Genomic DNA, 282,909 nt, shown 5'->3' with positions numbered 1-282,909 from the left:
CTTATACAGGGTGAAATCTGCTGTGACTCTATGGCAAATTTAGCATGAAATTCATGTAGATTTTGCTGCAGAATCACTGCAAATTTGCAGCATGATCCGTGGCAGAAAAATTTAGTAGGTGTCAACAGAATGTAAATATTTTTTTTTTTTTTTTAATTCACAGAAATTCAGCAAAACGTTTAATGCAGATGCATCTTCCCTTAGATCAGTTTCACGTGCAGCATATTAATCTGTTTTAGGTACTGTTTTTCACAGAATTTTGACTTGTGGCATTTTTATCCAAATACAGCATCTTCTTGGCATGGCACTTTTATAGCATTCTCTAGTATTTAAAAAAAAACAAAAAAAATACAAACAAACACAGGAAAAACAAACACAAATTGTCACAAAACTAAAAGTGCCATTGAAAACGCATGTTTTTTCAATGTGTTAGAATTGTGTGTGAGGGAGTCCATATTTAAAGCATTCCCACATATTCAGATGACTGCCATGTGTGTACATGAGGAATAACACTATTTCTGACCATTATGACAGCTAGTTTCTCACTTTACATTCTTCAGCTCTAATTTTCAGTCTTCACTGAGCTGGTGGGTGAAGATTGCTGCTATGATATGTCAGTACACAGAACATAAGGAAAACTGCAGATTGTTTCTTAACTCTGTAGCACGTGCAGAGAAATGCAGTACTGACCAGTCAGTGTAGATGTGATTTCCGTATCTGTAAGACAACAAAATCATTCACTATTAGCACTAATGTATCAGAGTCTTTATAGTATTGTAGCGGGTAGCATGAGACAATATACCACCTAACACCCCTTGGGATCTCTGTTACTAGAGACAGACTTTACTTAGCAACAGGCAGTAAACAGCAAATTAGAAGGAAGGAAGGTCCTTGGTGCCCTGTATTTTAGATGTTTTTTTCCAGCACTAAAACATTTTACATAAAGTGTACTGCACTTCTGCTAATTTCACATGTGCCATCATTTAAGCACAAGTTGTTTGAGAAAATGTGTGACTATGGTATTTAAGGTTAGAGTCACATATTGCCTTTACTTTGTAGCAGCAAACCGGCAGTGCATCTTTAAACTGCTTTAACACAGCTTGTTATCAGTGGAGTGCAGCATACATCATATTCTACGTTTTTGTGGCTTTTCCTTGATTGCACCAATATGTGATTCAGAAAGTCCTGTTGGGCTCCTTTTAATAGCATAATAGATTCAAAAGGCAGCTAAAAGATAAATTGAAATTTTTATAATTTTTCAATAATTTTGTCATGAATTTAGAATATAGCATTCCCTGCGTCACACTATTGGTTGGACTGGTGAGGCTTCAGTTAAAAAAAACCTGAAGTCCTGCACTAATGTATGGCCAGCTGTATACAGGTACCCTATAACAAGAGTCAATTCTGCCTTCCAGCTCAAGCTATGTTGGTGTCTACTCAATGTGAAAGATGACATTCAATGTCTCCAGGTAGTAAGCAGATTGTTTTGGCAAAGAATGAACAATAACATTAATTTTAAATTACAAGAATGCTCTCAAGTTGGGAAATTGTGCTTGTCTTCTGGACTGAAAATGAAAGAATATCTTAACGGACACGTCTTGGACTGCATAACAATGCTTGTCCCTACATTTGGGGTTATTTCCCACAGACATTTTAATAAGTTGACTACATTGTAAAGAAACACGTAAATGAGGTGGTGTAAGAACTTGTTTGTTAGGCATTTGGGTGGTAGAAAAAAAAGCGTAACAGTCAACAGAGTTGTAGACATTAATTCATATGAGAGTGTCTAGAGACGGCCTCAACTTTCAACTGCTCTGTCTGGGAAAAAAAAAGTTTGTTGTCACAAATGTCTGCAACCATTCAAAAGCTGGGAACCGTCCAATGGTTGGAAAATTCTGTAAGCATCAGTCTATCTCGAGGCTCATTTAATGTGTCCCAGAGAACTTGTACAGAAATATGAAGCCAAGTGGAATCTGGCCGCTGGAAACTCCATTCGAATTGTGTCCACTTTATTGCTCTCTAACCACTGTGTAACTGTCTGAGTGCAGTGCCTGAAAAGCAGAAGGGTTATTAAGTGACCCGTGTCTCTTCAAATTTGCTTTGGAGCCAAAATTAGCTTAAGTGGGCTTTTTGGTTAAAATATAATGTGTAATCTTTATTGCCGCAGTTCAGAAAAGAATGTTGAAGGGTTTATTTCTGAAAAAAGAAGAAAAGATTAATAGGATCGAGATCTGCTTATGTATGGTAAAAAGTAGCCGTCAGATCACGCTGGAGTTTCAGATTAAATACAAGGAGAAATGTTAGCTTTATCTTTTTCCACTGTAAATCATAAAGAGGTTTAGTGCCGTTATTAGTCTTCCTGTAACCATTGTATATAATGCTTTAAATTGTGATGGCGTTACAGATCTGTAGAATTTGCTCAAATGATTACATGGATGCATCATCGTCTGTGCGAATAGTAGTTTTATTTTTAGTTTAACTTTCAAAGGGAATTTTCCACCAACCAAATTAATCGCCTATCCACAAGATAGATGATGATACTTTTTTTTTTTAATTATTGGTTTATTTAATTTTATCGCTGGGGGCAATACTCCAGGGACGCTCATGATCACTAGAACAGGGTTCCCAAGTGTCCTATTTCTAGTCAACTGCAGGACCATAGTGAGGAATCTGTATGAGTTAATGGTTGGGCATGTGCACTGCCACTTCATACAAGCTTAATTAGAGGTGTGGACAGTGCAGAGCACATATGCATATGGTGGAATCACAGGGTTAATGATGTCACAGGAGTGGCAGTGTCATATAATGTGTACGGTCGGTGCCTGATGTGTCCCTTCTAAGGCCCTAGAATTCATTGTGATGAAACAGGTGTGGTGTGCCGGTACATCACAAGTGCTGCGAGCCCTATGCATTGAACTCTGGTATTTGCAGCTGCTGCGATTCCATAGTGTGTAATGACAGCGCAGGGACGATACTGTATCATGGGGGTCAATATTCCTGTCTTGAATATGTCACTGCTTATGACACAATCAGGGGGTTGGGAGACATAGGCTAGTGGTTCATGTGTATGGCAGCAGGGTGCGTGATGGCATGGGTAGTAACTCAGGGTTTATTAAGTCCTAAAGGGCACTGTCGGTGACTTTCCTGATGTGTCCCTATTACAGGCCAATAATGGGTGATAATGTTAAAAAGCAGTTCGGATGGGCAGTCATGTCACAAGGAGTCCTGTTCTGGCTCTACCAATTAAGAACTGGAACCAGCATTTGCTAAACAGCTACAGGATCGATCCACATCTAGAAGCATGTGTGGCCCCTGCTGGAGATGTGATGTACGATCTTTAAAGAGTTTTTTTGGGCACAAATGAAAATGCTGAAATCTGGAAAATACAGCGAGGTAGAGGCAAATTTTATCTTTTATCTACCGCTTTGGAACCTCTTCTTTGTCTCATGGAGTCACCGATCTGCTGTGTTTATATGAATCACTTAGTATACTTCAGCAGACTGTTTTATGCAACTCCTAGCTTGTACAGAGCTCCACCCCCAGCTCACAGGTCCTACAACTTACTATCACCAACCTCCCTCTCACTGAGTACCAAAGAAAACCTGCTGAAGCCGACTGACGGGAGCTTCCGACACTCTGAACTTCACATGAGCAATACAGCGCAGTGCTTCCACTCTTGTCCACCCATCATGCACTGCTCACAGGAAGTTGGAGGCTATGGACCAGGGAGGAAGTAGCAAATGCAGACAAGATCTCAGAGGAAGTAGAGATATTTTACATGTGGAGGGTCACGAGAAAATGAAGCAAGTAGCTATAGACCAGGTACAGTGATCCTATTACAAAATAAAATATGATGTACATTAGATTTTAAAATGTTAGTTTGTGCCCAGAATACCCCTTTAAGGCTTAGTGCTTAACTGCAGACATGATGGTAATAGGGCTAATATCATTGGCTTGGATAGTTGTATATCAGTAATCTATAAGTAGGCTTTTCACGGGGCTCCAAAAAGAACTGCTCCATTCTATGGGCACTAAATATGACCCTGCCACTGTGCAGGCCCTTTAAGAATAGTTGCTAGTTCTGATATTTCTGTGCATCTACAACTATCTCATCGCACTGAACCTAGACATTTTTCGGTCTGGAGTACACAAAAGATAATCCTGTTTTTGATTAGATAATAACCAACCATATTAAAAACGGTACCATTTGTCTAAGTGATCTAAGTGAAGATGGATGGGCTCCACCTACATAGTCTATATGCAAGCATTCCAAGTATGAATTTAAATGCTGAAACTATAAATAAGTTCTCGCTGAAGGTTGTTAGTAGCCATTCCAACTGGGATATAGCAAGCACTGTTTGCAGAATACACTTCTGTTCTATGTTCTTGCTTCTATATTCAAAAGGAAGATTACAAGTCTGGATTTCCACATCCTAGTTTTGTTTCACAAGACCTCTGCAGGGGTTAAATCACACTGATCATGGAATAATCTATTTCACTTCTACATGACTCTCTCACTGATAGAACAATCACATAAACCTGCACAGTGTATACTTTTATTGAAAAATGGCCGTCTCCATGTAACCTCTCTGTATCCCCCGGACTATGTGGGCTTTCATCCAACTCTTCAATATGTAGCCTCTGAGGCTCTGTTTTCTTTGCATATAAGCATGCTGCCTTGAGCTGTGTCCGTGCCAAATGTATCAGACAATGAGTTGTGATCAAAAGAAATATTACAGCAACTAGTTTTATTAAAGCTGCTAAAATGTTGCTGTCAAACTCCGATGAAAACATATATCAACAATGTCTTTTCTTAGAGTACCTGCACTTTCCCCTTCGGAGCGCTCCTGCTCTGTCAGCTGTTTTCAGCTCATTCCGGCAGCTGAAGATGGCCCCATATAGCGCTAAGCTAAGCACTATATGGGGCCTCCTTCATCTGCTGGAAGGAGTCGAAAACAGCCGATGGAGCAGGAGCGCTCCGAAGGGGAAAGTGCAGGTACTCTAAACATTTTATGGCCTTATGGCTGTGACAATAGGCATTATGAAATGTATACTCGTTATGCAGTTATAAAAGCATAGTATTTCAGGACTTTAATAAAGGAAATCAAATGGCAGAAAATGACCTCTTGTTCAATCTCTTATTTAATTATCATATACATGTGTATTATGAGTAGAGTCCTTTTCCGTCAACCCAATGTATATGATGGCTATCTCACAGGTGACTTTATGTTTGTGTGTAAAGCGCCTACTGACAGCGCTACCAGTGGTCGCCATTCTGCACCCATAGGTGGGGTCCCTGTTAATTAGTGGAGCCACAGGCATGGTCCCATACAGGGACTTAACTATAGGGAATGCGGTTGCGCCCAGGCCCAGGAGCCTTAAGGGGCCCATAAGGCCACTTTTCTTCATATAGGAAGCACAGTACTACTAATAAAGCATTATATTTGCGGGCCCTCTTACAGATTTTGCATGGGGGTACAGAAGCTTCAAGTTACGCCTCTGATCCCATATTACTCAATGGGACCACAGGGGGGGCACTATTACTATAGGGGAGCACTAAGAAGTTCATTAGATGTTGCAGTAGCAGGATGGTGAAAGTGTGCAGAAGCAAGTCATGGCTGAAAGAAATCTCAGTGGCGATTTGGAGTTATCCTTATTTGGTTTTCTCCTCTCTGGGTCCAAACAGAGGACATCACCTGTGATCACTGGAGGTAAATGCACTACCTATCACTATGTAGAACTGGTAGAACATATTACATGTATACTAAAGGTGAATCAGTGTCTAAGGCCACTCTCACACGTGTTTAGAAAAGGCAGCTCAAAATCACAGCATTTTTGCTGCGCTTTTGATCGCGGTTGACAATGCTTTTTAATCACCCTATCCTTGTGATGGGTGATGAGGTGTGTTAAAAAGCACTAAAATGTGTGAAAATAAAACAGACTGCTTGAGAATGTTTCAGGGTGTTTCAAGTGCAGATCTGAGAAGCCCAATTAAAATCAATGAGAGTTGTACTGTGGTTAGTGCGGTACTCAGGGCGCTGTGCTAATCGCGGGAAAAAGCAGTGTGTGAGTGGCCTAAGCCTGCTGTGTTATAAAGCTTGTTTAATTATAAATATTTTTTAGGAGAGAGGGGCAAATTATGAGTTATACTATGAGGTCTCATGAGTTTTTTGAATGCCGCGGCTTCTAGTCTCACCTACTCACTTCATAGATCCCTATTATGGTCAGCAGATCCATGGTTAGGCTGGAACACTAATCTATAAAAAGTGTCCTTAATACTGTACACTTCTCTGAAACTGGCCATACAGAGAAGTACAGTTCCTTGTTTTGGTGCTGTATTTATGTACTGAACTTCATAGGCTTATGTATTTATACACTGAGCTTGATCCCGAATTTATGTTGTCAGCTTTGTTCTAGTGCTGTATTTATGTAATGAGCTTGGCTCTGTTGCTGTATTTATGTTATGAGCTTGGTTCTGGTACGGCATTTACACAAAAGTAGAAAAACATTATTAAAAAGAAACAAGAAAAAACTTTTCATGCAGGTCGGTAACATTTGCGATGATACCAAAATTTATTATTTAGTCTGCATACTGAAAGCAGTAAAGGGAACCTCAAAAAGTAATGACAGAATTGCTTTTGTTTTTTCATTCTTTTCCTATGAAAATATTTACAATTATACATTGTATATACGACAAAATGGTATCAATAAAAACAGCAGCTCACCCCACAACAAACAAACAGCTGTCAACAAAAATAATAAAGTTAGGGCTTTTGAAAAGTGCAGGTGAAAAAATCATTGCAGTGTTAAGTAACAAACTAGGCCACATCCTCAAGGGGTTAATCACTTAATACACAATCATGTACAGTTACATCATCAGTGAATGTATTTTAGTACACCGCAGCACCTAATTGGATGCCTGTCAGCGGACCTTCAGCTGACGGCACACTGAGGTAAGTGGACCTGTATTATAAATAGTTGATTATTATCTATGGTCTATATGATTGAAAGCAGAATTTCTTCTTGATCCTCACAGGACACCTAGGAAAGTCAATAAGTATGCTGCTTATGGTTTTTTTTTTTTGGTTTTTTTTTACACCAGCATATGCGTATTTCAGGCCGTGAATCTGTAGACTGAAATACACTGATTCCCTACATGTTACTGCCTATCGTACATACAATATCCCATTGATTTTATGTGTAAATACGCAGTGAATATGCAGGCTTCCTCTGCGTATTCACATACACCCATTAATTTCAATAGGCTATTTTAGTACGGAATACGCAGCAAGATAGGACTTATGGTCACACGGATTTCATGCAGCTTTGAATCAACCCATATAAATCAATGGGCACTATGTATTACGCGCTTACAAAATACACTTGCCCCGCTTACACAGTCTGATTGCCATTTCCCTGTAGCAGTGTGTGTAGTACATAGTATAGGGTCAATCATCCTGTGCAGATGGGGTAATCGTTTCACTGTCTTTCCTAGGAGTCCTGGCAGGATTTGCTGTATTTCTTTTTTACTTTAAAATCCTGGCCCAAATCGCGTAAAGCTATATATCACAGAGCTCAGCTCATATCCATCCCTCTATCATATCCTTCTGTCAGATAAGACTGCATAAATCATCTGAGAGGTTTACTCTAAGCGCTACTCTCTCAACCTTGTACCAACAGAATTCCCCTTTAATCAATGTGTCAGTGTTTTCCTTCCCCAAAACAAGTTTTCCTGTTTTCATCCATTTACAATACATTATCCTCTGTTCCCCCACACCACACCACCAGTATAGCCCCCTCACATCCTAGAGCCTTTCCACTACTTATTTCCCTTAACTAGAGATGAGCGAACGTACTCGTCCGAGCTTGATACTCGTTCGAGTATTAGCGTGTTCGAGATGCTCGTTACTCGTAACGAGTACCACGCGATGTTCGAGTTACTTTCACTTTCATCTCTGAGACGTTAGCGCGCTTTTCTGGCCAATTGAAAGACAGGGAAGGCATTACAACTTCCCCCTGCGACGTTCAAGCCCTATACTACCCCCCTGCAGTGAGTGGCTGGGGAGATCAGGTGTCACCCGAGTATAAAAATCGGCCCCTCCCGCGGCTCGCCTCAGATGCGTTGTGAGATAGCTGAGGGACAGTGGTATCGTGTTGGAGCTGCTGTAGGGAGAGTGTTAGGAGTTAGTGTAGGCTTCAAGAACCCCAACGGTCCTTCTTAGGGCCACATCTAACCGTGTGCAGTAGTGTGGAGGCTGCTTTTAGCAGTGTTGCACTTTTTTTTTTTTTTGGTATATCGGCCATGCAGAGCATTGCGCCCTGCAGTAATAGTCCAGGGACAGAAGTGTGGAGGCAGGGAGAGCGTTAGGAGTTATTGTAGGCTTCAAGAACCCCAACGGTCCTTCTTAGGGCCACATCTAACCGTGTGCAGTAGTGTGGAGGCTGCTTTTAGCAGTGTTGCACTTTTTTTTTTTTTTGGTATATATCGGCCGTGCAGAGCATTGCGCCCTGCAGTAATACTCCAGGGATAGAATTGTGTAGGCAGGGCCAGAAGACATATATTATAGATTGAATATACGCAGTGGTCCTTTAGAAAAAAATATTTGAAAAAAAATTTATTTGGCCTACCTGTCACTGTGCTTAGTGTTCTGGGTCCGTGTCTGCTGGGGGTAGTAGTTCTCCAAATAAATACGCAGCCAGCTAAGTGTTACAGCAGGCTTGCGCCAAATTATTTCCTGGCTCTGAAATCACCGCTCTGTTGCAGTTAATAACAGTGCAACACTGCAGTTCCGTGACACACACAGGGACAGAATTGTGTAGGCAGGGCCAGAAGACATATTATAGATTGAATATACGCAGTGGTCCTTTAGAAAAAAATATTTGAAAAAAATCTATTTGGCCTGCCTGTCACTCTGCTCAGTGTTCTGGGTCTGTGTCTGCTGGGGGTAGTAGTTCTCCAAATAAATACACAGCCAGCTAAGTGTTACAGCAGGCTTGCGCCAAATTATTTCCTGGCGTTCCGTAAGTGAACTAAGCCTCCAACCACAGGCCAATAAGCGGCACATTTAATTACAGTGTTGTGTTTCTGCATTCCTGGTAATACAGCATGCTGAGGGGTAGGGGTAGGCCTAGAGGACGTGGGCGCGGCCGAGGACGCGGAGGCCCTAGTCCGGGTGTGGGCACAGACCGAGCTCCTGATCCAGGTGTATCGCAGCCGACTGCTGCGGGATTAGGAGAGAGGCACGTTTCTGGTGTCCCCACATTCATAGCACATTTAATGGGTCCACGCGGTAGACCTTTATTAGAAAATTAGCAGTGTGAGCAGGTCCTGTCGTGGATGGCAGAAAGTGCTTCCAGCAACCTATCGTCCACCCAGAGTTCTGCGCCGTCCACTGCTGCAACTCAGAATCCTCTGGCTGCTGCTCCTCCTTCCTCCCTGCCTCCTCACTCCATGAAAATGAGACATTCTGAGGAGCGGGCAGACACCCAGGAACTGTTCTCGGGCCCCTGTTCAGATTGGGCAGCAGTGGTTCCTCTCCCACCAGAGGAGTTTATCGTGACTGATGCCCAACCATTGGAAAGTTCCCGGGGTCCGGGGGATGAGGCTGGGGACTTCCGGCAACTGTCTCAAGACCTTCCAGTGGGTGAGGAGGCCGATGACGATGAGACACAGTTGTCTATCAGTGAGGTAGTAGTAAGGGCATTAAGTCCGAGGGAGGAGCGCACCGAGGATTCTGAGGAAGAGCAGCAGGACAATGAGGTGACTGACCCCACCTGGTTTGCTACGCCTACTGGGGATAGGTCTTCAGAGGGGGAGGCAAGGGCAGCAGCAGGGCAGGTTGCAAGAGGCAGTGCGGTGTCCAGGGGTAGAGGCAGGGCCAGACCGAATAATCCACCAACTGTTTCCCAAAGCGCCCCCTCGCGCCATGCCACCCTGCAGAGGCCGAGGTGCTCAAAGGTCTGGCAGTTTTTCACTGAGAGTGCAGACGACCGACGAACAGTGGTGTGCAACCTTTGTCGCGCCAAGATCAGCCGGGGAGCCACCACCAGCAGCCTCACCACCACCAGCATGCGCAGACATATGATGGCCAAGCATCCCACAAGGTGGGACGAAGGCCGTTCACCGCCTCCGGTTTGCCCCTGTGCCCTAACCTGCCACTGAGATCCAACCCCCCTCTGAGGACACAGGCACTACCGTCTCCTGGCCTGCACCCACACCCTCACCTCCGCTGTCCTCGGCCCCATCCAGCAATGTCTGTCAGCGCAGCGTCCAGCCGTCGCTAGCGCAAGTGTTTGAGCGCAAGCGCAAGTACGCCGCCACGCACCCGCACGCTCAAGCGTTAAACGTGCACGTAGCCAAATTTATCAGCCTGGAGATGCTGCCGTATAGGGTTGTGGAAACGGAGTCCTTCAAAAGTAGGATGGCGGCGGCGGCCCCGCGCTACTCAGTTCCCAGTCGCCACTACTTTTCCCGATGTGCCGTCCCAGCCCTGCACGACCACGTCTCCCGCAACATTGTACGCGCCCTCACCAACGCGGTTACTGCCAAGGTCCACTTAACAACGGACACGTGGACAAGCACAGGCGGGCAGGGCCACTATATCTCCCTGATGGCACATTGGGTAAATTTAGTGGAGGCTGGGACAGAGTCAGAGCCTGGGACCGCTCACGTCCTACCCACCCCCAGAATTGCGGGCCCCAGCTCGGTGGTGGTATCTGCGGCGGTGTATGCTTCCTCCACTAAACCACCCTCCTCCTCCTCCTCCAACGCAACCTCTGTCTCGCAATCAAGATGTGTCAGCAGCAGCAGCACGTCGGCAGCAGTCGGTGTCGCGCGTCGTGGCAGCACAGCGGTGGGCAAGCGTCAGCAGGCCGTGCTGAAACTACTCAGCTTAGGAGATAGGAGGCACACGGCCCACGAACTGCTGCAGGGTCTGACAGAGCAGACCGACCGCTGGCTTGCGCCGCTGAGCCTCCAACCGGGCATGGTCCTGTGTGACAACGGCCGTAACCTGGTGGCGGCTCTGCAGCTCGGCAGCCTCACGCACGTGCCATGCCTGGCCCACGTCTTTAATTTGGTGGTTCAGCGCTTTCTGAAAAGCTACCCACGCTTGTCAGACCTGCTCGGAAAGGTGGCCCGGCTCTGCGCACATTTCCGCAAGTCCCACACGGACGCTGCCACCCTGCGCACCCTGCAACATCGGTTTAATCTGCCAGTGCACCGACCGCTGTGCGACGTGCCCACACGGTGGAACTCTACGCTCCACATGTTGGCCAGGCTCTATGAGCAGCGTAGAGCTATAGTGGAATACCAACTCCAACATGGGCGGCGCAGTGGGAGTCAGCCTCCTCAATTATTTTCAGAAGAGTGGGCCTGGTTGGCAGACATCTGCCAGGTCCTTCGAAACTTTGAGGAGTCTACCCAGGTGGTGAGCGGCGATGCTGCAATCATTAGCGTCACCATTCCTCTTTTATGCCTCTTGAGAAGTTCCCTGCAAAGCATAAAGGCAGACGCTTTGCACTCGGAAACAGAGCCGGGGGAAGACAGTATGTCGCTGGATAGTCAGAGCACCCTCCTGTCTATATCTCAGCGCGGTGAGGAGGAGGAGGAGGAAGATGAGGAGGAGGGGGAAGACACAGCTTGGCCCACTGGTGAGGGTACACATGCTGCTGGCCTGTCATCCTTTCAGCGTGTATGGCCTGAGGAGGAGGAGGAGGAGGAGGATCCTGAAAGTGATCTTCCTAGTGAGGACAGCCATGTGTTGCGTACAGGTACCCTGGCACACATGGCTGACTTCATGTTAGGATGCCTTTCTCGTGACCCTCGCGTTACACGCATTCTGGCCACTACGGATTACTGGGTGTACACACTGCTCGACCCACGGTATAAGGATAACCTTTCCACTCTCATACCCGAAGAGGAAAGGGGTTTGAGAGTGTTGCTATACCACAGGACCCTGGCGGACAAACTGATGGTAAAATTCCCATACGACAGCGCTAGTGGCCGAAGGCGCAGTTCCGAGGGCCAGGTAGCAGGGGAGGCGCGGAGATCAGGCAGCATGTACAGCACAGGCAGGCCAACACTCTTTAAGGCCCTTGACAGCTTTATGGCTCCCCAGCAAGACTGTGTCACCGCTCCCCAGTCACGGCTGAGTCGGCGGGAGCACTGTAAAAGGATGGTGAGGGAGTACATAGCCGATCGCACGACCGTCCTCCGTGACGCCTCTGCCCCCTACAACTACTGGGTGTCGAAGCTGGACACGTGGCCTGAACTCGTGCTGTATGCCCTGGAGGTGCTTGCTTGTCCTGCGGCTAGCGTCTTGTCAGAGAGGGTGTTTAGTGCGGCTGGGGGAATCATCACAGATAAGCGTACCCGCCTGTCAACCGACAGTGCCGACAGGCTAACACTCATCAAGATGAACAAAGCCTGGATTTCCCCAGACTTCTCTTCTTCACCAGCGGACAGCAGCGATACCTAAGCAATAGGTAGGCTGCACCCGCGGATGGAAGCATCGTTCTGTATCCCCATCAAAAACGGGGACCTTTTCGCTTCATCAATCTGTGTATAATATTCCTCCTCCTCCTGCTCCTCCTCCTGAAACCTCACATAATCACGCCGAACGGGCAATTTTTCTTAGGCCCACAAGGCTCAGTCATATAATTTTTCTAAACAATTTTTATACGTTTCAATGCTCATTAAAGCGTTGAAACTTTCACCTCCACCAATTTTTTATTTTAACTGGGCTGCCTCCTGGCCTAGTTACCAATTAAGCCACATTAACCAAAGCGATTAATGGGTTTCACCTGCCCTCTTGGTTGGCCATGGCCAATTTTTCTGATGTACATTAGTACTGTTGATACAGCAATTTTTGTGGGCCCTCGCCTACAGTGTAATCAAATGAATTTTTAGCCCACCTGCATTACAGCTGACGTTACATCCGCTGTGTTGGGCAATGCAATGGGATATTTTTATGTACCGCCGGTGGGTTCCAGGGAGCCACCCATGCTGTGGGTCCACAGGGAGTTGTAAATGCATCTGTTTCCACTTCTAAAGAACCCCAGTCTGACTGGGGCATGCAGTGTGGGCCGAAGCCCACCTGCATTAAACATGACATTACTACCTCAGCTGTGTTGGGCAATGCAATGGGATATATTTATGTACCGCCGGTGGCTTCCTGGCACCCACCCATGCTGTGGGTCCACAGGGAGTTGTAAATGCATCTGTTTCCACTTCTAAAGAACCCCAGTCTGACTGGGGCATGCAGTGTGGGCCGAAGCCCACCTGCATTAAACATGACATTACTACCTCAGCTGTGATGGGCACTGCAATGGGATATTTTTATGTACCGCCGGTGGGTTCCAGGGAGCCACCCATGCTGTGGGTGCACACGGAATTCCCATTGCGGAGTTGTACCTGCCTGTGACTATTTATAAAAAACCGCGGTCTGACTGGGGCGTGCAGACACCTTGACAGAATGAATAGTATGTGGCACATAGGTTCCCCATTGCTATGCCCACGTGTGCAGCTCCAGATGGAGGTGGCACAGGATTGGATTTCTCATTGCTTCTGTACAGCATTGTGGGCTATCGCCCCGCCCCTTTTAAAGAGGGTCGCTGCCTAGCCGTGCCAACCGTCTGCAGTGTGTGCCTGCTTTTCCTGTGGCAGACGAACTTATAAATAGACATGAGGGTGGCGTGGCATGAGGGCAGCTGAAGGCTGGGCAGGGACAGTTTTGTGTGCGCTGTGGACACTGGGTCGTGGGGGGGGGGAATTGGCAGCATGTAACCCAGGAGAAGTGGCAGCGGAGTGTCATGCAGGCAGTGATTGTGCTTTGTTGGAGGTAGTGTGGTGCTTAGCTAAGGTATGCCTTGCTAATGAGGGTTTTTCAGAAGTAAAAATTGTTGGGAGGGGGGAGGGCCCACTCTTGTCGCTATTGTGGCTTAATAGTGGGACCTGGGAACTTGAGATGCAGCCCAACATGTAGCCCCTCGCCTGCCCTATCCGTTTTTGTGTCGTTCCCATCACTTTCTTGAATTGCCCCGATTTTCACAAATGAAAACCTTAGCGAACATCGGCGATATACAAAAATGCTCGAGTCGCCCATTGACTTCAATGGGGTTCGTTACTCGAAACAAACCCTCGAGCATCGCGAAAAATTCGTCTCGAGTAACGAGCACCCGAGCATTTTGGTGCTCGCTCATCTCTACCCTTAACCCTTCATCAGGAATTGCAGCTTCATACCGCACAGTGACAAAGTGAATCATATTGAAGTTTATTTAGAATCACTGCTAGTCTCACCGTTAATTAAATGACCGATACTAGCATAATAGGCAGTGATTTAATTATTGCCTTTGTCAGTTGTAATTATGTTACTAATGGGGTTTAGTTATTAAAGGGTTTGTCCGGTACCTTTTGGGATTTTAGGATAGGTCATCCATAGATGATCGGCAGGGGTCTGCTGCTCGGGATCCCTGTCAATCAGCGGATTCCCAACACCTCTGTCAGTATGTACAGCACAGGGAGCTAATAGCACTGTCCATATTGCCGGGGCCCAGTTTGGTAGTGCAGACACAGCTCCCATTGAATTCAATGAGAGCTGCGCTTTTACTAAATCCGGCTGCTTCAATAAGGACAGTGCTGTCTGATTCCTGAATTGCCTATACTGGCAACGGTGCCAGGGAGCAGCAGACCCCCTGTCAATCATCTGTTGGTGATCTATCCTCAAGATAGGTCATCAATAGCAAAAATTTCTTAAGTCCCACACAACCTTTTTAAGGTCGATACCAATAAGAATGGGTGCTGTAGAATATCGCTGTCTTATAACAGACCTAGCTAGTCTGAGAGAATGAAAAGCCTAGCAGACCATCTACGCTACCGGCCAGTATAATCTAAAACATAATTAACACAAACATATGATGCAGTTATATGCCATCTGAAGAATACATTAGCCCGTACATATGTTGAAAAATCATATGTATGCCAACACCTCAAACCTATTGCTGTATTGATTTTTACAGCCAAGATATATGATATTAGAAGACGGTAGTTTAATGAGATGTGGAATGAGAAAACCTGCTCCGAATCCCACTATGAAAGACCTATCAAAAATTGAGATTTTAAGTGTTGATATGAAGACTTGGGATTTCTTCCAGATTACATGCCATTGCTTGTAGTAAATGCAGTAGACTGCTTGCCAATGCTTCAAAGCGAGGAAATGTACATCTCGAAGAGACAGTAAGTAAATCACTTTGTTTCATGATGTCTATATTGAGCTTTCTATGCACTGAATTTAGTGTTTCCACCTTGCTTTATTTCATGCACATCATAGATCAACATCATATTCTGCAGCCATTTTTCAGCCCGGATGGCAGTCATTTTCCCATAAGCAGATAATTCAGTTATCTTCACGACGGGCCGGACAGCTTTTGTTTTCAGAGAGAAAAGAACAAATGTTTTAAATGTGGAATGAATTTCCTAACCGTGGAAAAACATGAATGAGCAAAATATTGACATTTTTCTACATAGTGACATTTTATACTCTTAAGGCCGGCCGCACACGACCGGATTTCAATTGCGGAATCCGCGATCGTCACCAGTGTGGACGATCCACTGTATTCTGCACCTATTGACAGAATGGAACATTCACATGTCCGCTCAGATGAGTGGATAGCGATGGTGATTTCCGGCAGCGGATTTAAAATCATTTTCTGTGTTTATGCGGAAGCCGTCCAACCCACAGCCCATCCGCAATCGACATTGATGATAGGCCGCAGGTACCTGGCAACTGTCCCTACGTCACCCCTCCCCATGTCAGGGGAGAGAAGGATATACTGAATTCTTAGTCCCAGCAGGACGTAAGCCAATGTGAGAGGTATCTGGAAACTAATACCGATATAGTATAAAGTTACACATAAATGGCTAAAGATGTACCAAATGTATTATATAGCATTAGCCACTATCATACATTTAACACTATTAGATTGCCTGGTCTAGGTTTACACTGCCCATTATGTTACGGTCACATAAGCATGATATACATTGGAAAAGTCTGACGTGTTTTGCAGTCAAATTAGGGTCTGAGCCTTGGATTTTTGCTTTGAAATTGCAGTTTGCACTCAATGGGACTAAGGGTGCATTCAGACGACCGTATATCGGCTGGGTTTTCACGCCCAGCCAATATACGGCGTCCCTCTGAGCAGGGGGAGGAAGCTGGAAGAGCCGGGAGCAGTGCACTAAGCTCCCGACTCCTCTCCACCCCCGTCCCGCCTCCCATTGCAAATAGTGGCAGGGGTTGGAGAGGAGGCGGGAGCTCAGTCCACTGCTCCCAGCTCTTCCAGCTTCTTCCCCCTGCAGAGAGGGATGCCGTATATCGGCTGGGCGTGAAAACCCAGCCGATATACGGTCGTCTGAATGCACCCTAAGTCATGTGCAGCTAACCGGCATGGATTGTGCATCAATAAGGAACATCTCACGTTACTTATCATGTTTTTTTCCACAACGCAGATTTCAAATGTGTGCAGAAATATTAGTATGTTCTGTAATTTCCATCGATAACAATGGGAAGTGGAATATATGCGAATTTCAGCGAGGAATACATGTCCGAATCTTCATGAAAAAAAGTCCATGTGGCCATACCTTAGACAGGATTAGTAAATCTGTGGCATTTGTTTTTCTAATCTGTTTTTATTTCCTGATTGGACACTATTTTCTGTACATGATTAGGGGGGAAGCAAATTTTGTCAAACACCATATGTGCGCTTAAATTTGCAAGTTTTCATCCATTTCAATACTTTCTAAAAGTGGGGAGGGGGCATAGTCAGAAATGTCTGACAAATATATACATTTTGAAGACAGAAGTGCAAATTTAAGCACAAATTTACATCTGCTCATAGACATAGATTTCATTTATAGTCCTTAGGACAGCTCAAAGATGAACCAAATTTATTAAGAAGTGTGTGCCTCTTAATAACTTTAAAGTACTTTTGTTTAAGCATGTGTGCCTCATTGAGATTTTTGGTAGAGCTTTGGCTGCATGCGCTGTGACCTGTGCAGAGGTAATTGTACAGGGAGGAGAGGAGGTGAGCTCTGCTCATTACCAATTGTCATTGGTGGATCCTATGTTATCTGCCACCAGCTTTATGCTAGAAATGTTAGTTATCATTGTAATCATGCCTGTGATGATAATGAGCTAATTCTAGAAAAGTGATCTTCAGAGAACAGGAAGTCTCAATCTCTTTTGAACCTCTGGGGTCAGAGTGAAAACTGCAGGATTTCAAGATTATTTTTACTATAGATGGGTACATGGAAAATTAGAAAAAAAACACAATGCTTTAATAGAAGTTTAACAGAACATATTATTTAAATAGTTTTTATCTTTTGACAATACATTACCTTATACACCCTCAGCCAAGCTGAGCATGCATGCTTATGGTGAAATCAGTAGAAATACCTCTGTTGATAGCTTTAACTTTTTTTTGTTGCTTATTTTTATTCTTTTGCATTTGTTTGGGTGTTCTGTGTACAAAAATGCTACTAGATGTTTGCTATGAGTACATGTGAAAATATTAATTCCTGTTAACACCGTGCTTTCGACTTTTTAGTTTTTGACCTGGTGTTAGGATTTGCAAATCACATAATCCTCTAGAGGTGTAGTGTTTTCTTATTGGATGTTTTTCTTCCATAGCTATCGGGGACCCAGTGGTCACAATTGTGCCAGGGCCCCTCTACCACAGAGCCCTACAGGACCCCCTCACCAGTCACCACACTATACAGCTGTATCGATAGGTCACAAAGACCCTGTCATTATAGGTGCACTGTGGCCCAGACATAAAGGAGATTGTGTGTGGTTGAACAGGAATCGCGTGGAGCTGTTGTGTACCGAAAATGTACATCTTAATACGTTCTGCGGCAGCCTGGAACGCATGCAGAATTCCCATTCTGGGTTGTGAATCAGCTCAGTGGAGTGCTCTTCAGGACGAAGCCCTGCCTTTAGGGTACTGGAGGCAGTGGCACATGGGGGAATGAAACTTGATGTTCTCAGAGCTGGTGATAATGCAGTCATGGCCGGAGTTATGCTTAATCCCTGCCCCTACATAGTGTCAACAGTTTTGCATGATGAAAACTGCTAATAGACTCCTTTTAAGCTTAGCTTTCTTCAACATTTATAGAAGTACTGTTACCTTTACATTCTGCAGGTCCCAAATCACTCTGTACACCAATATATTGTAATTGACTCGAACAGAGGTGCTTAGGACATGGATATTGATATGGATGGTGCCTTTGATTCTGCTGTTGACAATACTAAGGAACGGAATAAGAACGTAATAAGGTAGAACAACTGTCATAAGGAGCCTAGTTCACTTACATGCGGTTACTCTACAGCCTGCAACTTTATTTCGTCTAGAGTGCTGAAATATTACATGCTTTTCACATTATATAAAATCCACTTAATAGTGTTTAAATAAGGTATTTGCAATTTTATACAATATTTATAACCTCATAAGTGAAGTAGAGATGAGTCTTTTGAAAGAAATGAAATTCCTTATTTGCCCAGAACAAGTCTTTTAATCAGTTGCTGGATGCTGCGCATTGTTTCCTAATTGATATCTGCAGCATATACACATACAAGCTTTGCAGATGCACTTTTATGCTTTGCCCTATTATATAAATTGTTGGTATTTCCAGAGGTTAAGTGGCTACAGACTCATGTTTAAAGTACAGTAATCCCAAAGCTCCTCTGTGATACTTTAGCTTGATCTTGCAAGATTATTTGTAGTATATATTGCCTCACAAGAGTATGGGTCTAGAATGACAGTCTGCTTGGATAGAATCCAGGATCTAAAATAATAGGATTAGGAAATGACATATAGTTGTTTTAACTTACTACAGCATGAAACGCGCACATGGCTTCAGAACATGCTAACTTCAATGTTAGGAAGAAGGCACTACTATTCCTGTCTAATCTCACATATTTTAATGGGAAATGTACAATGACTTATTTAAAAAGTATCTGATACTGTTTGGTCATTTTTTTGAGAGACCTGTGTGAAGAAATTAACATCCTACATGGTGCATATTTTTAGTAGGTCAATTTTACTAATTATGAATGTTTATGTAGAGTTTGACTTTAAATAAATGGTTCAATTGTGCAGAAAAAGATGATTTCCATAACAGCTGCTCTGTAAGATAGATCCAATATGTGTAAAAGAACAGTGCAACTTTTCAGAAACTATGTATATCATCAGTTAGATTGAGTGATTTCCTATGGAGTTTCTGCTTCATTGACAGAAGTTATTAACAGCACAAGAAATCTGAATTTCTTAAAGCTGTAACATATTCCAATGGATCTCTGAAATGTCACTCCCCCCCCCTAAATAAATGCCCCCACCCCCTTGTTGCCACATTATTACAAATGCTACCCTTTATTGCCATGTAATTAATAATGCCCTCCTTGTTGCCCTGTCATAAAAAATTATGCTCTTCGTTACACCTGTCAGTAGTAATGATCCCCCTTATTGCTCCATCGTTAAAGTGCTCCGCCTTATTGCCCCCATCAGTAATAACTATCCCCCTTGTTGCCCCTGTCAGTAATAATGCTGCCGCTTGTTGTTCTCATCAGCAACAGTGCTCCCCCGTTCCCTGTTATGCTGTATAATTTAAAAAATAAAAAGCAACAAAAAACATATACTGGCCTCCTTTGCTATCTAAGCTGCTCCACTCAGGCGGTCCTTCCTGACTTCCCAGGTTGATTTAGATACAACGAGAATCGCTGAAAATTCGCTCAAAAGAATCTTTTGAGTGATTCTCGTTCTGTGTAAATGCACTGACATTGTGCAGCTTGCTAGAACTGAGTGATCAGCTGTTATCAGCAAAGCTGGCTGTTATCAGCGGGCTGCGCTGATAAGGTTTTCTGTGCCTGTGTCCTGCTGTGAATTCACAGCGGGGCACAGGCTGTTACAGAGAACAGGCACAGAGAACACTAAAGCTGTTTGCTCATGCAGAACAGTTGTAGTGTTCATGGAGAGATAGCGGCATAGCTGTATAGTAGCTAATTAGCTACTATAAAGTATGCAAAGATGATCGCTCAAAACTGTCAATCAAGCTGTTGTTTGAGCGACTTTTGAGCGATCATCTATCAGTGTAAATGGGTGATTGCACAGTCACACATGACCACTGTGTCCTATTGGCATATCTGCATATCATGAATGCATTGCACTTCTGGCTGGCTGACCCAAAGTACTGCACATTAACACATAAGTTATACCACTGTAATTAGTATATATGCAACTACTTTATGCAGCTTTCAGGCAGAGGAACATAACAGAGCTGAAAGGTTCCCTTTGAGGTAGCCATAGATATAACTTACTCCCCTGAATCAGAAGTAAAATACTGAAATATATTCACTATCGGAATCCTTATATGATAACGACAGATATTCAATGCATGATGAGTTACCTACACTATCTATTAGATAATTCTATAGCAGTTTCCTTATGCTCCCCATGCCATTATTATAGGATATCATTCATTAATAGTATCTGCTACAAGTAGTCCAAGAACTGCACAGTCAAAAGGCTTGCTCCGACTTCTCATTGGCAGCAATATACAAAGTGAAATAAAATGTGACCATTATAGATTTGAATCCCAACTGCCAGCTCTGTAAAAACATATAGTACCACATATGCTCGATTATGTCCAGCCAGAAGACATAAGCGACAAAGGTGTATATATTTTGTACGGTTCCATTTTCATTCTCCTAATTCCTTTATTTCAGCTTCTTTAAAGGGGTCATCCAGTTGTAAACTAGTGATGGCCTATCTTCAGGACATCCCATTAAGGGTGACTACCCACTCCAGTTTTTTTTTCACTGTGAAATTCGCAGCGTTTTTTTTCTGCAGAGGTCTATGGGACCTGTAATGTTAAAATCGCGATCGCAATTTATCGCAAAATTGCGATTTTAACATTACAAGTCCCATAGACCCCTGAAGAAAAAACACTGCGAATTTCACCGTGAAAAAAAACTGTAGTGGGTAGTCACTCTAATAGTGAAGGTCTGTTGCTTGGGACCCCTGCTGACCAGTTTTCTCTGGGCCTTTGTGCTCGTGCACTGATCTGATTTGTGCAGGAAGCGGGCAGCCCCGTTCCCATTGCAATGCCTAGACTTTATTTTGCAGGCCAAGATCCCATTGTAATGAATGGGAACTTGGCCTGCAATACCAAACCTAGCCACTGCAATAGGAACAGAGCTCTTCTTCTTGCACATATCAGTTCAGTGCATGAGTGCTCCAGCCCAGCAAAAGGCTGATTGGTGGGGGTTCCTGATCACAGACCCTTGCCGATCTACTATTGATGACCTTTCCTGAGGATAGGCCATCAGTATTTCACAACTGGACAACCTATTTAATATGTGTATATCAGTAATGAATTAGGAAAATAAAAGTTTGTTTCTAATTAAAAGATACATCCCAAACAGACAAGAAATAATCAGTCCCTGCTGACAGAAAAGTAAAGTGAAATTGTTTTCATATGCAGATTGCGATTGTTGGTAAATATCTATTTAAGTTCTTATCTGCATTGATTTAATTTAACAGCTGAGCAGGGATGTTACAGGGTCTTCGCCATAACGCTCTCTAGCCGGTGTATGCCAGATTCCTGCCCATCTGAATTCAATAAGTCACTGCCGTAGTGTAATGCTTTGGACTGACAACTGATAACATCCATGTTTGAAGTTTCTACATGGAATAAATAGTTGAAGAATTTCTTTTCATACTCAAGAGACATCTGTAAATATTTTAAGATATTAGGAAAGATTGTTTTATTTTTCCCATACGTTACAGCATTATCTATTATAGACACTCTCATCAAAGCCCAAACTCTCACTTCCATCATCACATTTTGTGTCCAAGGAAATCTGATTTGAGACTTGTGAGTTAAATGAGAGCATATCCCTTTATTATACACAGAAAGTTCTTGTAAAGCAATTTCTGGCAGTGAAATCAGTTGTAGTTGAACTATTGTGTGTGTAGCTCATATGATGTGGCCTTTGGTACCTTTAAACTAATCCATGTGTAGTTGACTATACTGTCGCTAAAATGGTTTCAGATTTAGGCATGGTTACTGATTTGTTTAATAATCGTACATTTTAAGATAACTACCTTGTGTGTTAAATATTGGTATGGGTGTAAGACTGTGTGCAAATATGTGTACCTCCTCCTGACCATACCGGCCTGTACAATAACCGTATGTAACCATTTTGTGTACCTATCTCTAGAAATCAAATATAAATGTGTTTTCTTTTGTGGAAGGGGAGGGCACAATTAAGCCTTTCCACTCCAATTTTGGATTCAAGGTTTCCTAAAAGGCTTTCTCTTTTTGCTGTTCTACAGCGGTGCCATCTGCTGGCTAAAGCCGGTGTGTGCGTTACTGAGGCTCCGACAGCGGGAGTGGATGGCAATAGACAGTAAGAATACCCTGTCGGACGTCTTCTGACATTGGAGCTGTAGAAGCTTCAATCAGAATGTAGGAAGATGACTGACAGTGGATTGGAAAGGGTTAAAGCTTTATTTGTTAGATCATGGGAGCCTTGCCTTAAAGGGGTTATCCAGTTGTCAACTATTGATGACCTATCCTCAGGATAGTATAACCTAACACAGTGGTTCTCAACCTTTTTCAGCCCAGTGCCCCCTTTAGGTAATGAGATGGTGGCCAGCGCCCTCCAAGCCTGACTAGTTTAAACCCAGTCAAAGTTTACCTTGTTTACTAAGTTAAAAGTACAAATTAAAAATACTGAATACTTTTTTTTGGAAAGTTTGATAGTGTTTGACGGATTAGCATTAATTGTGAAAACATGTCTCTAAAAATCACCAAAGAAGTATTTGTCTTTATTTATATTTATTTCAGGCATGGAGCTGATTTATTCTAGAAGCAGACAGCTACTTTCTCACTGTAGTGATGTAACTTTGTATTGCAGGCAGACTTCCCATTGAAATGAATGCAGATTTACCCTGCAGTACCAAGGCAAGCCATTGCAGTGGGAACAGAGCTGTCTGCTTCTTGCAGAAATCAGCTCACTTCACAGGGCCAGAGAAGAGCTGATTGGTGGGGGTCCCTGGCGACAGATCACTGCTGATCTACTATTGATGACTTATCCTGAGGATAGATGAGCAATAGTTTACAACTGAACAACTCCTTTAAAGGTAATAAACTTAATAAACTTTTTAACTTGAAGCGACCGTCTCCCATGCTTGCCAATCGCATCCATGGTGGGCATGTCCTTGATGTTCAAATCAGACAGCATTTTCTTATTGAGCAAGGCTCCTTGCCGTTAGAGCGAAAAAACATCATAACAACAATGCACATTCATAGACATCTGTCTTAAATCCAAGAACATCATAATCCTCAAAAGGATAAGATTATAGATGAGCGAGTCTACTCGGTAAGGCAGTCACTCTAGGGAGCATTGCTCTTCTCGAGTAACTGCTTAGTGATCCCAGCAGTCTCGGGTGCGCTGCAGGGGGAGCAGAGTGGAGCAGGAGGAAGAGAGAGAGATTTCTCTCTCTCTCTTCCCCCCCCCCCCCCCCCGCTCCGCTTCCCCCTCACCCCCCCCCCCCCCCCACAGCCCACCCGAGCCTGCTTGGATCACTAAGCAGTTACTCGAGAAGAGCGATGCTCCCTAGAGTAACTGCCTTACCGAGTAGGCTCGCTTATCTTTAGATAAGATATTATTAGGGAGCGGATGGCAGATTGCAGCAGAACTAACTGCTGAGTGGGAGGGCGGGAGTCGAACAGCCTTAGATTTACTTCTACCCTCCCCTTCTAGCCCCGAGGACCAATAAGGAGCTCCCAAAAGCCTGAGAAGGAAGGCTATTACACACCCCTCTACTCTGCACTTAACCCTTTGCACACAGTAAATGAGCACCTACATTAATCATTGTGTTTCCATAAGTATCAGGCTTGCAGGAATAACAGCTGCTGTGGGGACCAGTAGGCCCAAATCCTTTGATAAAATGAGCCATAAAGCAAAGGGGTGATGTAGGGATAAAAACAGTATGTACAGAGGAACATGGAAAGAGCACTGAAAGGAGTAGGGGGTAAGGTACAAGAGGCAGTTAATGTCATAAAAAACCCTTTACATGACCCAAACTACTAGTGCAGGTTGATAACTGAATGAGGCCCCATGTGGTCCCCAATGGTTAATTGTAATGCATCTGTATAGTGGAAATCTTACTTTGGTCCTTATGTAGATGGTTATAAGTCTTTAATACTTTTAATACCAAAAGAGAAGGAGCTTGTTTGGCAGCGGCCACATGAGACTATATTTTTTATAGGCGACGTATAGTTTTATGAATTTCAGAATGGCTTTTGCAACACTTCTGTGGGATAGCTGAGTTAACCTTCGACCCCGACTATGTGTGGCACTTTTGTTCTATATAATTAGCACACTGCCCTTCTACAAACTATACTTAACTGAAAAAAATTCAGGTACAGACTCGAAATGTATTATGTATACCCACATAAAGACCTTTAACTCTTTGCGATCCATGCTTGGGTTGGTTGAGTATATGGCCATAGTTGGTGTATGCAAGATGCTCTTGCAGCATTTATATCCCTGGGAAATAAATGGTCACCTACACTGGATGTTGTTCTTTTACTCAACAATCGGGCAAGCCAGCATATGTTAAAGGGGTTGTCCCGAGGCAGCAAGTGGGTCTGTACACTTCTGCATGGCCATAATAATGCACTTTGTAATGTACATTGTGCATTAATTATGAGCCATGCAGAAGTTATAAAAAGTTTTATACTTACCTGCTCCGTTGCTGGCGTCCTCGTCTCCATGGTGCCGACTAATTTTCGCCCTCCGATGGCCAAATTAGCCGCGCTTGCGCAGTCCGGGTCTTCTGCAGTCTTCTATGGGGCTCCGTGTAGCTCCGTGTAGCTCCGCCCCGTCACGTGCCGATTCCAGCCAATCAGGAGGCTGGAATCGGCAGTGGACCGCACAGAAGAGCTGCGGTCCACGGAGGAAGAGGCCATCTTCAGCGGTGAGTAGAGAAGTCACCGGAGCGCGGGGATTCAGGTAAGCGCTCCGGTGAGCTTTCTTTACCTCCCTGCATCGGGGTTGTCTCGCGCCGAACGGGGGGGGGGGTTGAAAAAAAAAAAAACCCGTTTCGGCGCGGGACAACCCCTTTAAGCTATATGAAGATCATAATGTCGCATTGCAAGATCAGATCTATTGATTGTCAATGTAGTCACATTGTGACCTAACATGACCATGACCGTTGCAAACCAGTTGGATTTTTGGCCGCAGATTACAAGTTGCGCATAACTTTGCCATCATAGGCTAGAATGCAAGTTGAGGGCAGCTGCAACTTGCCAGTGATTTGGCTGTTATATAACAACGAAATTGCAACTCTAGAACAGTCATATAACAGCAAGTCACAGAAAATCACAGTTTTTTGGGTTGTATGACCTGTCTGAGACTTGATGTTGTGATCCACTAATATTTATCTAATGTCTCTGTCTAGCTGAACTTTCTATTAAAGCTTCTATTATTCAATCCTTAAAAGCTGATCTCTGAAACTGTGACTTCCAGGAAGGGCTTGTGTGTATATGTTAGTGTTGTCTCATTGTGAGGAGTCGCTCATTCTTGTTTTATGCAGAAGAAAAAGCATACTTTTTCAATCAATGACCAAACCATGCATTTACAATTATCAAACATGCCACACATCAGTATAGGCCCCTGAGATCTTGGGGCCTCATGCAGGACATCTGATGGGGAGCCTGCAGGGTCATGGGGACCATCAGAGTAAGCCCTTAGGGTCAGCGGGTACTGGTTCCAATCAGTCCTATTACTAGGGTGCAACATCTTACCCACGTAAGGCCCACATTGGGCAGAATCATAGATGGACCATACTCTTTCCATGCTCAGAATCTACCTTTATTGGCAACCCATTCGAACTATAGTGTATGCAAAGGAGAAGGAAGCAGAATGCGTACAGACCTGGCTGGAGCAGGTACCACTGGATCTCCACTTCAAAGACCGTGGACTCGATAGTGTTTTCAGAGGTACTAGTGAGAACTACTGAGGCATCACTGCCAGGAATAGGGCGATGATGTTAACCTTTGTGGAGGAGCCTGTTACCATCCTTCCTCCCACGCGCAGACAACTCCGGACTCTCCTTTCTGGCGTGAACTCAAGCTCTTTATTCATCACTCCCAGTCTCCACTTCCTGCCCTGTGACTGCCTTAAACCAATTAAACACAAAAAAGTGCAACAAAGCAGAGTAAGTGCAGTTTCATTATATGGTCACTGATGACCAGGCATATTCTTCTAATATAATAGACTATTAAGTTGTCTTTAACCACTACTGCAGCTCTATTTAGGGGTGCTGCCAGGGTACCCTGCTACATGGTACTACCATTGCATAATAGAATTGCATAATAAGGCACATATTGTAGTCAATGGTTGGCCAAGCCATGCCAAACATGCTATTAGAGTTTTTTTTAATGTTTCTAGCTAATACTTTGTTTAAATTGTGAAAGTTTCATATTTATACAGTGAAATATCTCCAAAAGACCACCTCTTTCAAACAACCAGCCCCTTATTCAGACGAGATTTCTTGTGACAGATTTTCAGTTTTGCTATATATCATGCATAATCATTATCTCTGGGAAGACCACCCTCCTACAAGACCACTTTAAAATAGAATTTCCCCCAGTCGTCTCCACGACAGCACCAATTGAGATCGCCTCCTCCTGGTAGGACAGGAACATACTGAGAGGTTAAAAGCTCCCCCCCTTCCCCACTTTCCTCAGTGTCTTCCTGTCCTGCCAGGAGGCAGGATCGCTGAGAGGAGCTGGTGGAGAAGCCAGCAAAATTCTACATACAGGCGGATCGGAAGGCAGTGGCTCACCCTGTCCTCCCTTCTCAGCCAGACGACTCCCGGGATGCCCCATGGGGTGGTAACCCCCGGGCCAGGTTCCTCCCACGGCGGCCCATGGGGGGTACAAAGCGGGAGCCTCAGTCCCCCTCGTCCTCCAGCAGAAATTACAGCGCGGCGCTCCAGGAAGCCCTTTGACGGCAGGGGGCGGGGCGCCGCGTCAGGGGTTCAGCGCGATGACGTCATCGCATCTGCATCAGGAGCGGAGGGGGCGGGGCTTAGCGCAGGAGCGCGAAAATTCAAAAGAAATAGGAACCTGAGAGAAGCCAGAACACCAGCACTACAGGTCGCAGGGTGTCTGCAGCACCGGTATAGAAATGAGTGCTCCAGCCCCAGAGACAGCTGAAACCTCAGCCTCAGCGGCCGTAAGTAGCCAGTGCGGCAAAAAATACAATGCAAATATCCAGTATGTTGTATATGGAAAAATTGCATGTTTACCCACAAAAATGCTTTGTTTGTCAGGGGGATAAAAAAGACATCCCCCCCAGAACAAAACTGCGAAAATGCGTGGAATGCGGGACGAGACTGCCAGCCACGTACCAGAGGCCTCTATGCAAGGCATGCGTGGCTAGGCTAGTCAGAGAGGAATCGGGGGGATTCCTGGATGACGTTAGGAAGCTGGTGAAGGAGGAGGTTCGATCAGCTCTAACGTCACAGCTGGCACCGCCAGCAAAACGTCAGAAAAAGGCGTATGTTCCCGAGGAGCCTTCTGATTCCGAGAATTCCATCGGATCAGAGCAAGAGGAACAGGCGGCCGAGGAGTCCTCAGAGGAGGAGGACTACAGGAAATATTTATTCCATCAAGACGATTTGACGGAATTAATTAAATCAGTCAGGGCTACACTAAAAAATGGAACAGCCCAGAGAGCCACGGACTCTACAGGACGAAATATTCGGTGGACTTGGGGAGAGGCGTAAACATACCTTCCCTGTCCACAAAAATATCACTAAAATAATTCAGAAAGAGTGGAGTAAACCAGACGCAGGTTCCTTCTCCGCTCGAGGCGTAAAAAGGAGATACCCCTTTGAAGAGGAAGTTTGCGCAAGCTGGGATGAAATACCTAAAGTAGACGTCCCGGTGGCCAAGGTAGCCAAGAGGACGACTCTTCCCTTTGAGGACGCCGCACAGCTAAAAGACCCCATGGATCGCAAGGCAGAGGGACTCCTAAAGAAATCATGGGAGGCAGCGGCAAACATCCTTAGGCCAGGGATCGCAGCCACTTGCGTGGCGCGGACCCTGGGGGTATGGTTAGAGCAGCTAGAACTACACCTGACCAACAAAACACCGAGGGATCAGATCCTTAACTCCCTTCCCATCTTGCGCATGGCAACTAACTTCCTAGCGGACGCCGCGGCCGAGACCGTCAAACTTTCAGCAAAGGCCACAGCCCGCTCTAACTCAGCCAGAAGGGTGTTATGGCTGAAATCATGGTCAGGCGACCTGGCCTCAAAAAATAAATTATGTGCCCTTCCATTCTACGGCCAATTTCTGTTCGGACCGGATCTAGACAAAATTCTAGAAAAAGCGGCCGACAGAAAAAAAGGGTTCCCTGAAGAAAAGCCACAGAGAGGGAAGACCTTTTCCCGGGCTCCAATGCAGCAACCCGAGGCCTACCGAGGCAAGGGCAAGACAGGCCGCTGGAGTTACCCCAAGGGAGGCAGAGGAAGGAATATCCTCTTCAACCCCCACCAGGGGGAGCCGAAGCAGAGACCCTGACGCCATCCCCGTAGGGGCAAGGCTGGGGAGCTTTGTGGATCAATGGGCCGCAATCTGCGGGGGCCCATGGATCCCAAAGATCCTACAGTACGGATACCAGATAGAGCTAGTGTCCGTCCCCAGAAGGAAATTTATTACCACGGAAGCCTCAAAAAACAGTTACATCTACTAAGGCAAAGCGTGCGCGACTTGCAACTATTAAACGCAATATCTCCCGTACCGCGAAACGAGGAAACCCAGGGCTATTATTCCAGGCTCTTTCTAGTAAAAAAAACCCGGCGGGAAACACCGGACGATAATAAATCTGAAAGACCTGAACACCTGCGTCCGATACAGGAGATTCAAAATGGAAACCATCTCCTCGACGATAAAGTTGATCCCCAGAGGAGCCTACATGGCGTCCATCGACCTAAAGGACGCTTATTTTCACATTCCGATCCACAAAGAGTCTCAGAAATACCTGCGGTTCGCAGTGGACATGGGCAGAAGAATAGAGCACCACCAATTCAGATGCCTGCCCTTCGGGATATCCTCAGCCCCCAGAATCTTTACCAAGATTATGGCGGAGGTAGCCGCCCACCTGAGAGAAAAATCGATCCTAGTAGTACCCTACCTGGACGATGTTCTATTAATAGCAGAGTCCAAAAAACTCCTAACAAAACACCTGGAGACAGTGCTAGAACTTCTCCAATCGTTAGGATGGATCATAAACTGGGAAAAATCCAGCCTAGATCCCGACAAGCAGAAGACGTTTCTGGGAATAACTCTCGACTCAGAATCGCAATGCTCCTACCTACCCGAGGGGAGAATACAAAAAATCCGCAGAATAGTCAAAACTTTCCTACGAAGACGATTCTGCACAATTCGGGAGGCAATGTCTCTCCTGGGGAGCTTGACATCATGCATTCCAGGAGTAGCATGGGCCCAGGCCCACACCAGAGCCCTGCAGGCCGTAGTCCTATCCTCGTGGGACAAAAGGCAGTCCTCGTTAGGAGCAAGGATGTACATCCCAAACAGGGCGAAAACATCCCTGCGTTGGTGGACATCCCCAGAGAACCTGCGGAGAGGGGTTCACTGGCTACAAAACCCAGCCACCCACATCACAACAGACGCAAGCGCCTGGGGATGGGGAGCGCATGTGGGGAACCAGTTCCTTCAGGGTCCCTGGCCTCAGAGGATAAAAGAACAGTCCTCAAATTACAGAGAACTACAGGCAGTTTGGCAGGTTCTACAGCAGTTGGGCAACTCGCTACAGAACCAACACATAAAGATACTGTCAGACAATATCACCGCGGTCGCCCATATACGACACCAAGGGGGCACAAGATCTCCCGCACTGCAAAGCATCACACAGAAAATCTTTCACTGGGCGGAGGGCCGGATCCTCTCGATCACGGCAACCCACTTGAAGGGGACACTAAACGGAAAAGCAGACTTCCTCAGCAGGAAGCAAATAGACCCAGGAGAGTGGTCCCTCTCCCCAGAGGCATTCAGAATCCTAACCAACCGGTGGGGGACCCCACAGTTGGACCTCTTCGCAACCAGGGAGAACACAAAAGTAGGCAACTTTTTCTCCCTCCGACAGCAGTAGACGCCCTAGGCCAGGACTGGGGACAAGGGCTGGCTTACGCCTTTCCTCCCATACCACTAATCCCCAGGGTCTTACAGCACTTCAGAACCCAGGGATGCACGCTAATCCTGGTGACCCCCTTCTGGCCGAAAAGAAGCTGGTTCGGTCTTCTGGCAACACTGAGCATCCAGGACCCAGTCACCTTCCCTACCTGGACAGACCTTCTATCGCAGGGGCCACTGAACCACCCCGGCCTAGACAAGCTCCATTTAACGGCATGGCTCTTGAGGAATCCTCACTAAGAAAGAAAGGATTCTCAGAGAAAGTAGTAGAAACCCTAATGTCCAGTAGGAAAAAGACGACCCACCTGATCTACCAGAAGGTCTGGAGAAGGTTTTCCTCATGGAGACAGGGAAGGGATCACGGGGATTCTATCCGCGACACTCCGCTAATCTTAGAATTCCTGTAGGAGGGCTTAGAGATGGGCCTCTCCCCGAGCACCCTAAAGGTCCAAGTTTCAGCCCTTAGCGCCATTTGCGACACAAAATTCGCAGACGACAGATGGGTCCACAGGTTCCTAACAGCGGCAGCTAGACTACGCCCTAGGCCCATAAACCTGTTTCCAGACTGGAACCTTAATTGGGTTCTAGGGGCCATGACAGCGGTACCATTCGAACCGATCGAGGCGCTACCTATAAGAATGCTTACAATCAAGACCATCTTCTTAGTAGCCATCACCTCCGCAAGACGGGTTAGCGAACTACAGGCCTTGTCCATCCGCCACCCGTTCATGAAAATCGCAGACACCAAACTAATATTTAAAACAGACCCGGCCTTTATGCCAAAAGTAGTGTCAGATTTTCATAGGTCCCAGGATATAATAATCCCCTCATTTTTCAGTAACCCAAAAAACGAGGAGGAAAGAACCCTAAGCTGTCTGGACGTTAGGAGAGCAGTCCTAGCCTACATAGATACAACGAGCCACTGGAGACGGGACGACAACTTGTTCGTCCAGTTCAGTGGCCCAAATAAGGGTAACAAAGCAGCAAAAAGGTCCATAGCCAGGTGGATCCGCCTGGCCATCATAGAATCCTATAAGGCCCTCGGGAAGGAGATCCCGTTAGCTCTTAAAGCCCATTCCACAAGGGCAGTAGCGTCCTCATGGGCCGAACACAGCTCAGCCTCGGTCGAGCAAATTTGCAAGGCCGCAGTCTGGAAAAAACCCCACACGTTCACTAAACACTATAGGGTAAAAGTGCAGCAGGACGAGGACATGGCCTTCGGCCGCAAAGTCCTCTCGGCAGCAATCCCACCCTAATAAACTTTAGTTGGTACGTCTCAATTGGTGCTGTCGTGGAGACGACTGGGGGAAAAAATGGATTATACCTACCTGATAATCAGGTTTCCAGTAGTCTCCACGACAGCACCCGTACCTTCCCCCCCCCCCCTAAGAAAGTAATATAATATATAAATTCAAAAATAAAAAAACCCCGGTTAGGGGAAGAAATTTAAGTTTAGCTCCTGCCCCGGCAATTCGTTAGAATCCACTGAGGAAAGTGGGGAAGGGGGGGAGCTTTTAACCTCTCAGTATGTTCCTGTCCTACCAGGAGGAGGCGATCTCAATTGGTGCTGTCGTGGAGACTACTGGAAACCTGATTATCAGGTAGGTATAATCCATTTTTTTGAATGCTCATTTTAAAAGGGTTCCACTGTATTAAATTTATGGACACATAAAGAAAACCCTACTCAAAGTAACAGTGTTTAGTACATTTCAGATCTCATATCTAAGCTTTGCTCACTGACTATATCCTGGGTAAGATCGTGGGAAAATGTCCAATGTAGCCATGGGCCCCCATTCACTTGATGAAGGCCAAAAGAGTGCCCTTTAGGCCTTTATCAAGAGTGGTATGCATTAGCATATATAAATATATATTTACTGTATAAGTGCCTCAGACAGCCCTTTCCTATACAATGGGCCACTACAAAAACATACCATGTGGCATACCTTTTTTTTAAATTATTCATGCCAGTGTCATGCCAATTAATTCCAATTTATCCTTCAGTTACTTGAAGACCGAAGTGTCAGATGTTACTGTGCCTACATGTTAGCTGTGAGGAAAGGGGTTCTGTATTGATGATGTTCCTGAGTTCATTTCTTCAGTAAGTTTTTAGTGAGAATTCCGAACCTTTTATATTCTTTATTACAGCTTTAAATTACAGCATATAATTTATCAGTGGAGGGTTGGACCATTAGACAACTGTATTTAAATAGACATTAGGATCAATCAATGGCTATAAGAATAGCTCTACAATCACTACATAGTGAATCGCTGCTGCATTATACAGAATAGAAAAAGGATGAAGTTAACAGAGAAGATGAAAAAAAGTACAATAGGTTCAGAGAATCCTATAAATATATATCAACATTTGGAGTTACGTAAAGCATTGCTGCACTTTCAGATGACTTTTCAGAATAAGCTGCCATGTACCAATATATGACTCGCATCCCTCATTTTTAATAGTTTTCCTCTCTGACGTCTGTATGGTATATCTATTTCATCTCCAGCAGCATCTGCCCGGCAGCTCATCCCAGTGATGTACACTCCTGTACTGTTAGACAGGAGCGAGTATCGTTGGCATCGCTCACAGCACTGCCGGTATGGTGCAGGCCAGGGAGCCGCCATTCATGGTAAGCAGACAGTCGTTCAAAAGTGAACAACTTCTGTTTATGCTGAATGGTACATTGTTCAGTTTTCTGCATGCAGAAATTGAACAACTGGACAATGCTCGTTTAGTTGTTCAGTTGCTGCATGCATTTACACGGGACGATTACTGTTTAAATTCCCAAGGGAGTATGATAATCATCCCGTCTAAAAGGGCCATTAGTCTCTCTTTTCTTCTTCTCCTCAATCCTCCATAGACTTCTGTAGGCAGCATGAGTCATCAGTCAATTTATCTCACCGCTCAACACAGGATCAGAAGAAATAGCGGGTTCAGAAAACTTTTCCCTTTTAGGAACCAGAAGAAAAGCGTCTCAGAAAGACTCTTTCGGTGGTCTACAAGCCTCAAACACCTCTACTTACTGCCCTTTCTCACCTCCAATCTTCTCCTGGCTCCTGCAGTCAACCAGGTCACCTCACCTCCACGAAGCGTCCACTAGCTGTAGTCTTCTTCCTGCATGTCAATGTACACTACGTCACTAGTGACGTAGAGTTAACTGCCTAGCAGGAAGCGCCAGATGCTATGTCGGGCTAATGCCGAGACTGCGCATGCACGCATTTTCGTAGCGAGAGTTCCTATACTGATGCCATGAGACAGCATGCATTCACAGTCTCGGCAATAGCCCGTCATAGCACGTGGTGCTTCCTGCTATACATTGACCTGCCGGGAGAAGAAAGGCGCAGCATAACAGAAGAGGAGGATCCGGCTGGCTGGAGGTGACGTGAACCGGGAACTGCAGGAGTCCAGAGAAGATCGATGAGTAGAAGATGCGGTAAGTAGGCTGCCTGGAAGGAATAGGTAAGTATTGATTTTATTTTATTTTTTTTTTATGACAAAACCCCTTTAAGCAATGACATAAATTGACTTTGTTTTAGAAAAACCTAACTTTTCAGTCACCTGCTGCCTGGGATCATGTGTACACATTTATATTGTTCTATATTTGCATGAGTCATCATTCTACTTCCTGTGTTCCTCTTATCTCTGTTACTAGAGACAGATTTCACATGACAACAGGCAGTGGGCAACAAATTAAAAGGAAGGGGAACCAATAGTGGCCAGCACTTTAGAGGGATTTTTCAGTCCAAAAATGTAATTTTAGATAAATTAAGTGTATTGCACTTTTGCTAGTTTGGCTATCATATTAACGCAAGTTGTCTCAAAGTACAGTCACTATTTTAAGTGATGCTCCAAGTTCCCCTTACTATACCCCCTCAGTATGTGTGTGGTAATTACCAGCTAATGTTTTTCTCACTGGTGGTTTAGTACTTTTCTATATCTGTACTTTATAATCATAAAGAAGAAAATCAAGACCTATAATATACTGCCGACACTCTTTCTCTTGTATATCATGGATTGGAATTAGCTAAACAAGAGTATCTTGACACCGTGGGCCAGAACTTTGTGGTGAAGGAGGAGTAATCAAAGGATCATTTGGTTTTGTACATACAAGACAAGCCACAGTATGTGTTTATACATAGGCCCCGCTATGACTAGGTGAAAAAGGCAAGCAAACAATACTAAGAATAGTACGACTTCATTTATACCAGCTGAAAAGACTCTCGGGAAAAAATAATGTAGCGACAGCTTTTCAAAATTTGGTGACGTCTCACAAATTTGGATATAAATGCCTTGTCAGTTAAAGTATCAAGTTTCACAATTCCCCATGGATTACATCTGTGCAATTCTATAATATATTAAGGAATCAAAGCCGCTTATACAGTACAAACAGAGGATTTAGCTTGGATAAACAGAAGAGAACTCAATGTCTTTTATGTCTATGTCTGCGAAAGGCAAAAACGAAATGACCATAAATCATGCTAGTAAAACAACATGGTGTAAAATGCTGTGTGTTTATATAATACTTTATCCAGCCATTTGTCTGGAGTATATAATTCAGCCTGAATGTGCTACACAGGGACGAAGTTTGGATAAGTTGTCGTAATCAAAGACAAAAAATGTATCTCACTGTTTTATGACTGCAAGCTCACGTAACTGAGGCTATTTGGACATTTGTGCCCTGAACACATTGTGGTTGTTTAAAGTGAAATTAAATAAGAGCAGATTAATGGTGTATGCATTGTTTCACCACAAAGAGCCTCGCTGGAATACTATGTCTCCCTAAAAAACCACCATGGGAAGATATGCAAATATGTGTCCTACCCAAGAAAAATTTACTATAGTGTTATTGAGCATCCATGTCTCACTCCAAAAGGCGTCAAATGACATTATTCAGGTTATAGAAAATAACCCATCTGTGAACAGACCTGCTTTACTTTGTTGGTGTTCCTCAGTCCCAAAACAGGGTTTTGGTTATATACTTACTAGAGATGAGCGAGCACCAAAATGCTCGGGTGCTCAATACTCGGGACGAAATTTTCGCGATGCTCGAGGGTTCGTTTCGAGTAACGAACCCCATTGAAGTCAATGGGCGACTCGAGCATTTTTGTATATCGCCGATGCTCGCTAAGGTTTCCATTTGTGAAAATCTGGGCAATTCAAGAAAGTGATGGGAACGACACAGCAACGGATAGGGCAGGCGAGGGGCTACATGTTGGGCTGCATCTCAAGTTCCCAGGTCCCACTATTAAGCCACAATAGCGGCAAGAGTGGGCCCCCCCCCCCAACAACTTTTACTTCTAAAAAGCCCTTATTAGCATGGCATACCTTAGCTAAGCACCACACTACCTCCAACAAAGCACAATCACTGCCTGCATGACACTCCGCTGCCACTTCTCCTGGGTTACATGCTGCCCAACCCCCCCCCCCCCCCCGCGCGCACGACCCTGTGTCCACAGCGCACACCAAAGTGTCCCTGCGCAGCCTTCAGCTGCACTCATGCCACACCACCCTCATGTCTATTTATAAGTGCATCTGCCATGAGGAGGAACCGCAGGCACACACTGCAGAGGGTTGGCACGGCTAGGCAGCGACCCTCTTTAAAAGGGGCGGGGCGATAGCCCACAATGCTGTACAGAAGCAATGAGAAATATAATCCTGTGCCACCGCCATCAGGAGCTGCACACGTGGGCATAGCAATGGGGAACCTATGTGCCACACACTATTCATTCTGTCAAGGTGTCTGCATGCCCCAGTCAGACCGCGGTTTTTTATAAATAGTCACAGGTAGGTACAACTCCGCAATGGGAATTCCGTGTGCACCCACAGCATGGGTGGCTCCCTGGAACCCACCGGCTGTACATAAATGTATCCCATTGCAGTGCCCATCACAGCTGAGGTAACGTCCGATTAAATGCAGGTGGGCTTCGGCCCACACTGCATGCCCAGTCAGACTGGGGTTCTTTAGAAGTGGACACATGCAGTTACAACTCCGTGTGGACCGACAGCATAGGTGGGTGCCAGGAAGCCACCGGCGGTATATAAATATATCCCATTGCATTGCCCATCACAGCTGAGGTAATGTCATGTTTAATGCAGGTGGGCTTCGGCCCACACTGCATGCCCCAGTCAGACTGGGGTTCTTTAGAAGTAGACACATGCAGTTACAACTCCCTGTGGACCCACAGCATGGGTGGCTCCCTGGAACCCACCAGCGGTATATAAATATATCCCATTGCAGTGCCCAGCACAGCTGATGTAACGTCAGCTTTAATGCAGGTGGGCAAAAAATTAATTGGATTACACTGTAGGCGAGGGCCCCAAAAAATTGGTGTACCAACAGTACTAATGTACGTCAGAAAAATTGCCCATACCCAACCAAGAGGGCAGGTGAAACCCATTAATCGCCTTGGTTAATGTGGCTTAATTTGTAACTAGGCCTGGAGGCAGCCCAGTTAAAATAAAAATTGGTTCAGGTGCACGTTTCAACGCTTTAATGAGCATTGAAACGTATAAAAATTGTTTACAAAAATTATATGACTGAGCCTTGTGGGCCTAAGAAAAATTGCCCGTTCGGCGTGATTACGTCAGGTTTCAGGAGGAGGAGCAGGAGGAGGAGGATGAATATTATACACAGATTGATGAAGCTAAAAGGTCCACGTTTTTGATGGTGATAGAGAACAATCCTTCCATCCGCGGGTGCAGCCTACGTATTGTTTGCGCTAGCGACGGCTGGACGGTGCGCTGAGAGGCATTGGTGGATGGGGCCGAGCACAGCGGAGGTGAGGGTGTGGGTGCAGGCCAGGAGACGGTAGTGCCTGTGTCCTGAGAGGGGGGTTGGATCTCAGTGGCAGGTTGGGGCACAGGGGGAGAGGCAGCGGTGCAAACCGGAGGTGGTGAACGGCCTTCGTCCCACCTTGTGGGGTGCTTGGCCATCATATGTCTGCGCATGCTGGTGGTGGTGAGGCTGGTGGTGGTGGCTCCCTGGCTGATCTTGGCGCGACAAAGGTTGCACACCACTGTTCGTCGGTCGTCTGCACTCTCAGTGAAAAACTGCCAGACCTTTGAGGACCTCGGCCTCTGCAGGGTGGCATGGCGCGAGGGGGCGCTTTGGGAAACAGTTGGTGGATTATTTGGTCTGGCCCTGCCTCTACCCCTGGCCACCGCACTGCCTCTTCCAACCTGCCCTGCTGCTGCACTTGCCTCCCCCTCTGAAGACCTGTCCTCAGTAGGCGTAGCAAACCAGGTGGGGTCAGTCACCTCATCGTCCTGCTGCTCTTCCTCCGAATCCTCTGTGCGCTCCTCCCTCGGACTTAGTCCAATTACTACTACCTGAGTGATAGACAACTGTGTCTCATCGTCATCGTCCTCCTCACCCACTGAAAGCTCTTGAGACAGTTGCCGGAAGTCCCCAGCCTCATCCCCCGGACCCCGGGAACTTTCCAAAGGTTGGGCATCGGTCACGACAAACTCCTCCAGTGGGAGAGGATTCGGAACCATTGCTGCCCATTCTGGGCAGGGGCCCGAGAACAGTTCCTGGGAGTCTGCCTGCTCCTCAGAATGTGTCATTGTAATGGAGTGAGGAGGCTGGGAGGAAGGAGGAGTAGCAGCCAGAGGATACAGAGTTGCAGCAGTGGACGGCGTAGAATTCTGGGTGTTCGATAGATTGCTGGATGCACTTTCTGCCATCCACGACAGGACCTGCTCACACTGCTCATTTTCTAATAAAGGTCTACCGCGTGGACCCATTATTTGTGAGATGAATGTGGGGACGCCAGAAACGTGCCTCTCTCCTAATCCCGCAGCAGTCGGCTGCGATACACCTGGATTAGGAGCTCGGCCTGTGCCCACACCCTGACTTGGGCCTCCGCGTCCTCGCCCGCGTCCACGTCCTCTAGGCCTACCCCTACCCCTCAGCATGCTGTATTACCAGTAGTGCAGAAACAGAACTGTAATTAAATGTGCCGCTTATTGGCCTGTGGTTGGAGGCTGACTTCCCTTACGGAACGCACAGCAGAGCCAGGAAACAATTTTGCGCACGCCTGTAGTGAGACATAGGTGCGTATGACTGAGCTAGTGGAATTCACAGCGCAGAAGCAGTCAAGTGGCCAAAGGCCAGTAGTAGGCCTTAACTATTTTGCTTCTATTTTTTAAAAATGCTGAGCTGATACAGCAGGCAGATACTGTAGGCAGCGTATAATATTATGTATACTCTTTCCCTCTGGCGGGATGACGGCGATCATGTAACAGACAGCAGATCCAGGAAACAATTTTGCGCAAGCCTGCTGTAACGCTTAGCTGCGTATTAATTAGGACTACTACCCCCAGCAGACACGCAGTAAACTGAAGACGGTCACAGGCAGCCCAAATATAGTATTTTTCCCCAATTTTTTGGAAAAAGCCCACTGCCTATATAGCCTGAATATCTCTTTCCCTGCCTCACCAGTACTGGCCCTATACTCTGTACAATGACTGCAGACTGCGGACGCAATGCTCTGCACGCCCGATATACAAAAAAAAAAATTGTGCAACACTGCTAAAAGCAGCCTCAACAGTACTGCACACGGTCAGATGTGGCCCTAAGAAGGACCGTTGGGGTTCTTGAAGCCTAAAATACTCCTAACGCTCTCCCTATAGCGGCTCCGGCACCAGCAGCACTTTCCCTGATCTCTGTCAGAATGCATCTGTGGCGAGCCACGGGAGGGGCCGATTTATATACTCGGGTGACACCTGATCTCGTCAGCCACTCACTGCAGGGGGGTGGTATAGGGCTTGAACGTCGCAGGGGGAAGTTGTAATGCCTTCCCTGTCTTACTATTGGCCAGAAAAGCGCGCTAACGTCTCAGAGAGGAAACTGAAAGTAACTCGAACATCGCGTGGTACTCGTCACGAGTAACGAGCATCTCGAACACGCTAATACTCGAACGAGTATCAAGCTCGGACAAGTACGTTCGCTCATCTCTAATAATTACCTTACTGGAATACCCCTTTTACTTAAAGAGTAACCAACAAGAAATCATGCCTGTAAAATATGTTACTAGCAGAATTAGTGGTTTTGCACGGGTCTATTTCATGTAACTATATCAACCAGCAAAACACAAGTAATAAATTGATTAAAAAAACAAAATATTTTTTAAATCAATATCAAGTACAAAATCATATACCACCATTACACATAAAACATCACAGGAGGACGCAAAGACAGAGAGGAGCAAAACTTGCAATACCAGACCCGATTATGTGTCAGATTAAGCACGACCCATGTTGTTCATGGTCAATTAGTATAAGTGGTCACGGGCGGAATAAAATATCGCGAGTGATATTCCGCCACGGGGGAGCACTAATGTCACCATGATTTTCCGTGATGAACCTATCTTAACTATAGGTTCATCGTGGCATGCCGTGATTTTCTGTTCATGTACATTGGAAAACGTGTCATGCGTGCTCCACATGCAATTAATCGCCATGACAAATCACCCGTGGACACTCGGCCTTACTCTATATTGGATTTTATGATGGTCCTTTGTTTCTAGACTTGTCTATGATTATAGGTCTATATGTTTATTATTAACTCTGGACATTGTCAGTATATGTATTATTATTTAGTATTGTGATTGCCCAATTTATTTATTATTCAATAAATATGGCTATTTAACTGGAGTTTCTGGGTCTGTTATTGACAGTTTTGCACCTCCCTGTCTTTGTGCCCTCTTGTAACGTTTTTATGTGTAATGGTGGGATACAATTTTGTAATTGATATTAATTAACAAAATTAGTGTTTTTAATTTTTTTTTTTTTTGCCATTTGTTTTTTGTGCTTTGTTGGCTGATATCGTGTTAGTAGGTTTGTGGCCTTATTACATATCTGTGAGGTTCTTGTAGGAGAATATACTATTTTGTGTAACTGTTTATGTATGTGGTTAAAAACCGCTTTTGATACTGATATGAAGCCAACCTCTTTATAGCACCATGCATTAGCCACATGAATAAATCAGGTACTTCGGGAGGTTTCAGACTGGATTTCAGCTCATATGTGCTTTTGTATTCCAATTTTTTGTGAATATGTCACAAATGGTAGGTTGTGGAGAGCTGAAACACGATCTAAAACCTTCCAAATCGCCTGTTTTACTTATGTGGCAAATTGGTGCAGATTGGTCCAGTTGTTTGGCCATGTATAAAGAACAGACAACAGAAATTCATTGTGTGTGTGTGTGTTAGCTTTCCTTTTCACATACTGCAGCACTTTCTATGGATGACTTATCTAATACTTAATAATATGGGCATTGACTAACCAGAGACACTTACCTGCGAACACATCAGTTTTGATCTTTTTGACCTCAACTGTGGGAGGAGGTTTCTAGTTAGCTCCATGAGAGGCCATTAAATAATTTCACTGGGATAATGCTTCTCCCTAAAGGGGACCGATAGCAAATGTGACATTAGGGTTTTAGTCACTATTTACAATCGCCATTTTCTTCAGTCAAGATGTTTGGCCCCACTCTCATGAACATACTTTTACACCCGGACTACTTTAAAGTCTAACACCTGACAGCTTTATTAATTTCAGCAGTGGTTCACAGTATTAAACACTGTACATTAGCTAGTACACAAAATAAACCCTGACCATCTGGTCACTCACTATACATCAAATTTGGCCCTCTCTATTCGGCCTAATGCCATAACTCATCACATTATAAACACAGTCCATTTATCCACATTTCGGCACCAGTACATAGACTAGTTTCACGCGGCCAAGCATGGCATAAGGCCGTGAGACTCAGCCTGATATTGCGCTCGTGTACGTGCGATGTCCCTGTGGATGTAAGGCGTTTTTGTATCAAAAACGCTTCCCATCACTTCTGGGAAGTTGTTTTCAATGGGAAACCTTGCATTGCACTCAGATGCATATCGCACGCTGTGCGATGTGTTTTCCGGCCCCTTTGAAAACAGCGGGCGAGGTGTTTTGAGGGAATGCCCAAAGATAGGACGTGCCATGATTTTTTCCCACACTGCGATGAAAAAATCACTCATGTATATCACCCCATTGAAAAATAATGGGGTTCATACTCATGTGACATTTCCTCTGTAAAAGTGACCATAGGCTGCTTTTTCTTTCTCAGATGGGGTGGAAGAACCCGCAGGAGCGCCCCGCTCCAGTTACGGCTTCCCCTCAGTCTTGACTCATGCACAGAAGTGCACATGTGAGTGGCACACCCACTTCCTTTACAGAAGTCTGTCAGATGCCTTCTGTTTGCTGCAGCCTTTCCGTCCCGAAGCATCATTAAAGAGCCTTCTAATTGCCACATCTGTTACTGTTTTACCACACAAAGAAATTTCTGCAGCCTCAATTTTGTATCTGTTTAAATAATCTCATCTCTCTTGACGGTAATTGGGCCAATATTGTGTTTGCACATTTTAACCTTGTGTTCTGTAGAATGCATATGATGGTACTATATAAATTAATATTACTAATAATTTTAATAAGCTTTTCCTAGAGCAGGGCTATGCCACATGCATCCCTGAAATGTCGTCTGTACGGAACTCAACAATCTGGTCAGACTCACAGACAATTTGTCTCTATCTGATGGCTACTCACATATACAGCATGTTCTATGTCAGAAGGAAGAGAAGTCATGCAGAGAGGAATGTATAAATAGTAATTGTACTCTCTATATATTGGCTGAATGGGGGTCTTCTTACCCCTGTGTGTCACTCTAAATTAGAGCACATGAGGTGGTCATGCATGTACTATCTTTAGCATAGTTTATGCAAATAGTGAAATACTCTGCTGTTTGAGAAACCCATCTAAACTACAATACAGATCGCCATATGCATGCATGGTCTCTTCTCATCTAGAGTGCAAACCGGGAAGAAAGAGACCTCCATTCTTCCAACTGTTGCCAGTTCCACTTCCAAAACTCCCACCTATCAGACATTAATGTCATATACTTTCAATATACCATAAGTGTCTCAGTTGGATAATACACTTTAAGTTTTATTGCGACCCTTCAAAGTGGTTCAATATGACAATGTGGCCCTTTGACCAGAAAAGGTTGTACATCCCTTGCCAGAGAGTATAAGTTTCTAAAACACTTATAGAATACCTTATACTATAAAGTGCATAGTAGAGTCTTGTTTTTTCAGGAATGTAATTCCACAAAACAAATTATACAAACGTAGGGAGAGAAATGGTGGTTCATTTTTCAGATGTCATTAAAGGGAATCTGTCAGCTACTTTGATCCCTATAAGGTAAGCTCATGGGGTCAAAGTAGCTGACCTGCTGAGTCTTGGGATGTAAATGTTAAACTCACGCTACCCGCCATTACCCTGCTGTCAGTGCTCAAACCGGTCACTGCAATGCATCAAGCAGTGTGGTAAGTAGTCTTCCTATTCTAACTTCAGAAGTGGAGGACTACTTAGTGCACCACTAATGCATTCAGCAGCGGCTTTCAGCAGTGACACAGAGGGAACGGCAGGGAGTGAGAGTATAAAACTTACAACCCCAAACTCTGCAAGTCAGCTACTTTGATTCCATAAGTCTAGCTAATAAGACTCAAAGTAGCGGACAGTCTCTTTTAAGTTTCCCTTTTATAAGACAGAAGTTCTTTCTAAATAATGGGTTAAACTATTGGGTGCTGTGGGCTCTTATACAACTTCCTGAGCCAGGGTTTGGGGAACTTTACAAGGATACTGTACCTGGTACCCAGATAAGGAGATTTAGATGAGCATTCCTCATGTGAACTCCCTCTAATGTCCACATTAATGTAGTCTCTTTTTGATGTCTTCAGTTTAAAGTGCTTCTTTATGATAAGACATACATTTAGAAGACTTATCACAAGGCATTTGTGAATGGTGAAGAACATTTTAAATTCCCTTGCACTTACCATTTCAATTCTGCTTACTGCATACTCCTATATGTTCTAATAAAGTTACAGGCACAAAGCCTAAGGCTGCAATACCTTTAGGTTCTTATGTCCCCTACTGATTACTACAAGTCCACAGTGAACATAGTGATCTGAATCTTCACAAGTTTTTTATGTGCTTTAGACACAGTTCACACTGGCATCAAGGCTTCATTTTTACAAACTCCATGACACAAATGATTGATCAGTTATGATGTATCTTAGTCAGTTATGATCCGTTTCATAGAACATTCATGATCAGCTATGATGAGCTAGGATCTGCTTCTTTTTATCCTCATTGACCTATACTGGTTTTGTCAGGTTTTTTATTTTGACAAGATAGAATAGCGCACAATGCTATCGTATTCTGTTCTTCAAAAAGTAACAAAATCATGGCGCAATAGAAGTAGCAGAGGTATGACCAGAGCCTGAATAAAACTGGCAATGGCAAGTTTTTGTGTTTATGAGAACATGCAGTATAGGGTGATTAAAACCCACCTAGATTATAAATACATGTACTGTATTTTGGTAGTGAACATTCTTGCTGCTTTCCAGAATTCATACATATACTACAACTCTATTACCTGCAATGCAAGTCTTCTACCTGCTCATATTCATATTTTTGATTTGATTTAATAGTTTCGCCATTTGTGCTGTTGTACTCAATGTTTAATTACTTCTTGATAATGATTTGGCTTGAAAACTGGCTACCATGGGGAATTTGTTTAGAGAAGTTGGCACTTGCTTTACTGTACTCGGCTTGGGAGGTCATAAAGTGATTTAGTCAGTATGTAATATATAATAATAGTGATCTTTATTTGTATAGCACCAACTTGCTCTGCAGTGCTTTCAAGCATGGGATAAATGCAAACAATACAACAATTACAATGTGAGGTACAATCAGTTTGAAACAGATGGCATGGAGGTGGTACAGGAGGTACAAGGGGGGAGCAAGGCATGGGGAACACAGACAGTAGAGGATTTCAAGTGGAAATCAGTTATTACAAAGCAAACGGGGCAGGGCGGTAAGGAGATGGGGGGGTAGAGGTCGTATGTGATAGGCAGGGTGGAAGTTGTGGGGAGCCATAGGGAGGGGCGGGGGACTAGGTCAGGGGATTTGGTATGCTTCCCTGAAGAGGTGTGTTTTTAAGGCGCGTCTGAATTTTCATGCATCGGGAATTGTCTGGATGCCTTGGGGTGTAGAGCGTTCCAGAGGATAGGTGCTGCTCTGGTGAAGTCCTGTAGGCGAGCATGTGAGGTTCATATTAGAGGGGTGTTTAGTCTGAGTGTGTTAGCGGATCAGAGTGAGCGGGCTGGGTGGTGTATGAATAGGAGGGAGGCGATGTATGGTGGCGCGGCACCATGCAGAGCTTTGTGAGTGAGGTTGAGGAGTTTAAGTTTAGTTCTTCAGTGGATGGGCAGCCAATGCAGCGGCTGGCGTAGTGCAAAGACATTTGAGTAACGGCTGGATAGAAAAATGGGCCTAGCTACCGCATTGTGAAGGTAGACAATAAAATTGAAAAAACCTTCTAGAATAAAAAGAGTGAAACATATACAAATATAAACATAGCCTTGGTATTCTTACGACTGTTGAATCACAGTTGTTGCAACTTGTGAGCCACATTCACTTACATTAATGTAATGCTGGTGGCTGTGACATTACAATCTGTCCCAGTTAGAGATGAGCGAACATACTCGGTAAAGCACTACTCGTCCGAGTAATGTGCTTTATCCGAGTACCTCCCCGCTCGTCCTGAAAGATTCGGGGAGCGCCGCTGCTGACAGGTGAGTTGCGGCGGGGAGCAGGGGAGAGCGGGCGGGAGAGAAGGAGAGAGAGATCTCCCCTCCGTTCCTTCCCGCTCTCCCCTGCAGCTCCCCACTCCGCGGCGCTCCCCGAATCTTTCAGGACGAGCCGGGAGGTACTCGGATAAAGCACATTACTCGGACGAGTAGTGCTTTACCGAGTACGTTCGCTCATCTCTAGTCCCAGTGTCATGTTCTGTAGCCAAAGTCATTGTGTAGCCTTAATTTAAATCAGATCTTCCACTTGCTGCCTGAAGATAATTTAGATAAAGGGTTCCACAGCAGCACCTGATTTCAGGCAGGGTATGCCAATATTGGCAAATCGTGTGCAGGTTCAAAAAACGGGGTTGGATCCAGTCTCCCAAACAACAGTCCAAGCAAGAAGAAGTATGAACAGCACAATTAGGTGCAATAATAAAAGTTTACATCCACATGGATGTCACTATTTTTCATTGGCATAAAAAACAGGCGACGTTACGACTGCACAGCCGAGCTTGACAAAGACTGCGGCTGTGCAGTCGAAACTTCGCCTGTTTTTTATGCCAATGAAAAATAAAGTGACATCCATGTGGATGTAAACTTTTATTATTGCACCTAAGTGTGCTGTTCATACTTCTTTTTGTTTGGACTGCTGCCTGAAGATAGAGGTACCTTCTCAACAGGTTTTTGTTATGTTGCATTTGTGCCTTTTTTGCTGTTATTTTCTTGTTGCTGACCATAAACTCACTACTTGCTTTCCACTTGAATAATCCCTTGGACTCTTACTTCGTATTTGTAGTTCTCTCTGTTAACCTTCGCTTGCTCTAGGAGCTCTTTACATTCCATTCTTCTACTGACTATCTTGCTGACTTTTTGCTTGCTTCTGACTACGGTTCTGATACTGCTATGCTACCAACACCAATCTGATACTACTCTGGATCTTGTGATCTGGCGATTCCCTGCGGCTAAGACCAGATCCTTGTGAAAGGATTAAATGGTGAAACCCCCTTAAACTACACATGCCATTTAATCAGCTCAAATCAGATTGTGGCTTAGAGAGTCCACTGCTATTTTTTGCATAATGGTCACAACATATACTCTTGTGTACACGTTATGGGATCATAATTATGAACGTTGTAGTTATAATATGGATTTTCTGCATGTTTACGCTTGTCAGTACTTTTATATAGCTAGAAACATTAAAGATTGATGGCAGAAAATAAACATGGCCCATTTAATTACTACCCTAACATTATTTCTTTTTTTTTCTTTTTCTCTTAGGATAGATCTGTGCTTGGATTCATTTATTGTTGATTTTGCAGCTATGTCTGCCGGAGGTTTGTTCCACACATCTTCTACTCTTTCAGTACAAAAAAAATATTTCCTGACATTGCTTCTGATTTTTCTCCCAACTAATCTCAGATTGTGCCCCCTTGTTCTATTGTTTAGCTTCCTAATAAAAACACTTCCCTTCTAAACCTTATTTATACCTTTAACATATATAAAGGTTTCGATCATGTCATCCCCCCCCCCTCCCTTCTTTCCCCTTAGGCTATATAAATTAAGTTCTTTAAGTCTTTCCTGATAAGTTTTGTTCTTGAGAGCTTCCACCATTTTTGTAGCCAGTCTTTAGACTTGTTCTGTTTTATTAGTGTCTTTCTGTAGATGAGGTCTTCAGAACTAAACACAGTAATCCAGATGTGGTCTCACCAGAGCTCTATACAGCGGGATCACAATCTGCCTCTTTCTACTGGTTATACCTCTAGCTATGCAGCTGAGCATCCTACTTGCTTTGTCAGCTGCCTGACTGCACTGTGGACTCATTTTGAAGTTAAACCAAAATATAAAAGCAGACTACACAAAGAGCATGGAGCACACGCAAATAACAAAAAGAACAAGGTTTTATTGTGTGTGTGTGTGTGTGTGTGTGTGTGTGTGTGTGTGTGTGTGTGTATGTGTATATGTATATATATATATATATATATATTATGCATGAAGACACAAAGCATGAAGGCTGAAAATGTTAAAGTAATTTAAAACCTGTAGGAAATAAAATGCTTAAGCCCCTACAATAGCAGGGTATAGGAAAGCAGCAATACCAAAGGTAAATGATTTATTTCAAATGGTGCTTATAAATTAAATTAAAGTGAACTTGCCAAAGATCTCACAATGCAAGCATAAGGAGTATGTTGTCAAATAGACAGATTTGAAAAAGCAATGTGACATTTTAAGCAATATGAGGAGAAATTAACAAAAGGAAAAATGCCAGAGAGGATGCCTGTAATGTCAAAACATACCCATTGTGCCCGGATGATACGCAACACGTATTGCTACACCATAGATAGCTTTGTCAGGAGAATTCATCTTGAAGCTGTCAGAAAAAGGAACCCCTGGCCCTAAATCCTTCCCTTCTGAAGTCCTGGATAACAGAGAACAGCCAATATGATACTCAGTCCAAGGATTTTTTCTCCCCAAGTGCATTATTTTACATTTGGAAACCCTGGACTGCAGTTTCCACTGCTTTGACTATTTATCCAGTAAGTTAATTAGCATCGTACATTTTCCCAAATACAGAAAAGATTATAGTTGAAAGACTATAACATCTGTCAGAAATATAAATATACTGAATATAACAACCTTTAAAATTCTAAATTAAATTTAGTTTAGTATCTATGAGAGTAAAAGTCAATTACAATACAACATCTAATAAATCAGCCATATTGATACTGGGATGGGCTAAAGCGTTAATGAGCCATAAGTCCAATAGAAATATTTTACTCGTTTTCAATAAGTATATTAACACATAATTATCATGTGGCTAATCTTGGAGATACATCAGGCTCAGCAATATATGGAAGATACATCAGAAATAACAATAATCAATGTCGGTAAATGGACACCAAATCATCCTGGTGCAGATTGCAAATAAATTATCAATGATTTTTAGATGAAAATAATTGCACAATATCTTATAAATATAAACGTGTCCAGTCATTTAATTGCTTTCAAAATATTTAAAGTATTAAACTCATTATGGAGAATCTCTGATATTTTGTATTGTAATGAAAAATACAAGATACATTACAATAGCTAAAGTCAGCTAAACTGGATTTCCAAAATGGTGATGTCATAAGGGTGTAAATAACTGTGACTTTATGAATATAATGTATAATTAATTTTATTTAAAAAAATTTTCACCCCCCCCAAAAAAAAATTAATATTCATAGCGCTTGATCCATTCAGCAGTGCACTGTGAATATTTGCCATGCTGTGGTTTCCTAGCTGTTTTGCTACTCCCCAGAGGTGTAAATTCTGGGCCCCATTGCAAAATCTGTAACACAGCCCCAAACTATAATACTTCATTCATAGTAGTGGGCTCTCTATATAGAGATGTGAGGCCTTATGGGCCCCCTAAGTCTCCTGGGCCGGGTGCAATCATATCCTCTGCATCCCCTATAGTTACGCCCCTGCTGCTCCCCATCGCTAACGTTCTAGAAGAGATCACCTTATTAGTGTGTACAGATGCATGTTTTGGGCTTGTCACTTGCCGATTCCCTTCTCCCATATGCTGTGCAGGAGAACAGAGCTCCAGTATGGGTCTTCCAGAAGAAATCCATCAACCTATCATAGTCCAAAATTTCATAACTATGATGGAGTTGTAGGAGTAAATGTGGTTACTAATGGAGACCATTAGAAGCAGAGAGCACAGAGCTTACTTATCCTGCCCGCCCTTCCTTTCTTCCCACCCTTGTTCATTGCTATATTTTTAGATACTGATTTCAGGATTTGGCCAGCATATGGAATAGCTTAACTATATTCTTTAGCAATAGTGTAGAATTCAGGTATGTTCACATAGGATTCCATGTATATGATGGAAAATATAAAGCCAACAGTTACCCAATGGGTTCTCGCATACCATTTTTTATACTGTACAGGAAAGTGCACTCGCCACAAATAAAAGTATAGAAAGTGGTATACTTTTTTTTTACATGACTGATACAACAGTTGCATCAGGATAGGCCATCAATATCTGATCGGTTGGGGTCCACCACTTTGTATCCCCATAGATCAGCTGATTAAAGGGGCCAGGGCACTCATACAAGTATTGCCATCTCTTCCATGTTTGTATTTAAGCATGAACCTGTTCATACTTAGAACGCAGTATTATTTATAGCAGCCGTTCTGAGTTCTACTGGATTGTCCATTTAAGTGAATGGGATAAGCCTGTAGTACTAAGAACATTCGCTATAAATGTTGTTTCGTGTATGAACAGGTGAAGATTGAAGAGGCTTCAGCACTGATCGGCATGGTTCCTGAGCGGTGGACCCTCCTTGATCAGATATTGATGGCCTATCCTGAGGATAGACCATCAATTTTTAAAGGAAGAATAACTACTTTACATTGTGCACCGTAATTACACTTGGCCATTATTTCTATTCAAAATGCAAAATATTAAGAAGATTACAAGTCTCTGTGTCTGTGGCTAACTTTATGTAGACACTTCCAAGTTATGGTCTGACTATCCTGTTGGATATAGTTATTAAAATATTGCTACAATGTGTACTGAACACGTTTTATGGGTCTATGAGTTCATTGATATATTATAAAGCCATTTGTGCTGTGGGAACCTTCTACAGTTGTAAAAGTGAAACAATACAAACAGGAATCATTTCAGGCAAACAAGATGCACTTGGCCAAAGAAGGACAATCACCAGAAAAAGCTGGCGGGTTTAGTTCTGAAATGTTCCTAAATCTCAATGTGTGGCCGTTCAGCACATACATCCACAGGGGATAGATTATCAACATTGCTTGGATCCTTACCAAGGCGATCTGTTTTCTGAGCTCTATGGTTTAATGGATTACAGATTTCTTTGCACTAATTATTTAGGTGCAGCTTATTCTTGTATTTGTGAGCACTTTCTAAGGTATGATATTGCTGTCCATTGCTATGTGGCAGCAGATAAAGTTACACTGTTTTGAGCTTCATTGAGATTTGGTATTTTGCGTGCTGCTTTTATGGTTTGTTTATTTTGGAGCATTCTGTTTTTCTATTGCTGGAAAATTCTATTCAACAAGACAATAGTGTTTGGAGATCTCACCGAGAGCTGCCTCATCTGAAAGCTTTCCAGTAAGCAATAAAAAGGCTCGTCAGAGCAGTTATTCTTCCATCCATCTGTCATAAGCTAATGTTTTCTTGTGAAAAAGACCTTTTTTATGAATTTGCTTTACGTTGTTAACTAGAGCCTTATTATATTTATACTAACTTTCCTTAATATTGGGCATAGTCCAATCAGAAAACTTATGACTAAGAAATCCTCCTCTTACAGGCTGTCTTGATCAGGACCATCTCTAGGACTCACAAGTAGTGCCACTGCTCAGGTTGCCAGGCTGGAGGAGTAGCCGTGCCAGAGCAGTGGGCTTCCTTTGAGATCAGGCAGAGAGCTCATGCATGACATGCTGACAAAATATCAGAATTTGTAGCTAAATGTCCAACTGACAAAGGAAATGGTAACCCCCAGATGTTAATTTATTCATACAGTTCCAAGTGATATAACAGAGGAAGAGACAGTGATGGATTGAGTAGACCACAGACCTGAGCTGTTCCCCAAACTTCGGCCTTTGCATTCTCATTGTTGTACTGCCAAGCCGTGTCTCTAGTGACAACTGGGTGTAGACTTTCCTCTTCTCAAAGGGCTCGCTCACAGTGTCAGACTGTGGGAAACTATCTTCTTGACAAGGGTAACTACCAATTGTCAATTAGGCTTGGGCTATATAGACGTTTTGTGAAATGCAAGTACTGTACTTACTAAAATCAACTCTATAAATCTAGTAAATCACAGGTAAAATCTTTTCTGATTTAGATTACTTCTTTTTCTTCTCCTTCTGGTCCAGATCATCATAACGACTTCTCTTGATGACTGCAAAGTTTGTTTCCAAGACATCTTTAGCATTTCATTTCTGTAGCCCTAGAATAAATACACATCCATGAAAAACTACAGACCTCAGTTCAAACCCCTCAATAGATATTTTCAGAAATCCAGCCACTGGGAAATATTAGCGGGAAGACTTTGTACAATATGGTATATTTAAATTTGCATTGATGTTTTTTTCCCCTTACATTTTGCACATGTGTAGTATAGTTAAAATACAATCTAATTTTATAATATACAGTACATTATGCATATGCAAATAATGTGTAACATTTAAGATTTGTTTCTGTAGTAAAATTCCTTAAAGTTTACCTACACCTTCAGTTTAATTCTTCAGAATATGCTGTCATGTGTGTACATGATGTTCAACACTATTTCTGACTATGATATGGCTTGTTTTCTACATTCCTTACCAGTTTTCCCCTCTGTGGGCTCTATTTCTAAATCTCAGTTCTCTCTAAGTTGGTGGGTGGAGACTACCTGCTATGTTTTCTCCCATACATAGTACACACAAAGAAGAGAAGATTTCTGCTCTCTTATCTCTGTCTCTCATATGCAGAGAAGGAGCAGCAGCATGGAGGACATTATACAGCAGTACTGGACAGTGTAGATGTGATAGTAGTCAAGTAGTTGTGAGATAGTAAAATGTATTAGCTGCAGCATCTTTTGTCTCTGCTTCTCTCTGATTTAGCTCCTCATCCTTCCTTCCCTCTCTCTCCATAGATTTCTATGGGCAGCATTTAATCTGATATGTCAGTGACCTGTTAGTTTGCCTTGTCTACCAAGAGGAATTTTACCAGTTTTTAAGAGTAAGTGAACAACTTGGATGATGAGAAAAGGAGAAAGAAGCATTTTGTCTCTGTTAACCCCTTAGTGACCAAGCCTGTTTGCGCCTTAATGACCAGGCCAAATTTTGCAAATCTGACACGTGTCACTTTAGCATGGAAAAACACCAGAAAGGTTTTGCATATCCAAGCGATTCTGACATTGTTTTTTCACCACATGTTGTACTTCATTTAGGTGGAAAAAAAAGACCGATAGAATTTGTGTTTATTTATTAAAAGCGCCAAAATTGGGAAAATTTTAAAAAAATCATCATTTTTTCACATTTCCAACTGCAATATCTCAAATATGTGCAAACATAATATAGAAATTTTTGCTAAGATTTATATTTCCATCCGTTTACTTTATTTTGGGCGCCCATTGGAAAAACTTTCGTTTTTTTTTTTAACCATTTAGGAGACGTACAAATGTAACATTACTTTTCAGCCTTTTGAGGAACACTTTGTTTTCCTACACCAATCCAAGATTGGAAAGGCTCATAGGAGTCAAAATGATAGATACCCCCACAAGTGACCCCATTTTAAAAACTACACCCTTTAACGTATTCACTGAGGGGTGTCATGAGTATTTTAACCCCACAGTTTTTTTTCAGGAGTCAATGCAATTTATAAGAGAAAAACTAAAATTTCATATTTTTGCAAATATGTAATTTTAAAGACAGAACTTTTTTCTATAGTACACATGAAAATTAGGATTTGCACCCCAGAATGGATACCCCTGTTTGTCCCGTGCTCAGAAACATACCCATTGTGGCCCTAATCTTACGTCTGGATGCACAATGGGGCCCAAAATGAAAGGAGCAACGGGTGGCTTTCGGAACAGAAATTTTGCTTGAAGGAGATTTAGGCCCTATTGCACACTTGTAGAGCCATTGAGTGACTAAAACGATGGAGAACGCCCACAAGTGACCCCATTTTGAAAAGTAGACCCCTTAACGAATTTATCTAGGGCTACGATGACTTTTTTGACTTCACAGTTTTTGAATGAATCTAAGCCAAGCCGAAGGAAAAAAATTACGATTTTCATTTTTTTGGTAATTCTGTCATTTTAAAAGCAGTTATTTTGTACAGCACATATATGAATGAAGACTTGCACCCCAAAATGGATACCCCTGTTTTCACATGCTCAGAAACATACCAATTGTGGCCCTAATCGTATGTCTGGATGCACAATGGGGCCCAAAATGAAAGGAGCAACCGGTGGCTTTCGGAACAGAAATTTTGCTTGAAGGAGATTTAGTCCCCATTGCACACTTGTAGAGCCCTTGAGTGATCAAAACGATGGAGAACGCCCACAAGTGACCCCATTTTGAAAAGTAGACCCCTAACGAATTTATCTAGGGGTACAATTACTTTTTTGACTTCACAATTTTTGAATGAATCTAAGCCAAGCTGAAGGAAAAAAAATACAATTTTCATTTTTTTGGTAATTCTGTCATTTCAAAGGCAGTTTTTTTTGTACCGCACATATATGAATGAAGACTTGCACCCCAAAATGGATACCCCTGTTTGTCCTGTGCTCAGAAACATACCCATTGTGGCCCTAGTATTAAGTCTATATGCACAATGGGGCCCAAAATGAAAGGAGCAACCGGAGGCTTTCAGAACAGAAATTTTGCTTGATGGAGATTTAGTCCCCATTGCCCACTTGTAGAGCCATTGAGTGACCAAAACGATGGAGAACCCCCACAAGTGACCCCAATTTGAAAAGTAGACCCCCTAACGAATTTATCTAGGGGTATGATGACTTTTTTGACTTCACAGTTTTTGAATGAATCTAAGCCAAGCAGAAGGAAAAAATTATGATTTTCATTTTTTTGTCAATTGTGTCAATTTAAAAACTGTTTTTTTTGGACAATGTACATAGGAATGAAGACGTTCACCCCAAAATGGATACCCCCATTTGTCCCGTGTTCAGTAACATACCTATTGTGGCCCTAATCTACTTACACGACACATGGCTAGGCCCATAATGGAGGGAATGCCCGCTGGATTTCAGGGCAGAACTGAATAAATTCCAGGCCCCATTGCCCACTTATACAGAAAAAAAATTGACTTCCTAAAAATAATCTCTCCCCCGCCATCCCCATTTTTTTGGCATTCCCTGAATATTAGATAAAGGTAATAATATAAACTGCGTTTTATGTCCGAAGACAGGGGTAATTATGAAGGCTGCTTGGGATGGGCACATGGGGCAAGAAAACCGGGTATCTCCCCCCTCCTCTCATGTATTTTGGGGGGTATTTCGTAACCTCAGCGGCTGGTATGGGATGTAAAAAGTGGCGCTCTGTGAGGCTTTGTAATTTTGCTGCAGTGCGGCGGTCCCACAGAGAAGGCGCTCAACAAGCTGCTCCTGGAACTGCAGGAAGGCGAACGTTCCCGGGGCTTCTTGTAAATTACGTATTACAGGTAGCGGTCTGAATAACGCCGGGCTCACATAGCCATAGGCGGAATCTGCTTGCGGAGGCCCGCAGCGGATCCCAGCTGTGAGCCTGGCTGTGACCCTGCGTACGGCCGCGTAATGTACTGCGCATAACTGCCTACTCACACAGGCGGTTTTTTGTTTATATTTCCCGTGCCGTCGCTTAGAGATGACCCGGGTACCCGCAGCCCGTACACAATGTGTTTGCATATGGGCTGCGGGTATATCCGCGGTCATAGAGCACAATGGGCTCTAGGTCGCGGATATCCGCGGTAAAATATAGCATGCCGTGTTCTGTTTCTGCGAGTGGATTACGTAATTCCGACCCGCTAATTGGGGGGAATTGTGTAATCCAATGCATGCGATTGATCCGTGGATTACCGCTGATCAAGCGCATGCAGAACCCGTAATTCCTCTCCGGTCATGTGTGACCGGCCTAATGTTAGTTCGCTACTTTATCACGTGACCGGGGACCGCTCAGCGAGGTCACCGGTCACTGCTCCAAGCACTCAGCAACCGTTGGTCGCTGGGAGCAAGGAGGTTTAAAATTTCCTGGGCTCCCCGGCTCCTGCGAATGTGTCCGGCATTTTGCCGGCGGGCGCATGCGCAGCAGCCGGAAGGGTCCATGGAGGATAATCGCATCTGGATTCAAATGCGGAAGCCTCCGAGAAGATGTTTCATCTCCTCTCACCGATCGCATCGGTGAGGGGAGATGAAACTGCCACTTTTTAAAGAACTTTTACGTGATCGCCATTATGCATTGGATAACGGCGATCACGTGACCAGTAACCGCATACCGCGGCTCCCCGTGACATCTCCAGGCTCCTGGCTACCTTTGGTAGCCAGGAGCAGGGAGATTTTAAATTTCTTGGGCAATCTTTCACTTTTGCGCATGCGTCCGCCATCATGCTGACGGGCGCATGCACCGAAGCTGGGGTAAGGTCCACAGATCAACATCCCACCAGGGAGCAAATCCGGGACCTTGGGTACGTAATTTCATCCCCCCTTACTGATACGATCCGTAAGGGGAGATGAAACTTTAACTTTTTAAACTTTTTTTAACTTTTAACTTTTTTTTCCCCTCGTCATCCTGACAGCATACACATGGAGGATGTCCACTGGACCCCTGTTGGGACAGGAAGCGGAAAAACATACAAAAGGCACCTCCCGCCACCAGCTCACCAGTGTCTTCCTGTCCCTACAGGACAGTCCAAGCGGAAGCCTCCAGGGGTATGCTGGAGGCAAGAAGAAAGAAGAAAATTCCTATGCAGCCTGTCCGCCCGTGGGGGGACGACTCTCTGGTCGGGCTGGCAGAGCTTGCGCGGGTGAGACCCTACGTGGGGACCCTCACCCGCAGGATCCAAAACCAGCACCACGTTCCCTGCGGGGAACCCTTCCCTAGCGCGCTGCCCAGTGGGGTTGTCGCACTGGGAAGATACAGCCCGTACCTGCAGGGCTTGGAAGCCTCCTCCGGATCAGGCACCCGCTCTGGACGTCGGCCCGGGACCCTGGCTTCCAGCGATCCTCTGTCGGCGTGAGCAGGTATGCCAGCGAGGGGGGGGGGGGGGGTCGAGCGCGCGGCGCGGGCCGGCGGTTGCGCTCGATCCGACGTCCCCGGCCATCTATGCGCCCTCCTCAGAGCCGACGCAGAGTGTATCCCCCGGGTCCGGCGCGGCGGCATGACGTCAGCACGGCCGCGTCACGGGGGGGCGGGGCCTCAGTGAAAAAAGGCGCCAAATTTGAAAATCAAAAAAAAAAAAAAAAAAAAAAAAAGAAGAAAAGGAGAAAGCAGGATTCCCCACATGTCTTCGGTCTGCACCTAAGTAAAGATGTCGGCCAGAGAGGACACGGAGAGCAACCCGCTGGTGAGTAAACCTCCGGGGGCTCACACCAGGGGTAACGAAGGGTCAGGTGCTGGAAAACCCCCCCTTTTTTCTGCTGTCTCCATCTCTTAGGACAGAGAAGCACAAAAGAGCAGAGAGGCCAAGAAGCGCGTGCGCAAGTGCCCAGTCTGCCTGCGGCGACTGGACGAGGGACACACCAAACCCTTATGCGCAGCCTGCACAGAGAAGGTGGTCCGGGAGGAAGGCCCCTCGGGCATATCAGACATCCGAGCTATGATCCGCGAGGAGATCGAGGCCTCTCTCTCGTCTCTTTCCGTTCCGCCCCCCACGAAAAGGGTAAGGCGGTCACGGATAGAAGAATCAGACTCGGAGGAAGGGTTCTTAGAGGATTCCCCCTCAGAATCCATACCGCCCATGGAAGAAACGAGGAAGTACTTCTTCGCATCGGCGGATCTGGGGCAGCTACTAACAGCGGTCCGTCACACCATGCAGGTGGAGGAACAGGCACCACAGCAGCCATCCCTCCAGGATACCCTGTTCCGGGGACTCATACCTCAGCCCAAACCATCATTCCCGGTCAACGATATCCTAAAACAGCTCATCTTGACCGAGTGGAAACAGGCAGAACGCAAGTTTTTCCTGTCTAAGGAGTTTAGAGAGCGTATGGTCTTCACCCCGGAAGACATTGAATTCTTGGACACCGTCCCGAAGGTGGATTTGGCGGTCGCCAGGGTCTCGAAGAAGGCTGCCCTCCCTTTTGAGGACATCTCCCAGTTGCGGGACCCACTGGATTCACGAGTGGATGCGGCAATGAAGAAGGCCTGGGAGTCGGCGGCCCTCACCATGAAGACCAACATTACGGCCACGTCGGTAGCGAGATCCATGACGGTCTGGCTAGACCAACTCCAGGCCCTGGTCTCGCAAAGGGGTTCGAGGGAAGATATCGCCAACTGCCTTCCCCTCCTCCAACAGGCCACCGGCTTCCTGGCGGACGCCTCGATGGAGTCAGTAAGGTTCGGGGCCCGGTCGGCGGCACTTTCGAACACAGCCAGGAGGGCCGTCTGGGTAAAAGCCTGGACAGGGGACAATGCCTCCAAGAACAGGCTTTGCTCTTTGCCCTTCCAGGGACATCGCATCTTCGGACCTTCCCTGGATACACTCCTGGAGAAGGCCTCAGACAAAAGTCAGGGGCTACCAGCAGACAGACCCGTCAAGCGGCCTTCCTCCTCCTACCCTCCTCCCTTTGTCCCCCCGAGAACATACAGGGGGAAGGGGAAAACCGGACGCTGGTCTTACCCCAAAGGCGGAAAGGGTGAGAATCCGCCCATCGGGATCCGGCAGGTGGGGGGCAGACTTAGGGGGTTCGCCAATAGATGGAGCGAAATAACCTCCAATCCCTGGGCCCTTCGCCTGGTCTCAGAGGGCTACACAATTGAGCTTTCCGCCCCCCCTCCCCGGAGGTTCGTGGTTACCCCCTGCCAGTCACCCGCGTCGGCCCGGGCCCTCCAGTCGGGGGTACGGGACCTGCTATCCCTGGGGGCCATTATCCCAGTTCCCGTAGAGGAACGGTTCAAAGGCTGCTACTCCCCCTTGTTTCTTATTAAGAAGCCTAACGGGGCCTACAGAGTTATAATCAACCTGAAATACCTGAATAAATCTATAACATACCGAAGATTTAAAATGGAATCAGTAAGATCAGCGATCCCCCTCATCACACCAGATAGCGTCATGGCCACGGTGGACTTAAAAGACGCCTATTATCATATTCCTATACACTCAGACTCCCAACAGCTTCTTCGATTCGCCCTGATGATGGAAGGGTCAGTCTCACATTACCAATTCGCATGCCTGCCGTTCGGGATTTCCTCCGCACCTCGGGTATTCTCCAAGCTAGTATTGGAGATGGTAGCAGCACTAAGGACGGACAAAGTACTAATTGTCCCATACCTCGACGATTTCCTGCTTATAGCAGGATCACCCTCGGAACTCCAGCACCGGGTCAACCTCACCCTCCGCCTGTTCGAGTCGCTAGGTTGGATCATTAACTTCGACAAATCCAATCTTCAGCCCGAACAAAGCAAAAAGTTCCTAGGGGTTATCCTGGACTCACACCACCAGTGCTCCTCCCTCCCGCTAGAAAAGCAAAAAATGATCCAAGACGAAAGCCGGACACTTTCGTTAGCCTCCCAGATTTCTCTTAGGAGAGGCATGAGGGTCCTCGGTCTCATGACAGCCTGTATTGGAGTAGTCCCGTGGGCCCAGTTACATGGTAGAACTCTCCAGGACTTTATCCTGAGCAACTGGGACAAATCTCCAGCTTCCCTGGATCAGGAAGTCACCCTCACTCACAAAGTAAGGTCCTCCTTGGGGTGGTGGACGTCTATCTCCAACCTCGCCAGGTCCACAAGTTGGGACCCGGCATCCCCAGTATCCATCTTCACTGACGCGAGTGCAACTGGCTGGGGGGCCCACTTAGGCTGTCGCTATGTCCAGGGGGTCTGGAACCAGAAAGAGGCCACTCAATCCTCCAATTACAAGGAGCTTTGCGCGGTCTGGAGGGCCATCCGTGACCTCGAGACAGAGATCGGGGGTAGACCCATTAAAATATTCTCGGATAACATAACAACTGTGTCCCTCATTCGCCACCAGGGATCCACGCGGAACCCCCGACTACAAGACCTGGCGGCGAAAGTGCTCGGGTGGATAGAGCAGCGGATGCCTTCCGTTTCAGCGTTCCACGTAAGGGGCCCAGAGAACACCATGGCAGACTACCTCAGCCGCAGGAGAATAGACCCTGGGGAGTGGGCACTACATCCAGAGGCATTCCAACTGATTACAGAAAGATGGGGGACTCCAAAGGTGGATTTGTTTGCCTCTCGGGAGAACAACAAGTGTCCCCGGTTCTTTTCCAGGGGGGCAGACGGGGGCTCCCTGGGAATAGACGCACTATCCCAAGCATGGGAATGGGACCTGACATACGCCTTCCCACCTATTCCCCTGATCCCTCGGGTTCTAAAGAAGATCCAGGGGTCCCCGGGCTCCGTTATCCTGGTAGCCCCATTCTGGCCCAAGAGACCTTGGTTCCCGCTCCTGGCCGCTCTATCAACACAGGAGCCCCTACATCTGCCGTGGAGAGACGACCTCCTACAACAGGGTCCCCTGATTTGCCCAAAAACCCGACAGTTCAGACTAGCGGCCTGGAAGCTGTGCGGGTAAAATATCTGAACCAGGGCCTATCAGGGAGGGTGACCACCACCTTATGTGAGAGTCTCAAAGAGTCCACCAGGAACATATACACCAGGGTGTGGGACACCTTCTCTAAGTGGTTGGGGCACAGTATTCACGACCTCCAACAACCAGACATTAATAAGATTCTAGAGTTCCTTCAGGATGGACTGGACATGGGCCTAAAACCTGGTACCCTTAAGGTCCAGGTGGCCGCCCTAGGAGCCTTCTTTGACTTCCCGTTAGCCGACCATAGGCTAGTCAAAAAATACCTTAAAGGAGCAGTTAGACTTCACCCCTTTATAAGAAGAACCATGCCCCCATGGGACCTGAATCTTGTTTTACAGGCCCTTTGCGCACATCCCTTCGAGCCCCTGGAAGAACTCTCAGTTAAGACCCTCTCATATAAGGTTGCCTTCCTAGTGGCCATTACATCCGCCAGGCGGATCGGGGAAATCCAAGCTCTCTCTATAAAAACCCCATATATGACCATCTTCCCGGACAAGATAGAGTTTAGACCCGACCCCTTCTTTCAACCGAAAGTCCTTACGGACTTTCACAGAGAGCAAAAAATAGTACTTCCCTCCTTCTGCCAGGAACCCCGGAACACTACGGAACAGAGGTTCCATAACCTAGACGTGAGCAGTTCTGAAGTACTTAGAGGTCTCACATACCTTTAGGAAATCTAATAACCTCTTCATTCAATTTCAGGGTCCACGCAGAGGAGGGGCCGCTACTAAGGACTCCCTAGCGCGGTGGGTCAGGAGGGCCGTAGAAGAGGCATACAGATCCCAAGGGATCCCACTCCCGGGCGAAGTTAGAGCCCATTCTACTAGGGCGGTCGCCTGTTCCTGGGCGGAGAGAGCCCAGGCGACAACCGACCAGATTTGCAGAGCCGCCACATGGTCAAGCACCCATACGTTTGTAAAACACTACCGTCTGGACGTGGGGGCCAGCCGGGACACTGCCTTTGGGCGGAAAGTTCTGCAAGCAGTGGTCCCTCCCTAAAGCCCGTGATTGTTGGTATTCCTCCATGTGTATGCTGTCAGGATGACGAGGGGAAGACAGGAATTAGGTTTACCTGTTAATTCCTTTTCTGGAGTCATCCTGACAGCATAGGGGCTTTTCCCTCCCCTTCAGTTATCCTTCTCTACGTGAAGTAACGTATTGTACTATAAGTTTCGTTATTAAAAATGAGTGATTAAGCAAAGCCGGGTCACTGTAGTTATTTGGTACACACTGGTGAGCTGGTGGCGGGAGGTGCCTTTTGTATGTTTTTCCGCTTCCTGTCCCAACAGGGGTCCAGTGGACATCCTCCATGTGTATGCTGTCAGGATGACTCCAGAAAAGGAATTAACAGGTAAACCTAATTCCTGTCTTTTTTTTTTTTTTACTTTTTAACTTTATATGATCACCGTTATCTCATGGATAACAATGATCATATGACTGGAAACCGCATACAGCGGTCCCCAGTTATATCTCCCTGCACTCGGCTATCTGTGACAGCCGGATGCAGGGAGATTTTGAATTTGCCGGGCTCGCCGGCTTCTGCGCATGCGCGCCACATCGGCACATCGCAGAAGCCAGCGGGGGGTCCCGACACCGGCCGGAGGACATCGGCGGACCTGAGGTGAGTATTTTCACTTCCCCTCATGGATCCGATCCATGAGGGGAGGTGAAACTTTTCTTTTTTTACACTTTTTTTCACTTTTCCGCGATCGCCGTTATCCATTGGATAACGATGATCGCGGTACCGGGGACCACTCATCGCGGTCCCCGCTGACATCTCCTGCCTCCCGGCTACCTACAGGAGCCGGGAGCCAGGAGATTTTAAATTTCCCACGCCGCCGGGCCTTCTGCGCATGCGGCTGACGTAATGCCGCCTGGCACGCATGCGCAGAAGGACGGCTACAGGGCCCGAAGCATCGGGACAGCGGGGAGCCGTGCCGCGGACCTCGGTGAGTAATTTTAGCTGCTCTGATGGATCCGATCCATCAGAGCAGCTGAATCTTTAACTTTTATTGCACTTTTATTTACTTTTTTGCGATCGGCGCTATCGATTGGATAGCGCCGATCGCAATGCCGGGGGGGGGGTGTCCGTACAGCCCGGGATGACAGCTCCATGCTGTCGGCCACCTGCGGACACCGACAGCATGGAGCTGTCACGTCCAGAGCCCGAGGGGCTTTATTCTCTGCAGGACACATGTTTTTACGTCCTCAGAGAATAAAGCCCACTTGGGCAGGACGTAAAAACACTATGGGCTGGTCGTTAAGGGGATAAACTACATTAGAAAGTTTTTTTATAGTGGCCTGTAGTGTTGATTTATGCAAACTTTTTTTGAAAGTACATAAACTATTCAAGGGCTTTTGATAGTACCTAGTATTGTAACATATTTTACTCGCCAATGTTATTGCGTCTGTCGAGTATGGTAGAAGTAGAATGGACGGATCCTGTGTGCCAGATATTTTACAAGCTGTACAGAACGCTCATTTATACTACAGAGGGCCATGCTGGCTTTAAAAATAAGACTGAGCTAGAACATCCTGCCCTGAAATTTCTTCTTACCAGTTTATTGTATTATTCCCATAATGTAATAAATGATGATTGATGTCTTGAGATTTAACAGTATTTTTCTTGCAGATAACTCTTATTCCCGTTAGATTCATTCTCTGATATCATACATTCTTTATTTTACATGCTGCCAGTTTCTTGAAGATAAACAAAAAATAATGTTACTTTGCTTCCAAAAAACCATGAGCAATAACTGTATGTGTGGCTTGGTCCATTGTGAAGAGAGACATGCAGATGTGGCCAGCCTAAAAACTGTGTGTCCTTATCGGTACAAGTAATTAAAGATCGATCTCACTTGTAAGACATGCTCATGAGAAAACATACTCTCATGCTATTTATATTACACAATGCGTATAAAATGTTAGGCTTTTTTCGTTTGGCCAGTCTGACTTGAGCGCATTGTCCTCGCACGTGATGGCAATTGCCTATTCACACCTGCTTTTCTTTCGCACAAGCATTATTATCACAGCATGTTCTATTTTGGTGCATATTATGCATGCATACACGCCAAGATAGTCCATGGAAATAAAAGACGTTTTGTGACAGGCGCTGCGACTCTTCGATGACACCATTGCACATAATATAATCAGCGCTATATTTTAATGTAAACTGGGTCTAGTGAAACACATTATGCGTTCCAAAACACATAGGACACGCTGACGAAACCGGCACCTGAAAATTGACTTCAAAAGAGCACAGCAGCTCACAAATAGACAAGCGCCCTTACTCAGCGGCTACGTCATTACGCATGAATCTGATGCAGCTTACGCCCCACTCACACTCGCATACCAAATAGATAATCTAATGAAACGCATTATGCGTTCCATGCTACACACAACGTGCTGATGATCCGACCATCTGACATTGCCGGCGGAGGGTGACGTCACCTCAGCAATCTGGCATCGTGATACATGTGAGTTTCTTTATATAAACGTATGTTCAATAAACTTGTTTTTAAGCTTGAGAAAGGCGCCAGTAAGCGCTGAAACGCGTTGATAATTGGGGTCTGAATTTTATGGAATAAATATACATTTGCTATTTAGCACTTTGGTGTTCTTCCCCTCCCTTACCAAACGAGCGTGGATCATCTGTTTATTTTTACTTGGGAAGATAGCGCATGGGGATTGGCAGCATGCAGCAGGTATGCATGTCATTGCGTACTTACTGCGTGATCCCACACGTGGCACACTGGCACACATGCTTCTGTGAGCCCCGCCTTATTTTGATATGCATTCTGGTGCAAAGTAATAGAAACATAATAAGTTTGGGTATACGTGAGTGCACCTACCATATGTGCAACCTGTGCAGCTGCGCGTGGGCCCTGTAGGTAAGGGATATATTGTCTCCTTAACACCACAACACTTTCAAGGGATAACTGTAATGATGCAAATGTTGACAATAACTAGTGTAAAACAGTCATGAGTGTCCGTTGCAGAGCAGAGTGCATACACTGTTTCTGCATGGGGGGTCTCTGCTGTCCGTGTTCACATTATTGGTATATAATATATATTGTTTGCATTGCTATCTTCTATATATTTGTCTATGTTTGTTGGAGCATCACACACAACTGTACCACCGATTGACATCACATTTTGCATGTAGTATAATCTCCACCCGGAGAAGGTTATAGGCTAAAAATAAATCTGAAGTATTGTTGTGTCGGCAACCTTATTTGAATATTTTTGCCTTTCCTTGAATTTTAATGCAGCAACCCCCAAATTTGCTTTCACCAATGGATCCTACGGACTCGATTTAGTATTCCTGGTTATTTGCAGCAAGTAATTCCCACTAGAAGAGTCAGACTGAGCGCTGACAATGATATGTCCCAGACAGGAATACATAGAGCAATGGAGGATTGAACACTGTTGCCCATAGCAACCAATCACAGCGCAGCTTTTATTTTACCTCAGCAGTATAATATAACAACAAATCATAGCGCAGCTTTTATTTTACCTCAGCAGTATAATATATAGCAACCAATCACAGCACAGCTTTTATGTTACCTCAGCAGAATAACAAATGAAAGCTAAGCTATGACTGGTTGCTATTGGCAACAAAAAATGCACAATTTTACTCAAATCGGACCAGAACTGGGAATTTGTATGCAACACAAACAAACAGATTTTGTGTTTTAGATATAAGTAGCTTTCATTTTATCTCGGCACTGAGGATTAAAAGCTGTCACCTACAGTAACCAATTACAGCACAGCTTTTATTTTACCTCAGCAGTATAATATATAGCAACCAATCACAGCTCAACTTTTATTTTACCTCCGCAGTATAATATATAGCAACCAATCACAGAGCAGCTTTTATGTTGCCTCAGCAGTATAATATATAGCAGCCAATCACAGCGCTGCTTTTATTTTACCTCAGCAGTTTAATATATAACAACCAATCACAGCACAGCTTTTATTTTACCTCAGCAGTATAATATATAGCAACTAGAGATAAGCGAACCTACTCAGCCACGCCCCTTTTTCGCCCGAGCGCCGCGATTTTCGAGTACTTCTGTAGCAGCAGGGAGTGGGGGGGAGAGGGAGAGAGAGAGGGCTCCCCCCCTGTTCCCCGCTGCTACCCCCCCCCCCGCTCCGCCACGCCTTCCCCCGCCCCCCGGCGCCCCCCGAATCTTATCACCCGAGTAAGGAAGTACTCGAAAATCCCGGTGCTCGATCGAGTAATTACTCGAAACGAGTATATTCGCTCATCTCTAATAGCAACCAATCACAGCACAGCTTTTATTTTACCTCGGCAGTATAATATATGGCTAATACAGTCACATCGCATTAATCAGCACCGGTGCTTGCACATATTTATGCGTACGTTCTGATATCCTCTTTTCTTACATAAAATGTCCCGTTTTGTATTGCCCGCTTTCTGTATTCTGTCTGCGTTCCCTTACCTGTACAGGAATACTAGTGACAGAGATTACCTAACAGGTTGTACGTAGAGATGAGCGAGCGTACTCGGAAAAGCACTACTCGCTCGAGTAATTTGCTTTATCCGAGTATCGCTGTGCTCGTCCCTGAAGATTCGGGTGCCGCTGCGGCTGACAAGTGAGTCGCAGCGGGGAGCAAGGGAGAGCGGGCAGGAGAGAGGGAGAGAAAGATCTCCCCTCCGTTCCTCCCCGCTCTCCCCTGCAGCTCCCCGCTCCGTGCCGGCACCCGAATCTTCAGGGACGAGCACAGTGATACTCGGATAAAGCAAATTACTCGAGCGAGTAGTGCTTTTCCGAGTAGGCTCGCTCATCCCTAGTTGTACGGTATTTTCTCCATTGTGATTAACCCCAGGTAGTATCGTAGAGCTATATTTGTACAATCTCTATCTGTAGATTGTACAAAGCATTCAATGTATTATGTCAGTGAAAATCAAAGACATTGTAATGCCCAGTCATCAGATAATCAGTGCATGTTTATGGGCACCTTTTATAATATGATGCAATGTAAAAGCCATCATTCATTTTTCTTCTGTAGCAGTAGCAGAATTAAGCAATTGCGTCGGAACATTGGAAGGGAGGAGACAGACAGGAGGAGGACGATTCACATAGCTCTACAAGATGCTGCCACTTGAAGGAAGAAGATCATCTAGCCAGGTGGACCTAAGATGGGAAGTTGCAACTAGCCTACTTAGACATGATGTCCCCTCTACAAGCTGGTGACTGGCACCCTGCATGTGTTGCAAGTAGCTTAGACTGGCCATGATGATAAGGATGAGAAGATAGAGATGTCATTGAGCAATGTTCTCCAACCTGTGGCTTTCCAACTACCAAACCCAATATGTCTACAGGATGTCCAGGCATGAAGGGAGTTGTAGACATACTATAGACAACAGCTGGAGAGCCATAGGTTGGCATATAGCAACATTAAATCCCAATGTCCTGCCACATGCCATCTATGCTAGAGTGATCCAGATAGTGACATGAAGATGAAATCACAGCACCAGATTCAGGAATAGCATGGTCATTCGGTGGTTTGCATTGTTGTCTAGCATCACTGGGTTCCTGGGTCAAGTCTGATCAAGGACAATTTGGTGTTTCAATGTTCTCCCCAATGTTTGCATAGCATTCTTTGGTTTCCTCCAACACTCCAAAACATGATGATAATATACCCAACTTTCTATGAAATTGACCTTAGTGTGTGCGTCTTTGTGCGTATGTTTGAGACAAATTAGATTGTGAGCCCTGTGGTAGGCAGGGATTTAAATGGTGACAATTTCTGTGTAGTGCTGCAGAATATGTTGGTCAGGAAGGGTATCGTTTCTCCTTAAGGAGTGCACCTAGAAGGTGTGTGAGGAAACTTGTAAGGCCATCCATGTTCCACTGGGAAAACTGCATATGGTTACTCTGGCTTGGCTTTCAAGTCCCAGTCACTTTTATAAGGCTTCCTTAAAAAGTCTGACATTGACTTGCAGGAATGCTGCCTTCCAATAGGTGGTGCTGCAGAGGTATTGTTTCATTTTGCCATTTGTATATTTCCTAGAGGAACATGGATAGCCTTAGAAGTCTCCTCACACACCTTCTAGGTGCTCTCCTTAAGGAGAAACAATACCCTTTCTGGCCCTTGTCTATAGGCCTGTCACTAGCAAGTCAGAATCTCACAGCATACTGATGAAGAGCAAAAACCACAAAACAGCTCTGTGTATGGTTATTCTGGCTTGGCTTTCAATTCCCAGTCATTGTTATAAGGCTTATCTGAAAAGGCTGGCATTGACTTGCAGGAATGCTGCCTTCCAGTAGGTGGTGCTGCAGAGGTATTGTTTCATTTTGCCATTTGTATATTTCCTAGAGGAACATGGATGGCCTTATAAGTCTCCTCACACACCTTCTAGGTGCTCTCCTTAAGGAGAAACAATACTCTTCCTGACCCATGTCTATAGGCCTGTCACTAGCAAGTCAGAATCTCACAGCATACTGATGAAGAGCAAAAACCACAAAACAGCTCTGTGTATGGTTATTCTGGCTTGGCCTTCAATTCCCAGTCATTGTTATAACGCTTATCTGAAAAGGCTGGCATTGACTTGCAGGAATGCTGCCTTCCAATAGGTGGTGCTGCAGAGGTATTGTTCCATCCTCTCATTTACAGAATATGTTAGCGCTATATAAGCAATGGGAAAAAATATAGCCTACTCTGATTAAATAGGTCCAATGCATTCGGAAAGTTTTTTATTTTTTTTTCACTGCATTCTCTGAGCAGTATAAATAATATATTAAAGTAACCCTAGCACTGTAATTTTTTATCAACAGAGCTGTGTAAGGGTTTTTATTTTGCGGGATGAGTTGTACTTTTTATTAGTACCATTTATTGATCTGTGCAGAATTTTGATCACTTTCTATTCCATTTTTTTGCATGGTGAGGCAAGCTAAATTAGCTATTATTGCCATGTTAAAATTTTTTTTTCAGTGCTGTGCACCCTGCAGATTAACCTCTTCCCGCTCCAGGACGTACATTTATGTCCTTCCGCGTCGGAGTATGTACGAAGAGAGAACCTCTCTTTATACGGCACAGCCTCTCTTTATACAGCGCGGGCGTCAGCTGTTTATTACAGCTGACACCTGCAGGCAATAACTGCAGTCGTACAGCATTACGTCATACTGCAGGAGCGATCAAAGCATCGCTAGTTGTGATTCCCCAGGGGGACTTAAAAAAATAAATAAATGGAAAAATAAGATCAATAAAGTTTTATTAATTGTAAAAAAAAAGGAATAAAAGTTTAAATCACCCTCCTTTTGCCATATCTATAATAAAAAAAATCTAAATCATAAAAATACATATTTAGAATCGCCGTGTCCATAAAAGTCAGATCTATCAAAGTAGCGCATTAACCCCACACGTTTACTGCAGTCCGAAAAAAAAAAACAAAGAACTCCAGAAATGCACTTTTTCTGTCACTCTGTCTTCCAGAAAAAATGCAATAAAAAGCGTTCAAAAAGTCTTATGTATTCCGAATTGGTACTAACGTAAACTACAGGACATCCCACAAAAAAGGAGCCCTTGCTCAAGTACGTTGACGGAAAAATGAAAAAAGTTATTGCACACAGAAGATGCAGCAGAAAATAATATTAAAAAATTATATGTCTTAGAAAAAAATACAAGTACTACAGCAATAAAAAAAACTATACAAGTTTGGTATCGTAGTAATCGTCCTGACCCATAAATTAAAGTTATCATGTAATTTTTGTTGTGGTTTGTGTGCCGTAGAAACAAAGCGCACTGAAAGATGGTGGAATGTTGTTTTTTCTTTTCATTTTACTCCACTTAGAATTTTGTAAAAGTTTTTCAGTACATTATATGGTACTTTACATAGCATCATCTATATATATAAAATTGAATGTATGCGTGTGTGTCTGTCTGTCTGTGTGTGTGTTTGTCCTTTATGCGCTACTACACCATTCATCCGATCGCCATGAAACTTTGGGCAGTTGTTGAGTACACTCCTGGGAAGATTATAGGCATAGTACAACTATCCTATGATAAATGGCGCGCGTGCGAGCGTCGTCGACAGTTGCGCCCCCCACGTAGATCGTTTGATTTCCATCACTGCCACTAATTCTCTCACTTTCCGGTGTCATAGAAACATGAAATTTGGCACGAGCATTGATTATGTCATAAATAGGAAAAGTTAATGGGTCCCAACTCGATTATTCAATTCTATGCGCAAAAGAATTAGCGTCCAAATTTTACGTACGGAATCTAATTCTCTCACTTCCTGATATATATAAATGAATGTATGTCTGTCTGTCTGTCCTTTATGCATTACTACACCATTCATCCGATCACCATGAGACTTTGGGAAGTTGTTGAGTACACTCCTGGGAAGATTACTGGCATAGTACAACTATCCTACGATAGGTGGCGCGCGAGCGAGCATCGTCGACAGTTATGCCCCCCAGACAAAGATCGTTTGATTTCCATCTCAAGCACGAAAGCAAAAGGCATTACGAGCAACGGGATGAGTGCTCAACCAGAAAATGATGCATCCGCCGAACGTTTCGCAAGACAATTGCTGGATATTGAGAATGCTGAGGTAACATGAAAGCTGCGCTGTGATTGGTTGCTATTTCTTATACTGCTGAGGTAAAATGAATGCTGTGCTGTGATTGGTTGCTATTTCTTATACTGCTGAGGTAAAATGAAAGCTGTGCTGTGATTGGTTGCTATTTCTTATACTGCGGAGGTAAAATGAATGCTGTGCTGTGATTGGTTGCTATTTCTTATACTGCTGAGGTAACATGAAAGCTGTGCTGTGATTGGTGGCTACTTCTTATACTACTGAGGTTGCATGAAAGCTGTGCTGCGATTCGTTGTTATATATTATACCACTGAGGTAACATGAAAGCTGCGCTGTAATTGGTTGCTATATATAATACCGCAGAGGTAACATGAAAGCTGCGCTGTGATTGGTTGCTATTTTTTATATTGCTGAGGCAGAATAAAAGTTGCGCTGTGATTGGTTGTTATTTCTCTTACTGCTGAGGTAACATGAAAGCTGCGCTGTGATTGGTTGTTATTTCTCTTACTGCTGAGGTAACATGAAAGCTGCGCTGTGATTGGTTGTTATTTCTCTTACTGCTGAGGTAACATGAAAGCTGCGCTGTGATTGGTTGTTATATTTTATACTGCTAAGGTAACATGAAAGCTGCGCTGTGATTGGTTGTTATATATTATACCACTGAGGTAACATGAAAGCTGCGCTGTGATTGGTTGTTATCTAGATATATAAAAACGAATGAATGTATGTCTGTCTGTCTTCGCAGCAACACGCGACGGGTAAGCTAGTTGAAAAATAAAACTCGTTCCACAAAGCACAAGCTCTCATGCAGCGACATTGATGAATAAATAAAGGAGTTATGATTTTTTAAAAGGGGGGAGTAAAAAACGAAAAGGGGGGGGAAAGGGGCCGCATCATTAAGTGGTAAAATAATGTACTAACTTCCTTCTCTGGGTCATTACGAACGCAGGGATACCACATGTGTAATGTTGTTTTTAATTTTTTACAAAATAAAGAGAGAAAGGTGGTTTGGCGTTTTTATTGTTTTTTTTAATTTTTTAACTTTTTTATTTTTGTCCCTTTAGGGGACTTCCACAGAGACCCATCAGGACCCCCTGATCACATTGCGGGGGTCTGATGGTGACAGCCCTTTACATGCTGCGGTCGCATAGATCAGGGCATGTAAAGGGGTTAAACAGCAGAGATCTGAGGTTTTCTCCATTCTGTGCTGTAAGAGCTTAGTGCCTGGCTATCCTCTGACAGCCGAGCACCAGCTTTCCCTGCCACGGAGACCATCGGCCGACTTCTGACAAGCCGATGGTCTCCATGGCAACCTGTAAACAAAGCAGTGCAGGAATTTAAAAAAAGAAGCGGGAAGTTGTCGGCAGATCGGTTATATCTTCGTGCTTTTTTTAAAAGTCTTGCACTGTGCTGTGTGGGTCTGTGCAGGCAGAGCACACTGCCACAGCTTATGGCATTGTGCTCTACAGGTCCCAAGGTGAAACATAGCCTGGAAATCTTCCGGGCTATATCACTATGGGCAGTGGAGCTCGTCCCGGAAAATTTCCGGTGGTGCCACTGAAGGGGTTAATCCTTAATGGTCAGAAGACTAATTAAAATTCAAGAACAATGAAATTTGACTAATAATAATAATAATGTTTGCACAATCAATCTGTGTCATTAATGGCTGCCTTGGGCCTGATGAGCGGATGCCAATTTTGCGATATCTGGTTCTGTCTTTGTCAACCTCAGTCTCAAATTGCCCCTTTCACATATCTGAAGTTTGTTTCTCGCTTATGTCAGAAGCTTCTGAACCATGCTGAAGCCCCTCTGCACTAAGTACGTAAAAGGGAAATGCTAACACGAGCAGCTTAACTTTCTGCCACATGATAGGATTTATTCACTTTCACCCAAAAACATTCATAGCCACATTGTTGGAAAAGTGCTTCGGCTTGGCTATCGTATTTCAAGTCGATCAACGTTTTTGTAATCTGGGATGAAATTCTCCTGCATCTGCTGAAAATGGATTGAGTACCCACGTTGGTATTTCAAGGCTACATAGATAATGAAACCTAGCTTGCCTTCTTTGGCTTGTTTGAGGTGTGAGCAAAAAACGTCTACGTCTGCATCTTGAAGTTTGAAGACTCAGAAACTGACAGAGCTCGTTTTGACTTAGGTTATTGGTATGAAGGTCCAGTTTGGCAATGAAGGAAGAGTTTATCTTTAGCCTTAATTAAAGTCATTTTGTCTCCTTGTAGCTTTGTGTTGACCTTGCTGAGTTTGTCAAATAGGTCTGCGAGATAGGCAACATCAAGACGTTGTAGTTTGATTGCATCACAAAGGCTTGGGTCAATCGGCCGAAGAAACTCGACTACTGTGTCAAAAAGTAGAAGCATTGTAAGCACTTTCCTCTTGACAGCCACCTCACTTTGATGTGTAGGAGTAGACGTTTGAATTCTTTGTCATGGTCTTGACAGAGCTTGTGGAAGAGACTTTCATTTAAAGAGTGTGCTTTTATCTTGTTAACAACATTAATTACATAGCGCAGACAATCATGCAATCTCTTACATTAATGTTTAGCAACAAGGTGCTGCCGATGGATCACACAGTGGACTGCCATTATGCCAGGTATAGCAGATTTTAAATGGGATATAAATCCGTGATATCTACCAATCATGGATGCAGGTCTGTCAGTTGCACAAGCAAGTACATTTGTTTAAGGGATGTTTTTTTTCTTGGGATATTCTTCTACTCATTTGTATATAGAGGAGCCTCTCGTGTCGGTGGTTAAATTTCTGGTAAACAACAGTTCCTCCACTACCTTTACATTCCGATTAATGAAACAAACATTAGCTAACAGCAATGCTTCATTGTCTGTAACCATTGACTCGTCAATTTGCATTACAAATTCTGTGTTCTTTAACACTTTCAAAAGCGTTTCTTCCACATCAGCAGCCACCTTGTCAATTCTTCTTGAAACGGTGTCATTACTCAAAGAAATCAATTTCACCATGGCACACGCGTTAGGCCACAGCATAGTATTGACAATCTCTTTAACTGTGGATAACACAAGTGTTTCCCCAATAGTATGTGATTTACCCCATTGCGCTATTAATAAAGAGACTTTATAGGAAGCAAAGAGGCCTTTGTCAGCTTTGAGAGCAGATTTTCCAAATAGCTTGCCTGCAGTGCTGCGGTTCTCAAACTTTGACTTAAAACCTTGGAAAAATTAAATAGGCTTACCCACTTTGTCTGAATGCTTTTTTGCAAGGTTATCACTCAGTCTCGAAGGCTTCATTGCTTCATTCAAAAATGCCTTTTCACAAACAAGGCACGAGGGAAGCTGTCCGTTTAGAGGAGAAGGGATGAATCCGCATTTTTATAAAGTATGCTTCAAGAATGCACTGCTTATGTCGCTCTATCATATAATGATATGACTCTTATAACTCCATGACTCCGCTACAGATCAATCACCTTGGATAACCTAAAGAACAACCTATCCCGCTGTATTCCGTAATGCCGCTGATTAGCTGGAATTGGCTTTCAACGGTGTGGGTCTCTGGGAGTTGGAGTTTATATCAGTGTTCTAAAAAGACACTTGGCGTTCACTAAGACTACAACTCCAGAGACTCACACAAATGAAAGTTTGAAGTGGTTCCAGCCAATCAGCGGCATTATGGAATACAGTGGGTTAGGTTGTGCTGTAGATTATCCAGTGTTATGAAGTGTGATTGATCTGTAGCAGAGTCATGGAGTTATGAAAGTTATACGTTATATGATAGAGGCGTATAGTCTGCACACAACTCCTATTACATGTGGAAATAATTGCCTCGGTTTTCGTCAGTTTCGGATTTCACCAATTGTTTTTGAACAGATTATCGCCAAAAATCGAGGTATCATTACAAATTTTTAGAAAAATGTAGTTACTAGATGAAAAAAAATCAAAAAAGCAAACACAGAACGCCCCCCTACTGCCCCCTTTACGTTCCAACACCCCCCTGCCACCCCTTTTCATTCCACCCCCTCTTGAGAAGTAAAAACACCCCCCATGGGGCAATAATGCCCACATTGGGAACCACTGGTCTAGACAACACAGGAGTGGCTTAAGGACAACTCTGTGAATGTTCTTGGGTGGCCCAGCCAGAGCCCTAACTTGAACCTAATCAAATATCCACAGACAGCCCCATCCAAACTTACAGAGCTCAAGAGGATCTGCAAAGAAGAATGGCAGAGAATCCCCAAATCCAGGTATGCAAACCTTGTGGCATCATACCCAAGAAGACTGGAGGCTATAATCATTGCCAAAAATGCTTCAACTGCATACAAAGTACAGGGTGTGAATACTCTTGTCAATGCAAAATGTTGATTTTTCATTTTTTTTAATTTACAAAGATTTCTAACATTCTGTTTTTACTTTGTCGTTATGGTGTACTGAGTGCAGAATGACAAGGAAAGGCATTTAATTTTTTAAAAATTTTTACAAGTACATAACGTAACAAAATGCAAAAAAGTGAAAGAATCTGAAGACTTTTTGTATGCATTGTATCACGATTGTATGTTCTATTAGGGTGGCTACCCACTACAGTCTTTTTTCACTGCGAAATTCGCAGCGTTTTTTTTTCTGCAGGGGTCTATGGGACTTGTAATGTTAAAATCACAATTTACCGCGAAATCGTGATTTTAACTTTACAAGTCCCATAGACCCTTGCAGAAAAGAAAACGCTGCGAATTTCGCAGTGAAAAAAAACTGTAGTGAGTAGTCACCCTAATCCAGTCTTGAAAAAGAATTTCAGAATATGTTAAAAATAAAATGTCTTTAAATAGATGCACATTATATTAAATGCATATATTCTGTAGTTCCACCAAGAATTGTATGAACAAGTAAGTCAAAGGTGCTGACCACTGATTCTTTTTGGTATGCATCCTTTAAATAGTATGGTCCTAAGTAAACATATAATAAGGAATTTGGTGTCTCTGGTCAATGTTTCAGATCACTTGCCATGTCATGGTTTACATCATGTAACCCATTCGATAACTTAACAAGCCTTTTCATAACTACTTTGAACACTTATCATATATTTTATTTAGTACGGATTACACATCTCTACTTGTTTGTCTTATCTGTTGCATTTTTTTTCTTTATGCCCATCTCCAGACTCTAAGAGTCCTTTTAGAAGAACCAATTCATTTGAATGAACGAGTGACTTCACCTCTAGCTCATTTGCTCTCGTGCAGCCTGTTTGGACAGGCAGATACATTGTTGGCTTGTTCAAACAAGAATCATTCAGATTTACTGTATAAGTGATTGAGAGGGACAGAATGAGTGCTGTATAAACTGAACAATAAGTGAATGAACCAATTATGATTTTTATGTTAGCATAAAATGAATGACAAACGAAAAGTGAACTTTATCGTTTGATCGTTGGTTTGGGTGTAGACCAAACAATTATTGTTTACATTCGCTAAAAGCACCTTAAATCTTTCACAATTAGCTTTTACCTTTACCTATTTTTGTGTGAGGGATGATCAGTTCCACCATCCGACTGATTTAAGGGGGATGTCTCGCATTTCATTTTGGTTCAATGAATTAGATTTAAAGAGGTTATTTAGGCTTCATAAAAATGTTAGTCTTATATGCAAATTGCATCATTTATATAAAAATAGGTTCATACTCACTTTATAATCCCCTTCTACTCCAGTGCTGCCTTTCCACTGTCCCCAGTCACCTGCTGCCCTCTGTGTATATTAGCTAGAGCTGTGACATTTCATGCCAATCATTGGCTGTAGTCATTAATTGGCTGCAGTGTTCACATTCCCTCGTACAGAGACTAACAAGGAATTGTAGACTGGTGGAGGATGAAAAGGTGAATAGGAGAGTTTTATTCCACTAAATAATACTTTTTGCAGGTCAAAGTACAGTCTTCCAAGAGCAGCCAAATTGGAAACACCCTGCAACATTGCAACACTAACCCTCACACCCTCCGCTATTTATTATAAAGGGCTCATTCACACCAGCATATATACGCACTTATTTACGCACGCTTTTTTTGCATGTGGAATTCCCATGAATTGAGCCTATTGATTTCAATGGGTTCATTCATATTTGCTTATATTCATGGCATAGTTGTGTCACGTAAAAACAATCGCACCATGTCCTATCATTGTGCATATTTACATGCTGAAATACTCGATTAAGTATTTGGAGTGCATAAATACGTTGTGCAAAAATGCACACAGTTGTGTATATATATGTGGCGTTTTGGCACAATGTATTTACACAACCGAAACCCGCAATACACCCATGTGAATGCATCGTCAGTATTTTAAATAACTTATCAGAGGAGCTGTAGGCAAATGCCTGTATTGTCTTTATGTAGACAATTCAGGAAGTGGGGTTAAATGGTTGTGACCAGAGGTTTCTCCACTTCTGGCTAGCAGTAGATAGCCGACCCCCAGCGCCGGACAGCTGTGCCTGGCCAAACCTGAACTGTCGTAAAACATTATGCAGGTTTAAAGCCTATTCGTGGCTTCCATCAATAAGTATATTGGTGGTCATTAAGTGGCTATTTAACATGAGCATTTTCAGAGACTACCATTCACAATCTGCTTTGTTGGGGCTCACTCCCACGAGCATAATTTCACCGTGTATTACACGATGAATGGAGTTGATGAAAGTACATTGATTTTCACTGATCCTTTCACATTAATGTATATACATTGCGTGTAATACATGTGTGGAAAAGAACACAGCATGCTCTATTTCACCGGGAAATACGAGCATACAGCCCGATTGTTCTCTATGGGTTGCGTATTCAACGCTGTACATACATAATACATCGAATGGGTGATGATACATACGCTGCTATGATGCAGAGCGGAGAACTAAAAAATAAATAAAAAACAAGTCACATTGCGCATAACACTGTGCGAGAATGAGCCCTTATTGGGACATGCTGTAAAGGTGAAATCTACAGCATAACCTATCTGTAGGGGACTTTGTAGGGAAATCTTGTGGGTTTCACTTTGTGAATGGAGATGTCTAGTGGAATTTGTTCACCACATCTACAACATCTGAACATCACCTTAGACATGTTTCCAACTAATTGTCTTATAACCAAAGCCTAGTTTACTTTTGTGTACACATTTTAAGAGGGTCTATTCTGTCTTTGTACATAATATACAATACTAAATAAAACATGTATTTCATATCTATGCAGACAGAGTAATACACAGCTCGTCAGGATCAAACTTTTTGAAATATACAGCCCACAATCTCCTTTGTGTGCAATTTCCCAGGGACCTATTGTAGTTCTTTGAAGTAGGATGGTATGTTTATAAAACTGATGACTGAAAAAGATACATTGTGAAAGGTTATGTTTGTTGATCAATAAATCACGATTGCTATTGATGACCCGCTGATTCTTACTAACATGAAGTTGTGAAATGCTTTTTTACTCTTAACAGCAGTTGTGTTATTACACGGTGAAGGCTACATCAAATAGCAAAAAGCTCTAAGATGAAAGTAGGTATTTAATAAGGTCCTTCTAATGGTTGTTTTAAGCTGTTTATATTGGAATGCTTCGAATCTCAAATGGTTTAAACAACTCAAATCTTTGAAAATAGTAAAGCATGGTAAACAGAATAAATCTTGTATTGTGGCTTGTTGTTCTGTCAGTCACTGTTGACTTGCTGGAATAAATCTGTATAAAACCAGGTATCTGTATTGAATTAAGTTCACTTTAGTTCTTTAAATATTTTTGGGTTTTATATCCTAGCAAGGAATGTTTGAAATTACCATTTTTTCCTTTTGCATGTAAAATGATTGACTGACTTGGAATGAACTTATCTATCTATCTATCTCATATCTATCTATCTATCTATCTCATATCTATCTATCTATCTCATATCTATCTATCTCAAATAAATTATAAGGAGGCGCCTTGATGCTTTTTACTATATCATGTTATATCATCTTAACATGAAGAGAAAACAGAATAGAGTGTTTAACTCACCTGGTGTCTAGCGAGAATACCTTGCAAAAGGTATCTCGCTGACACCACAATCCAAGTCCACTTGTAAAGCAGTCTTTAATCCATCCACCCTCCATCGGAGAGCAGCCGGACAATCCAGATAAGCTGCACCGGGTAACCGGGGCTTAATTCAGGCAAACCACAGGAAAGAAAAAACGGCTGTCGGCGCTCCTATCAGACTCTGATCCAGGATAATAAATTCCTTTTTTATTGGAAACACATACAAGGATCTTCGAGCAACGCGTTTCAGTAGATACAACTACCTTTCTCAAGCTCTTCCTTTTTTATTGGAAACACATACAAGGATCTTCGAGCAATGCGTTTCAGTAGATACAACTACCTTTCTCAAGCTCTCGAGCTTGAGAAAGGTAGTTGTATCTACTGAAACGCGTTGCTCGAAGATCCTTGTATGTGTTTCCAATAAAAAAGGAATTTATTATCCTGGATCTCTATCTATCTATCTATCTATCTATCTATCTATCTATCTATCTATCTATCTATCTATCTCATATCTATCTATCTATCTCATATCTATCTATCTCATATCTATCTATCTATCTATCTATCTCATATCTATCTATCTATCTCATATCTATCTATCTATCTCATATCTATCTATCTATCTATCTCATATCTATCTATCTATCTCATATCTATCTATCTATCTATCTCATATCTATCTATCTATCTCATATCTATCTATCTCATATCTATCTATCTATCTCATATCTATCTCATATCTATCTATCCATCTATCTCATATCTATCTATTGATCTATCTATCTCATATCTATCTATTGATCTATCTATCTCATATCTATCAGCCATCTATCTCATATCTATCTATCTATCTATCTATCTATCTATCTATCTATCTATCTATCTATCTCATAACTATCTATCTCATATCTATCTATCCATCTATCTATCTATCTATCCGTAAAAATTTGCCAGTTTGTTTCCAGAATACAAAACTAGCAAAGGAGAGCAGGATAATTAATTTTTAAAAAACTCAGTCAAAACTCAATCACAATTAGCTCCTCTACCTCTTTCTTCCAGTGTCCACAATCTCTGTCGCTCTCCGCTTGCCAGATGTGGCAGACACTACATTCCCTAAAACCCAGGGATCTCGTCTCTGGCAACAAAGTGTGCATGCACGCACCCAGCTTGCTTCTTAAAGAGCCAGAAGGCACACCCAGCTTTTTCATCATTGGGAAATCTGGACAGGCTTCTGTCTATTTAAAAAGCCACTCCAGCAAAAACACATTTTTCCATGCCTGCCCCCTTCCCCCCACATTTGATTGTCACTCATACTCTGGAGGTCTCCTCTGTGTATTGTAGTCACTTCCATGAAGTGCAGCCTCCTGTTCGATGCTTATCAGTCACCATCTTGAGGCTGAGATTTTGTACTTTCAATCAATGCCATGATACATCAGCACATAGCTGAGGCTATACCATTTTTTTGACTGCTGGGGGAGTAGTTTATTTATTATTACCTTCTATATTCACCTAAATAAGCTACAGACTATAAGTATTCAGTCAGGAGGATTATATGTGATATCCTCTATTATAACTGTGTGACAGGAGCTATGTGATAATCAGTAACTGTGACAGGAGTGTCTGTCTACCCCTTTAGGCAGTTTATGTGGTAGGTTCATGTATACGCATCACATATGCTGAGAATTCGACTAAAAAATGAGCATGTAACCGCAAGTAAATCTGAGCTGATCAGAACTGAGATCACATGATGAGACGTTGGGTGGTAGACCGAGCTGTCGTTGCATCTCTGCCAGGCCAGAGGAAAAGCAGTTTGGTGTGACATCAAGAGTGTGAGCACAGTTTTCTGAGATGCCCTACTCCCTGTCTTAGGAGGGTGCTGCCCCTACAACATCTGCCTCTTCTCCCTTCCCTTGTGAGCTGCTATGATAACTATCCCTGCCTGTCCATGTTGGGTCAAGCACTTCCTCTTTTTTTAGCTCCTCTTCTTCATTGTCCCTATATTCCTGAGTGGATTTTACGTCACATGGTAACTGGCATCTCCATTTCCACATTTTCCCTGAGTACACATTGCATGTGGAAGACTGGCCACGCATACTGACCTACCCTCATCTCTCTCTTTGGAGTAAAAAATGGTTGGACATTGGTGCATTCAATGTCTTGGTCTTCTCCCTCTGGTTGTTTGGACTGCCCAGTTGACATCCATGACACTGAATGAGAAAACAGCTCTTTAGATTGATCCACAACTTTGAACAATGTCTGAGGCCGCTGACACACACTATGTGAATTTGCTGTTTCCGTGTTTGGGATTCTATTTGATTTATATTCATGGAAAACCAACGACAACTAACTGTGCTGCTTGTATCTTTGTGAACTGTTCCTGTTTTGTGCAGTGTAATTTAATTCTCCTCATCGTGGTTTTTTGCTAGCCTGCAAATAATTTATAGCTGCTGAACTCGCAACTTTAAACATTTCTGAGGTCACAAACTGAGAACTGCAATATTCTCCATTCCAAAGCATAGTTTCTGTCTGCTTTGCTGCTATATATGGTGACCTCAGCAGAAATATACACCCTGCAAAATATCCCAATGTACAGACCAAGTTTTGTATAGGCATATAAACACAATGCAGCCTCTTTCTCTGGCCCCTCCAATACAACCCTGTTTAACATTTCTACTAGTATGCAAGCTTTCATGCCAGACACAATATATCCTCTACAGAATATCTTTTCCTAAAAACTGACCATGTTTTATATAGGCATATAAACATGATGCAGCTTCGCTCATATGCAAAATGGCTGCTGGTTATACTGTGTCTATGTTATACAGTGATACCTTGGGTTACGAGTGCCTCAGCTTACAAGCTTTTTGACTTAAGAGCAGGCTCTCTCCCAAATTTTTGCTTTGATTTAAGAGCAAAAACTTGAGTTAAGAGCCTTGCTCTCAATTGGGCCACTGCTGCTGCTGGTGGCCCAATTGAAAGCAATGGCCTGCCGGCAACCCCTGCAGTGATTTTCGGGGAAGAGCTTTAAATATAAGCCCTTCCCTGAAAATTATCCCTAGCTGTAGTAAAAAATATATACTCACCTGTCCGTCGCTGCCACTTGTCCTCCCTGCATTTTTAATCCCCGCCTGCTGAAAAGCTTCATAGCAGTGCAGGGAGAACAAGCGGCAGCTATATGCACCTGAGCCCCGGAAGACAGGTGAGTATATATTTTTTGACTACAGCTAGGGATGATTTTCAGGGAAGGGCTTTTATTTAAAGACCATCCCTGAAAATCACTGCGGGTGTGACAGCGTCCTATTGCTTTGAATGGGGCAAAGCCATCCCCATTGAAATCAGTGGGAGAGCTTCGCGATCCAGAACGGATTAATGGCTTTTCCATTCATTTCAAAAGCAAAAACTGATTTGACTTACAAGTGTTTTGGGTTAAGAGCTCCGTCACGGAATGAATTAAACTCTTAACCCAAGGTACCACTGTATAAGGCTAGGTCATGTGATGCAGGTGTCCAATGAAACTACTGCCCAAATGCAATATGGAGGACACATCTGGTTACACCCTGTCTGCTGATTGGCTGCACTCTGACCTATGTAGGAGGCATTTTAAAAAATTAAATTTTTCCCACAATTTTTGCCAAAAATCCGTTTGGACTTGCCTGATTCAATTTGGTGAGCAATAGTAGTAGCTAGGACCAAGCGATAATAATTTAAAGTAACACTAAATGTTGTACAACATAATAATCCAACATGCTGTGTAAACAAGAGAAATGCAAATGAAAATGCACTCTCTGATGTTAGGCTGTATATCAACCCCCAGGAGTAATGTAAATGTTTCAACCACATCACAGCTGGAAAACATAAAACACCCTTTGCTGGACCTTTGTTCATTTTTCTGAGCAGTTTTTAGCATTTTGGATTATATACAAACACAGTATATCAGTATCCCTTTCTGGATATTTTCAGCAATTGGACATCTTGTATACTCCTTAAAAGGGTTGTCTAGTTTAGAAATCTAATTTTCAAATACCCTATTAACAAATTCTAAGGTAATTCTTCATTTGTACAGCACCCTGCAATCAATAGCTTATTAAAATTATTAATAATTATAAGTAGCACAGTGTCCCTAATTCAGGACCTTCATCTGTTAGCTAGAATAGAGAATGACTACATTGAGTTTCATCTGCTTTTTCATTGCAGCCCTTTGATTTAACTCATATAATGCATTTCTCCTGTGATGGTGCTGGAGGACAATTTAGTACCTGCTATCAGGTTATTTGCAAATTTACAGTTGATTTCTGGATTTCTAAGCAGCAGGACAACCCGTGATCAATTTATCAAGGTACCCTTCTAACCAAAAGAGGATGCTTAAAGTGATGAACCCCCTCCAAGTCAAGCAAGGTATAGAAAGATATTTATGTATGGCCTGCTTTACAGATGTTACCCAGTTGTAAACTATTGATAACCTATTCTCAGGATAGGCCATCAATAGTAGATTGGCACAGGTCTGGCACTTGGCAATCAGCTGTTTGCTAGGCTGATGCACTTGTGCACTGAGCTGCTTTCTGCAGGAAGCAGGCAGCTCCATTTCTACTGTAATGGCCCAGTTTGGTATTAGAGACAAGGTTCTAACTGAAGAAAATGAGAACTTTGGCTGTAGTACCAAGCCATGCCACTGCAGTGGGAATGGAGCTTACAGCACCCTGCAGAAGTCAGCTCAATATACAAGCGCATTGCCTGTTGAACAGCTGATCAACAGGGGTCTCTGGCAGTGGACCCCCACCGATCTACTATGGCTTATAATGAGGATGGGCCAGGCAGTATATGTGCTTATTTTGTCACTCGTTTTAAGGGGCAGTCAAGCAATGTTAAAGGGGTGTTTCCATTTCAGCTTTTCATAGCCGAGACGGCAAACCTATGCTATTATTACTGGCTATCCAGCTGGAGCCTACCGAAAGAGTCAAGCACTTCAGCTGAGCACTGTACCCGAGGCTCTCATTGAAGTAAATAGGAGCTATGAAAACAGCGTAATGATAAAAATAAGCATGCAAATAAGCCAGCAATGACCACGACAGGTGGTCGGAATAGAGTGCCGGGTTTTCCCATCTCAGCCATAAAAAGCCGATATGAGAACACCTCTTTAATGACATATGTGAGAGGCCACTTCAGTTAGGGTATGGTAACTGGAACCCCTAACTGTATTGTCAACAAAGACCATCCCAATACTTTTCTAAACATCTCAACTATGATCATATAAGATTAGAATAATTTTCTTTATGTTGAAACAGACCTCAATATATGGGAAAGAATATGTTAAAGCAAAGTGATCCTATGCTCATATAATAGGAAACTGCAGGATGAGTAATACCCAAATAAACCTTTAGCAACCAAACTGACCCAAGCTTTACTTTCAATAGAGCATTTGGTTACTATGAAGCAGTTAACGGCACTGGGTCAATTCCTTTTGATAAAGCCCCAGCTATGGTAGAAACCCCATTAACAGAAACGTAATGATAGAAAGCAGCACAATATATCTTCGTCATCAGTCAATAAACCGCATCATATTAGTGTTGTCATCCAATGTTATTATTATTACCTCTGCGAAGCGAAAAGGTTATTTATTTAATTAGACTTAATTGAAAAAATGTAAAAGTTTCTGTTGAAGGCAACTCTGACAATTGGTTTTATCTGTTAAATACTTCTTTTTCCAAAAATATCGTCAAAAATGTGAGAAATCGTCCTGAGACAAAAGCTTACCCTAGTCCTCAAACATGACTAACACAGCACTCAACATCTGCCTCCATCTATTATCAAGCATACTATGTCAGTAGTTATTGATTATGTAATGCATTCACATTTCATTTACCCATAAGTATTGTGTTTGAGCAATAAAATACAGTACAAATCCATTTGCAAAAAAATATGCAATCAGACATAATGGTATTTTTATAGGTAAACTCATTGCAGTACATCTCAGTTCTGTTGTACCATGAGATATAAAATTATTTTATTTGTAATAACTACATTAGACTTTTGGCAAATTATTCCGCTTTACAATGAATGAATGTTCAATGTAAACATCTATCAATATTGTAATGCAGTTTTGAACAAGGTTAAGGATAGGATGAGTTTAATCAATGTGAATTATTTTTTTTACTGCCATAACTAAAAATAGTTGAATATTTCATGTCTATGAAATTAAAGTAAAATACAAATCTGATATATTCACATCTCAATGCCACATAAACAACACAAATACAATAATACACTACGATCGGAATGTTAGAAATATAAAAAGTGATTGAATGCCTAATATAATCATAGAGGAAAATATTTATTTTTTTTACATTTGAAGTGGTAAAGAACAATTTTAGGCCTCATAAATCAGTTAAAACACTTTATTGGATTCTATGGAAGTGTATTGTGCATGCCTTGTGCTATGATGTTTTGCTTTATATACAAGGCGTTTTACGGAATAAGGCAGGTGAAATGTCTGTAAACAGTGTAAATATACAGAGTATGTTGTAGTCTTTTATATGGCTGATTTAAAGGGATACTGTACTTGTATAACACCATAGACAGAAATTGGGATGAGTATATTGGGGTGGGGGAGTAGTACAGATGCAAAAGTGCATATCCTAAGGTTACCTTTACATGGGATGACTGCCAGGCACATAGGCATCTGACAGCTGTTTCATAGACTACCGCCCAACTATCACTCCTGTGCTTTACACAGGACTGATAGTCGTTCTGTGAACAGTAAACAGGCAGTCATTCAACGTTGAACAACTGCCTCTTTACATGGCCCGACAGTTGCTTTGTTTTTAGTTCTGCTAAAAACCAAGTGAGTCTGACAAGTGCCCTTTCAGCAGCTGCATGTATACGGCATAATTATCACCCAAATTTGCTCTTTCCAGTGATAATTTGGCCAATAGTTGCCCAGTGTAAAGTTACCTTGAGTGTTTTAACAGTGAAGTTCTCTCTTTTGTTCATAGTTGTCTGTTATACAACATCCATATCTGCAGGGGCGCAGCTATAGTGAGTATAGAGAGTGAAGTTGCACCAGGGCCTATGAGCCTCAGGGATCTTTTAAAGTCTCTCTTCCCTATATGAGTAAACCAGTACTATAAATTAAGCAATTTAGTTGGAGAGCTTTGTCACAGTTTTTGTATTAAGACCCAACAGTTTTAAGTTACACTTCAGCATATACAGTATGTATACATTTGGGCAAGAAAAATGAAAAAAGCACATGCAGAATATGAGGAATTGGGCTAAGCAGCAGCACATGTGAAAAGGACTTGGGTATGCTAATAGATTACAGACTGAACATGAGTCAACAGTGTGATGCAGCAGCAAAAATGGCAAATGCAATTCTGGGATGTATTAAGAGAAGCATGGAGTCTAGATCGTGTTAGGTAATTATCCCCCTCTACTCTTCCTTAGTCAGACCTCATCTGGAATACTGTGTCCAGTTCTGGGCAAACCAATTTAAAAAAGACATTGACAAACTGGAGCAAGTTCAGAGAAGAGTTACCAGGAAGATGAGCGGTCTGCAAATCATGTCCTATGAGGAACGGTTAAAGGATCTGGAAATGTTTAACTTGCAAAAAAGAAGGTTGAGAGGAGATTTAATGGCGGTCTACAAATATCTGAAGGGCTGTCACAGTGCAGAGGGATCAGCCCTATTCTCATTTGCACAAGGAAAGACTAAAAGCAATGGGATGAAACTGAACGGGAGGAGACACAGATTAGATATAAGAAAAAACTTTCTGACGGTGTGGGTGATCAATGAGTGGAACAGGTTTCCATGGAAGGTGGTGAGTTCTCCTTCAATGGAAGTGTTCAAACAAAGACTGGACAAATATCTGTCTGGGATGACTTAGTGAATCCTGCACTGAGCAGGGGGTTGGACCCGATGACCCTGGAGGTCCCTTCCAACTCTGCAATTCTATGATATACTGTGTATTCTGTAACATCACTTCCTCACCACTAGTCTTCTTCCAAGATGACACAAACAGTTCATGCTTTCCATTACTTGTATATAATTCAGGTATAGTGATCTATGTAGAGTGACGAAAGCTGTATTGGGTGCTTGCTAAAAAGTTGCACCCACCCCCAAGAGCTTGTGCGTCAATACGAAATGTTGGACATCATGGTCATCTATTAATAACAGAGAAAATTTAGTCAAAAAAATAATAGCAAACACTGTATTCTTGTAACAAAAATTAAAGCTGAATTTTCTCCCACCAATCCACTTCTAGCAGAAAAAACGAAGCCAAACTGGCTTTTCAAGCAGGACAATAAGGTATCTGCCTAGTTGTTTTTTTTTTCAGCCTTGTCAGAATATGTTCCAGATGTTGTTCTCATTAAATGGTTTAAATGGCGCAGGGGCTTCTGTGTTGATCCCTGCCTGTGCTGACAGCGGAAACTAAGTGATTGCTGAAGCCAATCAGAGGCCACAGCATCACCACCCATTCTCATGGCATCAGTACTCACACCCTGGGCGCCATGATGCTTGGAGTTCGGAACCATAACACTGTGGCCTCTGGTTGACTGCATCGGTTACCATTGACTGGGATCACTGTGGGGATCTCTGTACCGTTTACCGGGGGAAGAAGAGAAGTGAGTATTGTTTTTTTTTTCGTTATTTTAGTGCATGGCAGCTGTTTAATTTTTTTTTTTTGGACATTCGTTTAATTAAAGGCTTTGGTCAATCTAATTTTTTTTCTTTGTTTGTTTTTGGGATGGTTTAGTTCCTTTTTTTGTTTTCAAAAACAGTGCCCCTCTTTAAAATCTGGTTCTGTATAATTGCTCAAGCCCAATCACACGTGCTTTACAGCTATATGTGGGCTTGAAGTTTTTAATAGTAGGAGAGGAGGTAGTGTTATATCTTGTATTTACTAACTTTGAGAATTTTCAGTGCCGATAGCTTTTCAGTGGATCATGCTCTATTAAATATGTCTGTTTATTTCTGAAGAACAATTGTTCTTTTTTACTGCCTACCATTGTTGTTGTCCTGTGTCTTTTGTGATAAGTTTTTTAATGTAATTAATCTAGATATAAATAACTTGCAGCATCATTAATAATATCATGCAAGCAACTACAAAGCTAAAAGCCATTAGTGACATGACACTACTTGAACAACTTTCAAGAAGGAAAACACATTCCTAGTGCTTGGAATAATAATAATCTGTAGACAGTTTGTAAAAAATGTTAGTGGTCCCCTATTTTAAATAAATATGCATCTTAGCCTGCCGTGGTGCGGCTTGTTATCAGAACATCTGTCTTCATGTGTATTATGTACCACTACACGCTGTGCCTCACACTCATCATCACCATAGCATCAACAGGGTGGGCTTGGGAAAGGTACCCCGACACCACACTCTCATGAAAGCTATCTAAAAGAAGATCTGTCTTTGTTGCCCACAGCAACCAATCACAGCGCAGCTTTCATCTCTGATACTGCTGAGGTAAGATGCAAGCTGTGCTGTCATTGGGTGCTATGGGCAACCAAGTTGTTTTTTTTTACACAGCTTTCCTAAGTGTGTGGTGCTGGCTACTTTTCCATGGCCATCCTATACAGCAAACTTCTTGCCTCACATCATCTACATCCACAACCCTTCACAGATATAGATTAAAATATAATGACATTTATTGAAAATTTCTAAAATTGTGGGCTCACATATAACACTTATAGACAATACGTAAAAAGGACAGGTAACATATAAGCAAAGAATAGGCCCTTATGGATATATGTAAGACAACGTATCTCTCGGATAGATTTTTAGAGATAGCTGCCGCTCATACAAATGAGAGAGGATAGAACTCCAGAAGGTAAAAGAGCGATATCCACGTCTAAGGATTATTTGTACTTAGATGTTGATATGGTACAGGAATTGGTGCCTGTACTAGGGCACAGTATTCTTATGTGTACTCTTTTTGCTAGAACACTATTTAATAACTTCCCATTGGTAGCACAGTTATTGTGTATACAGGTGCTAAACACATGGGCTCATTGTGTGTCAGTGATGCTGACCAGAACGTTTCGGAAAGCTCGCTCGACGCGTTTCCCTACCCATGTAGGGGGCAGTTTCTCAGGAGCGCGGGTAATTATTGCCCGAAAAGTACGTAAAGACAATAGAGCAACAGGATTAGATGTGGCCTCTTTTTGTAGCAGCTTTTTATCAATATCACCTCGTCTTGTATTTGTCCGTAGGACCTCAATCCCCTGAAATTTAAGATCTTTTAGTCCGCTCTGATGGAAATCTCGGAAATGATCCGCTAGTGGGGTTGACTCTCCCCGTCGGATATTGCCAACGTGCCCCAGGATACGACGCCGGAACTCCTGTGTAGTCTTTCCGACGTAGTTCCTGGGGCACGGGCAAGAGGCCATGTACACCACATTGCGAGTACGACAACTGATAAACCCGCGATTGGAGTATATCTTGGGCGCCATCTGCTACACGGAAGTGCTATCTGAGGCATTCAAATACTGGCACATACCATCTTATATGCCAGATGGGATGAATGACCCTCTCCCTCTCTGAATATTCAAATAGAGAGCCCGATAGCGGTACCAACACAGATACCGCACGGGAAGTGACAAGCAAGAAGAGGTGACTATCGAACAGGTGGCATCACCTTAGCAGTATCAAACTGCAGCAGGACTATGTCCTGACACACTAATCCTGTTGCTCTATTGTCTTTACGTACTTTTCGGGCAATAATTACCCGCGCTCCTGAGGAACTGCCCCCTACATGGGTAGGGAAACGCGTCGAGCGAGCTTTCCGAAACGTTCTGGTCAGCATCACTGACACACAATGAGCCCATGTGTTTAGCACCTGTATACACAATAACTGTGCTACCAATGGGAAGTTATTAAATAAAGTGTTCTAGCAACAAGAGTACACATAAGAATATTGTGCCCTAGTACAGGTACCAATTCCTGTACCATATCAACATCTAAGTGCAAATAATCCTTAGACGTGGATATCACTCTTTCACCTTCTGGAGTTCTATCCTCTCTCATTTGTATGAGCGGCAGCTATCTCTAAAAATCTATCCGAGAGATACGTTGTCTTACATATATCCATAAGGGCCTATTCTTTGCTTATATGTTACCTGTCCTTTTTACGTATTGTCTATAAGTGTTATATGTGAGCCCACAATTTTAGAAATTTTCAATAAATGTCATTATATTTTAATCTATATCTGTGAAGGGTTTCAGTTAAATTTATATAGATCTCTATACCACTGTGATTTGGTTTCATCTACATCCACACAAGCGGCGTGCAGCTTCCTCTCTCAACCACACAAGCCTACGTCATAAAATGTGCACTTCTTGATCAGTCATCTGCTGACGTTCCACAAAGATGTTTTCATGGAGTGACAAAATGTCGATTTAGTCGATTTATGTATATTGGAGATTTTTTGCTATCTGCCTGATTCTGCCATCTCTACTTATTTAGAAAGCATACTGTGTGCCTCAACTAGTGGCCCAACATTGTTTTGTTGGCTTCCCATCCTAACCTGCTTTTTCTGACTTTGATTACTCTTCACACTTGTCATTCCTATGTTGCCTACTGAACGCTTAATCCCCATTCATCTTATTTTCAATGCTGAACTGTTGCATGTGAGGTTTTATTTTATACAGATAACACACTACTACAGGTACATGACATGCCGCTCTATTGTCTCTTTATTGTGTCTAACTGGTAGATTACTTACGTGTTGTTTTTAATGTTTGTGATAAGTTTAACAGAATGCTCTATAAAATTTACTTAAAGGGGTTGTACCATGATCGACTTTTATCACCTGCATTGAGGAATCTCTTGAGTAGAGCAATCACAGAGCATGCATGTTGCCATTCCATTCATTTCAATGGGACTGCCAGAGATAGCCAAGTACAAGCGCTTGACTATCTCCGTCAGTCCCAGAGAGCTGAATAGATCAATAGTATACAAGCTTAGCCTCCGCTTTATTCAAGTTCCCCCTTGTTGCACGGGTTGCAATGAGAAGAAACGATGACATGGGACTCATGTTCTTGGAATCAGTGGGAGTTCCACTGTTTATATCCCCACAATCAGCCTTTTATTACCTATCCTTTGGCAGCATGCATGTTTTGGATCCTGCTTTTCTGCCCCTGTTCTCCAATGCCTCAGGTGATGCATAACAGAAGGCTGGAGAAGAAGAGTCAGGATTCTTTTGCTGCCACACTCAACACTTTGTCAGGCAACAGACCATTAAAGAACTTCTTCCTCCCTCCAATATCTTCCAAATCTGCAACTAGGACTGGGATCCAGTTCCCATATTTGTGTTCTTGGCAGCATGGACTGAAAGTGCTTGTAGGGGCAGGTATAAATTTTTACTAGGGGAACTCCACAGCTCCTTTGTGAACCCACATTGATCCTGCTTTATTAAAGGGGCAAGAGTGACAAAATCATTTATGTACAATATAATAATCTTATTACTATAAATGTTAGGGAGAGTGGAAGAACAACACAAGGGAATTCTTTGAGAAAAGGTTGAGAAAATATAAGGAAGAATAACTACCATTGGTCAGTACTGTGAAAGCGTGCTGGACAGAAGTGTCTAGATTAGCCATAGAAAAAAGGATGACCCCTGGGAGCTGAGTATGGAGACTTAAAGATGCCCTTGCAACCCTAGCAAACCATGGGAAGGCTAGGCTGGGGAGGTTTGGAAGCAGGAATATTCTGCTACCCATTGTAAGTAGTCAATGTTAAATTACATTCTAAGGGGAGAGGCACACTGGATCCTTGCCCAAGCTGAAGAAACTCCTTTCTGCAGCTCTGCCGAACCAGGACTGTACTGGCAGCCAGTGTTGGTATAGCCTCAACCAGAGCTGTAATTAGGAGGTGCTTTATCCTATGTGCCAATAGTCTAGCTTTGCATTGGCAATTTCTCTGCAGAGTTGCTGCAAGATTGTTTCTGTGCAGCTAAATAGAGAACATTCTTCACCAAGGTTCTTTTACAAGGACAGTTAAATTGCTCACAACTAGGGCTAACCAACAATATAGCAGGTCGATTGGCACTAGTTTAGGGTACTTGCATTTGTATCTTTCAATGGTCCAGAGTTTTTTCCCTAAATACAGTTATTCGTACGATAATTCCCCACCCATACAGTTTCCATTACAAGTAAGCGGCAGATGTCTGTTTACATGAGAGCGATCTGCTGCTGACAAACAATGATTTTTATGTCATCGCTAAATATATCAATGCAAATTTGTGAATTATTCATTGTTCAGTCACACAGAGTCAGTGTATCTAAAGTTCTGCATAGACTACTACAGCATCTTTATAAGCAACTAACATCAGGTACACTGTAGATATCTAACACAAAGTAGTAATCATGGGAACAATGAATTTTGTATGCTTCTTGTTGTAGACAAGTTGTAGATGAAAAAAGTCTTCATGGTGGTCTGGACCTGGATGGAGTAGAAAATAGAAAGTGAAGAACTATTGGAGAAGATGCCACCTGTGATGACTGGATTTAACTGAACTATATTCACTTCTCACTGTGTAAAACTGATATCTGACAGGCATTTTGTGACTACTTTATTTACCCTGAAACATCATAAAGCAGAGGTCCCCAACTCCAGTCCTCAGGGACCACCAACAGGTCATGTTTTCAGGATATCCTATAGTAAGAAAACCTGTGGCAATGTCTGAGGCACCGACAACAATTACATCACCTGTGCAATACTGAGGAGATCCTGAAAACATGACCTGTTGCCGGTCCGTGAGGACTGGAGTTGGGGAACACTGCCATAAAGCAAATGAGAAACCCTAGTGTTGAACTGCATTCTTGTTGTATGCCAATCATTTCACCAAGGAGATAAAAGTTTGATTGGTGCTGGTCTCAGCACTGAGACCCCCATTGATCCTGAGAATGTGGGTCCTGTGTCTTGCTCTCCTCCTCACTGCAGGTTCATTGCACCCTCTGCAGTGAGGAGATAATTGAATGAAGTGCAGTTGCACATATGCAGTGACGCTGCATTCATAAATGTTTGTACTCTACTATTTCAGTTAGACCCATTGAAATGAATGTGGAAACTGCTGCTCCATTTAATCTCCAGTCATTGTGGGTGGGTGCAGCAACCCACAGTGATGAGAAGAAGAGGACATGGGACCCCTGTTCTTGAGATTGGTTGGGGTTTCAATGGTCAGACCCCCACTGATCAGGCTTTTATTACTTGTCCTATAAATAGATGTAAATCAATCTTGGTACAACCCCTTTAAACAGTATGTGAACAGAGCCCTATATATCCAATATTAACTGTTAATTATGGTTGCATTCTACACATATTCGCATGCTTGTTTTTTGGCACTTACATTTTGTATTGGCCATTAGTAAGTAATAAATAAGTACAGCAAAAAAATGTGAATGCAAGTTTAGGCTAAAAGTAGAAAAAATAATTGCTTATCAACTTATTAATGAGTAGAAGTAAAGTAAAAGATGTCAAAACTGCCAGAATTAGTGCAGATGGATAGCTTGACATTTCAGTGTTTGTCAATTATTTGCTCCAAAATGCCAAACCCTACAGAGAAGATCACAATGTATTCAATGCCTCTAGCCAAAACCTACTTCTGTGACCTTGTAAGTTTTTAAATTATACACAGGCCAACCTAGAACACCTAACATTGATTCCTTTCTATATTTTGTTGATATAATACTCTAAGAGTATATTCTATGCCCGTACAGCGTCACATAGTACATGTAATATATATACAGTATATAGTCTAAAATATATTATACAGTATATAGTATTACTATACAGTAGATAATACTGTATATGATGAAATTTAGTCTGTCGATTGAGTAAATAACATAATTAACGCAATTATATGTTGAGCATGCTGATGGAAACAAACACTTAAGGGTGCTTTCATACGTGGTAGAAAATGCAGCCACAGACAACTCTGCACCTTGTGAACATTTACAAAGATCTTCAACAGAATGCATAACGGGCAGTTCTGGCAGTTTGGTGAAGCATGATGGGATAATGCCTTATCATTTAATGGCTGAATTACACGCAACGATTATCGCTCAAAATTCGTTCAAACGATGGCTTTTGAGTGATAATCATGCAGTGTAAATGCTCCCAGAGAAAAAGACCCTTGAAAATAGTGTGCTGTGCTGTCAACTTGCTTGGTCCAGAGATGTGTATACCTGGCAATTTTAAATATGTCTAAATAAAGGAAGATTATATATTTTATTCTGCAAGCAAGCGTGGATGACACTTTTTCCTGCATGGAATTCTCTGCTGTAAATGCTCCCATCATTTTCTTTTCTGCCGAAAGATGGATTTCATGTAAGCATAAAATCCATCGTTTGTGATAGCAGGGACCACATGCTGATGTCTCCATAACATTGTTTTTTACTGTAATCCTATGGCAGAACAAAGGAGATGTATGCAGATAACAGACCACCTGCTGTTATCTGCATACAGCAAAGAGAGGCTCATTTACATGCAAATTAAGCTAATAAGCTACTAATGGGCATTAGTGCCCATTAGTAGCTTATGCAAAATGATTGCTCCAACTGTCAATCAAACTATCTTTTGAACGAATTTTGAGTGATCATCTTTGTGTGCAAATGGGGCTTAAATTCCTGTTTTATTACTATGAGGTCGGTACAAGTAAGTGCATTGTGTTTGGTTAATGATTTTCTAGGACAGTAATGGCTCTAACATGTAGGCAGGCTGCATTCTCCAGCCCTTCTGCATGTAAAGAACTTCTTGCCTGCAATAATTGGAAGCAATTGAATGTTTTGCAACAACTAGGAAAGGTACATGTACAATACTGTTGTGCTTTCGGAAATGAGTTGCCCTATAGTCACATATGATATTTTCTTATAATGCAGACAAACACTCAAATAGTTCACAGCTGATTAGAAAAGTCTTTAAACCTCTCAAGTAATATATAGCAAATGTGTACACAGATCATCTCATTCTTTGTATATATGTGGCAACTTTTTAATTGCATTTTTAAAGGGCTATTCTGGGCATTTAACCCCTTGCAGTATTGATGACCTGTTTTCAGGATAGGTCATCAATAGTTGAGAAGCAGGAGTCCACAGCTAAGGACCAACGGTGATCTCAGCCCTTGCACTCACTGCTGAGGGCCAGATGTTGACAGCTCCATCCACATTGGAGTTGGAGCCAGAAGTGCAATAGAAGGAATAGCTTTCATTGATTTCAATGTGAACAAAGCCTTCTATTCCACTTCCTACCCCAATGTGATTGTCCAGTCCCGCTGCAATGAGTATGAGGACTGATCACAGCAGATCCTGAGAAATAGATTCAATACTGCAAGGAGATATATGCCTGGAATACCCCTTTAAATTACTTGTGTACATACAATTTTGCTCTATAATACCAAGAACTCCACTAATATCACATAATGTTTTACACTTACAAGCAAAGCTTTTTGATATAGTGAACCCGTTTTAAATGGGGTTCTCATAGTTTGTGAGCCTCCTCTAAAACCCAAAACATGGAGCTGCTAAGTAAAAAGCAGACCTGACCTATGTATTACATGATGAGCCATTAATCTATATGGCTAACATGTGATGCTACACTTTCCCTGTAGGGGTAGCCGCAGTCACTGCTATCAGCTGATCACCGAGGTGACTGTTATTAGAAAATGGATTGCTTTCATGAGACAACCCCTTTTTACTTTAATCATAGTAACCCATTTAAACTGAAATTTTAAGAATAGCCACATAGAGTATCTATACATATATATTTTATTTGGAATATTGCAACGTTTATTCCCCCAACTATCCCACTTATCATAAACAATGTCTATGAAATCTTTAACATGAAAAGTGCACAAAGTATGATTTCTAAGTAGACTCATTAGATGGCAGATGAGTGAAATGTCCTCTTTGGTCAGTAATCCGTTCCAAATGTCTCAAATAAGACTCCCATCACAATGTCCCATCATAATGGTTGGACAAATACTTTAAATCATCAATATCATCTCTTTACCAGGAGAGAAAAGAAATACAAAGGAACTTTCTTCCGGTTTTCGAAATTCCATTGTCTCTATATATCCTTGCCAACCCAACTCTTACTTATTGTCCTGGCCTCTCTCTTTCGAGGAATGGTGTCATGCTACAAAAAGGTGCTTTTCCAAACATGTCCGTGTGCATTCATAGACAGGGATGTGGGCATTGACAGATGAACTTGACTTTTGCTTTGGTATTAAATAACATTTTTCTTTACAAAATGCATTTAGAAATAAAGCTATATATCGATGGTGGGACTGAAAAGGTTAAGTCCCTGTGTCCTTTGAAATATAATTCACCCCCACTCATAAATAAATAATGTCTTTCTTGGTCTCTCTTCCATGCCAAGATCAATATCTCTCAACATCTTACTTATTTTATTACTGCTTTTGGTTTTCTCGGCCTGATTGAAAGTTGTTCGGAGGAAATCTTTGGTTTTGCTTAAGTGTCCGTGACATTTAATCATGAGTTTCCTTGCAGTTTAATTCCAACCAGTCAATCAGTTAATCCACTTCAATTGATTCTGTGCTCTCTGTTATCGGCTTGCACTCATTGGGCATCCTCTGATGTCGACTCAGCTGTGTGGCTTGTGTGAAGCTCCTCTCGCATCTCTCGCACCTAGTGGAGGCAAACATAGACATTAAGACCATAGATACTTTGCTGTTGGTGTCAGAAGTTTTCTCAGTGTACTTAATAGGAACAGACACTCAAAAGTGGCCTCTGGTTTCATCATCCAAAAAGGTTTAATTGGTGGCTACTAGCAGTGCCTTAGTGACTATAATAGGGCATGGTCTGTCTGATTCAGATCACAGAAATCTGTCAATAGGATGGGGGTAGGTGATTTCTCTAGAGAGGCCTGTCTTGTTCCTCCACTGATCACTGTCACATCAAATAGATAAAGAACAAAAAGAGATTTTTAGGAGAGAGCCATCAAAGTAGCATCTTGTATGTGGTTTTCTGATCTGCAACCTCTGAAAGAAATTAATGACAAATAGAATTTCACTTCCTGCAAATATAAAATCTGGAATTCAATATTTTGGATTCCTATGATCCTGGAAGTAACACAGGAAATATAGTATGATGCATCCATAAGGCTCAGAGACGTATTATTTAGGTGGTTAAGATATGATTATTTTTATATGAAAGAAATGTATATTTTATATCAACTGCCACAAAAAGTTGTTTTAAACTTTAACTGCTATTAAATGTCTTATTCGTTCATTTGACTTAGCCAAGAATGTTCTAATTTTTCACGATAGAGCCATTGGATATGAATGAATCACTCACTAAAATTCTTCTATCTTCGTTTGCCAGTCAAGTGCATGAGGGAAAGTAACCCTTTAACTACCGATCATTTTTCAGGTTTTTGTTTTTTTTCATCCCTGGGTTCCAAGATCTTTCACTTTTTTTATTTTTCTGTTAATGTAGCCATATGAGGCTTGTTTTCTGCAGGATAAGTTGTCATTTTTAATTGTACGATTTAATATACCATATACTGTATGGGAATACTTAAGATTTTTTACATGAGGTGAAATGGAACATAATGCACTATTTTTCTAAGGGTTTTGCTTTTGCAGTGTTCACTGTGCGGTAAAAATGACATGTAAACTCCATTCTATTAATCAGTACCATTGTGACACTATGTTTTTGAGGTTTTTTTGAAATGTTGTACTACTAAAATAATTAAAATGCCCATTTATTAAAAATAAAAATGATTTTTTGTCATATTCAGAGCCCCATAAGTTCTTTATTTTTCTGTTGAGACCTCATTTTTGCAAGGCGAGCTGTAGTTATTATTGCTACCATTTTTGGCTTTTTGATCACTTTTCATTCAGTTTTTAATGGGAGACGGGGTGAGCATAAAGACGCAATCCTGATATGTTTTTTTTTTTTTACAGCGCTCACCATGTGAGATTTCTACATAGTACATACAATGTGTATAGATATATGTGTGTGTATGTATACATATACAGTATATGGTAGTATTATACAGCACATAATACCATATATAATGAAATTTAGTCTGTGGATTGGGCAAACAATAATATGTTGAACATATTGAAGAAAGCAAATACTAAGGCCAGGCTCACACGGGCTGACCAGATTCCGACTGTCAGCCCGGTGGGCGACCCTGTGGTTTCTGTATTGCGGATTACGGAGGCGGCTGTGCAGTCCAGTTTGTTTTTTTTAAATCAATATTTGTATTTCCTGTGCTGTCGCTTAGAAATGACGCAGGTAACCGCGGCCCAAATACAATGTTAATTGTGTATGGGCTGTGGGTCAGACAGCCTCTGTGGACTTTAATGGTGGCAGTCTGCGTGGATTCCTTAGCTTGTGCAATATGCATTTCGTATCCACGAATGTGAGCGAAAAAGCGATTTTACATGCCGAGGTTTTGCCGCTGATCCTCTACGTGGATTCCAAAATTGGAATCTGCCTGTGTGAGCCCGGCCTAAGGCTGGATTCACACGAGCTTAAGCGTTCTTATGAAAGCAGCATTGCATAATTATGCGTGCACTTGCACTGTCCTTTTTGCGAGCTTAAGTCATACACAGTTGCGCATGCAAAAAAATCGCACCAATGCTCCCATTCATTGAAATGGGCAATTAGCACAATTCGTTCAGTATGTGCTTTTTCCCTGAGCAAATATGCAGGACAATAGATCATACTGCGTATTTCTATGCGTGCACAAAATACACTTATGTGAACAAACCAATTGAGTTCTCTTCACTGTGTATTGCACACACAAATCTTTGCCCTTAAGGGTGCTTTCATACATGGCTGAAAATGCAGCCACAGACCAATCTGCACCTTGTCAACATTTACAGAGATTCTGCAGACAGGGAAGGGTTAACTACAGGCAAGCTGCTGGAAGGGGATAAAGATGATGTTTGTCTCTAATAAGACGTATTGCAGAGTTTCCTAAATGCACTACTCATTTGTAAAAAAATATATATATAATGATAGGTAAGCTTTAAGGCAGTTTTGCACCAGTGTATTATGGGTATATTTATGCACCCATTATACAGATGAGTGTCCAGGCCTGACCGTGAGTCTACTGACCCCAAATCAGAGCATCACAGATTCCCACATGTTATGCATAAATGCACCTATAATACACTTGTGTGAAACTGCCCTAATGGAGTGGAACCTTATAGATGATTCTTTATATATATATCCGTGTTATATGTAGGCATTAATAATGGTCATCAGTAACTACATTGTGTTTGGCATGGGGTATCAAACAACAAATAAGGTGTATACTTCATACTTTTGGGACAGGAATGGATGGATGAAAACACAATATAGTATGAAAATGTGCAGTTTGATGAAATATGAAGTTCTTGACTTATATTTATGTCTAAATAGTATTATGAAAAGGAATATCCGAAATGAAAGAAATGTTACTTTACATTTTATTTTCGTTTTATTAAAACATGATACTTTTTCTTTTTTCCATAGAATGTATACCCGGCAGTATTTTGGCAATTCTGGCAGTTTGGTGAAGTATGATGGGTTCTTGCCTTATCATTTAAGATCCTGTTTTATTACTATTAGGTAAGTACAAATAAGTGCATTGTGTTGGTGGGTTGACTGTATGATTTTCTAGAATAGTAATGGCTATAATATGTAGGCAGCCTGCATTATCCAGCACTTGTGGGTGTAAAGAACATCTTGCCTACAGGAATTGGAAGCAAGTGAATGTTATGCGACAGCTAGGAAAGGTACATGTACAATACTACTATGATTTCAGAAATGGGTTGCACCATAGTCACATTTTTGGTCCCCTATCAGAATTTATGCTTGCATTTGTTTTATCACTTCTACAATATATTATGCATCTTTTACATTTCCATATACCCAGTGCTGCCATGTACATTATATACATGGCAGTGCAGAGAGCCTTCCCTAGACCCAGGGCTGCCATGGCAAACATCTGCATGCTGATGGTGAGCTAGAAGAGACACGTCTCCACCCCTCCAGCCGACAACTTGCATGCCTCGGTCAGGGCTGACTGCAGCTGTAAGCCACCAAAGAAAAGTTCTTGTGGCGGATACATTAAAATAGAGTGCTTTTTATTGAAATAATGCGTTTCAAGGCTAAGAAGCCCCTTTATAAGTTATGCTGGAGAACAGACTAGGTACATATGCTACAGATAAGTTAAGGAATATTGTATGTAACCAATAAATAAATACATGAATGTAACAAAAAATACATAGACACAATCAAAACTTATAGGACTAGGGAAATAATTCATAATACTGTACAAGCAGAAATGATACACAATGTACAACAGCTATATATATGGAAAACAATAAACATAATTAGGACAGAGTTGAAGGTATATTACAAATTATATTGCAGGTTCATTTAATCTGAATAAATATAATTTACAACAGTAGATATGCAGCAGTTAATATGTAATCACAGCAATCAACTAAAACAAGGTGTGAGCCATGTTTCATGATATAATTCATACAATGGATATAATTCATGTAATAGATATAGTATGAAATACGTAAACTGAACTCAACAATCTCTGCGAATATCGCTGCTAGTTTTCCTTATGATTTTTCGTCCTCTTCCCTTTTCTTACTTATTTTAGTTTATGTACCCAGTCCGTTATCCAGCATAACTGATGAAGAGGCTTCTTCTCCTTGAAATGTGTTTTATTGCTGGCATTCTTTGAATAACACTCCCTCTATTTTACTGCATCCGCTACAATAACTTTTCTTTTGGAGTTTGCGTTGTGACCAGGCTTTTATCCAGTAGTCAATAAATGTTATTTTATTCAGAAATTTTTTTAAACTTATTTTTGTATCTATTTTTTTGCATCTGTGTTCCCCATGACACGATATAAGACCTCTGGGGGTCATTCACATTGTCTTTTTTTTTTATTTGACTCTTTCCCCCTGTAGCTGGAGCATCCATAGGAGCCCCAGTTACAGGTAAAAACATCATCTTGTAGTGACAATAGTCACTAACAGCTGGTCTGGGCCTGCTAAGACCGTGTACGTCTGCTGTGGCAGGGGGCACACGGCGCTCAACTGATTGCTGGGTCAAATAGTGGAAGTAACACTTCCACGTTCTCTCCTCACTACATAGCGGTCTTGCAGCGCTATGTAGCCTGTAAAGGAAGAGGCAGAAGCAGTTAAAAACTACTTCCTTCTCCGGGTCCTCGGTTGTGACTGTTACAGAGCAGGAGCATTAATCCTGCTCCATATTTTCACTATTGATCCAAGATTAAAGCCCAGAACCAAGTGAGGTAAATTTACTGTTCTTGGTTCTTAAGGGGTTAAAAATTAAATTTCTGCAAGGAAACATTGCTTTAGACTTTTTGAATGTATGAAAAAGTTAGAAGAAACTTTCTATTCTTCATTTAGTTAAAAACTTGGTCAGTTCTTTACAAGAAATACGTTGTTCCCAAGAAACATAATCACATAGTGTGCGAAGAATGAAGAAGGCTAATGCTTACAGGTCAGTACAACCCGGCCCATACATGTCAGTGACAGTACATTGGCAGAACAACTGCTGTTTATAGGATTAGATTACTGCGATTTGTAAAGTATATTGGAGTTAAGCTCATTTTTTCTTAACCTTAGATAAAATAAGGTTGAAACGTATTAACAGATGATATCCAGTTACAAACTCAAAAGTCCCTCAGTTTTCTCTTTAGTTCAAAAGTTTTGCTTTAGTAGGTCTGACGCTCATTGGCACCAGAGGCAGAGCTTTTACTAGCTATACAAAACTCATTATGTATCATCAGTGTAAAAACAGGAATTAGTAAAATGAATGATCATTGAGGTATGAGGTGCGTCCTGCCTCACTAATGTAAACGTTTCTAGTGAATTAACAGCCCAGTGTTGTTTAAGCCCACACAGTATCTGTGACTTCCCTGCGTGACGGATCCATTTAAAATCTGTTCACTTTCATCAGTTTGTCTATGTCTGCAATCTCACACTAAATATATGGTACTTGAAATGCATGAGAACATTCCTTTAGACTGGCAATATATCCACCCGAGCTGCTGAAGCAGTTAAGCATATCCTTATAAATAAGTTGTATTTCCTTGATTGTCTTTCTGGGAATATTCTTAGCAGCCTGTTCTACTGTTAAAAAACTGCACTGTGATCTTGACAAATGTAAAATGTCAGCTTTAATGTATCAGACCTATCAGCTCAATGAAAATAACTCAGAAGTATTGATTGTCTAATGATTTTTGGTGTATTCATTAATGTCTATGGGCAGATGATCCTCTCCGAGCTCCCGGAGTGCTGATGACACATTAGTGTATTGCTGATTGTTTATTAGAAAACTGATTAGTTAGTGGATTGGTGTGCCAAAATATACTACCTTTTACTGCATGACAAACTTGGAACAGAGGCATTTACTACTTCCCAAGTACTTAAAGACTATTTTACAGGCATTACCTTCCCTTAAAGGTGGTGTATGCGATTAGAGAAAAAGGGTCTGCTCCCCATAAAACAGCATGATTGGCTATGGGCAGTATTGCAGTTCTGCCCCATTTATATGTACTAAAGATTGAAATTGAAAGTTGTGCTTGTATGGGCAACAGGGACAGTCCTACTGCTGACAGACTTGATAAATGAGGCCCAATATGTCTATCTGATCTATCTCATAGCACATACCAAAACTATCTATGTTACTGTACAGACTATTAGGAGGGCTTTATGAGGGCCCTTTTATACAGAATGATATTGTTCAAATTATCGCCAGATCATGTAAATCTAAACGATATCTGCCAGCGAATGAATAATTAATTTGCTTATCATTTGTCATTCAGATTAGGCAGGCATAAATATCAAGTGATGATCGGTCTGTGTAAAGAGGCAGCCGCTCTTCTATAAATGACTGCCTGTTTACTGTGAATGGAGGCGGGTGGCCAGAAGCGATCCGCAGCCCGCTCTGCCTCCATTCACTGAGCAATTATTGCTGCTGTGTGGAAGCACAAGACGATAATCAGCCTGATGACTGTTGGACACATAAGCATCCTACAATCATAAAAGGACCTAAAGAAATGTCTGCTAAATTCTGACTTTCCTGTTCCAGGCCATGACTCCTAGTCAACTACCAAATTCAAATGACTCCTAGTTTGGGTGGAGCCTGAACATGATTCAGAGTTCCACTGCTTCTATGTGTATTTGATTGAGCGTCGGACATTTCTCATCATTTGTAGCTTCTGGTCCCCAGTTTTATATTGTTAACAGGAATGCACCATTAATAATATTGGTGTCCTCCTATGTGACAGAAGGGCCTATGGACTCACTTAGTCACCAAGGCAAGGATGCGACTTCTAGCTGTGCAGTCCTTATAGGTCTGGCATTGTCTCTCACTTTTATGACCATGTTGTCCAGAGTTGTAATACAGCGCCCATAGCCTGCTATGCATCCCTACTGTAAGTTCATACTATAACTTCATATCTTTCGCAGACTAATATGGAATTTGTAAGAAAAAAAACATGATGTGTTTGGTTGCATGGTGCAGTGCTTCTATGGGAGAATACAGAAGAGACTTCTTGTGCTGTCATATAAAGATTAAAGACCATCAGTCATTCAGTCATACCAGGTTAGTAAAAATCAAGCTTAATGAAGCACTTCAGCTATTTTTTCCTTATATACTACAGTATATGCTATTATTAAAGTGGGAGTTTACTGCTGAGGATCCCCACAATCATCTGATCTTCCAGCCTACTGTCACTGCAGCAGACATCTGTGGTCAGAGCCAGACGTATAATAAAAGGCAGGGAGTGAATTATTGCTCTCAATGATTTCAATGAGAGTGACACTTTCCATTATATTTTTGGCTCTGACCACAGAGGAGGACATCCGACCCGCTGCAGTGTCAGCGAGTTGGAGGATCTGCTGATTGGAGGGGATCCCATCGGACTCCCGCTGATTGACTACTGATGACTTATCAAGATCTTCACCCAGAAAACCCCTTTAAAGAATAATGTAGCACCATTTCAACCATACAGGGAGATTGACATAGGGAAGAATCTCTGGACTGGTGGTCGGACTGGGATCACATGACAAGCTGCCCATAAAGAAAGGGTTCAAAATGTATGGATGTAACTGAGCTAGGAAGTAAGAATATTACACTACTGTAGGATTGCTGTAGAGTTAGTAGTTCTTTAAATTGGTCATAGACAGCTCGATTTTTTTAAACCCAATACATTGAAAAGGGAGAAATCAAGACTATGCTGCTTAGGTGGCTCTGCAAAAGTAATGGATATCCTGGTGATGGCCACTAGTCCCATTGGATCTGCAATTCTACAGGCATGTTTACAAATTATTTCAATACTTGACTTATAAGAAAATAATAATTTGGGGTCAACAAGCAATAAATATACATTTTTGCTTACACATGTTTTTATTTTGATGCAATCACAGTTGTTCTTCAGTCATATATTATTAATGCTTATTTTACACTATCCCCCCAGCCCCACCATAAAAAAAAGAAGAAATAAAGGCGTCAACAGGGAAACAGATACTTAAGGCCTTAGCATTAAAATAAATCTATTTTCCGTTTTGACCTCAGAACCTCTTCAATTAATTACCAAAATCTATTTACACAGCAGTCAGGGGAAATCAATTATATATCTGACAGGATTTCAGCATCTCTTTTTCCATTTCTTCAAACAGCAAACCCCCTAATGGGGACTATTTATCACAGCCCACAACCTGCAAATACAGGGAGAAGAAACCGTAAAATACAGCAACTCTGTTGCATCTTTATCTTATACTTGGAGATCTGGAAACGCCTGTCACGTTCCTCCTGCCTGTGGATTTTTAAAAAAATGCTTTCTGCAGAATTTCCTCCAGGGATTGTTCGAAAGTATCAATTCTAATACTCATGACAATCGTATAATGGGACAGATTTATCCCTTGGCTAATACCAACATCAGTGGATTAGTCTTTAGATCCACATGATGGTGCTCAATAATAATTGCCTAGGTTAGGTAAATGAATAATATTGCATAAAGGATATGTTTACTCATCTATATGCAGGGTTTTTTTTTGCAATATATTGCAATCAAAAATTCACTATCCTGCCTTTCAAGTAAAACCAATGACAGGAAATGAGGTTACATTTGTCCATATCATCAACTGGACCAGTTGATAACAGTCAAAACCAGGGTCATTCTCCCAATTTCCTTTTCCTACTTATTCAAATCTTATATCTCCAGGATCCAAGTTCACAAAAATGTTAAAGACGCCTATAAGAAAAAATTTGAAAACAGTTTTTAATACAAGGTGATTCAAAAGTCAGGCCACCCAGAATATCTTCTGAACGAAAAGAGAAACAAGTAGGGACATTTGTATTTAGATGGGTGAAGGAAAACTCTTTGACACTATGGTATTGCCTGTCAAACATCTTGGTGGCAGCCATCTAGGATTCAATCCAAGAAATGTTAATGGAAGGGGGTCATGATATGCATGATGTAAGAGTAGAATTTCATTAGAAATTGCTAGGTGAAGTCATTTTTTCAATACGTACAAGCATTTTCGAGTTATGAATGTCATGTTGAGTATTAATAAAGTTGTTATGTTGAATTTTGTGATATGGAAAACAGTCATCATATGTTTTGTAGATACCGGAAGATGCCATTAACAATCCAAGATAGCATTCACATCATCCTGTTGGTCGGTAATAGAAGTTAACATGCCAAGGTTATCAATCAAGAACATCCAGGAAGATAGCCAGTGAGTGCACGAACTGTCAGGAAACTGATACACAAGTTCATAGAAATCAGTAGTGTCCATGACAAACTGCTCGTTTGTATGGGTGCCAATTGTGTGTTTGACAATCCTTTCGACAATTGGTGGACTCACACCATGATCCAGTGCTAGTCTCCTGGTACTTTTCTGTGGACCCTTTGTGAAAACAGTTAGCACAGCTGTTGACACTTGAGGATTGGAAACACTGCTCAGGTGATTAGTTCTCACTTTGTCCTGGACACTACCAGTTTCCATAAACGTCTGAATACTTCCATTACAATATTGCATGTGACGGAACAGATTATCAGAATCTAGTAGTAAAGCCTCAGGCTTAGGTTTTATAACTTCAGTCATCATATTTCAGTGTTGCTGAAGTCAGATATTAAAAATTATTTTCACATTGGGTGTACCCTTCTAATTTTTTGGATCATTTATTTTTAAGAGTTTGCAAATTTTGATTACTAGCTACTTACTTAAATGGTTTTTCCCCTGTGTGTGTCCGAATGTGGTTGTTTAATGTGGTTGCTCCGGCAAAGGCCCTGCCACAATAGCCACACTTAAAGGGTCGGTCGCTTGAGTGGGTGACAACATGGTTCCTTAATTCTGATGGCTGAGAGAAGGACTGGGAACAATGTCCACACTGGTAAGGCCTAAATGAAATAAAATTAAAAAAATCAGATTTCTCTAAGTGAAGCCAGAATATGAGAATGTCAATGTAATTTAAGGATATAAAACACAATTTACAATCTCTATTCATTTTAGTTACTGTATATGATCGTGTCACTCTATAGCATTGTCTCTAACCTCTTATACCAAATAATTAAAGGTGCTACTAACCATACAATGCACTTCGAGTAAAAAGAAAATATAAAAAGATGCATATATGTGAAATGTGAGAGTCCCCTTTTGAAATAATAATAAAACAATTTATGTTTTTCAAGAAACTAATGGAGTAACATAGATGATAAGGTTGCAAAAGTACACATGTTTATTGTGTTCACCCACTAACTTTCAGAGTTAATTCAGAAGAAGGCAAAACAACCCTTAAGATATAGCTACCAATTGCCCCATATTAAAAGAAAACAATCCTTCCTGACTCCAAATATGGCAATCAAAGTAAATGTCTGAATCAATTTCTCATCTCCAATAATCGGTGGCCTTGTGACTGTTCCTTGATATCAGATGTTGGTACAGATAAGGATCGTTGGAAGTTGGACTTCACCTGTTGATCCATTGATTCTCGGGATATAAGCCACTTACAGAGGTGTCTGACAGAGGCATTCCACCATCTACATGCATTCAGCGCACATGCGAATTCAGCCAAACCAAAGTTTATCTTGACTATGATAACTTTCTGTGATAAAGTTATCTTATGTTAAGCCATTGAAAAACTATCATCTTATCTTAATGCAGCAAAACCCATTAAAAAGCAATTGAAAGAGCACATAAATTGTGGCACAGAAAGTTACCTTAATACATTGAGTCAAATTAAACTGTACTACCTCTGTATGTGTATGGGCATATCCATCGAAATTTGGCTTACAGCTATCTTAGGTTGCGTTCTCAAAAGCACTTGAATTGTGACCGTAGTTTGTTTCCAACTCTACTATGGGAGCAGGAAAACATAATCCCTGATTGAATAAATCTACAGCACGGAACAAACCCATACACATACAGATGTAGTAAAGTTTAATTTTACTCTTAACGTGTTAAGGTAACTTTGTGTGCCATGATTTATTTGCTCTCTCAATTGCTTTTTAATGGGTTTTGCTGCATTAAGATAAGATAATAGTTTTTCAATGGCTCAACATAAGATAACTTCATTGCAGAAAGTTATCATAGTCAAGTTAAACTTTGGTACATCTGTACACCCTTGTAGAAGGTGGAAAGCCTCTCTGACACCTCTGTCAGTGGCTTATATCACGAGAATCAATGGATCAACAGGTGAAATCCAACTTCCAACAATCCTTATCTATCCCAACATCTGATATCGAGGAACAGTCGCAAGGCCACCGAATATTATTGGAGATGGGAAATTGATTACAATGAGGATTCCATCATACCCATTGCAATTTTCCAAGATGAAATGACGTGGTTCACTGCTGTATTTCGTCTACACCTGAGGGTCTGAGAAAAGCAACCTGTGCAAATCTGAACATAGTCCAAGTTATATGGCTACCCTTGCTGTAAGGAACCCCTTCTATCATGACGCTGAAGTAATAACTGTAAGTGTAACATAATTGGCAGTTTTTCAGTCACATAATTTGGTTAAAAAAGTGTAAATTCAAAAAACCTGCAAATCACCAGATGAACTAAATATTGCTCAGGCTAGAAAGAAAGCACAGTGAACTCATACTATTTATGTGCTAACAATCAATTTTAGGAAATCAAGGTGCTATTAATATTTATGCCCTTTACTTATATAGTTTATGGCGACTTAAGATAGAGCAATCTGGCTACAAATAAAATTATCCAATGGTTTTGTTCCACAACCCATTCCTCACTTACTTTATTAACGAGCTAAAATATATTGTTCTCAAGAGACGTGTAAATATACGTTTTCTTTCTCAGACTGGATTGTCCTCAGAAGCCATTTTATTATCAAATTGAACAGAGAGAGCAGGTCAATGAAGAACAAGGCTTGATAATATATTGCATACATTTGGCACCTCCATCTAATCATCCACAAAAATTAAAAAAAAATGGAATATATAATATAGGAATTACTTTATTTTATCTGGGATGAAGTTTTGTGTCAATAGATTTGATTTCATAGTCCGCAATACAAACGAGTATCCTGACCCAAACTCAGAGCATCATAGATTTGTATGATGCTCTGAATTTTGGTTAGGAGACACACAGTCGGGTCAGGACAACTGTCCATATTGTAGATTCATAAATGTGTTTTCAATGCACTCTTGTGAAGCTGGCCTAAATGTTACTTGATCTCCTTTGCTTTGTACCTGATAACACTGATACATGCTCCAGCACTGGATCTACAGTACCTCTTACCTCATGTCAGATTGCTGCAGCAACCACTGTGACAATATGACAACAGTAGGAAACCATTATTCCAATTTCACACAAGTGCATCTAGTTTAGTACTCTGCATCCATATTTGCAAGCTAAAAACCAGCAGCGGGTCTAAAACACGGAAGAACGGCAGAGTTTTTAATTATATTTTTTCTCTTTGAAAATTACATTCTTGGTTTTGGCTTACTGATGCAAAATACTAACCAAGACTGGTTTTAGATGAGCATATAAAAACAACCAAACAATCACTGAAAACCGCCATATACTTTCTGACTCAGGAGGGCAAACGTGTGCACCACCTCAGCATGCACGTGGCAAACTGACAAATGAGGGAGCCAGTTCCACCTGTGGAGGACACCAATGAGACAGCCACTCACACAACCTCCTAATATAGAGGGGGGTGTATACTCCCACACAGAGTAGATACTAAGTGCCAGACCATTCTGATATATGGCAGTTTGCTACCTGCATGTTGAGGTGGTGCACAAGTTTGCCCTCCTGAGTCAGTAAGTATATGGCCATTTTCAGTGATTGCATGTCCCTAATATAGATCCATATTACGGACGTGTTTCAAAAGACATTAAATCCTTATGACATCAAATTTTCATCCATATTTACCTATGTATTTTATATTGGGCAAATGCATATCAGTAATACAAATACAGAGGCAAATACGCAGAAAATAGATCATGCTGCGTTTTCAAAGAACGCCTGTAAATAATACGGCCTTGTGATTAACCCCTCAACATGGACCTAATACAGAGCAAAAATACGTTTGTCTGAAAGAGGCTAAACATATAGCTCTGTGAAAGTGGCCTGATATTTAAAAATTGTTTTACCTGAGGTTTGGGATCTAATTTCATGCAAAAATCTTGACATTATGGAAAAACGGCAAAACAAATAAAATCTCAAGTGCTTTTAGTACCTAAATTAGAATTTTATGTTGTTTTTGGATATAAGATTTTATGAAATTAATATGACACCTATTTTTAATAACTATTGCAAAAATCATTATAATAGTATCCCAATATAACTGTGATATTGCCAGTAACTAATATTGTATGTATAGGACATTGTGTAAATCGCACTTGTTTTGAATCTGGAAACACGAAACCTACATCGTTGATGACGCTTTATATATTTTCAGTGTCACCAAGAAATTAAGTTTCCGAATAGTATTCTAAAAGTTTACAAGATTTAAATAATGGCTAAATAATGTGTCTCCGTGCTTTACCCTTTTAGCTATTTATTTGATAGCCATTTTGTTTTATTAACTTAGCAGTTAAAATAAGTAAGTGCTCTGTACTCTTTCCTTTTATTTAATTACACGATGTTGAGTTTCCCTGGGGCTTTTGGAAACTCAGACTATTTCTGATGATTGGGTCACCTGGCTGATTAAAACTCTTTTGCTAATGGCCAAAACTGAGTCATTTCTGATTTAAGAGTCGGTAATGTGTATCTTCTGGTCTTAAAACTATTAAGGTAATGTTCTCATTTTAATAAATAGAACATGTTGCTAATATTGAGCAGATTCCCGACTTATGGCCCCTGTTAATAAAGGCATTTAGGTGCCCACAATGGAAAATAACTTAGCTACACACAGAGATAAAGAGGTGGTGCTGGCAACCACTCAAGGGTTTGGCTCCAAGAATGAACTTTCCATCTGGATATACTAAGGTGTTTACTACAATGTTTCTACTAAAACCGTTTTCTTCTGCTCAGCATAAACTATTTCATTTTGTACATTATTCTAAAGTAATGTGTCATTTGAAATCACACATAGGAGTGGAACTATAGAGGGTTCAGAGATTGCAATGCGTCTGTGGGAAGGAGCCTGAATAGCCCAGGGTTTTCACTGCCATCCAAGATGGCACCAGTAGTATACATGCCATGTGATAGTTTGGGGGCCCTATTACAGATTTTGTATTGGGACCCAGAAGCCTCAAATTATATTTCTTTATACACAACCCATACCCTATGGAATTACAAAGAATATATAGGGAAGTGCAGAAATAAGAATTCGCTGGTCCAATCTTGGCTTTCCAATAGTTTCTTTCAGCCTTGCAGACATTACAGTAGTAACATTCAGAAGTCAATACACAAAATATAGGTCTGCAGGTTATAGCAAAAAAGCGTCTGCTGTAAATAGCAATTTTTTAATGGAATGCAACTGATTTTAAACTCTTCCAACCCATCTCACTTTTTGCTTCCATTTTTACATTCCTGCCTCACAAGAGCCATAGTCTTTTTTTTATCGTCAGCATAGTTGTATAAGAGTTTATTTTAAAGATGGGTTGTATTTTTAAAGGCACTATTTATCGTATCACATAATATATTATAAAACTATTATGAGTTGGCATTAAAAAAATACAATTCCCTATTGTTTTTTGGAATTCATTTTTACAAAGTTCGTGGGGAGGTAAAATTGACATGTTAGCTTTATTCTGTGGATGAATGCAATCATGGTGATACTACACTTATATATATTTTCTTAAGTTTTGCTCCCAATTGGGGAGATGGGAGAAAGACATCATTTTTACCTCTCTAAAAATGTATTTCTCTGTGGCAAGCAGTGTCAGGGATGTCTGGAAGCCAATGATCTCCCATACTATATGTTTGAAGTAATATGTTACGTTAAGGAATATTGTCAGCCAACTTATGCTTTAACCAGTTCATATAATGGGACTTTCCAACATCTACCAGTAATATTTAAGAAGATGTCTCATGATATTTCATAAAAACTCTGTAGATTTATATTGCAACATCAAATATATAGCCACTGCTACAATGTAATAATACTATATTACTAACAAATGAATCCAATTAGCAAAGTGGTAATGTGAGCATGCACTAAAAGAACGGAAGGGTTGACACAGTATTGAATATACAAGGAATGCCTTTTTGCTCAATTTGTTTTATACTTTACTATCTAATGTATCTCACCTTCTATTACACAGGTCCTGTAGATACTTTTCAAAGGTAACCAAGCGTATAATAAGAGGCATTATAAATGCATGTTTGACCTTGCCAACAACTATGAACACAGATTTAATCATTTCAAGCATACAGCCATCTCATTAGATACTTTCCTATGCAAAGCTTTAGATTTACTTCCATACCAATGCTTCTTCTGAAACATAAAATCTGAATTAACGGCTCATGCACACAGCCATGTTATAGCTTTGTTTCCCACTGAGCCATTAGTACCACCCAAAAAAGTTCACTGGGTCTTACAGCACCTCCAAATACATCCAATATCATATAAACATGGCCATATTTGCCACTAGGCAACAGAGGTCCAGTGCCTAGGGCGGCTCTTGGCAGGAAGAAAAGCCCCCCCCCCCTCTTCCCTCACACCTTCGAAAAGCTATAAGAATGCTTCCACATGGTAAAAATAATTCTACTAGGACACAGCAGAATCTTCCCCTGCAGAAATCTGCACCAAAATCCATGAACAATTGGAGGCAGGCAGATTTAAGCTATTTTCAATTCTGCATCAAATTCCGTTACGTTAGTCATACGGATTTTAATGCAGAATTTTCTACAGGGCCACAAATTACATTATATCCTGGATGAATAATTCCGCCCATGTGCAAGAGCCCTAACTGTGTTATTTTATATATGAAGGCCTGTTTTTTGGAAGGACTAGTTGTATGTTTTAATGGTATCATACACAGTATCCAGAATCTTTTAAAACTTTTTAAGTTGGAAATGTGGAAAAAAGGATTTGCGCCATTATTTTTTGTTTTTATGACATGTATGGTGCTGTTATAAAGACATGTTAACTTTGCTCCATGCGACTATAGCAATAACAAATTTATATAGTTTTTTTTAAAGTTTTTTGTACTTCTAAAAACTAAAAAAAAGTTTTCTGTCGCCATACTCTGAAACACAAAACTTTTTTATTTTTGTGTTGATGGCGCTGTGTAAGGGCTTTTTTTTTTTTTTTTGCAGTATGTGCTATGACTTTTATTGGTACCATTTTTGGATATATATGATGTTTTAAATTGCATTTTATTCAATTGACTTGCTGTGCGGTAATATTGGTCTTTGTATACTTTAACATGGTGTGTCTGTGTTGTTCAGTCATGGCGTCATAAGATTTTGTTTTTACTGTTATGGTAATATTTACATTTAATAATTGTTCTTCGAATAACAATTACTTTTATGGTGATACAATTAAGACTAGCGCTACACAGCAACTATGGCCATAACAGGGGGCACACAAGCAAAAACAACTCTCTAGTCCTGCAACCTCATGCTGCCATGGAACTCTATAGAGTGCAAGGTGAGCATAAACATGCTCGCTGGTTGGCTGCACATTTTCCCATTTAAGTGGAGAATGTGATTGGGGGTGAACAATTGTATTAGCGATTAGTAGTCCCTATACAGTAGATAATCTGCCAGTGTACAAGGAAGGAATAAGTGCTGACCAACATGCTCATTGTTGGATAGTGGCAGTTAGCACACCCAGATTATCTGCCTATGTAAAAGGACCTTTATACTGGAAAACTATTTGCATACCCTTTCATTAACCACAATCCTATGTGCACACTGAAATACTCTGATATATCAGTTTATAAGTTTACACAATGTCAAATGACCTTTAGGTAACTTAGAAATGTCAGCAACTTTACATTAAACACATGCATGCAAATATAAAGGTAAAAAAGGTACAGTCCCCTGGTGCTAGCACCGAGATGTGACCGACACCTAGGGCAAACTGTTTTTGTGGGGTGGTTTGCCATTGCCTTCCCCAGTCATCTTTACCCCCCAGCAAGCTGGCTACTCATTTTACTGACGTTGGAAGGATGGAAGTCTGAGTCAAGCTTGAGCCGGCTACCTGAACCACGTGGGTATTGAACCCACAACCTTCAGGTTGTGAGCAAGAACTTAGGACTGCATTCTGCTGCCCTAAGACTCTGTGCCACACGAGGCTCTACATACAAATATAGCCATTCAATACACAGCTGGATTATAAGAAGGGCAAAAAGGGGGGAAGGGGGCCTTCACCACTCAATTCTCTTCAGTTCTTTCAAAATACCCAAAAGCCCATATACCAGACAATATAAAGCTTTAATATGTGGTAGAAGAGAACGTCGTGCAGCTCTTACTAAGTTTTAAATCAATGGGTTAGAGATGCATGTTCCTTCCTGCACGTCTGACTAGAATTAATCCTAATATGCATGTTTATAGCCATAAAAAGGGAAATAAGCAGCAAAGAGATAAACTGACTATTAAATTAATGCTTATTAATTAGACGAATGGGCATTTTAAAAATCCAACATGCCTAGCTTTGCTGCCCCCACTGCAAACACCAGGATATAATGTGACTCTTCTCATACTCATTGGGCAGTTGTCAGGTCCTACCGGTATCAATGAATTATGCAGAGAATGTCTAGTATAGATAATTCATGCATTGCATAACATTGTTACTGAGACAATGGCCTCTACCAAATATACCTTTGGTAGGAGCTTATTTTGGATTATCAGATATATAGACAACACAAGCTTATGACTTAAGATAAATTCAGACTGATAACTCAACACAGCTGGTTACAACTTAATAAATCTTAGTGAATAAGATTTTGGAATTTGAAATATGTGAACAAATGTCCTATGGGGAAATATAAATTAATGAAATCACTAGATTAAATGGAAATTATTGGAAAGAGGCAGGAGCTCACATGTGGATGGTAGTAGAGAAGAATAGATACTGGTTGGGTGACCTATAAAGTCTGAAAGAATTTCCAAAATCTAGTCTTCTGTCTATGCCCCATTAACAAGTAACTCTTATTTAGTATTATTTACGTCACTTAATATTGCTAGTTGACAAACTAGATCTTCATTTATTGTGTGTGACAGAGAAGTAACTTGAAGCTCCTGGGCCCCAGTGCAAAACCTGTAACAGGGCCCCCAACTATAATGCTATATTCCTAGTACTGGGCTTCCTATGGAGAACAGAGGCTTTATGGGCCCGGGTGCACCCGCATCCCGTGCATCCTCTATAGTTACACCCATTGGTGTGTGATATAGGTGCAGGTATTCTACGCACCTTCTAAGTTTACGAACACCAAAAACTTAGCATCTAACTCTGCTTAAAAGTGTTACTTATAAAATTGTCAAAGGCAAATTATTATTTCCTGCTGTAAGTAGATCAGTCTTTCCATCAGTATTGATTGTAACTCTCCATGAAAATGCTGTTTCTGGAAACATAGAGAATAAGCAGCCATAAGTCAATTTTATTTATAGGATTTTACATCTCAGAGTAGGAAGATCTGTTCTTGCACAGTCTGCAGTTTAACACTGAGGTCCCTGTTTTTTCTTTACTCTCTATTGGAAAAAAACTGAAATATTTTCTTCTATATTATGATAATTTATTGGGAATCATGTTCCCTCACATCTGAGTTATGAACTCAGCCCATGCAATTAGCGCCTTACAGTACTTGTTTTAATGTGTGCATAAATCTCCTATTGAAATCCTGTCAAATAAGCCGTTTTTGGTGTTATGGAGCTGCTTTGCTTGGTAGAGAAACATTAGTCATTTGAAGAAACATGAGGTGCTATGTACATTCAGCACAACGTTACTAAATGTTTATCTGTGGCCAAGTATAAATGCATTGTCACCAATCAATGACCTGCAGCTTATTATAATAATGAAGATGTAATCCTTTTCCTTGTTACTAACTCTGACATATGGTAGAATCATTGCTGGGTTAAGCTCTGCAATGTCCAATGTGAACTGGAATGTTTTGCCATTATGGCATCAATCCAGTTGCAGGCTATTGGCAAAGTGGTGCTTAATAAAGGACATGCAAAGGGTGTAATACATATCTGATGGCCATGAACTATCTGCAGTATATCTTCAATGGCGAGTCCTTACTTTAGAAGTCATGATCTACCCTGTCAATACCTTATTATAAATTGCCTCTGGGTTTTGGGACTCTTATAAGGTCTTAATAACAGTCTTAATTTCTTATATTGATCTAGGACATATAGTATATAACCTGGTATAAATCTCCCAATGGATTGTAAATGAATTCATTATGAAAACTATGATAAACCAACCTGGGAAAGGTTTGCATGCTTTGCTCTGAGATGCCAGCCTCCTTTCTTTTTATATACCTACTTCTGCAGCTGGCATTGATTGACTGTTTTCCCTCATCTAATGACTCTTTTACACGGGCTGATAATTGGGAATGAATGTTCACCCAAACATCTGTGTACCCGATCACTGCCCCATGTGAAAAATCATTGGCTGCCAATAGCATTTTGCTCTATGTAAGCAAATGTGCTGTTGGCAGTAATAGTACTGTATGTGCCTGAAAGATCACATGAAGATTCAGAGTAAGGCACAATGCACACGGGCGTACAAGTATTGCGGAATCTGGAGCGGGTGTCCGCCTCCGGATTCCGCAGCAAATACTGCCCATAGACATGCTGTTGAAAAATGCTTTTCCATGTCCATGAGTGGAAATCAATAGACATTTTCTGCTCGCGGAGGGAAAATCGCAGCATGTCCTATTTTAGCGCGATTTCCACTCGGACGGCTTCCATTGGAGTCAATAGAATCTGTCCAATTCGCGACCTGTCTGCAGCTGTCACTGCAGACGGGCCGTGGAATCCACGTCATCATCTAGTGACTGTGCGGCGTCATCCGTACTGCGCATGCGCTGGCCAGCACATATGCATTACACAACACCACTAGAGTCAGAAGCAGTGTTGTGTCTCCTTAAGGAGAGCACCCAAAAAGTGTGTGGAGACACCTAGGCAGTGAGTGGGTCAGGGGATGGTATAGTCTCTCCCCAAGGAGAGCACCCAGAAGGGGTGTGGGGGCACCTAAAAGATGAGTAAGAAGACTTATAAGGCCATGCTAGCTCCTCTGGGATATCTATGCAAATAAGAAAGATGGAAAAATACCTCTACAGCACCATCCATTGGATGGCAGCATTCCTTCAAATCAAAGTGACTATGTGATGCATAGTATATTAGACAGTTCTCTGGTGCAATCTGCACCAGAAAACTGTTGGATTTTCAATAGTAAATCTGACCTAATGTATGCAATGGCTTATCCATGTGCACGGAACCTGTTTGGAGGCACACGGAGTCCTCATGACCCCATTACTTTATAATGTGGCATGTAAAGGAATTTGTTGCATGTGGCATGTATCAATTTGTTTTCTCATGGATTCTGCAATTATTTGAGAAAACTTTTGTGTATAATTGGAAGCGTATGAATGTATAGTATGAGCTCATAGGTTCCTATGGGTGCTGTATTATGGATCTGTACAAGTTCAACATTCTGTGTACATGAGCCCTTACTATCATAAATGACTCCAATCAAAAAAATGTTTCTGGAACATTCTACTTATATATCAGGCTTTACTTAACCCAGACATCGACTCTGCAATATTTAATATTATACTTGCTTATTTCAATTAAATATTTACTTTTTGTAAAAAAAAATAAAAAGGGCAAGCAGGACAGAATTTTACATCAAATTAATTAGATTTTTTTTCTTGCTTGCTAGCTATCAGGATTGTCAGATAAACGAGCTTTGATGCATAAATAATGACTGTATTATATCCACGGTGCCACTGGCCGAAGTACTAGAAATTCTAATTCACTTGTTCAGCTAAATTTCATCTTCAGTTCACAGCCATAAAATTCTGTATTGACAAACGTTCAAACCAACTTTGACTCTAAGGTATCTGGTCAACATTTTTCTTCTATATGGATATTAGTTTATTGAATAAATGGCATCTGTTTTCCTCCACATCACTGCTAGAGCAGGTATATCTTTTTGACAGCTCCACACGATTTATAGCTTTGCATGCTCTGAAGAAAAATAGTACTAAGCAAAAAATTCCAATTCATTGCTTCTTAGTACTTAATTAAGTTCGTACACACTGTACACCGCAGGTGAACCCGGCAATGACTGTCACATAAGCACTGAGATGCAAGACATTCTCTCTCTGGGAGACATAAAAGCATTTATAGAATCTTGGCCTGACATTATTTGCCTATGACAGTCATTAATCTACCTCCGTATGATGGCCATGAGAAAATAAAGCATAAATCGCAAACGAGACACACTATTTTAAGGTCACTGCACCTTTAAAATTGCATTTTCAGCTCATTATGGAACCGATGAAGACAGCTGTTGCTCATGAGTCATTTACTCTAATAAGGGATCTTTCACATGGGACTGAATATTCCGCAACCGCTTTGCAGAATATGCTGATCCTGGATTCTGCACCAAAATCCACACTTCTAACTGCTGATTTTGATATCAAATTGCCTGCAGGATTTTGCAATTTTCAAATCCGCACCAAAATCCGCATGTTAGCAGTGCAGATTTTGGGGCTAAATATTCTGCAACTATTCTGATTTTTGCTGCAATGAAACAATGGACCTTAGTTCCAATATATAGTTAATGAATTGTTAACAAAGCAGATTTTGTGTAGGTTTGCTTGTCTATTTGTATAAGGATTATGAATAAGAGGCACTATGCAAAATCTGTCCCAAAATGTGGAATCTCCTACCACTAAAAATCCTCTGCTTGTGAAAAATCTCGTCACAAAATGTACAACCTCCTAAAAATAATTCCTGTCTGAAATAAAGTTTGCATTCTTTGTCTCCCAAAATGGTGCCCATAGAGAACTAGCACACTACTTTTCTCTTTACTGCTTCTGACACTTTTGTGTCTCTTAAAAAAGAAAATATTACTTTCATTAGCAGCTAAACGGTACATCTCGGTGTATTTTCAGCAGTATTTTAGCAGTATTACTGGACATTAAATGACTTGTATTCTGCATTAATCAAGATTTTTCTCTCTGCAGACTGTATCTCTAATTGTTAATCCTTCCTGAGCTGGTGCGTGAAAACTAGCTGATATGATGTTTTTCACATACAGCACCCACAAAAAACAAAGATCTTGCTCCCCCATCTCTCTGTAGCACACCATCAGAAGCAGCAGTACAGGGATAAGCAGCACTTACTGGAAGCAGCTGCAGCTTCTCTATGTCTTTTTCTCTGTCTGCAGCTGCTCTGTGCTCCTCCTCTCCTCTGCATAGATGTCCATGGAAAGAAACTGTACCCAGATATCTCAGTGAGCTAATAATCCTCCTTCTGCCTCTCTGAAGATGGATTTTACCAGTGAATTAAGAGTAAGTGATCAGTGCAGTAGGCAACAAGAGGAAGGTAGGTGGAGAAAAAAGCATTTTTCTGTAATATTATGCACTCTGGTGAAAAAAAGTATTGGGACACACAGAAGGTGCTGAAATTCGATTTTATTCACATTTTTCAATACAATGTTGGGCTGCCTTTTGTTTCAATAACTGCAGTAACCCTCCTAGGCATGCTTTCAGTGAATTCTGATAGATGTATGAATGTATTTGCCTCTATTGCTCGAGGAAAGCTTCAGATAGTGATGCAGGGGATGATGGACATGCTGGGCATACACGGATATGAGATTGTCACGTGTCTCGCGCGGGACTGAAATCTCGTGTTGTAGTCACTTACTGGAGTGTAGCATGGTCAAGGAGTAGCCGAGGTCTGGTTCACAAGATGGTGGTGCAGTACAGCGGGTTCAGGCAGAAGAATAGTCAGGTGGTATAGCCAAGGTCTGGTACAGAGGAACAATCTTTTGTAGGGAGCGCAGGTAAAGGTAGGAGCATGTTGTAGGCTGAGATACTGAGCACAATAAACACTCAAGGAAGGAGGGAACAGAGCCAGGTTTGCTATCCAGCATGCTGAATAGCTCAATAGGTAGGGCTGCTGCTCAGAGTGCAGGAGGTCACGGGCATTCAAGTTCATCCCAAGGATGCTTGATGGGACAATAAAGTTTGCAGATATTCTGGTCTTCAAACCAAGCTTCAACATTGCCTGTTGTATGACATGGTGTTCGGTAGAGACTTGGAGCTATACCAAAGTATTGCCACACAGTAGGTAATGCCACATTGTCCGGAATGTCTGTGTACCCATTGGCATTGAGGGTAGACTTCACTATAACCAATGGCTCTTGTCCTTCCCAGCAGAAAAACCCCACAGAACAAAACTCACTGTTGGGATGATACGGTCATGTAGAAACCGCTCTCCGGGCAACCGTCACAGCCAAATGGGGCCATCCAATTGGAAGAGAGTGTGCTGTGATTCAGCTTTCCATAACATCTATTTCTACTCATTTACAGTCCAAGAACAATGCTCCAAACACCATCGTAGGTCTGTGCATTCAATTCTGTGATGTTGGTCTTGTATACAGTCGCTCATCCATGTTAACACTTTATATGCAGTTCCCTATGGATGGTTCTGGTGCTAATGGATGTTGCAATGGCCCGTGAGACTTCCTAAGCGAGTGTTTTCAGCAGATGATGTGCGTGATATCTTCACAGCTCATACAAAGCTTTGTTATCCATGTTATGTCAGTTTAGGAGGTCTCCACGAATGTGGCTGCACTGCACACACCAGATGTTTTCCATTTTCAAACAACATTGCCAACAGTGGATTTTGGAAGGTCCAAAAGCACTGCAATGTCCCATGCTGATTGCTTGCTCAGGTGACATCCCACCACCACATCCTGTCTGTTAACTCTACACCTCCTGACATTCTGATTGTTTCTGTACTGGGATATGCCTATGTGATATTAGTCTTTATATCTGATGCTCACACATCCAATTTGCATATCACATTTTTCCTGACAGCACCGGACTGGTGGTTGTAGTGTATATTACAAAGCTAATTTTCACTTGAGCTATTGATTTATGGGAACAATTGGAATAGTTGTTGATCATTAAGAACAAGGCTTCATTCACCATGGGTGTTTTATATTGTTTACAGTTTAGCAGCCCTGTGTGAAGATCAGAGTGTTACACCTAGAATAAGAACTGTTCAAAATAGGTAAAATACAGCCAGTGTCGGACCTAGGTTTCTTAAGTGAGCCCACCAGAAAAAATTATTCTGAGGGTCTACCCACATTGTAAATTTTGTTATCATTGCACACACAGGACATATCAATATGATCAAGGAGGATTTTTGTAATTCAATTGGCAAGAAATGTGATTATTTCCAATGCCAGGTAAAATTTTGGAGTTGGACCTCAGGTGAGTTAATGGGAATTTGTCACATCCCAGCAGCACCATAAACTAAGTTATGGTGCTGTTAGGGGAGGTGACAGGCAGCCGTGTGATATACTCACCTACCTTCTCAATCCCACGCTGTCACCCAGTGAAGACCACACATGACATGAAAATTTGTCTATCTTAAGATTGCCATGCGTGCGCTTTCCTATAGAAGTCTACGGGAGATCGAGCGCGCATGCCAATATGAAAAGAGTCAGATTTTCGCACTGTGCAAACTTGACTGGTAACATCGCAGGATGGGGAGAATTAGTGAGTATGAAAAATACATCACCATGACCCTGTCACCTCCTCTAACAGCACCACAACAGTTTATGGTGTTGCGAGTTGACATGTTCTCTTTAAATATTTGGCTGAATTCAACAAAAGTGGAATTTTCAAAGTTTGCCTTCATGCTGTTTGTACATAGTGTCTATGTAGGTTCAGAATTGCACTTCCTCAGAATATCTAACATGCAGATGCAAATGAGTTCTCATTAGGATATAGACACACAATTCTGTCAAAAACTATGCTGACATACGGTTTTACCATGGTTTTCGGTTGACTGCGAACCCTACACGTCTTTACATCTAGTCCTATATAATGAGATCTAAATATGTGCATTCTTCACCTTTCCTCTCATTAGATTACTTTAGTCCATCAAAAAGAAACCCATACAGTGTTTTATAATATATTTATCTTATAATTTCTTTTTGCATTTCCCCCAATCAGGATGTCTGACTCAACCATCATTAAAGGCATTGTACTGTTTTAAATACGACTTCCAGTATGGGCCACAGCATGGCATCTGAATATGGGTAAAGCATCCTGTTCTCAAAAAAAGGGCACAATGTGCCACTCAGAAACTGTAGCCTAAAGCAATGGTTCATCTAAACTCATCAGTCAAATTAAGAAACATTAAACCACTGAGGACTTTAACTTAAAAACCTACATTAATAGTCAAATGGATACCATGTTTAAATTTTTTGATAGTTTTCATATTGTATAACTTAAGGTAAACAATGTTAAATTATATTTACACCCCCCAAAAAAAAGAAAAATCCTATTCTGGTGAAATACCCTCTGCTAAATTTCTGATTCCTACAGTTTATTATAGCAGGACAAGATCTGTGTGCTGTTCTTCAAAATCATACTCAACCTTGTCATTGGCCTGTTGTCTGTCTTTGTATGACTATGGTATATTTGTCCTAGCGAATGCTTTTATTGTCAAGCAAATGACATATTGTCATATAGGCTTCTGAGATCTGAAGAACAACACAACAGCAAGAGACCATCAAAATGCAGAAATCGTAGGCCTAGGTAAATATTCTCAGGGAATTGGGAAGCGTAGCTTTTTGTAAACATGTCAGAAATTGCTTCTCTGTAACCCAAAAAAAGACTAAACAACCTTTAGGACATTGCTCATGTCATCTTGTTTTACCTGTCTGGATTCTGGGTGCATACGTGCATCTGTAGTAGAATCCTTTGGGTAAAAGTCTTAAAGCATTGTCCACATTTCCATAGATGCCAGTCACTGAATTCTGAGTTGAGTTGGCTTGTTGAGGTTGGGCTGGCAAGAATTCGTTGGTTTTTGGCATTAATCTGGTTATATCCTGTGTCGAGAGGCCCAGATTTATCCAGGAGAGAATAGGTTCTATTGCATGGAGTCTGTGGAAAAACTATGGACCGCTGCAATGTAGAAGAAGGCAACTTGCCATTTTTGTTGAAGGGTTGTAGAGTGTCTTGTCTGGACATGGCTTCAATAACAGGTGATGGAACGTTCACTGCAAGACATAAAAGATATTTTACTGTTAAAATACAGCAGTCGTACAATGCTATAAAAAATATCATCCTCTAATTAATTCAGTTTAAGGAAAAATCATCTAGTCTATGACAGTATAATGAATGTCTTACAGTTTTCATCCTGAGCGATGCATTGTAATGGAATCCCAAAGAACGACGTGTAGCTGTCATTGTACCACACCAATAGTTCTGTGCCCCTGGGAATGTCAATACAAGCTCTGTAGAATATGCTTGATCTGGTAAAATAACAGAAAATCAATCATACTTGATCTATTTACTTCCTTCAATCAGCTCTAAAACAGAAGAAAACACTTTTCTATTGAAGACACAGCATCAAGGTATAGACAATACCATTTTTATCATCTAAAATTAAAAATAGGATATATAAATGTTACACAATGCAGATCAGGAACCTTTAAGGATTTTCTGGTCCAGTGCTATTGATGACTTATCCTCAATTGCAGACCCCCCACTCAGGACCCCCACTGATCAGACTCAAAACATTGTCCTTCAGAAGTGGCCTGGTATAGTAGTGCAACTCATTTGGAGAGGAAAAAGTTGTACCACCATACTGTGCCACAGCTGACTTAACAACATTTTGAGCCTTCTGACTTGCAGCACTTACCTTCAAATCAGCAGGTCTGTGGGGGTCCCAGGCAGCAAACACAGACTCATTTACTAATGATGACCTAACCTCAGGATATGTGCTCAATAGCATTAGACTAGAAAACCCCTTAAATGGCCTTCAATCTAGCTACAATCTTATTAATAGGATTAATAAGAGCAAACCTTTGGCAATCAGTTTGACTCATAGTTCTTTAGTTGATATTTGAAGGCAGGACTAAGAGTTAACTGGGGGTATAAAACAAGCCAATCAGAGCCAGCGCTGGATGCATTCAATGAATGGCTGTGATTAGTGCATCCAGCGCTGGCTGTGATTGGCTCAGCCCGCTAACACTCAGCAGGCTCAGCCAATCAGAGCAATCTCTCACTGGAGGCAGGGTCTTCAAACCCCATCACTGGCAAAAGATCCTCTGTTGACGCTGACAAGTGCCAGGAGCTCCGGAAGCAGCGGCAGGGACCCGGACAGCGCCAACTAGGTGAGTATTGATTTTTTTTTCAGCATCCTCGGCTGCATTTTCAGCTGAAAACACAGCCAAAATACTGACATAACACTAACCGGGCTGAAACTGCACTAAACACAGCGTTTAAAAAACGCAGCGTTTTTCGAAACACCTGTGTGAGGGAGGCCTGAATGAGCCTTGACAAATACAATATTGAAATCACTAGTCATTAAAACCTAACATTCAATAAGAAAATACTTTAACAAATTTGAACTGGAAGTCCAGCACATTTTATTCCTCATATAGGGAGTTATTGACTTCAAGCATTAATTAGTAAACCAGATTTTAAAAAAAACTGAGATGTTGACCAACCAATCTGATCGCTGACTGCATTTCAGCTGCTTTGAACAAAATAGAAGTCAAAATCAGATTGGTTGCTATTAGTTACACCTGCATGCTTTTCTGCACTAATTTATGTACATCAAAGTGTACCAGGTCTCCATTGGATGCTGTTTTGCTGTTGTTTGCAGTTGGTTTGAACTCTATCAATGCAGTTTTCTATGTAGATGTTCATATTTTCAGCTGCCCTGCTGTTCGCAATCCACTTACAGGTGGGGGTTTGCCCTAAGCCTGCCATTCTGCCAGCTCTATACAGGCTGGTACTTCCTTTCCCACATCTCCCATGCTACCTTGCATAACCCTGCTCCAATCAGCAGCATGGCAGAATATGAATGTCTAGTGACCCGGAGTTTAAGGGGCCCCTCCATAATGTATGCGTGCATTTGTCTCGTGCCTATGTGTTGTCAGTGTCTTTTATGTTGAGTGAACATGATGTGTATTGCATAGCTGTAGCACTGAATGGGTTAACTGTCCGGTATGTGAGATGTCTGAAAAATGTATCTTGTTTGTCACATGATTGTGTTTCTTATATGTGAATGCAAGGTGTTGTGCAAGGTCTTCTGTTCTGGACTTGCAAGAGTAAGGAGCGTTTGTGGAACTACAAATGAGCCACACAGACACCATCAGTTCTGTGTGGTTTGGAATGGAGGAGGCTGAAAGGTATGCTGAACCACTGAGGAGAGGAGAGAGAGGGGAATCGCCATGCAGTGTGGAGTGCCTGCCTGCCAAATGTGAGTGCCGAATGGTAGAGAACTGGCGAGTGTAAAGGAGTTTGTATTGGGAACATAACCCTACAGATAACTAGGACTGTAGCTTCTTCTGCTATCCTGTCATTTCCTCCCTGTCTCAACACTTTGTGATTTTGCACCATTTTCCTGCTAGCATGAGTCTATAACTTTGATTGGACTGTAAATAATTCCGCAAGTAAACGATCACTGCCGACCATTCCCGGCTTTGCTATTTAAAACTTCCCAGTGTGTGTGGACCACTTATTTCATCATCCAGATTTGCCCCAGAGAAAGGAACGGTGGTATCACCCGTGACAAAAGACTGTTAAAGGCAAACCTTGTATTGGGTTGCCCCTGTGCAAGTTTTCCCCAGCGGTGACGTGGACTGGTCCCATGCTACCCTCAAGGTGGAAGACTGTAGAGCCCTGTGACAAGGCCCAAATTCTACCCCGCTGTCTCCTAGGCTATGGGCCCGCTCCTCGAACGCTGCACATGCCCACTTGTTTGCTGCATGTAGTAACTAGCAGTGTCCCCATGTCCCTGTTACTAGAGAAGCCAAATGCCTAACAACAGGCAGTAAATTGCAAAGCTGCTGGAAGGGAGACCCCTAGTGGCAGGCACTTCAAACTTGATTTTCATTAGTAAAATAAAAAAATAATTAATGCAAGTATATTAAAGGTTGATGATAGACTGTTAGATGAAAAAAAGTTGTGTGACATTTTAATGTCCATTTAAGCACTGTGTTCTATCAACACTTTCATGAACAAGGCCTTAAATAACTGTTGACAGTCTTGGATAAGGCCAGTATTGGACTGGAGTGCCCAGAGCCCACAAGTAAAATTCATTCTGGTGACCCACTGTGCAGTTACATGCAAATGTTACCTGATCCCCGTTCACAATTTCCCCCACTGCTGTATTCACATACACTTCAATAGAAATGTTGCTGTGTTTGCATGTGGCCCTGTTTCCACTGAAATATATGAAGAATGAAGCAGGCAGAAATAGGTAGACTCCCAGGCTCAGGACCCTCCGGGGGATTCAACTGATCCCCTGTTGGCCAGTCAGAGGCTGGATATATTCAAGATACTTGAAGGGGTTGTCCAGGATTAGAAAAACATGGCAGCTTTTTTTCAAAAACAGTGCCTCATCTGCTCACAGGCTGTTTCTGGAATTGCAGATCAGCCCTATTTACTGTAATGGAGTTGAGCTGCAATATCAGGCGCAACCCATGGATGCATGTAGTGCCGATTCTAAAACAGCCCCTTTAACCCCTGTGATGCCTCTTACATCACCATGTGATGAGCAAGTTACTTCAAAAACTCTATAAATGAAATGGGTGATGCCCCCTTGCAGACCTACTTTCTACATAATAAAATAATATCCTTGCAACATTAACCTGAAGTATTCTTTATTATAACATAAGCATGTTATATCACTTAGCATTACTTTTTGGAGAGAGATATTTGTAGCAAAGCAATTTGGTTGTAGTGTAACACTGCCGACATATGGGAACCCTTCCCTGCATTTTTCATTGTAGTGAGATATGCACTTGTCAACTTATTTTGTCACCACAAACTGCCTCTTGGCAACGGAATCATAAAGATCAATAGAAAAGTGCAGATCTTCAATATTTTACTTGCAGCTGCAAAACTTCCATTTATCTTGTTATTCTCTCTATTTACAGCCATTTTGTCTCAGGAGGGCACTGCTGGCTAAGCAGAACATTTCTACAGCTTTCTATGAATATCTGACAGAAGCTCTCATCTCGGCGTGTTTTGTTTTCCGTATTTAAACTTCCACCTTCCCTATAATTCACAATTTTCTCTACTCCACTGCAGCAATGAAAATCATTTTGTCGGAGATTTAGAAAAAAAAAATCAATAGTAAGTTCTAAAACTTGAGAAAAATCAAGTCTTCTCTGTACTTTACCATTCCAAACATTTCATCTTTCACTTTGGCTCTCCGTAAAATAAACAAAGAGAAGTAGCAGTGAACGCACTAAAAAACCAAATGACACAGTTTGCTGCTGAAAGAGCAGAACTGTTTTCAGCCGATGGGTGGTCTCTGAGGGTAGACCGAAAAATAGTGTAAGCATAGACCATTTCTTCCAAGCGGATAATGCTTCCAAAACTCGCACAACTCTCTGCATGCTGAAGTACATCAAAGGGATTTTTCTCGTTTCGGATAATATTTCCTTTGCTGACATGTATTTAGTATTGTGGTTGGATGACTCATAAAGATAGCTTCATGGCGTCCTAACGCTGTTGAAGTAGAACACATGCCAACGGACATTATTGTCAGCCTCAAAATAAAAACAAAACGTTCAACCGAGGGTCAATCAATCACAAAGTTCTTTGAAGAAAATTCCATTTAGATATTAGACATCATAACATAGTCAATTCAAACCAGCTGACTTTTTGTGAAAAGGACAACTTTGGACAATGCAAAAATAGGCTGATGCCTTAAGTGTTCGTTCCCTTAGGCTCTCCGCTCTTTGGTGACTGAGAAGAGTTTATTTAATTTTCATGGTTCATTGCGCTGAAAGCTGAAACAACTGAAACTATACTGTACCGAGCTGTTAACATCTCATCTGGATTTAAAAATTGCTATTAAAATGTCTGATGCATGTAACTGTTTTTATTTTCAATTCTTGTAACTACATGTTTCCTTAGTAGACATTATTTTTAGCTTCCAGAATGTAAGTCTGCCTGAATGAATTACACTGTCAACATAGGAGTAACATATTTCAGGACATTTGTCAAGCGTAACAGTGGGTCTCCATTATTATATTTACTGTACTCCATATGGCCTAAAACCTCAAAACTGTTCTTCACTTTCCCTGGCTAAAGCTGTGCTGACAGCTCTAAAAGTAAATTCTCTGTATGTACAAGTGACCCTCACGAACATTGTGTGTAAAGGTATGTGAAGACCTATGTAATTTAGCAGTAATCGCATAGAAAAAGACCTTTGCATGTAGTGTTATTATTGGCATAACTATAGTAGATACAGAGGTTGCAGTCCCTGGAGCATGAGGGGGCCCATTATTAGGAGAGTCATGCATTGTAAAAAAAAAAAAAAATCAAGCACCTGGAAGGAGTTGTCCGAATCGAATGAAACTTAGTATGTCATTGTAACGTTGAAATAAGTAAGTTATTACAATATGTGAGGGAAAAGATAGTTTATCTGAACACTTGAAGGGAGGCTCTAGTACACCGTTGGGCCACCTCTAGCTTGGATGTAAGATGGGATACGGGTGGGCACAGAGGCATACAGTATGGTATCCTGTGGCATATCAGTCCATATTTGCTGTAACTGAGCCTCTAGATCGTGCAAACTCATAGGCTGTCAAAGTTGGTGTCCCAGATGGTCCCATACATGTTCTGTTGCTGATAAATCTGCCAACCGGACAGCCACGGAAGTGTGACAATGTTGTGGAGAATTCTGATGGCATTCATGATGTGTGCAGTCAAGCATTGTCCTGCTGGAAAATGCCTCTTGGAAGCCCTACTATGAGAGGCTAAACATGTGGCTGCAGGATGTCCTGAACATGTCGCTGAGCTGTTATTGTCCCTCGTACCACTGCTAGGGGTGACGGACTGTCATATGTGATGGTCTCCCAGACCGTCACACCAGCAGTGGGGGCAGTGTGCTGCTCCACAGCAAAGGCAGATCTCCAGACACGAAGACAACCATTGTCAGTGTACAAACTAAACCTGGATTCCTCACTGAAGACAACCCGGTTCCACTCCATAGCAGTCCAGTTTCGTTGTTCACGACAGTACTGCAGACAGAGGTGACAGTGCGTGGGTGTCAAAGGCAGTACATGTTATGGGCATCTTGAGACTAAATGTCCTTCAGTCAAGCAGCTGGAAATGGTTCAGACAAACACAGGGGCCTGTAATGGTGGTGCCACCTGTCTCTGGATGGCAGATAATGAAAAAGTTGGAGCTGCTCGTGCTTATCGGACAATCACATGATCCTCTCTACTGGTTGTCTGCTGAGGGTGTCCGAAGAGAGGTTGCCTAGTGTGCATGCAATTACACATCCGCTCGGCCCAAAACCCCCAAACAATCTAGTCAGAATGGCCCAGGTGGCGGGCAATTCATCAATACAACCATCCAGCTTCTTGTATTCCATTAATGCACCCCCATCTCAAACTTTGGTAACTTGGTGAAATCTATGCGATGGCATTGTAGAGACATGTCTAGTGGTAAACAAGCTCTAGAAAAATGGAAACAAAGGTCCACTACACACAAGTAGCCTCTGAGAGCCTTTTTATAGGCCAAGGGTGGAACCACTTTTAGGGCCTCAGGTGGCAAGACTTCATCTAATACCATAACTCTAAGCATTTGCATATCTGCCTGAGATGTAACTGCAGGATGAGTTTTGCAGCAAAAAGACAATTTCTTCTAGGTGATAATTTATTTTTTTTTTTACAAAAAGTGTACTATAACTACAGATATGAACAGAGCCTTATATAGGAGAGTGCCAAACTATGGTACTCAGAACTGCAAGTCTAGCAAAGTATGTAATAGATGTTATATTACATCTAGTGCTTGCTGAATGTATTATATGTAGAATAAAGAAAATTATATTATTAATAATAATCTTTATATAGCGCCAACATAATTCTCAGCATTTGACAAATCGGAGGGAACACGTACAGACAAAATCAGGCTTTACAGAGTTACAAACTAACAATTCCAACAATAGGAGTGAAGGCCCTGCTCACAAGAGCTTACTGTCTATGAGGAGATAGGAGACACAAGAGATACAAGTGCTTGTTCTGTACAATACCAGATGTCATATAAAAGGTGGTATACTGCAAAAAATACATACCTACACTATTACATAGGCTATATTTCTACATTACTATTAGAGAGGTCCTGTTGTGGAATACAGTCAGCAGGGCTGGCTGCATAGCTCTGCAAACGTTGATCTGCTGACTATGTCCCTTTTTTTCACAATTACCTTTATTCACCTGTATAGGCTCTACTTAAGTCCAGCTTCGAGTGCTGTCATGTGGGCAGTCGCAACCACTAACTCTTAATGGGTGACATCAAACTGTCAATCGAGTCTAATGTTACCTACTGAGAGTGAGTGGTGGGGACTGCCCGCTTCACATATTGAAAACGCTGGGAGCTGGACCTAAGAAGAGACCATCCATGCAAAGGTGAGTATAGAAAGAAAAAACAGGGATAGAGTTAAGTGGGGCCACATTTGCAAAGCCATGCAGCTAATTTTGCTGGCTTTATCTATTGACAGGTCCTCTATAGATGTTAAAGATAATTTATAATGGGTGTTTGGGCAACGTACAGCACTAATATATATATATAAATCTGCTCTAGGAAAAAAACGGCTAGGTGCAGAATGTCTCAATGGGAGGCACTGATAGAAGGGATTATGTCACGTCCTCTTCCATTGGTGGCCCTTTCTAGAATGGAGCAGCAGTGCTGTGCAGAGAATAGAAGAAAACAGCAGAATTAGTATATACAGTAGTTAATTGCCCAAATACCCATCATACACTGTCTTGGACTTCTTAAATACAAGGTGGCCAATTCCTTTGATATTATGTACTATAAATTTCTCCAAGGTGACAACCAATTGTTTTCTTATATAAACTAAGTTAGATTTTCCTTAGCCCAGCTAAGTTCATTAAAATGGCCAAATCGTCTTATATATTTCAAAAATTTTTATATAGTTAAATGCTTCGAAATTACATTCCATATCTCCACGGCATACCTACTTTTTGCAATTTAGACATTAGTAATATCAGTGAAATTTTGGTGGAATTAGGGTGATAATGAAATTAGCTTGATCCTTGTATTAAGCTTCGCTTAAGCAGTGGACTTGCCTGATTGTACATTCTCATAGGACATATGAACACCATGGAAGAGGGGTCCTCTCCAAAAATCCCATTTCTATTAGAAGCATCAGAAAGCCACAGGAAAGAGCAGTTCCCCATCTGGATACCTCAATTGACCAGGCTCCATGCAGTACTACAGACACAGCTTTCCAGTGATGGGCCACCCTTTTGATAATTACTCTTTGTATCTTAGCCAGTGTATATCCCTAGTAAGTATAAGTTGGAATGATGGAAGATGAGGGAAGATTCCACCAAAATGAATTTTCCAGTCTTGGTTATTATAACTGCTCCTTAAACTATCTTTTTTTGAAGTCTAGCAAACATGCTGTGTGGTATATACATTGTTTTCATTCCTACGTTCTTCCTAACTGGAAGCATCTGTGTTTGTAGTATCTTCTTTTCTCAAAATGAATTATTGAATTGAATGCAATTCAAAAATTTGAGCACATTACCTGTACTGAACTACTGTCAAATTCTGTTCCCCGCAGTGCCTGGCGCATCGGACGTACCTCATCCAGCTTGACTTACTGGGTTCTCCTCCATCAATAAAGTGCTGCAGTGTCCCATCTTGGTCATATATCTAGAGGGGAAGAGGTTGCAGGTTCAATATGTTATTTATCTACATTAAGAGCAAGCAATCATTTACCAGTTTGCCACTAGTGCCTCAATATATCTTTTATAGGAACGTAGTACTCTGTCTTTTATCACCAGATTATTTGTGAATCTTGAGAGTCGTTTGACTTAACAGAGAAACACACTGTGATGTCCTATCAATTTATCCTGTCTTATCAATCCAATCTTCAGTGCATTAAACACAACATCCCAAATGTCCCTGTGCTTCCCACACAATATTTTTGGCTTACTGGCTATATAATGAGCTGCCAGGCGAGCCCTCTGAGTTAATGAGGAATTCATAAATGGATGGCAAAGACATTGAAAATGCTACCTTGGTGACAGAAACATTTTAGTTTTAGCACGGAATATATGTTTACTGAAAGATCTTCTTGGTGCGCTGCTCGAGGAATTTTCCCACTCCTATTCTAATAAGATGATTTAAAGCACCCATGTAAACCAAGAACATATACAATTCATGCAAGAATTAGTAGAAAATAAGATTTACTGTACTAGTAGTCTTGGATCAAACTTGGATACACAGTTGGGTCTTTGGACCTTGTGTTTGGTAATACAAAGAACTGAGGGGCAGAACTTACATAGTATTACTACCTGCAGTGTCATCATGAATGTCAGTGTCCGTGGAGAAGCAGCTCCTATATTTTTCCTCATCATCTCCTCTGTGCGGCGGTTTTCTTTTGACCCTATTAACCCCTTAAGGGCACGGATATTTTTTTTCCATTTTCGTTTTTTCCTGCTCACTTTTAACAAATCATAACTCTTATTTTTTCCAACAACATGGCTGTCTGAGGGCTTGTTTTTTGTGGGATGAGTTGTATTTTTCAATAATACTATTTAAAGTATATATAATGTACTGAAAAACATTTACAAAAATTTAAAGTGGAGTGAAAATGGAAAAAAATGAAAGTCTGCAATCTTTGGAGGGGGGAGGGTCTTGTTTCTACGGCATATACACTGCTGCAAAAATGACATGCTAACTTTATTCTACGGTTCAGTATGATTACTACGATATCAAATTAATATAGTTTTTTTTTTTTGCTGTACTACTTTTAAGAAATACATATCTTTGTAAAAAAATGTAATTATTCTCTGCCGCCATCTTCTGACAGCCATAGCTTTTTTATTTTTCAGTCGACATAGTTGTGCGAGGGCCCATTTTTTGTGGGACATCCTGTTTATATTTTGGATACCTATGACTTTTTCATCACCTTTTATTACATTTTATTCTTGGAGACCAGGTGATCATAAAAGCACAATCCTGGTGAAGTTTTTTTCTGACGACGTTCACTGTGCAGGGTAAATAATAGACTACTTTGATAGATCAGAATACTTTTGTGGATGTAGCGATACAAAATATGTTTTTGTTTTTTTTATTTACATTTTTTTATTATAAATATGGCAAAATCTGGGTTTTTAAACTTTTATTACCTTTAATTTTTTTTATAATAAAGCTTTTTTAAACTGATTTTTACATTTTTTTAGTCCTCATAGAGGACAAGAACTTGCGATGGTTTGATCCCTCCTTAAGTATGATGTAATAACATACATTATACTGCAAACTGACAGCCACAGCCATGGCTTGATAGGCAATCTGCAATGGCAGCCCTGGGGGCTTTCAGAAGGCCCCCAGCTTCCATGGGAACCGCACAACACTCCATGTTCTCATCATGGTGGGCCGTTTGGAACCCCTAAACATCAATCAGAGCATTCAAATGCCGCTGTTAAAATTGACAGCAGCATTTAAAGGGTTAATAGCACAGATCATCAATGGTGCTGATCTGAGCTGTTGTGGGCGAATGTCAGATGAAAGAAACAGTCAGCACCCACATTGTATGGAGCAGGATCGACCCCTGATCCCCGTCCATACAAACCTCCATGACGCAAATGTACAACCTGGAGCGTTAAGGGGTTAACAACAACTTGACAACATCCCCTGGAGACAGTTGTGTCTGTGTTTTCTTTAACAGTTTTTGTTAAGAAAGTTAACTGCTCAAACAAGCCATACAACTGTCTCCAGAGAAGATGGTGCAGAATATAAGAGCTGCTCCTCCATAGACATAGATAGACATGATGGGATGCAGCAGCTAGTAATACTGTGTGAGTCTTGCTCCTCAATAATCTACTATTCACTTTTTATATGCAGAGTCGAAAAACAGGGGTCAAATGTTATGTTTGGTGGGTCGCATGACTGACGGCCAGGGACGTAACTATAGAGGATGCAGGAGATGCACCCGGCCCCAGGAGCCTAAGGGGGCCCATAAGGCCTCTCTTCTCCATATAGGGAACTCAGTACTATGAGTAAAGCATTATAGTTGGGGGCCCTGTTACAAGTTTTGCATCGGGGCCCAGGAGCTTCAAGTTACGCCTCTGCTGACGGCCATTACTATGGACAGACCAGTCCATGGATTATACTATTCTTCTGTGTAGATAGGGGCCACTGCAATGCTAGAAGAAAGGGATGTGAGCAGAATGTCAAATACAAGTATATTACAAAAGTGTAGGATTTTCTATTCTGTAACTAAATAAATAAAAACTGTAAAAAGCAATAAGAAGCGGACAAACCTTTTAAGATAACCCTACACATAAGACAGCTGCCAGACAAATGCTCTTTCAGCCAACAGACTCCCCTGCAAGTCTGCAATGAGGAGAGAGGTAAGCCGCTGTCAGACCCTATTAGTAAAGACTTATCTACGGTGAAAACAAAGCATTTCAACATGTCTGATCCTTCTTTCCTGCATCATTTGCTGAGAGAGAACAGTCATAAGGTTCTCATACACCCTAGAATGTTGTCCAATCCTGCCAAAATCAGACAATTCTGTTAACTTTGATCTACTGTGTCCAGCCTGCAACGCGACCATCAGCAACCTCAATGATCAGCTATATCAATGTCTACAGTCAAACTAGACTTGCATCCTGTTGCTCAGGCCACAGAATAGAGTATCCGAATCTGATAATATATGATTGGCTTTATAGCCAAGGTGCTAGTGACCATATCTAGAGTTGAGAGAACTTACTCTGCCGAGCTTGATGCTCATTTAAGTATTAGCATACTCGATGGTGCTCGTTACTCGAATGAGCATCATGCTGTGTTCGACCCCTGCCCCAGTTTTTGGCCCCTACCTGCTGCGACGCAGCGCGTGTCATTGGCAAATTTTTTGTCTGGTAGGCAGGGGAGAGAGAGACGAACCTAGGGAAAAAAAAGAGCTTGGCACCCGGCGTCCCACATACAAAGATGCTCGAGTCTCCCATTGTAGTCAATGGGGTTCGTTACTCGAGTAGAGCTCTCGAATTTTACGAAAAGCTCAACTCTAATAACGCGGACTCGAGCATTTGGGTGCTCGCTCATCTCTAACCATATCCATAGCGTCTCCTTCCAAAGAATAAATAGGGTAGTGCAAAAACATAATGAATATCATCATTCTCATGCTTATGTGATAGTCTACTATTTTTTTTAATACGATGTGCTATCCAAGATTTCCTACAATAAAACACTGAAAATCAACATATGTTCGTATGAAGTGTTAGTGTATGGGTGGTATCTGCCCTCCTATCCTATAGTCAAAAGTTCACATATGTTGTAAATATTCATCTCGAAATCTCCTTAAATCAGCAACATCACATATACATTTAATTAGATGTTATAATAACATTGACTTTTAGATTTTCTTTATATGATCAGGGTATTTCTGAGGTTTAGCTGAGGGGTATTATAAATGTTAACTCTTTTGCAGCTACCCTGTGATAAATATGGTGCAATAACCCCAAGTCACGGTAATGTAATACAAGAAAGTTCATGGAAAGTAGCTAATTGTTTTCTTACATAAGTACAGTATTGCATTAAAGCAACTACATGATATGTAAGCTTCGGTATGAGCAATTCTAACATTTATTTATGTATGATTTGTAAAAGCTTCTAGAACATGCCATTAGAAGACTGCTAACTGAATATTGGATAATCTGATTTTACTCCTATTTTAAATTCTTTCTGCTCAATCGATAACTTACCAGAAGACGTAATGTGGCACATGGACTTTATTTAGGAGCTGGAGATATAGTTTTACTGAGAACATGGCTTGATGTTTTGTAAACTGCTAAAACCTAGATAGTGGAAGGAGAAGAGTTCTCCAACAACAAGATATATTTACACTCAAATACACATATTCATTCCAGCCAGGCAACGGCTTAAATGATCACTAATCTTTCAAACAACTTGCTTGAATAATAGCTGGTGTGATAACTAGCAAAATGATTTATTTACCTAAAACGATGGCTCGGTGCAGAAAAATCACCTTAAACTCCTGGCCACTAGGGGTCTCCCTCCCTACTAACTCTGTTGTCAAGCGTGTCATTGGAGATGGAAAGATGGCAGAACAGGAAGTGAAGGATGGCGATGAGTTATCATTCTCATTAAAGTGTATTGACAACAAAGGGTATGGTGAAGAGGAGAGACTCACACACACTGTGTACAGCTAATAGTAAGTGTTCATGGTGTTTTAGCTACTGAAATCACATCTCCACTGCTCAGTACTGCTGCAGTGCCCAGCATGATGATATGCCATGTCTCTCTGTATGTGTTACAGGCAGAGACAAGAATTTGCAGCTTTCTGTAATGTTTATACAACCTAGTACTGCAAATAAAGCCCCCCACTCCTGAGAGAATTAAGATTAGGAAGTATACTCTGCAAAGGGGGGAAATGAGAAAAAATACAGGATACAAGACATACAATGGCCAGAAGTAATGTTATTCCTCTGTACAGACAAGCAGCTCGTTCTGAAGTTCTCTACAAAGTTAGGTTTGCTTTAAACTAGATATACACATTTGTCTGCCAGCTTGCCACCTTACGCCATTGTGGGATATATTGACAATCTAATGACTAGGAGCACCAGCAGTTCTTTTGGCCATTCTTTCTCATGTAAAAAAGAGGAGATGCAAAGCTGTGTTGGATTTTTTTAGTCTTTTTTGCTTTATCATCATAATAAATAATCCTTATCACTTTCTCCCTCCGAAAAAATAATACACACTGTGATGAGCTGAATTAGCATGTTTGTGGGAGTCAAGGACAGAAGACAAACTTTCAGCAGACAAGTATTTTATGTTTAAAGGCCGTTTTTCAGAAGGAATTTTTAAACAACCAATGAGCAAACTTCACATCGCATCACACTCTTCTGTATCTCGCACACCGTGTGATGTTTTTCTGGCCCCATTGAAAACAATAGGCGTTCTAAGAGAACACCCAAAGATAGGACATGGCACTCATGTAAAGGTTTATATTTGTGCAAGATTTGCGCATCTCGCAACATGCAAATCTCGTACAATCTCGTTTTTCTCGGCCATGTGAAAGCGGCCTTGGTTTGATCATGTTTTCATTTACCATGGCCAATTATCAATACGATAGATTGGAAACAAATTATTTGTAAGGATTATTGAACAGTGCAAATGCAGATTTAGACAGAATAAAAAGTAGTATGGTAAAGGCTTTGGGGGAAATGTTAATTTATGGAATACTTCCTGAGAAAATCTGACCATGGAACAGACAGGTAAACAGATAGATTACTCATGCAGATGTTGTGGCATACTGAGATACTGAGAACTGTCATTTACATCTATTTTACTTTTTACTCCCTCTAATACCGTATGTACATCAACCAACTCAAGTAAAATGAGGCTTATCTGAAACATTTCAGAACCCTATATCTAATAACCTCCTCCCTCCTGTTAATGACCAGTACTATTATATTACAAGATTGATATACTGGTATGCAGACAACAGTCAATTCACAGGCTGCACTTGTATTATCATGACAGCTTTTGACAAGTATCTTCTGGAGGATCACCAGAGCTAGCTTCTTATGTTGGAGTTACTGATCACTTTGTAAATAAACATCCAGTACTTTGATGTTCGGCTAATAGATATGGTAATCCCTGATTGGAGACAGTCTAAAATTAGAGTGTGAAAGATTGTGCCTGTTGCTATCTTAACTCTAGTAGAAGTTAGAGAAGATATTCAATGATCTGCAAAATATTTCCAACTGCCCCTTTCAAAAACTGTCTGTACCTCCATGAATGGACATACCAAGAACAGTTTGAATTAACATCATCTGGCATCATTTCCAATGTGAATAACACAGTAATAATGAAATAAATCTGTTATGACCTAGATATAGGTTTCATGTATTAAGCACTGTATAAAGACGAATTTACTGCACAACTCCACTCTTGAATTTCTTCCCATGACTAACAAAATATTAGTTTTGCGAAGTTAAAAGAGTTCTAAACTTTTTATGAGTAGCATTGTTTAGTCATTAATTCACCTCTAACTCATTCTATGAATACAACCACCATTCTGGTTGCCATGGCTACATCCAATGACCTGTATAATGCACAAATTTAGTAGATTACATTTGCAATGTCCCTCTATTACTGCACAGGTTATATTGAATGGCTGTGATTAGTTAATCAAGCGCTGGCTCTGATTCGCTGAGCCGCGGCACTCGAGAACCAATCACAGCCAGCACTTCCTGGAGGTGGGGAATTTGAACCCCTGACCAGGAAGCGCTAAGAGAAAACTACAAGCTAGTGCCGGGGATGTCCAGAGAAGACGTGGCGGAGTGAACAGTAGCTGTTAAGTGATAAATTTGTTTTTTTTTATTTTTGTTATGCAGCTAGGGCATATTTTCAGGGGAAGGGCTTATATTTCAAGCCCCCCAAAAAAATCCTGAAAAAGGAGTGCTACAAAGTAGTGTGATTTTGTAGCACTGCAAAATCCTGATATCGCCGCAGGAAAACACAGCAATATCGCACAGCCTATTGATGTGATACAGCTGTGATTTTCTCATGGCGATATCACGTTGCCTGTGTGAAAGAGGCCTAATGGGTTCAAGTTCTCACAGTTTCAAAGACATTAAAATCATAGTTTTAACTAAGTTCTAAAAGCTTATATGACATTTCCGCTTCATCTCTCTTTCATGACAAAATAAACCTATTTATAAAATTAACCCCTTCAACACCTGACATTTTTTGGATTTTCGTTTTTGTTTTTCCTCACCCTCCTCACCTTTCTCTAATCCATCTTGGTGTCTCTCTTGCTAGAGATGAAATTTTCATAACAACAGGCAGTGGACAGCAAATTAGAAGGATGGGAGACCCCTAGTGGCCAGCTCTTGATAGTGATTTTTGAGCACTAAAATGTAATTTTAGGTAAAGTGATTTGCACTTTTGCTTGTTATTACATTGGCTATCACATCAGCACAACTTTGTTTAAAGTACAGTGCCTATTTAATTCACCTTGAAAGCAACTCAGATGGCTAAAGAGGGGGCACTTACATTTTATATAAAGAGTTTAATGAAATCATCGAAGCTCACTATGATTTACTGCGATGTGAAAGGGTTTCCAGTATTTAGATTGTGATATAAAACTGCCTCTTTAGGAAATGGACAATTGTGAACTTGCACTATAAGTTATTTTGTCAGGCAATACTATATAAATTGTGAAAGCTAATATATGTAACCATGGAAACTCGATAAACAGAATTTCTCTGTGTTAAATATTTAAACACCCCCTCCTTCCCTGTCTGAACCTGGCATCTTGTTGGATTATCATCCTCAGCTCTGCTTCTTGTAAAGGAAAACCTTTCACTGAAGACACCCTATTAAGAGCACATCAGACACATTTATCAACCTCTTTATGTAACCCATATGTATTAACCTTCATTATTGTTTTTCTCTTGTTGTCAGTGTAGAAAGTTATTGGTGACTTATGATCGTTCATGAGCACACTTTGTCCTTCTGTCAATTAGTTAGCATTTGTTTGATAGCATTAGTATGGTTAAATAAAAACTGCTATATTACCCACTAAAATAAAAAAACAAGTATAGTTAATTCGGTTTTAATTAAAGAGTTTCCTATGAAGGCTTTGGGACTTATCTAGTACATATGCCATATTACTAGAAAGCCCGTTCAAGTACGAAGGCAGCGGCAATCTATATATATATAAATATTCATGCTCAGGAAAATTGTGCAGTGGAATTAGGAATAAGCGTGCATTCACGCGATTTTCACCTAAGTTCTGTCCGATTGCAATATACGGTAGATGGAACTCACATGTGACAAGAACACATTCATATCAGTTTGTTTGTTCACATGAGCGATTTTGTGGTTGGACCGAAGGTCAGAGATGAAAAGATCGTTGCCTGTACTATTATTTCCTATGGGAGACATAAAAATTGCATCGCACTCACAGATGAATGCAATTTTCGTGCAAGTGTGTTGGAATTTATTATTTTTTTTCACTTGTGAAAATTGAATGTGCAGAAAAGAATTCTTGGTTTACAAGTGTGATATCTGTCTGAGTTTCTCAAATATCACACTCACCGATGTGAATGCACCCTAATCATGGCCCTCACATGGGGGGGGGGGCAGCCCTACCTATGGACAGGAGGCCTTGGCCTACGGGAGGGCCCGGCTGACCAGGAGAAATGCTTGGCATGGGGACAGGTAAATGCATATACATATATAATAGTAAATATAATATCCTTTACCTGCTTCTATACTAAGCTAAAGTGTGAGTAGGGACTTCCATGGGAGCGGGTTCATTTTTTTAAAATTAAAGGGCTTGTGTTAAGTACAGAACCCCTGTGCATATGCTCTATTAGAACATACCATGGAGCAGGATCCCCCAATTGGGACCACCCTCTATGAGCCAAAACAGGTGGGCATATTCTGTTGTGATGGACTTTATACCGTCCTTGCATTAGAAGACAGCCTTTCATCTAAATGGCTAACCTGTAATATTGCATGTGATCCCTTACTGCTAATGGCACATTCTGAAAGGGGATATTTCTGATAAAATATAACTAGATGAAGCCAACATTTATAGGTTTTGATATAACCATAAGCCTCATACACAACATGGCAAAGATATTGGGGATCTTTTTCGGACAAATCTATTCAGCAATATGGTGGATAGTGAATAAGGTATTTGTATTTATAATAAGGTTCCGTGTGTTACTATGTAGGATGGAGTTAGCCTAACCTGATCATACTTGTTAAGATCTGGAGATTAACTCATAGGTTTGGGTGATCACAAGAAAGACAAGTGCTTGAAGACTAAATTTGTCTACAAATCTGAAAGTACAGCATGATGTACATTTTTAAGTCCTCGGTGACTATGTTCTACAACACACTATTTTCTGCTAATTGTTAAGTGTTTTTCCTTTCCTGCCACACACTGAATCTTACTTATCTTTTAGATTGTCAGAGACCATGAGTACAAAGTTGGTCAATCGCTCACACTGGTGGTCTTCACTTGACAGAAGTAAATGACCGAGGATTAACTTTCTATTATCTGGCTTCAGTCTGGACTTGGAACATGTCTCTAAATCTTTTACTTTTTACTTGCAAAAAAAAGTTGCTGGAAAAAAAGAGGTTGGGGTGGTTCAGTCATCTAGCATTTTTCTGGAGCCAGATGAAGTTTGACTAGTGAGACCAGCCTTCTTTGATGTTACACTCGTTCAAGAAAGACCTGCTGAGAAGCAAATTTTATTCTTCCAAATTAAAGTGAAATATTTCTTCGTCCAGCTGTTAAGTCTGACATGCCTGCCATTTTTCAAGGCACTGGAAAGTCGCCATGTTCCATACTGTGATGTACACCTTACTGAGCAGCATCTCCCTTATAAAAACAATGTGCAATAAATACTGGAGTCATAGATCTGACTGCAAGTTATGTAGCTGCAATTAAATATAGCAGCACTAGTCAATTATACAACTATTAGGCTGTCGTCACACATACTCTTTCTTTTCAAAAACTCAGTGTTTTTGCCACAGATGTTTTTGTCTCTTATTTTTGTGTTAAAAATGCCACATTCAGATGTTTGTCAGGTCAATAGTAAAATATGAGATGCTCTACAAACGATGCATTTTTGGGTGGTGTTTTTTCTTCACTTTTACTGCATTTTTGAGCCCATGGTTACTTTCAAAATTAAAATAAGCATTGAGTCTAGCCCCTCATCTCTTTTTTCTCATAAACCTCTCTATAGGATTAAAAAAAGCCAAAAAGCTATAAGTGAATTTAAAAAATGCCTTTAAAAACACAGGCATCATCAAAAAATTTACATGAGCCGATAATTTATTCAGATTCCCACATCCCATGCATACTCCAACTGAACAACGAATGTTCTGTCCCGCTCTGCCTCAATTCACTGAGTGACACTTGTTCCTATGTTAAAGCACAGAGCGATTCTCTGGGACAACCTGTCAGGCATCTGTGCCCGACAAGTCATCGTGTGTAAAAGGGCCTTAAGTACTAAATCTGTGGAGAGCTTTTTTCTAAAACATGTATATAATACAATCATACAGCGATCAAGTAACATTGCCATAAGACAGAGGTTCTCGACTTAGAGCGTGAGCCACATTCAAATAAAAAATGTGTATAAACGAGAGTTCGAGTAATGTCTCTATATAACCAACCCACTGCTAGGGTCCGAGTCAATGGGTCCCTGTCAGCTCCTCTAATGATCAAGACCAGCACAAGACAGGGATGTCCTCAGTCTCCTTTCCTTTATATCTTAACTATGGAATCCCTGGCCAACGCAATTAGACAAAATGGATCCATAAAGGGGTGGTGTTGGGCCAAACAGAACATAATATGTCGCTCTTAGTTGATTATATATAATACTGGGGTCCTGTGAAATGTGACCCCAGTATTATATCATTCAAATTGCCGCTGTTGGCTAGTTAGGAAAGGTCTGCAATAATGTTAGTTGCTTAAATATCAGTTGCCTGAATAACACCATCCAATCAGTAAACTGACAAATGTGGTTGAATTCTGTTCGGCAGTCCCTCTATAGAAAAGTTGTTTTATTTTTTGAAGTGTTAGATTGCACTGGAGCCGTAGAAAACGGTAACAAAGTTGGAAATACCCTTCCTGTCCGCTGGTAGACGATCTGTAGTAATATATGATCTGTATACATTTTCCAGATTCTACTATGTCAAGCCTAAATGCATTCTATTGACAGCAAAAGTATTTTCCAACACAACAAGCTCTCTTTAAAGCTGCATTTCTCACGAGGGCTTGAGTAAACAGTTGGTTAAAACTAATCATGGAAATCTCTATCAGCTTATGTTTATGAAGTGAAACTTTCCAAGCAATAAAACTCCTGTCATAAGATTCATATACTGTTAGCAAAACGCAACATGCAAAATGCAACAATTATTTCATATTTTTCTCATCTTGGAGAACCTGGAAATTCATAAGAACATATTTTCCTTCAAGCAGATGTATTCAATTAATATGGTTTGACTTCTCAGAACTAAAACAAATAGAATTTACTTTATTTGCTTACTACATCATCATCTTATGTGATGTCACTGACACCCTTATGCTGGTCATATCTATTAGATATTAGTCCATTCAACCCAACAATTTTGGTGGGATTGGCCAACCATCTAATGTATAGACTCTTGAGTCTCTCCTGATGGCAGACCTCAGAAGAAAGAAGAAGCAGTCAAATGGATTTTAACATGCTTGATCCTTTGTTCCTATAGGAGATAAGCATCTTGTAGAAGGGTCTGGCACTGGCTTATTCTCTTCTCTGTATCTAAAAGAATACCTGTTTGCTCAGTCATGTCGATTGGGCCTGTTTATGATGGAGTTAGGAGTAGAGATGAGCGAGCACCAAAATGCTCGGGTGCTCGTTACTTAGGACGAAATTTCCGCGATGCTCGAGGGTTCGTTTTGAGTAACGAACCCCATTGAAGTCAATGGGCGACCCGAGCATTTTTGTATATCGCCGATGCTTGCTAAGGTTTTCATTTGTGAAAATCGGGGCAATTCAAGAAAGTGATGGGAACGACACAGCAACGGATAGGGCAGGTGAGGGGCTACATGTTGGGCTGCATCTCAAGTTCCCAGGTCCCACTATTAAGCCACAATAGTGGCAAGAGTGCCCCCCCCCCCCCCCCCGCACTGTCAGCATAAAGATCGTTCTTCTCTGCCGCAGCAGTAACAGCTGTGGCAGAGAAGAACGATGTTAGCCCATTGAATTCAATGGAGCCAGCAATACAGCCGACTCCATTGAAAGCAATGGGCTGCCGACGATCGCGGGATGAATTGCAGGGAAGGGCTTATATATTTAAGCCCTTCCCGACAATTCATCCCGCGATCGTCGGCAGCCCATTGCTTTCAATGGAGTCGGGTGTATTGCTGGCTCCATTGAATTCAATGGGCTAAGATCGTTCTTCTCTGCCACAGCTGTTACAGCTGTGGCAGAGAAGAATGATTTCTCTTCTATATGTTCTCAATGGGGTCGGCGCTGCTGCCGCCGGCCCCATTGAGCGCATATAGAGAAGAGAACATGAATCGCAGATCGCAGATAGGTGCGATCTGCGATTTCTGTTCTATAATTTATCGGATGAGCGCATAAAAAGCGCTCGTGTCCGATAAAAATTCGCCGGACGCATGCGCAAATCGCGCGAAAAACGCCCGTCTGACTAAGGCCTTAGTCAGACGGGCGTTTTTTCGCGCGATTTGCGGATCGCATGACGGATGCGCATCCGCAAATCGCGTGACCGGTGCCCGAAAATCGGGCGGAGCTGTCCAGCGCATTGCATTCAATGGAGCCGGCAATACAGCCCGCTCCATTGAAAGCAATGCGCTGCGGGCGAGTGTGGGATGAATTGTCGGGAAGGGCTTAAATATATAAGCCCTTCCCTGCAATTCATCCAGAAAAGTGTTAAACTAAAAAATATATATATACTGACCTGCTCCCGGCAGCCGGAGTTCCGCGCGGCCGTCCTGCAGTGGGTGTGAAGGGGGTGTGAGTCAGACCTGCCCCCTGATTGGCTCAGCGCTGAGCCAATCAGGGGGCAGGTCTGACTCACACCCCCTTCACACCCACTGAATGGGTGTGAGTGAGACCTGCCTCTGATTGGCTCAGCGCTGAGCCAATCAGGGGGCAGGTCTGACTCACACCCCCTTCACACCCACTGCAGGATGGCCGCGCGGAACTCCGGCTGCCGGTAGCAGGTCAGTATATATATATTTTTTAGTTTAACACTTTTCTGGATGAATTGCAGGGAAGGGCTTATATATTTAAGCCCTTCCCGACAATTCATCCCGCGATCGTCGGCAGCCCATTGATTTCAATGGAGTCGGCTGTATTGCCGGCTCCATTGAATTCAATGGGCAAACATCGTTCTTCTCTGCCACAGCTGTTACAGCTGTGGTAGAGAAGAATGATTTGTCTTCTATATGTTCTCAATGGGGTCGGCGCTGCTGCCGCCGGCCCCATTGAGCTCATATAGAGAAGAAGGACCGTTGGGGTTCTTGAAGCCTAAAATCACTCCTAACACTCTCCCTATAGCAGCCCTGGCATCAACAGCACTTTCCCTCAGCTAAGTGAGAACGCATCTGTGGCGAGCCGCGGGCCGGCAGATTTTAATACTCGAGTGACACCTAATCTCGCCAGCCACTCACTGCAGGGGGGTGGTATAGGGCTTGAACGTTGCAGGGGGAAGTTGTAATGCCTTCCCTGTCTTTCTATTGGCCAGAAAAGCGCGCAAATTTCTCAGGGAAGAAAATGAAAGTAACTCGAACACCGTGTGGTACTCGTTACGAGTAACGAGCATCTCGAACACCCTAATACTCGAACGAGTATCAAGCTCGGACGAGTATGCTCGCTCATCTCTAGTTAGGAGGGATAGTTGTTAAGTGAGCAAATGTTTAGTTGACAACTAACGTCAGTATATGGTCGGCTTACTTAATCGGGTTTTCCAGTGAAATACTATTGATGACCTATCATAAGGATAGGTCATTAATAGTTGATCAGCCAGAGTCCGTTGCTTGGGACCCCAACTGATGAGCTGAGCAGACGCATGCTGTTAGCCTTGCAAATACACAGAGGTCGGAGCGGAAGTCTCCGCACCGACCTCTGTGTAGTCTCCAGCACTTGTAACTGCAGGCACAGCTCTCATTGAAATCAACACGAGCTGTGCCTGCAGTTACAAGCACCAATCACTACACGGAGGTTGGTGCAGAAGTTTTGCTCTGACCTCTGTGTATTTGCAGCGTTGACAGCATGCATCCACTCAGTTGATCAGTCGGGGTCCCAAGCAACGGACTCTGGCCGATCAACTATTGATGACCTATCCTGAGGATAGGTCAACAATAGTATTTTACTGGCCAACACCTTTAAGTCTGAGTACTTTGTAGTTAGAAAATGAGGACTATTAGCTATGGCCTAGTTTGGCTGTGTGCAAGACAAGCGTTGACTTATTTTGAAATGTAGGCAAATCCTGTGAGGTTACACAAGGAATGTACAGAAAATTTGGCTAAATCCTGCTATTTTTTAAATTGCATAATGACACAATATCTGATTTGTCTTTACAATGATAGGTCATGTGATATGATAATAGCTGGAGAGTCAGCCTCTCTGTCTTGTTGCCTGCATCATTGCATGATTAATTGTAGCCAATTTCTGTTCCCAGAAGAATGTATTTTGCAACATACAGTATCTAACATTGATTCTTCTGATTTTAACAGTACTATGACATTGTGTATAGAAGTGGCAGGCCATGGGAAATCATGGGCTGCACGTTGCCCTTCAGTGCTCTCACTGCCGCTCATAGCTCTTCTCTTGTACATGCTAGAAACATAGCAAATTGGTTGTGAAAAATACCACATGGTCCATCTAGTCTGCCCTTATATGGTTTCCTTTTTATTTCTCCCTTAGGATAGATATATACTTATCCCAGGCATACCTGAACTTTATTTACACCTTTAAGATATATCAAGGTTTTGATCATGCCCCTCTCCCTTTTTTCCTCCAGGCGATACAAATTATATTAAAGCCTTTCCTGATGTTATGTTCTTGAGACCTTCCATTTTTGTAGCCCATCTTTGGACTTGTTCTATTTTATCAATGTCTTTCTGTAGGTTAGGTCTCCAGAACTGAACACAGTAATCCTGATGTGATCTCACCGAAGCTCTATACAGCGGGATCACAATCTCCCTTTTTCTACTGGTTATACCTCTAGCTGAGCATCCTACTTTCTTTGTTGCCTGAGAGCACAGTGGACTCATTTTGAAGCAGTCAAGAATCTGAATCCCCTAAATCAGTGTTTCTTAACTCCAGTCCTCAGGAACCCCCAACAGGTCATGTTCTCAGGATTTCCTCAGAATTGCACAGGTGATGTCATTATTGTCGGTGCCTCAGACATTGCCACAGGTGTTTGTACTATAGGATATCCTGAAAACATGACCTGTTTGGGGGTTCTGAGGACTGGAGTTGAGAAACACTGCCCTAAATCCTTCTATTTTGAAGTTCTTGATAACACAAAACAGTTGATACCATACTCAATCTAAAGGTTTCTTCTCGCCAAGTGCATTATTTTACATTTGGAAACATTGAACTGCAGTTTCCATTGTTTTAACCATTTATGACATTAAGCTAAATCGTTTTCCATGTCCAAAACACCACCAGAAGTATCAACCTTATTGCACGCTTTTGTGTCATCAGCAAACAGACAAACCTTACCTATTAAAGTGAACCTATTACTTGCCTAAAACACTACAAACTAACGTATGGTGCCATTAGGTGAGGTGACAGGGAGCTGAGTGCTGTATTTTTCATACGTACCCATTTCCTGATTCCCGCATGCACTTTTAGGAGAACGTGTGCATGGGACTCTGAAAAGAATCAGATTTTCAGCCAGCGCACAGATTTTACAGGTGGGCACCACAGGACCAAGGAAGAGAGTAAGTACAAAAAATACAGCACCTAGCTCCCTGTCACCTGGCCTAACAGCATCATGAGTTAGTTTATGGTGCTTTAGGCAGGTGACAGGTTCCCTTTAAACCTTCTCCTATGTCACTTATGCAAAATTTAAGAAAGAAGATTTGAAATAGAATAGGACCCAGAACAGACCCTTATGGTCACCATTTGTCAACTAGTCCCTGTTCAGAAACTTTCAGCCAACTGCGAATTCACTGGACTATCAAAGGATTAAGTCGAAGTTTCAATAACTTATCTCTGAGCTCTTTATGTGGAACTGTATCAAAGGCTTCACATATGCAATATCCATGGCACCATCTTTATCCACCACTCTTGTAACATAGTCAAAGAAATCAATGAGTTTATTTTGACATGATCTGCCCTCAGTAAAGCCGTATTGTCCAACAGGTGGTATAGAGTAAAGGCCCATTTAGACAAAACGATTATCGCTCAACAGATGTCTTTTGAGCGACTTTTGAGTGATAATCGTTGTGTCCATTTACAGCGCAAGGTTGTGTCCATTTACAGCGCTCCGAGCAGGGGATGCAGAAGACAAGCGGGGCCACTTGTCTTCTGCATCTAGCTGTTCTCTGCTCGGAGCGCCTGGCTGTTATACAGCCGAGTGCTCCGAGCTGAGTATAAAGAACACAGCTGGACAGCTGTCTTCTTCATACCCAGCCTGTGTTCAGGGAGCAGGATACAGCATAAACAATAGTATTAGCTGTATCCCACTGTGAATTCCACTTGTCTTCTGCATCCAGCTGTTCCTCGCTCGGAGCTCCCGGCTGTTATACAGCCGAGTGCTCCGAGGTGGACAGCTTTGTTTTTCATACCCAGCCTGTGTTCAGGGAGCGGGATACAGCTGAAACAATAGTATCAGCTGTATCACGCTGTCAATTCCTGATAAGGCTCTTCATTGTCTCTCAGCATGCTGAAAGACAACAATGAGCGACGGCTTAACGAATACTGCACGATGTTACACACAACTATTATCGCTCAAAAGACGGCTTTTGAGCGAATTTTGAGTGATAAGTTGTGTAGAAATGGGCCTTAAGTCATCAGAACAAACAATAATAATGTAGCACCGTCGGCAAAGAGTAAAAATGCTCATGCTTCCAAAACTACTGCATATTTCAATCTACAAAGATCATACTGTACTATTTTTGCCCTCATTTTGCTGCTTTGTACTCACTTAACCACACATCGCATTTGTGGCACCAACTAAAAAGCATTCCTCTACTCAGTCACAGTTTATGCCTTGCACAACACTGAAATAATACAAGATTTGGGGGCTTTAGCATAGATTTTAGAGAACCAGAAGACAATGTACTAAAGTCCATGTGAATATTTTCAGAATATAACAGCTATATAAACATGGGATCATTTAACTGACAAAGCACATTGTGAGGTTTTGACAAGTGATGGCAGAGTAACTACTTCCTGTTTTTAATCTGATGGAGCTATAGTCAGACAACAAAGTATGGCTGAGAACAACTGCTCTTATGGAGAAGGCAAAAAGTTGCAGAAGATGTTTATTTTATTGAAGTAATATTCTCCTTTTTCCAGATTTTAGTGTAGCATCTCGGATGGAATGTCACTCTCTAAGTTTTATGTTCTTCGAAGTATTCTGCATTCTTTCCCTCACCCATATAAGAAGGCCCCATTCTCAGACACTCCATACTTTGGCAAAGTGACCTCTTGCCTACAGAGTCTCAGATAACATACAATTTCAATATTTAAAACTATTAGTCAAAACATTCCTTCAGATCAGAGGCTGAAATCAGCTCTGCTAGTTAAAAATGAACTGGTATGTTTGCTTCTGAAGTACTAAATTAAAGTTGTAATGCAACTCGTCAGATGTTGGGAATTGAAATCATTCTATATCACATGATGGGAACAACTCTTCAATGTCATGCGTAATTAAATCCAATTGTAGGGAATGGGACATAGGCACAACTTCTGGGCAATAAGTCAAGGAAACAATTACAAGGACTTCAGTATAGTAAGTAAAATAACATTTATAAAAAGACTTATCAAAAAAGATAACCAATCACCTGTGAGCTAAATGCATTAGCTGCATAAATTTCTTTCATAGCCCGATAGTTTGTCATAATGTATCAGTATAGGTAAACTGTATGAGCATTGAGTCGAGGCTGCTTAGCTCACAGAGGATTGTCAAGAAGAGATACAATTGTAGCAGATACTCTTTGAGAATTATATGTATACAATATACATATAATATAGGAAATTGCTGAACCTTTTTGTTGCACAGTGAACAAGAATTATTTTCATAAAACAGCAAGGGATGATATTTGTCTGATAGCTACACAGATATCAGTGCTTAAGAAATGTCATAGCTCTCCATAAGAAAAGCAAACTAATCTTGTAGATATGATATCTTTTAATGGCTAACAAAAAGAAATGCTGCAGCAAGCTTTCGAAGCTACTTAGTCGTCTTAATCAGGGTTGTTTAACAGACTATCTGAAGAAACACATAAATGTCTAGCCTGATGAAGAAGCCTAAGTAGCCTTGAAAGCTTGCTGCAACATCATTTTTCTTTGTTATCCATTAAAAGCTATATATCTACAATATTATTTTGTTTCTTTTGCTGAGAAATATCACATCTGGTTCCACTGGCTAATACTGTACTACCCTTCTTCTTACTCTTTATCAGTGCTGATCGAATAGTGAAGCTTTCTGAGGCGCCTGTTAATGGGTCTTTTAAATCAGAACAGCGTCTCTGACAGGAGGAAGACCATAGTTAAGATGTTTAACTGTGCATAAATATAAACAGCATTTCTTTCAATGCTATTGTGCCAGAAAGCCAGTATCAGTCCTCCCGATATATCTTACCAGGGCTTAAAACTACTCATACACTTTAGCAGGCTATTGAATGTTCCTACTGCCAAGTTATATAGGAAAGCTCTCTGCCAATTAACAGTAACTTTACCCAACTTTACCAATATTTTGTATCTGCATACAAATTGTGATGTTCGGAGAGTTCTAATTCTAATATACATTAAGTCTGTTGCACAATCCTGCAGATACTGGTTGAATATGTGATGTATAGATTAGATACCTTTATTGCAAACTTAAATATGGGATTGTTTAGTGTATATATACACAAAACCTGTTGGCTGTGGATATTCTGTGTGGATTTTGTGGTGGAAAACCCAAAGCATAATATAGTACCATCAAAGTAAATGAGATGTTTATAAATGTCATGTAGATCTTACGAATATTTTCCGTGTGTAAATCGACCTGCTGTGCAGATATTAAAATCTACAGCATGCCAATTCCTTCTGCAGAATATGACAGCGGATTTCACCCTTTGCAATTCATATTTTAATATCCGTAGCAAACCTGTGACAGCATCTGCATTCAACACAACAGATTTTGCTGTGAATTCACAGTGGAAAATCCACAGAAAATCCGCCCTGCATGCATATACCCTTATATTTGACATAACCAGGTTGGCCCAAGATATAATCTTATCCACTATGCTGTGTCTGATAGGCCAGCACATGAATGGAGTGGCAGCTGAGCATGCACACTGCAACACCATTTATATCTGTGGAACTGCCGAAGAACAGCCAAGTACCGCACTCGGTTATCTATGACAGCTCCATAGAGATGAACGGTGCTGCAGCATACATGCTTGACTAATGCTGTATTCATAGGGGGGATACAGGAGCCCCAGTCTCATGAATGGTGGAGTGTAAAGGACTACTCTAAAGGGTTAAATTGTTGCCAAGATGATGGACTATGAGTTGTGCAAGAAACTAGCCCAAATTATCATGTGCACCACAATTTGTGCCAAAACATGCCTAGTGGATTCTTACCGATTAGCTGATGCTTGGCTGATAAAAAGGAAATTTTTACTGGTGGGAACATCAGAGCAACTACAGAAATTCAAGGGAACTGTGGTGGAGTCATCCTCCTGACCTTCGACTAGCCTGAGGTAGCAACGATTCCCACGTGACAAACCGTAAGTGAGGCTGCCCTGCATTTTGACATTAGGTGTGCACACATTCAGGGATGCAACTGGTTAATAAACCAGCCTATTGAATAGGAGGACACTATGTCCCAAGGAACTTGCACTGTTAGTAAATATTTATTGTTCGCAGTTACGGACTGAGACAGGATTGCAGAGGTGCAAGCTTACATAACAACTGGAAGTTCAAGCGCCATGTTTAAAGTAGGGTGCATTGATTATAGCAGAGTGTTGATCCTTTATAGTCGAACTATTTATTACGTTATGTGATTTATATCTTTGTTCAGTGGGACTGTTTACAACATCATTAATACTCCTTTGCCGGCATTGTTACTATTTTGTACTAAGTACAAAGTATTATTAAATTTAGAATTAAATTTAATTGCTTACTTGTTATTAAACCCATTATTCATTTGCATTACTCTGTTCTTAAAAAAATGTAGCATATTTTTGTAACTCCTTCTGCTGCATCGTATCCTGAATCTGTATTGTGATGCCACCACCAACCACAGGCAGACCCCCACTCATCACACACTTATTCTTTATCCTGTGAATAGGGGACAATTTAGAATCTTGAAACATCCCCTTTAAAAGGATTTTCACACCAAATACAGGACAGGTGATAAATGTTTAATCACTGGGGAACCCACTACTGGGAGATTACTAGATCTGACGGACTGAATCCCCAATTCTTCCTCATCTGCATAATTATGGTCAGGACAGGAGGAATATTTAATTACAATAGTCATAGGTGCTATCACTGAGCTGAAGTTTTGTGGAACTTATGGAAACAGCATAATGCCACCCCTTTAATTCTTTGATCCTAAGTCCATAGGTCCCATAAAGAAATGTCTTTGACTAAAGGGAAAGTAAAGTAAGTAACTTTGTCATCTTCAAGCTAGTTCTCCATATTTATGGTATGTAAATATTCACTTGATTTATAATCTTTCTTCAAGGCTTGGAAAAATGAGTTCACCAGTATTTCATCTGGAACACATGGGGTCTCAGAGATGAAGAGGTCTAACTACAATAACATTTATCCACCCCACACAATTGGTAATTCAATTAACTGTTATTGTAAAGCAAATTGTAGAAATGTGTGGACCAAACCAAATACCTGAGCAAAGAAAAATTCATTCTTGCAATTCCATCTTGTACAACATAAGCACCATTTTTTATGAAAATTTCATTTAGGATAACCGTCATGGATCTATTTAATAAACGTTTTCCAATATTTTGCTTTATTTGGAAATGTTATGCTACTTTCATTTCTGTGGCTTTAATGTGACTGGATCTAAAGCAATCACTGAGAATAAAGTCCAGCATATGTATAAAAGAATATTCCTTGCTTTATTACGATCCTACTTAATGTCCAATCGGGGCACACAACAATCCAATACTTATGCATTTTAGGCCATGATGCCCTTAATCATAGCATACAGGTGAATGTACATAGGACATTTAAAAAGGTAGACACAACCAATCAAATGAGTGACATTACACACATGATAAAAAACAACCAATTAAAATCTTGAAGTGGACTACCCTCTGCAGTAGATGAAATGTTAGCTTTGTCCATCCTCTGTGTCCTTGCAGGTCCCTCGCCCTGAGAGGATACTGTACATAGAGTAGTCTAAAAAATCTGGAGGCCCTTAAATACATAAAGAGTGGACTGGGAAAGGGATGAACTGTGGCAGCAACAATGAAAAGTAGGGCACCAGATATGTGAACTATACAGTATATTCTGCATGTTCTGTAACATTTTTAGGGCTCAGTCAGCCGCGCGTTTGTTTGCTGCACATGTTTTCTGCGTTGTTGATGCACATCTATCAGAATCAATCCTTTACAATGGCAGTGGTCACATGTCCGATTTTTACATGCACAAAAGAGTCTGCGGTACAAATTATGGGACAACGTATTTTAAAACGCGGCTTTCTGCATTCGCAAAGAATTTTTGCAAAAGCGCAGAACTTGCCATTGACTGCTATTGTGTTCTTTAAAACACGCCGCACTGTGTGATTTTTTCAGCATAACGCATGCTTTGTCACGTGAATTTTTTTATGCATGTGTCAAACGCCTGTCTGACTGAGCCCTTAGAGTGAACTCAAGGGCTGCTTTAAAGCCGACATGTCGCTATTCAGGAAAATATGAATACATGCCCCTAACTTTCCAAATAAGTGTTAGTGGCGACACCAGATCTCCATAACAATGTGGAGAGTTATGTGCTCACTCATCAGGAACAACCTTGGTACTAAGTAGTAACCCAAGCATATTGCTGCGTAGTAGTGGACCAAAACAGTAAGTGACCTCGAGTAATTCGTAAAAGAGAAAAATACTTTGACACTACCACTATATAAAGAAGATGCTTGATACTTACAGTTTAGGAAAATTGAACAATTTATATGTTCATATATAATATATATCAGATCTTCTAATCAGCAAAGACTTTCTTTTAGCCAGTCTTCATAATAGTGTGGTGCCGGGCTAATTTTCCATGGCCCACCCTGTACAACAAACGTCTCTGAAATGTTGTTTGCCGGGAAATATTTTAATTAGGTGCCCTAAGAATAAAAGAAAAGCCTGCGGAGGCTTACGAAAAATTCTGCCAGTGTCTACAAAAATAGGGCAACACGTAAAGGGACCTCCACGTGGGTTTGCCCTGAGTAGTTCATGTATTCGAAATACCTGACGTCTTTGCATTAGAACTATTATTCCTAATTCTACTGAATAATTTTCCGGAGCATGGATATTTATATAGGTTACGGTCACCGTCCTGGGATGGGCTTTATGATAGCATCTATATAAAATATTACAGAATAATAGTAACACAATAACAATAAGATAACAATACCTCCTCCTCTCTCAAAAAGCTTTGAAGTTGCATTCTGTAATATTTTATACTGCTACATGAATACAAAAATGTTTCTTCTATTCTAAGACGTCTTGAACCCGATATCTTTTGTTTGTTATTTTCCCATTTTTGTAGATGGCAAAAACATTTTACATTTACTCAACACCTTTTCCTGAGTTTGTTCCATTTACGAGCTGCCGGTTTTTCATATAATACTAATATTAGTTACCTTTAGGGTTAAAAACACACACCCAACCTGTACACCGTAGTAAGACCATCGTCAGTGGTGGGTTCTGTAATATGTAGTATTTTTATAACCCACCAGCAAGTAATTTAGACTTGGTTTGATCTAATGCCCTATTAGTCTAATGTGGCAGCGTGCCTTCAGAACCCATCTCTCATATGAATAAATGTAATTACTGATAAAGCACCCAATAATTATGTTCTTTTTTGCTATTAAAAAAGTATATTGAAAAAAGAAAAAAATTACTCCCTAAAAGCCCATTTCCCTCAAATTGCTATCTTGTAAGCACAATGGCTTTGGAACCCAAAGGGCTTCAAACAACCTGAGTGGTTAAAATGAATTAGTTTATAGATGTTAACAAATGCACATCATTTTAAAACCGCTTTGTCTGTTTCTGAGGGCAACATAAGATATGGTGAGCTTGAGAATATGCAGTTTTCTGTGATTTGAAATGACCCTCCGGTCCTGCAGAAACAAAGATGGCCACACCACCTCTCTGACTACCTAATTCATCATTAGTATAAAATACGGCATTATGCTTTAACTAGCTAATGATGCCCAGTCAGAGTAGTTTCTTACACCGCCTGCACACAAACGGGTCAGATTCCGCATGCAGAATCCGCCTAGTGACCACGCATACCTGTCCGGAATCTTCTTAATCTATACTGCGGAGGTTCTGCAGTGCAGATTTTGCTGTGGTATTTCCAAGCGATGATGCTGATCCCGCGACCTTTCTGCAATGATGATTTACTGAACCAGCATGTACATTAAAGTGGTTCATGCTAATTCAATAAATAAACAGAAGTTTGGCAAATAAATCATGTAATACTATTATGCCTATACTTTGCACCATATAAACCCAAATTATTATTTTTTTTCCCCAATTTGGACCATGTGGTTCCCACATTGACCCAGTTGGGAAAAACAGGACTTGGTGTTGGCTGCGCCTACAACATATAGGGACCCTCACCATTCACTTATATAAGAAACTCTAGCGTACTTTGCTCTAAAAAAAGGACATCATTCCTCATTTCCATTTTTCTACTGTCGTCACTCCACTATTTTTCTACTATTCTGCACTCTATTGAAGTTAATGGGACTCAGCCGGCAGTACTAACCCGGCCACTGTGCAATGTACGGAGCTGTCTGCTTCCTGCAGCAAAACAGCTAAAAGAGGGACAACCACTCTAATGACTACTAGAATATCCTTTGCAAATCAGATTGCAATGGAGATTGAATAATTTTAATTGCAACTGTGTATCACAAAATAGCAATATTATTGAATAATAAATCCTACAAACCAGCATATCCCCCTCTATCCTACTGTATATTGTTCTCGGCACAGCAAACCTCCCAAAACTACAAAACTGTGTAAAACTAATTTATATTATAGTATGGTATATAGACTGGCTCCCAGCCAGGTGATCCAACTACAATAAGAGTATAATTTCACTTGGCACAATACAAAAATCTTCAGAGCAAAACTGCGTGTTTTGATGCAAACATGGTACCTTTCTTTGGGTCAACACAGCTGCTACAAATCTCTGTTGTCTTTGGTTGACGTATTTAATGTAACATTTTCTGAATATGAAATTAACAAAGATCAAAGTCTGTCTTCAAGTATAGTTTGTATGTGGCTACATGTGGTTCAAATCTGGTACCGGCATCAAGTGTATTGTAGAAGCAAAACCACAATGTTCGGCTCGTATTTCTAAACAAATAATTGTATTTCACCATGTCATGCTGAACTTTATTTGATCTTTATATGGATAAAGGCTTCACATGAGAAAATAATGTTTTGAATTAAGAATACCACTAAAGTTTATTATGGAAAACATAATTAATAAAGTAACAGTTACCAGTCATGACAGGTATTATGTATTCTGCTGTCAAGAAATGTAATGTTCATTAGTGGTAGCAATGCTATTAATATTTTATTACACTTAACGTACTGCATGGCGGTTCAGACTCAGTTCATTTTGCTATAACATTATATGAAATATTTGATTTTTAAAATGTGGTTTATGTCTTATAGGGTCTAGTAATTAGAAACAGGCATGGATATTTCTACTCACTAGCGCAATATATTGCATCCATTAAGTCTTAGTAAGATATATGTGTCGTTTTTACCTTGTTGGCATATATACTACTTCTCAATAGATTTTCAAGTAAGAACAAATTAACAATTGGTTCCTGTAAGGAATTAACTGCTGAATCAGAGTTCATTGAATAATTGGGACTATGCCGAGACAGGACTAGTATATTTCTATATAAAATGTATGTATACAAGGATGCAATCAGCATTTTTTATATATGTCCTCCAACGAATTACTAAATAATACTCTTAGCCTGGGCAGATATTTCAAATGGCAAGAAATTCTTTCTTCTCTATACAATTCTATTTAGATTAAGGGAAAGAGCAACCTGCTAGGAGTACATATCAGTTGGCTTCCCAAAAAGATGAGTATTTCTTACCTATGCAGTGCTCAACATTCTTAAGACTAATATAAGGAAAGCAGCTGTAGACGCAGCTTCATCCATAATATAGGAAAACTGCATAGCTAAATAGATGATGGTCATAAGTTTCTTGAGCTGACGTTGCCTTAGTCATTAGTGGAATGGCATCAGCTGATTTAAACCAGAGTGCTAATAAGAACCAAAAGGATAAGCAGCTCACCAGCACCCAGGACACATGGATGTGCAGGCAATCACCACCAATATGGAAAATAGAGAACAGGGACCAGCGTCCATGTGATAAAAAAGTATTCAGTCTTTATTTAGGTACTTCATAAATGCAAAATGGACAACAACCATCTACACGTTTCAGTCGTATGGCACGCCTATGTTGTAGCATGCAGGTCATAAAACACAAGTGCAATAAATAAGTCTGCTGACCAATCAAAGGAAGATCACATGACTCAGGTCCTTTTAATATATGAACACAGGGCACAAAATTAGACACATAAAATCATTTAAAAGGGAGATACATTAAAAAAAGACACATTCCCCATGCTAAAATATAGTCAACAAGCTTATACTCGCCTCTCCCAGCTCCCGCATGTGCCACAGCCTGTGACATCCCATAAACAGGCTGTTACAGTCTGTAAACATCACATCACAGAGGAGACCCACCATGGGATATGTGGGGACCAGGGAGAGGTAAGTTGTTATGTTTTAACACAAGGAACTCTTTTTTTTTTATGCATGTCAGACAACTCCTTTAGCATTGAATGTTCTGTAATGCAAAATGAGATCCTGGTGGCGATTCAAACCATCAAGGGTACAAGTACCTAGAAAAAACCTCCAGTATGCTTCCATACTGAGCCACTATGTTTGCAATCCTCACCTGTAACTTGGGTTTAACTTTCTCTATTCCCTGGAATTTAAGAAGTAATGTATTACATTTGTATATACTTTGAAAGTGGGTTGAGACAGCCAAAATGTTGGTGTTATAAAAAGTAGACACTTCAGATACCAGTAAATGCCATCACACTCTCGCTTTGAATAGACTGGTGGTAAAACCCACGTATGGAATGTTGCATCCATGACATGTGGCCAGGTAGTTTACATATGAAGTGTTGTAATTTATATATTGCTGTATACCAAAAAAAGGATTTTTACTAAATGAAAAAAGGATTTTGAATTTCAATAACCCAAAGCAAATGCATCTTCTGTGCGGCCATGACAAAGGGACCATGGCCAGTGGACACCCACAGCTTTGGTGGTAGTGGTATCCAAACAATACACCTTATAGACATATTCCCACCAAATACCCTAAATGTGTGATAGGTGTGAATGACTCCTCTGGGACCCTTATCTACCAGAAAATAGGGGTCCAATATCACCATTACATCTTTGACCATGGCAGAATACAACTGCAAAGGCGGTAGTGAAAGGCAGAGGTAACTCGGACATGCATGTGTGTTCCACTCTGTAATATCCACTAATGGATTAAACATTATGATGAATTTGCCAACCCAGACCAATTGGTTTCTAAGTAGAGATGAGCGAACGTGCTCATTTAGAGCAATTACTCGATCGAGCATCGTTTTTTTTCGAGTAACTGCCTAGTCGGGCGAAAAGATTCGGGGGGCGCCGGGAGGGAGCCGGGGGTTGCGGGGGGAGTGGGGGGGGGGGAGATAGAGCTCCCCCCTGCTACCCCCCATCCACCCTGGCGCCCTCCGAATCTTTTCGCCCGAGCAGGCAGGCAGTTACTCGAAAAAAAGCGATGCTCGATCGAGTAATTGTCCTAAACGAGCACGTTCGCTCATCTCTATTTCTAAGGCATCATTTATGACCTTTAATGCTTGTAGGCTCAGATCACTCTCAGCCCTTCTCTGGATATGTGTGAAGTTCAGAAATGAAAGAGAGCATTGAACATCACACATTTTTGCAGTGCTGCTCATATATGTCTCCTGCACATATTTTAACATCTCTGTGACATGTGCATATAAACCAGCAGTCCATTATGAACAGTCGGAAGACAGTTCCTATCAATATCCTGTGAAACGTACTTTAAGATTTATGGTTGAACATTTGTTTGGCGTCTGCTTAGGAGTTAACCTTCCATAGAATTAGTCAGGACAGTTCACCCAGAGAAGCACTGTATGTTTCCACAGCAGTATGTCATGAAGAAAAAAAACAATGTTCTTGATGAGTATTGCCTAAATATGCCCAGTCCGCTCTGAAGGTTTAAGACTACGTCCTTCACTTTTACTTGGCCGATTACCACATTTAGAAGAAAGATACAAATTGTATTCAAGTGAAGTTGACAAGAACACAATAACAATTTAACTCCCCGTTGACCCTTGTGATGTACATCATTCTGTCAGCATATAAACAAACATTGGATAGGCTGCAGCTTAAAAGATGCACTACATATCACATTAACATCTATCACAAAGTTCACTGCAGTGACAGCTAAGGAGGACTTTGACAAAGCCTAACTGCAGTCTACTAATAACAAGCCAGTATTGATGCGGCTCATGGAGCACTACTGGATGTAATCTACATATCATCTAGAAAAGATGGCATATTTATACAATGACCGTATTCAAACAGAGCCTTTAACTGGCTATTATTATTAATATGACTAGACCGACCCCATGTTTGCTATACGAACATAAAATGTTAGTTTGTAAATGTTTTTGGAACTGTGGAGCCAAGGATTTGACTTGAACTGTTCGTCATCCACGGCTCAGTCTTCGCAATTTTGGGATGTGGCAACAGTCAAACTGGTTAGCACTTGATATGAACGTCACTCAGCAACACTTGACTCTCCCCGACGGCGCTGTTGGCTGAACCACAACCGCGCCGCTAGACTTAATATAGGAGCTTTGACCGGGCCTGAGAGGTCACTCAATGTATCAAACTGAAATTTTATGATTTTATGGCAGTGGTGAGGATGTCACAAATCTAATGACACCAAAATCATCCACCAAAGGTCACACAAAGGGGTCAACGTGTGGTGCAAGAGAAAGCCTGTAGACTTTTTTTATATTAGATTATTATTAACAACATTAATAATAATTAGTATTATTTTTGCTACTTGTTTTGTTCGATGTACTACAGTGTATATGAGTTAAAACGTGGATAATTCTCAATGTTAGAGTAACTGCGACATTATGACGGAGACATCTTTAACCCTGTAACTACCAACCATTTTGGGGGTATTCATTTTTTTTATCCTAGCATTCTAAGATCTATAACTTATTCATTTTTTGATCAACATAGCTGTATGACTGCTTGTCTTTTAAGGGGCGATTTGTATTTTTTAAGGGTATCATGTAATCCATTGTGGGAACTGTATTGGGGAATGTTTAAAATTTTTTAAGTGGGGTGTAATTGAAAAAAAATGCAAATTGCTCCATATTTCAGAGGGTTTTGGTTTTATGGCATTTATGGTGCGATAAAAATGACGTGTAAACTTCATTGTTCAGTAACTTCATGGGTCAGTAACATTAAGACAATACTGTGTTTATAGATTTTTTTTACTACTTTTAAAACTTTGTAAAACTTTTATTAAAAATAAAAAAAAAATTTGTCCTCATATTCTGGGGGTCATTTTTTGTGTGCAAGCTGTAGTTTTGATTACTACCATTTATGCTACACATAACTTTTTGATCACTTTTCATTTAACTTTATTGGGAGACGAGGTGGCCAAAAAAATGCAATTCTGGCATTATATATTTTTATTCCTTGACAGTATTCATCATGTGAGATAAATAATGTGAAACTTTGATAGTTTGGGCTTTTTAGTACTTGCTGATGAAATGGAATATTATGATCGTTTTGTGGAGAAAATAAGAACATGGTCTTTTAGAATGGGGCTTGAATTTGTGATTGTTTATTGCTTCTACAATATACTTCAATACAGTATATTGTATTTTTCACGTTTACATATTAATCCCTGCCATAGGCAAGACTTAATATGTTTAAATACATGGCAGTCCTGGGAGCCTAAAGTAGAAACAGAATGGAGGTGATGTCACGTTGCACCTAGAAGTGCTCCGTATGCATTGCTTTGAATGAAATCCGGCTGAATCACTACTGCTGCCAGAGCAAGAAAACTCTGAGAATTCTTCCATCTTCTGAAACGTTCATTTACAGGAACATGGATCGACTCTTATGACTTAGAGGTGGAATGCCTCAGTTCGGGCAGGTGGCCGAAAATGCTTTCCTTGCCTGATTAACTCCGCTTTAGCCCAGGAAGCAGTGTTATGCTTATCAGTCTGTTATCCAGCTTAACTGATTAAGAGGCTCCTTTGCCTTGAAATGCGTTTTATTGCTGGCATTATTGAAATACAACTACTCATTTTTACCTAATTCACTATAAGAACTTTTCCTTGGAGGTTTGCACCGTGTTTCAGGTTTTTATCCAGTGTTCCTCATTGTATTTCATGCCACCCCGAGTAATGTGTTCACCTAATTTTCACCCTCTACCACTCATTTCTACCTACACCTCCTGCTTCAAGCATGCACTTGGGTTTGCTCCACCCTTTTCTCTCATGGCAACCATTGGCACCCTGCAATCGCCTCACAGGAGGACTGATGGTGAGTTCGAGGAACCTTCCACCAGCTGACATTTTACATGCTGCAGTAAGGATTGACCGTGCATGTAAGCTATTGAAAAAGAACCGCAATCAGTGGTAGATTCGACAGTGACTATTTGCAGCAGGTGTCAGCAGTCAGAAACACTCACCTCTCAGCTCTGTGACATATCTGTACGTCACAGAGGGGGAAGGAAGTTTTTGTAGACAACACACTTACGAAGTGCTATCAAAGAAAGTACTTTTACCCCATAAGGGTGATAGCTGTCATTGAAGAGATCTGATGGTGTATGGAGACTTCTGTGATTGCTCCATGGGAAAAAAGTATGTGAATTAGCTCTCCTCCAAAAGGAAAAAAATACCTGATACCAGCCAAACCAGGAAGAGCAACCCCAATGGCTAGCAAGTTAGAGTGACTGTTCTACACAAAAACATGGCACTGGTGCAATATGTCAACTCCGGAATTTATGGGTTGACCGGCCTTAGCTTGAAGTAATGCCCCGGTCATGCCCCTAGCTGCCGATTGGCTCCTGGACTCTGCTGTTTTGTCCCCACTATTACTTGCCGGCCAGTGTGGCTGAAGACATCGGCTGACTTCCCCATGGATCCATCTACAAGACAGCGCAGCTGACACTCGGCATTGGTGACGGACGGGGCATGATGCATCCAGCGGCAGAAGACAGCGGCTGACTCCAGCGCTAGCGAGCAGGGAAACTGATAGCGGGTGTGGGAGCGCAGATGGGACATTGACAGCAGCGGGGTCGGGAGGGGAGATGTGAATGGAGATGGGACACTAACAGTGGGTGGGTTCCAGAGCAGAGATGAGAGCCCAGCGAGGAAAGTGACAGTGTGTATCAGCCAATCAGCACCTGTGGGCATCACCTGCCTGTCCCCTGTATCTCAACCTGGCTACACCCATGTCCCCATCCATGCTTCAGGTGGAGACATAATGCACCAGTTTGTTGGTTAGCACAAGTTGTTTGAAAAGTTAATTTCCATTTAAACTATTCCCTAAAATATTCTAAAAATGAACCCCAAACTGCAGCTACATGTAACATTTCATAATATGAGCCTATTGGGATAGTGGGAATACCAATGACACAGACTAGAAATATTTTCTCATTTCCAAGAATGTTTCTAAATATTTTCTCCTCTAATTCTGTAGTCAATGAACTACGCATCCCAAGGGACTTGTAATTCCAGCATTTAGTCAGTATGTTCCCTAATCCTGACTTTATGTTTGCTTTTTACTGTGCTGTATATATTTGTGAAGTTTTTGAGTTTTTTTCCACAGATAGCTAGTATGTAATATCAGGGTGTTAGTGAATGCTTTGCAGATCGGAAGAGGTCAGAGGAGGAGAACGTAAACTCTGAAGTTCTTGTTACGCCTGTGTAAAATAAACGGCTCCCAGCAGCTTGACATGCTCTCACTTGCCATGTTTGGAGAATGATTTCCAAAATAAATCTTTACCAAGATCAATAGATTTTATTACTTAAAAAGACTTTTTGCTTCTTTGGTGACTTATTTCAGAGTAATTTTAATTACCACAATGAGATACATAAGATTAGTAATGAAAGCTGCATCAACACCCAGCGACAGCAATAAAATTATCCATTCACTATTATACAGAACTTCTACATTTTACCAACTAGTGTTATTAACTGAGTACATGTAGAGCCTTCATTATAAATCTTGACCTCCCTTTATATGTTGAGTAGAGATGAGCGAACGTACTCGTAATGAGTACTTACGCACCCGAGTACCGCCATTTTAGAGTACTTCAGTACTCGGGCGTAAAGATTCGGGGGGCGCCGGGGGGCGGGGAGAGGCGCGGCGGTGCGGGGGGGGGGGGAGTAGCGGGGAACAGGGGGAAGCCCTCTCTCTCTCCCTCTCCCCCCCACTCCCCACTGCTACCCCCCGTGCCGCCACGGCGCCCCCCGAATCTTTACGCGCGGGTACCGCTGTACTCGAAAATGGCGGTGCTCGGGTGCGTAAGTACTCGTAACGAGTACGTTTGCTCATCTCTAATGTTGAGCTCAAGCATTGTTACTTCCACACACATTTTGTTCAATACCTACTACCAGCATGCTCATCCATACAGACTGCCTTTTGGATTTGGATATATATATATATATATATATATAGGCATATAGATGGTACTAGCTTCTTACCCGCGACTTCATCCCATTTGTATTTTTGTATATTGAAATGTAAAAAGTTGAACTAGTGAAAGGAATGTAACTGCAATCTGCTGTCAGCACAGTTCTGGACACGAAGATATTAGTCTTGTCATCTTTTTGCTAGGATATAAAGGTTTTGTGGGCTGCATACACATGAGCACGCTACATAGAGTTGCCCATGAGAAAAACATCTTTTTTTCTAAATGTACACCTGCTATCTTAAAGGGGTTGTCCCGCGAAAGCAAGTGGGGTTATACACTTCTGTATGGCCATATTAATGCACTTTGTAATGTACATTGTGCATTAATTATGAGCCATACAGAAGTTATAAGAAATTATTCACTTACCTGTTCCGTTGCTAGCGTCCTCGTTTCCATGGAGCCGTCTAATTTTCAGCGTCTAATTGCCAGATTAGACGCGCTTGCGCAGTCCGGGTCTTCTTCTTTTCTGAATGGGCACGAGCGGCTCCTTGCAGCTCCTCCCCATCACGTGCCGATTCCAGCCAATCAGGAGGTTGGAATCGGCAATGGACCGCACAGAAGCCCTGCGGTCCACCGAGGGAGAAGATCCCGGCGGCCATCTTCAACCGGTAAGTAAGAAGTTACCGGAGCACGGGGATTCAGGTAAGCACTGTGCGGTTTTCTTGTTTAACCCCTGCATCGGGGTTGTCTCGCGCCGAACGGGGGGGGGGGGGGGTTGTAAAAAAAAAAACCCGTTCCGGCGCGGGACAACCCCTTTAAATGTTTGCCCTTGAGCCTTATTGATCGTCATCGCAAATGCAATTTTTAGAGGGAATTTGTTATAAAGCTGAGGTAAAAGTAAAGCTGCGCTGTGATTGGTTGCTATGGGCAATACAGATTTACTTTAAAATCTCAATCCATGTTAATGTGTTTTTCATTCAAGTTGTAAGGCAAAATCTGTTTGTGTCATACGGCCAAGCTTTAATTTTTTTTTCTACTGCTGAGGTAAAGTAAAAGCAATGCTGTGATTGGTTGTTATTTGTTATATTGCTGAGATAAAATAAAAGCTGTGCTGCTATTGGTTGCTATGGGCAATGCAGATTTTCTTTAAAAGCTCAAGTTTTAATCCCAGGCAACGCGGGGTATCCCTGGTAGCTAAATAATCGCATACGTATGACAATGATGTCTGTCCTCATGTGGCTGCCTGTTTGGGGAGGCCTAGCTTATGACGTACACCCCCTTCCTCTCCACTCCGATGCACTTAATAATCGCATATGTGCGGCAACAATGTCTGCCTTCACGTGTCTGCCCATTTGTGTGGGCCTAGCTTATTATGTGCACCCCCTTCCCCTCGCCACGCGGCGTCGGTGGCAGAGCAGAGGTGCATCTGCACATCACCATATAAATCTGTCTTGTCACGCTCACTAGAGAATTCTATACATTTTGGGGATAAAAAGTAGCCTATGTCATTCCTCATGATGCCAGCTATCTCCCTGCCAAATGTCATCAAAATCGCTTCAGTGGTTTAGTCGTGAAAAAGTAACAGACAGACAGAGTTCGCATTTATAATATTAGTATGTATGTACAAAAAATACGTACCAAATACATAAAAACTAGTAAGGATTGTGACGAGAGTTAAGTGTTTTCTTCTGCAAGTATCTAAATTAGGGTTACCAGGCAAAGTGTTGAAGCCCTTTACGAGTTGTACAAACCTTTTACACCTGACGGCCCACTGAAAAATCAACACATTTATGTATCACTACTAATTACCTACAGTACACATCATAACAATATTAATTGCTATACATATTAAGAACATAGTGATGTCTTCCATTGTTTATAATAGAAAATAACTCTTGAAGAACTCACAATTAACCCCTTCCCACTCCAGGATGTACTTTTACGTCCTGCAGCATCCGGGTATGTATGTAGAGAGATCGCCGTGCAACCTCTCTTCATACAGCATGGGTGTCAGCTGTTTATTACAGCTGACAGCCGCAGGCAATAGCTGCAATCGGCCACGTGGCTGATCGCGGCTATTAACCTTTTAAATGCCACTGTCAATTCTGACAGCGGCATTTAGATCTCCTGAACGATGCTCAAGGGTCCCGTACGGCCCCCCCTGCGTGAGATCACAGGGAGTCGTACAGGTGTCATGGCAGCCGGGGTCCTTCTGAAAGGCCCCAGGTCTGCCTTAGCAGACTGCCTATCAAGCCGTCCCTGTGGAGTGGCTTGATAGACTGCCTGTCAAATCGCAGTATGACGTAATGCTATAGCATAACGTCATACTGCAGGAGCGATCAAAGGGGGGCTAAAAAAAAGTAAAAATAGAATCAATAAAGTTTTATTAATTGTAAAATAAAAGTAATAAAAGTTTAAATCACCCCCCTTTTGCCATATCTATAAAAAAAAACTAAATCATAAAAGAAAAATACATATTTTGTATCGTCGCTTCCGTAAAAGTCTGATTTATCAAAGTAGCACATTATTTACCCCGCACGTTGAGCGTCGTCTGAAAAAAAAAATTAGGAACAGCAGAAATGCACTTCTTCAGTCACCCTGTCTCCCAGAAAAATGCAATAAAAAGTGATAAGTCATATGTATTCCAAACTGGTACCAACGTAAACTACAGGACGTCCCGCAAAAAATTAGCCCTCACAAAACTACGTTGACGGAAAAATAGAAAGGTAATTGCGTTCAGAAGATGGTGGTGGAAAATAATTTCAAAAAATTAAATGTCTTTTGAAAAAAAATAAAAGTAGTACAGCAAAAAAAAAATAACTATACAAGTTCGGTATCGTAGTAATCATACCAAACCATAGAATAACGTAATCGTGTCATGTTTGTTGCAGTTTGTGTACCATAAAAACAGAATGCACTAAAAGATGGCGGAATGTCTTTTTTTTCTTTTTCATTTTAGAATTTTTAAAAAGTTTTCCAGTACATTGTATGGTACATTAAATAGCACCATTGAAAAATACAACTCGTCCCGCAAAAAGCACGCCCTCATACAGCGACGTCGATGGATAAATAAAGGAGTTACGATTTTTTTTAAAAGGGGGGAGGAAAAAATGAAAATTAGGGAAAAAAAGGGTCCATGTCATTAAGGGGTTAAAGGGAAGCTGTGACATCTGATAAGCACCATAAACTAAGTTATGGTGCTTTTGGAACAGGGAAAGTGGAGTCAGGGGTATACATCTTATACCTAATGAATACACTGACACTAGACATCTGCTGCATGTGCGGAAGCAGTTACCTAGCTTCATGTAGCTCCAATATCATAAGACTTTCAGGCTATTTAATGGATAGGACATTGACTTACAGAGTGACTGCTTATTGCTAAAGAGACTGATTTATTCTATCTGGAAGTGACTAATTTTACATGCAGTTTACATGTCACAAAAAAACCACATTGAAATCCACATGTCTAACATGCAGATTTTGACACGGATTTGCGAATGGCTAAATTCCAGTACAAATCTGTATCAAAGTCGCATGCTAGATTTTCTGCAGCAATATATTCAATGCATGTGATGGGTTGTACTGCCATATGTGAAAGAACTAGTGATGAGCGAGCATACTCGCTAAGGGCAATTGCGTGAGCGAGCATTGCCCTTAGCGAGTACCTGCCCGCTCGAGACAAAAGGTTCGGGTGCCGGCGGCGGGCAGGGAGCTGCGGGGGAGAGCGGGGAAGAACAGAGGGGAGATCTCTCTCCCTCTTTCCCCCCCGCACCCCCTTGCTGACTGCCGCTACTCACCGCTCCCCCGCGCCGGCAGCCTAACCTTTTGTCTCGAGCGGGCAGGTACTCGTTAAGGGCAATGCTCGCTCGAGCAATTGCCCTTAGCGAGTATGCTCGCTCATCTCTAGAAAGGACCCTTAGGAAGTCAGAGCCTTTGGGTAGTCCTGCCCTAAGTTACTATAAAACAGACCTTAATAATCCATCTTCGAATACAGTAAAATATACCGTAATAAACTAATTTTTACAAAAACACATGGAATCAAGATATGCATAAAAAGCTTTCAAGGGAAATGTATACAAACTACAAAGCGTACTAGTCCCCCCGTTAACATTTTCTCCGGGATTTCTACTATATTCGCATTCAGGACTTGGTCGAGTATTATTTTTGTATTAAAATGTATTGTTCTAATGCGGTTGGAGGTTGGACATAGTCATTCTCCTAAGGTAACACTTGCAATGTATTTCAGTTTGTAGATTCATCTTCCATAAATTAAGACAGGCAGAGAAAATGCAGGACTGGTGCTACCCTTTTCTAATAGCAGCAACAGGCAAAATCCGGAAGAGTATTGGAGTGCGATTCTATTGGTCTCAAATATAATGTGTTTTAAGGAATACAGCCCCAACATCAGGTAAGACTTTTTATTCTAGCATCTTCTATAAATGGGCAAAGGACATGCTCCTCAGCAAGTGCTGAGCAGGTCATCTGGGTTCACCTATGCAAAGCAAAATAAGTTATAGAGAACTATGGAGAATTTCCAGTGCACATCATAAATAAAGTGGAATTGTAGCGCTAAAGCTTCAAACTGCCTGGAGAAATCCAAACTCTTTACAGCACTAAAACTCTCCATTTTAAGGCATGGATGCTCTAAGGACTGATTCTCCACCCCACACAACTTTAACTTCTGAAGTGTAAAAATAAAAGCCCTTTAAATAGGTGTCTCTTAGTAATGGAAAACACTTCAAAAACGCAAATACATAATTATGTTATTACAAGGGAAAACGGCCTCATAAATATTAAAATGTATCACATTATATAACATAAATATCATTCAGGTCATATTTTTTTTTGAAAGCTTTCACTTATGTAGTTTGACCTCCCTGCCAGCAATCCCGTCTGATCCCAAATGTCACAGCTGCGTGTGGCAGCAGTGATGATATATGTGCTTTCTTTGGACTAGTATAAAGAGATATGTGATATCCACACATGTATATTAATAAGCCAAGCGTGCTGACGTTGGGCGTGCCTCTGGAAGGTTGGCCACAAAAAGGGAAAAAAGTGAAGTAAAAAAATAAGAGGGATCAGGCGTATATTATAGCGTATTCTGTACTCTTTCAACTTCATTAATGGATGGAGCATTCTTCTTGACTTTCTAATCAGATATGCCTGTGATATATTCTGAGAGGAACAAAGCTGAACGATATCAGTTGATCATTACTATGACAAATATTTATACAGTTAAGCCTCTTTAATTTAACATCCAGTAATGGAGAAAGTTCCAGAATCTGACACTTGTTTCCAAAGCAGAACTGCAATATAATATGCGATTATTAAAAATCAAAGATGCAATACTATTAGTGATGAGTGAGCATACTCACTAAGGGCAATTGCTCGAGCGAGCATTGCCCTTAGCGAGTACCTGCCCGCTCGAGATGAAAGGTTCAGGTGCTGGCGGCGGGCAGGGAGCTGCGGGGGAGAGCGGGGAGGAACGGAGGGGAGATCTCTCTCTCCCTCTCTCCTCCCCGTTCCCCCCTGCTGACTGCCGCTACTCACCGCTCCCCCGCGCCGGCATCCGAACCTTTTGTCTCGAGCGGCCAGGTACTCGCTAAAGGCAATGCTCGCTCATCTTTACATACTAGATCTGTGCTAAGATTTTCTTTTGGCTTTTTTCCCCTGCAGGTTTCTTCCCATTAAAGCGTCTTGCAAAGTTTTCTATGAATGGTTTATAATCTAGAATATTTGATAATTTGGGACCAATCAGGTCCAACTGATGCCTCCTGATTAAAGGAATTTTATTGTGTGTCTAATAAATATACTTAAAATGTAAAATTTCTTAAATAGATTGAGAACTATAAGTCAGATAATTATCAAAATGAATTGCCATGAAATATCAGGAGGCAATTATACCTATAAAGCAGCACTACCGAGAATGGCATATAGTAGGGTCAGATATGCTCTTTAAGTTTAGAATCTGCGCTAGACATAAATCGAAACAATTTCATGATTGTTAATCTGTGGCTGCTTGTTCACATATGTGATGATAATCTATTACAATTGAATTTGTTTATCCTTTACTACCCAAACATTAATGTAACTCTGGATCTGTAGTTTCACTGGAGAGATCCTGTGCTAGTGGCATTGTTTCATTCAACTCATGTGACAGATCTAAGTGGTACTTAAGCACAAGTTAGCAACTCTTGAGTCTCTCGGACAAGACTCTTAACCCTAGGTCAACAATATGCTGGAAAGAAACAGGAGCTCATTTGTGGAGTTCGGGTTGACCCGCTGCCTTTTGTAAGTGCTGCATTTAATTTGTTTAATAAATCAATTATAAACTAATTTGAACAATCAGAATCATTTAATAGTTATACAGAAGATGACCCAATGTACATTATGGGGCAGGATTCAAAAATTCTCTTCACTGATTTTCTTCCTTCATTTTGACATACATTATTCTATGTGCACAGCTGTAAAATATGTTGGCACTGTGTACATATTGAGCATGCTGCCATTTATGTAGTTCTGGGGTGGTAGAGATCTAGTGTGGTAATACGGAAGTTACTAGAGATCCAGTTATACAGTAATGATCATCCAAATTTAACTGATTTCAACCACTTATTACTCAGTCATGCCTTTAACATAGTAACATAGCAACATAGTATTTAACCCCTTAATGACGCAGCCCTTTTTTTTCATTTTCGTTTTTAACTTTCCCCCTTTTAAAAAATTGTTACTTCTTTATGTATCTATCGACGTAGCCGTATGAGGGCTTGTTTTTTGTGGGATGAGTTTTTTTTTTCTTTCAATGGTACCATTTAATGTACCATATAATGTACTGAAAAACTTTTTAAGAATTCAAAGTGGAGTAAAATGAAAAAAAAAAAAGCCATTCCACCATCTTTTGGTGCGTCTTGCTTCTATGGCGCACAAACTGCCACAGAAATGACCTGATAACTTTATTACAATTATTTTGATACCAAACATATAGTTTTGGGGGGTTTTTTTGCTGCACTACTTTTTTTTTCTTCAAACTTTTAATTTTTTAAAATTATTTTCTGACGCCATCTTCTGCGTGCAATAACGTTTTTTATTTTTCCACCGACGTAGCTGTACAAGGGTTCATTTTTTTCAGGACAAACTGTAGTTTGTGTTGGTACAATTTTTGAATATATATGACTTTTTGATTGCTTTTATTGCATTTTTTCTGGGAGATAGGATGACCAAAAAAATGGATTTCTGGCATTGTTTTTTTTTTTTTTTCGAGCGACATTAACGGGGTAAATAATGCATTACTTTGATAGATCAGACTATCATGAATACAGAGATACCAAATATGTATTTTTGTTTTATTATTTAGATTCTTCTATTATAGATATGGCAAAAGGTTTTTTTTGTTTTTTTTTTACTTTTATTAAGTTTTTTTAATGTTTAGTAAAACTTTATAGTTCTGATTTTTCCTTTTTTTTTTTAGTCGCCACAGGGCACAACAGCTAATGAAGCTTTGACCACTCTTACAGTATGATGTAATGGCATAGGATTACATTATACTCCTATCGAGCAGGCAGTTTATCAAGCCACCTAACAGGGATGGCTTGATGGGCAGTTTGCTAAGACAGCCCTGGGGCCTTTCAGAAGGCCCCCAGCTGCCATGACACCTGCACGGCTCTCTTCAATCTCATCTTCATCCAGTTCAGCATATCATTCTCAAAGGTTGATGCAGAGAAAGGCAAAAAAAACATGGGGTAGAAGGCAATTTTCGCCATTTTAGAGGGAAAAAATCCTTCACAGATCCAAATCTGGCAGTCAGAATAAATCCCTATATCAACAACCCTTCTGAAGTAATCAGTGATTATAACGTGATATTGTTACACTGAAGAAAGGTATCCAGACCCCTCTTGAACTCTTTTAACGAGTTTGCCATCACCACGTCCTCAGGCAGAGAGTTCTATAGTCTCACTGATCTTACAGTAAAGAACCCCTTTCTATGTTGGCATAACACAAAAGACTAGAGAGATACCGAACACAAGACAGATCTGTGACAAATCTGACATGTTGGGCTTCTATCAGTTGTTGATAATATCTGTAAAGTTTCTTGTGCCAAACAGATGCGCACCATATCAGTAAGAGCCCAGATCACAGGCCATGAATCTGTCTTTTTATCTTATGCTGTTGTCATCCAGACTGGCAACCTTCACACACCAATTGTGAAAGTAAGTCCACTAGAAACCTGAAATCTCTATGGGCAGCATGGGGTGAGCATTATCAGAGTAAACAAATAACATGGACTAATGGCATTTTACACAGACCGACAGTCCTGTAAACAACAGCATGAGAGCGGCATCACCGCTAAGGTCATCAGCGCTCACGCAGAGCATATACACTGACAGACGTCACCTCTGGATCGCGGGTTTTTGCTTCTATGTGAACCGCTGAGTGATGGTTTTTAAGCTGACTAATTTTGGGTGATAATCGTCCCGTGTAAATAGCCCATAATACCTTCAGGCATTTTCTTCTCTTCAGGACCTACTAAAGATCTACTAGTAGATACTAATCTACCAGTTGTCTACCTAGGATGTAAGTGAATTACAAATAGCTTCTGCAGTCTTATCTTGAAAAAACAATGTAATTAAGGCCGCCTGCACACGGGCTGAAATTCCACGGCGGGATTTCCCACAGAATTTCCACCCGTGGAAGCTTCCATAGGATTGCGTTAGAAAATGCAATCCTATGCAGACGGACGCAATCTCGTGCAGAAAACAAATCGCGGCACGCTCTATTTCTCTGCGAGCTCTGCGAGCCCCACACAGAAATGTCACTCCCCGGCCGGCGGCGCACGTGCCGGCTGGGCGGCAGCCAGCACATCACAGAGCCAGAGCCGTGGGAGCAGGTGAGTGCCGCGCTGGTCCCTGCAGGGGCTCAGGTCGGGTCCTGCTGCGAGAATTCTCGCAGCTGGATCCGACCCAGCCGTCTGCAGGCGGGCTATTTGACAATATTCAACACAGCCAAAGAATATTTACCCCAACATGGGTAAATTGGGTAATTTCGAATTACATCTAACATATATTTTACAAGACGATCCACAGCAGAAATCCAAAACTGACACTTAATACTGAGGACCTATATGCAAATTTCCCCATTGCCATCCCATGGTGCTAATCTGTAGCTTTTCCATGTGTAATATAGACCATGCTTGTGTTCTGCATTGACTATCGCATGTAAATGAAGCATGAAGTATCCAATTCACTTGCATTGGAAGTGAAATGTGGATTAGGGGAGAAATTAGGTATGGAATCCATGACTTAAAGGGAATTTGTCAGCTTGAACATTCTGCAGGTATGATGTTATATAACAGGAGGAGCGGAGCAGAACGATATATATGGGAAACGATTCAGTGTAATTTGTATTTTATTCATTTAATATCTCTGAATAATCCAATGGGTGGTCCCATGAGTGACTGACAGCTGCCCCTGTATGTACAGTTATACACAGATAGCTGTCAGTCACTGATAGCTCCGCCCACTGGACTGTTTAGCTCAGAATGAGCAGATATGTAAATGAATAAAATACATGTTATACTGCATCTTTCCCCATAAAACTATATATCAATCTGCCCAGCTCCTCATGTTCTATAACATGATGCCTGCAGAATGGACTGCATGTTCAAGCTGAAAGATTCCACTACAATATTGGACTACAATAAATATGGCTGTGGTTGGTTCCTCGCATGTGACAAACATTATGTGACAAAAATGTCTGAACTGTGTTTAGCAATGGATATGAATTAATGGATATACATATAACAGGGCGTTGAGTGCTATAATAAAGCAATTATGTGGAAAGTCTGAAATCTCACTCCTTGGCAATAGATGACAGCAGATTCATTTTTCTGGGTACAGATAAGGACTTTGAGTTAATCTCCTATCTTTTTTATTGAATACTGTTATTAATAAAGTTTCCATTTAAAGTTGAATGATACTCCTATTATTCCTGTTTTCAGAAGACTATCCATCGGTAACGGGCTTTTGAAACCAATAGCTGATAGGAGAACAGGGTAACTTGCGTTATCCTGGTGACTGCTCAGAAACTGGCTCCAATTAAAAGTACACACTAAGCACGTTTGGTTTAAATAAAGTGCTTTGAGAGAAATGAAGCCCTTATGTTCTCTGCTGTCATTACATTTGTTAGGAATATCATCACAATGTGGAAGGAGTTAGTCGAAGATTGAGAATTTAGATAGATTAAATCATCACTCGGACAGGATATTTATATCCGATGATTTAGTAAGTGTTTTGCAGCAAGAAGATACTTTCATCCATGCAAGGAAGTCTAGTGATCTTAACGGTCATAGTGTATCTGTTATTTTCCTTATTACTCGGTGTAAATGGGTTTGGTGTGTTTATATTGTATGTATTGATACATCACTAGGACACAAAGAACTTAAAAGAAATCAGCGGAATAATGTTTGCCTGCTTGGTGACTACATTAGGCGATGTTGACATTGGCAGTATGACTTAGGTTTAAAAGAATCCCTAATGGAAATGATTAATAGGTTCTGATCTGATAACAGATAATATTGGCTTATTACGAGCCCATCAAGTTCCCATTAGGTTCCCCATTTTTTTAAATGTCTAGAATAGTGCAGCAGATTATGGCATTCAGGCCAGAAGGAACATTGAAACCATGAAACCAGTGTAGAAACTTCATTTTACAAAATCAAGCTCAAATTGAGAACAAGAGATACCTTCACCTTTATCTGTCAAAAGCCACCTATCTGATAATTTCTGGTATAGTATCAATATTGTTTTGTCTGAGTCAAGACTATGCTTCCATCGTATTAAAGGGGTATTCTGGAGACTGGGCAAGATTTTTAAAACTTCCCCCAACATTTCCATTTATTGCCATTATTTCTAACACCCATCTAAATTGTCAAAACTGAACTCCAGTACCTTTTTTTGCTGACCTGCGCTACCACTGCTTTCCAGCCAGCTTTATATTTCCACATTGTTATTGGCCACCGGAGAATGCAAAAACTACATCTCCCACAATGCCCCATTGCCAGTTACTGCAGAGTGTGCATTCATGACTGTACAAACTGTGCTGTCATTACAGAATTTGAAGGCACTGAGCATGCCTGACCAGTAAAACAGCGGAGCGTACAGGTCGTAACCATTGGATACCAATGGAGAAATAGTTAGGGGGGAGACCGCAGGTAAAGCAATGTCTCTGCAGCTTTGTAAAACAAGTTATAACATCTTCTAAGCATATAACTTTTACTTTGAATCACGGGAACAGCTCTTTAAGTGAACAGTTTATCATCACACTTAATGCTTATTCTAACTATCGATAAATGTCTAATAGGTGGGGTCCTTCCTCTGGCATCCCCACCTATCAGGAGAACAAATGTCCAGTGATTCAGAAGTGGATTAACAAAGAATGAGAACAACAAAGAAGGACTAAGGCTAACTTTACACAGGCGAGTGCGATATTGGGCCGTGATTCATGCCCCATACGGCGCTCGCCAGCATTGGATTCCCCAGCAGATGCGAGGCATTTTTATTTCAAAACTGCCTCACATCACTTTGGAGAAGAACGATCCCAGAGTTTCTCCCATTGTTTTCAATGGGAGACCTCATATCGTATCGCATGCACCTAGTACGTGGTGCAGTGCTGCAACTGGCCCCTTTGAAAACAATGGGCGCTGTCATGCAAGATCTCACCGAAGGATATAACATGCCATGATTTGATTCCCGTATGGCATCACAATGTAGGAAAAAAAATCACTTATGTTTATAACCCCATTCAAAAAAATGAGGGTCATATTTGTGCGAGATTTGTGCATGTCGCAATGCACAAATCTCACACGATTTTCTCGCCCGTATGAAGGCAGCCTAATACTTCCTGCTGGATCCATTCTGGCTTTGGCTCAAAAAACTGCATGAAAAACTGCAAGGGCATTTTCCAAAAAATGCTGTGTGTGAAGCCGCCTTTGGGTCCCTTTCACATAGGTGGAAGATTTCCATGTTCCACAGCTAAAAACGCAGACAATTCAAACTGCAAAAGCCGCATGTATACATGTGAGTAAAGGGACTCGAAATCCGCAGCAGCAGATTTAGCTGCAGAATGCAAAAATACTCCAGCCATGTGAAAGGGCCCTTAGGGTAAATTCACACGGCAGACTTGTTGCTGAAATCTCTGTGACAGCTCAGCAATCTTTTATTTGGTATTTATTAATCCATGCACATGCTACAGAAATAGCGCAATTCAGGTGTATGGAACTGAGTTTGATTTCCCCTAAATTTTCTACAGCAAATGGTAAACTGGCAAATTTCTGTAGGTTGCAATCCCAAATAATAAAAAGTCATTGTTTTGGTGTCCATTTTTGGTTTCGATTCTGTGCTAGAATCCTTTCATTTCAGACATTGATGTAATCTTCTCACTTGTATAAATAATGGCATATATTTTTTTTAAGTTGAAATCCCCTTTAAAAATGAACAAATATTCACCATGTAAATCTAGCTATTGATGTAACACTACTCTGCATACCGTATCGTGGGCCCGCTCCTTATCATTGAAAACATGTAGAGCCCTGTTCACACCTCCATCAAGGATTTCATTATATTTCACCAAATGACAGAACTCGATGGCCTCCATTAAAAATCAGTGGGGTCCATCGTGAGCGATTGGTGTCTGTCACATGACAGATCTGGCTATTAATTTAGTTTTTTTGCTCCTCCAACTATAGAATAGAAAAATGGAATTGACCATGCAGATGTGAATGCTGCCAAAACTGACTATTTTTTCCATTCTTCTGCCAGCCATGGGCTTGGCCACCTTAAGATATCACTATTCAAGTTTGTTTGCTTTGCCAGAAAACCAGTAAATAGACATCAGCATGCTAATCACCGGCTCCCTGTGCCTTTATCCCATCCTCAAGCACTTCTGTACAAGTTCCCTCTCAGCATACAATGATAGTAGACAGCATGGTGAAGTAGATAAATGGACAGAAGCCAAACTTCAGCTTGCCTTGAATGATAACTTAAAGAGCATGTTCTGGTCATTTATTGACAATTATCCCATCACTCCTGTCACAGAATGTGAGGCAAACAGGAATTACAAAGAGGCACGAACCTAAATCATCTTGATTTACCACCGAAATGACAGTTGTAATATGTGGCCTTGAAGCCAGGAAGTAAAACACATGAATTCATTATGTAGAGTGAAATCTAAGGGAGTGGCTGAGATCTATACAGTGCAGAGTATAGAAGACATTTACATAAAACAAAGTTCAAGATTTTAGATTTTTCTAAAAGTATTTATTTGCATATAAAAGTAGCTGGATATTTTTTATTGTCATTAATATCAGCATTATTTACTAATACTGTAATTTGTATCAATATCTGAAAAATGATACAGTACCTAAACCCTTTCAAGACCAGAGATTTATTTTCGTTTAAAATTTTTTTTGGCCCCCTTGCAAAAGCCATAACTTTATTTTTACATCAACATAGCTGTATGAATTCTTTTTTTGCTACCCTGTTTCCCTGAAAATAAGACAATGTCTTATATTAATTGTTGCTCCCAAAGATTTGCTAGGTCTTATTTTCAGGGGATCCCTTTACAGTTTAGACATAAATTAAAAACAATTTCTTTTATTAGATAACTTTAAAAACACAGTAGACAAAAACAGGGCACTACAGGTAACCCTCTGCATTACCAGAGGTATGTAAACCTTAATCATAGGTAAGCGACTATTGCTACTTTATTGATTTTATCGTACCCTTTCTGTGTCCGGAAAGGGCACTATATAATGTGTATTTGTAACGTCATACAGTAGCTGTCGCTATATCATAGAACTCGGGTAAGGATGAAATCAAATTTGTTTCTTACGCATCTCTTCCCATATTCTTATCTTATAATAAAGATTGATCAATGTCGCAATGTCGTTGTACTGGATTCAAGTGTCACAGCAACTTAATTGGATCCCTTTTCACTGTGACACTGAAGAAGTATATGGATTTATTTTATATCCAATATTATAAGAGGGAAGATTTGCGAATACAAAGAGTGTGCACCCTTTATCTTGGCAATGCAAACATATGATTCTTACTCCAAGTAAGGTTCAAATGTATAGGGGCTCATGACCTCTTTGTATCAGAAAGTATAGTGTCATACAGTTTCATTGGTGTTGGGAAAAACCCAAGTTCTTTCCAATGGTTATTGTTTGACTGTATGATCACGCATTTACTCAATAGATAGTGTTTACTATTTGTTTTATAGTCTCAATTATAGCCTCCATAGGCTCCAATTTTATTATTTTTTAATCTCGACGCGTTTCGCCGCTAGTTTAAGCGGGTCATCAGGAGATTAATTGAGTATTGTTATAGCTTTAGATACAATTTGATGTCTATCCCAGAGTTTTATTTGCTCGATTTGGGCTGATACGTTACTCTGTCAGAGGCAATATAGGCAGTAGAGGTGGTTCTTTTTCCTAAAATAGGATTTGTATATTTTAACGAGAAGACAACCTTTGATGTTTAGGTGGTCTTTCTATATAGAAAAGATCTGGGATCTAAATATTTTTCTGGGAGAGCAGTCTATGATAATCAGACAAACTCTCTATATGATATGGATCTATTACGATAGGATATTCCTATTCATATCCGGGATAGACATCAAATTGTATCTAAAGCTATAACAATACTCAATTAATCTCCTGATGACCCGCTTAAACTAGCGGCGAAACGCGTCGAGATTAAAAAATAATAAAATCGGAGCCTATGGAGGCTATAATTGAGACTATAAAACAAATAGTAAACACTATCTATTGAGTAAATGCGTGATCATACAGTCAAACAATAACCATTGGAAAGAACTTGGGTTTTTCCCAACACCAATGAAACTGTATGACACTATACTTTCTGATACAAAGAGGTCATGAGCCCCTATACATTTGAACCTTACTTGGAGTAAGAATCATATGTTTGCATTGCCAAGATAAAGGGTGCACACTCTTTGTATTCGCAAATCCTCCCTCTTATAATATTGGATATAAAATAAATCCATATACTTCTTCAGTGTCACAGTGAAAAGGGATCCAATTAAGTTGCTGTGACACTTGAATCCAGTACAACGACATTGCGACATTGATCAATCTTTATTATAAGATAAAAATATGGGAAGAGATGCGTAAGAAACAAATTTGATTTCATCCTTACCCGAGTTCTATGATATAGCGACAGCTACTGTATGACGTTACAAATACACATTATATAGTGCCCTTTCCGGACACAGAAAGGGTACGATAAAATCAATAAAGTAGCAATAGTCGCTTACCTATGATTAAGGTTTATATACCTCTGGTAATCCAGAGGGTTACCTGTAGTGCCCTGTTTTTGTCTACTGTGTTTTTAAAGTTATCTAATAAAATAAATTGATTTTAATTTATGTCTAAACTGTGAAGGGCTTTGACGAACAAATTAGACTTTTTTCTGCCTCTGTGACTATATTATTTTCAGGGGATGTCTTATTTTCACATTTATTGTTGAACAAAACAAATGCACATTTCTCATATACTGTACAGTAGTTGTCATCACAAACCAGCATAACCAGACAAACTGTGAATCCTATCAAGAATTTCTTGCTACTACCATTATTCCATGTACAACAATCTATGATACATTTTCCCAATATTTATGAACACAAAGCAAGATTTATTCAATCACAGTCATGTCGTCATCTTCTGGAACATCATCATAACAATCCAAACCCTGAATTTCCTGGTGAATTTCTTGTGACTCCATTTCTTTCAGAATCATTGGCCCAAATCTCTCATGTTTAGCAATAGCACTGTCCTTAAATGAGTACTTCTTGTCTTGCCTGACTCACACACAGGGCCACAAAAAATAAGGGCTGTAAAGTACCTGGCTCCCACACACTGTCTGGAGACTGTAAGGATCACCCAAAACAGTTCCTGGACCACTTGTACAGCAGAGACGGTATTGCAGCTTCCGGCCTCAAGGGGGAGCTCATCACAGCAGACTCGCAGAGCAGGGGCAGAGCTAGGTCTTACTTTTGGGGGAGGCCTTATATTTAGAACTTCAGCAAAACATCTACTAGGTCTTATTTTCGAGGGATGTCTTATTTTCAGGGAAATGCGGTAGTTAAGTTGCACTTTTAGTTCTACCATTTAATATACCCTACAATGTACTAAAAAACATTTAAAGATTTTTATATGGGGTGAAAAGAGAAAAAGTAATTTTGCCATTTTTGGGGGGTAGGGGTATTGTTCACGGTAGGGTAAAAATGATGTGTTTACTTGATTCTGTGGGTCAGTACAATTTCAGTAATATCAAATGTATACAGATTTTTTTGTGTTACTACCAAAAATAAAACACCTTTTTAAAAAAATAGGTAGTGGAACTGAAAACCCCATGTAAAACAAATCTAAAGAAGCACGGAATGGCATGCTCGTTAATTGGTGCCCATTACATCAGGCCGAGAATTGGTTCCAGCATAAGGATCCTTAATATGTATCTAGGATTGGTATTAAGAATTGGCTGTCTGATATTAGACAAAAAGCTCTGCTATTTCCTCAGTGGGGGCAGCGTCACTCTTGTCCGTGCCTGTTGTTTGGTATTGCATTTTATCCCCATTTAAGTGAATGAGTCTGAACTTCAAAATCACCCACAGCCTATGGGCATGACTGGTGCTGTTTCTGAAGAGCAAGGCAAACCCTTTTAGTCTAATCCCAGTTAACATTTGCCTCATGTCTAGACCAAAAATGTTATGACATTAAATAATTGTTTAATGTCATTAGCTTATAAAGCAAAAGTAATATACTAATTTATAGTCAGAAATAAAAAAAATGTGTTTATTAAGTCTAGCAATCCCAAAGAAGTAATTATTGTCTTCTTGCTAGATGAGATTATTAAAAAAAAGTTTTTAATTACCAACTGCATATTTAAAAAAAATGTAATTTTCAAATATCTAAAAGGATTTGGTTATAAGAAAGTGAAAAAAGTTGTGTACCTTTTAAGTAGCTGAATTGAGTAACTACTGGTCTGTCAGTGAGCATCCCTTAAGGGATTTTTCACTCGGGACGGAATAAGTCGCACAACGCACGTCAAGCTGCGGGAAATTCTGCACCAATATCCTTAGACTACCTGCGGATTTTGATGCAGAATTGAAAATGGCTTAAAACCTGCTTGTTATTCTGCATCAAAATCCATTTTGGTGTGGAATTCCGCCGCTGCGGATTTGGCTGTGTCCCGAAGTGTAATTCCGTCTTGTATGAAAGGTCCCTCAATCTCTGTAACTTGACATTTATGGTGCACTGATTGGCCTCTGTCAGTACTTCAGGTTGTAAATTCCCTTTGAAGACCTGTGTGTTAACAGATTTCATATCGCCAGCATGAAGACTGTTGTAGTCTGGCTGCCCTTGGCAATAATACTGATAATCTTAATATAGTGCCAACATATTTCACAGTACTTGACAAATCCAAAGGTAAATCAGACTGAGGCCAAAATCACTTACTATGTCATTTCTTTTTATACATCATTAAAAAAAATTATTTTAATACAATGGGAACATCTAAAAAAATTATCTATAAATTTGCGGACAGTCTGTAAAAAGAGGTGACTGTCATCAAAAAAACATGTGTTTTTCGTAAAGGGTTTTGTACAGTATTGTATTACAACCAGTTAGACTAGGACAGCACACAGATCCATAGTGGTCAATGTAGCAAATCACACATCAGTTTTATCACACGGACACATGGACTGCGTGAAAAAAAACATGTGGTATGCATAATTCTGATGAAATCTGCAGATGAGTCACCTACGAATTCAAATCCATGGGGTGCAAAAAATAAAATAAAAAATCAGACCATGTTCCGTTTGTATGTTAGAAAGAAAAAAAGAGTTGGCCATGCTACATGAAGCCCGGCAACTTAGGAGACCTTATATGTTCCCTTTAATTTATAGGAATACCCCTTTAATGAAAGCTATGTAGATGGATGAGAATATAAAAACCATTTGGGGGTATACTTATATATGTAGATTACAATGAAATACAGCAGAGTATAAAAAATCAAATATCATGAAAAATAGTAGCATAAATAAAATGGAAGCCTTCAACAACCTTCTGCTTACTGGCCATAATTGTTAAAAAAGTATAGCCAACACCGTACAATAGAAAGCCATTACTATCCCTAGTGAAGCAATAATTACCAGAGTCTGAACTTCAACTCAAATTGATCAGTAGATCCAGCCTATTGCCTGGGGCCAACTGAAATCATTAGCATTAGTGCCTTATTGCTTAGTGCTATTACTAATAACTAGTGCTGCTCTTTCTTTAGCTCAGTTTATAAAATAGTTTCCTCTGCCACATTTAGGGTCTATTTGTGCATTCTTTTGAATAATACGTTTCAGTCTGGGTCAAGAAAGATACAAAGACGTATCACTGATGTTGGCCAAAACCATTGCAATCCCATTATTAGAGTCTGACCCACGGGCCTGCCAAGCCACCATCAAGTACAAATTTTCACACGCTATTCAAGAAGCTAAAAACTAAAGAGTGAAGTGGGAACAAGCGGTTGTACAGCAAATGTCTGTGAACATTCAGAGTAAATATAATGATCATTTAAATTGAAAACAGAACTTTCAAGAAGTGGAAAATCCTAGATGACAGATTGCTCAGGGATATAATTATAACTTCTACAAATGTTTGGCACACACTTCCCTCTGTATTAGAATAATGTGAAATGGAACACTTACACTGTGTGTACAGCAAGGACTCCACAAACAGTTCACACAGTTATTTATGTGATGTAGGGTGGAGCTGACAGCCGTTCCCCTACTTGTTGATTGAGTATATTTTTTTTCCTTAAAGGGGTTATACAGAATTGGGAAAACTAAGCTAATAGAAGGGAATACGGAAAAAAAATTACTCACCTGATAAATCCCCCACAACTCTTATTGCCGCCGCTTTGGTGGTCCTCGACGGTCTTTATTCATTTTCCTCCAGCGGCGACATTCCATACATCAATCACTGGCCTCAGCGGCTTTATGCCGTGATAGGTAGCATCATCACTAAAGCCATTCATTGGCTGCTATAGTGTATGTACGGTATGCCATCTCAGCAGCAAAGTAAATAAAGGTTGGCAGGGACTACAGGAGCATCCTTACTGGATAAGTAGGGGGATTAACAGGTGAGTTAAAGTTTTTTTTCTCCTGTGAGCTTAAATTTTTCAAATCCTGTAAAGCTCTGTATAGCATAATATTAGGAGTTGTTACAATATATGTTCAGAGATTTCACACCATGCTGGTGCTATTGTACTTGTGTTCAGTGCTTCTTTTCCAGAAGGTACAGCACCATGTATATATATGCTAAGGAGTAATGCTATAGGAGGCATCCAGACATCCATTTGCTATAGCATTCATTTTATAGACTATGCATGGACGTAAGGCTAGTGTTCTGAACAAACAGTAATTGCTCAGAAAATCATGTAATTCCCTGGCATAGGAATCCTAATAGCAGAAGAGCTGCTGCATGTATACACTATGGGAAACTCTGGCATTGTAAATGGATAATGTGAACATTTATGTGCTTGAGTGAACATTCTCAGAATATTCTCTCGCTCAAGAGAAGCCCTGCCGCTCTCACAGGATTTGCTAGTGGCTCTCCTGGGTATAAAAGGTTTTTTAACTGCGCCATCAGTGCAGTGCAGGAGTTGCAGCCAGAGTGTGAGCAGCCAATGAGACTATAAGAGAACCCAGCAGCAGCCAGTGGTCCCAAGTGGCAGCTGCTGCAGGTGGTAGACCAGCATGAGCAACCACATCCTCATACTGAAGAGTATGCAGGCAGCAGCCTTGTGTGACTTTGGACTGAGAACTGGCACAAGCCCCATGCCCAACCAGATCCCTCTGCTGGGAAAAGGTCAGGGCTGATGCAGAATTCAGCTGTGCGGGCATCTGGTACAAGAACACCAAAGGAGTCCCAAGGAACCGGGGACCAGAGGACAGGCTGAGTTGCGATGGAGAAACAAAAACGATACAGCTCACCGTTAGATGTTCACATGTAAAGATCAAATGTCCTTGTAGAGTAATCCACAGGTGCACGGATGTAACAGGCCGAGCCCAGTCCCGTAGTAGAGCTGAAAAGTACGAAGGTTTGATCCAGCACCAATGGTTTTTTAAATTAAAAAAATCACTTTATTGGGTACATATTTACAAAATTCCCATACGCACAGGGATTAAAAGACAAGCTGACGTGTTTCGGCTGTTATACAGCCTTAATCATAGCATCATTATTAAAAAAAACCCATTGGTGCTGGATCAAACCTTCGTACTTTTGAGTTGCGATGGCCTGCCAAATAGAGCAATTGGAGAAGCATTGCGTAGGTGGTGGATCGGGCCAACGGAGGACATATGGATTTAATACAGCAATGAGAGGTTAGTGAAACAGTGTATACACTGGAAGTTTTGGGGACTGAGCAGACCTGCTGAGAGAGGTTGATGTTATAGGACTTGTATCATTGGGTATGGACCTTTAAGAGGAGCAGATACCATAAGGCATGCAGGTCTAATGCCCCACAGCATCAGGGCCTTTATAAATCCTCAGGACACATTGTGTATTTTGTTCTCGTTAGGTTGTGTGATAAACCACAGATTAATGTTCTGGTATATTATGCTTGGTTGTAAACACACAGTGAGACACCCATCATTACAAGCACAGTGGGTAGGTGTTCATGCTTTAGAGAGAGACCTGCAATATAGTGTTATGCACAATGTGAATGTTGAATAGTGGCGTCTATGAAGTAATAGCGCCTGGTGTGGGAAGGCGCTGCCCAAACACGGTGGTAACAAGTCTGGTCTACATGTAGCAGAATGACAGGGTCAGGTGACTCACTATGGCCTGGATTGGGAGAAGATACAGAGTAATGCCATTCATTTGTTGCCACGCAACATTAAAGTATTAATAACCCTCTTATAAAGCGACAAGGTTCACTGCCAACGTTCAGTTTGTTTATGTGCCACCGTCTCCGTCTATCACCCCCGTGCCATACATTAAATCCACCACCTGCTTCAGAGTCATCAGTTCTAAATGTGAAATATGTTATTATGAATCATAGAAAAGAAAAAAATTGTAACTAATAGGATTCCCAGTCGGGATAAGGCAGATATAAAGTTCTAACCGAAGTCTGCCTTTAACACCACTTTGGACAATTCCACGGCTATATCTTTGGTCAATCTTAGGTATATATATATATTTCTTGCCAGTCAATTCTAGCACAGGAAAGTTAATTAGAAAAACTAAAGACATGGTTTGTAGAGATGAGCGAGCATACTCGCTAAGGCTAACTACTCGAGCGAGTAGTGCCTTATGCGAGTACCTGCCCGCTCGTCTCTAAAGATTCGGGTGCCGGCAGGAGAGAGCGGTGAGTTGCGGGAGTGAGCAGGGGGGAGCAGGGGGGAGAGAGTGAGAGAGAGATCTTCCCCCCATTCCTTCCCGCTCTCCCCCGCCGGCACCCGAATCTTTAGAGACGAGTGGGCAGGTACTCGCATAAGGCACTACTCGCTAGAGTAGTTTGCCTTAGCGAGTATGCTCGCTCATCTCTAATGGTTTGGCATGTGATCTGCTTTATTTTTGCAAAGAAACATGCTAAAACAAACTGAAAATAAAACTAGACAATTCAACATTTAAGCTGGTTTCAGATGGTTGTAATGTGGCTGCATTTTAATATTACGGACAGAAAGTGGCTTCATGACCATATTACGGTCACCATACCCAGATCTCCTGAGCTAGAAAACTCAATGGTCGGGTTCAGCATAGCCACAGATGTCTGCTATTGGGACCAATTCGGACATGAAGTTATCTGAAAACTACCTACAAATGTATCAGACTTTATCATGACAACTTTCTATGCCACAGTTTTTTACCCTTGTAATTACTTTACAATGGGCTTTGTTGAGTTAAGATAAGTAATAGTTTGTTAATGGTTTAAGATAAGATAACTTGTTGCAGAAAGTTATTAAATTAAATTTAATATTGCTGTATCTGATAGCTGTAATTAATATCAAATTCCTTAGAGTTACCCAATAGAGATGAGCGAGCATGCTCGGATAAGTCAGTTACTCGAGCGATCCTCGCTCTTCTCGAGTAACTGCATTCTTGTCCGAGCGTGCTCGGGGGGAGAGGGGGGCGCAGGGGATAGCGGGGGGTAGCAGGGGAGAGAGTGAGAGAGATCTCTCCCCCCCCCCGCTCTCCCCCACTGCCCCCCCCCCCGAGCATGCTCGGACAAGAATGCTCGCTCGAGTAACTGACTTATCCGAGCATGCTCGTATATCTCTATTATCCAACAATTGTATCAGTAGCCTACAGGATGCCATTTATGGTAGTCTGTCCAATGGACTCCAGAAACAAGTTGTCATAAAAAATTTCTTCTTTGTCTAGGGGTCTCTAGGAAAACCCCTGCCACCTTGCATATTACTAACAGAATGCTTCTACATCTTAAATAAGGATTGCACTTTCAGCAAACTTGCATAAGGGTGACTACCCACTACAGTTTTTTTTCACTGCTAAATTCCCAGCGTTTTTGTTTCTGCAGGGGTCTATGGGACTTGTAATGTTAAAATCGCGATCGTGCAATATCGCGATTTCACGGTAAATTGCGATTTTGCACGATCGCGATTTTAACATTACAAGTCCCATAGACCCCTGCAGAAAAAAAAACGCTGCGAATTTCGCAGTGAAAAAAAACTGTAGTGGGCAGTCACACTCAATCAATACTAAAAGCAAAAATATGAAACTTTGAAATACATCTTGTTAGAGAAAAAAGCAGTGTTGAACTGGGGTGCCTTGGGTGCACCACTGGAATTGATTCTAGGGGCCCACCCTACAGATGATAGAAATATTAACCACTTAATGACCAAGCACTGTAAATTTATGGCGCTTGGTCCTAGGCTTTAATCCCGGATGATAGTAAAAATACAGTATGGGATTAAAGCTCTTGTTCCTGCAAATTAGCAGGGGCAGGTCAGGTCCTTAACTGTTAGTCACAGCTGAGGACCCAGAGTGGAAGGCAGAAGTGAGCATTATGTAGTGAAGAGAGAAAGCCTAAGTGTTACCTCCACTTTTTGACCTGGCGATCATGTGACCGCCAGGTGCCCCCTGCCAAGGCAGAGTTGCAGGCTTCTAGCAGACCCAAATCAGCTCAGATAGTGACTATTATCACACTAGCGGCTAGTTACACGAGCGTATATCGGCCAGCTGTGATTGGCTGAAGGCGCACGTGTGTTAGCAATCACACCCATTCAATGATGTCATTGAATAGTGTGATTGGCTGAAGCCACGTGTGTTTTAGCCAATCACAGCCATTCAATGATGTCATTGAATGGATGTAACTGGCTGACGGCGTGTGTATTAGCTTTCTGGAGGCGGGGATTTCAAGCCCCGCATTCAGAAAGCAATGCTGCGCCGGGGACGAGGAGCGAGCGACATCCTGCCGGAGCGCGACAGAACGCCGGGGGAGGTGAGTAATGATTTTTTTTTTCTCCATTGTAATACCGGCGTATAAGGTGACAGTTGGGGGGTCGTCTTATACGCCCCGTCGCCTTATACGCCGGTATATACGGTAGATTCTTTTGTTATAAACATGGCAAAAGGTTATTTTTTTCACTTTTATTACTTTTTTTTTTAAAATTAGTAAAACTTTATTAATCTTATTTTTACAACTTGCGATGCTTTGATCGCTCCTGCAGTATGATGTACTGCCATAGCATTACATCATATTGCAATCGGGCAGGCATTCTATCAAGCCACCCCATGGGCATGGCTTGATAGGCATTCTGCCATGACAACCCTGGGGCCCCCGACAGCCATGACACCCACAGGGCTCCCTGCAATCACATTGCGTAGGGGCAGTACGGGACTCCGGAACATCACCTGGGGGATTTAAATGCCGCTGTCAGAATTCACAGTGGTATTTCAAAGGTTAACAGCTGATATTAGCTGCGCGGCTTATCGGAGCTTTTGCCGGTGGGTGTAAGCTGTAATAAACAGCCTTGCAATCTCCCTTCATACATACCCTGCCGCTGCAGGACGTAAGGGTACATCTTATAGCATTAGTGGTTAAAGGGACTGTAACTTGATCCTCAAGCATTGCAAAGCTGTGACAGTGTTGCCAAGTACTGAAACTGTGTTGCAAAGTTCTGAAACTGCGTGCCAAGTTAAAAAGACTGTATCGCCAATTCTGTAGCCCAGTAAAAACTGTTACTGTTTACTGTAACATGTGCTCCATCTCTTAATCTTCCTGCCCGAGGTGTCGCACATGCTACTACTCTTAAGGGGGCACTACTGAATGACAGGAGAGCAGTGTCTCCCTTTCTTTGTCTGCAGTGTATGGGAGACATCATATATGCTAATTCCCACCCACCAGCTTAAGGAAAACTGAGTATTAGAGATGGAGCCTGTGCTGAAGAAAAGTGGTTAAAACGTCGATAGGCTAGTCATATAATAGCCACAAAGGTACACACACAACGGCTTATTCTGAAAAGTCACCAGAAGCGATAGGTAAGCGTTAAGAACTATTCCAATAATATAATAAATTAGTGTATATCTATTTGTGCAATTATATTAAATTCTTTAGAGAAACTATAAGCTGGAGCTTCATTTTATATTATTACAGTTATAATGTATGTGAATATATTATAAATTTTGATTGAACATAACACAAAACCCAGCTACGATATTTTTTTACAGTTTGCAAAACTACTCAATTCCAGCAAGTTGTTTTTCTTGTTAAACTTCCGGGTTTTCCCCCATAGCAATGTCAGCCTGCAGTGCTTGCATTCCTGAAGTCTAGTCCTATAAAACTGTGATGTTAAGCAGAAAGGGGAAACCATGTGCGAGTAGATTAATTTATCTCCTGAGAATAAAGACACATTAATAACTGAGATAATGTTTTCCTACATGCTGGAATCAAATGTGCCTTTTCAATTCTTTATTAGCAAACACATGAGGGGAAAATTATCTCACACTCATCCATAATACCTAATTGCTGAGAAAGTTTCTGACTTCCATTGCACAAACATTGTAAAGGAATCATTCCCATTACTTCAAAATGAAAATGACCAGGAATTCTCTTTCATAAGGCATAAAAAGTATTATTGGCATACATGTTATGTACCCAGAGAGAATGTTTGCTTAATTCGCCTCACACTGTTTTTCCTTGAAACAAATCAGAGTTGCATTGTGCTTGTGTGTAACACATGAATCTGCGAGAAATGGAACATTAACAAACGGGAATAATATTTTTGGCCTAGTGAAGCGCTGATATCACATAGTCCCGGATGCACTCTGTTTCTTTTTCGCCTTTTTCTTTTTTTCTGTTCCAAAATGACCTCCTTATTTTAAGACTTTTACACTCCTTCACAATTTTGAAGTATAGCTCATTGATCAGTACCTACAAGATGATTTATTCGTCTTTTAAAGTGACATTCCCGTTTCTGGGCAAAATTCTGCCCTGGGACGAGAAGGGAGGCTATATTGCCTGCAGTTGTTCTTCTCTTTCGTCCCCCTGATCCGCCGATTCTGCATTCTGTTTTCAGCCGTCCAAGATGGCTGATACAATTTATAGTTCCTAATCCCCACAATGCATTGGTAGCGTTAAAGTACTAATACACTGTACCTGCTCTCTCATTGGCCAGAGTTGCTCAAGTGATCAGCGCTGGCCAATCAAAAAGAAGTCCACAGTGCACATTGGGTAGTTTAAAAATTTCTGCAGCCAATTTGGATGACTTAAAACAGGCCATGGAACTGGGGGTTGAAGGGGCAGTAGAGAAGAACAACTGCAGGTAATATATTAATATATCCCCCCACCCCCTCTGGTCCTGCGACCGAATTGTGTCCCACAACCAGAGGGTCGCTTTAATATATAATAAAACGAGCACTTAAGACTCTATAGTTCTCTCCATTATTACTGTAAAAGTAGCAGATTCCCTACTTTCTGTAAACTGTTTTTTGTTTTTAGCTTTTACATAGATGTTAGAGCATTTTGTTTTCAAAAATATACATAAATAATTTAACCTGCTGTATATCACAATAGTAACAAAAAAACTTAAGCAGTCCATATGAAATTCTAGGCATGACAAGATATTCTTCGCATATTTACCTTTAAGAGTCTATCAAGTTATTCAGGGAATTATTCTTTTTTTGAAAGCTGATCACTGTGGTGAAATGACATGAATAAAGCAGTACTCACCTCACCTGATCCCCCGCTACTCCCAATTTGCCAGTAGCCATTTCCCTGTTCCTCTTAACCTTTTGCTACAAAAAACAGCAGTGACATGACTGACATTGGGGACATGTGACCACTCCAGCCAATCAGCATCTCATTTCGGCTGGTGCTTATCTGCAACTGTGTCAGGACGTCATTGCTGTTGCAGCCGAAAGCAGTGAGGGGTCTGGTACTGCAAGAAAGTGAGCAGCAGGGGATCGGGTGAGGTGAGCATAGTTTCTTTTATGTTATTCCACCACAGCAAGCAGCTGCTTCTTCATAACCCTTTAAGGACACCTTCTTTTAAAATGAATAAAAGTGGTCCATCTCCCTTTTTGCTATATTGGTCTCCACCAATGCAACAGATTCAAGCTGAGGGCCAGGTCACTTGGTATCACAAGGCTTTCCACAGACCCTGAAAAGAATATAAATCTGGTTGTTCCAAGCTATACTTTATAACAATGCCAATGTATATGCCATTCACTATCTCTGGAGAGCTGGAAAGCAACTTATATATCATGAAACTATAATGGCTGCGTTTATCTATTGTTAATCAACATATAAAATGCTGAGGTAGCTGAGAAATGGCTGAAGAAAATGTTAAAGGATGTGGCACAAATTGCGTTAAAGGGAAATGCATGGACACCTTTGGAGGACAATTTGTGTTCACTTAAATGCATGTGTTTTGGGCTGACAATCATTTCTGTAATAGGTTTTAATTGGAAAATGTTGCCATCATTCCAGCTTCACTGAGTGATCTCCTATTGACACTTAGACTGCAGTGGCTATACAGTGATATGTAGAAGCTACAGAAGACACATTTTTAATTAAACCCTAAAACAAAATTCATTGGTAGCCCAAAATGCATGTATTTAAGTAAAATAAATTGCCCCCCGCACAGGTTTCTATACTCTCTAAAGGGACACTCAATGCAAAACTGGCACACTGTATTATGTCTATTATTCACTAAGGCTGTGTTCCCATCTGCTTGGAGGCTCCATTCAGAGCCTTCCATGTGGATCCTTTAGAAAATTTTGGATAAAATAAGCAGCATGCTGAGTTCTTTTGTCTGGTGAGATACTAGGTGCCATGATGAAAACCTGACTAGACCCTATTATGGCCAATGAGGTCCATTGGGCTCCTCTCATCATGTGCTGGAACCAGAACTTCAGTTATTTTTTTTATTCAACTTCTATAATAGACCTGAACTATGGAAATACAAACACAAAAGTGAATGAAGCCTAAGGCTGATTTCAGACAATTGTATTGTAATTCATTAGTAATACAGATCCGTATTATGAAGACAGCTTTACAACTATATGTCATCAGTATTTCATCACTATTCGATCAGTATTTATCTCTTTATATTTTATTTTCTACTGGGCAAATACTGATCTGTATTTACCCAATTGAAAAGAATAGTAATGTGGAAGTAAATACTGGGAAAATTGGACATGCACCATTTTTAAAAACTACCCATAAAAAATACGTCCATGTGTATAGATGCAGAGATCTACATTAGCTCTATATTACAGTCCGTAACACACGAACCGAATACAGAGCTAAAATATGCTCATGTGAAAGTAGCCTTAGCCTATATAATTGATATTCTTTGTATTCCTGCGTCATGCACTGCCCCCTCAGGCCATACACTAGGCATTACACAGTCTTCCTTTAAGAAACACTACTCATGTAGATGACCTCTACTTTACTATAACTGTACTATCAATACTATGCTACAATTATACTAAAAGACCAACTGAAAAAATCCAATTCCCACAACTGAATGTTCAAATATTTCATAAATTAACTCATTCATGATGTTTTTTCTGACTTCTTTTGACTCTGAAATGTTAACACTGATGAAAGGTGAAATTGGTCAGACTGATCCTTGTCATTGTTAACGAAGTTACAGAAGATGCAGAACAGTACGGGTAAATAAGTACAAGAATCCCCTTCATTTGGCACCTCATAGACAAACCCAAATTTTAGATCCACAGCAATTTTTATGTCTCTTTTAATTCTAGCAGCAGAACACATTGTGAAGTGTTTTTTGTGCGCTTTGATGTGACTGCTGCTTTTATACATAAGCCACATTTACTGCAATAAAAGTGTAATAAGATGAAAAATGGCCCCTTGGGTCCTTCTATGAGTTGTATAAATCAGAGGGTGGAATTATTAGCTCATGCAACCATATAGTCACTCCCACTAATGTTACTGTAACTACTGGGACTATGGGGCGGCCATATATTTTAACAATTGCAGCATTCATTTGTAGAATAAACAGCAAAAAGAAATGGCTTGGATATTAACTCTTTCAGCCAACGAAGAGATTTTTTTTACACATTTCAGTGAGACGTTATTGGAAAATTTTGTAACAGCACATTTTCTTGTTGTTAGATACATGGCATAATAAAGCGCGTTCCAAACGGCAGAGACAGGGAGTAATGCCCACTCACTTGCTATAGTAGCACAATTGAAGGTGAAAACTATCATCAGACTTGCCTGAATATGCAGCCAAATACACACTCCTACTTGACAGAGCATGACGCTCACACAGAGAGAGCCATGTATTAAAAACTGGATTCAAAATATTTTTGTGAATCATGAATTACCAGTAGTTTTAGAGAGGCTTCGGAATGAATAACATTTTTAGTAGTACCATACAAAATGTCACTGACTTTATGAAATATGGAAAACCATTGGAAATGGCAAATAGCTTCTAGAATAGATCCAATGTCCAACAGAGACCTTGTATACCATGAGACGTTTCTGTGCTTATGTCTAGTGGCAAAGGGAAATCTGCGCCATTTTTGCTTCCAGACTTGGCAATGAACATGAGTATTTACTTTAAAATAGAACTTCCAACATAATTTAGAGTCTTCACATTCATTGGCAAGAAAGTAAAGTATCTAACTTAAAGGTTTCCAAATCAGCAGAAATTAAGTCGTTAGCAACTGTTTCTGTAATGTAAAAAACATGTAAGAAATAGAAATGGACTAAAACTTCAATGAAAGTAACTGTATTTTAAAGGTTGCTAATAAAACACATGAAAGTGTACAAAGTGAGCAATGCTAATTCATATGGCTAAGTAAGGAATGCACAAATCAATGAATATATGTTGTTGGTAGCTGTTTAGTTGTTCACCACCCTCGGTGACCCTGAAGGCGAGCTCCATCCATTCTTTTTGGTTTTGCACTGCTTCTTTCAGTTGGTTGATATCCATGCCAGTATCAGCTGGATATGTGTATATCCTCATCATATATATACATCCACACACTACATGACCAAAAATGTGTCTTCTATTATATCTAGTGATTTCAGCTACACCCATTCCTGCATATATCAAGCATACAGACATTTCCATGGGCAAACATTAGCATTACAATGAATATAGTATTGTGACACCTTTCCAACAAGTCAGATAAACAAATGTCTACTGTGCTAAAGCTGCAGTATACAAGCCAAAGACCACCATGTGCAATGCCAAGAAGTGGTTGAAGTGGTGTATGACACACTGCCACTGGTTTCTGAAGGAGTAGAAACATATTGTCTGGAGCAATGAATCATGCTTGATCAGCTGGCAGTCTGACAGATCACTCTGAGTTTGCTTTATGCCCAAAGCAACAATAGAGTTATGCAGAGGGTGAATTATCAGTTGGTGCTATTTTTCATTATTTGAGTTGGACCCCTTATTTCACTGAAGGGAAATCTTCATGGTACATCATGCCTTGACATTCGAGAGTCTTTCTATCAGTTGAGAAAACACATTTTCATATTTTGGCTTGAAAGTGCCTCCAATGTCCTCAAGCTATAGCCTAGTGTTAAGTCTAACTGGAATGTCAACTGTAATAGAGGCCTTATCATCCAACAACAGTACTTGACCCCACCCCACTCAATAGATTTTTGTAATTAATTGACAATTTGGGTTAATTATTATGTATTATTATATATATGAGCCAGTGCCAACAATATGAGATTTTTATAATCTCAGAGAAAAATCCTATTTTTGTGTATTTTACCAACTTCAGCAGACAAACAAATCAATCCTTAAGGGGTAACTATCATTTAAGTTTGTTTTAATAGATTAATAGTTAAAGCTGAGATAAAACACTGTAATATCTATTATTAAACAAAAATGACTCTTTCTTTACATATCAGACTCTTTCCCTTCTCTCCACTAGCCATATTGTTCACTCACACTAAATTCACTGGTTAAATCCATACACAGGAGTCTATACACTCAGAGATCAGGTTACATGCTGCCCATATATATTTATGGAAAGGGAAGGAAGAGGAGTGAAAAGCTAAAGAGAAAGACAGAGGCTGCTGCTCTTTCTGCTGTCTCACTCCAATGCTGGATTCACAGCTACACTGCTCAGTACTGCAGTATCATGTCCTCCATTCTGCTGCTGCTTCTGAGGGTACACTACAACGAGATAGGCATACAGGATCTTCTCTTCTCTACATGTACTGTGTATGTGAGATAACATAGCAGCTAGTCACTAGTCATATAATGGACAAATATAGTGTTTATCTTCATGTACACACACAACAGTTTTGTTCTTAAAACTCACCTAAAATGATAGGTGCAAAAACTGTAAAAAGAAAAAACTCTCTTCCGCGCTTTCTTTTTAAAATTTTTGCATACTCCCCCATTTGGTCATCCAATTTTGGGGTATTCTTATCTGCTCCTCTCCTGCTCCTTAAGGATTGTTGGAGGACCTAAAGTACACATTACAAGCCTGCCAGGAACTCCGGTCCGAATGGGCACCTGCTCTCTTGAGAGGTTCCACTCTGCACCAGGTGAGTCCATATATCATATACCATTTATATACAGTCTATATTTGGAGGTGCGGATCATTCCACTTCTAAAATGATAGGTATGATTTAAGTGGTTGCATCACCTTACTCTTCATTGATGTTTGATTGAACATTACATGCTGATATGTCCACATGCTAAAATATGAAAAAAATAAATGGAGTGTCCTTACTTTTTAACATAACGGTATTACATAAAACAAAAGTCCAGAACCTTTTTTAGGTCACATGCCACTTTCAAATATCATACAGCATATTGAGCCGCATTGGGTATTAGAAGGAAAAATCATATTCAACATATGGCCATTCGGTTAGGCTTTTACTCTAGTGTTAACTGCCTATGATATGTTTTTAACCCTAGTACTACTTTCTATTAATACTATGATATCCCTGGTACCACTAGTGCTCAATGACATATGCAGCTGCCAACTGCTGGTGAACCACATGTAGGGGTCTAAGAGACACATTTGGCTCATGAGCCACTGGTTGGGGAAGACTGTCATAAAATATAACACATTAGACTATATTGTTTATTCTAGATAATGTGTCTAGATTTATTCTATATAGTTTGTGCTACATGATGTATTAAGTAAAATGTGATATTTCAGATGATCAAAGGCATAGAAAAGGTATAGTACAGAACATGTGTTAGGAGCTATGGAGAGAATTTTTTAAAAGTGAAGATGCAACAAATCATATTATCCAATGTATTTCTACTAAAATGGAGAGCTTCTGAAAAAGGCATCATAAAGCTATAAACAAATTAGCATTTTAATAAAAAGTTAATTTCTAGTTAGTGGCTTGTGAAGTTCAGTGCCGGACTCCAAGGATCGAAGAAAGCAGCAGTCTTAACTCTGCAAACTAGATTAATTCTGCATCTCATGATTGATTCAATAACAAGGAAAACTATCCCTATATTTGCCCTTTATATATGAATAATAGGATGCCTTCAATATATTGTATGTCCAGTCCACCTAAAAATACATACTCTATACTATCGAGGATTATTCTGCTGCTTCAGGAGGAGACACCAACTCTGGAATCCACAGTGTAATAGGAAGCATTAGGCAGCTGCTAATATAAATCTAATATTCAAAGTAGACTTAGATACATAAGAGACAAATGAAAAATGTACACTTTCAATACATATGGAATAACAGATACAATTTGTGATAACATCTGCAATATAAAATAGCCTGAGCTGACTATAAGACAGGCTGCCACAATGAAAGCTATGTGAGGTCTACAAGTGAAGAACAATACAAGGATCTGTCCAGTTAACTTCATTGCATGCTAAGGACTGTACCCATAATCAGAAAAGACAGGCTAGTGATGACTACATTAGGAAAAATGTTGCTGCTTAACTATATACATTTTCTATGGACATTGACTGAATAAGAATATTTGGTGTATATTGGTATCACCTGATAACACAAAATGTCTTTATTCACCTAAATTTCATGCTCCTATACTAATGTTAGTAGGCAGTTTCTTGCTGAATGTCTCGTATTATTCTATAAAGAATGATCAACCTAATCAATGTTGTCGTCATTGGCAAAAAGTGTTTTTAGGCTTTAATTATCCCAAATGCCATAACTTCAACTTAAAAACCACTTACTTCCCAAAGGTGCTGTGTGTTCCTCAGAGCTCCTGCTTGAACTTTGTCTGGAGTTACAATGACACCTTGAAAGGGGCCTATCCATGTGCCCTGTTGGATTCTTTGAGCTGCACAGATGCCATATGCCAGACCTGGCACAGTACTGGTACACAGACAGACCTCTCGTGGAAGATCACGTAACCACTCAGGTACCTCAGGTGGAGGGGCCACAGATGCTGTGCTGCTGGTGCCTACAAGACGTCGCAGGGAATGCAAAGGCCCATGCATGGGGCATTCTCCATTCCGATTGTCTGCACACATGTCACACCCTGCGTTAAAAACATAAGAAAACAAATGTGCACATATTCAACAATAAAAGTGCATAATTTACAGGTTGTAAGAAAGTAAAAGTTAAATACTTTTTCCAGAAATGACCCAAACAACATAGTGGGATATCTGTGCAAGCTGTAACATTTTAGGGAATGTTTTAGGTTCAGTTTAATCATCGTATGCTGATAGTTCAGATCTCAAATACTTAAAACTAGAAGTTGGTGCTATAATCAGTGTCTACACTGACAGAGGTCCAATATATAGCATAGCTATACATTGTAATGCCATTTATGAAGTTTTCTGATGTGAATTATACTTTACTGCCTAGAAAATATTAGACTTGTTTGATTTTTTTAGTTTCAAAAAAGTTTTTATTAGAATAGCATAATCTGATACATACACCTCTTATGCATCAATAATCCCCACGCAGGGGGCAGTAACATCATGGTAACAAATCCTAAAACATTTATATTTATACTAGCCATCCTAATGTAGGTTTTCTTCCATTTTTTCAAATTCTAAGTAGTATATATAATATACCTTGCATTGTAAACTTCAGCAATAAAACTTGTCTAAATCAAACTAAGGTCATCCTGCTTCTAATTGGCTAACACTCTCAGCAAACTTGTGGTAGGATATCTATCTGTAGCTAGTCAACCGGGCTGGTTAGATTTTTTTTTGATGGTTGTTAAACAATTCCTGTTCACAGGATCATTTAGCCGAAACACAAATGCCATATATTCGGGAATACTACATTTGCTATATAGTGTAAATTGTTTCTCTCCAGCAGAACAAGATAATCAGACATTTCTGAGTACGCTTCTATAAAATACGCTGCTGACACTATATGAGTTGATATATAATATGTCTTGATATCTTGATAACTATAAAGACTTAGAGAAAGCTTCATAGCTATACATGTAGGGTCATAGAACATACAGTGCTACTGTGATGTTGCTAGGACCTTTCACCAGGGTCAAGTGCCCTGGGTATTTTGGTGCCAGTATTCACCATATTCTGTTTTTTTCTGTCCCCTCTTGCCCCTCCAGTGCTCCAGGAATCTTCAGAATATAGTAACATCTATGTAGTTTTGAATAATAACATTCTTAGTCGAAAGGCACCACTGGAAATGTTTCACTAATGGCTCAGTCATGCAAGTGTATTTTTTGTCCGTAATACATCAATATTTTTATGGACATAATAGGAACATCATAGAAGATGATATGATTCAATTGGTGCATTCTGACATGCGTTTTTCATGTGCATGTTTTAATGTGTGTGAAAAAACTACAGTATGTCCTATTTTGATCAGTATTACAGACCAACATTACCCATGGATGTCTATGGGAGCATTAAAACATACAGTGAATATGCGTGCAAAAAAAATGTATATGCACCAAAAATACCCTAAATATGCACATATACATGCAGTAAAAATTGTGCGATTTTCACGCACTGAAACAGCAAACACTTGCGTGAAGGAGCCTTTATCTGGCCATCAGCTTTCTCTGTTGTATGGCTAGTCTTATGCAACAATGAGTTGCATTTTCTGAATCATAGGAAGTGCTTATTAATAATGTCACTGAGTTAACTCTTAAGCTGGCCACACTGATTAAATGAAGGTCTTTTGAACTCGTTGAATTTAGGAGTACCAGCATTCTTATGTCTATGGGGATGTCCTGACTTTCTCCAATGGATAGACATTGGGGCAAGAAGGATCCAATGTTGGTTTTCAACTTGCCTAATCTATTTGTTCTCAGTTGAGATAAGCCACCATCAAAGGTATCTGGAAGTATCTTATTTCTTTCTCCCCATTCAGAACACTGTGCCAAGTCTACAGTATACAGGGGTCGGATCAGGAAAAATAGCTGTTCAATAAATAGCTATATAATGTGTATACACCAGCTTTAAGGTGGTCATACACATTCGATAGAAGCAGGATTATGGCTGAACAACTGTTGAATGAACAATTGCCTGGTGAACGATCATTACACTGATGCAGCCATACAAAATCGTCCATACTGGCCATTGCAGTTGTTCAATCCAACAATCTATCAATGTAGAATGTTCTTTCATGGAACAGTAAACTCCACCATATACAGTCAATGGTTGGCTTCTTTCCAGATGATGAATCTTTTGTCATTGGTTGGATAAAATGATCATCTGTTGCTATATTTCACCCAATGAACAATTGTTTTGATTGAAATTGTATGTTTTATTAAACTTTAAACTAACATGTATAGGCAATCCTAATGTAAGATAGCTTCTGAGTGACAATATATAATAACTAGGGATGAGCGAACGTATCCGTTACGGACACATCCGCACCCGGACACCGGCTTTGCCGAACACTGCAGTGTTCGCGCGTAAGTGTCCGGGTGCCGCCGGGGGGCGGGGAGATGCGCGGCGGCGCGGGCGGCAGTAGCGGGGAACAGGGGGGAGCCCTCTCTCTCTCCCTCTCCCCCCCACTCCCCGCCGCACCCCCCCGCGCTGCCACGGCGGCCCCCGAACTTTTTCGCCCGAACACTGAAGTGTTCGCAAAGTTCGGTGTTCGGGCGAAAAAGGGGCGGAGCCGAACGTGTTCGCTCATCTCTAATAATAACCTATGGGTATCGTATTTCTAATTATGAACTGTAGATAGGTTGTATAATGATTGTGACAAAAAATGCAATGTGCTTCTACAAATTTATCAATAGAAGTAAGAATATGACAGACCTCCACTGACTTATAAAGGCATCAGTCAAGGTTCTGTCAAGGTTTATGCCATTTTGACAGCACAAATAGTTATGCATAATGTGCTGGTTTTACTAGTGAAATACACATAATCATCCAATTGAGGTGCCAAATAGCACACTGTAATATTTTTTTATAAGAAAGAAGTATTTTCCTTATTCTGTAGTTAGTATCTTGTGCATATTCCATGTATGCTTATATGATCACTTCTGGAGGATATGCAGTACGGTAGGTGAACAAAACAGCCAGCTTCATATGAGATGACCAGCTTAATCAACCAACCAAAAAACACATTTAATTTCTAACTCTAAGCGCATTGATCATGGATAACGTCTTTCAAGAGATCAACCTTAATAATGATTTGGGCATATGATGGAAATCATTCAGTAGAGTTCTCCTCTGATGATCGAGTATTGATGAAAAGAATGAAGCACTAATGTAAGGTGGAAATCCATGAAATGTATCCATGAAAATGATCCAAGAAGGATAATATTCAATACCTTGTACACATGACCTGGTGAAACAATAGCACCCAAATATACCAGGCACTATTTAATCTAAAAGTGATAAATAATGATACGAACATGGAAGCAGAAACAGATACAGGTAAGCAAGTGCTTCTTTTATACCCAACTTCCTTTTTTCCTTTAAAAAGATTCAAGTCCTAGACATACAGTAACCGAGTTTTATATAGAGGCCATAGCAACTCAAATGAAACGTGAGATTTCCATTAATGAAGTTTAAATGCTACAAAAGTATATTTATTGTGTATGTCTATGCATGACACCAAAAATATTTGTCAAATTTTCCTAATTTGCCTGTAATCAATATGATCTCAGCTGTTTTAACTTATCCCAGACTAAATATTTAATGTATTCTCTTACTTGATATTTTCTGAAAAATGGAGAACATGTAGTGTTGCGGCATGATATTATGTAACATAATAAATCTGATGCTGAAAAGCAGTGTTCAGGATCTAACTGCATTTTATAGACATAAAGGAGTACATTTCTGTAAAGAATGAGGTTCTACTGAATTTAATTAGGTTCCTACTGTATAAATTCCTGGTTATTGATGGTTTTCCTGGAGACATGTTGTCTACACATGTAATATAAAAGTCATCCATCCCACAAATCTTAGCAGACAGTGATTCTGTATTTGAGAAGTCTACTTTCTGTCACTACTAGCCCCTGTGCGCTCATATTCGTTTTTAGAAGAATGTAGTAGGAGGTTAATATAGTGATGGATGTAAGAATAAGTGAAGTTGGTATTGACTAGTAAACTATTGTAGCAGAAGCTGCTGGAAAACACAGACACACTGACTGAAATCAATGCCATTGTAAGATCCCCAGAAAACAATTAAACCTGTTGTGAAATAGTCAGGAATTAAAGCAAGGGTGATATAATTAAACAAATATGAAGGATTCAAATCAGAGGAATAAGCTGAAAGGCTGACCTGGGTAGTTTATACAAACAAGAACGCACAAGCTTACAGTTGGGATTTGGGGTTAAAGAGTCTCATCATTACCCGATATACAGTATAGCATTTAACTGTGAGTTATACTGTCCTACAGAAATCACCGATCATTGAACATGTTCTTCATACTTCTGTATACATTCAGGCAAGTAATACAAAGAAAGAAATTAATTTTGAGGTGCTTCCAGTCCTCTGACCTCTCTCTCTCATTTTCCTGTGGCATCGAGTCCAATCTTTCCATTTTATATGAGAAAACAGAAAAAGAGATTTCCATGATGTTGGAAAATCTCCTTAGAGAAGGTCAGAATGTCTGCTTGATGACTACTACAGTCCAACAAAATAAGACCTTCAATGAAATTAATCCCTTTATGAATGGACAAATTCCATAAAGTCATTGGGATAGTTATGCATATACTTCAAGGATTTGTGAATGCTACATTTATGTCAATGCAGGATATACCGGAATTTTAACATTCAAGCTATGGAAAGCTAAAGGAAATCCAGGCCAACCGGGAAACCCAGAGTCATAGAGGTTTCCATATGTGGGGAAAGGGAAAAAAACTAACAATGTACATTACTGGGTTATTTTATAAAAAAAATTAATTAAACAATATTTAGAAAAAACCTGCCCCTATGACATTGACATAGATCTAATTCTACAGCCGTCCTTCATGATAGAAGGCCAAGGTGTAATACTAAGGACCACTTTATCCAGACAACACCCCCTATCCAGACCAGGTTTTCTGTGATAGATTTCCCATTTTGTTTTATAATATGTATACTGGCCATCTTGTTTGAAAAGACTGCCTCCTAGAAGACTAATTTTTTAAGTGCAATTTTAGGTGGCCATCCAAAAGAGGTTTCATTGTATATTTTTATGTTTATGCTATTATTATTGTTAATACATTTAGATACTATTATAATCTATTAAGCTATTCTGGTAGTACAATTGTATGACAATGCTGAGGTCAGTGTACATATATGCGCTTGTTTATAAGTACATAACTTGTGTATGTGGATTATTTGTGCTGTTTTGCTTGTTTCATATCATTATTATGTGATCCCCATATGCAGAAACGTGGCTGTAATTACTTAAAATAATGGCTTCTCCTGACAACTTGTATGGCAAATGAAAGCACTTTTGTTCAATCCAGCTCAGGTCAATAGTGATCAAATGTCAGTGTCCTTCCCAGGAGGCATGTTGAGCAGTCCTGGTGAAATCCATTGCTCTTCTCAATGTACTTGTTAGTGACAGGTGTCCACGCACAAAAACTGTTATAATTGGGGACTCGCTGACAGTCAGAGTAAAAGGCCAACATCCAGCCACAGGAATGGATTGTTCCCTCCGTGCTTTGCGTCTTTTCTCATAATTCAGAGTTTAATACAATAGTTGGCTTAAGATAATATAAAGATATCAGAGATTGGCGTGGCTCCTGTATCCACATGTGACAGATATGTACGCCTGTTTATTAGTAACTGCCGAGCATTCAAAACTAGAATCCCAACTCCCGCCAGACCAATGCCAGAATGTAGTAGCTATAGTATGTTACACAGTGTTTGATAACATGTACGTCTATATGACCTTTGGTTGAGGACATTGAAAAAGCCGTCTGTGACATGTCCCAATAATACTCCTCTGCTTTATTCTCTACTTAATGGCCATAAACTCTACAAATATCTATTCATATCAATATTATACTTCATTTCTAGTAACAATGGATAATGGTTTCTGGATCTGACTACAAGGCATCTTGATGTGTAATTGCAGGCCCTCTGCTGGATGTTATAGTCATGGCAGGTTTTTTGTTCGCTTCTATTTATTATTATGCTACCTATAGGCATACAAATAAGGCCACAGTCTGATGAACAATCCAATTTATATTTTATTCGTAACATGCACCAAGACGTAGCCACAAATGTAAAGATATTTTCCACAATATCATCATTAGTAATGTGGGAAACATCTTTCATGTCTATTGTCCCTATACAGTTTCTCCCTGATAGTGAGCTAAACACTATGATTTAAGTAAGGAAAGGTTTGAAGCGTAAACGATGAGCTTAACGGACAATATTTCAGTTGGAATCTAGTTAATTGAACAATTATCATTGACGATTTGAAAATCAATCAGATTCTTAAAGATTATTGTTGTCTATGGCCAACTGTAGTATTTTTATTGTTACTGTATAACTAATCTGCCAATCCTAGAGGGACTAGAATTGAATGGTTTAATCACTAAAATGCCACAAAAATGATAACATTTTAATTTATGCGACAGATACAATAATATCAGCTGTTTTCACAAAAAAATACAGTATGTTCAATAAATAGAGATGAGCGAACCTACTCGGCCACGCCCCTTTTTTGCCTGAGCGCCGTGATTTTCAAGTACTTCCGTACTCGGGTGAAAAGATTCGGGGGGGCGGCATGGGTGAGTGGGGGGAGAGGGAGAGAGAGAGGGCTCCCCCCTGTTCCCCGCTGCTACCCCCCGCTCCACCACGCCCCCCCCCCCCCCGCCCCCCGACACCCCCCGAATCTTTTCATCCGAGTACGGAAGTACTCGAAAATCGCGGTGCTCGATCAAGTGATTACTCGAAACGAGTATATTCGCTCATCTCTACCAATAAACTCTCCAATGTCCACTTTTATTGCTGGGAAACTTCCAATGGGTTCAATGCTTTCAAGCCATCAACAAGCATGTAAAGAAAAGTACCACAACATGAAATGCAGCAGCTATTCTGGTCTCCAAAATAAAAATTGCAAAGGCGAAAGCTTCAAACTGCTGAGGAACTAGCATTAATTTGTCAACCACCTGACGGAACCATAGGCCCCTTATTCCTAACACTAGGCATATAATGTGCTGTATTAGATTCGTACACTATAAGGCCTCTCTCACATGGGTGGAGGTAGATGGGCATCGTGCGCATACCCCTTGTGTGCAAGCATGCAGCAAGTAAATAATGACATGCGTACTTGTAATAAAATTGTGGCAGTAAAGTGCAATAATTTCATGAATAGTTTAATTAGCTTGCATATATACAGTGCTAGCAAAATTTCAGCTCCACTAGCAGTTTTCAAGGATTGTGTATATGCTATATTCAGTAGTTCTGTACTTATAACCCCATGCATGGAATTTTTAGGGTTGCCAACCAGCCAGAAATTTGTGAACAGTCCATAAAAATGTGACTTTTTTTCCAGTGTCTGTGAAAAAAAAATTGACGTATCCGTGATTTTTGTGAGGCTGGTGGTAATGGAACAAGTCATTATGATCCTATGTATCGTCATTTAATAGCTCATAGTAAATGCTAGTAATGAGTTCATATCTGACCTATAAGCATGTATCACTTTTAAGCTTCATGAGTCAATATGGTCTTCCAATGTGTCTGTAAGAAATGTTGGTTGTCCATGATTTTTTGGAAAAATTGTCCAGAAAAAGAGTTAAATTTGGGTTGGTAACTTAGGACACTCCGTATAAACTACAGATCCCCAGAGCAGAGGATTTAGAAAGGGACTGAGGACTGTTGACAGTACTAGTAGAACCAACATTGTAATATGCACCACATTTGTACCATGAGGATAGATCCTCAATAAGTGTTTCCTACCAGATTGATGTTATAAGTGTATATTTTTAATGTATCAATTCATAAATTAATAAATGAGACGGCACCTACATTTTACATTGCACAGACTATTTTTCTTTGGAGTGATAAACCCCTGAATTATTATCTGTGTGCAAACCATTGGCTTCAGGACAGGAAGCTCTATTGAGATATGAAACGATGAGAGATATTTTCCCCCATGATAGATAAACAGAAGTTAGATCTCTCATGAAAACACCATTCACGTGTAATATATATTTTCCAGAGTGCCCTCATCTCTGAAAAAAATCTAATAAACCGTGTAATAAATATTAACAACCTTACCGTAAAACTGACTGCGCTCATCAAATTTACTTTAGAGGTTAGTCACCAAAGTTGGACTACTTCTTCATGTCAGTGTTACGGGTTATTCAACTCCCTGAGAAAAAGTATATTTGCTCAACAGTAAATTATATTCATATGTAACCAGCAACACAATGGATGGACAGAATCTTAGGAATCATGAACATGCCAATGGGAAAGCTGAACACCCAACCAGAAGACCAGACATTTTGGAAAGAAGACATGGTCACCAAGAGTGAGACATGGCCTGATGGCAGTCAATCATAACCAAAGTCACACAGCTGAACATACTCTAATTTATGTCCAATTTAATAATTTAATGCAGAACCAATGTCCCCTGAACACAGTTATCTGTTGTTTAAAGTGATTTCTCAGGATGCTAGTCTCTGCTTTACTGGTGCCATCTGGCATTGAGTACCACTGACCTGTATTGCATTCTTATCTAGTTTTATAGTGCATTAGAATGTAATTACACTGTATAAACAAACAATAAGCTATTAACAATAATAACCATTATGAAAGACAATTGCATAACAACTCCATTGATCGGAGATTGATGGGACACATAGATGAAGCCTATGTTATATATTTGTAAAAGGGTATGATTGCTGAAATAACTACTGGAGTCCTAAAATTCTAAACAGAAGATTTATTTGGACTGGCATTTCATATGCCAGTCTAACAACAATATATATTGGAGTAAAGCCTTTTATAAATCCCTCCTATGTCCCAAATCAAGATAATCATAAAAGTCAGGAACCCTGCACATATACGGAATAAAGCTGGTATAGATGCTCTACAATGATATTTTATGGGTAGGCCTTGGACCTTAGCCTACCAGAGTCTAAATTGCATTACCTTTGTTCGTGTATTATTCTTAGATTTATATTAATATTCTATAGGTAGTTTAGATTATAGACATTGGATCTTTTAAAAAAAGTAGTGGATCCCTCCAAAACAAGTAACATTTTACTATAGAAAAGTTTCCTATTAAAATAGTATAGATACTTTTTAGTCAAATGCACAAGATGAGAGTTATAGCACATCAAAGTAGTGACCTTGGGGTTCAAGTCAGGCTTCTTGTTGGTAGACCTCGATTACATAGACCATTTTCTTTTAAACATTGACATCTACAGTATGTAATACCAGGAAGTCTTACAACACTTGTCTCCTGAGAGCTGTGCCACACAATGACCAACAGCTTAGTTTTGACTTGACTGGTAGGCCAACTTCACTGCAGTGTAGTAGATTACAGACGTATGTGCTCGTTGCCTGAAGGAAATATGTGAAATAGTTTGTAGGAGTTTAATAAAACGGCCTTATGTAATAGAGAGTGAAATGTCATGAAGCACTTTGCTATGGCATTGACTAAATTAATGTTCTATGATGCAGAAAGAAATGGATTGCTGTTGCTTTTAGTTTATCCCATGTCGTCCCGTTATTTTCTAATTAGCAAGAACACATATATAAATCTATATTTAAATATCCATACTAATTGTAACACCCATCATTTCATCACAGTCATGAAAGAAAGCCAACAGTATTTCTAAAGAGATTTGCTGCAAGCCTACAGACTCATTTGCCAGTTTCCAGACCTTGACGGTAAATGATCACATAGCTTGTCCAAACACCATGTGCTGAATACAGTAAATGTGGGGGAAAACATCATATAGCACAATGTATTAACTATTTAACGCATACACTGGGTCTGTACACTTATAGTGAAGAGTGGATTCAATTCTTTGTGTGACACTGTAATATCGTCATACTAATGCAATAGATACATAAGCTATTATACTCTAGATTCTACTGCCTAATTACATGTTGCTCATATGTAATTCCTATGTCTGATGCTGATAATAGATTATGTCTGCAAACAGACAATGTTAATATTCTCAAGGTGTTTGTGATGTATGTTAAGTACCAATGAATATTGGGAGGCTAACAGTATGTAGATATCCTATCGACATTTTTAGAAGAAAAAAAAGTGAAAATGCAAATTTCAAGATTGGACCCTTAGTTACTGTTTAAATATTGGATTTCACTTGCAGTGTAGACCTAAGCTAGCTAATTAGGAGTTAAAATCATAACTCAATTGATTTAACTGCCCAAGGCGTCTCCTGTACTGAAAATAACACCGACAGTGCCCATAAAATATATTATATTTGACATTATAAAGCAGGACCAGTATGTTCACATGTTAAAGTCAAACTTAAATCTCAAGCTATGATGCCCTCACAGATCTACTTTGCAAACATACCCCTATTATATCATTCAATCTAGTATTCATATTAGAATCTCAATCATCTACTGCAATGCCCTAAGAGTAAAATAAAGAGTAACTGTATATTGTAACATTGAGGGCCATATATAGTAGTATACTTCATATAAGACATTCAATTTATTACCAACACCCCTGCACAGGCAACAGATTTATGGGCATATCATAGGGTAGTTCATAAATTTACTGCAGCCTGAACTGGAGAAAAGTCTTTATGACATCTTAAGTCTACTGTATACTACCATATATATTCGTACTTATGGCAGCATATATGGGCTTATTAGCTACAACTTATCAGCCTCTGCTTTTAAATCTGTTAGGGGTGCCAGTAAATAATGTAGTAATATACTGTACACATGGTCTGTCATATGTGCTGATATGGTTACACTACTTTGTGTCTTCTAACATGTAATGGAGGCGTTACAGCCGACGCTTTACATTTCTTATTGGAGATAGATAGATAGGAGATAGATAGATAGATAGATAGATAGATAGATAGATAGATAGATAGATAGATAGATAGATAGATAGATAGATAGATAGATATGAGATAGATAGATAGATAGATAGATAGATAGATATGTGAGCCCATATCTACCAGTGATCTGAATTGTTACAGCCTGTTGTGTCAACACTCCTGTTTATGCAAACATAACTATATGGATTTGTATGGATTTTAATTTTATCCCACAGTCTAAAAATTTACTAATAGTTTAATTGGCGTCCTATGAAATCGTCCCATGTGTGTGTGTGAGTGCGCCTGAGACTGAATAGATTGTGAGCCCCGTGGCGACAGGTGGTACTGTGAGCCCAGTCACAGCAATACATATACTGTACATGTAATAAGTCATGGTAATATATGGATGCTTCCTCCAATATAACCTGTCCCTTTGACAATCTTTCAATGTCATTTACCTTAATCAAGCTGAGAGCCAATATATTTCTAAGCCTATTAAATGTGTCTATATGCTTGTTTTATTTAGTGTATCCCCTTCTCTTGTAGTGTGATGGAATGTGTGAATTTAACAAGGATCCACAGAACAGCAATAAAACTTACACCTTTTCCAGCTAACTCCAGCCACACAATTACTTCCAGAAAGTGTTTCCCTTCATGGTATAGGACATGCAGAGGTTCACAAGGACCCAACAAGCTGGGAGATGGTGTACTCTATAGTAATCTTCCTAAATCCAACTCTCACCCATATTATAGCAGGTCCCTAATTTAAATGTAGTGATAAGATGGCTAAGGCTCTTCCGCTCTCTTAATTAAAGTGTGCTGCATCTTTTATGGTTTCATTGTTAGATGATACCATATTGAAAACTGATTATTTTTTTTATTTTAATTACTATTACTACTTTTTTTTTTTTAAAGCACCATTAATTTCATGGCATTGTACAAATAAAAATAGGGGTTTAAATACATTTACTATGTATATAACCACATTACATATATACTAACAGGAATGATAAACATCTACTAAATGTCTAATTGAAAATACTAAATGGCTAATGTGAAGCATGCAATAATTAAAATGCTGTTTTATATATATATATATACAGTACTGTGCATAAGTTTTAGGCAGGTGTAGAAAAATGCTAACAAAAATAGAAGATGCCTGATTGGCTCCAAATTTATTTTGGAGTAGGACAACAACTCCAAATATAGAGCCAATGTTGTAAAGAACTATCTTCAGCATAAAGAGCAGGCAGTCCTGGAATTGATGATATGGCCCTGATTTCAACATCATTGAGTCTGCCTACATCCACAGGGCTATGATATATTCTCCAAGATGTTTGGAATAACCTCCCTGCCAAGTTCCTTCAAAAACTGTGTGCAAAAGTACCTAGACTTGATGCTGTTTTGAAGGCAAAGGGTGGTCACACCAAATATTGATTGGATCCGCGTTTCTCTCTTGTTAATTCACTCTGCACTTTGTTAATTGTAAAAAAAAAACTATTAACACTTCTATTCTTGAAAGCATCCTTACTATTTCCACACCTGCCTAAAAGGTTTGCATGGTACTGTACATAAATGTATGATGAATGGATGTATAGATGTGTGTATGTCTCTATTGCATAGTTGTTACAGCTTAGGGTGAGGCAACAAAGGTTTGCAATTTTATGCATATAAAATGACCTATTATCTACCTTGAAGAAGGACTCTGCAGGGGAATTTCAGTCTAAACTGGTTGATAACAGACGATAATAGCTTGCCTTCTACTTTTCAACAATGGTGCATGAAAATTGTGTTTCCACAAATGTATGTTTATGAGCTCCTAGTCTTTTAGCGTCTAATGTTTATTAGTATTTTCTTTCTCTATTTCCAGAACTCATACATCTAAGCTGGAGAAGAGCTGAAGCATTTCCTAAGGATTGATTGGATTAGTGAATTAAATGTTTGTTGTCAGCTAGAGGAGGTTGAGAGGAGCATATTGTGTGTATAAAGGCTGCACCCCTGGCCCTGAGAGACCCCCATATACAATGTACAGATGATGAATAGGAGCTGGGAGCAGAGATCGATGCTGTCTCTGTGCTGGCTCCACTCTCTCCTACAAAACTATAGGGCAATTAATTGTGCCTTGTCCCCTCATCCTTCATCTGCTTGTGGCATATATCGATGGAGATTACTGCTGATGGACCATTTTATCACCTTAAATAAACAGCCACCACCTTTTCTAACCTCAATCTAATATATGGCTGCATGTCCTCCTTAATGGGAGGGGGCAAGTACAGCTGCTGGGTGCAGATCCAAAAACACGGTGCCATCCAATGCATGCCACAGCCAGGGGGTACAGGAAATTTTATATTAAGGTAACTTAAGAGCAGTATGCATTGCAATAGTACAGACATAGTTCTCGTATATCTATATTTGCATTGTAGTGGAAGGAAATATATAATACACCCTTAGTAGATATACACAGTAGTTACACTAGTTAATGATATGCACTTAAACAGGTGTGGTGTTATGTAGTGTCGTTTACAATTTGGTACAACTTTGTCGTGACATCACTGTGTTATCCGTGGTTTTCCTTAGCTAGCTAGAGATATTCGTTGAGTGCTCCCTGAAACAGTTCAATGACTAATTTAGCGCTGCTAAACTTGTAGCGTTATATTGCCCACAGTACTCAGATGTCTTCAGTGAAATATGGAGGATTTATTCACCCATGGTATACAGCTTTATATGCACTGAAGACGGACGAGTGCTATTTATGTCCCCTTCTTCTATACTCTGCACCCATTATTTAGGCGTTCTGCAGCACACTGCTGCTCCATTCATCAGACTTCATTGTCTACATGAAAGTTTCCTGCTCCAGCTATACAGTACTCTACTGTAACTATATACCCTATAGTTATATACCATAACCTCTAGCACTATATAGAGTATACACATCCATCTGCTGTTCTATAGAGAATCACAGATAAGACATGGTAGTATCTTCATGGGCAGCGGTGATTAGTAAACTCATTCCTACTGCATTGACGAACTCTTCTAATATTAGACTTGGTCAGTAAGCAATTTAATAGTTTGTGTCCAGCCGAGGCCAATTCATGGAGGATCAGTCTGAAGCTAAAAAATATAATTCAAAGATGATGATAATGACAATAATAAATGTAAATATCTTAATCTGAAATGTTTTAATTGAAGATATCCAATTCTACTGACTTGTAGAGAAAAATCTTGATATAATGGTAAACATTTAGAGAACGCTAAATATCGGCATTACAGAAAACCAAAATTGACTCTTACAACTTCCGTAAAACCATATTTCATATGAAGTACGAAAATAGAAACATAAATACAAATGATATGCACATTATATTTATAGTAATAGCGTTTAATATATAGATAAGCGGACCGATAGATATTTAGACTAGTTGTAAAGCCTTATAATCAGGAGAATAATGTATTATCCTATGCCGATTACTAGTGACATACCTTGGTACGAATTGGTTGTCGAGTAGTAATTATTACTACTACAGTTACATTTTCAAACTCTACCCATTAGATTATTATTATGATGATGGTGAACTAACAATCGGGGCTTTAGTCTTCATTCCTCTATTACATTAGCTATGTCTGCATTTTAAAGGGAAGGTTCACCAACATGTGTATTTTTTAGCCCTCTCTGTTGATAAATATGCATATGCAAATATGCATAAAAAGGAGGAGCAGCACTATGTAAGTATACTAGAATGGGTGCAATCCTTAAAACACTCACCATGTGTTACAATAATAGAAAAAAAGTAAAAAGGCAGCACTCCAACTCAACAAATGCTGAAAAAGTAAGGTCATTTATTCAGCCATATCTATCTATCTATCTATCTATCTATCTATCTATCTATCTATATCTCTATCTCTATCCATCCACCCATCCATCCGCTCATAGATATAACATATAGATATATCGCATTGGCAGTGTATAGTATTTCTAACCTCGATCACGGACAACTTTTATTATAGTTTCCGATACTCTTGGCCTTAGCAGTCCAGACTGGGCTGAATTGCCGAGGAAGCACACAGCTACATTTCGTACCACTAGCCGTGATTACGTGGTATCTCTTATCGGACAGATGTTCAGCGTTCTCGGCATTTATGTTAATTATAAATTAGTGCATACCATATTGTATCCACTCCTAGAAATGTGTGAACCCCAATAGATCAATTAGATACCTCCGCTATATACAACTGCAGTCACTGAGGTCATTGAACTCTTTGCATTCTAGTACTTGTGTGCACTGTGTACTGCATATACAGCTGGAGTAGCACCATGTGTATTATGTGTATATTGTATACTGCTAAGGGTTGCACTGTGTGTACTAATGTGTATATTGTATACTGCTGGAGTAGCACTATGCGTACATGTACATCTTTTACAGCTGGAGTAGCACTCTGTGTACTATGTGTATATGTTTTGGACTGCTGGAGTAGAACTGTAGGTACATCTTATACTGTTCGAGTAGCACTCTGTGTACTATGTGTATATTTATACTGCTAGAGTAGCACTGTGTGTATATTTCATACTACTGGAGTAGCACTGTATGTACATCTTATACCTGTGGCGTAGCACTCTGTACTACGTGTATATTTTATATTGCTGGAGTAACAATATATGTACATCTTATACTGATGGAGTAGCACTGTGTGTACTATGTGTATATCTTTTACAGCTGGAGCAGCACTGTGTGTACATCTTATACTGATGAAGTAGCACTGTGTGTACATCTTACACTGATGTAGTAGCACTGTGTGTACATCTTATGCTGATGGAGTAGCACTCTGTATACTATGTGTATATCTTTTACAGCTGGAGTAGCACTATGTGTATATTTTATACAGTTGCAGTAGCACTGTGTATATCTTACATAGCTGGCATAGAACTGAGAGTATATCTTATACTGATGGAGTAGCACTGTGTGTACATCTTACACTGATGGAGTAGCACTGTGTGTACATATACTGCTGGAGTAGCACTCTGTGTACTGTGTGTACATCTCATAGTGTTGCAGCAGAACTCTGTGTACATCTTATACTACTGGAGTAGCACTTTGTGTACTAATGTGTATATTGTAAACTGCTGGAGTAGCACTATGTATACTATGTGTATATTTTATACTAATGGAGTAGCACTGTGTATACATCTTATACTGATGGAGTAGCACTATGTGTGCATCTTATACTGCTGGAGTAGAACTCAGTGTACATTTTATACTGCTGGAGTAGCACTCTGTGTACTATGTGCATATTTTATACTACTGGATTAGTACTGTGTGTACTATGTGTACATCTTATACTGCTGGAGTAGCACTCCGTGTACTTTGTGTATATTTTAGACTGCTAGAGCACCACTCTGCTATGTGTACATCTTTTACAGCTGGAGTAGCACTATATGTACATCTTATACAGCTGGAGTAGAACTATGTGTACTGTGTATACATCCTATACTGCTGGAGTAGCATTGTGTGTACAACTTATCCTTCGATTGAGTGATCCTGTGTGTACACAGATGGGTAATAGAGCTACATAGAGTTGTTGGGAGTCACTATTTGAGTGGCACTGAGCGTACACTGTTTTATAGTAGAGGTACATATAGTTGTTTGGGTCACTGCTGGAGAGGCACTGTGCATACAGTATTATATGGAAGGTAATAACAGGGGTACATACGATTGTTGGGATCAGTGGTGGGGTTGCTGAGTGGAATGATCTCCATCCTCTGTTGTCCATACAGATAATAGTCTAGCTCCTCTGGGGTACACTGCAATAGGCTGGGTGAAGTCCCCTCCTGACAGCTGGAAGCCACCAGTTCCTTCCTCTGTGGTCCAGGGACTTCCATGCTTGGAGCAGCTCCCATAATAGTGGTGATTGAAGTGATCCCGGCCAGTGAAGCAGGGGCAGAGGGTGCAGGGGTAGAGGAAGATGAAGAAGTGGAAGACAGGGAGGCCGGGCGCAGGCGGAGGCTGTCTGCCGGAGGCTCAGGGAGTGGGACATGGCTCAGGACTCCAGTTTTCACATGATGGGTCTGGGGGAAGAGCTGCTGCCAGTGCTGGAGGTACACCGGGTCCACCTTCAGGAAGGCAGATCCTGCAGCTTCCCCGGGCTTCAGCATGGCCACCACCTGCATACAACAGAAGTCACTGATCTGCACACTAGAAAAACATATATATATCGTCCACATACGTACTCAGGTATGTATTCGATGCTAACATCATGCATTCATTATATATATATATGTATATAAAAATTTAGGCAATCGTACGTATATGTTCACCTTTTCTGCGTATACTCATGCATTGTATATACTTTCCATTGCACGTAGGTATGTTCACCTGCATGTATTGTATATGCTTTCCTCTGCATGTACCCATGTATGTCTTGCACACACTTTCTCCTGCATGTACTTATCTATGCAGTGTATATACGTTCCTCTGCACACATTCGTGTAATTTACTTTCCCCTGAACGTACTTGTGCATGCTTTCGCCTGAATGTATAATATATACATTGTATATACTTTCCCCTGTATGGTAGCAGCCACCGTACACATGTACTCATGCATCTACTGTTACTAGTGTCTACCATAGGCACATAACAGTATAGGCAGTATCTATATCCTCCACACAGGTACTCATCAGGCATGCATTTGATGATAGTCCCATGCATTATATATATCCACAACTTACTGTACTTATATGTCTGTCAGTGTATTATATTAGTGTACCTTTGCTATGGGTCACTTCTGACAATGCTCAGTATACCCCATATAGAGCAACAAGACAGGGCACATGGAGGAAGCGGTGATCTATTACACATAGACTTGTGCACCTACCTGGGTATGTTCCCTCCAAGTCACGTCTCCGAGGAGGAGGGTGTACAGGTCCAGCTCTGAGCCGGGGAGATCCAGAGCGAGGTGTGGACTGAGCTGTGGGCTGTGTGAGCGCTGGGCAGACTCTGATCACACTGTGTAGTGCTGGATGCTGAGCTGCTCTCTGGCACACTCCTGCTGCACACGTGTCTGCACACAGGGGGGACACATTAACCCTTCCCTGTCACACCTCCACTATCCTCTGCTGCAGCTCCTGCATGCAGAGTGCAAGCTCCACAGTCCAATTGATGTGCCTCTTCTGCATAGCCGATGTTATGGAAAGTATAATATGGTGGTGTACTTCTTAATAATGCAAAATCTATCTATCTATCTATCTATCTATCTATCTATCTATCTATCTATCTATCTATCTATCTATCTATCTATCTGTCTGTCTGTCTGTCTGTCTGTTTCCCTTCCATTAGGAGGGTTATCACTATGCTTATATGTAGGTGATTTCCTGTAAATTAAGAGACTGTTCAATAATCCAGTGCTGAAGGAAGAATGCCATATGTGATGTGTATTATACCTGTAGAGTAGAGGCTATTTAAAATGTTCTTCATACAAATGCTGCAATTAAATTACTTATTTAATGATGGCATCAAGCAACCAATCATTGAGGTCATATAGTCTATCCCTATCCTATCTGTGTATGTTCAGTTGCTGTACTGCTTATGTTCATATCCATGTACTGTATATACTATACATTTATATCCTTGTACTGTATATTTTCTATCACGCACTGTGTGTTTTACCTTAATACCGTGTATGTTCTGTACCTGTAACGAGCATGTTCTAACCCTGTACTTTGTATGTTCTATGCTTGTACTGTGTTCTACATTATTTCTGTACTGTTTGTTCCAACCCTGTACTGTATATGCTATATTCCTCCCTATACTAGACATTCTATCACTGTACTGTGTGTTTTATCTTAGTATTGCGTATGTTCTGTCTTTGCATCATGTATGCTCTATCCCTCCTAGCACTGAGTGTTTTATCCCTATCCTGCGTACAGTATCTTCTATGTTAGTACTGTTTATGTTCCATCCCTGTACTATGTATGTTCTATTTCAATACAATAAGTTCTATTCCTGTACTGTGTATGTTTTATCCCGTCCTGTGGGTGTTGTTCCCCTGTTCTGTGTATGTGCTGTCACTGTATATATTCTATGCCTGTACTGTGTCTGTTTCGTCCTTGTACTATGCACTGTATGTCCCAAACCTGTACTATGGTATTTCGTTCCTGTGTTGTAGCAAATGAATGTTCTGATATCAATGGAAGCGCTCTTTGACTTCAACCTAGTTGCTCTCGTAACTTATAGTTATATATATATATATATATATATATATATATATATATATATATATATATATATATATATCCCTATCAGTCATTTTTGTTTGGTTTATGAAAACATAGAATGTTAAGTTATTAGGACAGCGGCAAAAATAAATGACAATCACCATATTTCTATGGAGAAAAGCAGTTTACATTTCCGTTATAGGAAAGTTTATTGTTATGTTACGCTGTCTATCTCGTATGATAGTTATGTGACTCTACTAAACACTTTACATGGGACTAATAGAAAACGGAACCAGGAGAAAGACCAAATCCTGATCAACCTGATTGTTAACTAACCAAAACTTGCCATCTGCTTCCACCAACGCCGGTATCACAGTACCAGTTTGGAAATGGTTAATATGTGTCAGTCTGTGTCATTGTGCCGATCAGATAGTAAATTGATGTAGTAATAATGCACACATGGAATTATTGGGGGAAGATCGATGTTCCTTACATGAAGGCTGCAGCTCATTTTTACCGTATTTCATACTAACATTTTATAAATATCGTTTTATGTTAATTTATGTTATTTGTATCTAGTATTATTTATTTCAACATATTGTATATTTGTTGTACTATTTAGTATACTATATAGAGTATTTTACTATACTAGTATTACACTTTGCTGAATTGTGTGTTCTAATTTTATTACTAAATTCGGCAATATGAGATTATCACTGTGCATCTTCATAACTGAACTTTTATTTAAATCAACTGACTAGATTAAAATAACACTTTATATCATTCCCATAGCTCTTAAATTATTATACATTAAAGATTTGTGTATAAAATGTTGCACTGTCTCTTCCTAAATCTAATGTAACACATCCCCGTTTATATGATCTAGTATCAGTTATTTAGTATAAAATATATGACAATTTCCGTACATTTCATGACATTATATCAAATATGTTTGTGATATAATGAATGTTTTATTTAGTGTACATTGTTAGACTGTTATTATAATATGTGTGACATGTTTACAGTATTTCTAGTATGAAACCATTTATTAATTGTACATTTTTTAATGTGATATTATTTCATTCTTACGCTATCAAGTATTATATATTTTAGCCATTAATATATATATTATATATATATATAGATATATATCATAATATACATTACAATGTATAACTTGTGCATGGAATGTAAGCTGGTAAAGCACATTCTGATGGATTCCTAGTAACACAATAGTTCCTGTTGTCTTGATTTACTATGAAGGGTGTGTCAGTTCATGTAACAGTCATACACTTACAGCAGGGCGTTATAATTACATAAATCATTTTATGTCCCATGTGCTTAATAATCTCAACTCATATCTAGAAAAAAACAGGAGGAAGTCCACTATAACTAAACAGCATCACACCTAGTAATCATTGATTCTAGAAACAAGCGCCGGAGTGGTGCTGTGTAAAGACAAGAGCATCTCAGGTACCAGGGATACATGGGGAGACCCGGGGAGGTTTTTCTCCTGTGATTAATGACCTATAGGATAAATGCAGCGAGCAGAGGAGCTGGGATCAATAAATTAAGAATCCCAATGTATCATCTAATAGGAAGAAGGTATAAACACTAGAGACTGCTCTCATCTGATTTTGTTTGGAACTCAATTAAAAAAGTTAGAATTTCATACTAATTAATTCACCTAATTCCATAAAGACTAATGGCTGCTACATGTGACAGAAGACCAATAAAGAACTCAGCAGCTTTTCCTGAGACCTCAGGCTTCTCATGATCATAGACGAAGATCATGGATTGCAGAGTTAATAATTCATTAATACAAACCCTCCCATCCTAACACTGCTCTGACCTGAGCGTATATATACTATCACCACTGCTGCTGCTGCATACAAACACTTCTTCTACACATGGTATACACACACACACAAACACACTTCAATCTCCCCTGAGCTCATAAGCATCCTTATCCGCTGCCGATGACTGTATATACTGTATAGACACACAAACCTTCCATGCATTGTGCTTACAGTACTATGCAAAAGTTTTAGGCAGATGTGGCAAAAATGATGCAAAGTAAAAATGTTTTCAAAAACAGAAGTGTTAACAGATTTTTAACAACTAACACAATGCAAAGTGAATGAACAAAAGACAAATGTAAATCAAATCAATACTTGGTTACCTTCAAAACATTGTCAATTCTTCTAGTTATACTTGCACACAGTTTTTGAAGGAACTCAGCAGGGAGTTTGTTCTAAACATCTTGGAGAAGTAACCACAGATATTCTGTGGATGTAAACTTGCTCAAATCCTTTTGTTTCTTCATGCAAGCCCTGATTGATTTGATGATGTGGAGGTCAGGGCTCTGTGAGGTCCATATCATCAATTCCAGGACTCTCTATGCTTTTTTTGCTGAAGATATTTGCTAATGACACTGGCCTTATCTTTGGAGTTGTTGTCCCGAAGTAGAATAAATGTGGAGTTAATCAGACGTCTGCTATTTTTTTAAAAAAAATCTTAATTTGCACCCTTTTTTTTTTACACCTGCCTAAAACTTTTACATAGTAGTCTACACCATTACTACTGCTGCTCATACTGTTATCCCATTTCTGTTGACCACATACAGTATTTACACCAATCTTTCTTGCACTCCCGAGTCCCACTTCTGCAGACTATATTTATCAAAAAATCTTCTTTACACCTATTGCTACAATTAATATACGCAAGTTCTCTATGAATTGTCCTCTCAAAAACCTGTTATACACAGTGATTTGCAATCAATCAGAAATGCAAATCATTAGTAATTGTCCCGTAGATGCCTTATTTATTACTGTCTGAAGAACCGTGCTACTCACTTTCCTTTGATATCTATGTATAGGATGAGAGTAATGGATCATTTATCAAAAGCAAACTTCTAGTAAACTTTTTGACAATCAGTTATATTAGGCCACTACAAACATTTACTGATATAAACATATAGTACATATACTATTGATATCTATACTATTGTGTTCTTTGGGAGAGACGTAGGATTGTATGAGATTAGAAAATCCTGACTGCTTTCTTCCAGAAACACACCATTCTTGTCCATGGGCCGTTGCTGGTATTGCAGCTCAGCCTCATTCACTTAACTTGAAAAGAACTGCAGCATCAACAATCGCCTGTACGTTTTGAAATAAGCCATGCTTTGCACATCAGGTACAACTCATTTAATACTGATGCCCTTGAGCCTGCAGTATATTTATGGATATATTGTAGGATAGTTAAAAGACAGTTGTCCATCTTCAACTAGAGAGTGCTGTTGGCATAGGAATTAAAAAAAAGAAATTTGTGGCATATTATCTGTCCTCCATATTTTTGATGCTCTTTCTAGTTGCATATATATTAGCACTTGATTAACACTTGACCTATGGGCTTTATTGTCTCTCTTTATGTATATGAATATAGATCTATTTAAAGATGTACTACAGGAGTTATAAATACATTATTCTGATATGCATAGACTTTGGTTCTTGGTCCACACTGACATAGGGAGCACTTCACAAATTCGAAGCAGTCTCCATCATGGAATGAATTGGTACTATTCTCAAGGCTGCACTTGCTGCTGCATGTGATCTGTTCTTTTTGGCAAGACATATTCAAATGGAAAATAGATTTTACATACAGCTATGTAAATGTGACCTAACTCCTGGAAAAGTCTGTATTATGGCCACAAAACACAGACCCCCATGGTTCTACTGAATTTAGAACACCCTAGGGTTCAATGTCAGAATATTTGAGATGGTTGCTTGCAAATGTTTTTTGCTCCGTAAAGAAACATTGAAGTTCTGCAGTGGATTTACCACTATTTAACAGGAAATCACAGAGAAGTTTATGCTGCTCTTTAGGCTGAGCTTTAGTAAAAGTTATAATTACAAAAATAATTTAAGAGTTGAGAACTTAGCAAACAGTACTTGTGTTTCCCAACTTGAAGAAAGAATAAATCTTAAAGTGTGAATGTGTGACTAATGATGGAAAAATGACAAACTTCTGATAAAATCTCTTGATTCACTAGAATGCATTAATAAGTATTATGATCATATATGTGCTGATGAACTGTCAATTGCTTAAACATCTCATGTTTATGTCTACCTATACTCCATAAATTCATTATCTCAACCAACTCTCCTGCTGGCTGAATTTTTACATAGCTATACCACTGGAGGGCACTCTTTTATTCACTGAGCATGTTGAAGACAGGGTTAATAACTGTAAAAGCAGTCTTTATGGGAAAAAAAATATTAGGACATTTAGACACACCACTTTACTCTCAATATGTAGGAAAAAAGTGCAATATTTAATTTGGAGCTCTGATATAGCCTCACAACAGTTCATTAATCTATAATGAAAACATATCCCACTCTACCTGCAAACCTTTAAATAATCCCACTAAAAGAAAGGTATACAATTTCTAGATGCTGATTGTAAAGATTTTATATAAAGTCTCTATGATGATAATATGGTATCTGATGCCTAACCATATCACTCACTTGTTCCCTAGACAGCTTTCCACCTGTTTTCAAAGTTGCTCAAGTGAGACTCTAAACTCACCTGTTAGTAATGCCCCCTATCACCAGTGGGTTGGCTTCTCTCAGAGGATTAGAGCGATCACAGGAATTAATATCAATAGAAATCAGTAGTACAAAAATACCAGGAATTTCAGATACTTTCAGATATTTCTAGCAGCTAAGCAAGTGATTACAAAGAAATGGATGCACCCATTCCTAATCCTGCTAAAAGTTCAGCATACTGTCATGTTGTGCTGCTGGGACTTTATGGGTTTCCAGGAGCACACTGCCACAGGTGTGGTTGATTTGGCTGGCTGATGGTGTGGTGTTCTCCAGCCAGGGAATCACCACTGTTTTGCTGCATAAAAATGCCAGTCCCTCTTGCTGGAGAGTACTGGCCATTTATCTTATTTTCTCTCAGAACTCCGGTGCTTAGAGTCATGCATGCTTGAGGTTCTGGGTGGGATTCCTTTGTTTGTTGGTGTGAACAGTGACGCGTTCAATGTTTGTTGTAGGTGACCAGACATGAGGTGTGTATGTTGTAATTCCCTTGTTTTGTGTTTCTGCCAGGTTTCATCTAGGGCAAACCAGGCCCCTAGGTTCCAGTGTGGGGCCGTCCCTATTGGGGCGATCACGCTGCTTGCAGGTAGGACTCCCATTGGGTTAGTTGTCTTGTTAGAGTAAGGACTCATAAGTCAATGAGGACCCTTGACACAGGCTTGTGAGCTTCTGTACTTTGGCCAAAGCACTAATACCTTTTATTTTATTAATTATCCCAACTGCTGATGTGTGTTGTTGTTCTTGGTAAATGTTTTGGTGTTTGTCAGTCATTGTTGGATGTTTGCTCACACGTCCATTTATCTGTTATAGAACTACATTACAGATTGTTGCTACCTAGTGTTTTTGTTGTGTATGCACGTTTTCTCTTCCAGTGTAAACACAACCTTAAGTTTGTCCTGGGTGTGGTGCAGCTTCTGCTCAGGGTGAACATAATAGTATATCCAGCCCATGTTTGGGTTGCGTCTGTGTAGGTCGTTGTCCCCATGGCCTGCACAGATGTGACACATAGTGTCTTGGTACATGATAAAAGAAGCACCACTGGAAAAACTGACATACTTTATAAGGTTTCATCCACACGGCAGTATTTTGGTCATTATTTTGTATCAGTACTTGAAAGCCAAAATCAGGAGTTGGAGTATAAGCTTGTGGTTGCATGGTCTGCAGGAACTTTAAGAGATATTTGCAAATGCGGCACAAGAAGCTAAGCAGGGTTTCTTTAAAATCTACTGTGTACTGAGCTGAACCAAATCAGACAACACTGGAAATGGAGATGCTCACTTAAATATGGCCATACGGACAGTTTTTATACTCCAATAACATTTATGCTAAACCTACGGGGGGGATTTTCCTGTGTGAATTTTGTGTCTTAAGGCCCATTTAGACACAACGATTATCGCTCAAAAGCCATCTTTTGAGCGATAATCGTTGGGTGTAAATGTGCCCATCTTTCACTTTTCTGCCGAACGATGGATTTCAGTTTGGCATGAAATCCATCTTTCAGCAGAACAGATGATAAGATGGACCGCAAGCTGTGTTCTGCCCGGGGACCGCTGATAACAGCTGATTACATTGTCTCAGCTGTCAGCCTGGTTGCAGAACAAAAGGAAGTTATTCAGGGAACAGTGGGTGGTCTGTTCCCTGAATACAGCTCCCGGCAGCTCACAGGCTACTAATTGGTACTAATAGGCATTAGTACCAAGTAGTAGTTTATGCAAAAATGATCGCTCAAAAGCCATCTTTGTGATGATAATCCACCTTTATGAGATGCACAAAGCTTGAATGAAAATAGAACCCATTGTTTTAAATTGATCTAAACATCTGCAATTTTTCTCTCGCAGCATAATCAAAGTGGTCTCCTTCTGCCACGATAGAGGCAAACCATCAAGGAAGCCATCCACCATCGACTGCTGGAGATTCAGGTACCGCTTCTGAGTCCCTGTAATGCACACAAGTCCTATGATGGCCCCATTTGTGTATCATAGCAGAAAGAAGCCACTTTGAGTATGCTTTCCTTACTCCAGTCATAGCAGCGATCCCAAGGGACTTAGAGAGACACAGAACGCGGGTTTTATGCTTCTCACATTCTATTCTTCAACGTTGCAATTGGATTTTACTCTTTATCTCCCACAGGACTAAATCAGAACTTTTACTGCACTCTGTATAGTATGTTTCAGATATGTTTTGTATAGGCCAATAAAACTGACCAGTGCCTTTGTGAAAATGTTTTGCTCTCTGGACATATATGTCATATTTCCCTCAAATGTTCATTTCATGAGGCAGCAGCATAAAGCTGCATTTATCCTGAATAATAATTCAATGTAACCCCATTAATGACCACATTTAAGGATACACACGGTTTAATGGATACTTATTGATATGTAATATCCTAAATGTAAACTGTAAAGTAAATCACACTGCCCATAACATTTCTTTAAAGCCTAAATGAGAGTATTATGCATGAAGGTGTTGAGAGTAAAATATATTCCTCCCTAACATGTACGGGGCTTAACACTGGTATCACTTTAAACCTTACCACACATGGGAACATGTTCGTTATAAAAGCCTATTCTTCTGTGGTCTCCAGCAGGACCCTGGAACAAAACGTATCATGATGTAATGGCAGTAAATGGCAGGTATTAGCAATGTGTGAACATATTAACCTGTGTAAACCCCTAAGAATTTCTTGGACTGAAAAGAATAGGCAAAATTTACTCGTATACACAGGAATTTGTTGGGAACGTGCGTGACTAGTAACACTACGCAACTTTTAGAGGGCAGATAAAAAGAAAACATGAAATCATGAGGAATTCATTTTAACACATTCTATATACTCGGTGCCTCGGTTAATGCTATGACTACTACCCCGGATTAATCCCAAATTCATAGCAAAGTCCACAACAGGTGCTAAATGTGTTACGGATTTTGCAGTAGTGATTTTACCCTTTGCACTGCAAAATCGGCCACAAGTAAACCTTATCAAAATTAGGCAGGGGGTTTCAAATTTTGTAAAATACTCTAAAGTATTTTTCCATAGCATGTTTTTTTGTACTGTACTGCACCCTACACTAGAAATCTTCCACAATTGTGCCACAAGTGAACCCAGGTTGTTATCTTATTGCTATAGCTGTGCACTAAATTTATGCAAGAGACTGTAGTTGTTACATTGTTTATTCAATGAGTATTATATGGTTCCTCTGCTTTAAGCCTCACTTGGACAGACGAATGCGAGATTTGCCTGAGAGCCTTGGTTGCAACTTGCATAGAACAGTGAACATTGCATGCCTTATTCTTGGCCATGGTACAGACCAGAATAACATGTAGAAATTTTTTTCACATGGACCATCAGTCCATGTGACAACCCAGCTATGTAAATAGCCTCATAGGCTAAAATGGGACCAAGCGCTGTCCGTATAATACACAGAAAGCACACAGACATAAAATACAGCTGTCTGACTAAAGCCTAATGGTTTATTCACACAGTAACTTACATTTCCGTGTGCTGACCCATGTACTTACATAGTTGCTGACCCATTACACTCAATGGTGCTATATAGACATGCATTTTTTTAACATAGACTGTAAAAAAAATAGATCCCAGGGTACTCTATTTTGGTCTGACTTCGCAGATGACAGTCATCCATTCAAGACAATTGGGTGCGCAAAAATAGTAATGCACACAAAAGGACATCTGTGTGCGCTCCATGCTTCCCTAACCATTACTAAGCAATGCTCAAAAAACAAATCAGGTCTAGAGATGAGCGAGCATACTCGCTAAGGACAATTACTCGATCGAGCATTGTCCTTAGTGAGTATCTTCCCGCTCGGGAGAAAAGGTTCGGCTGCCGGCGCGGGCGACAGGTGAGTTGCGGCAGTCAGCAGGGGGGAGTGGGGGGAAGAGAGGGAGAGAGAGATCTCCTCTCCGTTCCTCCCCGCTCTACCCCGCAGCTCCCCGCCTGCCGCCGGCAGCCAAATTTTTGCTCCCGAGTGGGCAGGTACTTGCTAAGGGCAATTCTCGATTGAGTAATTGCCCTTAGCGAGTATGCTCGTTCATCTCTAATCAGGTCATCTTCTTCTGCTTTTTTGTAAGAAAAAAATGCATAACACGTGGATGTAAAAAACTGGCATGTGCAATGCATATACATGCAACATGGACATTATATATACAGTTTAAAATCAGTCTGTTTTTCACAAACCAAAATTGGACACTTTCATCCGAATAAGCCCTAAAGCTGGACCGACACAGCAGAGAACAGACACACCATGCCATTCCACATCTCCTCACAACATGGGGTAATAAGCAGATTATCCTAAAAGTATGTTAAGATCTTTTTGTTACTACTACTTTCTTAGTAGCACTATTACTTTCAGCAACTGGACTTTTCAATACAAAACATACAGCTGCTCATAAAATGTTACAATTTCCAGGACCCAAATAACAGTGTTACATATGTTCACTGTAGTTACAGAAGAAAGCATGGTTTATCATAAAATAAAACATAATGTTTAATAAATATCATCTAAGAAAACCCTACTGCACCCTAACTAGTCCCAATCACTAACCTAGAAATAATGAAGTGGGGTAACTGCCTTGAAAAGGACAACCCCACAAAGCACCCTAACACTAAATCACTTCACCTTACCCCCAATAAGGTAAAAAAAGGTGTTGTTGCAAGGGTCAGGTAACAAAAAACAAAGAAAGAAGATCTGATCCAACAAATAGATGTTTGACAAAGAGAAAAGTTATTTAGGTTTTTATTTTACTCCAAACCAATGACACAGTTATCATTTGAATACATATGTGAGACATAATGAAAGACTCATAGCCAATGACATCATTAAACGTTAATAGCATGTACACACCTAAGTGTTTCACCCTTAGGCTTTATTTACATGACTGTATTTACGCAGGTATTTCGCTGTGTAGAAATACCCCAAAATTGCGACCACATGAAGCATTGGATTCCAATGTATTCATTCCGATCCACGATTTTTGGGCACGTAAAAAGATCATGCTTGGGAAAATACCACATACACAACCGTTTTCGGTCAACGATTTCACACACCGCGTCAAAAGGTAGGTCTTGCCCTATATTTTGTCAAGATACGCATGAAGCTCCCATAGACTTCAATGGAAGCGGGGAAGAAAGGGAGTGGGAGGGAGCAACCCAGCGTACAATGCTGGTAAAAAAACACAGCTTGCCGATTTTAAGCACTACATTTAAGCATTTTACAGCGATCAATGGTTTTCCATGCTTTTTTTAGCGTATTTTTTTACGGTACACAGCAATGGCATGTATGAATGACTAAAAATACGCGGCTAAAGGTCAGGGACCCGATCACAGCTATAATAATACGGTGCATATGGGCAAACGTAAAAACGCATACAGTCATGTGAAGTAGGCCTTCAACTCAAAGGGCTCATAATAGACCAAAAACCCAAACTTCCTTGTGACAGTGAGGCTAGTTTCACACGTGACCCCTATGTAATGTAACTAATAACATACATCTGTACCGCACAAATGTGAAATTTGGCATGACTATTCTTTACATCTTAAATAGGAAAAGTAAATGGGTCACAGCTTAAATATTCAATTCTAAGTGTGGAAAACTGAGATAGTTCTTTTCTCAGAAACCATAAATCCTAGGGAAATGATTTGTATACTGAGGGGAATCTACCTCACCTCTATGTGTATATAAGAATATAACTCACCTCTGTATGTATATAATGAACAGAATCTAACTGACCTCTGTGTGTATATACTGAGGAGAATCTACTTCACCTCTATGTGTATATACTGAGGTGAATATAACTCACTGCTGTGTATATACTGAAGAGAATCTAACTGACCACTATGTGTATATACTGAGGAGAATCTAACTGACCTCTGTATGTATATACTGAGGAGAATCTAGCAAGAGATAATATGTTGGAGCCGCAAAACAGGGTGCCCAAAAACCTTAATGTATAGAGTTAAAAGAATTCCATCTTTATTAAAGCCACGCCAGGGCTTGATGCCAACGTTTCGGCTGTCGCCGCAGCCTTTTTCAAGCTACACACACCAAAAGGAGCCTCCCTTATGTGATAAAGTATGCACAAGTGCTGTTGCGTTTGCGTTATTTGGTTCTACTGAGGAAAATCTAACGCTCCTCTGTGTATATACTGAAGAGAATCTAACTGACCTCAATGTGTATATACTGAGGAGAATCTACTTCACCTCTTTGTGTATATACTGAGGAGAATATAACTGACCTCTGTGTATATACTGAAGAGAATCTAACTGACCTCTGTGTGTATATAATGAGGAGAATCTAACTGACCTCTGTGTGTATATAATGAGGAGAATCTAACTGACCTCTATGTGCATATGCTGAGGAGAATCTACCTCTACCTCGCCTCTGTGTGTATATACTGAAGAGAATCTAACTGACCTCTGTGTGTATATAATGAGGAGAATCTAACTGACCTCTGTGTGTATATAATGAGGAGAATCTAACTCACCTCTATGTGCATATGCTGAGGAGAATCTACCTCGCCTCTTTGTGTATATACTGAAGAGAATCTAACTGACCTCTGTGTGTATATAATGAGGAGAATCTAACTGACCTCTGTGTGTATATACTGAGGAGAATCCACCTCACCTCTATATGTATATACTGGTGAGAATCTAACTGACCTCTGTGTGTATATACGGAGGAGAATCTACCTCACCTCTATGTGTATATACTGAGGAGAATCTACCTCATCTGTGTGTGCATATACTGAGGAGAATCTAACTGACCTCTATGTGTATATACTGAGGACAATATAACTCACCTCTGTGTATATACTGAGGAGAATCTACCTCACCTCTATGTGTATATACTGAGGAGAATATAACTCATCTCTTTGTGTACATACTGAAAGGCTGTAAAGTACATAAGGAAGTGGCCATGAACTGCAGGCATGTAGCATGCTTTTAAGGCTAAGAAGGGGCTGCAACCTCCAGTCTGGGTGTAAATTTGAATAAAAACGGGCGTTACCTTAAAAGGTAAAAAGTAAGAAGAGTGGGAGGCATGGCACATTCTGCAGAGGGACATCGGTAGATGCAGTCTGAGGAGAATCTAATGCTCCTCTATGTGTATACATATTTAATTCTTGGTTCCTCTGAAGTAACCATGATTTCATAAAATTTTCCGTACGAACAACAGGTAAACACCTGTACCAAATCAACTCAGGTGAAGTCAGGTATTTCACCTAGTATTAACATATTAATCAATTTTCATTTCTTAGTTTTGCATGCACAGCATGCATAGAATTCAGCACTGCCCGCGAACAATGAGCTTACCTGCATTTCCCCTGCAGCGGCATCCATGCAGATCCATCCACTTATAGGTTCACTCATGGCTCGCATTCGGACATGCGCAGTATAGTTTTTTTTAAACCTCCTGCTTCCCCGCGGACCCGCGGCACGTCTGCAGTGTCAGCTGCGGGTGTGCCGCGGTTCGGATGCGGGAACCGCACAAAAATAGAGCATGCTGTGACTTGTTTTCGGGACCAAAAGGTCCACAAATCAGATCTGCATGTTTTAATCCATTTGCGGACAGCCATGCATCTCTCTGGGCGGCTTGATCTGCGGATCTCCTGCGCGGGTGCGCCATGCAGATTCCGCAAATCAAATTTGCCTGTGGACATTGGGCCTTAATAAGAGTGAAACCCTGATAATGTGTCCACCCCTAATGTCCATATCCTGAGAATGCAATGGCACATTACATCCACTGTGAACGGCTAGAATATATTTGATAAAAGCTACAATAAATGTGATATAAGCTACATTATTTAGTACAACGATACCCCAATGATCTTATAGACAAGATGTGTATATCCTGGAGAAACAAGCAATTGCAGATTAAAAAAACTGACTTCTCTTCGGATGCTATGAGAGAACATCCCATTGATAGATGGACAGCCCCACAGCAGGACACATGACGATGCTCAGCATGAGCCACACAGAATGATACACCCGTGATTCTTAAATATCCGCTCAGCTCTAAGGGCTTCTCCATGCGACTTGTTGTCATGGCCCCATCTCTCTCGTTCAGCGCGTCCAGGGAAGATTGGCGCATACACTGTTCGAAGTGCGTTGACGGTAAACTTGCACGTTTAGCGTGTTTAGCCAAGAAATGAAGGATAAAAACATCTTTATTGATGCATCATCAAAAAAGCAGAATGGAAAAACCATGGTCCTGATCTAATCAAGTTAATCACTTTCTAGCCTGCCCGTGGTGTGTATTCTGTACTTGTACTGCCTTTCTATTTCCAGTGCATTTGAACCAGCAACTTCCTGATTGAAGATAGTACCCTTATCCTAATTCTTATGAAAAATTTAATTTTTTGCAAGAAAAAGGGAGCTGTGCTTGTAATTGCAAATGTTCAAAATATTCCCATGCATTGCGCAGAGAATAGGACCCATTGTTTCCAATTAGTTAATTCTCGCTTTCGCTTTAGTGCAATGTGCTAAATTTTTGTGCGCGTTTGCACACCTGAGGCGCAATAGAAATCTATGGGGGTGTGCAAATGTGCACCCGATCCCGGTAAAATTGTGCAATGTACTGCGCACGTTCGTGGGGAAAGTGATAACACCAGGAAATAAGTAGGCTGCGCAGCCTTTTAAATCACGGTGCGGGTGTGTCCTGTGCCAATATGAATAGTCCCTGGCAGTGCAAAAAGTGCAGTAAAATGCTCTAAAACACTAAGGTCTCATGTCCACAGGGAAATTATATTTAGCAAATCTGCACATAAAAAAAATGCAAATCTGCATCCCATAGGAAAGCATTGACCATCCACAGGTAATTAAATAGCCACGGATGGTATTTTAAGTGATTTGTGGATTTCTCGAGTGTGAAGAAAAACGCGACATGCTCCATTTTACTGCGGATCACGCGTTCGCGAGCTCGTAGTGCTCATATCTCAATTGATCTACTGCATGAGGCCTCAGTCAAACGGGCGCATCGGCGCCCGTGTTACTGCAGGAAGGAGACGGACGTACCTGAAGACGGCCGTCTCTCTGCAGCGCCGGAGGAAAGAACATGTGACCGGCTTCATTGCTGGTCATGTGTTCTTTCAGCAGCGCTGGAGAGAGACGGCTGTCTTCAGGTACAGCCGTCATCTAACTGTCAGTCACACGGGAGCATCAGCGCCGGTGTACGGGTGCCGAAGCGCCCGTGTGACTGCGGCCTGAAAGAAAAAGACAATTATAGTGCATCCGCAGCAGCAATCCACGCGGTCCTGGTTTTCCCTGTTGACATGAGGCCTAAAAAAACGCGACCTTCACTGCATAAAAAGTGATGCTATTGCCAGTGTTTTTATCCATATGCCCATGTGAAGCCGCCATTATGCTTGTATTGTGACACAGTTGTGCCGTTTCTGCTTTGACAGTTAGGGCTCACTCTTATGGGTGTATTGTCACTGCATATTACGCACATAGTACACCGTGCTTAAAGACCATTGATTTTTTTTATTGGGCCACTAACACATTCTTTGTTGTGTGCATTATGAATGTGAAAATACATGCAGCATGTCATATTTTGGTGCGTATTATGGACTTATTATGCACCAATATAGACTATGGGGATGTAAGATATGCAGCACATAATACGCAGTGACAATATGTCCATGTGAGTGAGCCCTTACTGTACACATTATCCCTGTACATCACTCTGCTCTGTGACATTACTGCGTATGGATGTAGTGTGGGATGGGCATATTGCATTGTTTGTCTTGGTCCCCCAAATGACTCGTCCTTCCCCATTACAAAATTGTAAAATTAAGTGTTTCATAGCAGTAAATAATAAAATTCTCTAATGAAATGCTTTAAACTAATCTGATAAAAACAAGTATTACATTGATATTACTATAAGAAAAAAATGCTACAAAAGTCATCACTGTTAATGAAGGAAACCCTGTGTCATTTATCAAACGCCAAGGACAAATGTTTGTAATAATTTGTTAATGTCTACAATTTAATCTCCAGAGTGCTAATTAACTGGTATATTTTGTCCAGCAGTCATGTCCACATCTTTTGGTGACATATGGCAAAACTCATACTTCAATACTTCATTGATTTTAATTCATTGAAACTTATTGTTATTTGCCATTTGCAAGCTGAGGGAAGCAGTTGTGTCTAATGTTTTTTTTTTTCAATGGTCACATTATGATAAAGCTCCCAAACATTGTGTTGTTATTGTTAATACTAGTATTAGGAAAAAATAGTACCGGCGTTTCTGGTGGCGCACTGCACCACTTACTGCTATAATACAGTGAAAGGGATTAGAGTTGTAGGCACATGTCTGCTATTTTAGGAGCAGTGATGACATCACAGTCATTGCTTACATGCACATGTCACACACACAGCTCTGCTACATACACATCACAGACACAGCTCTGCTACATGCGCGTCACACACACCACACACAGCTCTGCTACATGCACGTGTCACACACACCACACACAACTCTGCTACATGCACGTGTCACAGCCCGTCATTAAGGCCCCTTCACACGAGAGTTTTTATGCGGCTAATTTAGCCGCTAAAAAAATCTTGACCATCTGAAGCACTGGATTCTAATGCATTCATTCAGATAAACAATTTTTAGCCACATAAAAGCATTGTGCCAGTAAAGATAGGACATTGGCGACTGAATGCGGTGGTTGATTTTATACACCGGACAAAAAAGATAGGTCTTGCCCTATCTTTCGGCCGATATACCCTGGGGCACCCATAGACTCCTATAGGAGCTGCTAAAAAGGGAGGGGGAGGAATTTTAGCAGTGTCCAATGCTGCAAAAAGCTTACAGGTGGCTATATAAAGCCATTACAAGTCATCACAAGGATTTATGCCAACCGAGGGACTTCGGGGCTGTGGCATATATATTTTTGCTAATATGCTGCAGCCGCTTGTGTGAATGGGCGAGAAAACGTGAATTTTGACCGTGACTCCATTGCGGCCTTTTCCCATTCATGTGTTTTTCACCCGCGATGCAGCCAGCGTTAGAACGCAATACCTGTGTGAATGAGGCCTAACTCTACTCTTTTCTTTTTCACATGTTCCGTAACAGATATCAGTGCAGGAATTGTGCAAAAGGTTTTGGCAGGTGTGGAAAAAATGCTGCAAAGTAAAAATGCTTTCAAAAGAAGTTTATTTTTGTCAATTAATGAATTGCAAAGTGAATGAAGAAAAGAGAAACCTAAAACAAATCAATATTTGGTGTGACTATCCTTTGCTTTCAAAACCGCATCAGTTCTTCTAGGTATACTTGCACAAAGTCAGGGATTTTGATCATTTTCATATGTCAGTTGATACAGTCATTAAGTGAAATAGAAACAGTTGTGTAAGAGGCGTAAAACTGTGTGAGGAACAGTCAGACCCTGCAACAAAGGTGAGGTGGTGGAAGACAGTGTCATGTCCGGTTATACACTATGGCAAGACTGAGCACAGCAAAAAGACAGCAGTTAGGCCTTAGTCAGACGGGCGTTTTTTGCCGCGATTTGCGGATCGCATGACGGATGCGCATCCGCAAATCGCGTGACCGGTGCGCGCAAGTCGCCCGCAAATCGCCCGAAAATCTGCTCCTAGCCGCGTTTCATTAGAAACGGGCCGGAGCTGTCCAGCGCATTGCATTCAATGGAGACGGCAATACAGCCGTCTCCATTGAAAGCAATGTGCTGTGGGTGAGCCCGGGATGAATTGTCGGTAAGGGCTTAAATATATAAGCCCTTACCTGCAATCCATCCTAAAATGTGTTAAAATAAAAAAAATTGCATTCTCACCTTCTGCCTGCAGCTCCGGGCAGCCGTCCTGCAGTGGGTGTGAGTCAGACCTGCCCCCTGATTGGCTCAGCGCTGAGCCAATCAGAGGCATGCCTCACTCACACCCATTCATGAATTCATGAATGGATGTGAGTCAGACCTGCCCCTGATTGGCTCAGCGCTGAGAGGCAGCAGTCACTCACCCATTAATGAATTCATGAATGGGTGTGTGAGTGAAACCGGCCTCTGATTGGTCAGGCTGTGACCAATCAGAGCAGATCATTCAGCAGGCGGGGATTTTAAAGCCCCGCCGGCTGAATAGTGCCGAGAAGCAGTTCAGGAGAACTGACAGCGGCCGCGGCTGGACTCCGGCTGCAGCGGAAAGGTGAGTATACAATTTTTTTTTATTTTAACACATTTTAGCATGAATTGCAGGGAAGGGTTTATATATTTAACCCCTTCCCGACAATTAACCCCGCGCACGCCGGCAGCCCATTGCTTTCAATGGAGCGGCTGTATTGCCGCTCCATTGAATTCAATGGGCAAACATCGTTCTTCTCTGCCACAGCTGTTACAGCTGTGGCAGAGAAGAATGATTTGTCTTCTATATGTTCTCAATGGGGTCGGCGCTGCTGCCGCCGGCCCCATTGAGCGCATATACAGAAGCGAACAGGAATCGCAGATCGCAGATAGGTGCGATCTGCGATTTTTTGTTCTATAATTTTTCGGACGAGCGCATAAAAAGCGCTCATGTGTCCGATACCATTGCGAAGCAATGGTTTTAAAAAATCGCCGGACGCATGCGCATGCGCAAATCGCGGCAAAAAACGCCCGTCTGACTAAGCCCTTATACTGCATCAGCAAGGTCTCTTCCAGGCAAAGATTTCAAAGCAGACTGGGATTTCAAGATGTGCTGCCCAAGAAACTAGCATAGATGCAGTGGTTCGCCATCATGCTTACTTCCCTTTGAAACTGGAAGCTATCCAGCAGTGCCATCATCTCAGAAGTGGCAGAAAACAATGAGACCCAAGTACACCATCTACTACTTGGAGAAGTCTGGTCAGAAGTGGACAACTCAAATATGCACAAGAACATAGGAACTGTGCTGCAGAAAAATGGCAGCAGGAGCTCTGGACTGATGAATCAAAATGTGAAATATTTGGTTGTAACAGAAGACAATTTATTTACCAAATGGCTGGAGACCAGTACAATAAAGAGCATCTGCAGCCAACAGTGAAGCATGGTGAAGGTTACGTACAAGTTTAGGGCTGTATTTCAGCAAATGGAGTTGGGGATTTAGTTAAGAGTAATAGTGTCTTCAGTGCTGAAAAATATAGGCAGATGATTATCCATCATGCATTACCATCAGGGAGGTGTCTGATTGGCTCTAAATTTATTCTGTAGCAGGACAATGACCCCAAACATAAAGCCAATAGCCAAAATCGTTAAGAACCATCTTCAGCATAAATTAGAACAAGGAGTCCTGGAAGTGATGATATGGCCCCCGCAAAGCTCTGATCTCATCGTCATCAAGTCTGTCTGGAATTACATGAAAACACAGCTTACATCTGAGCAAGCTTACATACATAGAAAATCTGTGCTTAATTCTCCAAGATGTTTGGAACAACCTCCCTGTCAAGTTTTTTCAAAAACTGTGTGCAAGTGTAATCACAGGCAATTAACCCAGGGATGCGAGGTGTTTTCTGGCAAATCTGTGAAGTTCCGCTCCAATCACGCAAGTTTCCTGCGCGATGAAGGAGCAGAAGTGTTTCCCATTGATTTCAATGGTAAACCTCGCATCGCACTCGCATGCACATCGCATGGCATGTGAGAGCCATGCAAGCCATTAAAGCTTCCAGTGAAATCAATGCGCGATGTGTTCCAAAGAACGCAAAACATTAGAGCATGTCACGATTTTTTCCAGCACCATGAAGCAGAGCGGGAAAACATTGCTGGTGTATTCTTTCAAAAGAATGGGGTTCATATTCACGCAAGATTTGTGCATCTCACAATGTATAAATCACACACGATTTTCTCGGCCGTGTGAAACTGGCCTTAGGTTTAACACAGTGCATCAGTTTTACCCAGACCATTCTTTTAAAGGGGTAGATCAGAGGCATTTATGCCATATCCACAGAATACAACATAAGTATGTGCTAGTTTTAACACTTTAGAGTAGAAGAGGAAAGGTGGCTGATCAAACTACTAACTACCACTTATCAGTGAGTATGTGAGTGATTATCATGCTTCGCCCCTGTTGATGTCATCGCTCCGCTTCCTGGTGACGCCATCGAAGGTCCTACAGCATATTAAACACAGAGCCTGAGCAACAGAAGAACAACAAAGTTAGGGCTCTTGAAAAGGGGAGGACATAAATAACACAATGAGAATACAACTAAGTGGTTATTATCTCAGACACAACTCAGTCCTGACAGGAGACACCGACCTACCGCCACCACAGACATCTGGTGGGCTGAAAGAGCTGCGGTAATGTCACTGTTGTGGGAGGAGCCATTGTACAGTTTGGTAAAAGAGATCAGGTGGGCTGAAGGACCTGCAGTAACGTCACTGCTGTGGGAGGAGCCATTGTGCAATTTGGTAGAAAGTACTGTATACTGGATAAACAGACAGCAGCCATCCGGACCTGTGATGATGTCACCATCATGTGATCACCTGTGTGGGTGGAGTCAGGGATCACATGACATTGGGTGATCACTGTATCCAGGAGTCTGGTGATGTGTGGAATAGTAGATCTGTGTGTGTGTGACGTGTGCAAATCAGGATGTAGCACAGCTGTATGTGTCATGAGGTGTGTGTGTGATGTGTGGGGTCAGGATGGATGTAAATGGATGGATAATGTAGCAGAGCTGTGTGTGTGATGTGTTGGGTCAGCATGCATATAGTAGAGCTGTGTGTGTAATGTGCTGTGTGTGTAATGTGTAGGAATCAAGATGGATGTAGTAGAGCTGTGTGTGTGATGTGTGGGAATCATAATAAATGTACAATGTAGCAGAGCTGTGTGTGTAATGTGTGGGAATCAGGATGGATGTAGTAGAGCTGTGTGATATGTTGGGTCAGGATGGATGTAGTAGAGCTGTGTGTGTAATGTGCTGTGTGTGTAATGTGTTGGGTCAGGATGGATGTAGTAGAGCTGTGTGTGCGAAACACTGGTACTATAACTTTCTAATAATTACTAGTAAACTATAAATATTTCAGGTGGGAAAACTCCTTAAGTTTCATTGTGGTTCAATTTAATAATATGGCCCTCGGACCAGAAAAGGTTGTGCACAAAAGATCCAGAGTTGCAGCACTAGATATCTGCTGATCATCTAAAAGTTTTAAACATACTGACAATTACATTTATGGCAGCACTGTCAGCAACAGAAAGTAAAAGAGGCTGCATACAAATTTTGCCCTCTAGCAAATTTAGGGGAGGGGGGAATGATGATGAGAGAAATCTCACCCTAGGTCTGCCTGGCCAAAACAGAAGACCACAGGCCCTTCTCCTTCCAAGACGCTTTTGTACAGTTTTCCAGAATATCTAACTTGTTTAAAGGGGTTGTCCCGCGAAAGCAAGTGGGTCTATACACTTCTGTATGGCCATATTAATGCACTTTGTAATGTACATTGTGCATTAATTATGAGCCATACAGAAGTTATCAGAAATTATTCACTTACCTGTTCCGTTGCTAGCGTCCTCGTCTCCATGGTGCCGTCTAATTTTCAGCGTCTAATCGCCGGATTAGACGCGCTTGCGCAGTCCGGTCTTCTTCTTTTCTCAATGGGGCCGCTCGTGCCGGAGAGCGGCTCCGTGTAGCTCCGCCCCGTCCCGATTCCAGACAATCAGGAGGCTGGAATCGGCAATGGACCGCACAGAAGCCCTGCGGTCCACCGAGGGAGAAGATCCCGGCGGCCATCTTCACCGGGTAAGTAAGAAGTCACCGGAGCGCGGGGATTCAGGTAAGCGCTGTGCGGGTTTTTTTTTAAAGTCCCTGCATCGGGTTTGTCTCGCGCCGAACGGGGGGGGGGGGCTGTTGAAAAAAAAAAAACGTTTCGGCGCGGGACAACCCCTTTAATATACTACTCACTTTCTCTGCACACTATGTGGCAACTTTTTGTGTATCTTTATGAATCCTCCCAACCCTGTTTCCTACCGTCTGATGTTAACATATCTGTTAATACAAGAGAGAAAATGTATCATTCATCAAATATCAGCAAAGTACCAAGACCATCACCATATGCGCTCTGAAATTCAAAACCATACAAATACATATAAAAACATCCAAAACAAAATGAACAACCCATTTCCATACTTTATTTATAAATAACCTAATTTTAAAAATTAACAACTATAAATGTAAAAAAAATATTTTTTTAGCTTTCTACCCCAAATAAAAGTAAAAAAATAAAAAAAAGGCAATGACAAAAGATATTCAAAATAGCCCTATATGTCATAGAAAAAAAGCAGCAGAAATAATTTTGGTAGCTGAAGAAAAAAAATAGGCCATAAAACCACCACATGGGTAAAATCCCTAAAAAATGTCTGGTCCTTTAGGACCTAAACACCTTTATTCTTAAAGGGTTAATATGCTTTTAAACATTTCTCATTTATTGTCTGCACTCTTAAAGGGGTTGTCCCGCGACAGCAAGTGGGGTTATGCACTTCTGTATGGCCATATTAATGCACTTTGTAATATACATCGTGCATTAAATATTGGCCATACAGAAGTTATAACACTTACCCCCTCCGGCGCTGGCGTCCCCGTCTCCATGGCGACGAAGAAGCCTCTTCTCTGGTCGCACGAACAGTTGCGCTTGCGCACTGAAGGATTCCTCTTCTGTCTCCCTCCGGGCTCATGAGCTGCGTCCTGGCTCCTCCCTCTTCTCCACATCATCGTAGCCCCGCCTCCGTCACGTGGTGCCGATCAGCCAATGAAGTGGCTGTAATCGGCAGTGGAACGCAAGACTGGAGAAGAAAATCCACGGTGCACCATGGGAGAAGACCCGTGGTGCACCGTGGGAGAAGACCAGCGGCGCCATCTTTGAAAGAAGAATCTTCAAAGCTGCAGAACGGGGATGCAGGTAAGCGAATTTTTTTTTTTAAATAACAAAAGGATTCTTTTTAACTGTGCAGAATGTAGGGGTCTGTTGAAAAAAAAAAATGTTGATTTCGGCGCGGGACAACCCCTTTAATTTTTGAGGACATTGTCCCAGTCAATAAGGTTAGGGGCATCTCTAAATTAATCGAACTTGGGTGATAGATGGAGATCGCACGCGTTTCTTCTCTACACCAACCGAAGCAGAAGAGTGGCTGGCTACCAGACGTCCACCAGAAGGACTGTAACGTATATATAACTGCCTTTCTTTTCCCTCACAGGCACCGGGACTTTAGTGTAAACAAACAACCAAAGCTACCCCAATGCACGCTAGAAATTATACCCTAGTTGCATTCCGCCCATATACGAGACCGAGACATGGGACTAAGATCTCTACTATACACTACCATTACCCGGCCTACCCCCCCCCCCCCCTGGAAATGATGGTGGATCACCCTCTTTCCCAGTATTAGTAACAACGCTAATAACTTCCTCCCCCCGTACTATCATATCTCCCCCCTACCCCTTCCTTTCCCACTCCCTCTCACCCCCACCCCCCCTCTCTGGGGTAAAACATAACCTAATATCTATATAGAGAGACATCAAAATGGGAGTACCCAGGGAGGGAGGGAACCCTCCCCACTTCCCAACCCCCCAATGGGGCCCGCCCAGTAAAAGCCCACTAGGCTAGTAACGGCTTCTACTATTACCACATTAACAATACCTCAAGTATAGCCTGAGACAAAGCTATACTATGTAGGTTCCCCCAAATATTAGCCGGCCACGAACGCTATCTCAGCAGAGGAAGCATTTAAAGTTTGTTGAAAACAAGTTACCTAAGTTTTAAGTTGGTAGTATTCTACCGTAATGTTGACGAATTGTGTGTATCAAGTGCTCCATAATATCTGTAAAAATGTATTGAAATACGGTTGCATGACGTATGTTAAAGATGTAATTGTGTGTCACGGGGGGACTCCTGACAAGCAGAATGTTACAAAGAAATTTATCCGGACCCGATCGAACTGTCCTTGCCTATGGCGGAGGTAACCTTCGTGTCCTGGAACATCAGGGGAATGGGGTCAACCAGAAAAGCGATCATCGATAAATTCTCTAATACGGTCCTGGCGACCACACGTACTATGCCTGCAGGAGACCCACCTCACGCCTGAAACTACAAAAGTTCTGTTGAAGCCGTGGGTACAGTGGTCCGCTCACTCATGTCATACATCCTACTCCAGGGGGGTGTCCCTGTTGATAAGAAGGTCACTAAGATGGGAAGTAGAACAAATTAAGAGAGACCCAGAAGGTAGATACATTTTCGTAAGATCCAAAATCAATAACGACCCATATGTCCTCCTGTGCTGCTATAATCCACCACCAGCAACAACAACTATCCTAGCAGATGGCATCCAATTTGCAGCATTCTCACCAGACGCAACAATTATTTGCATGGGAGATATGAATTTGGTGATGGATCCCTTTATGGACAGATTCAGAGGTGGTGCTCGGAGGGAGGGGGACACGAGCAGGACTCGCCTGGCCTCTATTATCTCGGTGATGGGCTGGCTGGACCTATGGCGCGTATTTCACCCACAAAGGCAGGAATTCACTTGCCACGCAGCCCACAACCATGCACTCAGCCGAATAGACTATATATTCGGGTCCCCTTCACTATTCCCCAAAATCAGCTCCATAGAGTTCCTGCCTCGAGGGATCTCGGATCATACACCAATCCGCATGATCCTCAAAAACCAAGGTCTGGCCAATATCAAGAGAATAAAAGTGCACCCATTCTGGCTTTCACTGCTCGGCCCCAATGACCGCATACCAGACCAAATCCAAATCTATTTTGAGGCGCACGAGGCGCATACAGACAAAACGTTAGTGTGGGAGACATTTAAGTCCTATCTTAGAGGTTGTTTCAGATCCTCAATCTCCTTTATTAAAAAAGCCACTGTGCGAGAAGGAGAGCTCATAGCAGAGCAATGCCAACTATTAGAGAAAGAGTTTATTGCTGACCCATCAGACATCAAAAGAGACAGATGGCTCTAGACTGGTAGAGATTACTTATTATATTTGAGAGAAAAAGCCCAGAGGAACCTCTTTTACACCCGACAATCCTTCTTTGAGCTGGGAAACCAATCCAGCAAACTACTAGCCTTTATGGCCCGACAGGAGACTGCCCCCCATCCGTTCTAAGAATAAAATCAGCCCAAGGGGAAACACTCACAGACCCAAAAGAGATCCTAACTAGATTCCAACAATTCTACGACAACCTATACCAAAAGCGGACTGATTATTTACCAGAAGAACTGGAATCATACCTAACAGACATAACATTCCCAGAACTGCAGAACACCCATAAGTCCCTACTAGACTCCCCAATTACAGAAGAGGAGATTGAGGAAGCACTAAACGACATGGCAAAAACCAAAACCCCGGGCACAGATGGCTTGCCGATAGAAGTCTATATGCAATACAAGAAAGAAATAATACCACACTTGCTCTCCCTATATGAACACATATTTGATAAAAACCAGCTCCCAGAATCAATGTTGGAAACTAACATAGTTCTCATTTTAAAACCAGATAAAAACCCAGACGACTGTGGCTCATATAGGCCTATATCACTGTTAAACACAGACTATAAAATCCTTACGAAAATATTGTCCGCCCGCCTAAACCAAGCTATAAAAGACATCATTCACCCCGACCAATCAGGCTTTGTCCCCCGAATGTCTACATCAGACAATATTAGAAGGACGCAAGTAATCACGCAGGTGGGGTGGAGGTGGAGGTCAGACTGGGCCCTGGCCTCACTAGACGCGGCCAAAGCATTCGACTTGGTCGAGTGGCCATATTTGATGGAGATCTTACGGAGATTTGGGCTGGGAGACTCATTTATCAGGTGGATCTCTATACTCTATAAATCCCCGACCGCTAAAGTGGTGGTAAATGGCCTGGCCTCCACCTCCTTCTAACTACATAGGGGGACCTGACAGGGCTGCCCCCTCTCTCCCTTCCTGTTTGCGATCGCAATAGAACCCCTGGCCCTGAAGATCCGACAGCACACCGCATACAGAGGCATTTTGATAGGACCCAGAGAGGACAGAGTCGGGTTATACGCAGATGACATAATACTGTATATGTCGGACCCCAAAAACACCCTCCCGTTAGCTATCTCCCTAATAGACGAATTTGGAAATTTTTCAGGACTACGTATAAATTGGCAGAAATCCGTTTTTATGCCCCTAAGAACAGAAGGATGGCAGATGGGAGACATATTTTGTAATCTGCAAGTTACCCCCCAATTTAAATACCTAGGGATCTGGATTACTAGAGATCATACGCAAAGCCTAGACCTAAACATCACCCCCTACAACAAAAACTAAAATCCTGGAGCTCCCTGCCAATGTCTGTAGCAGGTAGAATTAACCTCATTAAAATGATAATACTCCCCAAGTATTTATACTGCCTAGAGCATGCAGAAGCACCCATACCACAGAAATTTTTCAAAAAAACCAACTCGCTAATAATACCATTTATATGGGGGAAATCTAGAGCCAAACTTCGTATGGATACTCTACAACGGCCTAAAGAAATGGCAGGAATGGCGCTACCAGACTTCAAAATCTACTACCTAGCGGGGCAAGTAAGATACATCCGACATTGGTTATCGGGCTCTCCTCTCCCAAACTCCGAGCACCACCTGATGTTCTTTCTCTCAGAGGCATCGCTCTGGATCCTCCTAGAAAAGCCGAGACTATTGACCAAGCAGATGCTCCCCATACATAGACTCGCAACCAATGTATGGCAGGCGTGCAAGCGTCTGACCAAACGGGAAGACACCCCCCCTGGAGACCCCCCTATGGGACAACAGAGAGTTACCACATCTGATAAATTTACCAGACAAACAATTTTGGGTAAACCTGGGGATCACTACTCTAGAACACTTATACGTTGATCAAGTACTGGTTTCCTTTGAACAACTACAGCAACTATACCAAATCCCAAGATCCGGTTTCTTCAGGTACCTACAACTCAGGCACGCCTTAACAGCACAATTCCCGGAGCCCAGACAGCCTTTCTCCCAATACCAATTAATAGGTATACTGCTCACCCAGGGACCCAAAGGCCTGATATCGGCACAATATACCCACCTACTTCGATCTAAGATCCCCGACACGCCCATGACAGTGGTAGAGAGATGGAAAGATCTCATCCCCACCCTTACTAATGAGGACTGGGAAACCGTGATGTCCACGTACACCGCGGTGTCACCAGCCGCAAATAACAAATTAACACAATTATATATACTACACCAATGTTACTTGACACCGACCAGACTCCTACAAACGAATGCCATCGGTGCAGAGCACCTAACGCAAACTTCAACCATCTAATATGGATCTGCCCAAATATTGTCACATACTGGGGAGAAGTTACTGAATTCCTAACTCAACTGATGGGCGTCCCGGTACCATACGACCCAGTGATATGCCTCCTGGGTATCTTGGATGAAGAACAGTGGCAATATCACGACAAGATATTTCTCACCAAGGTGCTATTTTATGCCCGTAAAACAGTGGCCCTGCGGTGGATGGATAGACGCCCCCCGACACTCTCAAAATGGCAGAATATAATCAACACCATACTACCGTATGAAAAAATAGTTTACAAAAACAGAAAGTGCCCTGAAAAGTTCAATAAGGTATGGGAAAGATGGTGTGGGTCGACAAACACAGTAGTCACGCAAGACCGATTCCAAAGCCTGTTGAGAGCAACGGTACCTAGAATGAACCCGTAAAAACAAGTAAACATTACTACCCTCTACTGAAACCACGAGCAAATGTACCGACACAATGTTCTTAATATCTGCATATGTTAATGTAACGTATTTAGAAGCGACTGTATGACCACATGGAGCCTATGATGTAACTAAAGTTGTTTATTCATATTTTGTATGGAATACATACTGTTCAATAAAACGAGTTAAAAAAAAAAAATTAATCGAACTTTACCTTCCTAAATTTTAGTCTTTTTATAGCCTAAATCCCATGACGGTGGCATCTTCACATGTAACTCACACAGTCACCCACATACAGACAGGTGGTTGTTAGTTTTCCGTAGCAACTGAGGCCGCAGGGGTTTGTAGTGAATGTAGTCCGCCCATAAACTGCACAGGGATGTAACTCACTCACGGACACGGAGCCCAGGTGACTGATCACATGATGGTGACATCATCACAGGTCCTGTAAACACACATCTGCTGTCAGGCTCTGCATGTTTTATGTTTATCCCGTCATGGGATCAGGGGCAGAGCATGTAAATCACTCACGGACACATGGTTGTCAGTATTTTGATTAAGTCCCAAATGGACTTAAATCTGTATAAAAGTACCCAATAATAATGACCTATGACCTCATTGTAATTTGACACTACATCTATTTGCCCTAGTAATAGATTTTTGGTGGCTTCTGTTGTATTTGGCTGCTTAAAGGGGTTGTCTCGCGAAAGCAAGTGGGTCTATACACTTCTGTATGGCCATATTAATGCACTTTGTAATATACATCGTGCATTAAATATGAGCCATACAGAAGTTATTCACTTACCTGCTCCGTTGCTAGCGTCCCCGTCGCCATGGTGCCGTCTAACTTTGGTGTCTTCTTGCTTTTTTAGACGCGCTTGCGCAGATGGATCTTCTCCCTTCGGCTGGTCTCGGAAGCATCTGCGTTTTGGCTCCGCCCCCTTGTACGCGTCATCGCGTAGCTCCGCCCCATGATGTGTGCCGGTTCCAGCCTCCTGATTGGCTGGAATCAGCACGTGACGGGGGCGGAGCTTCCAAGACCAGCCGAAGGGAGAAGATCTATCTGCGCATAACTTCTGTATGGCTCATATTTAATGCACAATGTATATTACAAAGTGCATTAATATGGCCATACAGAAGTGTATAAACCCACTTGATTTCGCGAGACAACCCCTTTAAGCAGAACCACTATGAAGATTTTATTATTATTTTACCCTCCATGTATCTCTACCCATAGGAACTCCACCTGTTAATTTCTAATCATATATATATATATCTAGTGTGGGCTTTAAACAGGATTTTATATAGAGACAAACCACTTCCTATTTTCGTTTTTATAATTCCTTCTGAATTAACTGTAGCTCTGTAGGTTTACTGTCCAGTCACAGCTGTCATCCAACCAGGTCTCGGTTATTACCACTATATCATAGTTTTCCTCAGACATAATTACTTCCAGTTCGTCAACCCTATTGGTCAGATTTCTAGTATTTGTGGACATATAGGTTAGAAAGTTTTGGTTATTTTTTTAAAGTGTATCCTTATTAACTGTTCTGTCAGTTCTAACCTTACTAACTCCACCCACTGCTCCACCCCATTTCCTTTACTTAGTCCCAGATCATTGTCTACATTATCTTCTCTTCTATCTCTCTGGTTGCCCTTTCCCCAGTTCCTAGTTTAAACACTCCTCCAACCTTCTAACCAACGTCATTATGTCATGCGGAGAAGGCCCAGGAAATTAAAAAACTTTCCTCTCCCGGCTAGTATGAGTAGCCGAGAGCATGGAGCTGTCACTGGGAGCCACTGTATGTGGTTCACGGTCACATGATTGCTGTTATACAAAGGATAACAGTGATCATGTAAAAGTAAAAAAAGTGTAAAAAAAAAGGAAACAGTTTGTTTCATCTTCCCTCACAGATCATATCCATGAGGGGAGATAATATTATAAAACCCCTGGATGTATCCGCGGACCTTACCCCAGCTTCTGCGCACACGCTCCTTGCAAAAATGCATGTGCAAAAGCAGCAGATTGTTTGAAATCTCCCCACTCCTGGCTGCCAAACGTAGCCGAGAGCCTGGAGATTAAAGTTTCACCTCCCATCACAGATCCTCCAGTGATGTCCCCGGATGGGATCCTTATCCGCGGACTCTTGCCCAGAATTGGCGCATGCGCCCGTCGCCAAAATTTAAAATATCCTTGCTCCTGGCTACTAAAGGTGGTTGAGAGCCTGGAGTAGTGACAAGTGGCCGCAGTGAGCGGTCCTCGATCATGTGGTCACCATTATCCAATGGATAATGGCGATCACATAAAAGTTAAAAGACTTCCGCCTCCTGCTGCTCCTGCTTCTTCCTCTTCCTGCTTCTTGCTCTTCCTTCTTCCTCCTCCTCCTTCTGCTGCTACTGCTTCTTCCTCCTCCTTCTGCTGCTCCTGCTTCCTCTTCCTCCTCCTCCTGCTCCCTCCTCACCGCCGCATCCTCGTCCTGCCACCACCGCATCCTCCTCCATGCCAACAGAGCATTCTTTCCTGGAAGCGGGGCTTGAATTCCCTGCCTCCAGCAAGCTAATGCTGTAATTGGTTAATCCAGTGCCACGTCAGCCAATGAAAGCCAGCACTGGGTTAACTAATCATAGCCATTCAATGACATTCGGCGGTATTAGACCCCCACTCGAGCCTCAGCTTGCGAGCTTCTTGACTTGCAAGCAGGCTCGTAACCCGAGTTTTTGCTCTTAAATCAGATTCAGTAGAGAGTCTGCTCGTAAGTCAAGACGCTTGCAAGCTGAGGCACTCGTAACCCAAGGTACCACTGTATTTGCAAAAATATGAAATTTTATTTTTTGTAAACTGCATTAACTCCTGAAAAGAAACGGTGGGGTCAAAATACTCATGACACCCCTCAGTGAATACATTAAGATGCACATTTTTTAAAATGGGGTCATTTGTGGGGGTATCTATCATTCTGACACCTGTGAGCATTTGCATTCTTGTGAAAAAACAATGTCAGAATTACTTGGATATGCAAAACCTTTACGGAGTTATTCTATGTTAAATTGATACACGTCTGATTTCCAAAATTTGGTCTGGTCATTAAGGCGCAAATACGCTTAGTCACTAAGGGGTTAAGGACCCTGCCCCTACCTCTAATTTTGTCATTGGTGCCAATGTGAACCATGACTGCTGGATCTTCACCAGCGCCTCCCAGTAATGCCAGTAATGTGTCAACCTGATTCACATTGTGCTGAACTCGAGAGCAAGGAAGACAACACACCGTTTGACAATCACAGTCTTTGTGGCAAATTGTCCTGCCTATCTTCCTAATAATTGAGTCCCCCAATACCAGGACCTGTCTCGCCTGCCCTGCATTCCTATTTCCCTTCTTACTGGAGCAGACATCCTATTGTCGGTCAGAGGGAATGCCAAAAGTGCTGCATCAGTGTTAATCCTGTAATGGCATTACCCTCATCTGCCAGCTTTGCAAACTTGTTGGGGTGTGCCAGTTCAGGTCTAGTCTCCTCTCTCTACTCTTCCTTCTAAGGCTGCCTGTCCACGGCCGCAACGGAATATCGCTAGTGATATTCCATTGCGGGGGAGGAGGGTGGAGCACTAAAAGGTCTCCGCGATCAGCCTATATTAATGATAGGCTCACCGCGGAGAATTGCGGCAAATTGTTGCACGCCGCGATTTTAATCACGCAAGCGGAAAATCGCTATGATTTTCCACTCGTGTGCAGTAGGCTGCACTTTTCATAGTTATCCTATGGATCTGGGCTTTCAAATGCACAATACGCTTACATTTCTTACAGCAGTATGCACCCTTCAACGGCTGTTCAAGGACTGCATACATGGTACAAGATGTAAACTGGACAGCAGTGTCAATCATGGAGCACATTCACAGATAACAATCGAATAATCAAGTCATTTTAACAGGTTAAAAATAACAGTAAATGGCTATGTCAAGATACTTTCTCACACTTCTCTAACTCCTACAGGCTACAGGTGGATTGCTGACTATTGGCCAGTGGTGCATATACAGTATACTACTGCCATCAGCATTGTCATTGCAGTTTCATGTGTCTTTGGATTGCTACATAAACTTAAATTATTCAATCAAAAGTGTAAAACTAGCACAAGGAAATTTGTATATGCCTAGAGGAGGCTTACAATTAGTAGAGAATGACAGAATTTACATTTTTATTGCTTGAGCAAAAGAAAGACTCACTGAGGGGAAAACTTTTGCATCTCCTCTTTCTCCATGCAAATATAAGCTATTTACCCAACTATTTCTCTCTTTGACCCTTCATTAATAAAATGATAGGGATATTCTGGATATTTTCTAGCTCTTCATCGTGTACAAATCTTGTGCATGATGAACAAGTCACCCTGGCATGAGATTTCTGAGCTTCCACAATACGCTCATGTCTGATTTTTCCATAATTATTTCCCAGAGGCCCACTTAAACTAGAATAAAAATATTGATTTATTTGTATCCTGCAGTTCAAAGAGACTTATTCTATCGGGGCATGCCCTTCGCTCAACTCTGAAATGTTCTTTTCTTCTGATCTCAGCTCTGCAGGTAATTTCAGAGATGTGGCATCTGCTACAACTGGCTAGGAAATAACGGAAGGTGTTCATTAATTTGCCAATACCTCTAACTAACTAGCCATACGCTCTGTGATGTTTTGACAGACAAAACAAGTACACAAACCCAGTTTATACAATGTCCGTGCTGGATTAATGAGACAAAGGTTAACAACTGAGCAGAGAAAAGCAAGAAGGCTGTACGATACAGGTCACTGACTTTGTTTGCTTGATGTTTTTTCTTGCTTTTCGCCAGCCTGCTACATATTTTGGACATTCTACATTGATATATATTTATATGAAACACATTTCTTTTGTGGAATAGATGCTTTTTGGAGCAAAAAAAAATCTTTTAAAGTGTCCTCGACCGTAGAGAATGCTGCATACATCTTTCTTTCCTCCCCTTTTATCACCTTTGAATGGGGCTGGTTTTAGTCTGGATGCAAAGTATTGAGTTATATTAACTTTGTGTTCCAGTTCTATAACACTGTCAATATTTACAGTTTGCGCAGAGACGGCCTTTGGTTTGTTAGTTCCATGTGCAGTAGCTTGTATTGACTAATGCAAATGAGCAGATGGAACAATATCTTTGCAATGCAATCTATTGGAAGGCAGCATTCCTGTAAGTCAATGTCAGGCTTTTTAAACAAGCCTTCTAACAATGACTGGGAATTGTGAGTCAAAGTCAGAATATCTATGCACAAACAGCTGTTTTGTGGTGACTGAACCCTCATCAAGTGTGCAGTAGGTTTCTGGTGTGGCTGGGTGAAAGGCCTATAGACATGGGTTTAGGAAGCGTATCGTTTCTCCCTAAGGAGAGCACCTAGAAGGTGAGGAGACTTATAAGGCCATCCAATGCTGCCTTACTATAAGTGGCATTTGGGTTCTGGGCCTTTGTGGTCTGATTTGAGGTCTATTTTGAGAGTATTAAGGGGGTTTAGTTTGGGGTCTGTATATAGTGGGTTAATGGTCTGTGGTCTGATCAGATTTATTTGTCTACATCAGGATTCTGCATGAGTGAGTAGTGTGCATTTTGTGTGGTCTTGCTATGGTGTCATGAAAAATTTGTGGCTGGTACTGTTATGGAGCACTGTGTTCCACATTTATGAGGACACAGTGGATGATACTTGTTTGGTGGCATCGTAACCGACACTTTTATAAGGGCAGAGTAACTGGCTCTTACATCGGTGAACTTTTGTGCCTTGGAAAATACATATACTTGGCTATTAGCTAGTACTGTAATTGGGACACTGGCTGGATAAAGAGTAAGAAGGGTGTAAAAATAAGCTTCCAGTCAACAATGTGTTCCTACTAAGTATAGATGTACTGTTTTACACTTGGGACATCTGTAAGTCTATATGTATGTGTATATATATATATATATATATATATATATATATATGTGTGTGTGTGTGCGTGTAGATATGTATGTATATGTATATATATATATATATATATATTGAGGAGAAAGCCCTCACTGACTGACTCACTACTAATTCTTTAACTTCCCGGTGTCGTACAAACATGAAATTTGGCACGGCCATTCTTTAGTTCCTAAATAGGAACAGTAAAGGAGTCACAATTTGATTATTCAATGCTAAGTGCAAAAGTATTGAATGACAGCTGAGAGCTGCCCCTGATTGGTCCCTGCGCTGAGCCAATCAGAGGCAGCACCCACTCACCCATTCATGAATTCATGAATGGGTGAGTGAGAGCTGCCTCTGATTCGTGAGGGCTGTGACCAATCAGAGGCAGCCCATTCAGCAGGCGGGGATTTTAAATCCCCGCCTGCTGAATACTACTCAGAGCAGTTCAGGAGAACTGCCGGCCGGCCGCGGCTGAACTCCGTCTGCAGGGACAAGGTGAGTATAGATTTTTTTTTTATTTTTACACATTTTTGAATGGTTTTCAGGGAAGGGCTTATATTTTTAAGCCCTTCCCAAAAATTCATCCTGCGCTCGCCGGAAGCCCATTGCTTTCAATGGAGCCGGCTGTATTCCCGGCTCCATTGAATTCAATGGGCAAACATCATTCTTCTCTGCCACAGCTGTTACAGCTGTGGCAGAGGAGAAGGATTTGTGTAGTATATGTTCTCAATGGGGTCAGCCCCATCGAGCGCATATAGAGAATACAAGGAATCGCAGATCGCAGATAGGTGCGATCTGCGATTTCTTGTGTCCTATAATTTATCGGACAAGCGCATCAAAAGCGCCCATGTGTCCGATACCATTGCAAAGCAATGGTTCTAAAAGATCGCAGATCGCATGCGCAAATCGCGGGAAAGATCGTCCATGTGACCGAGACCTAAGCGTGAAATTGGGCACAACCATTCTTTAGGTCCTGAATAGGAAAAGTAAAGGCTTCACAACTCGATTATTCAATGCTAAGTGCAAAAGTATTGGTACCCCTATGAAATGTACCTAATCTAATTTTCTAACTGCCTGCTGTCGTGCAAGTCTGAAATTTTGTAGGACAATGCTTTAGGTCCTAAATAGGAAAAGTAAAGGGATCATAACTTGATTATTCAATGCTAAGTGCAAAAGTAAGTGCACCCTTATGTAATGTACCTAATCTAAATCTCAAACTTTCCGGTGTTGTACAAACGTTAAATTTGGCATGAGCATTTTATAGGTGGTAAATAGGAAAGGTAAAGCGGTTGCAACTTGATTATTCCATTCTAATTGCAAAAGTAAGCAACCCCGTATGTTATTTACCTAATCTAATTCTCTAACTTCCCGGTGCCGTACAAATGTCAAATTTGGCACAACCATTGCTTAGGTCCTAAATAGAAAAGCAATTGCAACTTGATTATTCAATTCAAAGTGCGAAAGAAAGTGACCTCCTATGTAATGTAACTAATAACACACATCTGAAAAGCACAAACATGAAATTTGCCACAATCATCCTTTACATCCTAATAGAAAAAGTAAAGGGGTTGCAACTTCAATATTCAATTCACGTTCCAAACAGTTCTTTTCTCAGAAAGCATCAAGCTTAAGGAAATGGTTCGTATACTGATGAGAATCTACCTCACCTCTGTGTGTATGTACTGAGAACAATCTAACTGACCTCTACGTGCATATACTGAAAGGCTGTAAAGTACATAAGGAAGCAGCCATAGACTGCAGGGATGGGGCATGCCTTTAAGGCTAAAAAAGGGCTGCAATTACTAGTCTGGAGTTAAATTTGAATAAAAAGGGGTATTAGCTTTAAGGGTAAAAAGTGAGGAGAGTGGGAGGGGTGGCACACTCTGTAGAGGGACATCGGTACATGCAGTCTGAGGAAAATCTATCGTGTAATCTATGTGTATACACATTTTATTTCTCAGTTCCTCTGAAGTAACCATGAATTCATGAAATTTTTCCGTGCGAACAACAGGTAAACACCTGTACCAAATTAACTCAGGCGAAGCCGGGTATATCCGCTAGTATGAAATAAAAAGAAGTCAGCTCACCCATTCTTCTTAATTCAATTCAGCTGTTTCAATTCACAGGAGTGAAAGGAAAACCCAGTGGATGCATAAAATACAGCATAAAAAATGTAGCTTTTATTTCTTAATCCATAAAAACAGTTTTGATGACTAACAGCGGTAACACTACAAATGCGTAGGAGCTATGGTATACACACCATGGAAACTGGTTTTATGGATTAAGAAATAAAAGCTACATTTTTAAGGAAGTGCTAGAATTTTATGTATTCAACTTGATACATCTGTACCTATTATAGAATTGAGTGTAAACTATTCATTATGGTGGCTGTTTGTAGCTGACAACATCCTGTAACTCTCTTCTTACCATTGGGTATGGCCAGTGTCGTTTTCCCCATTTCCTCTCCAGCAGATGCTGTATCAGTCGATAGGGTCCTGCCCGTAGGAAGTGCACACATGGCCGACCTGCCTCTTGAACAGCAAAGCACGCACCCAGCTTTAACATTACTGGACAAGCCTCTGGCTATTTAAGGGACCCTTCCCTTCTAGCAGGTGCCTGAGCAATTAGTCTTGTCTGCAATACAAAGGTGTTTATTTGTTCTGATTGATTCATATTTTGACCTTTCAGTGCCTATTCCGCCCAGCTTTCTCATCTTCTCTATTCCTGACCTTGGCTTCTTTCTGCACCATGCTTAATCTGTCTGCTGCCTGCCCTGACCCTTGGTCTGTTATATCGTTATGCAAGAATTTTGCAGTCTTGACCTGGGCTTTGTATCACAACATTTCTGCCTGTTGTTTCAGTACCGAGCCAAGTAGCACTGACCAGTCTGCATCAGCTGACATAACACCACAACTACGTCTCGGGTAATGGCTTAGAGGTCCCTGCAGCAAAGACCAGATCCCAAATGGTGGGGGTTAAAGGGTGAAAACCAAGGAAAGTAGGCCTAAGCCAAAATCAGTTTATGAAACAGCTTATCTACACTCACTGGTCTCACAGTATTGTAAAAGGTATGCAGCATAACTATACCATTAAAAAGGAATGTAACGGTATGCTATTTCATTTTTATACTACATTTCTACAGTTGGGCTGCTCTCACATAGGTGTCTGTTGAAACGCGGCGTTTTAAAGTGTTTTGTAACAGCATTTTCAAACACGTTTGACAGCATTTTTTAATGCAGTGCATCATTACAATAGGTGATGAGGTGCGTTAAAAAGCGCTAAAACCCACTAAAATGGAGCAGACAGCGTTAGACAATCACGCCGTTAAAAAATGCCATGTTCAAACGCTTGCCTGAGAAGCCCCATTGAAATCAATGGAGGCGTTTTATAGCATTTCGTGCCACGCTAAACACTGTAAAACATGATCTGTGTGAGAGCGGCATTACTTGCATGAATGAAATAGGTTTATATTTGTTTTTTTAATGGCTTTGGGACAAAAACATGGGCACAAATGTAAAAATGCTGTATGGGTTTTATCTCTTCTGCGTTATGTATTGGGATATTAAAGCATCATCCTTCAATGTTCATTTATCACAAGTATACTCAATGTATTTTCCAGTTATGGAAAATACTATGGAGGTATTAAGCAAACTAAAAGCAATTTTTTTTTGTGCCAGGCCAATAAAATGATAGGAATCCCAATGTTTAACAAACTCTTAGACATGAAGAGTACATGGACTGTGTCAGGCTGATGCTTTAATGAGGGGTAAAATGCTACCAGCCTTCCTTTTTTGCCAAACAGAAATCTTTCTGCTGGTTAAGATTTGACAGAATGAAAACTACAAAAGTACTTTCACACTGCACATTAGTAGAGACCTTTGCATATAAAATCCCTGTGAACAAATACAGAAAACCTCAGATTCATTATACATATAGTAGAAAGTGCCAGGGTTTGTGGTGAAACTTTCTGTTTGAGCTTAACCATCTGCCGCACTCATTTGCTCCTCTAAAGTATTTATTATTCAGAATATATTTAAGAACAAAGGCATAAAACAAATGAAAAGGAAACTCAGAATTTAGAAGAAAAAGGAACATTTAGGGCTCATTCACATGGCCGTGATTTCACCGCATATTACGCACCCAATGCAGGCTCGAGTCAATGAAAATACACTGATCTTCACTGACCCATTCACATTAGTGTATATACTGTGCATGTAGATATGCATGTGAGAAAGATAACAACATGTTCTATTTCTCCGCGTATCATGACCAACAGCCCTATTGTTCTCTATGGGTAGCATATGCAACACTGTCCAGACACAATACATTGCGTATGGGCAACATTGCATACGCAACACTTCTATGAGGCAGAGCGAAGAAATTTAAAAAAACAAACAAAAAGAACAAGTCACACTGCTGACATGCGAAGTGCACTATCGGTGCCATACACAGCGACAGCCGTCTCACAAGGCAGTAAAACACTACATGACCACACGCAGGATTTTATGCATATGCCTGTGGGAAGGAGCCCTTAGAAAAACTAATGTAGTAAGTTTTGTGAGTAGACGTGCAGACTGAAATGATGCACATGTGCGTCTGTGGTATAAGTTTTCTCCATTTACAAAGTATCTGGCCGTAATTTTTCCAGTGTGTTTTAATGTTCTACTTTTGGGCAACAATTCATCTTGGGGTGCAAATGTATTCCCAAAAGTGGTGTAAACTTAGCCTTATTGTCACCCCATACTTCAATGAATGAAACTGAATAAAGTTTTCTAGATGTATGCCAATATATAGTGAATGCACTAAATGCACACACATATATATATTAATACTAGCAGATATACCCGGCTTCGCCCGAGTTAATTTGGTTCATGTGTTTACGTGTTGTTTGCACAGAAAATTTTATGAAGTCAAGGCTACTTCAGAGGAACCGAGGAATAAAATATGTATACACATAGAAGCGTTAGATTTTCCTTAGACTGCATGTGCCGATGTCCCTCTGCAGAATGTGCCACCCCTCCCACTCTCCTCATTTAGGACCTAAAGAATGCTCGCGCTAAATTTAATGCTCGTACAATACAGGGAAACTACATTAAATAGGAGTGCACTTACTTTTGCAATTAGCATTGACTAATCCAGTTGTGACCCCTTTACTTTTCCTATTTAGGACCTAAAAAATGCTTGTGCCAAATTTCATGTTTGTTCGACACCGGGAAGTTAGAGAAATAGATTAGGTACATTACATAGGGGTGCCAGTACTTTTGCACTTAGCATTGAACAATCGAGTTGTGACCCCTTTACTTTTCCTATTTGGGACCTAAACAATGGTCATGTCACACATATATATATGTGTATATATATATATATATATATATATATATATATATATATATATATATATAGACATGTATATACATATATGTAAATTTGATTGTACATTAGTTTATTTGTACTTCATAAGCTCCTTCATTTCCTGATGAATCTCAACCAAACTTGGAATACATACTCTTATGATCCAACTTAAAATAGTGGTGGTGAGGGGTCAACTGTTTGTTGCTTATAACAACCAATTACAGCACAGCTTTTATTTAACTAGAACAGCTTAAGGAATGATAGGTTCCTATATGCTTTCTTGGATGTCAACCATACTCGCTACACATACTCTTCGTCGATATGGTTGTGGAAGCCAACAAGATCGTACATTATCCAACAGAGTTCCTCAACCCGCTTGGGATGCCATCACATTGCCTTTGAGTTAAATTTTGCTCACCCATTATGCCGCTTTGGAATCTTCACCCTCCTAGGTCATGCAATGATATGAGACTTTATGTCAAAAGAATGTTGCCCAATGTCATAGAAGCTACATTTTTGACTGGAGAGGGAGACCATGTATTAATTCCTTGTATTCTGCTGATTCCAACAGATTTTCTTTTCAGTGAACATGCCTGCCAAGGTGACATTATGTATCACCATCAAGAACAAAAAATATGAAATAGATTTAAAAAAAAAGATGTGTCACATGTATTTTGATGAAAAATCAACAGTAAGGCCTCGTTCACATGAGTGTTGTTTTGCAGGTGCGTGTGTGCGCACAAATCTGCGCGTCCACGCACATACCAAAACACACGTGAACGAAGCTGCATTCCTATTGCCGTCAATGGGGCCGCCGCTGCTGCCGATTGCTCTGAAAGCAATAGGATGCTGCTCACACCCCCCCCCCCCCCCCAGTAATTTTCGAGGAAGGGCTTTAAATATTAAAAAAAAATTTATCTCACCTATAGAAGAGCTTTGCGGTGCTTGTAGTTTATCTGCCCAAAGGAAAAACAACCTTACATCCGTTGAGCCATCCGGTCCTATGGCTTGTTCATTAGCAAAAAAAGGTGTGGGAATCCGGACACATGGATAAAATTTTTCCTTTGCGTTATTTCCATATCAGGCTTGCATAGTCAGGTACATGGTTTCACAGGTACATGGTTTTACAAGTACAAGAACGCGTATCGGCGTAAAGCCGATACGCGTTCTTGTACTTGTAAAACCATGTACCTGTGAAACCATGTACCTGACTATGCAAGCCTGATATGGAAATAACGCAAAGGAAAAATTTTATCCATGTGTCCGGATTCCCACACCTTTTTTTGCTTTAAATATTAGCCCTTTCCTGAAAATCATTCCTAGCTGTAGTGAAAAATAAAGAAATATATATATTCTCACCTCTCCGCCGCTGTATCAGGGGATTCTTTACTTCCCATGGGAAGTCCCCTTGTCACAGTGTTCAGTGGCAAGGGGACTCCCTGCGGGGAATATTGATACACACCACGGATCTGTGGTGCACGCATATCCTATCTTTTGCAGGTATGCGCGTTTGCACGCTTGTAAAACATGGACATGTCAATATACCATAGGAAACTAATGGTTCTAATAGACGCGCAGTTATGTGCGTGCGTATGCGCGTGCTTAAGCACGCCCATCTGAACGAGGACTAAAATGGCACTTTATATGAAAGAAAGAAAAAAAACATGATTCAAAGCGAAGTTGCAAGTCATAGGAGACCATAGATTTAGATTTTTTAAAGATTTTGATTTTAAAACCCTTGTGCCTTCATGCGGTACTTTTGCAAAGCACTGCGTTCCCCCTAGAAGTACTGCATCCAATGATAAAAGCTGAAAACCTTAAATTGGAGGCCCATAAGGTTACGGTATTATCTTGTTTGAGATCCATTGACATGGTCCATGGAGCGTTAGTAGGGTCCCATATGCATGTAGTCTGCATTCATTCCAGCAGATTCATTCTCCTCACAAGAAACAGTTGCATGTATTCCTTCTTACAGAAGCCCATTTTCAAGTAGCAATTACTTTTTTCAGTTAAAGTGATTCTAAGTAATTGTTATTGAACCATATTGTGTAGCTGCACAAAATGATAAACAATACAAGTATTGTTTATTGTTGGAGAAGGATGATTGGCCATATAGGACAATTGTAACTGTTTGTGTAATGTAAATGACTTGTTCTCCTTACTCTATTACCACTTAGAAAGAAAGTACTACAAATATATTTCATAGCACTTATAATAGTTGTACTCCTTGCACACAGCAGTAATAAGGCGCTCACAGAGGTGAATGCAGTCTTACTGTACCTCCATTTTCTTTTCTCTTGAGATTCCATATAAATGTGGCAAAATGTTTTTGACACACTTCATTTCATACTGTATGAACCCCTTGCTGACATCTGATGTACGCAGGCCTTGTAGGGAGGGGACTTTGCGGCCAAGCTCACTCCATATACAACAGGTGTGAACTGTCTTGGGAAAAAAATCAAAAAGTATGTACCCCAAAATGGTACGGTATCAGTATAAACTGCACATTATCCTGCACAAAACAAGCCTCACACAGCCTTATTGATGGAAAAATAAAAAAGTAGTACAACAAAAAATTACTTTTTATATTTGGTATTGATGTAATCATCCTGACCCACATAATAAAGTTAGACTCTGTTCACATTTGCATTCATATTTTTACTCTGCTATTCTTTTATAGGAACAGAAAAACAGAAACTCTGCGGCAAAAAGAACAGTCTTATGATGGAACCAAACAGAACCGTCCTGTGACGGAACCAGATGGCTATTTCATCTGGATGGCATTGTTCTGAAGACCTCGAAAGAAGCCCCCAATACAGATGTGAGCAGAGCCCTAACATGCCATTTTTGCCGCACTATGTATGTCATAAAAATAATCCCCACACAAAAATGATGCAGTTGGGGTCTGACTCTTGGCCTGTCTATTAGGTGCGTGAAAGGGCCCCTTCATTGTTTACAAGGCAGAACTCCTTACGATTATATCGGGAGTCAGCTGTTGCCAATTGGTGGTCCATGAAAACTGTAACTTGAACAGATGTCCTTCTGTAGAAATGTGAAGCACATATGAGCACTATATAACATATAATCATAATATCCAGTCCTTTCTTTAAATGATGCAAGTCTTTGTTAGAATTAAATCTGAGTTAAAAATGTGTTTTCTCCAATAGCCATGACCTCAGTTCAAAATGGATCAATAATTTATGACTGTTTAGTCCTTTCTGTAACTGCAGAAGTGATTTACGCCTGATTACACTTTGTTTAATGGATGAACACATCCTTCAGAGTCCATCAGCACAATAAAACTTGAAAAAGTATATCTGTAAAAGTGTAGTCATCTGCCAGCAGTTGTCTCAGGAGCCTATATTTATTTTCACTTCAGCCGTCTTGCATATTTTAACTATAATAAGCGCAATCTTAAACATAGATTACTAGGTTACTACACAAAACCCAAACACTTTCCTCCGGCTTATCCTAAAGATTTATGTGCTTTCTAACACAAAGTACTTTTTGGAGAAGTCTAAAGTTATAGAGCACCACCTGCAAGAAAAATAGCTCTGAGTTATGAAGGTATACTGCAAATGCCTTTAACATGAGGACAAGCCTGCCATGTACTCCGGGAAGGAATGGGCTTTATAGTAGATAAAGGATGTAACCAAAGCCACTATTATGATAGACTGATTCATTGGTTGTACAATAAATAGTGCGGTGGACGTGCCCTGCTTGACCTTATCATAAGATCATAAAATGAAACGTCACGACATTTATCACTAGCGGTAAAAACACTGTAGAGAATAAGAGGACCATAATATCATTGTTACCAAAGGTCTAAAGTAGGATTATGTTTGGTGCTGGCCACAATGCCTAGTTGCCATAAACAAATAATGCAAAATAGTGTCAAACAGAATAAACTGGAACTTTTCTATCATTGTAATTACTTCAGTGTAATTGGCATTTTCATCCAGTCATGGAAAGGGAACAAAGTGCTACTTATTGTCCATGTGACCAATATTGGTTTTATCTACTGTATTTCTAAAGAGAAACATAGTGGTAGATATGCCAGACAAAACTTTCTGTCCTGAGAGGTATATTCCAGGTTGTAATGAGCTTACCTTGCAACTGCTGCCTTGCTTGCTTCTGTGGGATCTGCCAACATTAATTCACACAATGCAAATGCCACCTCGCCAATCGGGTTACTATCTTGTACCCAGCTATTCACCTTGATTCACCTGCTCTTCGCTATTACTTGCGCTTGACTCGGATTGATTGACTATGCTCCCCGATTGTGACTCCACTACTCCTCAACTGGATTGCTACAGGTTTCTGACTGCATATTTGCTAGTGCCCCTATACTGCATTTGGCTTTCCTTTTGGTGTTGTATGTATGATTTAGGCCCAGCTAGTGGGCTATGGGCTTTCCATTGCTTCCAGCAACCACCTACTCATTTCTGTTTCCCCACCCTATTTCTTTATTTGCTGTAAAGAGAATTACCTACTGGACAAATAACTTGCAGTGAAGTACTGAGGCTGAAAAAGTAAAAAGGAGGGCTATAGATGAAACATCCAGTCCAATATAGTTCTTTCTCTAAGTATTATGGAACAAAGTTCATTACACAAGTGTGCACTTGCAGCGTCCCGTAGGGTGACCCTGGACAAATGGCATACGCTGAGGAGCTGGGAGGGTAAGGTGCTGACTTGTCATGGTGGCACTTACCAGGCTCCCTCCCAGAGGGACAAATGTAGCCAAGGCCAGGGCAGCGCTGGGCCTCTTCCGAACACCCCCGGCATGGGGATGCCCGATTAACAGGAAAACAAGAGTAGGGGATGTCACGCGTGACGGCACCGTTCCGGTACCCCCCCGGCATGCACATCGGTGGGAAAAATAAATGAGCCACAGACAGTCTTAAGTACCTCAGGTCCCCGGGAACAGTCAGGGTCTGGAAATAACTTTACTGGAAAACTTCAGCAATACAAGGCACACTTGAATGTAATAACAGTGCAGGTAATTCAATGGACTTGACAGTAGTACCTCCACACGATGATCCAGACTTCAGATCATCCAGTGCGTGACAGACAAAAGGTGTACCTCTACGCGGTGATCCAGACTTCAGACGGCCGAATAGGAAAAGACAAGATTTATAGTATGCACGTGCTCACGCCGGCTCTTGCTCTTCTTGGGTGGAACTCTTATCTGTTTTCACAATAGCATTCGCAATGGAAAACCTCTCCTCCTCTTCCATGCTTCAGTACATGAGGGCTAAAGGTGCCCCCATGCACCTGGACCTCTCGACTACCATTCCTGAAGACATGGAACCCTCTTCTCCCACTCTCTAGCACTCCCATTTATCATCCCACTTATACCACGTGACAGGACAGAATTGTTGCATTACAGACAGTCACCAGGCATTGCAGACACTTAACCCATCCCACACTGCAGCTGTACAATACAAATAACACAATGACAAGACAGTTTTGCACAGAGGATCAACACAAGACATACATGTATGACATAATGGAGGGGGCCAGGAAAGCATATACTGGGCCACTACACACTGGGTTGTGAATGCTGTATACTTTAGACTACCATTCTATGTTTTCTTAGATGTATAACATATACCAGCTGTACATATAAAACAATATACAGGAGATACCCAGGTTACTTCAGTATGGTTCATATCACTATATATGGACTATGCTGGTATACTCCAGGTATCTCCTGTGCATAATTAGAATCATAAAATAGTAACGCTGGAAGTGACCTCCAGGCTCATCAGGTCCCACACCCTGCTCAATGCAGGATCCACTAATCATCCCAGACAGATGTCTGTCCAGCTTCTGTTTCAAGACTTTCATTGAAGAAAGACTCACCACCTCCATTGCAACCTGTTCCACTCATTGATCACCCTCAGGGCGTGGTCACACGAGCGTAGGCGCATTTACATTCGCACGCGCGCAGCATTTAATTGCCGGAAAGAACGTTTTTCGGCAATCATGACCAGAGCTAGAAAGCGTATTATCGTTTGTTCTTACTTTGCAAACTATCTTTTCGGCCATCGAATATGCGTTGGCGCGTATTTCGGTCGCGTATGTTCCGTCTTTTTTTCGGGTTGCCGTTTTTACGCGCCGTAAAATCACCCGTGCGAACGAATACATTGGAAACCAACGCCTCAGATGGTCACGTTTATACGATTGGGCGCAAAAACGCGCCATTTATGCGCTCGTGTGAACGCACCCTCACTGTGTCTCCTCCCTTTCATTTTCATCTCATTGCTTCTAGTCTTTCCTTGTACAAATGAGAATAGGTCTGATCCCTCTGCACTGTGACAGCCCTTCAGATATTTGTAGACTCAGCTTTCTTTTCTGCAAGCTAAACATTCCCAGATCCTTTAACAGTTCCTCATAAGACATGATTTGCAGACCGTCCACCATCCTAGTAACTCTTCTCTGAACTTGCTCCAGTTTGTCTATGTCGTTTTTAAAGTGGGGGGCCCAGAATTAAACACAATATTGCAGATGAGGTCTAACCAACGAAGAGTAGAGGGGATAATTACCTCACGTGATCTAGACTCTATGCTTCTCTTAATACATCCCAGAATTGTGTTTGCCTTTTTTGATGCTGCATCATATTGTTGACTCATGTTCATTCTATGATCTATTACTATACCCAAGTCTTTTTCACATGTGCTGCTGCTTAGCTCAATTCCTCACATTCTGTATGTGCTTTTTTCATTTTTCTTGCTCAGATGTAGGACTTTGCATTTCTCCTTGTTAAATACCATTGTTAGTTGCCACCCACTGTTCAAGCTTTTCTAGATCTTTGTGAATCCTTCCCCTCTCCCCTCCAGTATTAGCTATCCCTCCTAGCTTGCCATCTGCAAATGTGATTATTTTCCTCCAGATCATTTATAAAAATGTTGAACACTGGGCCCAGAACAGAGCCTTGTAGTACCCCACTTGAGATTTTATATATTGAGTGCGATGTGATTTAACTCGCCAACACAAAATAATGGACACTGCTAACGTGTGGATTTTGGTTCGGAATTGAAAAAGAGCAGAATTCTGACGACAATTCTGGGTCAAAATCCAAGGTGCGCAGTGCGGATTGTTGGTGCAAAATTTAGGGACGGCATATTCTGTGGTGTGTGACAGGTCCCTGAGGCCTCAGGCACATGGGCGTATGCAATTTTGTTCTATGTAAAATGCACCATGTTCACTTGTATTTATGTGCGTTTTCGGTGCATTTTTGGGGCGTGTGGTTTTTTATGTTGTGTTGAATCCATATTTACTGCTTTTTTCACATGCACAAAAAAAACAATGCAGGAAGGACCGAATGATGTCACTTTTTTCCCCAATGTCTCTTGTCAAAATGCATTAAAAACACAGTGTGAATACGCATGCAACTGCATAATGCTGTGTTTTTATGTGATCCATTAGACTTTAGGGCTTAGGCCGGTTTCAGACGGCCGTATGCGCAGCTACGCTCTCCGCTAGGGAGATCAGTTATGTATAAATGAGGGTTTCTTCTTTGGCCATTCAAACTCCGTGCCATAGCGCAGAAGTTTGAAAAAAACCAGCCGGGATGATAGATCCTGCCCTATTTTTCCCGCACGCAGTTAATACAATGGCACGCCTTGTCTTGTCTCACCCGCACTATTAACGGCCGAGAATCCCGATAGTGGAAACGAAACCATGGAAATGAATGGCTTCGTTTTGTCCTGTTATACAGCTAGAATTATCAGGGCCGCAAAACGGGACGAAAATAAACCGCTGATTTCAATGGTTGTGTTTCCACTATTATCATGTGCTAATACTACAACAGATAAGACTTGCCCTGTCTCTCCCGCATGTAGTATTAACTAGTGCAGGAAAGCTAGAGCAGGACCCACGGTATCGGCCCGCTGGTTGCTTGTTTGTTTTCAAACTCGAATACACATCTACTCAACCAAGTTTGAATGGTCTAAAAAGGAAAACCGGCAAGCGAACTAGCACAAACATACCAGCACATACGTACCAGCACATGCACCCGTGTATTCTTGCCCTCACAGCACAAAAACGTTGCACTAAGGCGTGTATTTTTGCGCTTACGCTCGTATGAGGCCGCCCTTAATCTGCCTCCATGTTCCCAGTGATGTGAAACTGAAGTTTTCTAACCACTGTGTTTCTATGTGATGGAGAGAAAGGAGACACCGATGGGGAAGAACTTGTGGAACTAGAAGCTTCCCATCTTACAAGAAAAAAAAACGGGGTACAGACCCCCTCACACGGCCCTTGTAATGCCCCGCTCCCCTCACACAGCCCCGTGTAATGCCCCGCTCCCCTCACACAGCCCCGTGTAATGCCCCGCTCCCCTCACAAAGCCCTACTCCTCTTACACAGCCCGGTGTATGGCCCCGTGTAATGCCCCGCTCCCCTCACACAGTCTGTGGGCCGGCGGGCAGCCCCTATGGAGGAGGCGCCCCTCCCTCCTTCCCAGCTCTTGCTGACGTTGCCGGCCGTGAGTGTGCGGGACGCTGACATCTGGCCAGCTGTGGCCGGGGACGCGCTGACGATGTACCGGGCGCTGCTGCTGCTGTGCTTCACTTTGTACATCTTACCGGGGGCGGAATGTTATAAGAAGCGGGGACCGGCCGTCACCCACAAGGTAATGCCCGGCGTGTACCGGGGCAGTGCGCCCGGTGGGTGTGGTGAGGTAGAGGTGGCACCACAGGGTGGCAGTGATGGGAGGGGGGTTGTCACAGGATGGTATTATCCTGGTGAGGGCACACAGTGCAGACAGTTTGTGCTTCTGTCCTCCTAGAGAGACTATTCCTGCCAACAACGTGTGCAAGTAACTTTTATCAACTGTAGGCCGGAGCTTCTCCTGCAGGACACAGACTGTACAGGGGGGGACACAGACTGTACGGGGGGGGGGACACAGACTGTACGGGGGGGGGGACACACAGACTGCACGGGGGGGGGGGACACAGACTGCACAGGGGGGGACACAGACTGCACAGGGGGGGACACAGACTGCACAGGGGGAGGGCACGCAGACTGCACAGGGGGGACACAGACTGCACATGGGGGGACACAGACTGCACAGGGGGGACACAGACTGCACAGGGGGCGCACAGACTGCACAGGGGGCGCACAGACTGCACAGGGGGCGCACAGACTGCACAGGGGGAGGGCACGCAGACTGCACAGGGGGGGGCACGCAGACTGCACATGGGGGACACAGACTGCACAGGGGGGCGCACAGGCTGCACAGGGGGGACACAGACTACGGCAATTCCTCCTGTGGCTCCTAATCCCGGGATTAGCCAGCAAAGTGAACAAGATTTTGCAGAAATCTCGTCCACATGCCGCAGCCAATCCATTGCGGACAAGCCGTGCGGAAACGGAGATGCAGCGCGGAAAACAAAGACGCAGCATGTCAATTCTTTTCTTGTTTCCGCAGCGGCCTCTCTCCTCTCCATGGGGTGAGAAAGCTGCAGCGAAATGCTGATGGTGAAATCGCTCCAAAACCCGCAGCAAAATGCCGTGGGTTTTGAAGCTGCACTTCTCCAATGGAATTCTCACGGAATTTCAGTGCGGTCATTCCGTCTCATGTGAACCCAGGCTACTAGTCTGTCGTTTCCCGATCTGTAGAGAAAGCTTTGCAGCAGTCACCTCACTAACATCACACTGACAGGTAACAGCTCTATGTAGAACACAGGATCCACCAATCACAATAGGGAATCAGCTGTGACTATCTATTCACCCGCCCCCCCCCCCCCCCCGCAAAATAACCTTGGTACATGGCATAGAACATGTCTAGTCTTCCGTACAAAGTCAATGGATTCCCTGTTGTCCATTCTGTGAATGGCCCATGAAGCTGCTGTAAAGCATATCTTCTAAATACTGTTAAATATAGCTCAGGAAAGACGGCAGCCCTCATGGATAAACATGGTAATATAGTTCCTTTAAGTCATATTACTTAAAAAAAAAAAAAAACTATAGAAATTTGCCATGACCGTAATCGTACTGACCCACAGAATGAAGATAACATCATTTTTACTGCACCTTGAATGTTCTAAAAGCAAAACCCACCTAAATTGCGCAGTTGCATTTTTTTCTATTCCAATTTACACATTTTTAAAAAAGTCTTCCAGCACTATATATGGGCCGTTAAATGGTGCCATCGACAAATACAGCTCATTATACAAAAAACAAAGCTGATTTTAGCTATGTAACCGGAGAGATAAAAGACCTTTTTTGATTTTTTTTTTAAAACGGGGAGGAAGAATAGAAATTGAGAAACGAATAAGGCCTTCAGCAGGAAGGGGTTAAACATGAGAAGTTTCTCCAGATTAATTCTGTTGGCAGCCAAGGAATGTTTCGAAGTTTATCATACTCTTCAGAAAAGTCGGAATGAATTCTGGAGCCTGAAAGAAGACGCTCTCCTCCACAGCTGAGGAGCTCCTTACTCTTGGAGTGTCCTCCACTAAGATTGTGAACAATGTGGCTTTGCCAAAGCTTTCCTCATTGAGTATGCGGTGTGGCAGTCGGTACACGGCAGGAACGCAATCGCATTCTACTGATAGAAGAGAAGATGTTCCACATGCCGCTGATAATCAGGACCTCCCCGGCCTGTGACTACCTGTTTATATGGAGTGTCCTTGTCTTCTTATGTGACCCGCTGTCTTTATTTGCAGGTTTTTTTCGACATAAAAATAGGCGACAGAAATGCTGGACGCATTGTCATCGGTTTATTCGGAAAGGTGGTCCCAAAGACTGTGAAAAACTTTGTCACCTTGGCAACCGGAGAAGTAAGTATTGTGTTTTATTTACCCCGACAATGTGGTTACAGATTAGATGACCCGTTCTCTCTCCTGACATGACTGCTGTAACTACTTGCCTTCTCCAGGTCTCCATAAAATATTCATCCTGAAGCTTCTCTCCTTCGAACTCTGATTGCGCTGCTCCTCTGCTACTCCTCCTGGCAGATATAATACACTGCACAAGTAGAGCAGTGTATTATGTAAGTGATGAAAGATCACAGGTACAGGCCCCCCCGTGAGAAAAATAAATATTGTAAAAGAAAAAAAAAGTTAGGCGAAAAACACACACAAAAGTTGCAACTTTGCCAATTAAAGCAAAAACTAAAAACCTACACATATTTGGCATGACTACATCTGTAATGACTAGTACTATAAAACTAATGCATTATTTATCCCAAATGGTGAATGCCATCAGATAAACTATATTAGAATTTCCCGTAGCAACTACATGTTCTATAATGCAGCATAGCGACTGAAATCAAGCATCAGACTGCCGAGGCCTCTTCTTCAGCCTATAGCATCATGTTCATTGGTTACATGGCCTTTGTGCAGCTCAGTCCCAATCAAGTGAATGGGACTGTTTGTAATACGAGGTAGAGCCGCTGTGAAATGAAGAGTGCTGTCTCTGGCATACAATGAAGTCGCCATGGTGCTCAGGCAAGCCCAGTGGCCTCTTCAAACAGCTAATTGGTGAGGGTGCCGCAAGCCCTTCCCCTGATATTGATGACCTATCCCAAGGATATGCTATCAATATCTAAGATCTGGGAACCCCTCTTTAACTCAAAAATTAATAATGATTTCTGAGGTCACTCATGATTGGCTATTGAAAGTCTGTAGTATCTCTGTGGGGAGTGGGAAATAAATACCCTGATGGGTCTGCTATTCATACTTATCTTCTTCTGGAATAGCAGCTATTGCACAAGTCATTAAAGCAACCCAGCGGCTCAGGTTGGTATTGCATGCACAGTTCTAAGGGCCCATTTACACACAAAGATGATTGCTCAAAAGATGGCTTTTGAGCCATCATTATGCATAAACTACTAATTGGTAATAATGCCAATTAGTAGCTTATTAATGTGTGTGAGCCGCTGGGAGCTATATTCAGAGAACAGCGGGTGGTCTGTTCTATGAATACATTCCCTTTGTTCTGCCGCAGGGCTGACAGGTGACACAATGTTATCAGCGCTCCCGGGCAGAACACATAAAATCATCATTCAGCAGAAAAGTGAAAGATGGGCACATTTACACGCAACGATTATCGCTCAAAAGTTGTTTTTAAAGCAAATTTTGAGCAATAGCCGTTGCGTGTAAAAGGGCCTTAACTGAATCCAATGGAGGTTGCAATATGAACATAACTGTCTGCTTTCAGCTCTGCCAGCAATGACAGCTGGCATGATATCAGCAGAGATCCCGAGCGGCTGACCTTCGTTGATCAACTATTGATGGATGACCTACCCCGAAGTCCTGGACAAACCCTCTAAAGCGACCCTCCGATCCTGAACAAACAAACATGGCCGCACCGCTTTTCTGACTACCTGATGCACGCTGTACATTAGTATAAAATGGTAGTCTAATCACTATATGCTGCGCTGCTCTGATTGGCCAGTGCTGCTCATGTGGGGAGCACTGGCCAATCAAAGCAGACGTAGTGTGTTAGACTAATGATGCATACTAATGCACAGTGTGCATCGGGTAGTCAGAAAAGCGGTGCATCCATCTTTATATGCTTAGGACCGAAGGGTCACTTTAAATGGCTAGTCTAGGACTTTACTATTGATGACCTATCCTTGGATAGTTGATCAGCGTAGGTCTGCCACTTTGGAACCCTGCCGTTTGGACGATATCGGACCCGCTGTCATTGCTGACAGAGCCAGAAGCAGAAAGCTCTGTCCATACTGTAGCTCTCATTGGATTTATAGGAAACTGTTCCTGCAATGCCAACCTGAGCCACTGCACTACAGACAGAGCTGTTGGTTTCTTGCTCTGTACAGAATGACAGCGGGCCTGGAGAACAGCAGATCTATTCGGGTTCCCGCCAATCCACTATTGATGACCAAATTGTGTGACTTTTTTACACCAAAAAACTGTTGATAAATTCCCCCCTATGGTGTCTTCCTGCACACTAGGTATTATTTATTGAGCAATAATTGTTGCGTGTAAACGGGCCTTTAGCTAATACAATGAGGGATTTATCAAAGTTAGAGAATTGGTAGAGGAGAAGCAATCGGATTCCAGTTCTCAGTAGTCAAAGGGTTCCTGAAACATGGGTGCAGACATGTGATTGGTTATTTGTAACTCCTCCGCTTTTCCCTTGATTTGGTTATGATGGATCTCTATGATTTTGCCGGTAGCTCGGTGCACTCAGCTCAGTCTATGAAGAAATTATCACAATATTAAATCAATTATAGAAAGCGACATGGAAGCGTGACTCAGCCTTCTGTAAGGGTAATGTCAAGCACAGCTGGCTGTCAGTCTGGATGTGCACACGGCTGCTTCTGTTTCTGTTTAAGCGCAAGCTGCTTCCATATAAGTATCAGAATTAGTAAACTAAAGGAGGATTTGCTTTTTTCCAGATTTGTGCCCCATAAGGGCTTTTACCCACTAGCGGTTTTTTTTTTTGCTGCGAAAGTCAATGGGACTTTCTAATGTTAAAATCGCATCGCACAAAAATCGCAGCAACACAAACTTGCGATTGTTGTGCGATGCGATTTTAACATTAGAAAGTCCCATTGACATTTGTGAAAAAATGCTGCGAAATTGCAGCGAAAAAAAAAACAGTAGTGGGTAAAAGCCCTAAGGCTGTGCACATTTTATTAGGACCAGCGGATGATACGATGTAATGGTCAAGTCTAAGTCCGATGAACAAGGACCCACTGCTGTCCTCCGCATAACTGCTCCTCTGTATTACGTTACTATTGATGTGTTGACTTTCTGTTTCTACATTTCAGAAAGGTTATGGTTATAAAGGCAGCAAGTTCCACAGAGTTATTAAAGACTTTATGATCCAAGGAGGAGATTTCACAGTAGGAGATGGCACAGGAGGTACCGTTTTACCGTTTTTTTTTAACACATCCAGCCACATCTTGTAAAAAAAAAAATGTATCCATTAAATGTATACTATAATAGACTATGGGTAACAAAAGTAACAAACTGATGCATAAAAGTGGCATCTGCCACCCATAGGCTATAAAAGGCATCCATTTAACAGATACATTTTTACAGGATGCTACCGGTATCAGATCCTACAGGTCACAGATGCATCCGTCACACCCTCCGGTAAACGTATATGGCAGGAGCTCTTCCTGGCACATACATTTAATGGAAGTCATTAATGCGGTGTGAAAAGAACCATATAGACACATGGTCAGTCTCTTTAGAAATGCTATTGTAATCCTTCCCAGACAGCTATAATTCTGTAAATGCCACATGTGAAACCTGCCTTATTATAATATTCCCATCTGAGACTTTCATGGCATAACCACAGGCTCTACCATGATAATCCAAAAGATGCAAGTCCCACCACTGGGACCTGCAGTTTTCTCTAGTTCTGGCTGCTAGCTGACTATGGTAGTTGGGAGTTGCAGAAACATTCAAACGGGCTGCACTACGCTGTTTTCATAACTCCCATATAAGTGAATGAGATCTACGGAAATAGAAGAACACAACTAGCTACATGGTTTACGCAATTCTCAGAAACAGCATAGCTCGCTGTGCTACACTGTTACTGTAACTCTTATTCACTACTGTGGAAGGTACAGAAGCAGCGTAGTGCTTCCTGCTTGGCTCTTTCCATAACTCACGACCAACTCATTCAGCTGGCTCAGGGGCTTCAGGGATCAGAATAAAGGTCCTTTTACACGCAAATATAATCTTTCAAATGGCCGACAGATTGAAAGATTTAGTGATTTATTTGCTTGAAGTCTTGATAGCTTTAATGGGCATTAACACTTTAACCATCTTCATTTGCATGTAAAAGAGCCTTTAATTATCATCTTTTTGCTCCAGGAGTTGTTTGCTGAGCTGGGCATCTGTTTAAACATTTGCTCGCAGATTCCATTGTTCTCCTTGTGGCAGAGTACACAGTGTATTCGTTATGTATGCAAAGCAAACACAATCAGTACACTGTATATAGTGCAGTTTTTTAAAAGATGAGCGAAATGCATTCAAATGGAATGTATTTGCTCAGTCTTTCAGCAGCTGAACAATGGATTTTATGCAGAGCTAAAATCCATCATTCAAACTAAAAGTGCACGATGCCTCCATTTACATGTAACTATTATCACTCATTTTCAGCTGTTTGGACTAATTTTGAGTAATAATCGTTGCATGTAAAAGGGCCTTCAGAGATGAATACTGGTCCCACTTCTTGGACATGCCTTTATCAGACTTTCATGACATATCTTATACGAATTTATGGTTTTATTTACCCAACCGTATTACAGCTCCAAAGTTCTGAGTTCTACAGAGTTATAGTACTGTGACCATAGAAGTCTATGAAGTCCTACTTCAGTATGCCGGTACTGCATGAAAAAAGGGAAATGTACCACAGGATGCCATAATATGGAGGTTTTCTCCTACAAAAGCATTGTGTCCAGCAGAAGTGTATCTCCATAATATGGAAAAAAAAGTGCAGCACATAGATCATTCGATTTAACCAACTAGTTAATTAAGTATCTAAAAAGGGCAGCTATGTTTTTATAATCAGATATGGGTGTATCTAAATGTAATTACAGTGATAATTCACACATGTATCGGAGTTCTCTGCTTGACTTTATTTAATATAACATTCTGTAACATACCTAAACTGTACATTTTCCCCCATATAATCAATAGTACAATTGAAGATGAGATATCTTAAAGTTACCTATTACAGACAAATCCTTCTCCACTTATCGACCACTTCTCCCTCCTGCACGATTACTCTCTGAAGTTACTAATAAAATCCATATATGCTAGATCAGGGGTGTCAAACTCATTTTCACCGAGGGCCACAACAGCCTTACGGTTGCCTTTAAAGGGCTGATTGTAATCTATATATATATAAAGCTGAAAGCCCTCACTGACTCACTGACTCACTGACTGACTGACTGACTGACTCGCCAAAAGTTCTCCAACTTCCCGATATCGTAGAAACATGAATTTTGGCACGAGCATAGATTATCTCCAAAATAGGAAAAGTAATTGGGTCCCAACTCGATTTTTCATTTCTAGCGCAAAAGAATTGGCGTCGAAATTTTACGTACATAATCTAATTCTCTCACTTCCCAATGCCTTAGAAACAGGAAATTTGGCACGAGCATTGATTATGTCATAAATAGGAAAAGCTAATGGGTCCCAACTCCATTATTCAATTCTATGCGCAAAAGAATTGGCGTCCAAATTTTACGTGCGGAATGTAATTTTCTCACTTTCCGGTGTTATAGAAACGGGAAATTTGGCACGAGCATTGATTATGTCATAAATAGGAAAAGGTAATGGGTCCCAACTCCATTATTCAGTTCTATGCGCAAAAGAATTAGCGTCCAAATTTTACGTACATAATCTAAATGTCTCACTTCCCAATGTCATAGAAACATGAAATTTGGCACAAGCATTGATTGTGCCCTAAGTATGAAAAGTTAATGGGTCCCAACTCGATTATTCAATTCTAAGCGCAAAAGAATTAGTGTCCTTATTTTATGTACGTAATCTAATTCTCTCACTTCCTGATGTCATTTTATATACAGGAAACGTTGCATGGTTACCTCCACGTGGTGTTTCCTGGGTAACGCAGAGAACTATGCAAAATGGTGAACATATGTTTTTCCTCAGTTTCTCTAAAGTAACCACGACTTCATAAGATTTTCCGTGTGAACATAAGATAAACACCAGTACCAAATTAACTCGGGCGAAGCCGGGTATATCAGCTAGTTGTATAATAAGGGCTCGTTGACATGAGTGCATGCAATTTTTGTGCACATAATACACAATGAATAGAACCCATTGGTTTCAATGGGCTCGTTCACATGAGCATATTTTTTACGCGATGTGCAATTGCATGAAAAAATATGTGGCATGCCCTATTTTGCTGCGTATTATACACTGCAGTAGGACATTGAATTGAATGGGCAAGCGCAAATTGCATGTGCAAATACACAGTGCATTTGCGCACATAAAAACACGCTGGAATGGCTGGAAAACACAGGCGTAAGCTCTCTCAGGCAACTGAGAGATGAGCGATTCTGCGCTCATACGCAGTGTTAATTCCATGCATCCATAGACATCAATGGAGACTATACGGAATGGATGGAATCCTGGTTAAAAAAAAGCTGCAATTTTTTTCTTCAGCTCACAGAATCTGCAATTCTTGCCCACACGTGTGAGCGAACCGGCGAAAGTCCATGCATTCCAATGCCAGTGTATTACCACAGGCGGCGATCGCGGAATCTGCAATTCATCAAATCCGGTCTCTAGGCAATGCAGTCTTCCAGTAAATAGATTGATAAGGATAAGAATGTGGAAACCTAACATGACATTATTTGACTGTCTCAGCATATAGGACTGTAAACGTATTATTCCACCTGTCAAAACAAGCCAACAAGTCACTAACAACGCAAAAAAGAAAAGAAAAAAAGGATGGGGGAGGGAGAAGAAGACGAGGGAAAATAGACAAAAGGTTAAGCTATTTAGAGTTTGATAGCTTGAGGTATATTCCAGACCCCGCTGACCAAGGAGGGTCAAAGGTGTCAGAGTCAACAGAGCTCTATACTCCGGCCATTCTTGGAACTCCTGAGGAATGACAATAGACAACGCTTGTAGAAAATAAAGGATCCAAGGCAACATGTTCATTTTGAATATAAAACATCTGGCAAACCAAGCAAAGTTTCCTTTTTTCCATGCATTCGGATCATTTCTAAGATTATGTATGAGGGACAGATAATTAGCGGCATAGCGGGTTGAGACGTTTACAGTAAAATTAATGCCTAGATATTTTATGTAGTTACTGGACCACCAGACCAAGAAGGAACCCATACATTCTGTTAACAAAGACTGGGAGCTAACAAAGAGATATTAAGCGCGTAGTTTAATTTTAGAGTTGGATAAAAACGTGTAACGACGAAGTTCCGTGATCAAATTTGCTAAGGAAATATGTGGTGTTGAAAGGAAAAACAAAATGTTATCCTGATAGGTTGCTACGTTGTGCATTGACCCTTCCACTGGGACCCCCATGAGGTCAAGATTGGAGCAAACATGACAAAAAAACAGTTCCAAGCACAGGATAAAGATAAGGGGCGAGAGAGGGCACCCTTGTTGGTAATGGTAAGCGGAGCAGAGAAGTGGCTATTCGTCTTCACTGAAGCTGAGGAGTATAACCTTGAGATCCACTTGATCATGTTGGCCCCCAATTCGACAAACTGGAGAGTCTCAAACATAAAATCTCGGTTGCCATTGGAATGAGAATTCTGTTTGTATGGCTTTTTTTAATTGTTCGTTTAAGTGTATTCCAAGGATTTGCGATTTGCTTGTGTTTAGTTTATAATACGAAATTTGTGCAAATTTGGTCAGAATATCTTGGGTATGTCTTAGTGATTGAAGGGGTTTGGCCAGAATGAGTAGAACATCGTCAGCGAATAGACTAATCTTATGCTGTCTATGTGCTGCTGAAATGCCATGGATATTTGTTTCAGTTCTTATTTTTTCTGCTAGAGGTTCCATTATTAGTGTAAATAGTAGGGGGGAAAGTGGACATCCCTGCCGGGTACCATTTGTTATTGGGAAGGGGTTAGAGAGCGTGCCGTCTACCAAGACCCTTGCCGATGGGTTAGTGTAAAGCGCTTTAATCGCGTTAAGGATACCACCCGAGAAGCCGAATTTACGGAGGGCAGCAAATGCATATTCCCAATGCAGGCGGTCAAATGCTTTTTCAGCATCAAGTGTGACCAGCACTGCCGGGTTTCTATCTTGCTCAAGTTTATATAGAAGATTTAGGATTCTTCTGGTTGCGTCAGAAGCTTGTCTGCCCCTCGTAAATCCGACCTGGTCGGAGTGGATTATCTCCGGTAGTATCTCCAGGAGTCTTAGTGCTAGGGTTTTGGCATAAATCTTAATGTCGCAATTAAGGAGAGAAATAGGCCTAAAATTGGATGGGGTAGTGGGTTCCTTCCCTGGTTTGGGGATTGCTACGATTGTTGCTTCCAATGTTTCTCTAGGGAAGGAGCCCTCCGTAATACCTTGATTAAATACTTGGGCCATGTGTGGTGCGAGTAGGTTAGAGAATATCTTGTAGTAATCATTTGAAAACCCATCGGGTCCGGGAGCTTTTTGTGTTTTAAGGGTCTTAATAGTTTTTATGACTTCCGAGTGTATTATTGGGGCACTCAAGGATTTCAGATGTGTCTGAGAGAGAGATGGGAGTTCTATGTCTTTCAGAAAATTTTCAATAGAGGCGATGGAAGGCTGGGGGGTTAACATGTCGTTTTTTAGATTGTATAAATTTTCGTAATATTGTCTAAAGGAGTCCACGATTTGAGTGGGGTGAGCTATTTTAATTGTTGGTTTTTGGGGATCCAAAATGTAAGGAATTTTGGATTTTTGTGTCTTTTTCTTTGTCATTTTAGCAAGCATACGGGATGGTTTATTGTTAGAGGCATAGAATGTAGCTCTGGAAGACCTTAATTCGTTCTCGTAATTATCTATCAGAGTATTTCTCAGGGACTGTCTCAGGTTAAATAATTGTTTGTGTAAGCAGTCAGAAGGATTTTCCTTGATCTGGGATTCCAAGGTGGCTATTTGATTTATCAGCTTGTTGATAAGTTGGGTTTTTTCTTTTTTGTGCTGGGCGCTTATTTTGATTAAGATTCCCCTGATCACTGCTTTATGGGCATTCCATATAGTTAAGGGAGAGACATCCGTAGTGCAATTGTTTTTAAAGTATTCCTCCAGGGCTGTTGATATAATGCTCGAGTATTTAGGGTTTTTTAATAGAAAAACGTTATTTTTCCATTTTTTGGGATGTTGTGGTGCATCAGTTAGTGAGATAGTTATCTCAACTGGAGCATGGTCTGACCATGTAATTTTACCTATCCTGGCTGTTTTAATCAGTGGGATTGTAGCTTTATTGACCAGGATTAGATCTATTCTAGAAAATGACCTGTATCTGTGGGAGTAAAAGGAGAATTCTCTAGAGGAGGCATTAAGACATCTAAAGGAGTCTAGCAATGACTCTCTTTGTAACCATGGCGCGAGGGAGGGAGTCGATCTCAGGGGTCCCCTCGTGGAGTCTAGTAGGTTATCGGGAGTGCTGTTGAAGTCTCCGCATACAATAAGGTTACCCACCTCGCATCTTCTAATTCTTCTGGCTATTTTGTTCAAGAAACATATCTGGCCCTTATTGGGGGTATATATGTTTACCAGTGTAATTGGTTTTTGGTTCAAGAGACCAGTTAGTATCAGGTACCTGCCCCTTGGATCTGTCTCTTGGTGTTTGATGTCAAATTGTACTGTATCCCTAAAAGCGATCAGTACGCCTGCTTGTTTTTTATTTGAGGAGGCCAGAAAAATTTTTGGAAAATTTTTATGGGATAATTTTGGGGTGGCTGAAGATGCGAAGTGGGTTTCCTGCACACATACTATGTCCGCTCTGGAACTCAGGGCTTCTTTCCATAAGGAGGCTCTCTTGAACGGTGAATTTAGTCCGTTGGTGTTCAAGGAGAGTATTGTGGTCGTCATTCTGGTAATGTTGTCGGAGTACGAATCTGTGAAGGTAACCGGGTCAGCAAGAAATGGCTTGTTTGGATTTCCGAAGGTTTCACTTCAAGACCAGAGGTAAGTTTAGATTTGTTACTTGCCGTAAAATTAGCCTTTTCTTAAAACTCGGTCTTGGTGCAAAGAGCTAGGGAGGGGGGGGGGGTATAAACAGTTGAAGTGTAGAAGCTGTTGAGCGGTTGTGGGTTGAACTGTAAAGTAGAGAAACGGAAGGAGTGACGGATTGTCAGACCCGTTTCGTCTAATGTAGGAGGGGGGACGAAAAGTTCGCCTGTGAGGAAGTCCTCTTAACTACCCATATAGTTTAGCCTTAAAAGTGAATCCGGGGAGAGGTTCAACTTTGCTTTCATTCTTTAAGGTGATTTCTTGGGGTTTTTGAGGTTCTCTGCGTACGAGGAGCAGGAGGCACACCGATTCCCCATGTTTTTAGAAGTTGAGCAGCATCTTCTGGTTTAAACACAACATGGGTAGAGCCGTCTTTGTGAATCAGGAGTTTAATAGGAAATCCCCATCTATAGGAGATGTTGGCTTGTCTTAAGGCGGAAGTAACTTCAGAAAATTTTCTTCTTTCAGACATGGTGATTTGAGACAAGTCTGCGAATAGACGTATGTCTGAGTAGGGAGATGGAAGTTGTTTTAATTTTCTGGCAGCGGTCATGAGCACCTCTTTAGTATGATAAAAGTGGATTCGGGCTATTATATCCCGTGGAGTTGTCTCAGGAATGAATTTAGGTCTCGGAAGTCTATGCGCCCTGTCGGTGATAAGGTCTTGCAGAGGAAGTTCCGGCAGGAGTGTGCGCATTAGTTGGTTTAAGTATTTAGGAATTTCAGGCGTTGTTATGGATTCTGGGATACCGCGGAACTTTATATTATTTCGCCTGTTTCTGTCTTCTAGGTCTGCCAGTTTTGATCTAAGTTGAGCGACTTCGTCCGCAAGATCATAGTGGGCATCTATGAGGGAATTATGGGATTGTGTGAGTTCGCCCATTTTATTTTCTGAGTGAGTCACTCTTTCTCCAATGGACTCTATTGTGGTTGTGAGAGAGGCGTTAAGGGTGGTAAAGCTGGAGTAGATTGATTCGCTTAAAGCCATCATCATTTTCTTAATAAAAGCTTCAGATGCCGGTTGGCCTGAGGACGGTAAAGCTTTAATATAGTCCTTCATAAAAGGAGTGTGAGGAGTATGAGGGGATGAGTGATTCACAACTCCCTTTCTGGTTTTCTGTTTAAGAGGGCTATCTGATGGTGAGGTAGTCTCTCTATTGCAGGAGGATGTAGGTATGGGGATTGCTGAGGGTGAGCGTGGATTGTGGCGTTTTCCTCCTAGTGGTCCCTGGGTTAGGACATCGGGGTGACCCTCTACTCTCTCCCCAGATTTGTTTTTGGATGGGGAGCTGCTGCCCTCACCACGAGGGTTTGCAGTGGGCGCCATCTTGGGGTTAATTTTAGTTGTTAGAGTGCTGTCAGACTGCCTTTCTGTGTGGCTATGTGACAGGGTGCTCAGGTGTGCACTCACCGTTCCTTCCTCTCCCTTCTCCGGAGACAAGCCGGTGTTCGGGCTTGAAAGAGCGCTGGCAAGCTCTTCACCTTCTGCTGTTGTAGCAGAGCCGGTCGGGCTGCGGGAGCGCGGGATCTCGGGCGCCGAGAAAAACTCCTCTAGGCGCCGCGGCTGTGAGCGGGACGGTCTCCGGCGAGACATCGCTGTGTGCAGGGAGGGCAGAGAAGCTCTTTCGGAGCGGTAACGTTCCCCGGAGTTGTTGTGGAGTAGCGGTGGGTGATAGAGGTTAGCGGAGCTAGCAAATTACGCCGCCATCTTCTCTCTCGGCCAGGCCACGCCCCTCTCAAACATAAAATCTCAATTTAACGTGTTAAATGCCTTGTCTGTATTCGTGGCAATAGACACATGGACAGGGTCTTTTTGTGAGTTTAAGAGATTAAGTTTATAGCGCTAGTGTTATTATCGCGGGCTTCCACTGATGGCACGAACTCTACTTGAATACTATTGTGGAGGACGAGGAGAGAAGAGAGTCTGTTGGCTAAGATTTAAAAAAAAAAAGTTTCAGATCCACATTTAAAAGGGAGATTGGGTGGTAACACTGGCGAAAGGGAAGGATCCTTCCCTTCTTTTTTTAGTATAACAGTAATGTGTGCCTTCAAAGTGTCCCTTTGAAGAGAGCAGTCTAGAAGTAAGGGAATTAAATGCTTTAAGAAAATAAGGAGAGAGAAGTTCAGAGAAGGTTTTGGAATATGCTAAAGAGAGTCCTTCTGGCCAATGTGCTTTACCTGTTTTAGATTCCTTCAAGGCTGGGTGCCAATTCTTCCCATGAAATAGGTGTTTCAGTGGAATTGACTGCCTCCCTCGAAAAGTGACCCATCCCTGAAGTTTGCATGACGAGATCGCATACAAGTATATCTCCAGACTTTTCAGAATCCAAAAGTGAGGACAAAATCTAAAGACAGAGTAATAATCTGGAAACACCTCTGTAATCTGTTGTGGTAAATGATGAGAGTGACCTGTGGGTGAGGAAAGGAGTGGAATACAAGAGTGTACCCGTGCTTTTGGCAGTGCCCAAGCTAAAGCGCAACTAGGTTTGGCCCTGTATTCAAAACAATGTCGCCGGCAATTGGTTAGATCAACCATAGCGTTTGATAGAGAGAACATACGCGATCCTGCAGCTGAGTTAAATCCACCAATAGGAACAGAATTATCGGTCGTCTCTGAGGTCTGAATACCTTCCAGGAGCCCTTTGAGGTGTGCACTTATCTCTTTTTTTGACGCCAGAAGCAACTCTAATAAAAGGTATCTCAGACAGAAAATTTATGAGCTTCCCACATGGTCAGTGGGTCAATGCCCAGCACATCATTGTGGGTAAAGTTGTCTTGGATATCCCTATGAACCTCCGCTTTAATATGAGGGTCTTGAAGTAGGAAGTCATTAAGACTCCAATGCCATGTGGTACAGTGAACTAGGGCGAGTGAGAGAGATATAAGCGCATGATTTGAGAAGGCGATACTATTTATAGTCGCTGCGGAGAGAAGTAGGACAGAATGGTGGGGGAGAAAGTAGTCTATTCTGGAGTAGGAGTTAAAGGGGAGGAAAAAAAATGTATAGTCTTTGACAGTTGGATTAAGGATCCTCCATGCATCTACTAATTGGTGTACATGTAGGGTTTAACAGATTCTCTGATGGGTAGAGAATGGAAAGCTAGTATAGTCGCTCTAGAGGAATCAACAGGGGGTCCGGAGAAGCATTCATGTCCCCACCTAGTATCAGAGTATCCTCCCTAAATTCTTCTAAGTCCACCAAGGCCCTTTCTAAAAAGGTGGCCATTAACGGTGTTTGGAATCTATGCTAGGACGGTCACCACCCTTTACAAAGTATCTACCTGCGCCGTCCTGTCGGGCCACCATGTGCTCCCACGGGATGGATTAGGCGATGAAGATGGAGACACCTTAATTTTGTACTCTGGACATGTACTGTGGTTGCCTTCCGGGAAATGGGCACCAGACAGTTTGGTGATATAGTCTACCCGGACATAAGTTTCTTGGAGGAAAGTGACATATGCTCTTTTGTGCCGCAGGAGATAGAGGAAAGCCTCTTTTCTGTGTGCTTAGAGAAACAAAATTGAGTTTAGTCTGAGATAGTGGCATGGTTCCCGGAGACAATGGGGTAGTGAGGAAGGAGAAGACAGACTATGGAAGTGAGGGAGAGAAAAAAAATTAACTTTATAGGTCTCAAAGAAACCCCTATTAAATCAAAAATATTACAAAAGATATACTAGTCATATATCATATTGTCAAAAGTCATGAATCCACAGGCAGAAATCTACTATGATATTTAAGCAGAAGGGGACCACATGACAATTGAACAAGTCCAATACTGTAATAGGCATAAGCACTGGCAGACTTTCTAAATAGGTAAAGTGTATAAAATCCCGAGAAAGTCTAGGGGGACCTAGGTAAATCATGTCAGTGACACGAGGCAAATTAGCACTGCAGGGACATGTCCCAATCTTAGCATTAAACCAGATACCAGAAAACAGTGGTACTTAAATCACAAGTTGGCGAGCATGCGGAGGATCAATGAAATCCTACTGTCACATTTTGGGCAGGATCAGAAACAGGATACTTAGTCGCACATAGGAAGCCTTCACCAGTGAATTATTATAGGACCTGAGAAATGGTCCAGTTGGGGGACTGCTGGTGTTTCAAGAAAAGTAAATGCTCCCTCCAGGTCTGCTAGTGACCAAACAGTGTACGAGTGGCCACCCTTCTGTAGGATGACATGGAACGGAAGTCCCCACCGGTAGGTGGGGTTTACCACCCTAGTGGCAATCTGTAGAGGTCTAACGACCCTGGCATGTAAAGCGTGAGCCAGGAGACATATGGGAGGCTAGTAATTTCAAGTCCATTGTGAATAATAGTGACTAGCTCCCACACCCTGCGAAGAATGTCCTTCTGTTTGTAAAAATGAACCCTGCAGATCACATCCTGTGAGATGATTGGAGATCCTTGTTCATGGCTGTGCTATACAATGAACCCTGTCCAGTTCAACGTCCATTACTTCCGATTTGACTTTGTTGAAAATGGAGACGACTGTATCATAAAGCGCCTTAGAAGGTACATCCGCCAGTAGGCCCGGATTTTACACGTCATCTAGGTGTATCTCAAGCACCTTCAGTTGTACCCCCTGAGATTCCACTCTTGGTCATAGCTGCTGCAAGTCAGTGTAGGTGGTGGTGATTTGTTATTTTACCTGCATGATTCTACCGAACAAGTACTGCATTGTCTGTTCATCTTCTGTATAGCTTTAGTGTGATTCTCCTCCATGCAACGGAATTGAGTCTCCAGGTCTGCCAGTGTGTGTAAAGCTGCACAATTTTCCAAAGCTCTTGTAAGGTGTGGGTCATATTATGAGGTAGTATAGATGATGGGGTGTTCAAGAACAAAAACCCCTCTTCTCCTGGATGGATGAGTGAGCACTGGATGGTTGTCTCAGTACTTGGGGAGAAGCCATCAAGTGATGCAAGAAAAGACATCTGTGAGCTAGGAGAGGGGTCCAGCTGCTGCATTAGTACTTGCCGAGGAGAGAGAATCTGAGCTATATAGCTGCAGTGCTGAGAAGACCTCAGGCTACCCAGTATCAGAGGAGCTGCACAGGGACCCAGTTGCTGAATGCTGGCTGTTGGGCTGTGAGGGATGGAGTCTTCTTCAACATGTAGGGAAGCACCAGGAGAGCTTGGTAAGGAGGCTCGGAATTCCAGTGGTCTGCACGTGGGGGTAGCGGAATCCAAGGAAGCTGCTGGCGCCATGTTATTTACGCACTGCCAACATACTTGACAGCAGATTTTGCAGATAGCAGCTCAGCAGTGTGCCCACCACTGCCACCCTGTTGGACTTCTTTCTATTCCCCTTCACCATCGCTGTCAGGCCGGGTCTGCTATGAGGATCTGGAGCTCAGTGAAATTGCAGCCACCCCACCCCCTCCCCTCCCCTACTTTTTTTTTTTTTTTTAATTTCACTCCATTCTTTATGAGTTATTGTTGTCATGGCCTTAGCATAATAAATTATGTAGAAATTATTATTTATGACTGTTAGGGTACGTTAAATTTAGAAAGCTATTGCTACAAGCTTATTCAGAGGAAATGCTAACTTGCCAAGTAATTGTGTGTTTCAGGAAGAAGCATCTATGGAGAGGAGTTTCCAGATGAGAACTTTAAGCTTAAGCATTATGGTATTGGTTGGGTGAGCATGGCAAATGCTGGGAAAGATACAAATGGGTCACAGTTCTTCATTTCCACAACCCGACCCTTGTGGCTGGATGGAAAACATGTTGTTTTTGGCAAAGTTCTAGATGGAATGGTAAGCACTGATTTGGCATCTTTCCTTCATGTAAAACCCATTGATCGAACTTTAGATTACTTTTAGGGCTTATTCACACGGGCATAGGCGGGTTTAGGCGAGCCTGGTGGCAACGTAAAAATGGTGAACAGGCGCACAAACCTGCTGTTTGTGCGCCCGATTAGACAGCCTGAGTCAGGCACATATACGCTCTGCTAAATTACCATCCCACTTTCCACCCCCTCGCTGGTTCTCGCTATCTTGGGCGGCTGGGCGCTTTTACGCTGCAGTAATAGATATCACAGCCACAGGGGAATCAACCATTCAGAAACTTCTTCACCAACTTGACTCCTTATTAAAACATAACTTTTAATGGTAATTTATAAAAATAGAGAAGACCTTACAGAGAGAGCGTAAAAATGCTAAATTAGTGCGATAAGCACCATAGTCAACCAGTTGTAATGTCCCACAGGTACATGTGTGATAGGGGAGCAATTACATAGTATCCATCAATATGGATATTCTGTATTTTACTCCATAATCAATATAAGGGCCATGGTGACAATTCCATCAGTAGGAGATGGTCAGCCCGGAATATGATACCGGCATATCCAGTCCCACCGTATGACAATTGAGAATAAAGAAAAATTGAAACGGGTACGTACCCCCGTCCAAACCAATTAGGCCTGTCCACTAGCAAAATAATGCGGACCAAGTCTATATAGACACCGATTAGCAAAAATGGATCAAAGGGGTAGTCTTTTAGTTCTGTTTCGCTAAATAGAATCCAGTTGTCGATAGGGATATACCCAATGTTGTATTCCAGATTGAAAAGAAGACCTGTATGGTTCATTATAGATAGATATTAAATGACTTGTGCTAATTGGCTCAACGCGTTTCTGTTGCAAAAAGCGACTCATCAGGAGCCTTATTAATAGAAAAAGGGGGAACCAAAAAGGGTCCTGAGGTATTTGAGCAATAGGGACAATGCCTATTGCAGCTAGGATCAAGGTTCAACCATAGTACATGGGTAGCAATCCCCAGAAATAAGACCAGAATAGTACTGGTCCTATACAGATAGTCCCCGACTTGCGAACATTCGACTTACGAATTTCGCAAGATACGAACTATCTTTCCTGCACAGTATGATGTCATGCTATGGCATTACATCATACTGTGCAGGGACCGGGCAGGCTTCTATCAAACCTGATAGAAGCCTGTCCGGTCAGATCGCGGGACACTGTGCGGTTGCTTGGCAGCCGGGGGCCTTCTGAAAGGCCCTAGGGCTGTCTATACAGAGCGCCTATCAAGCCGTGCACTCTATGGGCACTCTGCATAGGCAGCCCTGAGGCCTTTCAGGAGGTCCCCGGCTGCCTAGCAATCACACAGCGTCCCGCGATCTCATCATGGGACGCTGTACGGGCCCCCTGAACGTCAGGTGCCGGCTGTTTCTTACAGCGGGCACCCGGCGGCAGCAGTTCCGACGAGCCGCGCCGCTCGTCAGAACTGTTAACACTTTAAATACCGCTGTCAGAGCGGTATTTAAAGTGTTAACAGTTCCCGACGAGCGGCGCAGCTCGTCGGAACTGCTGCCGCCGGGTGCCCGCTGTAAGAACAGCCGGCACCCGACGTTGTATGGAGCGGGATCCACCCGCGATCCCGCTCCATACAAGCATTTGTTCAACTTGTGAACAAATCGACTTGCGAACAGGTTCCTGGAACGGAACCTGTTCGCAAGTAGGGGACTAACTGTAGTTATTCCCCAGCCTCAAGATTACTAGCTTTTCCTGAGCTGCCTAGGGCTGGAAACAAACCCTATTTAGATAAACGGAAACTGCCCTATCACAGTCCCTGAATACCCTGGATCAATATTCCCCACAATCAGTACCCAGAGATAGGTTTGCTGGTAAGAGAATCAAAATAATAAAATGGAAACCTAGCAGAGTCTCCAGCCTAGAAGGTGGGCCATTACAACTGGTTGACTATGGTGCTTATCGCACTATTTTAGCATTTTTACGCTCTCTGTAAGGTCTTCTCTATTTTTTATAAATTACGCTGCAGCAATACGCCCATGTAAACTGATACATTGTAAACCAGTGCATCAGATGGGCAGCATATATTGGCCGGGCGATAAAGCGCCGTCGATACACGCTCGTGTGAATAAGCCCTTAGATAGTGATGATGAGACTTACAAGGCAGGCAGTCGTATCTGTGTTTAGAGATTAAGGTTAGTGTACTTGTTACTTGTGCATCACATTTATCCATCAACGTCGCTGTATGAAGGCTTAATTTTTGCGGGACGAGATGTATTTTTCACTGGTGCCATTTAGTGTACCATATAATGTACTGAAAACGTTTTTAAGAATTTTAAGTGGAGTAAAATGAAAAAAAAAAATGACATTACGCCATCCTTCAGTGCGTCTTGTTTCTACGGCGCACAAACGGCAACAAAAATGACCTGATATCTTTACTCTATGGGTCAGTACGATTACTACGATGCCAAAGTTGTATGTTTTTTTTTTTTTTTTTCAAAGACATTTAATTTTTTAAAATTATATTCTGCCGCCATCTTCTGCGCGCAATCACTTTTTTATTTTTCTGTCAACATAGTTTTTTGCGGGATAGACTGTAGTGTACTTTGGTACCATTTTGGAATGCATACAACTTTTTGATCGCTTTTTATTCCATTTTTTTTTTTGAGAGACAGTGTGACTGAAAAAGTGCATTTCTGGCGTTCTTTTTTTTTTTTTTCGGACGACGTTCACCGTGCGGGATAAATAATGCGTTACTTTGATAGATTAGACTTATATGGCCGTGGCGATACCAGATATATATTTTTGTTTTATGATTTCGATTTTTTTATTATAGATATTGCAAAAGGGGGTGATTTAAACTATAACTTTTTTTTTTACAATTAATAAAGCTTTATTGATCTTAATTTTTTTATTTTTTTTAGTCCTCCTTGGGGCCAACAACTAGCAATGCTTTGATCGCTCCTGCAGTATGATGTAATACCATAGCATTACATCATACTGCAATCTGCCAGCCTATCAAGCCATCCAACGGCTTGATAGGCAGCCCTGGGGCCTTTTAGAAGGACCCCGACTACCATGACACCCATAAGACTCCCTGCGATCTCATGCGCGCGGGGGGGGGGGGGGGCGTACAGGACCCACGAACATCGTTCGGGAGATTTAAATGCCGCTGTCTAATTTCGGTGTCTTCTTGCTTTTTTAGACGCGCTTGCGCAGATGGGTCTTCTCCCTTCGGATCTGCTCGGCAGCAGCGGCGTTTTGGCTCCGCCCCCTTGTACGCGTGGCTCCGCCCCATCACATGTGCCGATTCCAGCCAATCAGGAGGCTGGAATCGGCACATGTGATGGGGGCGGAGCTACGTGATGACGCATACAAGGGGCGGAGCCAAAACGCTGCTGCTGCCGAGCAGATCCGAAGGGAGAAGACCCATCTGCGCAAGCGCGTCTAAAAAAGCAAGAAGACACCGAAATTAGACGGAACCATGGCGACGGGGATGCTAGCAACGGAGCAGGTAAGTGAATAACTTCTGTATGGCTCATATTTAATGCACGATGTATATTACAAAGTGCATTAATATGGCCATACAGAAGTACTTAACCCCACTTGCTTTCGCGAGACAACCCCTTTAAGGCAAAAAAATAGGCTGATCAATAAGGGGTTGAATACATTTTCATTTGCAATTGCATGATTTAAGTGCAGAAAGAGCAAATAGTTTTACATCAATAAAGTTCTCGAAATGTCCTCCTACTGCTGCAATGCAAAGTTGTTCATGAAGGATGCTTCGGTGTTCAACAGTAATTAATTCACCCAGTCAGTTGTCCGAATACTCCTTATTCTTTGACACGAGTTGAGGTCATTCACAGCTTTACCCAAACATAAAAATCTAATCGCTATTTGCCATGTCCCAACATTAAGTGGGACACCCTGTATAAGGGCTCATGCTCACGGCCGGGACGGACCCCGCCACAGCTGCCCCCAAAACCCCAATACTTACCACTCTGGATCCGCCATACACGTCCCACATGGAGGGCTGGTGCGCATGCGCAGTACAATGCATGACGCGGCCGACGGGGACGCATATTTACACGATACTTCCGCTGTGCTATATAGTGTGACGGACGGCTTCTATTGATTACAATGGAAGCCGACCGCACGTATTCCCGCGGCATTTAGAACATGCCACTGTTTGCGGAATTCCGCAGCGTGAATATTGAGCTATTAGGCTCAATAGAACCTAATAGCTGCGGGGCAACGCCGTGGATTTACGCCGCCTAAAATGTGGCAGAAATCCGTCCGTGGGCATTAGCCCTAAGTGTTTCTTAGAAAAAACTCTAAATATGACACGTTCTGCATGGAGATTTATGGTGTGAAAAGCACTTATTAAATAACTCTGTTTAATGTGTGGGGAGTATGATTAGCTGATGGAGATGTAGTTATCACACTGTCTGTTCCTGCTAATGTATGGCTGTCATTAAACTGGCAATGTCTTCTTTCCTTCTTCAGGCAGTGGTACATGGCATAGAGCTCCAGCAGACTGATGACAGAGATCGCCCTTTACTGGACACGGTCATTGTGAACAGTGGACAAATTACAGTGAAGGAACCATTTGTGATTGAAGTGGAAGATTGGAAAGATTAGGAGCATAAAAACTTTTTATAACTTTTTTTGTAAAGTATGACCAATAAATGTAAATACATGTGTCAGATTATGTGAAGTGTACATTGGATCATGCGCACAGGCCCATGATGCCGCCCAGATCTAGAACATTCTACTTCCCGAAAATGTATGACGAGCCACACATAGAGACCGCTGTGTTATATTACAATGTGATCACATGGGGGATTTGTTACTTCTCATCTCTAAACACTTTATACAGGCCCAAATACGCCGTTGACTTTCGTTTTTCTGCCTTGCAGCTGTCTTTTTATACATGAAAAAGAAATAAAAATGCACCAAATCTCATAGATTTTTTGTTTAAATACACAACGAACATGCAGGTCCATCGATTTCAAAGGGTTATTAGATAAGATACCAAGATGGAACGTGCAGCTTTTTTTTACATGACCAACAATTGTGTGAAAAATTGAAATCAATGGGCTTTGTTCACTACAAAATATGCTGTGTATTTATGCTTGTGTGAATGAGCTCACTCACACAAGCATATATACCAGCGTATTATGCGCCTATTTATTGCATGTGTAATACATAGTGCTAAAAGCCCATTGATTTACATAAGGCCATTCAGAGGTACTTATTACGTGCTTAAAAAAAATGCAGCATGTCCTATTTTGGTGTAGATTATCCACCATCATCATAGCCTGGTGCATAAAATACGCAGTAAACACGTTACATGTGTATTTACTGCATACTGCGTATTCCGCTCGTCTGCTGGCTTTGTGGATCATTACACACATAAGTACTGTGTGACTTGAGCGAGTGCTTGGATTCTGAAGGCCCTTTTACATGAACGAATGATCGGGAATGAACATTCCTCTACCCCGTTATTGCTACCTGTAAACGGAGCAATGATCAGCTGAAAAACAAGTTGATCAGAT

General features: G+C 41.3%; 2 protein-coding genes across 2 annotated transcripts; one reads left to right on the top strand and one right to left on the bottom strand.

The window, feature by feature from the left end:
• Positions 1 to 93,605: 93,605 nt before the first annotated feature.
• PRDM6 (PR/SET domain 6) lies at positions 93,606 to 212,125 on the bottom strand. Its single transcript, XM_066601909.1, has 8 exons — positions 212,011 to 212,125; positions 210,850 to 211,300; positions 193,948 to 194,255; positions 129,046 to 129,173; positions 120,648 to 120,772; positions 120,175 to 120,517; positions 104,058 to 104,234; positions 93,606 to 94,462 (listed from the first exon to the last, which is right to left on the bottom strand). Exons 2-8 carry the CDS (start codon positions 211,289 to 211,291, stop codon positions 94,348 to 94,350), a joined length of 1,638 nt encoding a protein of 545 aa, XP_066458006.1. The 5' UTR covers positions 211,292 to 211,300; positions 212,011 to 212,125; the 3' UTR covers positions 93,606 to 94,347.
• Positions 212,126 to 259,347: 47,222 nt separating this feature from the next.
• PPIC (peptidylprolyl isomerase C) lies at positions 259,348 to 282,316 on the top strand. The gene is made up of 5 exons (XM_066603119.1): positions 259,348 to 259,573; positions 261,609 to 261,722; positions 264,683 to 264,776; positions 277,156 to 277,340; positions 281,858 to 282,316. The coding sequence occupies exons 1-5, from the start codon at positions 259,376 to 259,378 to the stop codon at positions 281,990 to 281,992; spliced, it is 726 nt and encodes a 241-aa protein (XP_066459216.1). The 5' UTR covers positions 259,348 to 259,375; the 3' UTR covers positions 281,993 to 282,316.
• The last annotated feature ends 593 nt before the right edge of the window (positions 282,317 to 282,909 follow it).

Source organism: Eleutherodactylus coqui, chromosome 5 (assembly GCF_035609145.1).
Source record: "Eleutherodactylus coqui strain aEleCoq1 chromosome 5, aEleCoq1.hap1, whole genome shotgun sequence".
Classification (NCBI taxonomy): domain Eukaryota; kingdom Metazoa; phylum Chordata; class Amphibia; order Anura; family Eleutherodactylidae; genus Eleutherodactylus; species Eleutherodactylus coqui.
The sequence above is the reverse complement of the archived record's forward strand: the minus strand, read 5'-3'. Positions and strand labels throughout refer to the sequence as shown.

Bases quoted from the DNA above. Each gene is read 5' to 3' on its own strand.
- PRDM6 (XM_066601909.1), bottom strand. From the start codon at position 211,291: ATGCTGAAGCCCGGGGAAGCTGCAGGATCTGCCTTCCTGAAGGTGGAC. The intron at 194,256-210,849 runs GTATGTACCCCT...TTTTTAACGCAG, and splicing joins CACCACTGATCCCAACAATC to GGTGTGACATGTGTGCAGAC. The intron at 104,235-120,174 runs GTAAAACAAGAT...TATTTCATTTAG, and splicing joins TGCACCCAGAATCCAGACAG to GCCTTACCAGTGTGGACATT.
- PPIC (XM_066603119.1), top strand. From the start codon at position 259,376: ATGGAGGAGGCGCCCCTCCCTCCTTCCCAGCTCTTGCTGACGTTGCCG. The intron at 261,723-264,682 runs GTAAGTATTGTG...TCTACATTTCAG, and splicing joins TCACCTTGGCAACCGGAGAA to AAAGGTTATGGTTATAAAGG. The intron at 264,777-277,155 runs GTACCGTTTTAC...TGTGTGTTTCAG, and splicing joins AGTAGGAGATGGCACAGGAG to GAAGAAGCATCTATGGAGAG.